This window comes from Gallinula chloropus (genome assembly GCF_964237585.1).
Source record: "Gallinula chloropus genome assembly, chromosome: 12".
Taxonomy (NCBI): Eukaryota; Metazoa; Chordata; class Aves; order Gruiformes; family Rallidae; genus Gallinula; species Gallinula chloropus.
Window position 1 is genome coordinate 15,503,814 of NC_140097.1, and position 234,240 is coordinate 15,738,053.

Below are 234,240 nucleotides of genomic sequence, written 5' to 3' on the forward strand. Positions count from 1 at the left end.
CATTCTCAGCAACCTATGCAATCAGATTGAACTTTCTGAATTTGCATACCCAGGTAGAAACCTGAGAGCTTTTCTCCCAGGTAAGCTGATCCCAGCAGGACTGATACAGAAGAAGTGGCTGGTGCTGTTTCTAGGGGCTTTTTATGAAGTGGTGAGAAGCGAGAGGCAGCCCGTGGCCCAGACCTTGGTGCGGAGCAGCATGGACCTGCCCAGGTGCCCACTGGATGGGAGTCTTACCTGGTTCTGCCCAGGGCATGTACAGGGTCACCCCTTGCAAGGAACAAAATGGACTTGAGAGGACACAAAACCCATCTCAACATCCCTTACATCTGCTTTCTCCTGCTACCAGCCCCAGTTGGAGCAGAACATGGCTTGGGGACCCACATGCCACTCGAGGCACTCGGCTGCCACACTGCACAGCATTATGTTACCAGACCTGCACCAGAGTCAGGCAGTGCCAGGTGAACAGTGAGAGCAGTGAATGACAGCAGTCAGTGGCAGTATTTTTTTCAACTTTTCCCACTACAGTCATCTCCTGGAACCCAAGAGACCATTTTCCCCCCTTTTGTCTGTTTCTGCCACCATATTCCCAGGTATTTCTTCATTCCTGCTCTCTTTTTCCTTGTCTTCCCAAAGATGAAGCACTGTACAAACATTGTCTTCATTATTCCAGCCACCCCCAGGAGCTGCACAGTTGCTAATTCTGTCACAGCTGCCCTGCTCTCTCCTGGTAACTTCTCCGTTCCCACACTAAAGTTGTTTTTCCTTTTTTTTAATCCTTCCCAAAAAGCTTGGCTGGCTGTGCAATTGCTCTTACCTTTCTCTCCTTGTCAGTAATCTCCATACCCTCTTTTTCCTGCACTCTTGTCTCAGGTCAGATCATGATTACCTTCAGTCAGAAGCTCCCCAGGGCCAGGGAGTAGGTGCAATTATGAAAGGGATGATTAAGTCTCATTACTCTGAAGAAGTTACAGTTAATAATGTTCTTAAGCAGCCAGGTGAATGCGTCTTGAATCAGTGCTATAGGGAGAGGGAGGAATTACTATATAACGTTTTTGTCTTTGCAAAATTATTTTTATATTTAAATTATACTTCATTGTTTTATATCAAAAGTATATTAAAATAGTATTTTCCTCCAAAATATGAATAAATCCCTTATAATCTTATACTGACTTTATTCTAGAAAAATAAACCCATCTCTGCTTGGGGCAAGGTGCTGCACAGGATTCTGCACTACGGGAGAGCACCGTGTGCTGCTAAAACTGTGCCTGGCACAGGAAGTGTCATGGTTGGAAAAAATTGATAGGATCAAGAGCCCATGTACAATTGCCACCTGTATCGACCTGAGGCGGCCTTCTTGTTACAGGCACCACTCCCTCAGTTATTGGCAGGACAGAGAGTGCAGTGCTAAGCTATAGGTCAAGAATGTTAGCAGAACACTTTGAAGGCTCCCAGTGTTCTGGTAAAAGAGGCCCATCTTCCTCCCAGTCAGTGAGGATTGACTTCAGTGGCTTTGCTCTGACAAACCTAGTACCCACAAATTTTATCCTTGGATTATTTTTTTTTCAGTAAATGAATATTTGGAGGAATCATTTGGCACTTGAACATATAATTAAACCCATTTTCAGTGATGCAAGACCTACTGGTTCTCAACAAAGTAGGTGTGGAGGCATCTCTGCACCTATGTGGCTGTTGCTCACTGGTCAGGTCTTGCCACTTCCACCCTTCTCTGCTGAGCACAGTCTTTTCACTTGTATTTCTTCTGTGATGACAGCTCTTCCCAGGCAGCTGCAGCTTCCCTTTCTGGGTGTGCAACACCAGGGTTTGTCCTCCTTAACATCTGCAAAGTGCTGAGGATGTATTTCAGCATCTTACAGTGTTGCAGCTGCAGTGATCCTGTGGGAAAACATGCTGGGATGCAGGACAGCAAGCTTGCTCAGCTGCTCCTGGTGACCCAGTGACAGACAGACAGACCAAAAGCCCGCAAAAAATGTGTCCTGAGATATTTATATAGCCCAGGTACAGCGACAAAGCAGGGGCTGTGCAGTGAAGCATTCCAAGTGAGAATATGGGGAGTGCAACCATGCTGGAGAAAGAATTATGGAGGGAGTTGCGCTGAAAACTGTGATGATAAAGCTCTAGTAAAGGTGGCTGTGGTCATCTGCAAGTGTTTGATCTAAAGCTGGGGTTGAGCCTTTTTCAGATTGGCTGGACAGACAAGCAGTGTGAGCAAACAGGAAAAAAGAAAACGGAATAGAAGAGAAATTCAACCCCATGAACATCACTGGAAACATCATCTGTTCGCCAGAAGTGGAGAAAGAGGAGAGGGCCACCTCACCATCTGTTTCTCAAAGCACTCTGGTTCCACTCAGTCTTAGGTTACGTAACCTGTAAATAGTTTCATGGAGTACAGGGGAATGAGGAGGCCATGGTGTAGCCTCATTGAGCTGTCTCCACTGGTACCTCGCAAATCTCAGTCTTCTAATTTACTTTCTTATTGCCCACTCTCTCCTCAGTTCTTATTAAGAAATTACACTGCAGCCAGAGCCTGCTGCAGAACCAGGCAGAAAAACTGGGGAAACAAATCCCTTTCTTCCTCTGTTGACTTTGTCAGCTTTTGGGGAAATGGGGGAGTTTCAGTGCTGCCCCAGCTGAATCACTGGCATAGAAAAGTCCTTAACAGTGATGTGCAGCCATAGCTCTCTGTAGCCGGCACATGCACTCAAGGCAGCTTGGAGCTGACAGTGAATTTGCTTGTTTACAGAAGCAGTGAAAACAAACAGACTTCATTTCACCCCACAAATGTTTTATTTGTGTAGGGAATTTTGGCACAGGGTGAGTGTTGGGACCATGTTATTAACTGAGCTTATGTTCCAAGTTGTATATTTTATTCTAACCCCACATATAAAGCCACGGGGTTTATATTTGTTCAATCAATTTGTCTCTTTCTACCTCATCCTTCAGTATTTCCTTCAGAGTGACATGGGTTGCCAGGCTGAAGATGTTCATGGTTCAATCTCATCTCTTTCCTAAAGGGAATAAATGCAAGTGTCTCTATGCAAATTGCAACCTTCTGGTCGGTGCCTTCGAAGCCAGCAGAAGAACTCAAGATACCTGATTACAGTTCATCTGTATGCCAGTTTGTTAAAAATGTGTATAATTCTTCTGAAAGCAGGAATCCTCCTGGCTCTGCCTCACCTTCCAAGACTTGGGTGGAGAATCCATTCTCCTTTCTCCTTCCTACACTTCCACTTCAGTATTTCCTTCCTGCTTTCTCGTGCCACAGTGGGGTGGCATGCTCAGGATCGTGCTCTCTATCCTCTGCTTATTCCTGTTAGGTCAACAGGCAGTGGAGTTGGCTGGTGAGAGCTGTGGAGGCAAGGTCAATTGTGATCCTCCAGCCTGGCATGCCTCTTTGTTCCTCACTGGAGGGCAGCTGCTGTGCATGGGCATATTTGCTTGTCTTAGGGGCCCTCGTGTGGGTGTGGGCTGAAAGGTTTCTGCTCAGTGCAAGCTGATGAAATGAAATGTGCAGCCTGTGGGTTCCTTTAATAGGAGACATTCAAGGTCAGGCTTGAAGAGGCTCTGAGCAATCTGATCTAAAGGTGTCCCAGCTCACTGTAGGAGGGCTGGACTCGATGGCCTTTAAAGGTCCTTTCCAAACTAGTGCAGTCTGTGATCCTGTGACTCTGAGATCTGCAGTCATAACTGGGAGAAGGGTAGTGAGGCCATCGCACACCAGCAGTTCTGCCTAGATGAGGAAGCAGCAAAATTGGAAAAGTTACCCAGAGAGGCTGGGAGTAGCTGAACCAAGCTATGGGAGACCTGATATTCCAGTGGGATGTTAGCCTGTGTCCCACCAAGGAGCATCCTTCCAACCTGTCCTTCCTCGACCCAGGTCTTGTGCCTGCAGGAGAGGCTGGAGGGGCAGCCTGCACCCTGGAGACCTGGTCTGTCAAAGCCATTGCTGGAGCAGTAGTTCACCTCCAGCCTTTTCAGGTACCTTTGTGCACAGCTGTTCCACATGAGTCTTTCTGCCAGTGTTACTCAGGAAGGAATGATTCTCCCAGGGCAGAGCATTTGCATTTGCTACATGCAAAATCCTCTAAGAGACTGTGAAAGTGATGTGATACCTGGGCAATCAGAGCTGCAGGCAGCCTCTGCAGCCAGAGAAAAGCTGACCCTTTTCTTTTCTTTTTTTTTTTTTTTTGCATTTGTAGGAGAAAATGCATTTAGTTCCTGCAGTGCAGCTGCCATCCATTAACTGCCTTCCATTTCACAGCTGGGTGCCATTCTCCTCAAGGGAAAGGGATGTGATAAAGGTGCTTCGGATAACGAAAGCTCTCTAGCCTACTGATGGCTTTTTGCCTTGTGCCTTTGGGGAGAGATTTTCAAAGGTGCTGCCTGAGGTCTGATTTCTCCATCTACTTTTGAAATATTTCCCTCTTGCTGTACAAGCTCTGAGGGTGTCTGGGTCACCCAATGCAAATAACAGCAGGGGCTTGGCTTTGGCTGGTTTTCCCCTCAGAAACTGGCCTGTAATGCCTGAGTGGGTGAGTTGCTGGTGAGCACCACCTTGAGCTACTGCTTGGCTGTTTGCACCAAACTGAAAATGTGGTAAGTGGGAAAATCTTATTGTGTGGTGAATGTGTTGTGCTATGGAGAAGGGAAAGGAGGGTTTTTTTCCTTCTCCAGAAAGTAGACAGTCATCCAACAGCTAGAAAGGACAGGAGACCTACTATTTGAAGGGTTCAATGAAATTAAATTTTAGTCTTGTTCCTGAAATGTGTCAAACTGGGTATGGGAGGCAGTATCCCTTTCCTTACTGGAAGGATCAAAATAAAATACTTCTTCAGTCATGCTTGCTCCTGCATGACCATGGAGACATTCAGGCAAGGACTTCTGCTCATGTCAATAAGATCTCTGGTGTTACTCAAATATAGAAGTGTTTGCAGAAATTGGACTGTGGTTTGCCATTTGAGACAGATATTTCTCACCAAAACTCTGCTTTGTTTGGTCCTGGCATGGGCCTTATTCCTAAATGCACGTTCAAAGCCCACTTGATGATTCCAAGTTTATTTAATTTTTATTTAATTTTTCTTAATGCCTGTTTCTTTGACCTGAATTATGCTGTCAAGTGCTGGAACAGGCTGCCCAGGGAAGTGGGTGAGTAGCCATCCTTGAAGGGATTTAAAATGTGTAGATGTGGCACTTTAGGACACGGGTTAGTGGTGGCCCTGGCAGAGGGAGATTAATGGTTGAACTCAGTGATCATAAGGGTCTTTTCCAGGATAAATGATTCTATGAATCTATACTTATAATAAATTGCCATTTTAAAGCTGTTATGTAGCAGTAGATAATCAGTCAGTTAAGCAAAACATTTGGTTTACTCTCTTCTCCATAAGAATATCTTCCAGAGGCAATGTGACATGAGTTAGCCATCTGCAAGAAATCTGCAGCAGGAAGGATTTAACAATCAGTGCTAACAGGTAAAGACAAGGATGATGGAGCTAGAAATGTTGTGAGTGGCACAGTGCAGCGTGCCAGGGACCATGCATGTTTGGGACAAACAGGAGCTTCCCAGGTGACTGAAACATGGTCCCTTGCACTGAGCTGAGCAGGGGAAGATGGGAAGGAAGCAAGAAGAGCTCTGGGAGATGGGAAAGAAGCAGAGGTTGCAAGAGAAAACATACAGGTGAAATACTGATAAACGCAGTGCTCTTAAAAACTAACAGCCACACTGTCGCAGAAAAAACACAGCTCACTTCAGTGAAGTGACAAACACGTGGAGCATCTTTTTCAAGTGTGACAGATCTGGGATATATATGGGATGTCTGCGTGGAAGGCGTGCTTAGATGGAAACAGGAGAATGCTGGTTGTGTTCTTGGCATCATGTGTGGCGTGGGTTTTCATTTATGGTAGCACTTTGTCGTGGACCTTCTCATTGTCATGATGGGCTATAATTACCATATAATTTGCATTCATTACTGCCTCTAAGAATTGAAGGTGTTCCAGTCAAGAACAGGACTGTTAGCATTTATTTTATCAGCACTACATGTTGAATGATTTTACCTGTGTGTAAGTGAGAAGAGACCAACGCCCATCTCACTAGACCAGGTAGTTGTAGGGAACAATCAGCTCTCCCCTCAGCCTCCTCCAGGCTACCCCAAACCCCTAGTTCCCCACCCAGGGCCTTAGCCACTCCCCATCAGACTTGTGCTCCAGACCTTTCACTACTCCCTTTCCCTTCTCTGGACCTGCTCCAGCACCTCAATGCCCTCCTAGTAGTGAGGGGCCCAAACCTGAACACTGCACTCAAAGTGCACTGTCACCAGTGTCCACTACAGGGGACGATCACTGCCCTGGCCCTGCTGGCTGTGCTGTTGCTGATACGAGCTCCAACTAAAAGTTTCCTCCAACTACGAGTCTTTTGGCAGATACGGTAAGATGCAGTTTACACTTTGGGCGTCTGATAGCCTTTGCTGACAGAAGAAGAAAGCAAAAGTCTAATTCTAATTTAGTTCATATTTTTGCCAACTGTTATCTTTTCCCCTCTTAGGAGGTGCAACACGCTTTTCCCCTCTTAAGCGACGTCGCCCGCTCTTTCGCCTCTTAAGCAGGAAGGAGCATGCGTCTTAAGAGGGAAATGCGTCTTACCTCTTAGGAGACGCGCGCTCTTTTTGCCTTTAAAGGCGCAGGCATTGCTTAGAAAAACCTGTGGCATGTCTGCTTTTATCTGTCTATGGAATTAACTATGTTTAGAGCAGCAAGGAATTTGACTGCTGGGTACCGGCACATACTTGTGAAGCACCACACCCCTGGGTTTTTTATAAATGTAAATGCTTTATAAGCAAATCTCTCTGTAGAAGGGACTTTGCTGCTGTGTACCAGCAGTATCTGCAGTGGAGACAGTACAGCTGCATTTGTCTATAACTAGTGTGAATAGATACCTGCAACACAGCCTGCAAGTGTACATCCTGTGCCAGTGCTCCTCTGCATCTGCCCAGAAAGCTGCTTTGGAAAGTAAGTCGAAGGTCTAAAACTGCAGTGGGTACAGAGAATACCCCATTAAGGTCTAGTTGTTTAAATGGCTGCATTTAACAAGGAGTAATTAACTTGGTGCTGTGTTTCTCTGTTCCCCTGAGCCCTTCCACATGGGCTCTGAACTGAGTAGTAAGGCATTTTATTGTATTTTAATTGTGGATTTTAACATCCAGTGAAAACACTGCCCCCATAAACACATTAGAGTGATCCCCTTTCTATATGTCTGATGTTTTTTGTCACCTGGGGTTGCCGCCTTCTGGATTTGGGGGTTTGGTTGGTTTGGGGTTTCTTGATAGCCAGTGTTTTTAATCAGTTCTGAGAACGCAGCGTTACCTTAAGGCCAGAGCAGAAGGACAGACATCAAAGGATAAAGACTAAGGACAAGGACAAAGGTGTGAGTCTATTTCTAACCAGAGGTATAAAATCAGAACTGACTGATGCAGTCTTAAATTCACACAGTAATATTTCCAAGTGCTAAAGCTGAGCCCTGCCTCAGTTACCAGCTGCTGACATTGACCACAATGATACATTTTGCTTTCATAAAACATTTTAATTATGAATAATAAGAATTTAGTATGATTTCTTAGTAATTAATACAGCAATTATAGAAGATGTCGATGAAATCTGTGAGTTCCCAAAACACATAAGCTGAAGTAACACTCTACAACCCCCCCTGTACCTTTCTGTTCCATAACTCATTAGACTTTTTTTCAGCTGGGCTATGGATCACATGCGACTTCCTTTACCATACCACTGCCAGGGAGCTGGCTGGCATGCAGCATTGTCCCTGAAACAACAAAGTTTGTACTGAACCTGCATTCAGTATGGTTTTCCAAGATGAATAACTTAGTAACAGCGAGTTTGTTATTAAGCAGGCATGCTTTAATACAGCACTGGGCAGCACTGGGGATCATTTGGCTATGAGAGCTCCATGGGTTAGTTAGCATATGAACATCAGTTGTATGTGAATGTCAGTTCACAGATTTCATGCATATTCATCTGATTTCCTGGAAAGGGCAGTCCTGTGCTGATGTGTTGTTGGAGTTCAGTTACATAGACCAAATGTGCAGTAAAATTAGTGTTAGGGTCTTTTCACCTTCTGGTGGTCATCCATAATCTTTCTCACGCTGTCTGCTAGTTGAAATTTGGGCTTCCTTTGTCCATATTTAGTCATGGCCATTCTTCAGCCCAGGGTTCTCTGCTCTACCTGACAGCAGGGAGAACTGTAAGGGACAAGATGATATCACCTGGGGGGGGGGGGTGGGGGTGTGTCATTAGCGGGTGTTCCCCCTTATCTGTCTTTATTCACAGGGAGGTTCACTCCTGTAAGCTCTCTCTTTTGCATATCTTTGTATTGTCTGGGACCATTGGAGCCAAATGGAAACCCTCTGGGTTGACTTTAGTCAGCTGAATAGTGGTTTGGTTGGGCCATACTATCTGTTGAAGGAATTCAAGGCTCACCCAAGGTTTTGGTTCTTTGACTTATGCAACTCTGCCCTGTTTAGTCTCAGCTTACAGGACAACTCAGGTTTAAGCTATCTACACAGCTCCCCATGGGCTGTCTCTGCAGAGACAGGGCATCGAGGCAGTCCAAGGCAGAGTCATTTTACAGCCCCCCCGCCCCGAGTCCCTAGTGTACTAGAGCCAGGCGATCCTTAAATTCCACCAGTGACCTGAGTCACAGTTTAACTACTTATATGTTTTCATTGGCCAATGTAGGGGCATAAGTTTCTTCTGCACACTTCAGTGAAGCCATGTATTCCCCAGTTTGTAGGTGAACCCTTACCTGAGGGAGAGATTTTACCATCATTATTTTAACACAACTTGGCAGCAATGCTTATTACAGTAACACAAATGATAATAATGATTAATGTTTGGAACAGGTTAGTAATCCACCCATAAAACACCAAAACATATGTCCCAACCAAGGGATGGGGTTCTGCAGCTCATGTGTTAACATCAGCTGTCTTCCACATCTTCTGGAGTTTTTCCCAAAGAGGTAGTGAGTGCTTTTATGCATCACAGTAGGGTCTTAGTCAAGGATTGTCAGGGATTTGACCCTTTCATCCCTGTGTGCTGTGGCCTCTCTGTGTGCTTCTACCTCTCCCTAAATGCAGTAGCTTTTCTTTGCTGCCAGCCTACGCAGCTTCACCAGCCTTCTGATTCTTCATGTAAACCTGATGCTTTTCTCATTGAGCAACTTTACATTTATATAACGGAGGGAAATAACAATTAGCACAGACCTACTGTGAATTATTTAGTTGGCTGGCTTTTAAATGAATTAATTTAATGCCACAGTTAGGTTTCTGTTGTATTGTGGGTTTTAAATTTTTTTTCCCTTCATCTAATGTGGAAAATTGGCACTGAGGAATCCTATGCTTAGAACAGGGCAAAATGAGTAGATAAAGGACTAACAGCTGTTTCTGGCCTTTCTGAGCTACTTGGCAGCACAATGGGCATGTGAATAGTAGGCAAGAGATGTAATTTAGAGTTTGGCTTCCCTGACTGTGGAAAATTCCCTGGGTTTAACTATACACTCTGTTTTAAACTCATCTATTGAGAGACATTAAGTTGTTCAAAACAGGTAAATTCTGGCCCAGATGTGAAGTGCCACAGAAGCATGCTTGCTTGAAGTAGAGAAAAAGTTTTGAAGGGACTTTTATACGAGCCTTATCTTGAATCTAAAGCAGATCTGTTGCGATTCACAGAGGCTTGCTTTACATTAGGAAAACTGGCATTGCCAGGAAGATGTTCTAGCAGTGAGAAATCATCTGACTGCAGTGATGCTGCCTCTCTGTTTCTCTCCGATTAGCTCTTCAGCAAAAATTATGGAGGCAGAGGTGCCAGCAGCATCCTGGGACCCTGGCATATTGCAGGGGGTTGCAGAAATGCTCTTCAACAGCATCAAAGTTGCTGTGCCCCTTTTCCAAAGGTGTAGAAAACACTGAGGAATATTGCTTTTGCAAACTGTAGAGTAAGTGTAATATTTTTCTGTACTGACTTGACAAATAAAAGACTCAAGCTGCCTCCTCAAGAATCATTTACCAAAGACTTAAGTGGTCTTATGGGAAACTGAGGCCTAAAGTTAAGTCTTGAAAGATAAAGGACAATTGTCAATCAAGATATGTAAATAAAAGGGCAACAGTTAAGGGCTATGTAAGATGAACAACAGTAACTGCATTTTGCTCAGTGAGCTCATGAATATTCTTTTCTTTACCGAGGGGAAGCAGGAACCTGCCAGACAGGCAATGTGCAATGTGTATTATGTTATGTACTGTTGTGTAGAAGGTGCCTTGGTTGAGCATGTAAACACCTTGGAAGTACCTAATTCATAAGTAAAGAAGGGAGGGATTTTGGATGGGAATAGGGTACAAAGTGCTGCAAACTGACCACAGGCATGCCTACTTCACTGGGACACCCACGCTTGCAAGAACGTATAATAAATTGCTGTTCCACTAGTAGGAGTCCTTTCTTAGGCCCACTGGCATTTCTAACACAGCACATGCAGGACAACCAAGTGATCAGGCCCAGCCAACATGGGTTTACGAAAGGCAGGTCCTGCCAAACTAAATTGATTGCCTTCTATGACAAGGTGACCCGCTTAATGGATGAGGGAAAGGCTGTGGATGTGGTGTACCTTGACTTTAGCAAAGCCTTTGATACAGATTCTCAGAGTGTTCTGCTTGAGAAAGAGGCTACCACTGGCCTGGACAGATGCACTCTCTGCTGGGTAAAAAACTGCCTGGGTGGCTGGGCCCAAAGAGTTGCTGTAAAGGGAGTTAAATCCAGCTGGAGGATGCTCATAAGCGGTGCTCCTCAGGGCTCAAGTCCTGGGACTGGTCCTCTTCAATATCTTTATCAGTGACCTGGATGAAGAGATCAAATATGCCCTCAGTAAGTTTCCTGATGAGACAAAGCTGGGAGGAAGTGTTGATCTGCCTGAGGATAGGGTGGATCTTCAGAGGGATCTGCACAGGCTGGATTGATGGGCTGAGATCAATGGGATGAGGTTCAACATGGCCAAGTAGAGAGTCCTGCACTTGGGATATAACAACCCTGTGCAGTGTTGCAGGCTGGGGGCAGAGTGGCAAGAAAGCTGCCTGGCAGAGGACCTGGGGGTGTCGGGTCACTGCAGACTGAATATGAGACAGCAGTGTGCCCAGGTGGCCAAGAAGTCTAATGGCATCTTGGCATGTATCAGAAATAGCATGGCCAGCAGGTCCAGGGAAGGGATTGTGCCCCTGTAGTTGGTATTGGTGAGGCTGCACCTCAATACAGTTCAATTTTGGGCCTCTCACTATAAGAAAGCCATTGAGGTCCTGGAGTGTGTCAAGAGAAGGGCAACCAGGCTGATGAAGGGGTTGGAGAGTGCACCTTATGAGGAGCAGCTGAGGGAGCTGGGGATGTTAAGCCTGGAGGAGGCTGAGGGGAGACCTTATCACTGCCTATAATTACCTGAAAGCAGGTTGTAGAGGGGTGAGGGTTGGTCTCTTCATCCAAGCAACAGGTGATAGGACGAGGGGGAATGGCCTCAAGCTGGTTTAGATTAGACATTAGGAAAAAAGTCTTTACCAAAAGGGTTATCGGGCACTGGAACAGGCTGCCCAGGGAGGGGTTGAGTCCCCATCCCTGGATGTGTTTAGAAGATGGGTAGATGAGGTGCTTAGGTATATGGTTTAGTAGAGGGCAGGTATAGTTGGACTTGATGATCTCAAAGGTCTTTTCCAAACTAGTGATTCTGTGATTCTTCTGGCAGAGTAAGGAACTTTCCTGAGCATCTGCTGCCTGCTACGCCTAGCAGAGGGCATGCCAGGCACACCAGTATGCAGGCGCTCAGGCCATTCCTCTTTCCAAGTTCCAGCACTTATCAGGTGGATATCCAACTGCTTGGGTCAAGGAGCAATCCCTGTGGTTTTTGTAGGCTCCCAAATCTAGCCCAGGCTGTTCATTAATGGACCAAAGTGAAGTTACTTCTTTTCCCTGCTGCTTAGACACCTTCAGAATTCGCTTTCATGGCAAATATCACTTAATTCCCCTGCTCATTTCTTGCACATCAATGTTACCTCCAGCAACTTTCTGCCAGAAACTCACCAAACTCTTGAAAATAAATATTTTCAAGCCACCTAAGCATTTCAGGTTCTTATTTTGAAGCCTGTTTTGTTTAAGACCAATCATAACCATACTTTGCCTAAGTATCTAGCCACTCACTAAGTGTTCTTACTCCTAAAGAAACTTTTTTTTCTTAAATAGAAAACGAGAGGAGGAACTGGGGACTGCTCGCTCACCCAGGTTTCTTATGGCCATTTCAGGCCCAGTTTAAAGACTTTTGTGTCCTGATGTTTGCTATAGGTGAGCTGTACACAAATGCAATGGATAAAAGGAGAATGAAACAAGGGTGTGGTGCACCACCTTATTTAGGTACACTTGAACTAATCCACAGTAAGATACAAAAGGAAAGGCATTTTTATGGATTCTCATGTCTGCAGTCATCTCTGTTTTAGGCACAGGTTAGGGTGGCTGGCTGCATTCACTCAGCAGGTGTTATCAGAAAATTTGGGTTGTTAGAGTTGATGGAGCCTGCAGATGCCTGAATATTTTGCAGTGTTGGATTAGCGTGAGTACATGTTCCAAGGTTTGGACTCAGATTAAATAATACTGTCACTGTAGGGCTTTGCCTTTGCTGTGCTTTTTCCACTGGGGAAAATTTTTTCAGTGGGGTAACTCCCACAAGAAGAAGCATTATCGAACTTGATTTTAATATTCAGGATGGTTCTGGTGTGATTCTACCATCTCATACTCAGTGGTTAACTTGAAAATTTCAGCAGGGCAAAAAAACCCTGACAGTCTGCCTTCTCCCTTCTATTGTGTAAGGATCATAGCACCATAGATGCACATGGCCATGACACATTGAATCAGCGGGGTGCTAAGCCTGTGCCTGGGATGAGGTGATGGGCATGGGCCAGGCTGCTCTCCTGCACTCATTACAAGCTTTTATGATGCTGCATCATTGCCTGGAATGATGGGGACCTCAGCTTTGACAAGGCACTCCAGTTTTCTAAAGCTGTGCAGAAATGCTTTTGAAATAGCTATTGTGATATTTATAATTGCTGCTGGATATCTGCCTTTGCATCCTGGGCAGTTTGGCAAAATAACAAAGTGTGAAACCTAGCAAGAGATCTTAGTTTTAAGAATGACCTAGAAAACAAATAATTACCCAATGACATTGCTTGTGCTACGATGAGTTGATCAGCTCATCTCAATTAATCCCGAAAACTGGTCAGGTCTCACAGTTTACTTGTAAACCCAGTGCTATTCAGGATGTGAACTGAAGCTCTGTGTCATGAGTGCGAGTCATTACATGCAGATTTCAGATTCAGAAAGAGTTGGGCACCAAAGGGTAGCTCATTTGTTTGGGTCTGGAGCTGCAGAAAAAAAGCCCTGAGAAGAGTGAAGGCTCAGAAAGTATGAGGCAAAAGAAAACAAGTCAGAATTTCTTATTAAAAATTTATTGATGAATCAGTTGTGAATGGGTGGGCTTAGCAATGCTACCTAACAGGGGCAGACAGAAAAGAAACATAAAAGGCAATAGATTTGAGAAGAAATAGTACTTAAAAACACAGTGTGGAGGAGACTCTGAGAGACAATATTTTTATTTTCTCACTTGGGTTTCAAAAAATCAGGGTGTTTAAAGCCCAAAAAAATGTTCAGAGTTGCCCAGTGATGATCGTGGTGGTGCAGCAGCCTAAATCCAGTGCAAGAGGGTAAGGCCACCTTTATATGCGAACTCAGCCTTAGCATTAAACTTTTGTTTTCATGATAATTTCACCTGGAAATGGTGGGTTGCAGCTTCTGCCCCCTCCATGGGGGAGGCACCAGACAAGTTGCAGGAGGTGACTCTGCCACTTGAGCTGAGCCAGCCTGGGGGTGAGGTCCAAGGAAGGTCCCCAGCCAGGCACGGGCCTCCCTGTGGTGTCACTCACCCATCCTGGTGGGGTTCAAGGAATTCAGAGCTGCTGCAAGATTCCCACTGCAGAGCGGCGGGATGGCTTGACTCGGAAGAGGAGGACTTTGTTAATTTAGACCTTGTTTGAAGTGTGTTTTTCTGCTTTCCCAGTGTGTTGGTTATGGCACATTAACTGCCAGGGACACCTGAATTGAGGGATTAAAAGTAACTGAGAAAATATTACTGATTTTATGTGATCCTCTTGACTACATCCTTGTTCTTCACCCAATGCATGTCCTTCCCCTGAGGACAGCTGTCAGAGGCACCCCTCAGCACCCAAACCCAAATCTGCACAATTCACAATGAAGCAGGTATCTGGATTTTAATGGTCCCTTTGGGATGTAATACTAGTCTTTACCAATGCAGCACATTCCTAAAAGAAACCCCCAACCAAAAAAAAAAAACCCAAAACCATCTGAAGTCTCAGGTTTCATGTAGACGTTGGAAATGAGAAGGGAAAGCTGGTGTGGCAGTCACACCTGCCAGCCATCCCTCTTCTCCATTGGTCCATGAGCAGGGCAGTGTGAGGTAGAGATGCTCTCCTCTGCATAATGAGCTTCTACCAGCCTACCCTTTCTCTCAGGCAGTAGCAGCAGAGAACCGTGTTTCAGGAATTTCACATGAAATGGGGTTGCCTGGAGGTTTCACAGTCCTGCAGCCATATGGTCTGATCTACTGAGGGCAGTAGTGTGTTTTGCACTGGTTGAAAACGAACCAAGCTCGCAGGCAGCCTCACAGTGGCTAAAAGTAACAGCTGTGGATTTTAAAGGAGCTTTGGCACATGTAGTTGACATGGCTTCAGCGAAACATATAAACCCAACAGCACACCGATGCCGACAGTGATTTCAGAATGGTCATGTGAGGATTTTCTGGCTTAGGCTAACTAGGTATTTATTGGCTGTTAACAAAAAAACCCAAACCCAAACAACTTTCCCTGAGAAATTCTGACAAACAAATAAAGCAATTCCACATATAGATTGTATGCTCAAGACATCAACTTGCTGTTTCTTAGATTCAGGTGACTGAATGCTACATTGGTGCTCATGGGACAAATAGATCCCTGCATGCAAGGCACTGGGAGCTCCAGGCAGTGTCAGGGCTCTGAAGAAAAGCTGGCCGAAGCAGCTTCATGACTAAGAGGCTGTTTTCGTCCACTATGCAGTTTATTAAAGGGATAAGGGTTTATATGTGCCAGGGTAGAGTGATGAACACAGGCAGAAGTGTAAAGTAGCTTGAAAAACCCTGCAGCTGAGAGCAAATACTGCTTTATGCTCTATACCTTGTAGAGTGCTCAAAGGCGTGATTGTTGTGTTTCGCATTTCCTTGCCAGTGGGTTTTGACACTGGGAGAAGCTCAGGGCTGCGTGTGCTGCAGGAACGGAGGATGAAGCAGCAGGGGAGCCGGGAAAGCTCTCCCGCTGCTGGGGGCAAGGGGCTGTGTTGTCTCCCCTGTCCCGGGGTGAAGCAGGGACACATTCACACCACCTTGACAGAGCTGCTCAGGAATTACCACAGTCCAACTACGAGAGGCGTTTGGCTCTGTTCAGCCTTCATTCTGTTTCAGGAATTAGCTCTGCCTGTGGTATCCCAATCCCGGTGCCTTTCCTACCGCTAATGGTGTGACAGCTTATCACGGTGGCTACCGGACCGGCGACTCCTTTGCCAGTGGAGCTGCCCAGGTACCGCTGGCTCACTCCTCGCTATTTCCCCCGGGCGCTCGGGCAGCACCCAAGCAGCTCGTCCCGCGGATGTGCTGTCCTGGCCGTGCCGCCGGGGAGCACGGCCGGCGCTCGCCGCCGGTGGACGGCCAGCAGGAACCGCACCGGCGATGGGGAACACCGGAAACGAGCGAGATGCCGCGGCTCTTGCGCGGCCTTGGGGGCTGACACCGCGTCCTCACCTCAGCCGCTCGTCCGCTGAGGCGGCCCCTCCATGCTGCCAAGCGGGACCCGTCCCACCGCGCCTGCGGCTCGGTCCCCACGCGTGGCTGCCGCCAGCTCTCCCGCGCACGGCACTCACGGCGTCACGCTCTGCCGCGCCACCTGGCTTCCCACCCTCCATACAGTGCCCGTTAGCAAGTCGCTAGCCGCCGAGGCCGAGAGCTTCCCGCCGCAGCGGGGCTCGCTCTCGGGCCGCGGCGCACGGCCCGGCCGCTTTCCGACCCCTTCAGCCCTCGTGGGCGGGCGGACGGTAGTCGTTGTCCCCGCCCGGCAGGGGTCGCTCTCCGCCGCCACCGCCCGTCGCGAAGCATGCCGGGAGTCGCAGTCCGGAGGGCGGATCTTCCCGCGGGAAGCGCCGGGCACGGACTACCTGTCCCAGCGTGCCGCGGGGCGCCGGGCCGGCCGTTCCTTTTGAATGATTTCACTGCCGGCGGCGCTCGGGGCGAGTTTGGCGGTGGCGGCAGCGCGGTGTGAGGGGGTCCGCGGCGCAGCGCAGCGGGCGCCCCGCCCGTTGATGGCAGCCCGAGCGGGCCCTGCCATGCCCCCCCGCTGGCCGCGGCGCTGTTAGGAGCGGCAGACGGGGCTGTGCGTTCGCCCTTTCGCCCGCCTTGGCGGCCGCCTTTCGCCGCCGACATGTCGCTGGCCATGGAGGAGGAGGAGTACTCCAGACTGGTGATGGAGTCGGAGCCCGAGTGGCTGCGGAGCGAGATCAAGCGGCTCTTCCAGGAGCTGGGCGAGACCACGCGGGAGAAGATCCAGGCGGCGGAGTACGGGCTGGCTGTGCTGGAGGAGAAGCAGCAGCTGAAGCAGCAGTACGAGGAGCTGGAGCTGGAGTATGAGACCATCCGCAACGAGATGGAGCAGCTGAAGGAGGTGAGGCGGCGGCTGGGAACCCGGCGGCAGGTGCTGCCGGGGGTCGGGGCGGCCCAGGCGGTTCGGGGGCGGTGCAGATGGCCGTGTGCGGAGCCCGGGGGTTGGTAGGCTGAAGGACCCCGGGGCTGCTGCAGGGCTATCGGTGGGAGTTGGGGGGGGGGGGGGAGGGGAGTGGCGATGTCAGTAACCCCACCGCCCCCGGCAGAACTCGGAGGAGGGTGACTAGGCCTCGGTGCCGCTCCAGGCTGCTCGGTTAAGCTCTTCCTTCTCCAAAATGACAGCGCAGGGCCAGTTGCCTTTACCTTTCACACTGGGAAAGGAAGACAGAGAAAGAAGAGGGGGGGAAAAAGGGGGGGGAGGGGTGTTGCCCCTAGCCCCAGGGCGGTGCGGGGTGAAGCGGGTAGACGCTGTCCCTTCTCGCCCGTTCAGCCTCGGACGGAGGCGCCGGGTGGGCCCGGGGAGGCCGAGAGGAGCCCCTGGACTCTGCCGCCGGCCGGGCGCTGCCCGCTGCTGTCACCGCGCTGCTCCGCGGGCAAGGGCGCAGCGGGGCGGGGGGGCCGGGACGCCTCTCTGGAGGGCCCGGCACAAAGAGCGGCTGTCGCATGCCTGAGAAATCTCGCGTTGGTGTTCATGGGCTCCTCAGCGCGATGCACCACGGAGAGCAGACAGCGGGCTTGGCGCACACGGCTTTGTTTTGGCGCAGTTGGCTTTTTTTTTTAAAAAAAAAAGCTTTTTTTTTTAAAAGAAATGTGAGCTGTACGGGGTCTGTGGGAAGAAATGCCGTTTTCTGAGCTCAGCGGACGCACGAGTCTCTCTCGGCCCGTAACACGGGGAAAAGGCTGCTCGGGGAAAGCCCATGCGCCGTGGCACTGGCTCGACAGAATCCGTAAGGCAAGTGGCTGGGTCTCCTCATTAGAGCCGAGCTCATCCCCTGCCAGTCTGCCGCATCCCGCGTCCCACGGGAACGCGTTTGCCTGCCTGTGCCCGAGGTGGCTGTGGTGCTTGTTCCTGTGCAGGCAGACCCCGTGCTGCTTTCCAAGCGATTTAGGCCTTGCCTCGGTTGCAGAAGATCTGATACACCCTGAGAGGTGAATTGATGTGGATGTATTTGACCGGTGAGAACTGTTTAGCTCATTCAGCTGGAAACGGATTTGAAGTAACGTTAAAACACGATATTTCAAAGGGAAAGTAAATACTTGTAAGTGGACTGGTGCGAATTTAGCTGTGTCTGTGAACGCCCTTGCTTCCTGCATCCTGTGTGTCTATTGCTTTTGTACATAAAGCTTTAGAGCGTAAGATGAAGAGGTTAATTGCTTTGAATTACAAGGTGTAAATTGGTTAACTAAATATGCAAGCTGAACTGATGTACTGGTATAAGTAAAGCTGCTTGAGACCGACACGGTTGCAGCAGCATACAGTAGCAGAGATGCTATGTGAAAGTCAAGGGTAAGGACAGTATTGAAGAGACAGTGAAAGCAATAGAGTTGTGCTAAAGGGAAAGAAAAGTCAGTGAACTTCAGTGGGTGGGATGGGAAACATGGCATGGAGAGGTGAAGGGACAGGTACAACCTCATTCAGCAAGTCACTGCCTGACACAGGGGAGTGGAATCCAGGTTGCCTCAGTCAGGTGAGGCTTTATTCGCTGGGCTGTGCCGGTTCACTTGGGAATTACACATTTTGGCTTTCAGGTGGAAAAAGGCTTGAAGGACAACTCTCTTAATTCTTCTGGGATTGCTCGTAAAAGAGACTTAAAAAAAAACAATGGCAGGATCAGCAATGATTCACTCAGTTTTGCTTTTAACGTTCTGAAGGATTTGCTTTGTGTGTGCATGTCCCGTCTTAATTAAGTCAAAACCTGGGAGGCAAACAATTCTGGGAACAGCTGAGGACTCTGCTAGTTAACCTACACAGGGAAACAGCATTGCTTCTCCAGCTTTCTTATGATGCTGTGGGGGAATCTGTTCTGCATTAGGTCTTGTAAACCTGTAGCAGATGCATGAAGCATGCTCTCAGAGGGGGCATTTGCCTTCTTTATTGTTAATGCAACTTCCTGCTTTTCCCAGGCTCAGCTAGAAGAACATAGCTTACAAGACTTGCTCCAACCTAAAGGGACTCCACCTTGGGTTATATGAGGTTATTCCTGGGGAAGGCAGGGCATTGATGGTGGCATATCTGACAAGAACAGGAGTGCTTTCCATCTCTGTGCTTTCCATCTTCTTAACTGTGACTTCATGCAGGTATTTAAAGCACAGCAATCCTAGTCTGTGTAAATCTTGCGGTGGTATTCTCTGCTGTATCCAGAGACCTTGGTAGCTCGAGGCCATGTTATGCTGAATGCTGTGCAGGCACATAGCAAAGTTTCCTGTCCTGCTGGGTGTTGCAGATTTGGATATACTTTAATTTGCTTAACATGAAGAAGCACCTTTTATCGTGGCCCTGCTCATAAATGGGCTGTAAATGGGCTGTGAGCGTGGGAACTTGGTCATACAGTTTGTTGACAGTACAGGCTTTTCTGTTACTGTCACCGCATCTTCCATAGCTTTCTGGTCAGGTTCTCCTACTTACTCCCCAACCCCGACTGTGGCAGAATTTCATAGCCTTAACAATTTTATCCCTTTGGAGACCATCCTCTTAGCTGTGTGCAGCTTTTGTAAAGGTGTCTGTGTACACACAGGCCTTCCTGTAGTGAAACACTACCTCGCATTGGATGCGTGTAATTTTTACTGGGGTTTTTCCCCCCTATAGGAAGACACAATAAAAGTTTCTGTGTCTGTGTTCAACTATTAAATCATCATGAGAGCCTTTGTCTCCGATGGCACTAACTGTATAAACTACAGGGCTGCCTACCTGCACCAGGATGTCTCTATGTTGGGGAAGTTGAATTGGATCAGCTCTTTATGCGCTCCAGCTCACAACTGTCTGAGGACTCGGTTATTGATGTTCTGATGGTTTGAAGGGGAATGTGGTGTGAAGTGTAGCTTGGAAAGGGGATTACCTGCTTCACTCAGTACTCTTGAGTTGCTTTTGAGATGTTTAGTTACATTTCTAACCAACTATTAGTTCAGTTCTGAATCTGGCTGCTGTCCAAGGCTCCTTTCCAATTTGGGGATCACATTGTATTGGTGGTTGACTTGTATTTAAATACCTCAGAGAACATGGGCATGATGTTGTGAATTACATACTCTCACGTTATTACAGAAATGAGTAAGTGGACTGGGGCTGTCCCAAAAGGCTAAAAACATATGTCAGTCCATCACAGTTGATGTCTGTATCTGTTTGTATATGATTTTAAGGGAAGGGAAAAAAAAAAAGCTTACAAGGTATGGTAGCAGTGAATTTGTCCATGACTCTTCATTGCTTTATATAAGGTGGCAGTGGCTCTTGTTTCCTTTTCTCTTTTTTGCCTTTAGGGATTATGTATTGACTTTATGCCATGATCTGGATCCTCTTCAGAGGATTCCTGGGCAGACTTGGAAGCTGTCTGTGAAAGAAACGTTCAGATAGCATCTTGAGCTGCCACATTTCCCATTAAGCTCCAGTGCAACTGAGATGCTGATGTGGCATGTCCTGGGCTGTAGTATTTCTGTTGTTTAGTGGGATGTCCTACTCAGGTGGAGTGTATGGTATCTGCAGTCACTAATGCAAGGCTTGCTTCACTTAATTCACTCACGTATGTAACAATTAACTGTATATGTGAAACTTCATCCAAACTGGCTTCATGTTTTTACTGTGCACCTTCAAAAAGGAAGGGGAAATTGTTCCCTGTATACCTTCTATAATGCTGTATGGCTTAGACAGACATATGAGCTGGCTACTGAAGTAGCAGTGATCCTACTCACTGGATTTATCTACTTTCAAAGTGTTTTACAAATTGTGCTTCTGTGCTGCAGTGCTCATTTTGTGTGTGGGAACAGAAGGGCAAAGAGGGAAGAAGTGGCTGGACTAAAGCCTCCTGACTGGCATTAAATCTGTGCTTGTAGTTCAGTGCTGGATCAACCATGTCTTTCCACTTAATTGCAGTAAATAACCATGTTGAGCAGTAACACCTGTAAGGCCTCAGGTACACCTCTGCAGCCTCCCTCTAACAAATACTCAGGTGTAATATTGATCCCTGCTGAAAGGGAAGGACCATAATGACATTTGAGATTACCTCTAACCTCCCAGCACTGTTAAAAACAAAGGGTTTAGTGCATCAAGTAAAGGAAATGTTTTGTTATTGGGTGGTTTGGTTTTTTTTTTTTTTTTTTTTAATAGACCATCTTAGGTGAAATTTAATTCTCATTAAATGTACCTAAATCTAGAGCAAGAAACATGCGATTACAGATTGATATTGGGGAACTGATACTGGTCTTACACATACTAATGGCAAATTGCCATACTTCTGTGAACCCATCTTGTGGGTTTAATGGTGTATCTTGGACTCCAACAGCTGCTGCCCCTGAAGTGTAAGAAGAGAACAGAATTACTGTCTCTAGTATAAAATCAGTCTGAACACTGTGTTTGGGGTAAGCAAAATATTCCCATATATACTATGGTTCTTGTATTTTCATAAATCATAGTTAATGTTAAGAATTTTAATCTGATGTCTACAGCAGTATAGACACTACTGTGTTTTGGAAAAGTTACTTTACTTCTATGTCCTGATTTTTCAGGCCTCAAAACATAAAACATTCCAGTTTTTCTTGTCCTAGAAATAGTAACCTGTAAGGCTTCATGTTGGTAAGGTAATTTTCTTTGTCAGTGTTGCTTGAACTGTTTTTCTTAAAAACCAGAAACAATATTCTTAAAGTGACAATTTCAGATTATTTTCTTATTGCTGTTTTTTTTTCCCCCTGATAAAATTCACTATACCTTATGCAATGGAAGATCCATAAATATTTTAGTGAACAATAAGGACCTTTGGGTGGAATTAAATTGTTAATAAAATAACCAACCCCATGTTTCCAGAGTAGTGGGTTCCCCAAAGCTGCTGTAGTCTCACAGCTGAGAGCTGGGTCTTGGTGAAATGTGATGTTTTATTTTTGTTTTGTGATGCTTGTCTGTGCCTTGGCCCAGAATGAAGGCTGTCCCTGACCCGTCAGCAAACATTACATGATTTGTTACTAATTTTCTACATTAGATTAAACCCAAGATTTCAGGAAAACAATAGTTTGGCAGCAGCAGCATCGTTTACTATGTATTTTCTCCCTGGCAGTGCTGGGTATCTGCTGTCCTGCTGGAGGGGGTACAGGGAACTGCACTGTGGAACTGAGCCAGATTTTCCTCTTTATTTTGGTTCTTTTGTTTGATTTGTTGGGTTTTGTTGGGGTTTTTTTAGTAGCAAATTTCTCTTTGTTTTTGAATCAGGTCAGTTCTCTGATTTTTCCAGTCACGGGCGCACTGGATGTGGTTGTGAAAGTATAAGCTCACCAGGAGCAGCAAATAGGTGATGAGAGGAGCGTTTTAGGCTGGGCTTACTGTTGAGCTTGACAGTGAAACTGCTACTTGATGAGCACCAACCCCAGCCCGCACGGTGTGGGTCTGTCTCATCTGACTGCAGGGGACTGGCAGTCCTGGGGATGCCACAGCGGCAGCAGCACTGTGTCAGGCTGGTGGTTATGGTGAGGGTCTGTACCGGATGTAGTCTGTCTTGCAACACTCTTTGTCTCTATCCAAATAACTGTGCCAATGGGAGAGTAGCATTTAGCATCCTTTGGTGCCAAGTCCTGGGTGAGGTCACTTCAGAGCTGCAGTTCTGCGTGTGGGATGGATGGCTGCTGGGGTGTTCTGAGAACAGGGTGATGGGCTCGGCAGGACAGACGCTGAATGAACTCCTGCATGCTGGCAGCCTCTCTCTGTGGGTGCTGCAAGGAAGGATTTCTTGAAGACAATATTGCTGAAGGCTTGAGTGAACCTGGAGGGCTTCTGACGGGGCACTGTGAGATGGGCCATGGCTGTGTGTTCCTGTATGCCCGCAGTGGAAATTCGTGCAGCCCCTGACATGGCAGACATCCTGCCTGGAAACTGAAAGTCTCAAGCGTACAGCCGTCAATGTTTTGTTGTGTGGGGGTTTTCATGCAGCTCTGCTGCAGTGATACCCACAGCTTACTCATTTCAAAGCACAATTCTTGCTTGCTGTTTCAACATCTGCGGGAACAAACTCCCTAGTTTCAGGGGTGTTAATGCACAATTTATCCCTTTGAATTTAGGACCTTATTTTTTTTTCCTAATCAGAAAGAAAATTCTAATGATTTGGAAAATTGCCTAGTTTCCGTAGGAGGAGGAGGAGTGGGTGGGAATAGCAGTTGTCAGGGCTGTGTGCTGCCCCAGAGTTAATGGATTCACCATTTCCTCTTTTGCTGTACTGTATGTGAGGTTGTGACTAATCTGTAGCAGCGTGGGGCCATGAGATGACTTCCAGAGGGTGATGCATCCTCCAGGCATTCATTTGCTTGCTTTCTCTGCTTTTGGCAGACTGCAGAGAATTGTTTGTTCAGATCTGGTAACCCAGCAACAGAGGAATATAGCATGGGTTTGAAATACAATCCACAAAACCTTAGCAGAGGGAAGTGACATAAACTCTGCCATCCAAATTAAGGCCGGAGCCTCCATTTCAGAGAACAATTTTGAGTGTAATAGCTGCAGAACTGTGACTTTGTTTCTTGTTTTCCCCTTCTCCCACCTCCTGTTTCCCTTCCCCTCAGCTCTCCCCAGCTGTTTTCCCTACTGTGGCTGAAATACACCCCAGGCTTTGGAGTCTGCCTCCACATCTGGACCTGTGTAAGGCTTGTCCCTGCAGACTGGCGTCACTTTGGAGTGGGTAGGTGGGACCGCCCTGAAGAGTCTGCTGACAGTTGTAGTTCCTCTTGCTCATAGAACAGATGCTTTGCTACCAGGTTCCAAGGAAGCAGTGATCATGTAGTGCCCAGAGGGTCCTTGCTGCAGAGGACTCTGAGGTCTGTGTGCCTGGATGCAGACTTAATTTGTAGCGTTTGGCCCAGATGTGATGGGAGCACAGGCTGGTAATGGGCATGGTGTCTCTGCAGTCCTGTGCCCGTGTGGCACTTGGGTCCAGGAGCGCTGTGCCATATTAGGACCTATGTGGCTCTTGCTGAAATGAATGGCACTGTCTGGTGGTGTGCTGCATGGCTGGCCTCTGTGGTATGCTGCTGTCCTTTGTCTCCTTAAAGCTTTTGTCTTCACCCCTTAAATGCTGCCAACATGTGGTCTGGATCTTAGCACACTCACGGAGTGGTACTGAGTGTGTAGGCAGGATGGTTTCCTTGTGCTCCCTGCACACATGGCTGTGTGTTTTGAGGGAGAGGTTTAGTTGTGATGCCCAGTGTGGCTGAGCATCATGGCATCTCTGCTGTCCAGTCTGGCTCAGAGCTTGACAGTGGGTGCCCTGCCAGTAGCAGAGAACTCAGCTCTGATAGTGTAATGTTAGGAAGGAAACAGACAATACATTTTTTGGTAGCTTGCTCTGATACCATTTGGAGGGATGTTCTGGCCTTTGAAATGGGACTCAGCTATTGTAGGATGAATGTGACTGTCCCCAGAGGCAATGAGCAGCAAAAAAGCAATGTCATCTACCATATGCCCTCTGCTTTAGTAAATACTATCAAAAGAAGAAAGATTGTTTTGCCAAAACGTATTTCCCTAAAGAAATTTTGGTCTTGGATTTAGCTGAAATAATCCAGCAGCGGCTCTGATTTAAACTTCTTTCTGGCATAGTTTAATCCAGTAGCTTTCTGAGACTTGTATCTATGTGAATAAAGACTTCAGCCTGACTTGCATCTTATTTCACTGTGTTCAGCAGCTGTGCAAGCAATTCTACTTGGCTCCCTTTTGGTGTTGTTTTCATAATGTGTTTGTTTTTAACCAAGAAGTGATTACAGTCAAATACTATTTTCAAAATCAAATAATCTTTGTTTCACATAAATAGCTTCTCCTGAAGTGAGAAGCAGGGATCTATTCATTTCCAGCTCAAATTTTCTTCTGTCCCCTTCAAATTTATATAAACGTGTGTAATTTAACTGCTGTAATGTCAATAACAGTGAGACTTGACCTACAAGAGGTGTCATTCTGTCTGTTACCAAATACTTTTTTTTTTCCATGTGGTTCTTTTTTTCATCAAACTTTTGTGGCCTCAATCTCTGCAGTGTGTCATTGTGAAAGTCCCTTTTACACATGTGGTAATGTTTTTCATTCTGTCTCTCAGCATCACTGGGATAGTCTCCCACATCTTAGAGCTGTGGTGGCAGGCAGAGGGGTTTAAAGAAAAACTTGTGTTTAAAATACACGAATATAAGTGTTAGTACCCTTAAGAATGCTTTGGCTTGGCCTTTTCCTCTAGAAAAATACATTTTCTTTTCTCCCAATTATAATGGACTGATAAGGTTTGTGATCTTAAATGAATCCAGCTGCTGTAGGTTTTGTTGCCCAGCTTTCTGGTCTTCTGGCTGTCTTTAAATTTAAAGGGCTGGCTGTTTTTCCAGAGGAATGAGATCCTGTTGTGTTAAAATCTGTCCTGTGTGTACATAATGAGTAAGCCTAATGTTAATGTGGTATCTTTAACATACTCTATAGCTACACAAAACCTGCCTTTAAATAGTTTTGATGAGTTGAAGTCCATGAGGACTCCCAACAATTTGTTAAATTAGAAGTTCCCCTTGCTGTGGCAGGTTTATTAGGCTTTGCTGGGGTATTTGTGGAACCTTTCTTTCCCTGTGGGAAGAAGAAGATAAACACAGTAATTTGCAACTTCAGGTATTACACTGGGCTTATTTTTTAGTCTTGCTTTGCAATTTCTTTCCTTTGTACCTTTAAAATTTTTTGTCTGCTCATTTTAGGGTATAAAGGTCTTTTCCTGCTGGTGTTTTTGCCATGAAACCCATTTCAGGTGGGCAGGAAGGCACCTATTTGTCTGTAGATGTCAACTGCAAAGGTTAAGTACAGCTGATGAGGGCTGAATTGTAATTTACTTCTAATTAGTAAGAGCCTTCCAACATCTGATTATTCAGTTGTGATGAGATCCTCTGGGGCTTTGGCTGAACAGGGACTGGTATGACTTTGTTTCACAGGTGAGTTAGGACAGTCCTGAAAAGTTGAAAAAAAAAAAGTTGATTGAAGCAAGAGGGATGTAAGGGAGCATTAAGGATCTCTTTTCTGCTGTGTGCTGGGCTCCCATGCATCAGGCTGAGGTCTGTGCAAGGAGACAGATGTGAGGAAGCTGCCCCTCAAGCCTCAGATACAGCTTTTCATAGACAAAAGCTCGGCTTTGTGCACTGCTTATTTGAGAGTGTTGCCAGTCTTAAATGCCAAATACCAGGAATTGCACCTTTAAACAAAGTAATTGTGTACAGTTTCATGAAGTGAGGATAGAGGAAGGAGGAATTGAGACTTGGGTTGACTTTTTTGCTTTGTGCACCCACACAGAGCCTTGAAAGTGCCCTGACAGCCCCTGGATTTTCACCTTCTCCTCTCCTGAAGAGGATGTCCATGACTTCAGTAGTTGTGTTTTAAAGGCCAAATAACTTAAGACCTCTGATACTTGTGACAGAGTTTTGTATTTGTATATCTGAAGTGCTAACTGAGCATCTAACCAAGTAGGGGTGTTTGTACTTCTGAGTCCCTAATCTAAACAGACCAATGCACAAAATCACACCCTTACCTCTGTAGCCACCTCCAGCTTCATGTGACTGAAGGCTTGTGCATTCAGAGAGCTCTTGGTGCAGTCTTTCTAAAACCAGCAGAAATGTGTAGTTGACGTTGTGCTCTTAACGGCTTGAAAAGTGGGAGATTTGATGGTCATGTGGACAGACCCTGGAACCAAATGGCCAGTGCTGCATGACTGTTCTTTCCCCACAACAGGGAAGCCATGTGCTAGTGCTTCCTCGGAGCTGTGCTGCAGTGATCGGTGGGAGAACTGGTGTGCTGCAGCTGGGAAGCTCGGTGAGACACCCTCATAAATACTTGGGGTTTGTTCTGCAGTTGCAGCCCCAGATTTTTGCCTTGTTTTCCTCTGTCTTTTATTTTAAATGGGTTGGGAGTGTTTTATTGGCAGGAAATGGGAATGGCTGTTTTCTGAGCACAGCTGTTTTAACATAAACCAGTGCAAGGGTGTTGAACTCTCTCCTTTTGGAAACAGCCAAGACCCTCATGGGATCAGAATAATTTATTTGCTTTTTGAAACAGCAAACTTAGTTTTTTAAACTGTCCTTTTGCATCCTTAGTTTACAGCATCACAGGTTTTCTTACTGTGTTGTCTGAAAAGCAGGCCCATTGCCGTCCGTGCCATAGGCCAACCCCACGCCAGGGGAGATACTGCTGTTGTCTGGGCTGGGGTGCTCGGTGGATTGCTGCAAATCAAGCACACCCAAAGCCAGCACCTTCTGTGTATTTATGCATAAATGTTACAAGGTGATGCACTCCCAGTTATGATGGTTGGCTAGTGATTTACATGTAACTATAATAATTACTGTGTCATCATCTTCAATCACTGTGCCTGCGTGGATGAAGGGTCTTCACCTGGGCAGGGGTCTTACTAACACACAGCCCCACGGGTTAGGATTATACGGAAGACAGTTCTGTTTGAGGTGCCTGGACTTGGATTTTCACTGCTGAACTGGCTGAGTGTGGAGATACTTGATTTCGTGTTCCAGGATAGGTAGTGTACAGGTCTGCCTTTAAACAATTCCCTTTGGTCCTGTCCCTGAATTTACAGATGTTCCTTCAGATGTTTCCCTTTGATCCTTTTTTAGAAAGCAACCTAGCAGCTATCTACAATAGTTCTTGATTATGGAGCCATTGTGTGTAAAACTTGATTGAATACAGAGCCGTGGTAAGACAATTAGAAATGTTTTCCTCGTTAAATTTGTCAGAAGGTACACTAGAGGAAAGGAATTTTAGGTTTTATGTTTTACGGGAGTTCAGTTTTAGATTAACATCCATTCCTTCTGTAAATCTGTTTAGAGATGGAATTTCTAATTTTTATTACCCTTGTTCAGAAAGGAAATACATCCTGAAATTCCAAAAATGTTTTCAAGTTAAACTTCATGTACTCTAAGCAATTTTTGATAAAACACCTTTAAATATTGTCAGTGAGATTAGTGCTTTTTCTCACATTTGTGCTGCAGTACAGGCAATTACATAGCAAATAGATTGACTTGGCTAATTTAATGTGACCTTGGTGAACTGCATTGAGAAATCTCTTTGAACACATCAAACCTAATTGTAAACACCGATTTCCCCATGATGCACAATTAACACAATGAAGATTTCTGTATTCCATTTTGAAGTTAATAAAGCATGCATGTTTATTGAATATCTTCAACAGAAGGCAGCTACTTGTGTTTTTGTTCCTTACTTTCTGGAAAATTTTAGCACTATGTGAAGACTGAAAAAGCTCAAGTCTGTCTTGTTTGCATACAACAGCTAAACACGGGAAGGCAAGACCTCCAATCTGTTGCTCTTTTCAAGAATGTATTTTGGAAGATGTTTATGATCATTCACTTTTTAATATATATAATAAAAAGATGTGTAAATCATTTTCCTGTATAGATGGATCTTGGCAGCTCTAAGTTGGGTTGGAAGAAGGCGTGAGTAAACAGACATGAGATCTGAGCTTGTTTACGGTGATCATTACCAAACCTTGCCCGAGTGCCCGAGCACTGTGTGCTGCTGGAGGATGTTGTGGCGTTGTCTTATACCTTTCACTTTCTCCCCTCGCCTCTTTTTTTTTTTTTTTTTTCTATTTTTTTCCCCATGCTCTTCTAAAGCTTTGAAAGGGGTGTCTGCTTTCCAAATAAGCTTTCCTGGAGAGTTTCATCAGATCTGTGAAAGGAATCTTTCCTAAAAGTGAGCAGGGTAGTTGCAGAGCTGCCTCTCGCATTCGCTGGCTCCCAGTCACTTGGTGGTTGCCCTTGGGTGATGGCTTGGCCCTTCGTTCATATTCCTTCTGATGCCAGTTTTGAATTCCATCTCTTCATTTATAATCTTTTTTGGTAATTCAGTTTGGTCTGAAAATTTCTTCATGTTCATAAGATGAAAGGGAATACACGGAAAAGAAAACTAATCTTTTTTGTAGGGGCTGTCCTGCCTGACCCTACGTGTTTTTTCATTCAAGAGCCACAGTCTTCATGGGCTTGAAAGGGAACTTCTGAGGATGGGGGTGGTCTGAGCTGGGCAGCTGGGTGGGTGGGTGGCAGGTAGGTCTGCCTGAGCTCCCTGGTCACAGGAATGCGGAGAGTTGGAGCTGCTTAACTGTATGATGCTCTGAACACCCATGGGGCTTTGGGTTTGTTTTGTTACTGCTGCTGATTGTGAAATCGCTGCAGTTGGAGAGCAGAGTACTTTACATAACATTTACAAAGTTTCTCCTTTTTCTTTTTGGAAGGATTTTTACCCAAAGGTCGTAAGTGAAGGCTTAGAATAAAATGAGAAATTGAACATTACTGAGCTGTTACAAGCCTGTCATCATTTGTGTTAGCAGTTACCATGTGTACTGCTGTAAGTTGTGCGTGCATGCCATGCTTTGTCTTGCATGAGTTTATATAATATACATTGCTAGAATGTACAGAAATCAATGCAGTGCCGGGTCTACAAGTATATACATAATTGGCTTAAACAGAACATGATAAGCCTTGGCCCAGGCAACTTTGTCTAAAGCGTAGTGAGCAGGAGGGAATGTTCTGCTTGGGATAATGATGTCAGGGCAGGAGAGCTGCTCACTCTCTTGTGGCTGTTCCTAAACACTAGCCAACTGGGACTCGAAGTTTATCTTTCCAAGGCAGATAAGTTTCTCAGTGGCTGGAGAGCTGATGGTGATTTTTACAGCAGATTTGCACGTCAACAGTTTGGTGCTTGTGTGCTTTTGGTGCTTTTCTTAATCAAGTGGTGGTTTATCTGGGGCAGGCATGCTGGGTGCTGTGAGGGTGAGCAACAGCAGCCCGAGAGGGAATGTTCCACGGGGAAGCTGTCAGTGCATGCAGCTGACTTAATCATGATGTGAGGCTGTGAGACTGACCTTGCAGTGATTTCAGGCTGGGATGGATGGAAAGGGCTCAGGCTGTGCAGGGTAGGAGTCTGCGGGCAGCAACGTGTGTGTGTGCACGTCAGATTCCTCTGGCGCACGGGTGCAGCTTCGGGGTTTGGGCTGAACATGTGTTAGCTCCCCACCTGCAGCCTTGTCAGTGGCTTCATTTCAGCCATGGTAGACTCAATAGGTGAAATACAAGGCAGGTATTTTTGTAAGGTTAATCTTCTAGGGGTAATTCATACTTCTTTTTTTAATGATTGCAGCCTATGTTTTCCACTGTGAGTCCAATTCAGGAAGCTATTTAAAGGTGGGCTGAAGCCAAAATACCCAAACTAATCCCTGGGAAACGAGACTGCTTGCACTTAACTGGCTAAATTAGAGCAGTGCTTGGGGAGCAGGGGTGTTGTTTTAAAACATTTCTCCCCTCCCCCCTGGTTACAATGAGGTCTTGTTCTAAGATCCTTCAGTAATCATAGAAATATTTTAAGAGCACACTTGAGTCACTTGGAACAAATCCAGCTGTGGAGTTGTTCAGCTCCAATCTTTAGTGTATTTGTGTTGCTACAGAACAGTCCCCAAAGACTAAAGGTTGAACCATAGCACATACCTAAGTAACCACAAGCACAATGTCCCATCTTTAACTTGTTTTCTCACTGACTATTCTTTGCCTGTAGGTTATGGAGCCTCCATCTTTAGAGGCATTTACAGCCCAACTGGACAATGTTCGGAGCAACCTGCTGTAGGTGACCCTGCTTTAAACAGGGCGGTTGGACTTTGGTGATCTCCAGAGTTCCCTTCCAGTCTCAACTGTTCTGTGATTCTGTTATCTTCCTGCTTATGTACATGGATATATGGGCTGTGAGTTGGGATTTGTTAATTTCTTTGGCCTTTTTTGTGTGTGTCTTTCTGTTGTGTGGGGTTTTTTGCATCCTGTGCTTTATAAGTAAACCCCATAGTTTGGGCTACAGTTTTGAAGTTCAAACTAATTTTCATGATTCCTCCCCTCCAGCTATTTTTAGGCAGTGAATACTTGCTGAAGGACTGAGTAGATGAATCTAGATTTTAGCCAGTGGAGCATGTGAGATATGTTAGTAGTTTGACTGGATTTTGGAAGGGCTGAAAGAATGCCAACTGCTGTGACAACACTTGGAGCATTACCTCTTAGGAAAGGAATGTAGAGATGGGTTGTTGTCTGTCAGTGTCTGGCCTTTCACAGTCTTTGTAGTTTTATTCCAGTGATCCCACAAATCATTCTCATATTCAGGAGTTTTGAAGTCCCCCTCTTCATCATTCTCCCTGCTATCCTTGCAAACCCTATTTTGCAAACTCCTACAATAGTGTGTATAAATTACAAGTCACCTTTAAATTCTGTGGGATTTTGGGGTGGGAAAAATTTGGTATTCCAGGACTAATTTTGACTGAGCCATGGATCTGCAGTCGTGAATTGGAGGGAAACTGTACCTAGGATTGTCCGTAGCCAGTAGAATCAGGTTTGAAGTATGGATCTTAGCTTGTCACTCCTCTTCAGAATTGTGTGAAGTTTTTAGGAAGATGAGAGAGCCTCTGAGGGCTGGGACATAGTCCTTGTGTTAAGGCTGCTGGGACAGTGGACTTGAACTTTGAGCTGGCCTAGAAGTTTAGAGCAAGACTTGCCTGTCAAAATGTTCTCCGAGGCCTTACTAAAACATCAGCTTGATCTTATCCTCTCTGTGGAAGGAGTCAAGGAAGATTAAGATTTTGAAAGACTTCTTGTTGCCTACTCTGAGTTGGGAAACTTAGAAACCAAACAGTGCAGTGTAGTAAGAAATGTGGTGACAGAGAGCCACTGATATCTGCAGGAACATCTGCATAGGACAAAAGCTGCATGGATTTACATTAGCTGCTATACTGGTTTGTAGCTGATGGTTCTAATCTATCCTGTATGGCCAAGCACCCTAAAATAGAAATGAGTTATTAGGGCTGGAGCAAATGGATCGTTTTAACGGGACACAAAGCCTGTTAACATCAAAATTGGTCTGATGTTCACTCTGACCCCTCCATTGTTAGGGTTTGCAGGGAGCATAGTAAGGCATTCATTCCTTTCATCCTCCTCAGCGTGTGGGACTGCAGCTGGGGAATGTCTCCTGGAATTTGCCTCATCTGAGAGGTTTTTGGGGCTGGTGAAGCCCTTGCAAGGCATCTGTTCAGTTTTAAGGTTCACAGCTCTGGGAATTGTGAGAACCAGCCTCAAAATCCACCTGACTGTTCCACTCTGCCTCCTCTTGATCAGCGGTGCCGTGTATGCTCTCATTTTCATGTCAGGCCTGTCCTGGTCTCACTCGCAGTGGGTCTGAAGTAGCATTAAGGTTGACACTGTATTTCTGTGTGCTTCACAAGGAATGTATTCTCTCTTCTTAGCATCATTGTTCTCCTCTGTGGCAAGGTCATCTCCATAGAAAGTGATTAATTTGGTGAAAGTATTTCTGTTGCTCTGGGCTCCTCTATTAGCTGCATAGTACCATGCTGCGGTAGTCATGTGTTAGCTTTGTGTTACTGCACATAATATGAGGCTTTGTATGAAGAACGTGGCCTTAATCTTCAGCAGGCACTGCTGCTAAGGGAGTAGAGCCTCCACAGAATGTGGAGCTTGTGCAGATCTGAGTGGGCTCAGTGGCCCCATGGCTCAGAGAGGCTCTAAGGCTAGCTTGTAGTTGTACAGGATTGCCAGAGCTATGGGGAGCAGGCATTGTGTCTGTGTGCATGTGAATGTTCTCCAGTGCACAGTCTCAGATTGTTTAACTCTTCTTCCCTGCTGCCTTACGCTCTGCTACAACACCAATTCCAAATTACAGTGTTTTCTTGTTGAACTTGCTGATCTAGTGTCCTGAAATGTCTTTTCTCTTTCTTAGTGTGCACAGAGCCACTCTAATAATGGCAAAGCTACATCTGAAGAATTTGAATAATGTGTGGGGACAGCTAGAAATCTTACTCCTTTTTTTAGCTTGACTTTGAGGCCTTCATGTACTTGAAAACAGCGTCTATTTATAATGCATCAAATCAACTTACTCAAATTCCAGCTCTAAATGTGAAATGAGCTCTAGGAGAGACAGAGAATTCTTCCTTGTAGTCATAAAATAAAGCTGATCTGCTTCAGTACGTCATTGAGTGCAAGATGAGGCTCTCTGCTTCTCAGGTCTGGGTTCAGATTGTAGTTTGGGTTTGAAATATCTGACTTTAGACATTAGTTCTGTACAGACACGAATGAACAGCAGGGGCAGCAATAGACAGTGAAGGAGAAGATGTAATAATACCCAAGGAATGGTGGGAAGCATTAAGTGTGTCCTTAAGAAGAGCCACACGTTTGATTCTGAGAGACTGAAGAGCATAGTTTTATGACTTCCTTCATCCCAGACTTTGTTCCTTACTACACTTTCTTGCTTATTTTCCGAAATCTGGGAAAATGTACTTTTAGTAAACTACCTCTCTGTGACAGGAGTAGAACAAAAAGGAATGGAGATGTCCTACAGCAGCTCATGAAGCTGAACAGAGCGGTGTGGTATAATGTACTCCAAGGCACCATGAACAGCTCGGTCTGTCTGCTGTGTCCCTGCTGTGTGACTGCATTAAATATGTATTGTCTGGTTTCCTTCCAGGACCATGCTCTGTCTAGATGTAACATGTCTCCTAGCACATTACATCTTAAATGTAGTTAGATGCTTTCAGTCATCTGTTGGCAGTAACTTTGGCATCTATGCAATTGCACCAGAGCATTTGGAATTGTTTCACGTTCAGTCCTGGGCAGAGTGGCAGAGCAATTAACTTTTTATCAGTATGCCAAGAACGTGGCACTTTGCAGTGGTTTATTTGGCTAGATAATTTTATACAAGCACTCTGAATGTATAACTGCAAAAATTGGATCTCATTAAAAAGTACAACCAGGCATGACAAAAATCCCATTCCTTCCAAGGTATTTTTCAGTGCCATGCCAGGATACTTGGTGTGGAAGGGATCACAAATGCTTAGGGGGGAAGAATGCCCTGGGCAAATGACACCAATATTCAGGTCAGGTATTGTTCTCAACTCACAGCCTTTCAAACTAGTATGGGCTTTCTTGCAGAAACCTAAGTTTGGTCATCCACTTTCTCTTCTGTAGCTTCTGATGCAGCTGAAAAAGTCAGAAATGATCTGCCTCTGTGTGAGAACTAGATAAAAAGTATAGCACTGGCACGCTGCTAAGTTTAAAATGGCACTGGTCCCTGTCATAGCTCGAGTAAGTTTCTGGTCTCATGTAAGAGAGTCTGAACTGAAGACTGAAGAAATAGTGTCTGAACTAGACTTGTATTTCTGGCTGTTGCTGGTTAGCTCCATTTGGCTGATGTGTGATATTTTTAAGGACTCTCACACAGCTCAGATGCAGGCTATGGTTTTTGCTCTTTACCTTTGAGACCAGCATGGGTGACAGACTTTGACCTTAGGCTGAGTAGTTTGAAGCAGTTATAGCAGGAAGGGAATGAGGACAGTTGGCTTCTCATTCGTTTCTGAAGGGGCAATGTGGTTGAGCAGCTACAGGCTTGTGTTGCCTCTTCCCACTCCTAGTTCCTCATGCCCTTTTGTTTCACTGTCTCAGTTTCCTCATGAACTCCATTGTAGTCTCTGCCACGCAGGTTCCCTTCAGCTCTGTTCTACTGCTTTTACCCTGTGACACTGTCTTCTCATAGCCTGTCCTATGGTCACATGCTCTTTGCCGCCTCCTTTTTGACACTACTTAGTTCTTGTGGCTCTACATCTAATTAGTCCTTTCCTGACAATTTTCTTCTGCAGCTCCAAGCCTCTTTCCCCCCCTTCCTGGCTCCCAGTATGTTAACATGACTCAGCCAGCTGGGCAGCAGCATCATCTTTCAGGCCTGATGCCATCAGAAATGCCAGGCCTGGGTCAGAAGTGAAAGGGGAGGAGGCTTAACCTTGGCTTAAAGCCTTGTCTGTGCATGGAAATTACTACTTTCCATTGAACTTTATTTTTAAAAGTTGCATTGAGTTAAATGTGCAGTACGCTCTGAGATGACATATGCCAGCCTGAGAATGGATTGTTCTGGTGTATTGTTTGGGATGTAAGACAGGCAGTGCTGTTGCAGAAAAACCGTTTGAGAATTAAATATTCCTGGACCCTGTTCTGGAAGAGCATGGGATTATTCCAAATGAGGTGACATTTGTAAGGTGCTCCTGAGTGGCTACAAGCTACTGGATCTTGGCACAGATCTGGAAACTCTACACCTGTGACATGGTGTGCATCTGCTCCCCGAAAGTACAGCCCAGATCAGCAGGGTGGCATGGTGAGCCAGGGTCTGGGCCCTGTGTTGTATTTACATTGGAGCCTTTTGAAAGGCTGCACCTCCTCCTTGTGCACTGTGGCAGCTTCTCTGCCCGTCAGCACCACAGGCTCTTCTTGATTTGTGTCCAGTGAAGGAGGGGTTTGTCTTCCGTTGGATGCCACTCACTCTGCAGAGGCACCAGCAGCTGCAGTGCTGCTTTGTGCCCCTTGCCTCCTCTTCCTTGTCCCCAGCGGCCCAGGGTGGCTGTCCTGTCCTGCTCAGCCCCAGTCCCTGGCAGCCTGGGGTGGCTCTCCCCTTCTGGCTGTGGAGCTGATGCTGGACGGTTGGAAGCTTTGCAGGATAAAGGCTTTTCATTGCTGCCTGTGTCTGCCAACTCCTATTGCAATTAAAGGGTAATCTTTTCTAAATAGTGCTAAATTAAGGCTAAATCCCTCCCTCATGCCACATAAGAGGATGAATCCCCGGTTTTCTAAAAACAGCTTATTGTTCGGGCCACTGTCCAGTCACCCGTACAACAATGGTCTGGATCATCTGTCTGCAGAGAGGACTCAAAACTTTTTGGCCTGTCTGTCTGTGTAGGTCCTACTTAGAAATCCCCTATGTCGAATATGGAGAAGTAGAGAAGTTATTTACCACTTGAATTGCATTTGGTTTTGAGACTTGGGAGAAGTTTTTGCTCGCTGAAGTCCTTATCCTGGCTGCTGTGGTGGTGGGGAGATGACTTTCCCTATGGCCATGTGTGCTGGGTCCATGCTGGCAGCCACCAGCTGCTCACAGTGGCTGTCCGTGGCGTGAAGGTTGCATTTAAGGCAGTGCTCCTGGCAGCGTGGGTTGTGTTCTTTTCATCAAGGCAATCCTGTACATAAAGCTGTAGCTTGAATTATTGTTGTTTGACACAAGGCTACTGCCACAACATAAATCACTAGGGAGGGGGGTTAACTTTTGACCTCTCTTTTGGGATTGCTGATCTGGATTAATAAAAATGATATGCAGCAATTTTCCCTTTTGGGGAGAGGAGGGGACTACCTTTTGATCGCTGGTTAACAGTAGGCTTTTATGCCTTTCTTTAAGGGAAAGACTCTGTAGGGCAAGCTGCAATCAAAAGTTTATTTGCTTATAAATGTTCAGATTTGTTTTTAAACAGGTTCTTAAATAAGGAAATGCGTTTGAGTGGTAAGAAGGGAACAAATGGGGGCACAAATTGGTGCCCAACTCAACAGTGAAGGTGCTATCGTAAAACTATCCAGAAGCTTGCTTTTATCCCATGTTTTAATACAAGTTCCTTGGGCGGTGGGAGTGAATAATTTGGAGAATTTCAATGGGAAGATTCTAGCAATAGGATATGAAATCCTGTAGTATTATAAAGTATTATATAAAATCTTTTATTGTTATAATATTTTTCTTCCTTCCTGATCACTTCTGACCAGATGTATAAATGTCTGTAATGTTCCTACAGAAACCAGACCTGGTTTTGGCTTAGTGTGTATACAGGCTCCCAGACTAGCTGACTCCTGAAACAGGCTGGACTCAACAAAGTGTGAGACTCGGATGCTGGCAACTGAGATCCATAACCTCCTCAGGCAGGTGACTGTCAGCAGCTGAACCCATATAGAGATGTTTGGATTGCAGTTAATGGCAGTGAAACCTGCATTATGCTACTACTTAATGTGAGTTCAGAACTTGGGCAAAGATGGGTGTACTTGTTTAAAGATGAGTTTTCAGTTAGCAGCTCCTGTCTGTTACAAGTACTTGAAAAGCAGGTTGCACCCATGTCAAAGACTTCTGGGCTGGAGGTACAGTGACACTCTTTAACAGGTATCCCCTGTCCTGCAGTGGTGAAAAATGAAGTTCCCTCGTGTGTCCAAAACACAAAATGAAATTGCCTGTGTGTTTTTGGTTTTGTGGGGTTTTTTAAAGTTGCTAATGACATTTGTTTCTTTTTAGTGGGTATGGAAGTCAGTGAGAGCACTGCTGAGGAATGTAAACATTCCTGACTGCTTCCTGCTGCTCTGCTTTGCTACAGCCTCCTGCTCTGCTGAAATCAGGGATGTGCTGAACCTGCAAGAACAAGAAAATCAAATGAGATCCATTCAAGGGAAGGAAAATACTTCCATTTTATTTTTGAACACTACTTTGCTGTCACTTCATTAGTACTGCTAAAGAAGAGACAGTCTGAACTTAGCCCTTAGCTCTTTTTATGGGTTTCCATGCATGTAGTTCTGTCTTGTGTAGTTTAACAAGTGATTTGGGATCAGCTATATGCAGTCAGGACTTCAGGTTTCTCATGAGGGCTGTGTTTACTGTTTGCCACACAAACCACAGTTGTGTGCACCTTTACACACTGGATGTGCAGTCATACTGGCTCTGCGTAAGTAGCACTTCCTCCTTACAGCTGGAAGCAATTATCCATGGTGGCAAAAAGGAGATTATCTCCTGAAATAATGACACAAATGTAATTATTTTTAAATTTGTCTGTAGAGGGGAGAAAATCAGTTCATGAGATGTAGGTACAAAGTCTCACTCATCTTAGAACTTAATTCCTTAATGAAATACAAAATATATTTTTTGACTTAGCTATGAACAGATGTATTCTACCAGATATTTTAGGAGTTCTAGCTGTGACCTGCTTTCAAAGACTCCTAAAATTCACAGACTTGATTTACTGCCTGTTATTTTTGAATGCCTGGAGCTTTGGGATAAAGTAACAACTTTATTATTGCCTTTGTTAATCTTGAACAGATTGCCAAAGCTTGATCCACTCCTTTCCTTTGTAATGTCTTTTCTGTGTCTCACTGTGTAAATCCATCCTGCTATCTGAACATCTTCATTGCTCCTCCCTGGATCCTCTGTAGCACTACAGCCATTTCAGGTTTCAGACCTTGGCTTGGTTCTCCCAAGACAAAAGATTTTTCAAGACGCTCTTCTGGAGCATGTTGTAATGGTCTATTTTTTCATAGATTTCTAACTATAGTTAATCTGCTCATTGCATGTATTAAATGTCTGCTGAGCAATTCTCTGGAGAGTTTGACAATTCCCTCTTCTGATTGGAATCCTGCAAGTTTAGATGCATATTTTAACTTTAAAGATTGGTTTTTGTTTTTAATGGTTTCCTTTTCTGTTGAGGCACTTTACAGTTCAGTAAATAATTTAAAAATATACATGAGTTTTATTTATAGTTTTAATTAACTAAAATACCCACCCTTTGGCATTACCAAAAATAACTGGGCTTTTGTCCTGTTACCATTCAGTCATTTATTTTAGATAGTTATGGTCTGTTTTCAGTAGTCTGTGATTGTGTACAACTAATTTGCAGTCTGAAGACAGCTCTTCCTGACTCCTTCCTGTTGCTTGCTGCTCATGACTGACAAGGACAGACTACTGACTGTTCAGGTGCTTTTTGGTTTTTCTTTCTGAAGGTCCATTTTGGGGTTTGATTTTATTTATATTTTAAATTACAATTCATCTGAATTTTTTTTTAATCCAGAAACAGATCTTGTTCATAGGCCATCTTTTGGTTTCATAGATTACATCCAGTGTGGAGAATTCAGAGTTTATCCTGATTTCAGACACTGGTGGTGGTGTGATGAGGTAGCCAGACAAGGAGTCTCCTTGCTCTTGGTAGCTCTGTCTTGCAAATGGAGACTCCCTCACTTCCTCCCCTCCCCTGGGAAAAGCTTAAATCCGTCTGTCCTGGTGAATGGAGAAGCTCCTGTATGGGAAAAACACCAAAAGCTCCCATAAAGTCTGTGTTTTTAACTGTTCTTTTAAAAAATCTGAAAAAATGTAAGAGGCTTTCCGTTTTCTTGGAGCTGTAGTTGCTCTTGGGTAGAAGCTTAGACCATGCCTCACTCCTTATAAAAGCAGTTTACACGTCAGTCCTCTCGCTGTTCTTCTGCAGTGTACTTCCCTGACTGTAGTTTGGGGCACCCACCGATGTGGATGGGAATGTGTAAATCCTTGTCTGTGTCCGTCCTTCAATCACATTTTCATAGTCAGCTACATAGCAGTGGCAACGAAAGGGGTGCTGGTTTGCTGGGAGTCAAACTGCCATGTCCTCACTGCCAGTCCCAGCTGCGTGGTGTTTGCCATAGGAGCCTGTCGGATGGACAGTGTGCACCATCTTACTCGTGTGATCTGGAGTCACGTCCATCTAAAACTGTGCTGAGTAAACTCTGGACTTGAACCCCCAATGCATGGGCTGCTCTGACTGGTCTGTCTTTTAATAAAAGAGTAAAAGGGATTTGGAAAGCCACTGAGAAGATAGATTTTATTTTTTTTTCCCCACTGACATCTTTTGGTGGAAGGGAGAAGTATCCAGATGAGCTAACTGCCATGCAGCTCGTGCAGACACAGTGTAAGTTGTATTTGCCTGAGAAATTAGACACTTTTGAGGAATGGGATCTGTTTTTTCTCTTAAGTTTAATTATGGTGTTTAGAGCAGTTTGAGCAAGAACCAATTATTTCCAGCTGAAGTGCCAGAAGTCACTTCTACTATTTGCTGTTTGTATTTATGGGACTGAACTTCAGGAAGATAAGCCCCCCTTTGTAAATATGGGGAGGAGCAGCTCTGGAAAGTGGCTGCTAGGAATAATGATAGCTCTGGTGATCTTTGTGCTGGCACGGACTGGGTAATTTCTCCTGAAATCAAGGGTGTCATGGAATTCTGTGAATCTGTTGATGTTAATTTAATTTCTCCCCATTTCCTTGTTTCTATGTTAACTTGTCTGTCACTTTTTTTTTTTCTTATCAGGGGCTTAAGACCACAGGACTGGTTTTGAGGGTCTTTGTGCTTTGATGGTTGCCAGCTGCTTGCTGTTGCACAAGGTTATTTCTGGTGTAGCTATATTTCATAAATAGAAATACCTACTTACAGAGCCTTTTTCTGTACCGTGGACATGTCAGCATGTTTTTTGTGTTTTGCTTGTAGCCTCACCTGTATTCTTACTCTAACCCATTTTCTATTTCCAACCTCATTCCTTTGCAGTTCAGCAGGGTATATAAAATACCAAGCTTTGATTTCTTAATGCAGTCCATCTGGATCAGTGCCATTCTGCTGTGTTCTCAGGGAGGAGGATGTAGAAGGGCAAGAAGCCTGTCTCTGGGCTGTATGTGGCTGCTGCTCTCGCCATGGTCAGCCTGGACAACTACCACAGGCACCCCATGTGCAGAGCATGAGCTGGATGCTGTCACGGGTGGCTTCATCGCTTCGGCTTTGCTTTTGCAGCAGGGCTGTGCTGGTGAGGATTCCCTTGTGTTAGCACTGGCGTTTCTTTGTGTGTGTGCACTTGTTAGATTAAAGCCTTGTGAGGAGAGCTCTGTACTTGAAGGGCAATAGATAAACTGAAAATTTGTAGAGCCACTGTGTTAAATTTAGATCTAATTGAAGAAAAATGAATTGGCCAAAGGGCTTGCAAGAGTCTACAAAGTAATCTGGTTTCAGTTGTTTGGAGAGCCCTAATTTGAGGAATGCTCTGTGTTTTAAACACCAGGGCCTTGTGGAGCTGCATGACTGGCAAGCACTGAAGGATGGATGCTTTGAATGGGGATCTGTAATTCATAGCAGCAGGACCTCTGCATTCACAGCCTGCACGTGGTAATTTTTTGTAATTCTAAACAGCACATGATGCTTGTTAAATTCATTAAGAGCTGAAGAATGAAGACTTGGTTTTGGTTTTTTTTTTTTTTTTTAGCGCTGACTGTGGAAAAAAATTAGCATGTGTATTGAGTGAGGTTTCTGGGTGTGTTTAAGTTGTCTTCCTAAAACCTGCAATGGTACAAAAAAGTGGCAAGAAATCACTCCCTGAATGGCATATTTTGAAGTCTGGGAAATCTTTTGAATGTACTGACTGCTTGTTTCTTTCTGTGATACAAACGGAATCTGACTGTGTAGCATGTATGAACACTAGGGATCTCTTCTGGTATGCTGTGTGTCTTTCTGTACTACAATCAATTGAAATCTTCACCATCTTCCACTTACATTCTGTAAATGAAAACAGGACTTAAGGCCTAGGTGTAAAATTTAGGGCAGGTAGTGAGAACCGGAAACACTTTGTTCTAAAGTTGCGTTTTTGAGCCAGCAGCGATGGCTGGAAATGGCAGGAATGGTATTTGTCAGTAGTGAACTACAGAGGTCCTTGAATTGTGCCTGTGACACTTTGGAATTACTCAGTAGGCAGAGAAAACTGCCTTTCCTTGTCCCATGGCAGAACTGGTTAATGTGTGGCTCTGACATCCACTGGGAATTCACAAAGAGCAAGGCTGACCTCATGTTTTGTTTTGGAAAGGCAAGGTGGGTAATGTTATGGATGCCTTTTGTTCCTGCTTCCTCTGTAATTTTGTGGCTCCTGATGCAGCTACTTGTCAGGGTGCTGAAGCCTTCATGTCAAGGAAATAAAAGAATGGGCTTGTGTTGCTGTTGATTTCATCGGCGTATTGAAGCGTCTTGATGTTAGTGAACAAGTCTTTAAAGTTCTACAGAGTTGGCAGTTGTTCATAATAACTGAAGAGCTCAATGCTAATGAGCAAAGCCTGGTTCTGGAAGGTTGGGTTTTTTGTGGTTGCCTGTGTGATAATAGAAATTAAGCCACCTCTTGTTATTTGGTGTCGAATGTGCACATCTTTATTGTTCGGGAGGGCTCTGTGATAAAGTCTGGGGTCTGTACGCAAGGTGAGCAGGTACCTGATTATCATTCCTCAGGGAGATGGAGAATAGGTGTCTGGCAATACAGCAGCCATGTATCCACAAAACTGAGGAAAATGAATGTGAAACTGCTGTGATGTTTTGGGGTTGGGTTTTTTTTTGAGATAAATTTATAGTATAGAGTAAGTATTTACGTTCTAGCTATTCAAGGAATAGCCCAGGGGTATAAAAAGCAAGCAGGAATCTTTCTGATTATAGTAATTGCAGATGTTCTCTAATTACTACAACAATATGGCACTTGAAAGAGGAGCCAGAGCAGCCCAGCCCATAGTACTGTGTAGTTTGGGGAGAGACTGTGTTTGATTCTAAGATGGAAAACAAAAATGAACTTGAATCATGAAGTGTAAGAAATACTACATGTCCGAAGAGTAGGTACTTGCTTTGCTGCTGATGCAGTGTGCTGAGAGTTTGGAGATTTCAGAGCTCTGACATGGCTGCATCCCAGGGTAACTGGGCCTGGGCACAGCCCCTTTGGATGCTGTCTGGATTGAGCTTGAACAAAGCGATGGGATCAACCGTAACAACCTCAGTGTCTGTGTGATCCAGTGCAGGTCTGTCTTTTGTGCTGTCTGGTTTAGCAAAAGCTCTTGCTCTTTCCATTTGCCAGCAAGAAGAGTGTGTCTTGTTTCTTTTTTTCGCTGACTGGTATTCTGCTCTGAAATAAGCAACAACTGCTGTAACCCTGAGGGGGCCATGTAAAAATAGCTACCAGCGTGTTTGGTATGTCAAGTGATGGGGCTGCTTCCTCCTCCTCTGTGTGGCTTGGTGGTGGGATGTGGCTAGAGAGGAAGCCCCAGCTTCCTGTTTGCAAGGGTTTAGGTAATGCAGCGGCGCTTGGGTTTCTCCTGTAGTTTGTAGTTCTTTCTTCCCTAATCTTGCTCTTTCCTCCACAGAGTGCCCCATGGAGTCATGTAGATCAAAATCCATTTGTCCTGCACCCCCTGCCCTCCCCCCCTTTTTTTTTTTGGTGAGGTTTTTTTTTTTAAATTGTGGAAGAAGCCTGCCCTTGAGTCACTCCTGTCAGCGACAGCACCAGCAGCTTGACATCTGAGCGTGGTGCCAAGTGCTCCCGACAGCGTTCACTGCCTGTAGCCGCATTGGGCATTGGTTGGGCTGCGTGTTGCAGATGGAGTGGTGCACACCAGTGACCTGGCTGGCTCTGCTGTCGCAGCTGCTCTCTGCTGGCTGTAAAAATTGTGATGAGTACAAGGCTGAGGTGTTTTTTCACCCTCTCTTCTTGTTTTTTTTTTAACTCAGACCTTAAAATAGAAGCCCAAATGTTTCTGTGTCTGGTTTTTTGTTTTTTTTTTTTTTAAACAACATTCAGCCATGATGGGCAACAAGGAGGATTTGCTGTCATTCAATGGGAAGCCTGGATGTAGGCTGCAGGCAGAAAATGTGAAACGGAATTGAGAGACCTACCTGGTGTCTGATGTAAATATGGTACTGGCTGCACACAAAAGATTGTGCGGCTGTGGTTGGATAAAATTCTCTGGGCATTTGCCCAGTGCCAAGTGGAAAATAAATTTCCTGTTCAGCTGTAAGGAGTTTTTAATGAAAAGGCTATTAAGATAACGAGAAAAGGTCTGCTTTTGTAGTGCAGAAATCCCTCCTAATGGTGTATTTGATGACACGCCTTGTGCAGTCTTGTTTGCACATGTCAGAATGATTGAAGACCACCAAGACCAGAAATGCTGACTGGTGGGTTTGGGCTCTGTGGAGCTTTCTGTGTGCAAGGTAAGCTCTCAGCTGAGCTCATGTGAGCACAGGTAAATTTAACATCCACAGTAACTTTATCATTTAATCTCCTTTACTACTTCAGAGTAATTATTTGGAATACTTAAGCACACTTTTAATCACTGAGGTGTCTTTTATTTCCCCTGAAGTGTCTCATGTCTTTGGTTTGCTCTAGCACTGACAACTAGCAGGTGTCTGTGTGCTGGGCTGTGTTTGTCTGACTGTATTTCTGACTCCTCATTGGACCAGGGTTTGTTCACCAAAGCCTCTTACTGCCATACCCGAGGAAGCCTGTTCAACCAGCAGTAGGGCAGTGAGCTTTACATTAAAAGATGTTTACAGGATGTGACTTACTTCCTCTTGTTTCTGAAGTGGGTGGTGCCCACTCAGCAGGCAAGCGTTGTTCTCAGGAGGATTCCTCGCACAAGAAGATGCTAATGCCCATTAACTATTGCATTAAAGAAAGTGACACGGGCATTACTTCAGGACTTCATGCTGTTTGCTGTATAGATAAAAGATTGCTTCTTGGGGAGTATATCCTTCCGCAGCGCAGTAGGTCTCTGTGCTGAAGCAAATGGAACAGGGCTGCTAACAGTGTTCTGTGCATCTGGGTGGTCCTTTCTAATGCTGGGTAACCCGAGTGAGTGGAGGATGCTTATTCTTATCCCTAACTGTTCAAACGTGCTCCCAGTTAAAACAATAGTCTTCTCAGTTCTCTAACTGCAAATGCTTTGCTGGGGCAGAGGAGGTGAGAGAGAGGTTAAGCCTAATTTCTTAGGGCTGGATGCTGAGCCAAGGAGCAATTCACTCAGTGTAGACTTAAATTTTTGGTTGACCTTGGAGAACTCTGCAATTAAACGTCAGTTGTGCAAGTGGGTTTTGTTCATATTTAATAAGTAATCTTTCTTGTGTGAGAATGAGGTATTATGTATTGTATCTTTATGCTGACTATAGAAATATTGCAGCAGCTTCTCTGGATTGTTGACTCATCACATTGAAGGACATTCAGCATGCTTTCAGAGGAGTAGATGAGCCTGATAACTGAATTTCTGCAGTGTCACTGTGTTTCCTCACAATTGCAGCTTGTTATTTAACAGACACCTAAGGATGAGTGAGCTCTACCGCAGAGTCATGCTGCTGTGATGCTCCGGAAGGACTAATCGTGCTCAAATCACAAAACTATAGAAACACAAGCTAGAATTATTTTGTGTGTTAATTGGGCTTCCACCAAAGAAAGCACAAACCATTATTTTAGCAACATCTAAGCCAGATCAAGGGCTGGATTATTTTGTGGAGTGTGTGCGAATCAGCGTGTCAGCTCTTGGAAGATGAGTTTGGTGGTCGTGCGCAGGGTGGGCTGGCATGACAGGAAGTGACGTGTTGTTTTGAAAGGCCTCATGGCTTCCCTGTAGGTCCTGGACCACAGGTGAGCTGGTGGTTGTGAGTCTGTGTTGTCCTGCTGCTTAGCCAAGGTTTGTATTTGGCCCCTGGAGAGTAAAGAGAAAGGCCTGTTCCTAAACTTGTGGAAATGCAAGAGCTTTCGTGATGATGAGGAAGAAATGAGGACCTGCGGTCTGCGTGGTCGTACTGACACCCACGCAGCGGCTGCCCACATTCTGAGCAAGGGCTGGGGCTGTGAGCAGGCTGGTGCTGGCTGGGGATGGAGGCTGCCATCAGTCACGCCTGCTTCTAGCAGGGCCACACACATTCTTGCTGCATATGCCCCAGACTGGAGACAAACTGTTTGCAGATGTTAAAAAAGATTCTTTGGGGGGGGGAATAGGGTGTGCTGGGGGGAGGGGGGGGAGGGCAATTACACTGTTTCCATTTTGGTCTGATGTGAAGGACACAACAGCTAAGTATAACTCCTCGTAACTTTAAATACAGTCATATGTGCTTGGGGGACCACAATCTCATTTGATTTTTCTTTTATCTCATTGTAAAAGTTTTTAGCTGACTCTCTGGGAATAGCATCATGGAATGATACATAAGGCTAAATGTAAAAGAGCAGAAAGGCACATGGATGGTGGGGGGCAGTGTCGTGGCTGTGTTGAGTGAATGCATTTTGCTTGTTACAGAGAAGTTACTGACATAAAACTTGTGGTAAATGCAGCACTGATTTAACAAGGTCCACTTGGTTATTTACTGCATAGAGAACAGGACAGATACATAGATACATATGCAATCAACCCTCTGTATCACTTAGCTAAGATTCTTAGTTTCACAGTTCACTTACTGAGTATCTAGTGTGATAAGGATTCTCTCACCCTCAAGCAATAATCTTCAGAGGTGTCCCTGCTCAAGGGGGGATCCTGGTGTGCAGGAGAGCTCCTTGGAGTAAGTTAACTGACTCAGTCACATTTACATAGTGTGGATTCTGTTGGATGCTCAGTTAGCCATCAGCTGCAGAGCAAGTTGTAGCCCTTGGCTGTCCTGTTATGTGCTTCCTGGCATTCAGTTCAAAGTGAGCCAGGCTGTAAGGAGAAGGGAGAAGGGGAGCATATCCTCACAATCAGAATGCTGGTGCTGATGGTATTGAATGTTAGTTAATACTTGTCTCCTTGTCAAGTTCTGTGCTTAGGTTGAAGGAGGGCAATACTGCCAGCAGCCGTATCTCCGTGATGTGCTTATCAGTTTCCACTGGTTTATTGATCAGGTGCTTGCTGAACAGCAGTGGGTATCTGTGTTTGATGGCACTTGATGAAGTTTTCTATTCGCTGAATTTTTATAACAAAGGCTGAGACATGTACTTAAGATAACCCTACATTGTCTGTTACAAAGTAATTTCAGTACGATTCTGCTGAGTTTTAAAGAGGTAACATTTTAAGAAGAAATAGGCATTTTCTAATATATATATGTATCTTCTCAGGATTTTACCTACTTGTGCTTTGTGGTCATCTGACAGATTTAGTGTAATATTAAAAGATTGAAAATCTTGGCTTTAAGTTGAAAAAAAAATGCTTTGTTGGTAATATCTGCATCAGATTTCTACACTATAATTTATGTCAGTCCTGATGGCTGCTCAGCTCAAGTGCCTGCAGAAGAGTGGCAGTCTAACAGGACACTACTTATTCTTCATAACATCTTTGCAGTCACTTTGTGATTCATATGCAGATGTCCAGGTTTTGGCAGGAGTAGAGTTAATTTTCTTTCTAGCAGCTGGTGCAGTGCTGCATTTTGGATTTATAATGAGAATACCATTGATAACACAGGATGTTTTTAGTTGCCAATCAGTCATGGGCTTTTTGGCTTTTCACCCTGCCCTGACAAGAAGGGAGCACCCCAAAAGCTGGGAGGGGACACAGCCAGGACAGCTGGCCCCGGGGATGTTCCCTACCGTATAATGTACATAACTGGGGTGGGCTGAGAGTCAGTGCAGCTCAGGAACTAGCTGAGCATCAGTTTCAGGTGGAGAGAAATTGTGCTGTGCACTACCTGTTTTATATATTCTTTTATCAAGTTTATTGGTATAATCCTTCCTCTCTGTCCTGTTAAACTGTCTTTCAACTTGTGAGTCTTACTACTTTATTTCCTTTTCAGTCCTCTCCCCCATCCCACTGTGGGGGGTGGGAGTGAGCAAACAGCCATGTGGCTGTTTTAGCTGCCTGCCAGGTTAAACCATGACGGCAGGGTGAGAGGAAGCCCTGTTGGCCTGCTTTCTGCTTAACAGCATCGAGCTGACCTCCACAAATAACGCGTTCCATCCCGTTCAGCAGAATGGTTTCCAAGTCAGCAATTCACCTTCAAAATTTCTGCAACGTGGTATTGCAAAAAGATTTCACTGTGTTTTGATACCCCAGTGGGTGGCGAAGGGAAATCTGTAGTCTCTTCTGCTCTGAAATGCTCATTTTGAGGCACATTAGCTCCTTACCCCACATACCTCCGTCTACAGTGTTGTCAGTCTTTGAGGCCCAGCCTTGAGCTGTGCAGACGTCGGCAGACGAGACCATTAGCTCATTGATCTGTTATGGTGACACAAAGATGCCTCAGGATAGCATTTTATTTTTTTTCCTTCACCCATCAGGCTTGAAATTGCCCTGAGAGAAGGGCTGTTGTGTTAACTTCTGTATTGCTTCCCTTCACCTCTCTGCCCTGACACTCTGTCCTTTATTTCTAAGAAAGCACAAATGTATGAGCACCAGCACAGCTATTCCTCTCTAATTTCAGCTCAGCAAAATGCATTTGGGGCCTTCTAATTTTCCTTCCCTGCTACAGCCACAGTAATTTTTCTTAAAAACGAAACAAACCCCAACAGAATCCACCCCACGCCCTGGGTGGATGCTTGTTGCAGTTGCTGAGAACTGAAGCAGCTGCTGCTCAGCCAGTTGTTCACAAGCTTTGAAGTGGTGCTGGCTGGGTGGCCTTTTCGGGATGGTGACTAATAGTGGAGGCAGCAGCAGGGTCTGATGTGGCCACGAGGCACCATCCTGCTGGTTGTCCCAAGGGTAGAACACTGGGAGCTGAGGAAACGATCCACACAGTCAGAAAATGTTTTTTTTGATGTCAGTAGTGTGGTGAGTGCCAGAGAACACATTTTGGGAGGACAGGAGTGCTGATTTTGTAGCATGAGATGTGGAACAAAACTGTTTCATGTTATCAGGGGCAGGGTGCTGGGGTGAGGGCAATTCCCACCATCCCTCAGGCAGGAGGAACAATAATGAATGAAATGCCTTGTGACTGGTGCCCTTTGGCGTTTAACTCCAACTTTCCAATCCCTCCCCTTGGAATCAGGGCTGTCAGTAATGAGACCTGGCAGGGCTGTCAGTGCTCGCTGACACCAAAGGCGAGCCTTGGCACCTGGGCACCTTTCCCTGCCTGTAGTTGGAGGTGGATGGGATGCGTGGTGTTCTCTGCTGATCAGTACAAAGCCTTCTGAAGGGAGAGAAGCCTTGAATCTCCATCTTTTATCCTTACTGAATAATAATAAAAAAACTTGATTAACTGTGCCTTTTTTTTTAATTGAGGGTTTGGGTTCCATTTAATTTTTGATGGATAAACCCCTTTTTTTCATTATTGATAGTCTCTTAAAAGGGGGTGGTTTCTGCAAATTCTCCTTGATTTTCATCAGAGAAGAAGCTGAAATGCATCTCCTAGAGTGCTCAAACTGTGAACAAGCACTTCTGTGTTTAGTGGTTCTGTGTAAGTGGTACTGCTGTCCTGGTGCACGCACACATATGGGCATCGCTGTGCTTTTCAAACTGTATTCAGAAAGGCAAGGGATTATTTTCAGTCAAGCTCTGTTACATGCCCTTTCTCCTGTATCTGTGCCTGCTTTTTGATTCAGTGAGTTTGAAACTAATTCCTCTTCTTCTTAACACACCTCTTGGAGGAACACACTGTGCGTGTTCCAGCCTGCTTGTGCTGTGCACCATAATGTGACTGTGATAACAAGCTTCAGCCTGTAAACATCTCTGGGTGAGTGCAAGCAAGGGTTAATACCTAATGCTGGCTCATCTGTTGAGTACAATTAGCTTCATATAGCAGTGTCTCACTGCAGAGAAAAGGGCAGCGTGGCATTTATTAAAGGCTGCCCCTCACTGCTTGACATTTCAGCATCACGTGTGGCTGGATTGTGCAGCCTAGAAAATGTGGAGGAATGTGCCTCTCAGCTGGGGTAACGCTGCTGGGGGATGTGCATCAACAGCATAGGTGTCACTTGAGCAGAAATGAGCTCAAGGGACACCAGTGCCCTATTTTCCCTGCATGACTCCTTTATGAGAAGGCTACAGAAGGAGATGCACGCTTGGGTGTGTAGGCTGTAGCAGGCAGCCATGCCCTCTCTTGCTGACAGAGTTTGATGGGATGGGGTTGCCCCACTCCAGGGCACGTGTAGTTGGGCAGGACTTGCATAGTTTGCTGCCAGCATACTTCATGGTCTTGGTCTGATCCTGCTTTCATTATGTTTTTTCAAACCCATCAAACACTTTTGAAGATTACCCTTTAATCTTAGAAAATTGGTTATTGAAGTAATTGTCTGAGGATTTGGGGACAGGGTGGTGGTGGTGTGTGTGCCTGTGAATAGAAATGCAGCAATGAATTGGATTTCATGAGCATAGTGGTGCTGTTTGGAGGACAGAAGATCAAATGGGAATGCAAAAAATACTCTTGTATAATTACTTTCCATTCCGTCATCTGATTCTGGGGGTAATAATGTAAATTTGCTCCTTCTGCAGATTATGATTCTGAAAAGATTGCCTTTGGCCAGGGATGTGATAGTATGGAAATATGTGGGAAATACTAGTAAAGACGTGGGGTGCAAGTCAGGAGTGAGCACAGGCTTCTGACATGTCTTATGAAGCCCACAAATAATTGTTTTTCCTGGCTGTTGGAGGTTTTTATCAAAGTTATATGAAGAAGATTTACTAATGCAAGGATTGCCTTTGAAAGCTGCTGCTAAGCATAAAAATGTTAGGGCGTTACCGCAGATGAAGTTTGTCCTTCCTTCTGTGTTGGCTGTAGAAATCTCCTCTTGAAATAAATATGGTTTTGGACTAGTGCTTGGATTGGTTTCACTGTTTCTTCATACAATGGGAGAGAGCAGTAGGTGAAGTATAAAACCAGAACTTGGTTATTGCGATCATGCCCTTTTTTTGTAAAGTTACCACTATCCTGTAGCTCACTGGGCATTTGGGCTGTTGTTACCCTACTGTAGGTCAGGAAACTGAAGCAGAACGTGATGAAATGGCTGTCCAAACAGTCATTTGAGAAAGTTTACTGAAGAGCTGGGAATAAAACCAGTCTCCTGGAGACTAATAGCTGTTAATACTTAAGTTTCTTACTTAACAAAGACGGTCTGAAGGGAAGCAATTGCAAAAATTATATTCCACATTTAATATTGGTAAGAGGTTTTAGGAGCAAGGGTGTTTGCTGTGGTGGCATTTTGGTTTTGTTTTGGCTTTGGTGTGCAGGGTTTTTTTGTTGCCCACTCCTGACATGTTACCTTTAATCTTTAGGAGAGAGAAAATTGGGATAAGGATGGAGAATTGTAATGTCTTTTGGGAAGACAGCTGAAGCTTGTGTGTTTCCTGGTTGGGAGAGGCAGTACCTGAACACAGCGTTACCAGCATAGGAGGATTTTCCTCTGTGTTCCTTTGGGCCCACTCTGTACGTGCACTAATTTTGGGTTAGAGTTGCGTTGGTGATCTTGTTCTGTGTGAGTTGGTGGTGTCATGTTATTGGGCAGCCTTTAGTCCTCTGAAGTGAAATCACCCTCCTGTCTTCATTGTCTAATTCATTCTCTCTTCTTCAACAGATTTGATGAACAAAGAAGACAAATAAAAGACACCAAAAGCAAATAATGAGATGGGACTGAACTAGGTCACACAGATGGGGGGTGTGTGAGAAGAAAATACCTTTTTTTTTTTTTCTGCAGTTCTTTATCAAGCTATTTTGGAAAGGGCCCTTTTGGTTTGCGTCCAGATTTGGATTGCTAGTAATGTTCTGTGTTACTAGTTTTATTGTCAGATTGAGTGACTCCTTCCTCCCTGTTTTTTTCTGAGATTTCTTTTTTTTTTTTTTTAAACTATTGATTTAATTTTGAATAAACCTGTTTTGTGCTTCCTTGATACATCACCTTTTCTGCATGTTACAGGATGCCTGTTGAGTGTTGTGCTAGCCAGGAGTGGGCAGATTAGTTAGATACTGCTGTGTGATAAAATGTGCCAGCAGGAATAGATTCTTGATGTAGATATTTGCTGGCACGGAGACAGAGTAAGGAAGTTGAAGGTTGCCTGGTCAGGAGACTCTGAAGTCTTTGGGTTTATTAATTCCTTCATGGTGATTGATGTTTAACCTTGGGTAAGGCCTTCAACCTTTTGTACCTCAGTTTCCCCCATGAAAAATGGGCTGTAACTTTTCTACTGAGCAGTAGGTGCTCCCTCCCTGGCAGTGTTCAAGGGCAGGTTGCATGGAGCTTTGGGCAACCTGAGCTAGAGGAGAGACCCTTCTCTAGCTCAGTGTTGAGCACTGACCATGCAGGTCTTCTCTCGGGAACCAGACCTGAAGTACTGAAGTCTGCAGTATGAACTTACTAACTCTTTCCTTTCCTGTGACATCTTGGAGGTGCTTATTCCTCCTGAAGTCTGTTATCTTGCATAAAATCCACCAGCCTTTTCATAAAGTGTGTGGCAGTGCTTGGTGCTCGGTGTAGCGTACGTTACAGCTGCTGCAGTCCCGTGCCAGCTGTACCTGGGTGTCTGTGTCACGGTGTGATCAGTCGGTGTGCAGGTTTTTAATCCTAGATTCTGTGACAGCACCGAGCTGCTGGCTAGGAGTGCTGGGATGAATCCTAGGGGAAGCTTCTATGAATTGCACACCAGCCTGACCCGTTTGCAGGCCAGTCTTTTTGCCACACAGGTTGGGTTGCCACAGTCTGTGGGACCACCCTTGCCATGAAGGCTGATGGCTGTTTGCATGGGTGGTCCTACAACCAGCCTCCTGTGTGCCCCACCAGCAACCCCGGGGAGAGGGCTGGACACCTTTCCCATTGCCTCTTCCCTCTGGTGCAGTTTCAGCAGGACATGTGGTAAATCTAAGGGTGGTTTAAAATAGCTGATGCTTCTTTCTTCTCCTTGTCTGTTGCTCTATCCCTGTGTTGCTAGCAGGGCTGTTCTGTGAGGTGATACATTAAGTAGGTGTTTGACAACAGCAATCTTTACCCCTCAGGGTGTTTTATTGGTATACCGTGAAGAAGATAGGAGCCACCTCAGATTTTAACTGGACAGTTAATGGGACAGCCCAAGAAATTTCACCATGGGTCAGGAGCACCCAGAAATAATTGCTGCTTCATGCTTTGTGTGTGACCTTGAGGTGTGAAACAAAGGGATGAATTTGGTGTGGGCAAGTGTCCTTATCGTGAAAGCTTTGAAATTGAGACAGCGATTTGAATGTCTGAGACTAGTGGGGAACTGGTGCTGAAGGAGCACAGCTACAAATCTCCAAAGAAATTTCTAGTTTCTCTCTTTAGGCGAGGAAAAGAAAATTCTTAAGTTTGCACTTTTCTAGCCCTGAACCATCTGGCTATTACTCTTTTTGTGTAAAAACCACAGAAAACACCTATGACACTGTTGTTTTGCACTACAATCGTCACCCTTTTTTTTTGCTATAATTTTTGCATTATGGGTTTGGGGATTTTGTTGGGTTTTTTGTTCGTTTGTTTTCTCCAAGCAGCTGTCAGCTGTATCTGGGGATGAAGGCTTTATGAGAAGACTATGCCTTGGCTGCTGCCTGCCCTTGCTCAGCTGACACCAAGTTGGCTGTGCAAGGTTGTCCCACTTCTAACACTTGCATGCTAGTAAGTCCAAGCTTCAGTGCTGGATGAGGGAACGGAGGGACAGGAACTGAAAGGGCTAAGAAGAATTTGCAGATTGAGGTTGTTGGGAGAAAGTGATGCTGCTGCTGAAGCTCCTCGTGCTGGGTCTTGTGTACGTCTCTAAATCTCCTGACTCATGAGCTGTCATGTTAATACCTTTTCGCATGAATTCACTTGGGAAGTAAACCGATTCTTAGCTGCTTCAGCGGTTTCCACACCTGAAGCCAAAACTCTCAGCTTCAGTAATCCCTCTGGAGCCTCTAGGCTCCTTGGCTCAGGGCTGTAAGAGGATCCTGCATACCCAATCGCAGCAGCAGTGGGAATGGAGCGCTCTTGCTGTGAACAAAAAGAAGTGATATGCTGGTGATTTTAAGTGAGGTGTCTCCTGCGTTGCTCTGAGCCTTTTCCTCTGCCTGCCTTCGGCCTGTGTTTTATGCCACGGATTTGTTTCTCTTTATTTTTTGGTGGGGTGGGGTTGTGGGGAGTGGGTCCTATCAAAGAAGTATTTATTGAGGCAGGAGAGGAGGCTACAGTCCCTTCCCAGCTGTGTCCAGTGTGGCCAACATCTGGCCACAGCTCTTGTAACAGTTGCTGTTTAGCTACTGATTTAGGCACAATTGCACTTAGCCACCTGGATTGTGCAAATTAATACAATTTCAGTGTCTAGCTAACTAAACTGATAGGCTAAATTAGATTTCTATCATCAGATCTCTCCACCCAGCAGTAAAACACTAAATATACAGGGTCCAGTGTGATTTTACCACCAAGGGGAAAAAAAATCCCTCTAAATCATCTGTGGAATGTCCCTCTAATCTGTGAAGGAGAACATTGTGATCTTATAAGGCGTTTCTTCCGGCTGAACCTGAAACCTTGTTAAATCTTGTGTAAGTGATGATCACACTGGCTTGGCTCAGCTGGAGGTGACAGCGTGCTGGAGCTTGACCACACTGTTGCCAGCCTGTCCCTCCTGACTTGTGCTCCTCTTGACATAGCCACAGCATCCCCCATGGTCTGCTGTGGCTGGTGCTTTGTGGGTGGGGGGGGGACTGTACTGCTGACTTCTGTCACGCTGCTCTCTACCTCCAAGGAGAACAGAGAGAAGCCTGCACAGGACTAATTCATGCAATGCAAGACCCAGAGGTTTGGACCCAGAGCTGAGCTGTTTGGTGCTGGAAGGAGGGATGAGCATCTTGCGCATCCATCCACCGTCTCCATCATGCTAGTGCTGGTGTCAGCACTGGTCACCAGATGAAGAAACTGGGACCTGCAAGGAACTGAGTCAGTGGGATTAGGTCATGCTCAAAGGATTATGATGTTTGTGGGAACACATGAAAATGTTTGTGTTGCTGCAGTGCAGCTTTAAGGTTTCTGATACGGGTCTGGTGCTGAGAAGCTGTTAAAGCACTGGTCTGTTTATTGGAGAATGCACTAATGGCCACTTGAAAATTTAAAATGAAAGTGTATGAATGCAATGCACAAGAGGAATTTAATACCTCCTTTTATTAAATTCCTTGTTCCCTGTACAGATGTGTCAGTCTCTTCAGAAAAGTGGTTTTGCACTTTGCTATCATTATTTAAGATCATTATGGCCATAAATGAATTTGTTATGAAAAATGTGCAATGTTTGGTGAAGCCATGGAAAACAGGTTTAATTTTGAATCCAATAAGCAGACAGAATTAGGAGCTGAACTGGTGTTAAATTTTTGTAATTAAATTCCAACTGACAATGCAGAAACATGAACAAAAATTCAAATGGCTTCTAGTGCTAATGAATCTTCTGATGCATATTAACATCTCCTGATTACTTTAATGTTGATGAGACATTGATAATTAGAATGAAGTTGCTAGGAGCAGAGCAAAACACGAAAATTTTCACACAGAGGGAGGAGAATACCAGCCCTGCACGGTACTATTTGTACACGGCTTGTGAGGGGCACTCTAGGCTGGCTGTTCCCTGGCCAGCCCCCCTGATGAGGGATGCTTTTTGGAATAAACTGATGCATATTGAAACTGAAATTGCAATTTGGGTTGGCACACAGCTCTTCAGAAAAGCAGCAGTCTGTACTTCTGAGGGTAAAGCTGCCCTGTACAGGTTAAACTCTCCCAAATCACAAAAAGGGAGCAGGGGGAGGTTGGGAAAGGGACAGAGGGGCTAGAGGCTGGGAAGAGGTGGGGACAGAGCAGGAGACTTCATGCAGACAGTGCCCTTCAGCAGCCACTGTCACCATCAGCCTCTTTGCAGGGTAGGTGGCTCAATTTATATTTCCCCCTGCCCCATTCTCTCTAGTGCCTGGGTTTTTTTGGGTTTTGTTTGGGCTGCTTTTGCGTGGCACTTTGTATGAGATTTGAAGAGCAACTAGTCACTAACAAAACAAAACCTAACATAGCTGTTGGGTGTGAGAGCGGGCATGGGAGGATGAATAAGTTGCCATATTGAATCAGATCTGTCACAACTTTAGTCCAGTGTGTTTCCACCAACAATCAGCATCTGGAAAAGCAAGATGCTGAGCTATGCTGCCAGCACAAGGTAGCAACTCCTGACAGCTGGAGCCATCCTGAGCCCCAAGGTCTGAACTTTACCAGCGTTTTCTAAATGTCTTGACCTTTGCTTCTAGACTTGCACAGTTTTTCTGTGTTTTATGTGCAGAAATGACTGTTATCTTGCTGATACTTTCATCCCAGTGATCTGATTCTATGCCCTGTAGCAGTTTATTATAATCTCTTACTTGTCTCTTCCTTTCTTTACCTGTTAGGCTGTTGCAATCACTTCAGAAATGCACATTTCAAGCTGCCTATAAAATGTTAATAATTGCTTTACTGCAAGTACATTACTAACATCTCGACTCTCATTCAGCTGAAGGATTTGTGGTTAAACATTCACTTGAAGGTAGCATTTCTCTTTCTTTTCTATTGCAGTGCTAGTTCTCCCCAATGGCACTTTCAGTTACAGATAACTGGCAGGAAGGAAAAATTAATCTTTGGACTTTTTTCATCCCTTTGCTTTTTTGTTATCACACCAGGTTTGTGGAATAAGCAGGAAAACATCCTTGAAATTCAGTATTGATAGCAAGGAATGTCTTGAGACTTAAAATTTTTATATGCCATTGATCTTATCCAAAGCTTGTATGAGAGACGTTAATGCTGGCTGGAAGTCTGTGATAAGCAGAGAGCATATAACTGTGTCTGCTTTCCTAGCTTTGTATTTATGTGAATAAAGCAATCTTGACCCCTCAAGATGGCAAAATAACCTCCAGGACAAAGAAGGCAGCTTGAACAGTGTGGTTTGGGGAACAAAGGGAGGTTGGGGACCACTGGGTTTAGGTTCTCTGTAGCAGGGAAAAGAAGTCTTGGCCTCTGAGGTATATAATCCTGAAAGGTGCAGTACTAGAGTTTTGTCACGTCTAAAGCGAGCTGGAGCTTGTAGGTGCTGGATGGATTGTAATCCAGATGCTGTTTATAATGCACTTTGTGAGGGTTTTGTGAAAACCCAGGACTTCTGGAGGTAGCACCCCACCTGTCAACGGGGGATGTCAGGGCTGGGCATCATTGCTTTCATGGGTTATAAGAGAAGGAAGTGCACTCTTTTATTAGTAGCAAAGGCACCCATTTACCCAATACTGTGAAAAATGGTAAATCCAACAAGGACAGCATTGGCTATTATGGCCCCAGCAGTTTCAGGTGATTTAGTTTGTCTGACTCCCGAGTCCTCGATTCTAGTCTTGACATATGGTCCAGCTCTGTCACTGGGATGCAGGATTGCTTGCTTGCACATACCTTCTCTTGTGGGAATTTGTGTTTGGAGCCCATTAGGGTGTCTGTCTCTGGTGCCCAGGACTGCAAGCAAGCAGGAGCTGTGCACAGGGTAAAACTTACCATTTACTCAAATCTTACCTTATCTGGTTTTTCTTTGCCCTGGAACTGAAGGAAACAACTGGTGCACAGTATGAGAATGTGGCAGCATAGGTGTTATTCACAGGAGAATGTGCTACTGTCCCTGTTTGCCAGGGCATCTACCCTGCTCTCTTACCTGCAGATGGAGAGGAGAATCATAGAAACGCTCCAAACTTGTGTTTATTGAAGAAAGATTGAATGTTTTTGACAAGCTGTGGGAGTGAGGTGTTGTAATCTCCCTGAATGCTGGGCAGGAGGAGGGTGTATTAAAACACAGAGACCTTTGGCTTGCAAGCTCCCAGCCTTAACCTGCCCAGGAGATGATAGGGTGATGCATGGGGCACCTTGGCTCCCTCCACGCCCTCCTAGGACCTGTTTTCCAATGAACTTGAGCACAGTGTCAAAGCCAATTAAATGCTGTAAATACCCTTGGCAAGTGTTCCTGTAAAAGTGCTACAAGTAGTGGGGTTTCTAGTGCTGTGCCCGTGTTAGGATTTTTGTAGGCTGAGAAGGATGTATTTAAATTTGCAATGCTTTCACTTCATGAGTATATGTAAACATGGGTTTTAAGCAATTACAGAGTAGATGTTAAAATTGCTAATGGCTTTAATGCTTTTTCCCCTCTCTGCTGCTGTTCGGCACTCCGCTGGCCAGGGTTAGCGATCGGTGTGTGAGAGGTGGTTGGGGTGGCTTGGTTTGTTTTCCAACAAGCAGTGTGATGAAACAGCTTGTTTCAGAAACAACAGATCGATTCTTTATTGTCCTGTCTATGAAGAGGAGGTGTTAGTAGGCTCAGTGAGGTGGTAGAAGAAATTTTTTGGACTCTTTCCTTGTCGGTGCCTCTGCTTTAAGCAGCTCTGAGGCCCTTTCTTTGCCTTTCTATTCTTGCTGAATGAGAATTCAACGTGCGCCTCAACTTGCAAGGTTGGTAAGGTGACAGATACAAACAGTGCCTAAGTAGGGGATATAGTGCAACCCCCAGTGCCCCCTCAGTTGGGTTAGCATCACATTGCTGCAGAACTTCATGACACCAACTTTTTGCAGAAGTCTGGAGTGGATTTGAGATTGTACAGGGTTTACTTGAGCTCAGAAAGAGCTCTTCCCAGTGTCACCTCCATCTGCTTCTTTCTTCCAGCAGTCTAGTTCAGGAATTCCCAGAAAATTTAGAAGCATAACCAGCATTCTTCAGGTGAACTTCATGATTCTTAGGACCTACTTGTGACTAAGAGGAGGTCTGGAGTGACAGGTCAAAGAAAGAGGCAAACAAAGGTGGATTTCTAAGAGGTTTGTTAGGGTCTTGTTTTTGGGCATGACTGAGATCAAGTTTTTGCATCGCTCTTGTATCACAGCGGCTGTTCTTGGAGGTGTGACATTTGAAACATCCCGAGTGTGTTTCAGAGATCTGTCACGTTTCATGTGATCAGGGAATATCTGCACACAAAGGAACTTTCTAATAAAGGCTAGGTTTAAAATCCTAACAGTCTTGTTAAGAAGTACTTGATAGCTTACCAAGTATGCTCATCTTCAAGGAGTCAGCAATACCATCTTCTCAAAGCTTGGAATTCTATACAAAAGCCTCTTTCAGTCTGATAGCTTTCATGCAAAACTATCTGCTCATCTATAAGAAGATTGAGAACAGATTCCTACTGGAAAATACACATATGAATCTGAGTAATTATCAAACCTAGATGAAACTTTCACTTTTTACCAAATCTGTCTTTTGGAAACTGGTGCTTTAAACCTGAGTTAAAGGCAGTTTGATCCTTCATTTGAAGTGAGCTGGTTCTGACTGTTTTATAGAACAGCACAGTTAATGGACAAGTCTACCTTATCCATTTGCCATCCAAATTCCTGTTTTCATACATAATTACTGTGGGGAGTTTTGTAGTCTTTAGATTTAGGACATCATTGACTGAAGATTAAACATGTAGAAATATCCTTGACTCTTGCCAGTCAGATTTTCTGAGCTACTCAAGAGTACGATAACATGTGGTCTGTAATTGCTTTGAATCTGCTGATGTCAGTAATGCTGCTAACATGAAAGTTGATTTAATAGCATTTTGGTTGATGATATGTATTTTGGTAAACCTTCATCAGCTCATTATGGTAAACATCCCATTAGCTTCAGGGTTGCCTTTGGGCATCATTCCTTTGTATTTGGAGGAGGAGGGCTGAAAGACCACGTGTACTGGTACGGCTGGTAGGCAATGGCAGCTCAACAAGAGAATACTTGTCAGACTTTCAGTTGATCTACGGCTTTGACAACAGCTTATTAACTATAACAAATAGTTAGCACCATTTCTTGGGGCTTGGTGTGTACTCCTTGCTGCCTTACACTGTCCTGCACCACGTAACTGAACCTTTGCTGGGAAGTGTTTCATGTTCACTTGATTCAGAGGTAAATGACTGCACAGAATTTGAGGTTGTGTGACTTTGGGGTAGAAATTGGTTTCAGTTACTTTCAGATAATGTTAAAACCAAAGGAGGGTTTTCAATCTGTCTCTCATGAAGAGGTAGTTGGAAGCTCATCATACCTTTGTCCATCAGTATAATGGGTTTTTCAATGTTCCAGTGAGTGCCTCTAGCTGAGCAAACAGCAAGATAGCATTTTGGTTCATGAACTCTTTGATTTTGCTTTTGACCAGACCTTGGAAAACCTGGAAGTAGTGATAGTTCCCTAATATTAGTGTCCTGTAATTCCTTGAGGCAGCCGTTTAGCAGAACATGATGCTTTGCAGCCTTCGTGTCCAGCGAGGTATGCGCAGATGAGCTATCAAAAATTCTTTTGTGAAGAGATACTCCAAAGAGTATAGCTCTTACATAAGAGTGTAATTCTTACATAAGTGATCAGTTTTCTTCCCTATTTTGGTACTTTAGTCAATAGAGATAGAGGTTTTGGAAGAGGAGGAAGAGCTGAGTAACTTTGACTTCTATTTTTGTGCTTTATATAATGGTGAAGCAAAAGGGGATGTGTAGATGCAGGACTGCGGGCTATGTGAAGGTTTATGGGTTCTGTGCATATAGGTAAAAAGTCAGTTTTCCTTTTAATAGCTTGATTTGAAACAGGCCTGGGCTATAGCTATGGAAGGTAATTGCATTGCCCTGTAATTTTGCACAATTTTATTAAAGTTAAATTTCCTGTTCCACACAGGCTGTTGCAATTATAAAAATGGCTTGTAGCATGAATGTATGAGGTCATTTCTAAGTACATATAAGAGTGATAATGAAGCTTGGTTAGAAAGGAGGTGCTCCTTAAGTGCTCCCCTATAAATCCAGACAGATGGAACTGTTGCAGGCTGCCTGTCTTGATGGCCATGTCTTTTCAGAAGGTTTCTTGTGTTCTGCCTATTGTTAGAGTCCGCTTACTTGTGGTTCTGTACCCACCTTCCTGACCCAGGACAGTAATACTATCACACTAATGGCTTTCTGCTGAAACTTCACAAGCTTGGTGGTTGAGACCAAATAACAGCCTTGCTGTGCAGAAATAATAGGGGCCCACAAAGAATTGCAGCATCCTTTGGTAAGTGCAGTCCACAAGCTGGTTTCTGCATTTGGCCTCTGTGAGCTGACATCTGTGGTTCCTGTTGGGTTAGTCTTGTCATTTGGGACAAGCCCTAATAAAAGGCAGTTTGCAAAAAGGGAGACTGACTGTCTTATGGCAGGTAAAAAGAGTAAAGGTAACTTGCTGAACTCATCTTCACAAGGAAACAGAGGAGGGTTGTGAAGGAGGTCTCTAAAAACAGTGAACGATTGACAGTGAATCATGGAAATACAGCACATCTTCAAGTCTCTGAACAAAATATGTTCTTTTTCTATGAAAATATGGGAAATCTATAATCTGACCAAAAAAACCTGTTGTGTAAGAACATGATTTAAAGTACAGAAGTTTATTGCTGTAGGATTTTGAGGCCAAAAATGCACAAACCGGTGAAAAACAAGTGAATCTTTTACACTGGTAACTAAATGTTAGTAGCTCTTCCGAATTTACACTAAGCATTCTGCTTCAAAGCTTAAGGCAGGCCCTAACTCTGGGAGATTATGGGGTTTCTTGCACCTTTCTCTGAAGCATCTGGCATTAGCTTCTGTAGAAGACAGGATATTGGATTAAGAAAAAAAAATTTAAAAGCCCCCCCCCTCTCCCCTGGTCCCCCCCCCCCCCCCCTCCCCTCACCCACTGTGCTATTCACTGTGTCATTGTCTGTGTTCGCATGTTCCCTGTCACTAGTGGCTTCTGCAATACAGTGATCTTCTCAGTTGTTAAAGAAACCCAAGGCCTGGCATCTGCTTTGCAAGTTTTAAGAGCAAATTAGTCATTATTCTTAAGGATTTCTCTGTGAATGGTATTAGAGTTCTGGGATTGAATCAGACCTGGACGCTGCTGTCCGGCTGATCACAGGTGGCTTTGAGCAGCCTGCGCTTCAGCCTGCTCTGTCTTGGCATCCTGCTACTGAGAAGGTTCTGCCACCTCACTGGGTGGATTGGTCTCTTTCTGTGTGTCAGATTTCTGTAACAAATGCAGGTCTATAAAAGGTGGATCTCTGTTCTTTATGGAGAAAAAAATAGTGTATTTGACAAGCTTGCATGTTTTTTTGCTATCCCTTTAACGTTTATGGAGATGTTAGGTATTAGGCTTTTAAGCTGCTTTGTTGAAACTCATTTGACAAGGACTTGCACAGATGGTGCTTTACTTTCTGTCTGAAATGTGACGCTTTTTAATTTCCCTTGGGTCATCTCAGTGAATCTGGCTAGAATTTCTTCGATGGATATTCGTCTCCTGTATCTGACTCGCTTATCTGAAATAAAATTTAATCTGATAGGAGCAATATGTTGGTGTCTTTAACTGTAGGCAGAGCTAGCACATTCAGTCATCTGTCTCAGCCCTGGTGTATTCAAGAGTTACTGTACTATTAATGTGCCTGCTCTAATATACATAAGTAATAAAATACTTAAATCTGCTTCTCTTCAAAGCAGGTATTTTGTCAGCGCTGACAGTTATTTCTGAAGACCCAGCAAAACATGATTAATTGAAATGTAATATGTAACTAGACAAGGAGTTTTAGGAGATGCTGATCTGTCCTTGACCTGGCTTAATGCCTGCTCTTAATGTTGGCTATGAAAACCTGCCATAGACACACTGCCATCCCAAAAGATGTTGCAGCATCTGAATGCTCCATATACACCTTGGATTGGATTGTGATGTGCACACATGCAGCACCTAAGAGATGGCATTATTTAATCTCAGTGACTTTGGTGCATCTTTATAGGCTGTTACAAATTATACCTACTTAAATGTTAAACTCTCTGCTTTATAACATCTCTTAGTAAAAGGCACGGTTGGGTTTCTTAAAGGCTCCAGTCCAGTGGTGGGGGGATCTCTATGGGCTGCTTGCCATTGCGTTGAAGAGCACCACTGCTAGGTGTGTCTCCTCATAGTGTTTCAAGCAGAAGGAAAACTCCCAGAAAGAAGCAAGAGGAGGTAAAAAATGAGAATGTTAGGTCTAAATAGAGGCATTCTGTGCTGAAGAGGTTGAATCTCTGTGACCTGCCTCTAAGTCCCTTCTCTGGCATGCTGCTAGAGATGACGTCTCCAAGAACAGGCAGCAGAGCTGGTTGGGTGAGCGTCCGCTGACCTACTTCAGCCAGAACGACCCACATCAGCTTAACCTGGTTACAGGCAGCCCTGCTAACCTAGCTCATGTATGGCTGCACTGGGTTAGCAGGTTTTGAGGGGGCAGTAATCTCCAGCCATGAGCAGCTGAGAGTGATGATGTGTTTCTTTGGTATAGCTGCATCAGGAAGAGCAGGTGTGCTCCCAGCCTAGGAAATGGAACAAGCTGCTAATACTAAATCTGCTTTCAGTGATTCAGGGAGTGAGTCTGACCCATCTGTAGAGAATATGAGAATACAAAAGTGTCTGGTCTCGCAGTTGTCTTGTTGAAAACTGAAGTCTTGCTTTCAGGGCAGACTCCAATCAATACATAGTCGATCCCTCCGGAGAGGGTTTCTGTGAGGTTCTATGTAAGTATCTTGTGCATCACAAAACACTGAGTGCTGCATGTTACTTTCAAAAGCTGTGGCCTCTTGATAGCATTTACAGGTGTGATCCTAGAAGTGGACAGTGTTAAGATAAGGTTGCATTGTTTTGCATCAGAGAGGTATGAGAGTTAATAGTTTCAACTATTTAAAATTGAAATTACTTACGCAGAATTTTGGGTTTGCTAATAAAAGATTTGTTTTCTGACTGTTTTAGGCTTTTGGGCAGGCCCATACCAACCACAAGAAGGTAGCAGCAGATGGAGAGAGCAGAGAAGAGACCTTGATTCAAGAATCTGCTACCAAGGAAGAGTACTACATGAAGAAGGTTATGGAGCTGCAGACAGAACTGAAGCAGCTCAGAAATGTCCTTGCCAACACCCAGTCTGAGAATGAACGCCTTAATTCTGTTGCCCAGGAATTGAAAGAGGTGAGTGAAGGCACCCAGTGCTCATCGCAGCTTGTATTGCAGTTCCGTGGTGTTGTGCTGTGTAACAAAACAAGGAATATTCTTGAGCTGATCGATACCTGCTTAATACTGGCAGCTGCTAAGATGGGTTGTGTCCCTGGACTTGAGCAAGGTGTTAAATCCAGCTGACACTGTAATCCAGCTGTACAGTAAATCCAGCTTTCTGCTTCCATCCATTGAGCCAGCCTGTTGTAGAACCATTGTGGCCACTCAGCACATGTTCATTCTGCCTTTTTCAGATACCCACTAGTTCTGTGGTGACCACTGCGTTGTGGCCCAGCTCTTTTTTGACAGATGTGGGACTCTGTATGGAGGCCACACTGGTGCTGTGGGTACTGCACATCAGTGCTCTGTCTGAGAACTGCTGCCTTGAAAAACAAAGGAATCTGATTAGTCCAAGCACACAGATGTATTGGATGTTCTTTTTCTGCCTTACTCTCAGTACAGGTTTTCTTGCTGCAGAATATTTGTGGCATAATTTCCCCTTCAATCACCTTTTTCACCCTAATATCTAAGGATACAAGAGCATAACAAAACACCAAATTGTACAAAAGGGTAATAATAAAGTTTAGAGTCTTGTGTTTTCTGTCATGAAAGTGTTGGCTTTTACTTTTTCATACGTTGCTTAACTTGCTACCTCAAAGTAGCATTGACCTTTCCTTAGTTTAGTACTGAAACTGTCAACTTCCGAGCGGAAAATTGCTGAGAAATTAACTGAAAAGAGTTTCATCACTTAGGAAATCTGTAGCTCACCAGAAGTCTTTGTGGTACTGATGCAGAAAAGATCTTTATTTTGAGAGCTCAAACCATTGCTTAAATTTAGACTGGGTAGAAATTAAACAGTAAACCACACATGGATGTGGTAAACAATCAGCAGTTATTACTCATGGGCTTTTTTGCACCTTCCTTTGAAGTGCTGGGTACTAGTCCCAGCTAGCCCTGAGATAATTGACTGGCCTGCCCTGCCAGGAGGGAACTTACCTAGAAGCCCATGGCTCGGTCTCAGCACACTCCACACAACTGCAGCTGAAAAACATGAGCGTCTCGTTTAATTTCTTTAGGACACAGTAACAAATAAGTGGATAATATTTGGTGGTAAAATTAATGAGGAAGTGTGGGTTACTCCTGGGGAGATGTGGGGGTTCGGTAGTACCTCTCTTTTGGGGTATGACAGAGAAGGGGACTTGTGGGATGAATTTTCAGAGGTGATCAAACAGGCCAGTCAGGCGCTTCTTTAATTTCATGGGTCCTGGCCGTGGGATAACAGAGCTGGAACCAGTCCATGTGCTCTGCATAGGCCAGGAACAAGTCCCTGCACGCACACACAGAGCTCTTCTCTGTCTTTCCCAACCTTTTAGAACAGCTTTAAAGAGGAGCTCCCCACCCCAGGGGCAGCGTTGTGCCTGTAGTGGGTCCCAGGCGCTGCTCAAAGCGTGTAGCTCAGCAGATCTTGGTCCAGTTCTCTTTGTCACTGCTGCTGGAGGCCATTTCTTCCTTCTGGGTACTGCCACATTTCAGCCACCTTTGCTTAGAGCTGCATTTTCCTGCGTACCATCCTCAGATGAGCTGCCAGTCTGCAAGGCTTTTCCTTCTGCTTTGTCCTTCCAGCTCACCCACAGCCCTCTTGCGCAAGCAGCCAGCCCCAGGCTGCTTCGGAAGATTTGTTTTTAAGGGTTTTTTTCCTTCTGCTGAACTGGGGAAGATGTTACATAAAATTAAAAATCAAAACCTGACGTGATAAATAACTGGAACCTTGCAGTCAGGGATTTCTCTGCCTGTCACTTTCTGTTATCTCAGTGCATTTATCTCCCTGCCTTTTTTAGTTTAACTCTTTGCTGCTTTTTCACTATGATGGGGTGAAGAGGAGCATATGAAATGACATGAAACCAGAGACATCTGGGGCAGCTGTCCAAGTGTGGTTTGGGATTCCTTTCCTCTGCAGATGCCCATTTGTGTATTGTGTTTAGGTTTGAATTGCCTTACAGTTACAGGTAGGGAGCGGTGGGGCAGAGATACCAGCCTTCTCCTGGCCCACAAAAAAGCCAGGTCAGCGTGACCATCCTCACAGACTTGTCTTTTCTCCCATATGATGGATCAGAAAGGGGCAGAGGTTCATATAGTTGCTGTTTCACCAGTTGCTGTCCAGGTAAGTGTAAACAGACAGATGGATATAAACAGGCCTCCTATGATGCAGAACTAATAGCATAGGCCTCCTGTTTGTAGAGGGAATTTAATTTGAAAGCATCGTGCAAGAGAAATCAAGGAGAACATATTGTGACCATTGTAAGCTTGTACACAAGATGAACAGCCGAGTTTTCCTCAGTCCCTCTTGCTGTGCTTAGCTTTACCCTGCCTCATGCTGAAAGTTTTGTCTTGCTGTTGGTCCCAAAAAACTCGGTGCTGTGAAGAACAGATGAAGATGGGATACCATCCACTGCTCTGTACCACAGAGACACAGGGGAAATTCCTTGCTTAATTTTTTCTGACTGCTGATGAAAGAAAAACTATTGTGGCTTTTCTTTCTCTTGTGGAGAATGTTTGCAGGCAGATCTAGTCTTTATGGCGTGACTTTTGGAAGTCCAGTGGCATTTCCTATGGAGACAACAAACTTGGAAGATGTCTCATGGAACAGAAGCTTTTCAGAGTGGTTGCAATGGAAGCATTTGATCTACATAAGAGGAAGGATGTGGAAAACACTTGATTGTGTGTCTACTGGCTGGGCAGAGGCTGCCTCCTGTCAAAACTAAAAGGAAGTTTTAAAAAAAGTCAGGAAATCAACTGAGTCTGAATCTCTGCTTTATGTTTGTGGGAGACTTGCTTGTCAGGGTTGATAGGATACAGGGTTTTACTGTCACTGGGGCTTTTTTGAAATAGTCTCTTCAGCCCTTCATTGTGGCATGAGGAAGATGGTTGAGCGCATCTGGGAGCAGTTCCTCCTGAGATGCTACTTGTAGTGTAGTGGTGGTGGTGGGTTGAAACCAGATGTTGACCCACATCAATCAGAAGGCATTCAGGACCATGTGTTTAGGATGCTGTCACTCCTTCTGTGTCTTCTCGGGATGCTTGCCTAGAAATGGGGGATTGGTTTTGGCAGGAGGAGTGATGTTTGGTACACCTGGAGCTGCTGCAGGAGACACACGTGGTTTTGATGCTTTCTGTTGAATTATCCAACTCCGGCCTGTTCAGACAGGCCAACAGGGCGGTTACGGATTAGGAGTTCTGCTGCTGTCATTAGCTAGCTCAGCAGCTCCAAAGGTGTACTCCAAGGAGTAATTGCTCCTGAGTAATTGCTAATTGCCATTCCTTTTTAATCTTCTTTCATTTCTCTTGTGTTTTAGTGGCACGAAAACAGATTTCGTAGGGTGCTTTGGCTGTGAAGTCATGAGGCAGCTGTGCCCAATACAGAGAAGATGAAAAAGAAATGAGCAGTTCTTTCCCAGGAAAGTCAAAGGTGTTCTGATTATGTAAACTACAGGAGGAAGGACAGCTTAATGAGTGTGCTGTATGTGTTACTTAAGAAAAAGAGCTGATGTGACACGGTGCAGTATAATCTGTACTAAATAACTTGCTGGTTTTTAAAACTTGCTACCAGCAGCATAGAAGTAATTTCATTCCTCCAAGGCTACAAAGTGGAAGCTGTTTTTCTGAGATTCATTCTGAAGAAAGTTTCTTGTTCTGCGTGATGGTGGATAGGCTTTGTCAAGTAGGTGTCAGTCTGAAGAGTAATCACCATAGTGCTGTTACCTGGCCCTGCTGTGCACAGGGGACTCATTCCTTTTTTTTCTGTTGATAACATGGAGATTTTTAGGTCTGTCACACAATTGTTTATCCTGTGTGGGGTTTTTTGGTGGTATTTTTGTTTGTATTTTAGCCTTAGACAACAAGAATACCCAGCATGAAAATGGCTATAAGATCCATCAGTTTTATTCCTTCATCCTATTCTTCTGCTCCACATCAGAGGAGTGGTCATGAGTGTGTTTTTCTAGACTATCAAGTGACTCAACAATCCTCATGCAGACAATTTCCTTAACTAATTTCACAGCTGGATAAGCTGTAAGAACCTGATAGGTTCATCTATACTCTCAGAATACCCTATCTGGAGTACTTCACCTGGCACAGGGGTCCTCAGGACAAGAAAGAGATTGAGCTGCTGAAGCAAGTCCAGAGGAGGCCATGAAAATGGTCAGAGGGCTGGAGCACCTCTACTCTGGAGACACGCTGAAGGAGTTGGGATGGTTCAGCCTGGAGAAGAGAGAGCTCCAGGGAGACCTCTGAGCCCCTTCCAGTCCCTCAAGGGGCTTCAGGAAAGCTAGTGATGGTCTGATGCCAGGAGCAGGGACTGATGGGCCAAGGGGAATGGCTTTAAGCTGCAGGAGGGCAGATGGGAGATGTGAAGCAGAAATCCTTCCCTGTGAGGGTGGGGAGGCCCTGGCACAGGGTCGCCAGAGAAGCTTGGGCTGCTCCTGGATCCCTGACAGGGTTTGAGGCCAGGTTGGGCACCCACAGCTAGTGCAGGGTGTCCCTGCCCATGGCAGGGGTGGCACTTGGGTGTGCTTTGATGGCCCTTCTCACCCACACCAATCTGGGGCTCTGTGATTCTGTAATAAACCTAAAATATCACCCAGCATCTTTATTCCTCACTAGAGACCAAGGCCTTGGTTTCTGGTTGTGGGTGGCTGAAAGCCTTACTGAAGGACACACAGAAATTGCCATCACACTGCTTAGGACAGCTTCAGGTGGAAGCTGATCTGTGGTCAGTGGAGACATAAGATGAGCTGCATCAATTGGCTGTGTTGACCATGACTGCCTTAGGCATGCAGTAATGGAGTTGCTCATGGTCATCTCTCCATCCTGGGATACAGCAGGATTACGGATGCTTTCTGAGCCTTGCAGTTGAAATACATGAACAGAGGTGCGAGAGACACTGCTGGGAAGCCCGGGACATGGTCTTTTCACAACATTTGACTGCTTCAATTGCTAGGAAGCCTTTATGTTTTTAAAGCCTTTATGTTTCACCATGGTAGGCCATTAATTTGTTTCGGACATGACCCTGTCTGCTCAGTGTGATGGCTGACAGTTCTTCTGTAAGTACGCAGCAGTTGGATTGTTGAAGTCCTCCAGGTTTCCTTAACATCTCAGTGAAGGAAGCGTATTCCTCAAGTTATGACCACACTGCTCTTTCCCACTAGGATTTATAGCTAAGATGCTGAACAGTCCTTTGTGCTGCCTCCTGTTTCTCCCTCTGGAATGCCCCGGTAAGCCATACAGGGAAAGGCACAACAGACCTCCCCTGCAGCCATGGAAAAGGACACTCTATGTTTTGCATTCTCTAAAACTGCCTCGGGAGCCATGCTTAAAGAAGGCATGGGTTTTATGATAGCAGAGACTAAATGAAAACAATTTTTTTTATTATGCTCTAAATTATGGGCTGTGCACTGCTGGTGAGCAGCCAAAAGTGTGTTCAAGTAGTTAATTACAGTGTGTTGTAGATGTGAAATTCATGTAGTCTGTCCTGTATCAAATCAGGAGGATCTTTCTTCCCTCTTTAAATACATGGATAAAGGGGGATATACACTTTTAATGCAGTGGAATCATGAAATTCTCAACATTCTTGCTTTTATATTTCTGGATATATTGCAAAGGTTGAAAGAAACTTGAAGTAATGTTAATCATATAGCAAAAATAGACTCATAGAACATTTACTTCTGTCCACAGTTGCAATGGTGTAGAGTAAACCACCTTCCCCATTGTGAGCACTGCCTGGTCTGTAACGCTGCATATGTAGGTGAACAGCTTAGAGATTTATTCTCTAGTGTGGGCTTCCCACTGGGTCACAGCATCCTTCAGGTGTCTCCACCAGCTCCACTATGGGGTCCTCCACAGGCTGCAGGTGGAATCTTTGCTCCCCATCGTCATCTTCCACGAGCTGCAGGGGAATCTCTGCTCTGGCACCTGGACCACTTCCTTCTCCCCACCCCTTCTTCATTAACCTTGGGGTCTGAAAATTGTCTCACATCTCACTCCTTTCTCTGTTGGCAAAAAGCTGCCACTTGCAAAGTTTTATTTTTTCCCCTTAAATATGTTATCACAGAGGTGCTATGACCATCACTGGTGGGCTTGGCCGTGATCAGTATTGGGTTCATCCTTGAGCTGGCTGATGTTGGCTCTGATGGACCTAAGGGAAACTTCTAGCAGCTTCTTGGAGAAGCCACCCCTGCAGGCCCCCAAAAAACCCACCTTGCCTTGCAAACCTAAACAGTGATAATACTTGTATTAATTGGAGTGAAGGAAGCGGAAAAGCTCTGAAAGTTGGTGGTACAGTTGGTTGCTTAGAGTTTGTCAGTGTAAGAGTTTTGACTGCGCTGAATGACGGTGTCAGTGAAGGCTTTTCTGTAAACTTTGCCTCTGGGAGGTACGGAGTTCAGAACTAGAGGGTTGTGGTAGGATGTTGATGAAGAGCAAGGAACAGGCTCCTTATGTTTTAAGGAGTTAAGCAAAGAAAGTAATCTCTTTATTTTAGAATATGGTGAGCTTTGCTAGAAGTCTGTGTAACAGGCGGCTACGTGCTCCAGCCTTGTGTACGCAGTGCAGTGCCTGGCTGCTGGTATGACTGCTGCTGCAATCCAGAGGGAGCTGGAGAGGCAGAGGTGGAGGCAGGTAGACCAACTGCACAGTCCGGGTAGGTGCGTTTGCACATTTTTCCCCCTGTAAGCTTGTAGAAACGGAGGTGTTCATCAGCCCTGAATTTGGGAGTAAAGCAGCGGTGTGACACAGTGTTCACTGTAACAGGATGGAGATGGTTCTTTCCCATTTCGCCTTGCTCAGGGGTCCCATGGCAACTCTTTAACTTCCAGTGGAAAACCCTCTTGAGGACAAAGTCTTTTGCGGAGCTGATTACCTGTGGATTTTTAGGTCCCTTTTGGGCCCAGGAGTACCACTCAAATAGCACCCTACTGCAGCATATAGAAGATTCGTTGATACAGTGCTGGTTTGTGGAAGCAGCCAACAGGGGCACATTTAAATAATGCTGAAGTATGCTGAAAGAAGTGAGCAGTGTGGCTGGAAATCAACTGCTAATCACGCTCCAGGTACACAAGTGGCTGCCTGCGGATTGGCAAAGCATCATTTCTAAAAGCAAAGCAGCTGACAAGCCTGCCTTGAAGCTACTGAGCCCATGGAATGTACTGCACAGGACTGGATTTTATGTCCTCTAATGTGCTGAAGAAATTAGAAGGGTCACAGTGTGAATAGTGTCGCTTTATTTTGCAAAAAACCCAACCAACCTGTCTTTGGTCCAGAGCAGGAAGCTCAGAGGTGATTGTAACCGCCTGAGAGCTGCTGCCTGCTGGCTCAGCACACTGTGCAGGGCTGCAGATGGCAGCTCTTTTCTTCCCACCTCCTTATTTGCATTGAAGCTGATTTTTTTTTTTTTTTAAACTGACGGTTTCCTTTTTTTAAAAAAAAAAAAAAACCCAGCTTTGAAAAGCATGCCGGGAGCTGTGTGTGCTCACAGGAAGGAAGTGCTGTGTGGCGTTCCTAACCCTGTGAAGCATAATAAAAATCCACTCCAGAGAGGATGAATTGGTGTGGAAATTCGGGTGATGTGCATTGTGTGCATTCAAGGAGGCATCTGCTCCTGATTTCTCTATTGTTGCTGTGCACTGATACATTCAGAGGGAGGATGTTAACAACAGTGTTTCATGTGCTGTAATGGCTGCTGCCTAGAGACCCAGGGCCCAAAAATGAATTAATACTGGAAATGGGGGCATTGAAAGCCTACACAGGAACTCTGTGCATTTTCAAGTTTCAGATTGAAAGCAATATTAAACTCTTTTTTCCCCTGACGTTATGAAAGTCTAAATATGATTCTCAAGGTTTAAATTAGCAGTTGAGATGCCACAATGCACCATTGTTTGGGCATTAACCCTGCAGCATGCTTGCCAAGGGATCTTTGCATTGTTCTGTTACAGTTGAATTGCTGGGTGCCTGGTGGTGCTGCAGGAATAGTTTTACCTCCTCACAACCTTCCTTACAACCTCTGCCCTGCCCAGGGTTTCAGACTAGCATGAGCAGTGGAGGAAGAGAAAGCAAGCTGTAAGCTTTAACAGATGTGAAATCAATATTGAAAGAATAGCTGGGAGTGCTCTAGCCAGTGAAACAATGGCTTGAAGTTACTTTGTAAATTGCTAATTACAGAGACTTGTTGCCCTGCCATGCTGAGAGAAACCTCCTGCTTTGCCTGTAGTGTGATTTTTAAGATGCTGGAGGTGAAAGGGGGGGTTGCTTGGTTTCACCTATGCTGGGTACCGCTGCTAATAAAGTAGGTGGTCTATCCAAGCAAGACTTGTTTGGGTTGGATTAGGAAGTTTTTGTGTGGTTTGTAGTTCTTTTTGTTTTGTGTTTGTCTTCTTTAAATAGTAGAGAGCATGTACTGCAGAACGGCTCAAAGCAGTACTGCAGCAGGCTTGGGGGAACAAATTCCATTGTTCCATAGGTAGTTCTGTGCTGATAACCGGACTCAGAGCTGCACCCTGAGATTTGCTTTCAGGCCACACATGAAATGTTTTAAGAATGTGGCTTGTGACAAAACATTGTTTGGGCAGAAACACAAAGAGGCAGCGAGGGGTTGTGCCTGTAGATCAGAAATAACAGTGCTATGTGTCAAGTCTCTTGCCCCAGCTCCCCATAAATGTGTGCTGGATTATCTGCAGGTAAAGGAAGGGATCTGGATTTTTTTAGTGACATTGATGAGTATTCTCTCCCTTTATTTCACTAGTGAATGTAACGAACTCCTTAACTCCTGCTCCTTTATAGCATTTGATTGCCCAAAGGGAGGTGTCTGCTCTTCTACATGTTGCGCAGGTGAGAGGAACCCTGGTCAGTTGGCATTTCACTGGGCAGAGCTCCCTGTACTCTGTGTGTCAGGCTGGCACTGGCCTGGTCTGTTCCTGATGCAGTCAGAGCTGAAGGGCAAGTACTGAACAGGGGAACCAGGTGTTGAAGCAACATGTGGAGTGAAGTCCAACCTGTTACCCTGTGGGGTAGCTGAGGTCTGAATGCCAGAGAGGTATCTTTGTTTTTCTTACCTGGCATATCTGGACCCTCCGTTGCTGCAGAGGTTGAAAAGATGAATGTTTTCAACCTGATCAGTAACTGTGGTGGATCTGGTTTTCAAGACTCGCTAAGGGACTCCATGGTGTATGGTTGTGTGGGCAGCATGAAAATAATCAGCAGCTCTAGGAGCAGTGTGTGTTGGGACAACTTACGGCTAACTGGCAGTACAAACAGTGGTGTCAGCACTGACAGCTGAGTTCAGGAATCGGATGCTGCCTTGTCATGGTATTTTGCCTAAAATGCAGAATCTAGAATGGTGACTTGTCCTCCTTGTGTCTTGATGATGTCAGTGTAGGCTCTGGTTGTTATTTTAGCAAAGCTCTTTGAACTTCACAATGTCTCACCCTCAATTTGAGTTCAGAGAAACTCAGACAAAAGCTCTTGTGGGAGGAGAAACTAGCATGGGGTCAGTGAACATAGCTTTTTCATGACAATGGACTCTTCTCGTTTGCTGCCACCAGTTTTGCCTACATGTAGATTTTTATGCAGCATAATTTTAGTGTGATTTATCCCAACAGTTCTTGGGGAAAATACTCTCTTATTTTTATTAGACAGAAGGCGGTGTGGTACTCTTATATGGACAAAGATTGTGCTTTTCTTTTTTCTTTTCTTTTTTCTTTGCTTTATGGAAATATAGGTCAGTGGCCTTGTAACAGGCACAGAGCGTGTGCTTTGAGCGTGAGTGGCTGCGAACAGAGCAGTCTCTTGCTAATTACTGGTATATGTCTTCAGTGTTCCATATCCTGTGTGCAGAGCTCAGCTGCTCCATCCAAAGTGTATCCTGTAAGGAAGAGGCTGCTGTGGCCTAAGTATGTTCAGGACAGCTCACCCAGTGTTGGGACTGGCTTTTGAAAGCCGCTTTTACAGTTGAGAGACAAGTCTTTGGAAACAGCATTTAGTCATTGTTTGACAAAGATCCAATTGCTGTGTTCACACATCTGTTTGTGCAGAATGCAAGCTAGAGATGTAACTCGCTGTCTGACGTACAGCTGCAAAAAGGGAAGGAGATTTCATCATTTAGTCATGATATATATGAAGTAATTGTGTCAAGTCATCAGAAAGTTGTTGAAGTCTGTCCTGCTAAGTGGTAAACAAGGCTGCTGAAAGACAATCTGTGCTCCTGGGGTCTTGCTCCTGTGGTAACCTACCATTTGTCTCTTGGAAGAGGGAAACACAGGCTGTGATACACAACAGCTGGGGTGAAGCCATTGCTGACATCCCTCTACTCTGTTCTTGCTTTCCACCCCTCTTCACCTGAGCCTTTTCTCTCAGCAGCGGTTCTACGCCTAGTTTAATGCAAGTTACTCACAACAACTTCATTAAAAAAAATTGCATTAGAAACACTTGCAATTCATGTGGTTCATGTGCAAGTCAGCGTGTTCTGTGTGAAACACTGCTAGGGAGTGCTGCTGTAACATTAGGAAACAGCAGTTTGAGTTGGGTTGCTGAGTGATCCTGGCTTGGCAGCATGAGCTCTGCGAGAGGCTGACCAGACCAGTTGTGGGAGCTGTTCCTGCAGCTGAACCAGTGAAGACGCTGCCTGAAGTTGGCTGTTTGTGTGAGCCAAGACTGATAGGACTGTGCCGTTGGCAGACCTTGCTCAGGAAGAAGAGTTAAGATGGGTTTTTTTCTCCAGAATCACAGTACAATGCCTAACTGCATCTGTCCCCAGATTGGTTTCCTACAGCTGATGAGCGCTCCTGTGTTTGTCAGCTCCCAAACTGGTTGAGGGACAGATGCTTCTCTGAGCTGCGCTGGGCACGGGCATCACTCCATGACCTGTACCACGGCCCTCTACTCCTTGGGAGCTGGCAGACATCTGCTTGCCTCTGCTGTACTCCCAAAGGAATACCATGCCTGTCAAGGGAAGAAAATCTGTGTTCTTTTAATCAAGCCTCTGTGAGGCTCCCATATGATATTTTTAAATATTTCAGGATTTTCATGTATCCCGAGGGTTTTTCTATAAAGAAATACCACTTCCATCACCTAAATGTAAGCAAAGTGTTTCATACACTTCAGGCACTTACAAAATGGCATTGTCAGGATCATTAGTTTAGACAGGCAGCTCCTTTGGGAGTTTGTTAAAATTGTTTGAAGTAGTGATGAAGCTCTAAGCCAGCAGTTTAGAGATGATTGTATCTCAGTAGGATTGGGTGGTGTAAACTAAGCATTTTCCACATCCAGGAGGTGGGGCACCTTATGAAAGTAGGCTGCTAATGCTGGGAGTATAAATTTAGCCAAAGCTTTCATCTCGTGTTTTACATATAAATTAGGTATGGCCAAATTAAGTCAGTAGGAGACTCCTAATCTTTGATAGCTGTACTAATTTTGACATTTTGTCAGTACTGTTTTAATTGGAAATTATTTTTAGTCTGGGATATTTATGGTACCTGGTGCTGAAGTCCCAATCCACTTGCTCCGGGACTGCTGCCACAGTTTGGCAGTGTTAAATCTGCCCCAAAGAGCTGTCACTGCTAGAAATGGCTGATGGAAACTTTAAAATAGGCCTTTAATATTAAGAGTAAGGAATATGAGTAAGAACATAAATGAGCCTCCAACAGACCTTGTCAGAGGAGGGCGGGTTTTAATTAGTAAGAAAAACTTGTATGTAGGATTATTGAAAGTATGTGGTTTGTGGACATTGCTGATGAGACGTAACTTCACGTGGGTTTGCAAAGGGATAGAACAGTGGAGTGAGACCGGTTTTGGACTGCACAGAGCATAGCATAGAGTAGTTCTCTGGTGGCACTGAAGTGGCAGTAATTATCACTGATTAACAGAAGGATGTTAAAAGTAACAACAACAAAAGTGCTCCTTGACTAGTGCACTTGACGTCCCTGTACCTTCCCAAACCGGGGATGATGGGCAAACCTTGAATGCAGAGGACTATCGGCTCAGCAACTGAGCTCTCTTCTTCCTTCCCCTTTCAGCTTGAGGGCGGTTTGTTAGAAACAACCTCAAGCATGTTCCACTGGCATCTGTAAACATGAGCACAGCACACAGAAACCCCGTGGGACCCATTGGCTGAGGCAGCCGGCGTGCAGCTGCCTGGGTGCCGCAGCAAGCGAGGCTGCCACAGAGCATTGCCCGTCTTTGTGGTGGGTGTGTGGGGACGTGCTGGGTGGTTACAACCCTGGGAGCTGGGCTTAGCTCCGTGGGCCTTCCTGAAAGATGACAGCTACCCAAAAGTTTATCACAGGTCTTGGGAGGGTTCAGCGTTTTCTTTGTGGTGGTGAAGGACATGGGATGCAGCCAAGCATTTGGATCTGAGGTTTGGAACGCAGCTAAACCACCCTTAGCAAGCGGTTTGGTGAAGAAGGGGGCACTGACAGTGTCACACAGCACTGTACATAATGCTGTTGTCAGGTGTGGGTGGGCTGGAGCTGAGGTGCGGAGCCCAAGTCTGAAGAAGCAGTGCAGTTGGGAGTTGGGTCCTCTCCTCTGCTCTTGGAGCTCCAGAATGGCTTGGGCCTGTCAGTGATGACATCACTGTGTAGAAACAAGGCCATTAACAGTAACTGACTTACTCCAGGCTTAAAATGGGTTGGTTTGGATGGACTTAAAAAGTTGTCCTTTGATCTGAGAGAATTAATGGTGCCCCCGGCTTCTGATCACAAGGCTCATTCCAGTCCTCCCAGCTTCTCCTGCATTGTTGATGTGTTTGTTTCTGTGAAGGCACCATGCTGCTGCCACTGCCTCCGATGGCCTGTGGCAGTGCCAGGCATGGCCTTGTGTCTGTGCTGCAGCATCTGAGGAAGATGAGGCAGAGAAGGGCATCACCAGGAGGTGCCGCTCTGCTTCTCCACCCACAAACCCAGGGACTCTGAACAGCCTTGTCACACAGGTCTTTGCAGTGGTGAAAGTACAGGTTTCCAAACCTTTTGTTCATGGATAGTGAATAATGGGAATTAATGGAACTTTAAATCTTTTTTCCCCTTGCCAAATAGTACTGGTTTGCTCTATATCTGTAACTAAAGAGTCTGTAACTTGATCTAGGGGAAGATTATTTTTGGTTTCTTATGCAATCCTCATTTGGCTCTGTTCTAGAAGTATTTAGTATTCTAGCTGTTAATTACACAGTTATGTGGTACTTTGCCTCAGGACCCCAGTCCTCACATGTGCAAAGGAAGTAGTTAAAATCAGATGGGCAGCTGTGAATCATACACACAACTTGGAACTGCTACAGATGTAACTGGTTAGTTGTGTTAATACCTAGTGATTAACTTGAAATTTCTAATTTGTGCATAGAAATACATTATAATCCATATTTTGAGTTCTTGGTGTCCTCAGACAATGTAGCTTTGAGGCTGGAGTGACAACTGTGAGTATGAAAGCAGTGTTCAGAAAAACAAAGTGCTGAAGAAGGTGCCAAGTGTCTGAGGAAGAATCTTCCCAGTTTTCATGCTGATACTTAATAAAAGAGCCCAACCAGGCATCTTCCTGTGGTCCAACTCTCCCTTCTCTCCCTGTGCTCAGGGGTTACCCAGGGCTGAGGAGGAGGGAGGAAGCCACTAAGCCCCCCAAAGGAACAAGAGTCACAGAAACATTTCTACTCATCCATAGAATGAGTTCTCTATGCATTGAGGAGGTGTAAAACATGTGAGAACATGTGCTGTGTACATGTGTCTGTCTTCAAATATGTGAACGCCGCTTTCTTTATGGCAATAAGAAAACCTGATCCAGGAAGGATGCAGTCCTTTGCTGTGGAAAAAATCCGTCTGTTGGTCAGTTGTGTGAGGTAGGGTGGTACCCAATTTAACCTTGCAGCCTGTGAGCACGCACATTGATTTGACAAGAAAATGCTAAGAGCAAACCAACTGCACAGCTTGTTAAACAGCCAGTAAATCTTTGTTATATCTTCCTTCCCCAGTCAGGAAACAAGGGAGCTATTTTTAAATCTGGCCTTCCTGTACACATTGAAATGGAATGATTTTTCTCATGTTAGAGAGAGCACAATAAAACATGCATGTGAAATAACAAGCTCTTACTGTTGCTCTGAATTAAACAGGCAGGATTGGAGAGTAACCATTCTTTCTCCAAAAAAGACCAGCTCCAGTCATTTCTCCATCTCTAATGCAAAGATTAGATCATTTGGGGAGGAAGAGGGGCAAAGCAACCTGAATGGTGGGAAGAGAAGCTCGCCAGTAGCTTTGTGGGAGGTCTTCCCTTGCATTTCACTTATTCGGGAACGGGGAAAATTGGAGATAAGATCTCCTAATTTGTGTGGAACTCAGTTTGATGCAAGAACCTTCTGCAGTTTACTGTGAAACAGTTTGGATTATCTGGTTGGAGGCTCTTTCTGCCAAAGGCAAGAGGTCTTCACTGCAGTTGTGAAGATGTGAATTGATGTCGGCCTGTAGCCTTCATCTGCCTGCAGTGCATCCTTCTGTGGCCCTGGGTTTGTGCAGAGGTAGAGCCAGTGTTGCTCTGGCATGGAATAGGGGATATAGCAACTTTGCATTTGCATTGCACTGTTGCTCTGTAGCATCTGTTTTCAGAACTCAGTGTTTATTTTAGCTTCTCAGTGTGCTGGGAAGTAGTGCTCTTCATTGCTAAAAATAAGCAGACAAGTTTATACAGTCTCATCTCTACCTGACATGTGAGGGAGCTATAATTTATATTATAGACTTAACAATTGTAGGTGATTCTGAGTTTGAACATGCCTGATTTAATCCTTGGCATGTGCTCCTGCTGCAAACATATCCTTTATCCCTCAACTTTTTGTAGGTGCCTGTTGCTACCTGTTGCGTTACTTCTGCGTATTCCTGCTGCAGGCTCATGAGGACTGAGACCGTGTTTTATTCCAATATTCTTGTTTCTAACCAGAAGTGAACTCTAAGGGAAACTGAGTTTGTGTACCAGGGGATGTCTTGGCTAGGCTGCTGAAGAGATGAAAACAGAAATAAGATGCCATAAACAAACTACCTGAATTGGTAGGCTGCCTCTTTGATGAGTTCATGTTTTGGAGCCTATTTATGAAAAAACATCTTGTCACTTCATAGTTATGGCTCCTGAAATATTTGGATACTATTTTTAGGCAGCTATATTGCCTATTTGCCTTTCTCCAAAGCTGTTTGTGCTAACTTTAGAAGATTTTTTTGGGGGGGGGGGGGGTTGTTTTATCCTTTTAACTTTGTTTTAATTAAAGTATCTAAAGATGCTGCTTGAAGGAAAATAATGCTGGAAAACAGCAGAGCTACGCACAGTGAGCCATTCACATAGCTGTGTTTGCACTAGCTCAATTTATTTAAGTGCCTGTGTATATTCTCAAAAGATCTAAAGATCTTTTACTACTCCAATATATTGGGTTTTGCTTTTTACCTGTCTTGAAACAGTAATGGTGGTGATTTTTTTTTTTTTTAAAGTCTCTCTCAAGTTCTTGCATAAATCTTGGGCTGGGGGGAGGGAACATTTTATAAGCCAACTGCACTTGCTGTTTCTTTCTACCTGCTGTCTTGGATTTTGTTTGAGCTTTAAATCAGTAGCTTTCTCAAAAGGCATTCTTTAGAACATATTTCCAAAGTCTTGCACTGGGCATAAAGGAAAGGGCATAAAGAAAAGGTCTGTTGAAAAACAGCAACAAATATATGAACATCTGGAGTAATCATCCAGATCTGTTTTTCTCTTGTGAAAAGGCCCTTCGTGTTCAAGCACTAACAGATTCAGGCATTGACTTATGGTCTGGAAAACTCTCGTCAGTTGGTTACAACCAATGACACACCATGGATGTGATGCTGCCTTCTCTGCTTGCTTGTTAACTTTTATTTGAGTCAAGGGTGAGAATTTATAAGAGAAATGGAAAACAAAACATAATTATTGTGTAAATTACTTGATTTTCTGTAATTTCATTTCAGGAGGGGGGAAGAGTTTCTGTTTGAATAGTATCTAATTGCACATAAGGAAAGGCAAGACTCTGAAATTTAACTGCAACCAACCAAGTCACCATCCTTTTTGTGTTGGGTTTGTTTTTTCAGGTCAATCAGAATGTGGAGATCCAAAGGGCCCGTCTGCGAGATGATATCAAGGAATATAAATTCCGAGAAGCACGTTTGCTGCAAGACTACACTGAGCTGGAAGAGGAAAACATCTGTCTCCAGAAACAAGTGTCTGTCCTGAAGCAAAATCAGGCAAGTTTTTTACAAAATAGGGAGCATTGCTTTGGTAGCACCAGTTGAATCCTGTGTTACAGCATGGTTCTGTCTCATTTGAACATCCAACCACTTATTTTCTATGTTTGTGCTGCTTTTGAGACTATAAGCTCTATCTTTTAATGCTAGGAGTTGTCCAAAAATGTTTAAATCCTCTTAAAGTCCTAAGACTTACTGCTTCTAATTTGATCTCCAACTGCTTCCATTGCTTTCTCTGATAGAAGTGATGTCGCTACCAGTCTTTGTGACTTGGTTTAGTCTCTGCAATACCAGCTTTTCAGTGTCTCTTTGCACTCCTATCCATCCACCTATCCACCCATCCTCCTCTTATAGTGTCTGTAACTGGGTGCATTTCTGAACATGTTTTTATTGCTGCTTAATGCTTACATTATCTTTCCAGTTCCATACTCTTCTAGCTCCTTTTGTTAAGCCATCAAACATGGACTGTGTAGTAGCTTGATGCTGTCAGACCTATCTGACTGCTCATCTGAGAAGTCATGTTTAATTGCACAGTTCCAGCTATTTTCAGAATCTTTGAAAACTGTGGTTTTGGAACAACATAAGAATTTTCCTGAGTTGTTATTTGCTGAGGTAATTAGGTTAGATGTGGTCTTTGGCACAGTTCGCTTCATCCATCACTTGGGGACTTGCTGTTTTTATTCTTCAGGTACCTGTTAGTCTCACTGTATAAACAAAGCTCTGGGTTCAATTGAGAAAATGATAACAATATTCCTGAAATAAAAGCTCTTGAAGAAGACCATCTGTTGTAGTCGCCACATAGCAAAAGCTTATTGGGATTTGCTCAGATCTTCTTCAGTGTTCTGAATGAAAACTGCCATACGAAGTGCATTTCATTTCTGGAACCCCTTTTTGGGGGATAACATTGATAAACATTGATAAGGAGTTCCACCTGGAGATGAATGAAATCAGTGTTTTTCTCTCTGGCCTTGGTGATATGCCCAAAAGGAGGGTTCCAGGTTGGACCTGTTCTGACCTGAATATACTTGGTCTAATTACACTCTTTTGGGTGCCCTGACATCACGCGATAGTGATGAAGGAGCTATTACACTGTGGACGCAGACTGGAAGAGATAGTGCTCTGGTAAAACCCAAGCTATGTAGTTCTCTGCTTTTGCTTTTTAGCTTTTTTTGTCCCCTACATTGTATTCAAGGGAGCAAGTGAACGTTCCCAGCTCCATGTTCACATTCTAAAATAGCTATCTGTGTTCAAGAATGTGGTCAGTCTGGACTGAGCTGAGTTGAGCCTCAGATGTTGTCAGTTGCTGGTAATTATTAGTGTTCTGGCACCTCTGAAAATAGACTGCAGTGTTCAGTGTCTGAGCTCACTGGACATATATATTGAACCAAGAGCTATTTTTTTTCATGGTAATGAATTATTTAATTTATTTTAATGTCCTAATTCTACTTGATGAATTTCATTAAGCTTTAATTATCCCATTGACATAACTGGAAATTGTCATCAAGTTTTCCCAGGCTTAATTTGGGAAGCTGAATTAATGTAAATAGTTCTTGGTTTTTAAATCGGGTGTGTGTCAGCACAACCAGATTGCTGTATGTTGGCATCTACATCTTCTGTAGCAGTTGGCAAGAATAAATAGGATCATATATCATGTTGTATGGTTTCCTTTCTCTCAAGGTAAGGAAAAGGGATTCTTTAGGCTCCCCCTTGCCCCCCATAAGGAGTACAACTGTTACACTAATGGTTGGTGTTTGTATTTTCAGTCCAAGAGAGGTTTGATCTGCAGTTTTACAGATCAACGCTTAAAGTGTGCCATCAGATTTCATGTAGCAGCCGAGTCTGAAGTGTAGAGTCTGAATCCTAGTGCGCTCCAGATGTGCTGAAATGATGATGACAAAAATAAAATGTTTATCTGTGAGAGTGTTAAGGCCAGTGGCACAATGTAGCAGCAGCACAGCAGTGTCAGAAGCATAGCTTTACTGTGTGGGGCTTTGGAAATGTTGAGCTTGAATTTGTGGGGGAATTTGTTAATCAGACAGAGAAGGGGGTTGTGTAATGTGCTTGAAAAGCCTGTTTTATGATACCTCTGTAAAACACCTGTCTTAATCCAGCTGGGATAGATCAGCTCATTTGACAGTTTGCTTAGAAATTTCAGTCCAGGCCTCAGTGAAAGTAAGTTAATGTAAGCAGTGATGACAGTTGATAGTGCCAAAACTAGGCTCCAGAAGTTAAAAAATATTCTAGTCTCACCCTATTTAGTGAAATCAAGCACTCACGAGTAAAATTCCTTGGTGCCCTGCAGGCCAGCATTTTCATTAGGGTGTGTTTTCCCCCCTCCATTTGTCTACCTCCAGGTGGAGTTTGAAGGCCTGAAACATGAAATCAAAAGGCTTGAAGAGGAAACAGAATTTCTCAACAGCCAGCTAGAAGATGCCATACGGCTGAAGGAGATCTCTGAACGCCAGCTTGAGGAGGCCTTAGAGACGCTGAAGACAGAACGGGAGCAGAAGAACAATCTTCGTAAGGAGCTCTCTCACTACATGAACATCAACGACTCCATGTACAACAGCCACCTGAATATCTCTTTGGATGGACTGAAGTTCAGCGATGAAGCCACAGAGCCCAATAACGATGAAATCATGAATGGGTTTGAACAAAACTGCCTCAGCAAGCTCAGCAACGGCAAGAATAGTACATCAACGCCCAAGAAGAATGAAAGCTTCCCTCCAGCCCCAAGTCTGGTTTCTGATCTTCTGAGTGAATTAAACATTTCTGAAATCCAGAAGCTGAAACAACAGCTTGTACAGGTAAAGGGGTTTCCTGAACATCTGTGTACTTCCAGGTAGCTGCTAGAGTTTATTTGGACTGCAGTTTCAGTCTTTTCAATATCTCGCATGGCCACCATACAGTACAAACTGTATTTGTAAAGGCTCCAGTTGATTTAGAATTTGAGGATGTTAAAAGTTGCAAACTTTTGCTTGTTTTGCACAGAAAGCTAGTCATGTCCTGTGTTTGGAGGAAAGTTGTGATGTATTTTGTTTAAAAATTCATTGTCCAGTCATCTGTATGAAAAAGAATTTTGTACACCACAACTGTATTCTTTACTTAGTTTGAAGAACATGATGACCAGGTTGGATGGGGCTCTGAGCAACCTGATCTAGAGGAGGGTGTCCCTGCCTGTGGCTGAGGGTTGGAACTAGATGATCTTTGAGGTTCCTTCCAACCAAAACCCATCTGTGGTTCTATGAAGTTTCAGTCAGTACCAAGCATTTCTGTGGTGTATTTTTGCTATCGGGAAGTTGGAGAGTTTGGAACAAAGTACATACTTGTGTTGCCTGAAGAGTTTTCAAGTTATATTGTCAGGCATTTTTTAAAGTGTTCTATAAGAAAAAGCCTTTGTAGAAAAAAAAGGCTGGATTCTTTCAAAATGAGAACTTTCAGCAGAGAAACTTTAAACCACAACGTACTGAAACATTTAACCCCAGCTGGTGGCTGAGCACCACGTGGCTGTGCACTCACCCCTCTCCCACACCCCGAGGGGATGGGGAGGAGAATGGAAAAAACCATAAAGGCAGTTTAATAACAAAGGAAGGGAATAACAACACTACTGGTAATAACAGTCATGCAAGTGATGAACAAATGCATATTGCTCCCTACATGTGAAAGGAAAGGAAAGGAAAACAATCTGCTGCCCAGTCAATTTCTGAGCAGCAATCCCATCTCCTGGCTAGCTGCCCCAGTTCTGTGTGGAGAATGGTGATGCTATATGGTGGGGAATATCTCTTTGGCCAGCTGTCCTGGCTGTGCTCTCCCAGCTTCTTGTGCACCTGGAAGGACATGGCAAGTTGAAAAGCTCTTCACTTAGCATAGATACTACAATTACCCAGCAACAACTAAACCATCAGTGTGTAGTCAACATTGTTTTGGATTTAGGATGAGAATACAGCACTGTACCAGCTGCTATAAAGAAAACTACCTCAGCCAACACCAGAGCACAGTATTTCTGAGTCTTTTGTGAAGCTCCAAGCTTCCACTGTTGACTAGCAGCATGCTTTCTCATATTTCCTTGATAACTGGCAAGATAGCTTTATCTTCAGCTGAAAGGATGTTTTCAAGACACCATCAGCTGTGGAAGGAGTGTGTGGGGGGAAAAAACCCAAAGAAACCCCGACATTTTGGAGTGGAGATGGGAAAGAGTAACACTGTGCTTGACATAGTTTTAAAATTAATAATCTTTTCCATAATCTGCAAGTGATTTGGTTTCTGGTAGCCATACGAACCGTGACTAATTTGTTGTCTCTTATAATAAAACCATTTAAGCAATAGAGTTTCCTTCACACAGATGTGTCTGTTCATGCATTTCAGATGGAAAGAGAAAAGATGAACTTGTTAACAACGCTACAGGAATCTCAGAAGCAGCTGGAGAATACACGGGGGGCACTCTCAGAGCAGCATGAGAAAGTTGGCAGACTCACAGAAAACTTGAATGCAATGAAGAAGCTCCAGATCAGCAAGGAACGTCAGTCTGCCCTTGACAACGAGAAGGACCGAGATAGCCATGAAGATGGAGACTATTATGAAGTTGACATCAATGGGCCGGAGATCCTGGAGTGCAAGTACAAAGTGGCTGTGGCAGAGATTACTGACCTAAAAGAAGAGCTTAAAAACCTGAAGGCCAAATACAAGGAATGTGAGTCTAAGTATGAAGAAGAGAAGAGCAGGTATGAAACTGAGAGTCAAGCTCTCACTGAAAAGATCACCTCACTAGAAAAATCCAGTAGGCATGATAGAGAACAAGTGGCCAGACTGGAGAAGGAGCTGAAGAAAGTCAGTGATGTTGCTGGAGAAACACAGGGCAGCCTCAGCGTGGCCCAAGATGAATTAGTCACCTTCAGTGAAGAGCTGGCCAATTTATACCACCACGTCTGCATGTGCAACAATGAAACTCCAAACAGAGTGATGCTGGATTACTACAAGGAAGGTAAAGGCGGTCGCAGTAGTCCAGAGACCAAGGGAAGAAGGTCTCCCATTCTTCTTTCTAAAGGGCTCTTAACTATAGAGCTAGGAAAGGCAGAGAATGGAAGTGGTGACAGCAGCCCATCTCCAGTATCATCCCTTCCATCTCCTGTATCGGATCCTCGGAAGGAGCCAATGAATATTTACAACTTGATTGCTATAATCCGGGATCAGATCAAACACCTGCAAGCTGCCGTGGACAGAACCACCGAACTGTCCAGGCAGCGTGTCGCCACTCAAGAGCTTGGCCCAGTGGTGGACAAAGACAAGGAAGCTCTCATGGAAGAAATCCTGAAATTGAAGTCCCTGCTGAGCACCAAGAGAGAGCAGATAGCAACTCTGAGAACTGTGCTGAAGGCCAACAAACAGGTAACCACGTCTTACAGGTGTGAAAGTTGCAGTGTCAGGGAATTAGGCCATGCACACAGGAGAATTTATCATGGAGGTCGTGCTCCCATACCCTCAACTTGGTGGGCTGTTGTTGCTGCTGTTAGTTCGATCCAAGGCTGAAGCAGGTTGTTTCACCAGAGGTACACAGCTGTCCTACAGTCAAGCTGAGCACTGAGGCTTTAACTGACTCTTGCTTTTCTCATGAAGCTTTTTAAGGTTAAAGTAGCTTCAATCCTTCTGCCTGTCTGAATTATATCAGATTATATTTAATGTAAGACACCTAAAATGAGAAGGTAAATCTTATTTTCTACTTGAAATGATTCTAGTAGTTACCTGTAAAGTTACTATTCTGTGCATTCTTCTCTCTCAAATTGCAAAATAGACAAAAGGTTTCCAAAATGAGGATGTGATATAAAAACATAGTTGAAATAACAGGGGTGATAGGTAAAATCAGGTTTGGGGGATTGGGCCGTGCCATGTGATACACAGCAGCAGTGCAACAGGTAGGAAATAACTGCCGTTAGGACACCAGGTGACATGCTTCATTGTCTCCTCTAAATTAAAGTAATACAAATTGAAGCTGTCTTTTTAAAAAGTTTTGTTTAAGATCTATATGCATACTTTCAGGTTTGGGGGCTGTTTTGCACAGGTTATTAAAGGTGATCCAAAATGGAAGATAGGCAAAACACTGTAAGGGTAGAGAACTGTGCCGGTGCTTCTTGAATGCATTTAAATACCGTGATAGGCAATAGACTGCTTTGCTCTTTGTGTTAAGTATGAAAAGTTTAATTTCTTTCAGTAGTTGAAGTCACATGCCACTAAATGCATGTTCTCTAACTACCTAGATGTCCCTCTGTGGTGAACAGGAGCAGGGGACCCGTAGGGCTGATCTGCCACCAGTGGTCACACATGAAATTTTATTTAATCTGTACCAGAAAAGTTGACCAGAAGTTTAACATTCTGGTACAAAGTAAATGTTTTCTGTGAATAGTGACTAGAGGTCTCTTAGCCATCCACTTAGTGAAGAGTTTTGTTAATGAGTACGTTTCTGTTCTTCTTGGCAAACAATAGACTGCAGAGGTAGCCCTCGCCAACCTAAAAAGCAAGTATGAGAATGAGAAAGCGATGGTTACGGAGACCATGATGAAGCTGCGGAATGAGCTGAAGGCTTTGAAAGAAGATGCTGCTACCTTCTCTTCCCTGAGAGCAATGTTTGCTACAAGGTGAGTAACCGAAGAGCTCTGCCAAAAATGTCATTCCTTGGGGGTGTGAACATTCTGCTCACCCACCCGTGCAGAGTGGGGGCATAGGAGTCGTGCTCCCAGCTTGTGGCTTCGTGTTTGGGATACGTCCCAGTCATAGAATCATAGGGGTCGGAAGGGACCTCGAGAGATCATCGGATCCAACCCCTCTGCCAAAGCAGCTCCCTAGGACATATCACTCAGATAGGTGTCCAGGCGGGTCTTGAATATCTCCAGTGAAGGAGACTCCACCACCTCCCTGGGCAGCCTGTCCCAGGGCTCTGTCACCCTCACTGTGTAAAAAGTTCTTCCGCATGTTGGTGCGGAACTTCCTGTGCTGCAAGTTGCAGCCATTGCCCCTTGTCCTGTCTCCACAGACCACTGAAAAGGGGCTGGCCATTTCCCCCTGCATCCCATGCTTCAGATATTGATAAACATTAATAAATCCATGAGGAAAACACCAGGGTTCTAGTATGGTGCTACAAACGAAGAAGTTTTTGTGTCAGTATTTAATTTGTGAGATGAAGCCCGTAAACTCTGAGGAGGAAATGACACATAATGCAAAACGAGCCTTTATTGCACAGGGAAGATGTGGCTCTGCTTGACATGTAATGATCCAGAGAAAAGTAAAGCTGTTGCAATTCCTGATTATTCTTAGGTTGTCCATCCTGCAGTTGGTGTCTCTGTCATGTTGTTCACCTCTGTTAGCTGGCTTGGGTTGCGTGTCTTTGGAACTTGCTTCTGTTTCTTAGTTGTGCTTGTGGTGTTGACAAAGACAAAATACCTGCTGAGGTCGCAGTGGGAGTGATAAATGCTGTTTCAGTCTGCGTGTTGCTTCTAGTTAGTGTTACTCTCTCTTATTTTTTTTTTTTAAGGGGGTTCTTTTAATGAATCTTGAAGCAACAGCATCACGTTACAAAATCCAGATCTGCTTCACATCTTGGGAACGTTCAGTTGGCTCATTTGCAGAGATGATCCTAGAAAACGGGCAGAGAATGAAGTTTACCTAGAAGTTGTCAGACCCAGCTTGGTGGGGTTCACAGGGACACCCCGGCAATGTTCGTGTCCCATCCGTTGCTTAGCAGAGGTGGTGAAAAAGATTGTAAAGGATGTTGTCTGATGTCCCCTAGATACTTTTTAAGCGAACTCAAGGGGGTGGGAGAATCTGTACACCCTGCAGTCTGCTTCATTCTCTGCCTTCTCTTGATACTTTAAAAAACAACAAAACAAACCCCCAAAACCCAGAAAAGGTTTTCTTCCTGTCATTGCTGAGTTGTACCATGGAAAGGAATCCCAAGGGTGCTCCTGTGAATTCCTGCGGCTTTTCTGTAGCTCTTCTGTGGGGGTGGCTCTGCAGCAGCTCTCGAGTTGCTTGAGTGATCTTGGGCCGCCTGCTGCTCCAGACATTCTCAGCAGTATCTGTGAATGTGGGTAAGCATGGAAAGGAGAAATGGATCCCGAGGAATGCTGAAGGTTGAATTCTGGCAGCTCCTTGTGCTGGGGAAAGGAATGCTCTGTGCAGCCCGGATTTGTCCTACTTTCCTGTCTCTCTTTTCTAGAGTGTAATTAATATGCAGAAATTGCAATCTCTTTGTTAGTTGCAGACCAGCTTGAAGCTGACAGGAAAGAGAAAAGGCAGACTGTTAACTTTCAGTTGTTTTCCCTAAATGTAAATTGCTAGCTTTCTAAATCACATCTAACTGCAGAATGTTTTGGTGCCTCGTCTCAGAGTGAGTGAATGGGTAAACTGGTTTGGAGAGGAAGGATCATCAGAGAAATGTCAGAGGGGTGGTTCTCTCCCAGCAGTGTCCAGGTATCAATCTTTTCCTTTAACTGGGAAGAGAGTAACAAGGATTCTTTGGCATGGGGAAATTGGAAGTAGACCAAAAGCTTTTCTGAAAGCAGCAAACTTAAGAGCTGTGTCCTGGAGCTCACAGGGGAGCCATGGTTGATCAGTGATCTGTTTGGGGATGCACAAGACTCCCTTAGTCTAAACAAACAGATCCGATTCCTGAACTTAGAGTTTACTTAGTAACTGTACCAAAAAAAGGGCTGAGAGCAAAGGAGGACTCAAAGCTGGGATGGAGTAAATGGAGACGTGGTCCTGTGTGTGCTGGGTTCTGACTGCTGCGTGGCAGATAAGCATCTAGCCCAAGACAGTGGCGGTTGCAGAGAGCATGAAAATGCTGTGCTGTCCCAGTGTGCCCAGTGTTTCAGATGCCACAGTAGCTATCAAGACCTACTAGTGCAGGTAGGGTGCTGTTACACCTTCACCCGCAGATATCCGGCCAGAGAAGATGGGTAGCATGGGGCTTGCAGAGTCCTTTCCTCTGTCAGTGGCTGTTTCATCAAAGTCCCTGTTTCAGGTAAGGTGGGTTTGGAAAGGGTGTTTCTGGGTGCTTCGATGAAGATAACAAAAAACTGTGTTAAAGTCTGACGTGTAGGTGTGTTTCATGTACCTGAATCTTCACCATCACAACCAACCTACTAATGGGAGCACCTCTTGGCAGTGCTCAGGAGTCCTGCTTCTTCTCTGGCCAGGAGGTTTGTATCAGCAGGGACTAAGAGTGGATGTTTGGGCCTTAACCCCACCATGTTGTGTTCAAGTGTGCTATGGGGCACACCGCTGCGTGCAGATCTGTTTTCCACAGGGAGCCACCCATTCTGTAGAACGTGAGAGAGTTGTAACAATATAGAAAAGTTGAGGGCTAGGCATGAATATAGTAACTGACCTAATTTCCTTTTTAAAGTAGGTTAATCCCACTAATTTGACAATACTACCAGCTATTTTTAATAAGTAAGGAAAATGCAGTAAGACCTCAGCCTGGAGACAAAGGGGAGGGCTTACAATACAGCAATTCACAGTTTCCATCACTGAGGGACTGGTGCAGCGCTCTAAACAGCACTGCATGCCCCAAATTAAGCTGTTGTCCAAAGGAATATGCATAAATATATATGTGTGTAATGTACTACAGACATATGTGCAATAACTGTCCTGTTAGGCCCAGGTTTTCTTAATCCACATGCAGATCCCTGTTGTGTGTACAGACGGACTGGAAGCCAGATTGAATTCTGCCCTGTAGAGCTGGAAATGGAATTTATCTGCTTAATTAGACTGTAATGGCTATTTATGTATCACTGTAGCACAATGAAACGTTCTGATGTTTTGTGAGTAAACTGCCTTCACCAGAAAAACAAAAGATGCAGTCACTCTTCCATTTGAAATACAAAAAGCAGCTGAACATCTCTCTTCATTTTCCTTTTGCAATTACTTTTGCACTTGTTAACAGGCAGCTTGGGTGCTGCCAAATGTAAATAAATGAGGAGTGATGATGACGCAGCAAATGTTAATTAGGCTTCAGCTCTATTTAGCTTTATTACAAGTTCTGAAGTGGTACTTCTCTCTCTTTACACCTACCTTCTGGCTCCTGTACTTTACCTGCTGTCTGGAGCAACATTTGAAAGAATACCTACAAAATCCATGACTGCTTACTGTTTTGAGGGAGCTGTGAATGTATTTACTTGGGAATTTAAAACAGAATAGCTTGCATTCTCATGGTGAGACTGACCATTGTGAGAAACACAGTTGCTTTTGCAGTGCACTTGCAACATTGAGGTAGGGTACTATTTGGGGTGGGTGTCTTCTTTGTTGTGAAGAAAAAATCCTTGCAAATTGGTTGAAGAAAATACGGCTTCCCCCAAGCCACTCATGTTAGAATTTTTTTTAATTTAGACAGTATAAACAAATAACTAAGATGTAGTGATAGGGCAAGGGGCAGTGGTTTGAAACTAGAGCAGGGGAGGTTTAGATCAGACATGAGGAAGAAGTTCTTCACTCTGATGCTGATGAGACCCTGGCACAGGTTGCCCAGAGAGGTGGTGGAGGTCCCACCCCTGGAGACATTCAGTGTCAGGCATGATGAGCAACCTGATCTAGTGAAAGATGTCCCTGCTCACTGCAGGGGGGTTGGACTTGATGGCCTTTAAAAGTCTACTCCAACCTAATGCAGTCTGGGATTCTGTGACACTGTAATCCCTTCTCTGGAAGCACTTCCCACGCGACACGTCATGGGCAAACTCTCTCAGAGGATGGAGGAGAGCAGGCTGAAACCAGCCAGGGTGGCTCCTCACAGGTTTACTTGCTTAGGGTCAGGCAACAAAACCAAACAATTAAATGAAGTTGTGTTTGTCCTCGTAAACTCTGACAAACCTAAACTGGCTCTGAGAAGTGGCCTAAGATGTATCTTTGCTCCTCTGGTAAGACACAGCTTTCTCAACTTTAATGCTCATGTATTTTCAGTTTCTTTTTTGGAGTCTGAGGACAAGTAAGAGGACAGACATGTCCCACCCCTCTGAAATAAAGCTAGAACGGTAATTAAGAAATCACAAAGAAACAGGTGACTTTGAAAAGCAGAGAACAAACTTGCCTAGATGTAAGTAATAGCTATCCCCATGTTCAGTGCTTCATAAACTGTAAATAAAAGGAGAGACAAACTGCAACAAGTCAGCCAGGGGACAAGTGACAAGTGTTAGAACACAGTGGAAAGACATGGCGTGTAACCTGAGATTGCAGCTACAAGATAGTGCTTGTGATAAAGAAACAAAGCCCTGATTACACACAAGAAACCAGCAGCTAGCTGTTGTTCATTAATGGAGAAGAGGTTTCAAAGGAATACGTATGTCAGCTCAGAATCATACAAGCTCTGTCTGTTTTCCAAGTATCCGGAGCATTTGGGAAAATACTCTTGTGTTCATGGACATCAAAGGCCTTCAGAATATAAAGGAGTTTAACTTCATGCAGGGAACAGTGCAGTCCTTACAGGACTGAGAAATGTAGCTAAAGGGTTTTCATGCTGGGCTCCACACAGTGGGAGTATTCAGCTTCTCTGAAAATGCCCCACAGGATAAATGCTCAGAGGAGCCAAGCACAGAGTCAGGACTTTGAAAATTCTTTGAACGGGAGTCACAGGCAGGAGTAGCAGCGTTTGCCTCCTATTCTCGGTGCTACAGCTAGAGGTGGTGAATGATGCCTGGAGAGAAAAACGTCTGGGCTGCCCACATCCACATGAAAGTAGCACACAGGCATTGCACTCTCCTACCAGCGTGCTGCAAAAGGGCAGGCATGAGGTCTTGGTTATGATGCTGTTTACAGCACTGATGGGCCAGCTCTAAACTGAATGAGCCTGGCAATAGAAATGCCTACTACAAGTAATACCGGATACATTGAGGCTCAGCTTTGGTGAAGGTGCCCCTTGTAGGCAGGCCACAGGCCTGGGTTGTGGCAGTCTGTGCTCTTCTCCCAGGTGTTTCTGGAAGTAGCTGTGTCTGTGCCACCAACTCCCGTGTGCCTGGGTGCTTTGTGCAAATGCCTGCTGTTAAGGAGAGTAAAACACAAGAGGTGTTCCTGTGATATAGCGGTGCTGCCGTAGAAATACTCAGAGTGAAGACAATACCAGCTCTTGTTACATAGGGTCTCTGGCTTTTTGGTTTTATTCAAAATGGAAGGTGATTTACTATAAAATACCTTGTGTGGGTGACCACTGCACCAGCAGCTATTTGTACCTGTAGCGTTTTAGATAGGTGAGTCTTGGTTTCATTTGGCAACTAACAGTAATTGCCAGTGTTTGTGGTCTCTGAAACAGACCTGCACAGCTTCAGTGGTGTAGGGTAGAGAGGGATGGAGAAGGTTCAGATTAGATCCTCCAGCCCCTGCCACCTTCCTTCAGTGAAGATCTGTGAAAAACATCCTGCCCATGCAATAGCTTTACAATTACTTCTAATTTAGTGGTGTAAGATTGTTAATTTCAGCCTTTAAATATTAAAAAGCTTTCTTTTGAATTCAAGGAGGAGGAAATCTGCTGTAAGTTCATGATCTCTCCTTGAAAGTTTTCAGGGGTGGAAATTTAGAACTGTACTGTCCAGCGATGTGAGGCTGATTGTCCCTCTTGGTGCAGGGATGATTCTTCCCGGATGCTTCAAACTACAGGAGAGATCTGTGGACTGATTAGTCCTGGGGAGGATGAGGAGGCCCTGACACAGGTTTCCCGCAGAAGTTGTGGCTGTCCCTGGCAGTGTTTGAGGCCAGGTTGGATAGGGCTTTGGGCAACATGATCTGGTGGAGGATGTCCCCACCCATGGCACTTGGGGGGGGGGGGGGGGGGGCTTTGATGGCCTTTCTCACCCACACCAATCTGGGGCTCTGTGATTTGGTTTTATGGTATGTAAACCTCAATCCAATGTGAGCTCCTTCAGAGGAGACCAGCTCAGGTTGGGTTAGGTAATAATCATGGTCTGGTTTCTGAAGACATGGCTGTTTGCTGCTGCTAGCCACTAGTAATATCCTTCTCTGTTCTTCCTCTCAAAAATGCCTGTTGTGCACAGCCTGGCTCTGGATGTTACCCGTGGTGCTGAGGAGCACGGCTCTGCAGAACATCACGGGTTCATCTGCCTTTGGCACACCACACCAAGCGATGGCCACCTTGTCAGAGGGATCCAGGAGCTTTATTACTGCCATAACCTTCTTCCCTGTGTCACTCTGCAGATGGGCTGGTTTTCACCAGGGATTGGGATCTGGGGAGAAGGTGTTAAAATTTGGTCTGTAACTTTAATTTCTAATAAAAAGATCCAGTTTGAAATAACAGGGCTAATACAGCTCTCACAGCTCATTTACATCTCCTGCTGCTCTGCTAATATGTTTCCCAGGTTTTAGTAAAGCTGAAAAATTGTCATTTTAATCCTCTGTGTTTTAATATCTTGTGTAGGTTGACAGTTTCATCTCTTGAGATAGAAGTTAAAGGAGGTGGTGTCTCTCTGAAGAGGCCTCCTTCAGTCACATCTGTCCGGGAAGTTGTTATGTGGTCCTTCAATTGACTGCAGAGGAGGGGGGAGTATAATTATACCCAGGCACATTTGGTTACATCAATGTTTACTTTTTCCCAGAACAGATCTTGACTCAGTAGTGAATTTAGCTATAAACATCATGAAATGTAGTACATCCTAGACCTTGTATTTGTATTTTAGTCATATTTAGTTAGGCTTTTCAATAATTTGGCTTCAGATAGCATTTTAGAGCATGTTGTGTTACTCTTCAGAAATAATCATTGTAAGTGTTGAACATATTTCCTTTGTATAGATGTTTTAGCTGATCATGTTTTCTAAAATCTAGTTGATGTTTCCTTAAGCTCCCTTTTTTGCTGCTGTTAATTACCAGTGATAAGAAAAATAGGCAACATCAAAGCCTTGTGTTCCCTCTCCCCTGAAAGCTGTGAAGGTGTAAATGCATGGCGGGCTCATGCTCATTCCAGATTCTTCAGGAAAGATTAATTATTTTCTTTCAAAGGTGCTTTAAAAACAACAAAGACACTTTCTGTTCTGACCTGCTAATGTTTTTTGCAGAGCACAGTTCCTCTGGGACAGTGAAAGCTGGAGCTGTGCATGTATGTTACTAGTGTTGCTTCCTTCTTGTGGGAAGGGAAGGACAAACTCCCTGCAGAGAGTTGGGGCAAGCTGATTTAGGCCTGTGAAATGGGGAACGCCCTGTCATTTCCAGGGACAGTCACTTAATGCCTTAACTCTCTGCTAACAGAAGGCTTGGTGAGATAGTGATCTGCTACCACAACTTTTTGGAGTCAACACCACAGCTTTGATTATCTCGACTCCCCTGCTGATGACTTCACTGCCTTGCAGACTGACCAGCGTTTGTTGGTGTTACCAGCCTTCAGGCTTGGCACAACACAATGCCAGGAATCTTCAAAGAGGAGGATAAAGGGACATTGGCAAGACCTTGTGCAAGTCCCTAGGCTGCTTCACTGCAGTAGTTTTGTTTGCTTTTCATCATCCCTGTCTTTCCTAGATGGGATGGTGGGGTGGGAAGAAGTCCTGCCCCTCCTACCTTGGCTGGCTTTGGTTAGCACTTCTCTGGTGGAAGTCAAGTGAGTAGACAGACTTCAGCAGTCCTGATGTGGCTTTGCTGAGCTCAGAATTTTGGGGCTGAATTAGCATCCTGTTATGTACAAAAAAAAAAAAAAAAGAATACGTTTTGCTTCACAAGAAGGGAGCTGGGAAGGGGGGCTCGGGGGAAACAGTCACTGTGCCCAGATCTTTTGGCAGGGTAATACCTGAGAATGAAACAAGGGTGGTGGAGGCAGGTCACCCCAGTGCCAGACCATGTTTTGCTGCTGCAGTTGTGTGATGTTGCTGGGGTATTTGGTAAGGCTTTCTGTTCCCTGTGAACAGTCTCAGAGCTTTGGAGGAACCAGGTTTGAGGCATGGTTGGAAAAGAAGGCAGAAAGGAAACCTGGGATACAGCCAGACTTGGCTTTTCATTTCAGATGTCACGAGTATGTGTGGACACGGGAGGGAAGCCTGTAGCCCCCCAGCCTCCCAGCAGTGGGTTCCTTATCCCCCAGGGAAGACAACATGTGTGACTGCGCAGAGCAGAGGGCATGGTCCAGTGCTGCTGTGGGCTACTCCTCCCTTAGCTGGGCCCTCGGGTTGGAGCTGGCACTGCTGCCCATGAGAGGGGAGGAGGGTTATGCCAACTCAAAACCCTCTGCTGTGCTCAGCTACACTGCAGTCATGGCTCAGATGGGTTTTATGTGGGTTTTTCTGGGTTAATCTCCATGCATATTCAAAAATAAAATTCTATTTTTTTCCCTTTTCCTCTTCCCAAGTAAATATAATTAGGAAGCCTAACCCTGCTATCTGAAGTTAGGAGAGCAGAATTTGGGACTTTATAGTATGAGCACAGCTGACAAATCTGCATGTGAATACAGTTTGTGTTCTGTGCTAGGTTTTTCCAGTCTGCTTTACATGACTTCATGATGATAAATATCCCGTAAAGGCACAGGGACTTTTCCATGTTGCTGTTCAAAGGAACTTCTCTGCTGTATTTCTTGCTTTTATGAAGAAGTTGTATTTTACAGATGTGGTGGTTGTAAATTCCAGCTGGTACCTATGAATATTTATTTTTCTACCCATATACATAATTGGTCTTCTCTGTGCAGTAAATATGCATCTACTTGTAAAGATGTTAATTTCTTTAATTGTTCAAGATGCACTATGCAAGTTAAGTAGCTTCCAAGCCCAGTGAGGATGACTGTAGATGGCAACAGCTTGCAGGCATTCATACACCCTCCCCTGCAGTGTTACCAGTACACTCAGCTCCTTTGTTTAAGTGTTTAAAAATTAATGTTGATAGTGAAACAGTTACACAAATACCACTTGCTGTAGGGAAAACAGTAACAAAATACTATAGAATTTTTACAGTGGGAATTGGTGTAGGTTAAGGTAGAATCCTGAAAGATGCTTATTTCTAATGGTGCTGTTCATTTGTTGTTTGGGCTCCATGTGTGAAGCAGTAAACTATGAAGTTCAGGTGTTCATCAAGTGGCATTTATATAGCAATGGTTGTTTTGCAGCCCGATGTCTGTCCCTGCTCCCTCCATCCCTTCCCAGCATCAGGCTTAGAGCCATTGTGGTCTCTCTATAAGTACAGGCAGAAGTCATTTGACTGCGCTGTGTCTACTCACTGTGAAAGGAACTCTTCCTAATCTTTAGACACAAGTACTTTGATATCTGAGTCTGTAGTTTAATTAACTGAGGGTGCTTATATTGTACTGCTTAATTATACTGCACCTGGAATGGTGGGAATGTGTCCTGAGTGTGGGATTGTAAGAACTCTGTGAAAATAATTGTGATTTCCTACAGGTTTGGTTGAAGCTCCTGTTTAAAGGAGCGTGTGTGCGAGCAGCCGCAGGGCTGTCGCTCTGCAGGCGTTAGCCACGCATGAGGGAGTCGTGTGTTGTGGATGGAGACGAGATTGCTAAAGGCTGATGTATTTCATTGCAGATGTGATGAATACGTCACACAGCTGGATGAAATGCAGCGGCAGCTTGCAGCAGCTGAGGATGAGAAGAAGACTCTGAACTCCTTGCTTCGGATGGCTATCCAGCAGAAACTGGCACTCACCCAGCGCCTGGAGCATTTGGAGCTGGACCACGAGCAGTCCAAAAGGGTGCGCACAAAATCTGCTTCCAAAGCCAAGAGCAGTAACCCTACTGTAAGTCACGTTCGGTCCTGCGGAGACAGGCCTGAGGGCTCTGTCCTTAACAACCAGGTTTTTTGTAGTGAGAAATATAAAATCTATTGTGACTAGGGCAGGTGTGTAGAAAAAACATATTATGCATCTTATTTTATGCTGTAACTGTCAGCGTAAATCCCCACTATCTAATGTCGCAGTGAGTTGACTTGTACTAGTATGTTGTTGAACCAGGTAATACAAATTGTATTATGGTGGTCTTAACTGTAACTAATTCGTAAGTATGGGGATGCTGTTAACAAGTTAATAGTGGAAAGGAATTAGCTGTTTCCACAATTAACACGTATGGGGTTTGCTGTTTATGGTAAGTGTTAAGAGTACACACCTGATATAGTATATCTGGTGCTACTCACCGTAGTTTGTATAGCACAAATGTGATCCTTTCTCCAGGGTTGCAGCATACTTCAGTAAATGCTTTCACAGGCAGAAGCGAACAGTAAAACTTCCTTCTTGTTGTGGCTTAATAAGTGGTGAAGAGCAAACATTAAAATTGGACATATGTCTTGAAACTGCAGAGCATTTCAAAACCAGAACCAAAATTTAATTTTCCTATTGTGGCAGATATTAAGAACGTGCTGTCACATCACCACTGACCAAAGTCCTAAAGCTTTTATAGGCTATAAAAGCTAGGAAAAAAACCAACCTCGGTAGGGTACACTATTTACACTCTGCTTCCCTCTCTTTGGAGGGTTAACCAGAAGAAACTTGCACATTAATATAAAAAATATGCAATATTTACCCCATCTGATATGTACCTTAAAATTTTAAGAATTTGGATCCTACCTGGTAGACAGTTCCACTTTTAAGGAGTTATGCTGTGGAAAAGTGTCGTGTCCTGAAAGGATCTTTGTGGTCTCATGTTGCTCCTTGCAAGCATAATGCTTTGGAAAGAATCTGTTTTATATATTACTGTAGCCACACAACATTAATGTGTAGAATTAATGTGACTATGGTCTAGTATTGTCAGTCACAAAAGAGTTTTTCTCAGCTTTCAGTATTAACCTAAATAGGATAGTATTTCAGAGCTCTGATCACTTTTTTTAAATACACAAAAGATAATTGCATTCTTTATGCAAGCACATATTTCACAGGGCTCTACATTATAGGCACAGGAAATTGAACCAGGTCATTCTGCTAATAATTATTTATGAAGTAGCTTTAGGATACATACTAACCTTTAAAAACAAAACATTGTCTGCTAAGGGGCCTTTTTAGCCACTTAATTACAATAGGTTTGATAATACAAAAGTGTACTTCATAATTGGTGCCTGGATAAGAGGAAAAAGATTGAAAATGTTGCTTCTAAAATTGTTGAAAATGTGTGGAGCACGAGAAGGCACACTCTTTCCTTTGAACCAAACTTTTCAAGTGCCTAGCCTCAAACTTTTATTTTAATGTAAAGCCCTGTTCATTTTGTACTCTTTTCAAATAATTTTGTATGCCTATAGTATTACTAAAAGCAACACAAGGCTGCACAGTTGTCTGCTTGATAGTGATGTTTTATAAAGCCATTCTGATATTCCTGGTGTGGTACTGCCTCATCTCACTACCATTTCTCGTAGCTGATGAGCAGCTTGCTTCCTGTGCATTGCCACTCTGCCTATAAGTAGTCAGGAGATCTCACAGTACTAACAGAAGGTAATAAGGAGCACAGCTTGTTTGCCCGGGGAGGGGAAACTATCTGGGATTTTGGCTTCCCAGTTATTAGAGGGGGGGTGGGGGGGAAGACTTTGGGAGGGTGGGAGGTGGGGAAAGCAGCCTAAATTCATACAGTGTGAGGAACCAAGCGGAGCTGTGGCACCTCGCTGCGAAGCCGGGAGCCCTCAGAAAGCCACAGGCTGGTGGCGGGGCTGCGCTCACCAGTACTGAGAGGAGAGAAAAATCCCCAAGTGACTTAAGCCCGAGACGTGGCTCAAACATCACTGCTGGAGAAGTTTAACCAAGTAGCAATTCTGCTTTAGAAACTAAGGGCCTGTGCATCTATTATTACTTTTTTTTAGAAAACACTGAATTCTCCTGAATTTGAGCTTTAATATTGCTAAACAGCAGGCTTGAAATTTTAGAAGCGAGACATCTTCTAACAGTTTTCAATCCTGCTTTCTCTTCTTTGCTGCACAATCTTCCAAAAGGCCTTTATTCTTCTCATTCCTGCATTAAGTGTAATTTAAAAGTACTTTGTAAAACCAGGCATTTGAGTGCTAACTTTCTTTGCTCCCATAGAAACAGTTCTTCAATTTCGCTTCCGCTGTGGTTAGGGAGCTTTAATAGTTTTCACTGCTCTGTGTTTCTGATGGCAGTGTTTTTGCAAAATACTAATGGCAAAAAGGTAAATTGGAGAAAACAATTGAATGCATGTTAGGTTTTTTTCAAATTAACTGGAACTTTCTTTAGAGATTTCGTCGTTACCAGGCGGTGACTATTACTAGCAGTCTTGGCTCATGCTTTCAGTTCCAAGTATGAACAGCTTGCTATTAGCCCAGTAGTCTCAGTAGTCGTTTCCATCTCCATTCATTTCTGTGGATCTTTCAAAAAAACCCCAAAACGATAAAAAAAGCCAAGAAACCTGACTGATCCCTGAGCTTTATCAGGGTTGCAGATTAACTTCTTTTGGCACCCGTTATAAAAAGAAATGAGGAATGGTGGGAAGGTGACTTGATCCTGCTGGTTGTGGTTTTAGATAATACTTCAGACTGAATCTTGTCATTCTTCATTAACAATTTCTTGAAATTGTACGTTTGCTGGAGGTTTGTCATGTCACTTTGAATGGGTTGGGATAAAGCATGGAAAATTCCTTAAGCCGTCGCCTACCTCTGCAAGCGGGCTCTCCTGACTGGTACTCCCTGCACTGGCCTGCATGATACACTGACCTGCATGTTCCTGGAGAATCTAAAGCTTCACTGAAAACGTTTCTTGCACATGTATTGCTGTTACCTTGTGCTCGAACAGCAAAGCTTTATTCAGTACTTGTAAGAAACCTTCTTTCTGCAAAGCTATTGCTCCCAGGCTGAACCCGTGAAGCGTCGTTTCATCGGCGTGGAAAGCACCCGCGAGCTGTAACGGCTGCTCCTACCCCAGACATCTAACAGACACCCTCAACCAACTAACCTGCTTTTGCAGCGCATCGTTTTAAGTTTTCAGTTCTTTAATTGAGAAATAAACATTGATTAATATATTTTTTTTTTCTAATGCTATTTTATTTTCCATTTTCCAGCTGTAGAGTAGTCCCTGGAGAAGGCCTTTCCAACAGTGCAACAGCATTTCTTAGCCTCTCTCACTGTGGTTAAAAGTGGTAGCCCGTTGCACAAAGAATGGAAACCACTGTCCTGATCCTAATTTTTGAAAACACCTTTTCCTATATACTACCTGAAACTTTCCTTTTCTGTCCGAAGCTATAAAACAAACAAGCTTTACCTGTAAGTGCTGCTGCAGTAAGAAAACTTACAAGTGCTGAAGAAACCTACTTCAATTGTAATGATCACCGTATTAGTTCACGATCTACTAGAAATGTTCAGATGGGGGAACTTCTTATTTCGTTGCAGTTGCTCATTTTTTTTTAATCTGATTGTTAAACTTGTGCACTTTTGATATTTTCATATTTTTCTTTAGCTTCTTGAATTCCTTATGTAGAAGAGTTTATATAAATGCAGTGGTTTGCGCTCATAGTCTCTCTCCAATTTGGACTTGTGATTTTTTGAATTCTACAACAGCATGTGGCAGAGATTATTTTTTTTTCCTGGAGCTCTAGATTGTGATTAGAAAAGAGTTTCAGAAAAAAAACAAACCCAGGAGCTCTGCTAAACTGTGCTGTGCTTCAGCAGCTTTTTTACTATTATGAAATGTTAAGCTTTATGTTTAAATTACTGATTTTTTTTTTCTTTTTTAAACTGCCATATTCATTAAGAAATCCAGGGTATTCAAATTCTGGGGTTTTTTTCATATTGTATTATTATTCTTAGGAATAGTTCAATGTAACAAGAAGAAAACTTGACTTTGCTCTGGTTAAAACAGTAATAGGCACTTGAAAAATATTAAATAAGTAGTATTACCTATAAATTCCAGAATTCCTGGGTTTTAGGAAGTTGAGGTATTATTGATTAACAGAATTTTATACAACTATACCAGTGAAATTCCAAATTGGAATTGTTTTGTTACTTTTTCATTTTATTGTGCCAAATTATGGTACATTTAGAAAGAAAAATTCTAAAGTTGTCAATGATAGGGTGTTATGTATCAGCGCCTTTCTGTCATTAATTATTGCCAGTAGTGCCTTTAATAATTTTAAGGGAGACTCTTCGGATAGCTTAGTCTAAGTCCTGTAACTTAGAAGTGGAGTGGCTGTTTGGAATTCAGTAAAGACGTGGAGCAATAAGTGCAAAGTGAACTCCCCTTTCGCACATTTTTAATGGGTAGTCTTACTATAGAGATTATATATTCAAGGAATTGTAAAAAATTCTGTTAGTCAATGATATTTCATCATGCAAATCCTTGCAAATTCAGGGGTATAGAGAAAAAAATAAACAAAAACAAAACAAGAAAAGCAAAACAAAACAAAAACCTAAACAAACCCGAATACGCTTTGGGAACCAAATGGACTCATGGTGAATAAATGAGCGAGACTTATTAACACGTTTGTGGTAACAGTACAGGGGACATATCAGGAATATTGATGTTACGTTAGCTTTGTATGGTGGTGGATGCAGTTAACCATAGTATTGTTTGCAAATGTGAACAACAAGACATTGGTATCTTCTCGTGCATGTTGTATCTAATCATTGTAATTCCAGGAAACAGAAACAGAAGAGCGTCAACAAGCTGTACCTGTGTCTCTGCTGTTTGTTGAGGCTCATGTGGATGATTAAATTGGTACTTGTTGGGGGGGAGCCTTCCCACTCCTCAAAAAAAGTACAAATTGAAGTAATACTGATGGTGGGGAAAAGATTTCTGTTTGCTGGAAGGAAAAAAAAAAAAGAAGCATTATTATTCCTAGATGTGGGGACTTATATTTCCATCTTCTGTTACAGTATTGATTCATAAGAAATATTGTTGCATTTAAAATTACTACATTTGTATGTGGGTATTTATTTGAAATGATGTCGAAGTACTGTATTATGTTCTATGTGCATTACCTTTTAGTGGTGGATTGGTCTCCATGTAATGTCATATGCATGTATTCTTGCCAAGTAACCTTTACACAGACTGGGGGGTGGGGGGGCTTAAAGAGAAATGCAGAAACTTCTTTAAAGTATAATTGTTAATTGGATAACCTTAGGAGGCATAGAGGGCAAAGCATTACTTCCAAATTAATAAAGAAGTGTTTAATGTAGGAAAGCAATCTGCCTGCGTAAAGGTAGTCACATTGGCAGTATCAATAAAAGATAAAAAGAATCATGTTTTCTGCTTGATGTTTTGGGGGGTTAATTAGTCTTCCTGAGCTGTTCCAAGTGTGGGTCTTAATATTCATTTTTATCTGAGAGAGGCTGAAAACTTAGGACTTAAGTTTGCTGCAGAACCAGAAAATTAAGCTATTTGTGCTCATGTTTGGGGAGCACTGACAGCTGTGCTGTCCCATGAGATATTCCCATGTTTTAGCTTTGACCAGACTGGTTTCAGCTGTTGGGTCAAAGAGCTGTGCAAACTCCTGTCCTGGTGTGGGAAACAGAGGGTAGATCTAGTGCTTTTGGTGGCAGTGGTGCCAGGTCTTCCTGAAATTACATTTTAGTTTCTCATATACTCTCCAAGGTGTGTCGAGGTGGTGTTTGTCTGGGAGAATTAACAAATACACTCACAGAAGCCCCAGGAGGTGTGTACTTAAAGCCAGAGGGGGAGGCTGAGGCTTGCCCCATCAGTACAAGGATATTCTGGGGTCAATGAGTTGATACTGTCCCCTAGAAATATTAAATATGGTTTTATTCTACAGTTGAACAACTCTCCTGTCCCCAGGCAGGATTTCTGGAACTATTTTGCTTATCGCTTCTATACCTGGCAGCATTACACTACCCAGTCAATGTATAATGGAACTGGAGAGCAACAGGACTGTTCTTGGGCACTGAAACACTTGGGGAGTTGTGCGCAGTAGCCCAGCAGAGCGTCTTTGCGAGGGGATTTGCCCTGATGGATAGTTCTGTGTTTGCTGTAATGGCAGCAGGGTGTGCTGGAGGATAAAGGCTTTATGGCTACATACACGTGCAAATGATGGGTGAGCAAGAACAGACCTGTTGAAATAGAGAACTATGTGAGTCAAAAATGCTTCGGTAAGAGAGTAAGAGGAGACTATTTAGCTGAAAAGCTGTTGTAGTGAATGGCCATTAATTAAACATGAATTACATTGAGTCTCTTCTGTGTAGAAAAAATGCAGTGCCTGGAGGGAATGTCACCGATGCAGAGTTGGGAGGGTGGGTCACCAGCTGCATTCCAGGCTGCAGATGTTGCTGTATTTAGTCTCTGAGAAAGGAATCTGCCAGCTAATGCATCGCTCCCCCTTGCCATGGAGCTGGTAATTCGGGGGTGATCGTTTCTGCCTTATAAGTAAGGCTTGAAGACTCATGCTAGCCATAAAGTTCCCCATGGACCGAGCTTTGTGGGATGAAGGTGAAGAAAATTAAGCCATAGGTGATTTTTGGAAGTCCCACTGGGATGAGGTTCTGAGATACTGTGGTTCTGTGAGATGTTAAAACTCAGCTATGTGGTATTTATGGAAGTTACGGTTTCGAAAAACATATCTTTGCCTTCTTTTGTTTTTTAAAGGCTGATGATGAGGATTGAAGTACAGGACCAGGAAAAGGTATATTTCCACCTGAGGACTTAGCAGAAACAATGGAAAACTATAAATGCCACTTCTGTGAGCTCTAAACGAAGCAAAGTGGCCGGTTCATGTGATTGTTTCATGTATTGTGTTGTAAGTTTATATATAAAAACTTGACACAAGCATTCCTTAGTGATTGCTGGGAAAAACAGTGTTCTGAGCAGTGTTCGTACTCCTCAGAAGATGACTTCACCCTGTTTCTCTCTCTTCTTCCACGACAGCCCGTGTGCTTGCCCAGTGAAGGAGAGGCATCGCTGCTTCTTGGTGCAGAGGCACATTCCCATGAGAAGGGAGCTGTCACAGCTGCGGAGGGAACGTTCTTCCCTTGGTCGCTGAGTGTGGTATCACCAAGGTAGCCCAAGACTTGATCTGCATACACTGAATCTGCTTCAGCCAGCCTTACCTCTCCAACCCTGTGGCTTTGAGACATGCTGCTCTTAACTAAGTCAGCAGATTTGATGGTAATTGTCAAGCAAAGTGGTTGTTAAATGGCTTAGATGCAGTAAGTACATTTAGCCCCCCCCCCCTCACAACCAACAAGAGTTGGATCCGGTTCTAGATGCCAAAGCAGACTATTTCTGAAGTAAAGATATAACGTACCAAGTGGGAGCAGTGAAATGAAAGCTGATTGTTCTGATCATGTTGGAGAAAACCTGAGAGGCAGTTAAAATTTACTTAAAACTTAATCTATACTAATATTTAATGAGGACAATATATGTCATGTACAACTTGCTGATAAAGGCTACATAGAGAAGCAAACCTTGAGTTAGCTACGTAGAGGGGGCTGAATTTTAACTGGGCTGAGGTGAGTTACATGTGTGCACACCCAGACTTCCACCAGCGTGGCAGGGAGAGAGCTGGTGACAGAGCTTCAGGGACTTTATGGGCAGAACTTGCCACTGCTCACTGTGGGGTTTTGCCAAGTCAGACCCTGGGTTAGGAGGACACCCTGTGAAGGCCAGAGAAGCACCTGCACAATTCTTTATGGAGCAAGAATTTCAAACAACTTTATAATTTTAAAATATCTATTTTACTTTTAAAATGTCAGCTGGACATTTGAGTTGTGACTGTCCTGTGCTAAAATATTGTAATGGGTTTCACAGGCAGGAGAAACTTTAAAACTGATCCTTCACTATCATAATATCTGTGATCTCTCTAGAACTACAGACGAGTAGTGTTTTAAAAACTGCATTCTTGCCAGCGCTTGCAGCATTTTTTATCTTTTCTGAAATGGATGATTTCTGCTTTTTGGACAGGAATCAAACATTTCCCCCCTCTGTTTCTGGTGATAAGACTGCTCCTAGCTCAGGTTTGTATCCTATTTCCAAATTGCATTGAGTAGATGTTCAGGCAGCTTCTACTCATCCGAAATATTACTCAGCTTATTGCCCCATGTCTTCTGCCCTGGAACTCAAATGGATACAGCTGAGTCTTTATGATGAGATAAAAGAGTATTTGACCCAGCAGCAGAACATTCGCTTCCTGATATGGCCACATGAACAATGAGCCTTTATTAAGCCAATTATCAAAGTCTTAGAGACTGAGCATTAATATCTCCCTGCTCAGAAGACTGAGATCTCTGTCGGGTTGAGGACTGCTGAGCCCAAGCTACTGACAGCTCTGGCAGGAGGTTTATGAAGCATAGTCATACCTGGATCTAAAGAACAGCCTGAAGTCCTTGTGCCTTGATAGGACAGGTAAAGTCTTTTCAGACATAATCATGAGGTTACTTAGCAGCAGCTCTCAAAACCAAGATTGGGTTTGTAAGAGCAAGTTCCCTGTAGCTTTACACTTCCCCATAGGCACAGAATTTGTAGCTATCGCCAGCATGTGCCTGCTTCCCATGCTTTGGGTGCCAGTGTTTTTTGCTGGTGCAAACACAGAGTCAAACAGCAGAAAGCTCCAACGTGCCCCGGACAGGACAGCCATTGCCCAGGAACCTGCCCGCAGGGTTGTGGCTGCAGATACTGCTGGTTAGTTGAGCACTGGTGGTTGCTCACCACTCCAGCCTGATGTGCCTGAGTTGTGCTGTGTTTCACATCTGTTGGTGGACGTTGGTGTCTGTGCTTTCCTGACTCTGGATCATTTAATCTGAGTAACAAATGGGATTCAGAGTAGTGTGCGAAGCAGTCGGCATATCTGAAGATGCTGTCATGGAGGACGAAGCAGCTGCCCAACTGAGCTGAAGTAGCACATCTCCCTATGCTTGAAGAACTGAGTCAAAAGAAAACTGACCGCACTGTGCCACTGCTGCGAAGTGTCAGACTGAGCTCCCTGCCTTTCATCTCTTCTCCCTGCTGACGTAGTCTGTGGCCTTCAGACCTGACACCTTCATATGCTCGCTGTGACCAGAGTGCTGCTCCTTTGCAGGTTCTTATCCTGCTGTTGGTTTGCACAAGCTGCCATGCAGCCCCAGGGTGCTGGTTTTGGTCTTTGCTGACATTAGGAACCATCTGGAATTAGAATGAATCCAGTTTTCATGCACCATGTAATTAGTTTTTCAGTTTTAGTTGCAGAAACAAAGCCATCTCACTCTTTCAGATGTTCTGGCTGTTCTGCAGGTCACTCTGCTGTGGCCAACACCTTCTGTTGCGCTGCTGACAATTCATCAGAGATGGTGACACCTTTGAGATGTCTCCAAATTGCAACTTCCCGTAGGCTGCCAATGACACTATAGGCCTGACTTTGCACCACTGATGGTGGTTTGTAGGGTTTGTGGTTTTCTGAAGTTACTGCTTTTCGGTGTGATACTGGAGTGGTAGAGAAAGGGAAATGGGTTCCATCTTTGACTTTCACCTTTCTTCCTTTGTGCTACGTGGATGAGAGCCTGGGTGTTGTTTTTTCTTGAAATAACACAGCTTTTGTGCTTGAAGGTTTACTTTCTGATAAAATATTTGCTGAAAGCTTTCTCAGCCTTTAATTAGAGCAATGAGGGTGTGGAATATCTGAGAGCACCTCTAAGAGCTGCTATGCAGAGGCCACTGTATTTTTCCTTGACTCGGTAAAATGTGCAGGTGGGCTCGTGGTGATGTTCACAACCCCACTAAGTTACCAACAGCCCAGAGCAGAACTGGGATTGCAGCCCAAAAATGGGCTGTCTACAGAGCTCAGGACTCTTGAGAAACCTGCCAGAACATCTGCAAACAAAGGGGCCACAAATAGATCTTCTTCCCTCTCTGCGTTGTTTGTAGGGAGCAAAATTACTGTTGATGCTTCTTCCATTCCTCTGAAGGTCAGTATTCACCAGCATCGTGTTTCATAAGTGATGTTACTTGCATGGAGGTAGAACACTGATCCAGTCCCAAATACCTAATGGTAGAAAACCTGATGTGTTTCTGTAGAGGTGAGGAGAAAGTGAAGTGGCAGGAGGAGAAAAAGCATGAGGCAGGCTGAGAAAAACAAAACCCAAACCTGCAGAAAAAGACCCAACAAAAAAGAGAGGGGTGGTTGGTGGCAGCCAACACTGCTTCACTAAGCACAGGTCTTGGTGGCCTTCTACAGTGGCAGTACAGCACTGGTGGATAAGGGAAGAACAACCAGTGTCATCTACCTGGACTTGTGCAAAGCACTTGACACTGTCCCACACGACATCCTTGTCTCTAAATTGGAGAGATGTGGATTTGACAGATGAACCACTCTGTGGGTAAAGAATTGGATGGACAGTTGTGCTCAGAGTTGTGGACAACAGCTCAATGTCCAGGTGGGGGTCAGTGATGGGTGGCATTCCTCAGGGGTCGGTACTGGGACAGGAGCTATCTAACATCTTTGTCAGAGATGTGCACAGTGGGATTGAGTGCACCCTCAGCGAATTTGCTGATGACACCAAGCTGTGAGGTGTGGTTGACACACTGGAGGGAAGGGATGCCATCAGGAGGGACAGGCTGGACAGGCTGGAGAGGTGAGACTGGGCAAACCACATGGAGTTCAACAATTCCAAGTGCAAAGTCCTGCACATGAGTCAGGGAAGCCCCAAGCACAACAGGCTAGGTGGAGAATGTACGGAGAGCAGCCCTGAGGAGAAGGACTTTGAGGGCAGGAGGGGGAGGTGTTGGAGGATGAGGAGCTCAGCATGACCTAGCAACATGCACTTGCAGCCCAGAAAGCCAACTGTGTTCTGGGCTACATCCCCAGCAGTGTGACCAGCAGGTCTGGGAGGGGATTCTGTCCCTCTGCTCTGGGGAGACTCCCCTTCAGTGCTACATCCAGCTTGGGGGATCCCCAGGACAAGAAGGACATGGAGCTGTTGGAGTAAGTCTAGAAGAAGCCATGGAAATGATTGAGGGCTGCAGCACCTCTGCTCTGGAGACAGGCTGGGAGAGTTGGGATGGTTCAGCCTGGAGAACAGAAGGCTCCAAGGAGACCTCTGAGCCCCTTCTAGTCCCTCCAGGGTCTCCAGGACAGCTGGGGAGAGACTGGACAAGGGGAATGGCTGTCAGCTGCAGGAGGGCAGATGGAGAGGAGCTGGGAGGCAGAAATCCTCGGAGAGAGTGGGGAGGCCCTGGCACAGGGTGCCCAGAGAAGTTGTGTCTGCCCCAGTATCCCTGGCAGTGTTCAAGGCCAGGTTGGATGGGGTGTTGGGCACCCTGGGCAGCTGGAGGGTGTCCCTGCCCATGGCAGGGGTGGCACTGAGGGGTTCCAAGGGCCCTTCCAACACAGATTGTTCTGTGATGATCCTATGAAACTTGTGATTCTGTATGAAAGAGGCAGCAAGTCAAAAATGGCAGCAGTGGATTAGGAGGAACTGTTGAGTAACTTGGAGCAGCTGGATCAGCCCCGGGCAGGAATTGTTTGGCATAAAGCCTAGGAACAACTCAATTCAAAAAAAGCAGCTGGCAATTTAGTGTAGTCTGGTAGTACAGGCTGCATAGTGTGCATTGCTCCATCGGAAAGGGATCAGCTGGCGCATTCATTAGCCATGAGGGGCCAGGAAGAGCACATGAGACTACAAAAAGGAGCAGCACAAGAAAACGAGGAGTATCTGTGGGAGCAGAGTATATTCCTGGCATATTTGAACACTTGTGTGTGCGGTTTCAGAATGCCTCATGCAAGTCTTCTGGATTGCAGCTGCCTTCTTTCTTCAAGCTTCAGTTTTTGGAATGATTTCCTATCAAAGTATATCAAGATATTTCTTCTAATTAATATCTGAGTCAATATAAATGCAGCTATACTTACACCAATGCTAATGTCAAGTGTAAGCAGATACACTCACCCTCAGCTTAGGCTGCTTTTAAATGTGGTTTTAACTAGATTAGTTTCTATATTCTAGTGAGAGAACGGTTTGCTGTCCCAGCTGCCCATGGAAAGCTACCAGGTAAGTCAGTGTCTTCCACAGCTACAACAGCCCAAATGCTGGGATACCTTACCTCAGTGATGGACACGGCCCTGGGAGGGCTGGGGGACCTCTGGAATTTATGGAGAGAGTCATGGGAAGAAACAGAGAGGTGAGAAAGCCAGTTGGTGCAGGACAGGTCTGCAGGGGAGCAGCCACAAGATGGGTATGGGAAATGTGGCTGTTGGTTTGTCCCCTGAGTGTTTTAGAGCTTAATGGTCACAGGTGTGATATCACTGTGATAACCACGGAGTGTCCAGCTTTCCTTACTCATTTAGAGCCTGCATCTCTGCAACATCCTCACTGAAGTCCATCCTTTCACCTGCCCTTGGTGTGCACAGCTAAAACATGTAAGTGCAGGTGCTGTTGTAAGTCTGTTGTGGTGGTGTGTTTACAGGAAGAGGTGTCAGGGTTTGTGTGATCACAGACTACGAGGGCTGCTGACTCCAAACACAGCTACTCACGTCTTACACTGGGCAGTGTAAGACAAGGGCCTAGAGTGGAGGCAGGAGTGCAAGTCCTTGCGAGGTGGGATACCTGCCCCTGGAAGACCTCACACGAGTGCCTGTTCTTTGACCTTACAGGCTGTGGGGTTTACTCTTGATACCCCGCAAATCAAGGCATGCATTTGGATCTGCTAGTACAAACATTACACAGCACGGCTGGAGGATCCAGCTGATGTGCAGGTGCCTATTGAATCACATTCTTTACAAGTCTGGCCACCAGACTTTTTCTCTTCTACGTGGCATTTGTGCTGGAATTGCCAAATTTCCAGTTCAGCCCCCTCAGGCTGTTAATTACCGAACTGCGAGATGTCTGGGGCTGCTCGCTCTCTTTCATCTCAGCTCTGTCAAATAAGGTTGACTGCGGTTTAAGAGAAGGGAGGAGGCCAGAATGGGAGATAAATTTTGTTTCTATCTTTCCAAGAACTTTTTTCCAGGTATCAGGATATAGAAACAAAAACCAACCCAAACACCGACACCCCCCCAGAAGACCCAGTGCCAATTCGGCGCCAGCGGCTGGTTTTGAGATCTTGCCTACAGAGCTTCCAAGTGTTTTAAAAGGCGAAAGCCATGAGTAAGTTCACTGAAGCTCACTGGGAAAAGACGGGATGCCCTGGTAATTCTTTCCTTCTCTCTGGCTTTTGGCAGCCCTGTGAAGGGTTGCTTCATCCCTGTTAACTCTTTGCCTCCGGGTTATGGTTCTGTTCCCGCAATGAGCACTTGTAAAAGCTTGGGATCCCACTCCCGGCTCGGCACGGCGTGTGTCTGTTCAAAACTGAACGGTAAAAAATGTCAAAGGGAAACTCTGGCTTAGCTTGAACACGCAGAGGGATCGCTGGCAACCCGGAGCTGGGCGTTGGAGCAGTTCTGCCAGACAAACAGGAGATGGCAGGACAAGGCCGAGCGGCCCATCAGCACGGGCCTTGGCCGGCTGCACAGGAAACACGAGCGGAGGGAAGGCTGTCACGTTTCTTCCACGCTGAAAGATCTGACTTTTGCCTGAAGAATTCTTCCTCTGCTTCCCTGCCCTGCTGCTGCCTCGCTCAAGCTTTGCCAGTGTTCCCCGTGGCTTTTCGCAGCTCATCTTGAACGTGTTTCCCGCTCTCCTGACGTGTCGCTGGCTTGGCAGGTTTGGAGCATCAGGCTCTAGGAACAGTTACCATCGCTGCAACCGATTACCCCAGGAATCACGTGGCAGACAATAAATGGAACCATGAGCTCAAAGACATTTTTCTACTTTTTTTTCTTTCTTTTTTTTTTTTTTTTTCTGGATCCTTCTGGTAACTCAGCTTGGTTCCCCAGCCTCTGCCATTCATCAGTATGCCACGTATCAACTCTTCTGGGCTCACGCTGGTCCTGCTGTGACCAGGAACCTGCCCTGCCTGCTAGCTTTAATGCCTGTAGGAACGGGTTGTGGGCCAGCAAAGGCCAAGTTTCCGGCTGCACGTTAGGCCCCCAGGCTGATGGAGTGGTGGTCAGGCAGCCAGGGCTCAGCCTGCATCTCACGCTGTGCCTGTCCTTATCCAGAGTCGGAGAGCACCGCTTCAAAACAGCACGGCCAGGAGTCCATCATGGTGAGTGCAGGAGTTCTGGGTGGGGTGCACAGCAGTACTGTGAGTATTGCCAGCCCAGCACTTACCAGCCACACCAGTTTGTGCAGGGCCTTTGTGAAAGGTAAGAACGAGGCAAGCACTGTGGAGGGGCGTGCAGCAGACATCATGTCCCAGTGCACAGAGAGGAACAAAGCTAAAATTACTGAAATAAATCATAAATCTCACTATCTATTAGATAGGTGGCCACACATGCATGGCAGACAGAGGATTTCATAGATGCTGTGTTGTGCTTTTGGGCTCTCTTCCTTGTCATGCCCTCACTGTTTGGGTTATCACACTGGTTGTAGAAGCTGGAGAACCAGGAATCTGCTTTTGCTTTGCAACTGATCAGGAAAAGATTTAGAGCTGATGGGAGAAGTATGTTTGGCTTCCTGCCACCCCCAGCTACTTTTTGTTAAGGAGCAATAGTGAATTCCTGCATCTCTTGTTTCCTCATTGGTTGCTTCTTGCTCTTTCTGTCCTCACTTGTGGCCCTTTGGGAAAGATATATCTGTCAGCTCAGGGCTCTGCTGCGCCCCGAGTCCCTCAGAGACAGCGTACCCTTGCTTAGGGAATGTCATGTGCTTCAGTGTCTTGGTTGCGTGTCCAATTTACTCAGCCTTTAACAGCAATTTCCTTACGGATCTTTCCCCCTTTTTTCCACAACTGCAGGAATATCCAGTGTCTGGTCTCAATGCAATTAACTAATCTGAAAAGTTATGAAGAAGGCTGTGTCTAGCTGACCGCTCTCTTCTGCGCTGGACTCGAACTCACAGCGTACCTTATTGGTTACTATCACTCTTCACAAAGGAGAAGCAATGCCACAGGTACTTTTACCACCAGGTAAGAAGAACACCCAGTGCCAAGCAGAGTGTCTCTATTGTAAAACTGAATGAAAACCTGGACATTAGTGGGGAGCATTGAAGAATTGAAGGCAAGAGTGTCTTCCCTGAAGTATTGAGGGGGTGGAACTTAGCTACTGAGTCATGGGAAGATGTGGGTGTCCATAGAGACAAAGGCAAAAATTGACCCAATAATGTTTCAGGGTTACTTGATAAACACACAGAAGGGACATCAGTTTACTGGCCTGCACTAACACTGCCACCTTTTCCTTCTCCAGCGGTTCAGTCTTCACAGAGGTGGAGTCGTCCTCTCTTTTGCAGAAAGATCTTTTCTGGATGCTGGTGGAGAAAATTCAGAAATAGGTTAGCCATTAATAAGGGGGGGGGGGGGGGGGGGGAGAACAAAGCTGAACAAATTGAGGTGCAGGTGACTGAATGCTAAGTACTGAAATGAAAAGCCTCGTTTCATCAGCTTATGAAGGTTTGCTGCCTAGGGCTAATTCAGAAACTACAGTCACTAATTCTGGTGGCATACCTGCTAAATCTGGTGTCATTTCCTAACAGGACCAGAGGTAGTAAATAATTCAATTAATGAATAGTGCTCCAGGAAAGACTTGATTTCTCTCAGAGATTTAAAGAAGCTTCACGAGAAACCCCACCCCTTGGGTCTGTAGTTCATCTTCAGTTACACTTTTTCCCTCACAAGCCAAGTGGAGCAGTTGGTAAGCCTAATTAAGACCATGGTATTTGCTCATTACAGGTATAGCTGGGAAAATGTAGGCATAAACACAGTCTAACACCTCTTATCTATTAAGTGTATCCAAAAATGTATGCACAAAGTAAAAATGACATCCATCATGTAATTCAATAACCAAAGATCTAGAAATAAAAGTCCTTTGGCTAAAAAGCCATTCACAGATTCTGACTTCCAAAGAAGTTCAGGTTTATACAAGTATATAAATTAGATTAGACTTTATAAACTGTTTTTGAAGAGGTCACATAGATTCTTATGCTGATTCAGCCTCCCCAGTAAATCCTGAGAGGGGGATGGCTATGGGACTCCTTAAAGACAGGAGATGCAAATTGTGCTTTAGTAAACAGGGTATACTCATCTGCTTTCCCAGGGACAGATACAGCACAAAGTCTTCTGTGTGGCAGAAAATGGGCGCATCACTGCGTGGCAAGAGCTACACGTAGAGCTTTCCTCCCTCCTCTGCTTTATGCCCCAGCTGAGCCAGGGCAGGAACTGGGCAGAACTGTAATTACAGTGGTACTAAGATGTGGCTGTAGGGCAGCTTTGAGGGCTGCAGGAGTCAGGTGTGGGTAGTTTGTGATACTGCTGCATCCATAAAGATCCTGGTAACACACAGACTGGGTCGATGAGAAGAGCAACCGGCAGTGTCTGGTTTGAAACCTTTATAAATGATCATTCAAGCGTGTTATTGTACCTTTCAGTGGTCTTAGGACGTGTGTGTGTTCAGGATGGTTCAGTAATAGATCACATCAATACTGTACTAACCATTTGTGTGTTTTTTTCTTTTCCCCACAGTAAAGAAGTTCTGCTACGTATTTTGCCTTCAACTGATTTGTAGGGTTACCCGTAAGTCCTGGAATAATTATGTGATGGATGTGAAGTGTTTAGAGTAACATAAAAAAAGAGATGAGAATGGCTGTATCAAAATTCAGAGTTAAGTGGGTGTGTGTCTCTGAACCCAGATTAGCAGTGACCAGGATTAAAAAAAAATCAAGTACCATAATTCTCTCTTCCTGTTTAAAAGCTAAACCTTGTCATCTGACCATTGTGGTATGTCTTAAAAGTCAACATTTCTAGCCTCTTTCAGCCTAAAGCCAGAGTAGATTTCTAATCTACAGAAAAAAACCTGTCTTTCCCTCTCTTGCCTGACAGAGATTCTAGTTCTGGTACCTCTCTAATCAAAGCCACAGATGGACAGAATCTCAGTTTGGCTGATTTTAGGTTATTGAAAACTTTGGGGTAAAATCTATGAGGCTTTTTTAGATTATTTAAATATGTAAGTAATAATTTCTGAAAAGTCATGCTCAGTGCTAAGACCATTTAGGTACTTCTGTCCTTCTCCTTTTGAGGTTTGTGTTCCTGGAAGACATTGCTTTTGAAACACATCAGCCTGAGCACACCGCTGGCACGTCAGATGACTCAATTCATAGAGCGCATCTTGGTTTTAAGGGTAGGATGAAAGTCGGTGTTGTTTGGAGATGTGTAATCGAGTGGTGACAAGCTGCAACTCCTCATTTACTTCATAATGCGACATGAAATAAAGTACAAATGTGGCGGTTGAAAAGGACCTTCTGGGTCACTGAGTTCAACCCCCATTCTGCAGATGAATGTGCGCATCTGACAAGGCTACAGCTTTCAGTCAGCTAAAAATATAAGTGCAAACCCACAGTAAATACAGCCTAATATGTGCACAGAGGTTTCTGTAACACTGCTGTGTCCTGTGGTGAGTTTAGCCTCAACGTTCTGGCTGTGGCTGGCAAACAGAGGGACACTCACTAAGAGCAGGAGTCTGATGGCTTTTAGCTAACGAGGTCAGCAACACCTCGGTCCTTCAGTGAGCAAGGACAGTCACACAGTCTCTTCTGGTCAGGGCACAAGGAGTCCTCTCATGCTCTAGGGCAGGACCCTCGTTTTATACCAGAGACACAGAAGAAAGGCAGCAGATCCAGTGCCCTCATTGCTGTTTGCCAGGTAGGGGCAACAGGATTATGGCCGCTTTCCCCAGCATTCAGAAGAGGAAGAATGGTTCTGCTGCCCTGCCTGGAGAGTCCATGAGGAACTTTCTTTTTTAATTGTGAAGATCAGGCTCCAGAAAGAGGTGACACCCTCTGCCCGATGCCTGTGATAAGAACCTACTTCGGTGTTCAGAGAGTGCAGATAACAACTTTGTGTGTCACCATAGGAAGTTCTGCATCAATTTGTAGGAGAAAACTAGTGAACTGGTGCATAAAGAATACTAGGGAAATTAGCAATCCAGGACATTAAATGCCTTGGTGTTAAGGAGAACTGACGTGGATTCCAGACTACAAGCCCTAGTAAATTTTTAAGTTCAACTCCCTTATGAAGCAGGGTTAAAATACAGAATACTCCACTCTACTTTAAAAATCTTACACTAGGGCATAAAAGCTGCCACAGGACTTGTGTCCTGACTGGAGGGCTGCTTTGCTTCTATCTGCAGCTCCTTGTTTTTGTGTCTCTGTTGTTCTGTGGGTTTTTTCCTTCTGGATTCCTGGCTGCTCTGGTAACTGGCATCTGTGAATATGGAATAAACTTGCTTTTGCCTAAGGTATTATTAAAAAAAAACCCCAAGCCCTACCTCAGCAGGGTTTCAGTTTAAAAATATTTCCCCTTGAAAGCTACCTTTGAGGAATAATTTTCCCCACTTTTTTGCAAACTTAAAGTGAAAGCAACAGAAATGCCTCAATTTTAATTCTTTTTGGTTTATTGCAAATGCTGGTTTCATCCCATTGTGAATGAGAAATAAAGCAGTGTGTCTTTCTCTGCAACTGCAAAGGCTCAGTTTCAGATTCAGGAAAATGAGATTGCATAGATGCTCAAAAGACATGTTACAGCAATCTTCAAATCTCCATCTTCAAATGAAAAGTAGTCTCCTCAGAAAGGAAGAGGAAAAAAAGCCCTGAGAGTTATAAATAAGGACTCTGTACACAAAGGGACTCTGTATATCCAGTAAAGTGTCATATGATGGCAAAAGCACATGAGGGTCACCCTGAGGATTACATCATCCGGAAGAGAACACAACATGCATCTCTTACATGAAAAGCATGTCTGACAAGACCCAAGTATTTGCAAAGCCTCAGCATCTCGGTCTCCACTGTCTCATTAAATCTAGAAGAGGTTATTTTTACCCTCTTTAGGTTTATCTTTCCTGGACATGCAATGGTAATCCTTATTTAACTGCAAAGCCTACCATGAGGGAGAATTAATTTGTGTTGAGAGACCTCTTGTAGATGAACTGTAATGCAATATGACAAGCAACTTTTTTGGGGACCTTTACTAACTGCTTGCACTGCATTTATTGACCCTTTCCTCCTACCCTTGCATACAGAACCATACTTTAGGCAGCAAGGGTTGAAAACAATAAAAACCATCCCACGATAAAACACCACATTCAATGGACGTTGCCCAACGCTTGAGAGCTTAAAGGAAAGAAGTATATGGTACTGGGCAGAAAGTGCAATTTGTATTTGCAAATAAGATTTCATAAGACCATAAGAAGCCCAGCCAGATCCCGTTCCAGGCAGAAGATTGCCAGTCGGGTTCTATTCTATTTCACAGCAGCTTTGCTGCCTTTGAGTTTAAGCCTGAGAATGGCAGAAGTGCAGAAATGTTGGCAGACTTGTTCCCATGATGTCTTCAGCTCACGAGACACTGAAGGGAAGTGCCGTGGGTGCCTGAGATAGTCAGGTTCAGAGGAAAATGCTTAACCAAGATGTATATGGATCTACAGCCTGCCGGTCAGTAAAAGCTTGAGTCCTAGGCTTCTACTTGGGATCTATAAATCATGCCACCAAGCAAAATCCCAGGTTTTGTTCCTCAGGCTTTTAAAGGATTGGATGCTTCTCAGTTCAGGGGAAGCCTCACAGAAAATGCCTTCTTGTTCTAACCCCAAGTCTCTTTTGGTTTGCTTTTTTGCTGGTAGTGTCAGCCTGGCTTCTCAGGAGCTTTACTCCTCCAGCATCCTAGCAGAGTTGCAAAAAAGAGCCCTTCTTTTCTTTGTTGCTTATCTCCTGGAACTGCTGACTCCAAAGTACGTACTTTGGTTGAAGAAATGGCTTGTTCTTAGATGTGAAGAGAGTTATACTGGCCCTTTTGACTCAGCGAGTCAAAAGTAATGGCTGCAATTTAAAGGTTGCTTAAATTGTAAACTCCCTCCAGAATTACTCAACTGATTCCAGTCAGAGATACAAATGGAATACAGCAGATGCCCAGACTGTAAGAGATGAGAGCACCTACAATGAATAAAACCTCTTAATTCTCTAGAATAACAAAACCAAATCAAGCATAATGCTGGCCAGAGCGGGGAAAGATTTGCATGGGAAATAAAAGGATCCTTTTAAAGAATGCTGGTTATTTGGTGTTCTGATGCTACATCAAATATCCATTTAAGCATAAGATAAATAGTTTTTTGTCTCAGCTTTTTACTTCACAGCACGGACCATGCTTTCTCAGAGAGAGCAAGGAACCTTGATAACTTTTTCAAGTCTGTTTCTGCTGGTGAACACCTGTTGTATCTGATAACCATGCAACTATAGTCAGATCTGCTCTGGCAGCAGGAGTTCAAGGATCAATCTGCCTCACTGTCATCAAGGACAGAGCTCGTTTCAGGGAGCTGAAACCATTTCGTACAGCAACAATGTGGGGAGTCTTAATCGCTGAAATCATCAGCTGTGTGTTAAATCTGTGGCTGTGTATTGACTTTTTGAAGTGGGAGTTAGAGAGTGACAGGTGGGATTTAAAAAATAACATCAAGAAATCCAGGTTGGTTCATTACTGAGAAGTCTGCTTTCTTACTCTGGGCTAACTAGACCTTTATTCTAGTTCACAGCCACCCAAAGGTGTGTTTCTGTAGCAGGGCCCACATCGGAGCCAGGCGTTCAGGGGAAAGATAAGGAGCAGTGGCCAATTACTGGGTAATAAAAAAATAGACTAAAGCCCCACACAGTTATCTTTTGAATCCACTGGTTTGCATTTCTTCCTGAAGGTAAATGCCTTTGTGAAGACAGTTTTACATGGTTTCATTCTTTCACAGATAAGGGTGCTTGATACAGGTTTTTAAGCTTAACACACTTGTTTTGCTCAGCATTAGTTACTGAGGAGCTGAAGATCCTCACACTGGCTCTCCTCACCTGCAAAAGCAGGGTTCCACCCTGGCTGCAGCCTCTGTGCAAGGAGTGCTTCACCCATGACAGGTTAATGACTTGGTGCCTGCGAATCATGTCAGCACCCTTTGGCTTGGGTCACTGGCGAAGGAGAGCATCACCCTTTGGCTTGGGTTGCCCGTGAAGCAAGGCATCACCCTTTGGCTTAGCTGCGGTTGCACCCAGCGAGCCCCAAGTTAGGGGGCACCTCTGCACCTGACTTTTCAAGAAGCCCTTAAAGACCTGATGGCAGGTTTTGGGGAGGTGGGAAGAAGATGGGTGCCTGAGGGGGACTGAACAATGGAGTTCATATCTGAAATGCTGATGCGTACCAGAGGGACAGGGTGCCAGTCTGGGGAGCCATCTGTGGCCCTGGGATCCATGGTCACGGCTGGACCTCACTGTTTGCCCTATGGCTGCCTCCAGCAGCTGCACCAGGGAGCGTCCGGCTCCGATGGCAACAGCTGGCATAGGAGCCCATGGCCTGTTGAAGCCTCCCTGTTGCTTTTGACACGGTTTTGGGCTTTGCCCTGGGGAAGCCGCCTATTTCTTGACCAGCCCAGTACGTGCAGGCGGCTGCAGGGGCCTTCGTGCCCCTTCTCCGGCTGAGACCCCAGCTTCCCGCTGCGCGGGAGGGGAACGGGACGCGGCCCCCGGGCAGCACGGGCCGTTCCCGGCTCAGCGGGAGCCCCTCGCGGTGCCGTCCCTGGGGGCTGCTGCTTTCCCCGGAGCGGCTCGGCGGGTCAGGCGGGAAGGAGGCAGGGAGGGGTGGTCGTCCCCTCCCCGCCGCCGCGGCCTGCAGCGGGGCCCCCGCCCCCGGCCGTAACGAAGTGCTAGCCGGGCGGGCTCTCGTCTCTCCTCCCCTGCAGCCGCCGCCCCCGCGCCGGGAGCAGCACCTGGTCCCCCCGGCAGCCGGCGCGGTCCCTCCCGGCGGGTCCCGCTGGCCGCCTGGGCCGGGCCGGGCCGAGCCGGGGCCGAGTGGCGGCGGGAGCACCGCCCGCCTCCGCCGCCTTTGGGGGCGCCTCGTCCCGCTCGCGGCGCCTCATGGCGCGATGCAGCTGCAGTGGGAGGGAGAGGAAACCCACCCCCCTCGCTCGGCGGCCGCCTTTGTAACCGCTCAGCCCGGCGCGCCGCCCGGCCCAACTCGCAGCAGCTCGCTGAGCGCCGGAGCGCGGCGGCGGGAGCAGATGGAGCCGGAGGGTAAGGCTGCGCCCCCCGCGCCGCGGGCTGGGCCGGGCCCCGGTGCCCGCCCGGATTGCCGCGCCGTCGGCGGCACGTCTGCCGCCCCCGGGGAGAGGTTTCCGTGCGAGCCCCGCGCTCGCCGCCAAGTTTTCTCTTCGGCGGAGGCTGGGGCGGCCAGGGGCCGCGGGGAGCCCGGGCGGGGGGAGCGGAGCGGGGCGGGCGGGGGTCTCGGCGGGTGCGGAGGGAGGCCGGTCTCTGCGCCGGCCCCTGCGCCGGCCCCGCTCCAGGTGTGCGAGGGCCGGAGGGGCAGCGCGGCCCCCCGGGCGCTACCCCGCGAGGTCCCGGTGGCGGCGCCAGGGCCCTCCTCTGCCCGCTCCTCCCCGCCCGCCCTCGCCTCTCAGCGGGGAGCCGGGCACGGCGGCGGGCGGCGGCGTCGTCCCGGGGCCGCGGGGGTCGGACAGCCCCGCGGCGCGGAGGGGCCCGTCTGGGAGGGGAGCAGCCTGAACAGATCCGGGGCGACGCTTAACTATATATATATATATATATATATATTTAATTCTCCCCTCCCCCATGAGCGGACTGGCGTGTTTCTAAGGCAGCCCCATTGTCAGCGCGGTCCCAGGCCCGAGCTCTTCGCCTGGCGCGGCCAGACGCTGCTGCCCCGGTCTTCCCCCTCGGCGAGGCGCGGCGCTGCTGCGGGCGCTGCCCGCCGGGCTTCCCTCGGAAACTTGGCTGCCCGCAGGCACCGAGGAGAGCCGTGTCCCTGCCGGGCTGACAGTGCTCCGCGATTGCACGTTTGGGTAAATACACTGCTGAGCTGTGTAAATATATTTTTAGTTCTCCTTAAAACCACATAAAACCAGTTCTGTTAAAGACTTATTTTGGTAAGGCTATTATTAACTGCATAGATCAAATTTATTTCCTGCCAATCCATATTTAGGCACTCACAAAATGCCAAGTTTTTCTCCACTCTCTCCTCCTTTAAATACCTTTTTGAGCTGTTAGTACTCATAATGTAAACCGTTTCTAGTTGCAAATTGGAAACCTCTGAGCCATAATGGTCTGTTGCGTTTAGCTGGCTGTCTCTTGCAAGCCCTACTCTCTCGTGCAGAAAAATCCCAACATAAAACAAACCCTAAAAAAACCTTTTGAGATTCGTGTTTAGAAAATTGGCTGCGTACATCATCGCTGTTTTTTAAACCTCAGTACCTAAGTCACATTTTCCATTCCAAATACTAAGAGTGGTTAAACTATGTTAAAGGGATATACTCTTAGCTCCCTGTGAGCTTTAGGGAATTTTAGCACAAAGGAAAATGGCTCTACAGCTTAAAAGAATCTGGGACTAACCGCTTCTTGCCATGCCTGATACATGCAGCAGCAACAAAGAGTGGAAGATATTATTGGGAACTGTTAATGACTGACGTTGGCTTTGTTGTTCAAGTGGAGAAGTATGGGCAATGTAAATGGGATATGGATGGTGACAAATACATTGATAAAAGTATCCTTGTGTTCTTTAGGAGATGTTTATTTTTAGCACAACACTAGTTTTCACAATGCTATTGGGATGTTTTAGTTACACAGTTCATACTCAAACTAGCAGAGCTGTGTTTATAAAATCATACTCTGAAATAAGCAAGCTGGTTTTGTTCCTGATTTAGCTCGTTTATAAGCCAGGGGGTTTTTATGTTGTATGTCTGCTTACCTTTATAACAATAGAGCAGAAAGATAAAAATGGAAAGGAGTTTAAAGTTCCTCCTTTTGAAGAAAGAAATCCTTATTTGTAAAAAATTGAAGTTCTCTGCACTGCTTCTTGGGTAGGCAAAGAAAGGCTGGATCAACTCAAGAAGGATTATGGTGCGTTGCAGACCTGCTGAGGTTCCCTGTCTGCCCTGGATCCAGGGATACCATCCAGGGATGGGCTGACTTCTGGTACATCCTGAATTACTGGCATACCAATTTTCAGTATGTGAAGTGTGGAGATGGGTCCTCCCACATGGACTGGACCCTGCAGAAGCTGGAGTACCTGTTGTCAGCTGTCTCACTCCATTACTTTCAGAAGGAGCTGGGGCCCTCACTTCAGGTGCTTGTAGATAGGTGCACTGCATACCCCCCGTATGCATGAATATGTGGTTTAGTTGACTGTGGTTGTTTTCAGAGAGAGAGTTTCAGTTTTCAGAGTTACGGCACCTGAAGTGTGGTGATCTAAAGTCTGTGGAGGCTAAGCTTGCTGCTGCTTGTGACTGATAAGATGTGCCCTGCTTCTGTAGTCCTGGCTCGAATCGCTCTTGAACGGAGCTGGAACTGCCATTGTTCAGTCCTCTTTGGTGCATCTCTGCCTAAATCTTGCTGAAATTGAAGCCAGAACTTTTATTTTTTCCCTCAGAGGAGCTCTGCCTTTTTCCAGATGTGCCGATACATGTACCTGCCACAGAGATGGGATAAAAAAGGCAGGGGATTGATACTTGGTTGCCCTTTCCTTAAGAAAGTCCATGGTGGCCATGGGAAATACTGACCCACAGACTTCTTGTGGATGTCCCCCACACTCCAGTCATTGAATGAACTTGGGACTTCAAAGCTATACTTGAAGTGGCTCAGAGACACAAGAGAGGATGTTGCGTTCAAACCAATCAAAGGGTGGAATCAAAGTAGAGTGGTGATGGTCCTTGGGGCTTCCTGTGTGGGATAAGCTTCTGTAGTGTGATCCAGAACAAGGAAGATTGTTGTAGGTTGGTAGAGGTGGAAACGGGCTGTTGAAACCCTGTGATAGTGAAGGGAAAGACTTGGGAAATCAGAATCCAAGGTGATGATTCTTTACTTGTGCTGTGTTTACACTGGTGTGTTTTCAGGGTGGGTTTTGTGGCTGGGTGTTTCAAAGCATCCCAAGGGGTTTATGCTCCACATACCCTGATCAGGTTGTTGTGTGTCCCATTTTGAGAAAGCTGTGTTTTCAAACAGGCTGTGGAGATGGGTGATGTGGGGACTGCTGCCCTCTGAAGTGCTATATAAAGTCCATGTGTTCCCCACTGGTTTTCAGTGGGGAATGAGCAACTGACTTCTGTGGGAGGTCTGTAAAGCATCCAGCTCAACAGACACTGTATATTCCTGACTAAATCTTGGCTGTTACTACTGACCCAGCTCAATAATAGTATGTGGTGGTGGGTTTTTCAAATTGTCTGTACCTTTTTTTTGGTTTTAGGGATCATTAAGATTATTGGACATCAGTAATATTGGTGCAAATGGTTCTGCTTTGATTAGTGAGTGTGACCGAGTGGTTTGTATGGGGATTGGAAGGGCAGAGGGTGTGAGTGCAGTGATGATGCGATGACCGCTTTGTTTCCTATCTGACTGTACACCAGTTTCTGCTAAAGCTGTCAACTTGTAAAATGCTTCTGAGTAGGATTTTTCTTCTTTGAGCTCTTTTGTAAACATTTCAAATATTTTTCATTTACTAAATATGAAAACTCAAAGAATTTTAAGCTTTTCAAAGAGGCGGCTGGTAAAACCAAACTAGTAATGACTTCCAGCGTTAGAGATTTGAGCTGTTGAGGTCACCTGCCTGAGCAGGGTAACAGTGTGGCAGATTAAGAGGAGAAATTACTGCAGCATTTATTTTTCTCGGTGGTACAAAATTTATTGTGGAAATGAATGTTTTGCCTGAGAGACCTTGGGTCATGATTCCTACATAATTATGAATATTGATACTGTTTACAAAATATGTCTCTTGTTCCAAATTCTCTGAACTAGTTGGAAGTTCCTTTGAAGTATAAAACTAACTGCATATCCATTTCAGATGTAGAAGCAGTGAATGTGAGAGAGGGTTGACTAAGGTACAAGTGAGAGAGAATTCTGAGGGAATGTCATTGAACTCCTCAGCTAGTTCTTTCCATGATGTGGCAGCTCTCAAACCACACCCTGTACCCACCACCAGCTCTGGGGTCTCTCGTTTTCTTGTTCTGTGCCAACCCCTTCGAACTCCCCATTGAGCCCAGAGCCCCGTTCCCCTGAGCGCAGGACCCCAGACCTCCACCGTGAAAATCCACTGTGAAATTGAGAATGGATGTTTGCAGATCGGTGTTGCATTCTCTGGAGCGTGCGGTAATTGGAAGGCAGTCAGTCACAGCATGAAGCTCTGGCTGGTTTGGAGGTTGTGAGCAGTGAAATTTGAGAAGGCCTTTGTTGGTGGAACAATAGTGGAGGTACACTGGAAAGCGCTTCCAGTGAAATTTTTTTCCCCTCCCATTCCCCAGCAGTCTCTGAAAAGCAGCATAATAACTGAATTTGCATATTACTCTTTGCAACCTCTTCAAATTTTATGGGTCTCTGAATTTTATTGCAGTTTTTGGCTTTTCACTTGGCCTGTACTGGCTGTCATTGCAGGTTTTTGGTACTAAAGTAGTGTTTGCTGTACCTCCATCCCAGGCGAGTGCTGTACCAGCCTGCACAAAGAAGAAAGGCTGATAATGCCTGATGTCCTCCCCTGCCGTGCTAAATTAAGTGATAGCCTATGTTCATCTCCATTCCCTTGTTGGTGTGGCCATCATACCTCATTGGTACAGCCGCTGCTCTTCCTGGCAGTAGTCGCCATGTACCATACACCATACCCTGGGTGTGCAGGTGTGACCTGCTGGCTTGAAATGGAATTATTTAAAGCATGTTGCCTCCATGGTCCTTGACCCCAACCTCTCAAAGGGCTACTCTCTGTGCTTTTTCTTGTGGTGTCACTGGCTTGTTGCTATTTTTGTTTTTCTGTGAAATGCAGTGGTATTTCAGCGTTTATTGCCATTACCCACTTCCTAGTTTTCTGGGTTGCACTTCTGTTACTGTTTGGCTGTGCTTAAGATGCTGGTGTGGGACAGAAAGCCGGTGATTTAAGTGCTGTGGGCAGCCTGGGTGGGGAGTTGGGCAGGAAGGTTGTGGAGACCAGGGTATAACCTCAGTTATCGCATGCAGGATTCTCTGCAGGGTCCTTGGGATGCTCAAGAGATGCGACTTTATCAAGTCATCGCCTCCAGAAGCTATGTTAACAGAGGATCAAGGTTCCTACCTCAGAGTTGGGCTGTCTGAATAACCCTTCAGACAGGATACTTTTCTCCCTCTTTCTTCTTTCCCTCTTAGCATAGCTGATGTTTTGGTTATGAACTCTAAAACCCCGCTTGTCTCTGACAGTCAGCTGTCAGCATAAAAATGTTGCAAAAGTGCTTAAATAGGATTTTTCTCCTGCAGTAAAACACTTGTTACTGCCTGGATGGTGTGTTGTGCATTGGTGGTGGGACTGGGAAGTTCAGGCTTACTGTTACATGGCATCCCCAAGGGGCTAGTCAGATGGACCTTCATGGATCCCGCTCCATACTTGCTTTGGGCAATAGCCTGCAGAAGGAGCTGGGTTTGTCTTGGGGAAATGTGTCAAGCGTTACTGACTTCTGTGTCCATCTTGACTGCTGGTGACTTTCTAGAGAGCTACTGAAATCAAAAATAACCATTTCTAAGCTTTTGAAGTGGCACAGGCTTCTACAGTGTGTTTAAATGTGTTGGAAGCATTGACTGCTGTTCTGAAGCAAGCTCCCTATGTTGGGTAAGAAGCTGTCATCAGGCAGTGAATGGAGTAGTGTACAATTCGTAGTCCTTAAGCCTGTTCTTAGTAATGGGAAAAGGCATCTCTTGGTGTGACAATCTTCAAGGCGTTAACAGAGAGGGCTGGAGTAGACATCTGGTGACTGCTGTGAGAGGTGAGGAACTGCTAAATGTTGTAGGTCCCCCTGAGTTTCAGTATGGCCATGAATAATTTTATGTCACTGAAATTATATTTCAAAGTGCTGAACCATCTCCTTTTGAAAGGTAATTCTGGTTCTTGAATTTCTTCAGAGGTTGATTTGATGCTGCGTCTTAGAAATCCTTTGGCTTAGTGAAGATGTGGGGAGAGAATATTCTTATGCTGGGCTGCTCAATGAATCAATTTTGCATTACATTTGCCATTTTTCTCTCTTGAACCATTTTGGATATTCTGTTGCAGAAGTGTACACAGCCACTGCTTAAATTTTAGCTACTCTTAATTTACCATACTCACTGAGCTGGTTAATGAATGTGAGAGGCTAAAACACTGACACTTCAGACTCCGAGTGCATGCCAGCAGCATACGCATCTGTACACACCATTGTGGTGGTCAGGATGGAGATCTTTGGATGCTACCAGCCTTCATATTAAATAATCTGATTTCTTAAAGTCCAAGGAGCCCAGTAGTCCAGTATTTTTTGGAAGGCAAGGAGACCTCTAAATATTGCTTGGATGGCAGAGGTTTCTCAGTTTAGACTTGTGAGAAGCGGGCAGGTGTCTGACTATGATGAAGGAATTTAACACTGGGTTCTAGTTTTCTTAAACTCTTGGCCTCTTTTTATTCTTTCTTTCTGAGAATGCAGGCTCTGAGCAGAAATTCTCTCTTGGTAACTTAACCCTGCGCAAATATTTACATTCATGAGATTCTTGCTACTTCAGCAATCATTTTGGGCCTTAGGTTGGAACAGGGTGAAAGTTACTGTACCAACATTGGGGCTGGGGAAGGAGTGGGGAAGGGAAGCCTGGGGAAGCCTCCCAGTACAGTTTTTTGTTTGTAAGTTTACCTTGTTTGGTAGGAATCACCTGCTCGGTGTGTTTTGCTTGTCAGTCCCCAAACATGGCTGTATTCCTGAGTGAGATGTGCAGAGGTACCTTCCTGCCACTGGCCAGGGTGCATGCGATGGGTGCGTGTGATAGGAATTTCATCCCATCCTCAAAATACTGACTAAAAATGCTTGTTTAGAAGCTGAAGTGGATGGAGTAGTTGAAGGGAAGACCAAGGTGGAAAAGAAGGAAAAGGGGCGAGTGCAATGCAAGAAACATTGATGGGTTTTAAAGTCAAAGTCAGTTAAGAGAGCTGAAATTTATAAAAGAGGAAGCTGCAGAAATACAGAAGTTCTCCAGGGTACAGAGCAACAGAGAACTGAATAAGGCAAAAGAGAGAATGATCTTCCCCAAAGCTGATGGACGGAAATGCCACCAGATCTCAGCCTCCTGTGCTTTTGTTCTCTAGATTTTACTGTTGTCATCCAAGAGCCTGCCCTGTGCTGGCTGCACCGTTCCTGGGAAAGAAAGAAGGTGAACTCAGTTCTCACACCCTTTTGTAGGAGGAACAGGCAGGTTTCTCCTGCTGCTGCTTCCATGCCCAGCCCATCTGGGATGCACCTCCTGGGGCTGTGTTTGGAGCCCTGCAGTCCTGGCCCAGCCCTTGGGCTGAATCCTGCAGCTGGGTGGTGCTGGCAGCAGGGAGTCCGGGGTGGGGGGGCAAGGGGGAGCACAAGCTCATGCAGGAAAGCCGAGTGCCTAAGACAGCACAGACTGTGGGTCATGTTCCCTCTTAAATTTGATGAAAACAGGGGATTGTGCATCTGTAGCTAAATTTGTTGGGTTGGTTGACAGGGTTCTGCCCAGATCTACTGGAGCCCAGGCTGGATCTGTGATAACTTACACTGATTAAAGGTCTAGCCCCTGGGCTGTAACAGCGGATCGCTACATGTTGGAACTGTTGCCGTTTGCATAGAAGTAGCATATATGGTTTTTCTATTTACATTTTTTTCCCCTCTTTGTTGAATATCTGCAAAGCCCTGGATTGGGGGTGGATGAGTTTTGCCTGGAGGAAAATCTCAGTCGTTGTAATTTCCTGTTGGAGCCAGGTGTGCCACCTCCATGCATCACCCGCCGGCTGCCTTTCCTGGAGCAAAGGGAGGTGGGGGAGCAAACCATGCTGCCTGCTGAGCCCTCCTGGATCGGATTCTCTAATTGCTATTGAAACTCTTACAGCCTGTTTCTCCGCTCTAAAAGCGCAGAAACAAATATCAAAGCCAGGGGGAACAATCTCCCCCATGATTCTTACACAGTCAAGAAATTAATTTCTTAAAAAGCTTTTCAACTTAAGCAAACACGCCTTGCCTTGCCGTTCCTAATTTACTAATGGAGGTGTAAGTCTTCACAGCTAGGGGAGAGTAAGATTTCCTCAAAATAGTAAATTTTTTAAAAAAGCCTGTCTCATCCATGGTGTCTGGAGTTGTTGGAATTGGGTTGTTGGGTCTGAATTACGACTGCTTGTGCAGTTGAAAAGTTGCTTCACTTGGAATGCAGAACAGATGCTTTTCTTATTCACTTGAAAGGATAGTCTAATTTTTTATTTCCCAGACCATGCAAGTCTTGAAAGTTATTTGAAAAATTGCTAATCCTCTTGTTAGGACAAAGAAACTGTGCAAGCGAATTTTGAGGGTAAGGGAACTGTTGTATTAGTGGTTCATCCAGCCCAGGGTTCAAGCTCTGCCCCTGGCCACAGCCCTGTTTCAGTTGTGAAAAACTTTGTAGCGAATGCTTATGGAATGGCTCCAAGCTGTGCTGGGTTTTTTTTTTTCCTTCCCCCTTCTTCCCCCCCCCCCCCCCCCCATCCAATTGTTTAAAACTGGATTGTGTCTTATAGCGGGAGGGTTCACAAACTTGCAGAACTCATGGCATTTGCTGAAATAGAGGTTGTCCTATGGCTGGTAACAGAGCTAGGCTTGTGAGTACATATTCTTAAACAAAAAAATTAGTTTTTGAGAAAACATATGCAGAGTGGGGCCACTGCTTTACTTGTGTGCTTGAAGTGTTGAACCGTTGTATTTTAACAATAAACTTGGGGAGGAGAGGGATGTTCAGCCTTGCTGCTGTGTACACAGGCAAAATGTTGCATTTTGAGTTTCAGCTGACTCCCAAAGTGGCAGGAAACCTGCAGATAAGTGCCCTCTGACTGGAGCACAGCCTGTGCCATTTTGGTCCTGCCTTTTCTCTCTTCTCTCCTTGTTGAATTAGGTTTCAAACAAAACTGCTGTTGAAAATTGAGTAGGACCCCACTTAATGGTTCTCTCGGGCACTGGGGCCTCCATTGGGTGATGCTTTGTTAGGCATCACTTAGGAGTCATAGGGTGGCCCTTGTAATCTGGGGATGGCTTGGTGAATGCTCGTACAGATCTTAAACCTCAGGAGTGTAGGTTTTAATCTTGGCTATTGATTCCCACTACATCTGCTTTGGCACCTACATTGCTTGGGTCTCCCAGCCACGCAGGTGTCAGCTGCTAAGAGTATATTCCAGATATACTGGGATTCTCCTGTTTCCCAATTTATCCTGTCAGCTTCACTGGATGAAGTTCAAACTCCTGTTGAGTCGTGGTCACCTGTTTGTCCCACTCCAGGAGGACTGAGGAACCCTCGTGTGCCACCAATGAGGCTCAGCATCACCCTCTCACTTGCTTTTCCCATTTTGCACTGTTGTTGGTCTCTCACCTCTCCTAACACCTTGCAGTCCTGTGGTATCCTCTGGATACTCCTGACAGCATCTCATTCCAGGATGTGTTTCTGTTGTGACATCTGGTTGGCTGACAGTGTGTAATAAAAATTAATAAACCCCGAGCTGCTGCAGTTCTAGGCTAATGTAGCATTGATCTTAGATCCTTCTGGTGGCCAGATTGCAAACCACACGTTTGTTCCTTTCAGCCCTAAGAATTTTTTTGTTTTAAAGTCAAACCCTTGATTGTGGTGTTCCCCCTTCCCCCCAAATTTAAATTCCTCTACCTTGCAATGGAAAAAATGATCTTATGTATTAAATCAGACTTTTGAGCGTGCAGACTCTGGGTGTAGCTTGCAGAATTTTGGGTGTGGTGATATGATAAATAACGAAGTTGATCATCGTTGTCATTCCCCAGAACTGTGGATCCTACGGGGAATCCCTCAGGCGCCCTACCCAGGAGATGCTTCACAAGAACTGATTTTTTAATTTCACCATGTAGCAAGGAAGAAAAGAAAAGGCTTCATCTAATAGCCATTTGTGTAGTAAATCGATCTCTCCTATCAATCTATCTTTTGAAATGCATTAAAGGTGTCTAAATGCCATGTATGTGCCTTAGTTTCTAAAACTCAGACACAATCATCATTTGCACTGTGGAATATAATAGAAGTTTTTATTTTTAAAATGGTGGTTAGGGTTTTCAAAGGGAGTGCAGCAGTAAAAAGGGGAGCAGTTAAAAGTAACTTGACTCTCTAACTTCCATTTTCGTTTTATTTTTTTTCAGACTTGAAAATCTGGTGGTGATTTAAGTTTTTGTGCTGGCAGTGGTGTCCCCTTGCTGAAGGGGCACCTTGAGATCAAATTGTTATTTCTCAGTCTGGTGTAATGATGCAGAAGCAAAGCCTGTGATTCATTTCACCTAGAAGCAGCCATGCAGAGCGCTCCACTTTACAGTTTGTTGGCAACTTTGGTTTTCAAAGAGGTGACCTAAGGAAATTCTGTGTTTTTACCCCTGACACTGCTGCAGCCAGAGACTGAGGGGAGGTCACACTTAAAGGGATTAACAGAGGATGGAGCAAGATAAAGCCTTGTCTGAACAGCCCGAGTAGGCAGTGCTTTGCATGGGTATTGATTCTTTTTGGATGTCTTGTAATGTCCGTGGATAAACAGTACAGGACCAGAGTTGATCAGCCACGTTGTTTGCCTATAAAGGAAGGGGATCCTTTTGAAAACTGCTTATCCAGAAGGGAGCCTGGACTAGCAATGTTAGTGGTGATGCTCCAGTTACTGTTGTATTTGTATGTGGAGTTCTGCTTACAATGGTGCTTCTTCATTATAGGTATTGCTGGGTGGTGTTACGCTGGGTGATAGACTCAGGGGAAGGTGTCTATTGAATGAATGTGTCTTTAATGCTGTCTGGTACATCCAGAATAACAGAAAGGTCATTCACAAGATTCTCCTTTATAAGGACTGCACTTAATGGGTTTGAATTTTCTGAGCTAGGAATGTGCAAGACCTAGATGTAGATTGTTAGGCTTTCTTGCTTGGGATCTGACTTTTTGCATTTGGGTTTTAGTGATGAAAAGGTGTTGCTGTGTCTTTAGCTGACACTTCAGCTGACTGAACTTGTCCCCACTCCCTGCACCCAGCTGGCCTATTCAAACTGGTTTGCAGAGTCTTCATTTAAACTTAGGGGTACTGATTAAACCATAGTGTTTGATTTTATTTTTTTTCCCCTCCTTTTGAAATACATTAAATGCATTTTTAAGAGCTCCATGCTGGATCTTACAATTGCAGGATTTGAGATAGTTTGTTTAAACAGAAACCAAACAAAAACTGGAAGTCTGCATTTTTTCTGCATTGTTATTTTTTGCGTTTATTTAATGGTGATCACGATAAGTCTGATTTATGTTGGGTTTGTAGCATAGACTCAGCTGTGGATTTCTACAAGCAGAATCTTTGAGAGCTTAGAAGTGTTTGTAGAAGTTAGATAATGATAGTATTTGGTGCTGTGCCCTGGCTGAAATATGTAGCACATTAAATAAAGATATCAGCCTATCTGGTCTCTTATTTGGAGCTGGGCTAAATGAGTCAGTGTTGCTGCTCTCTCTTCAGGCCCACCCATTAAATCTGTTCTTCGTGTAGTCCAAATACAAAGGCTAAAATAAAGTTAAATATATTTTCGTTTTTTGCTGACTACTGAGATTAAGTCTACAGTGGCTTTTGGTTTGGGCTTTGTTTTGTAGGTGTTTGGGCTTTATAATATTAATTACAGCACAAGCTTTTCCTGAGAGTAATCAGGAATATGACTTCCTTCCTTCTGGGCTGCTTTTCAGTGCTGACAATCATCCTCTAAATATTTGGTCCAAACTGGCAGATTGATGCTCCGTCAGGCTGACCTGCTTCCAAATCCATTCCCAGCCCAGTAACTTTTCCAGAAGGTTAATGCAAACACTTACTGTTTCATCCTTCCTTCAACTTCTGTCATACTGCTCCTGTAAAAATAACTGTTTAAGTTGAATTGTTTCCTCTTGTTAGTCTCCAAATTTAGGAGCATTCCTTGAGCTCTCTCCTGCTGAGCCAACTTGCATAGTCAGGACCTGGCACTTTGAGGCTGATGATATAAACTAGACTGGGATATGGGCAGGGAAGCTGAGGGTCTGCTGGCTGGCAAGGCAGCAAAATATTTGTTACAAGTCATGTTTTAGGCGTGTGGTAAGGTCTTTATTGTGTGTATGTGTGTGTTTTTTAAGAAGGCCTTTGAATATGACATCATTTGTTGTACACATGATGAAATACCTTGGCCCCAGTTGAGGCATCAGCAGATCCTTGGCAATATGAGCTCAGCTTTGCATTCTGTGTTGCTAGATCCTTGGATATATTTGTCTGCAGGAAAGGAACGTGATCTTCTGAATTTGGGTTGCCCAAGCCACTATTAAAAGTGGGCTTGCAGTGTCTGTAAGGTAGGGCACACCGTAGTCTTACATCATGTAGCCAGGATTAATATTGCAAACAGTGAGTTCCTTTCTGCTCTCTGCACAGTCATGTTTAGTTTCATGGGGTTTAGGATGACGCCTCAAAAATGAACACTGATGTTTAGTGCTGTACCGACCTGTGATATTAAGCAGACCCAGAACAGCAGAAGATAAGAAATTTACTGGTGTCTTGTCATGAAAATAAGAAGATTCCTCTGAGTTCATGGGGATTCAATATATTCCCTTGGAACTATATCCAGCTTTGTAAGAAAATGGGTATTTATTTAGGTTGTAAGTATGCTCAGAGATGTGACCCAAACTTAGAGTCCCCTGTAAGTCATGGCAGGGGCTTTCTCTCCTTCTTTCAGCTGTTGGGTAATCCTTAGGTTATTTTAAAAAGTCCTTGAGGATACGGATTGCAAAGTAATGTCAGTGCTTAAGATCCAGAGTACTTGACAGTTAATGGTTTTCTTCATCAATATCATTGGGGGAAAACGGCTATTGTAAGTTGTTTTTCTACTGTCTTTTTCCACTCTCTAATTACAGGTTTGATATGGGTTTTATCATTTAGGTGGCATGACGGACTTTAGTCAATAAGAGCAGGAAATGGCTGGGACAAATGTCTGCTCCACCCTCTGTTCCAATGGGAAAATAAAAGTTGGAACACAACTTTTGTATTTTTTTCCCTTCATTTTCCTCTTTGTCAGATGGGTGCAAGTTCGTTGCAATGGAAATTAGTGGAAGAGGCTCCCTTTGTGGTTCTGCTTATGAAGAACATGGATACATGTAGAAAGACTAGATTTCTTTGAATTTGGGAGATGAAGAAAAATCACAGCAGCCAAAGGTATCTGTCATTCTTGTGAATGTAAGATGTTTTATGATCAACATATATTCTTAGGAAGGCAGTGGGAAAAGTAAGATGCTGGATGGGGAAAGGTGGGGCGATTTGGGTTCTGCCAGAGAAAGGGTCCTGTGTTGCAACAATCGTATTCAGTGGGACGTGCTCTAAACCACTGACTCCTGTGCAGTGCCTGGGTGCTTTGTAGGGAGTCATAGTGGTGGCAGAGGTTGTCTTGGAGTCTTATAATGGCTCATCAAGTGTCAGAGAGGAGAAGCATTTGTGCAGCTGTTCAGCAGTGTCTCGCTGGTGTTGCAGGAAACTCCTAATTGTTAATTTTGCTAGGAATGTTTTCCTTACCCCCTCCCTCTCACACTGCCAGCCTGAGTTACTACTGTGCTGGCAGACAGCGTGCTTGGCACCAACAATAAAGGCAGTGCAAGAAAGATGTGTATTTAAGGAATCTGTAAGATGTACGTCAGGAGAAGATTTCTGTAGCTGAAAGCTGTTGCTGTGGTGGTGGAATTCCGTCTGTAACGAATAAACTGGTGTTTAATTGAGTCCTCAGAAAACTACAGATCTCTACTGGAAAAAGTGGGTGTTGTAGGAAACTCTGGATATAGCCATACTAATTCTCGTAAATCTCTCAGCTTCTTTCCATGCCCCTAAACGTAGGGTTTGCAGTCCCTAATGGGGTATGAAGACACTGCCTTGAAGAGGCTTTACTTGGGACTGTTAAGACATTCTGGGGCCTTGAGCTGTAACACAACTTGATTTTGGCAGCGTCCCTGCACTGCAGTTCATGGAGGAGGGTTCCTCTTATCATATATACCGAGTTTGGAGCTTTTTATCCTCCTAGGACTAAGAGCAAGACCCCATTTTCACCAGTGTATGTATATGCATGAGACAGTATGCTGATTATTATTACCTTTATTTTTGAAATAAGTATTTTAACTTCCTTAGTTACTTTAAGTTGTTTTAGATTTCACCCAGAAGAACTGGGCACGGAATTAGGAGGTTACTGCGAGGCAGGGTGCTGCTCCAGTGAGTACTGTTTCAGCTTTCTTGGCAGTTAGGCAGACCACGTTTTGCACTTGGTCACCTGACAGTTTTTAATCAGGAGAACCAGAAACTTGTCCTGTTTCAAGTACCAATTTACTCTGTAGTTCAAACAACCCAACCTTTGGGTGTTGGTATACAGTACCTGTGCTTTAATCTGCCTGGGATCGGCTATCTTTGCTTGAGCCTTGAGGTAATGCTTTCTTGTCTTTGTCTGCTCTGTTGGACTTCTGATTGCTATTGAGAAAGTGGAGAAGAGGGTTGGCTTTGTTTCCTCTGATCTATTGAGGCTTTTTGTCTCTTCCTTACTTAATCTGGGTCAGTTGAGGACCACTGGGAGTCTGAAAAAATAGAGAATTAGGTTATTTGAACTGGCTGGAAAACCCTGGCTGGGCTCGGGAGGTTTGGCTTTAAGGCTGCCCAAAAGCTTGAACTGGATCTAGGCTAGCTTGTTACCAGTGAGGCAGCTCTTCATGTGAAGAAATGGATCCGTTGGTGTTTTGGATAAGTTTTAAGGTTTCATCTTGATGTGGAGTGTGTAAACACGTAGTCTTCCTCACAATCAGATGGATCAGCTCCCTATCTGTGGCATCGGCATCTGCCAGCAGCAGCTGTGACTTGGTGTGCAGAGGTGAGCAGTCCCTGGAAAATGTTGCTCTGATGGATGCTGTCCATTAGAATCTCTGCTCAGAAGCTTGCTCCCACCTCCTCCTCCATACCTGGACTCTGAAGAAGATGCTGCAGTGGGTGGCTTCTCTCTTGTGTCAGGTTTGGGGGAAGACTGGATTTAGCTAGTGGGGAAGGCGTTTAAACAATTGGAGTATTTTTGTTCCTGGAGCAGGAGTGGGAAGGAGTTGCAGTTGTATTGTGCCTGTTAGGATGTACTCTTAGTTTTTAATGCTCAGCAGTAGGTTTTGCTTAGTAAAACATCTATGTTAAAAATAGGAAAGAAAGGAAAAATGGCTTATGCCAGCTCAGTCTAGATCAGCAGCAGCTACAGCCTGTAGAAGTGGATCTGTGGAAGGAAGCTGATGGTGAGAACCCTACAGCTACCTTGTGTGTGTTTGAGGGGCTGTTAGGTTGGATCAGCCCTAGGCAGGCTCTGCGGACTGCGTGCCCGTCAGCTGCTGTTGCGTGCTGGGTGCTCTCATTGAATGCCTCTTCTAATTTCATTTCCTCTGAAGGGGGACCTGGTGGTGTGCTCTGAGACTGCACTGAGCTACAAACAAGATGCCATAGGGTGAGGCAAGTTGGGAGACAGGCTACAAAGGAGCTTTTCTCTGCTCAGAACTAAAATGGGGATGGCAACATGTCCATTGCCACCCCGCACGGTGGGGTAGGCAGCTGCCTTGCAGTGCCATGCTGCAAGGCTCAGTTGAGTCTTGGCCAATATTGGCTGTGCTCACCTTTGATCCCACACATGAAGGAAGTGTCGGAGAGTGGGTTGGTTCAATAACCAGAAGGTGTACTTTGCTCATCAGGTTGACTTTGGATTAATAGTCGAACTTGATGGAGCTTAACTTCTATAGACGTGGACAACCAGAGCTGTGTTGTGGAGGCAGGGTTACCTTTTCCAACAATCACATTTTGCAGTGATTTCTAAAAGTAAAAGCCACTTTGGTGCCATCAGTAGCCATAATTTCCAAAGCAGGTGATGAGATTGTTAGAAAGGCCAGGAAGGATACTGCTTATGTTTTACCTTGTGACTTACTAATGCTCAGTGTGTTTCCTGAGGCTATCTGCCCCATGGTTGGGTTATCAAGTTTGCTAAATAATGTGTTCCAAAATCAGTGTCTTTAACATATTGCAGGGTGGGGAATTATTTTTAGATTTGAAGTTAATTTAATTGATAGAAGTTAAATCTTTTGGTAACAATTCTGGCAAAGAGTTTTTAAAACATTTTTTTTTTCTCTGTTATCAGTAGGAGTTTATTGTAATTTCTCTTTTCTTCTTGGCTCAGTCCCTTACTTCTCTTCAGTGACAAGAAAAGAGATTATGTTTTTTTTCAAAAATCCTGATGTCAGACTAGTTAATCATGGTTTAGAGCAAGAAGACCAGAATGTGTGTTGAAATGGCACAGACAGAAATTAGGAAGTTTGGGTTCTAGATAAGCCTTTGCTCTTTTATTTTAAAGCATTGCAGCATACCTGATGGCCTTGATTAAGGCATCAGATTTATTTTTTTGGCCTGACCCCTCCACATACACACCTGAGGGAAAACAGTTTGACCTATCGCCAAAGGTGAGTGTTTTCCTTTGAAGCCCCAGTTCCAGACTCAGGTAGTTACTTACAGATCTCAGATTACATTGGAAAAAAAAAACAAACAAAAGTAATTTGACTAAAGGTTTTTTTGATGTCTTTGCTGTAGACATGTGACTTCTTAGTAGTTTTCTGAATGCTTTTTCTTAGCTTTTGGACAGTAAGTCATAAATAATTCAGGTTTCCTGAATTTCAGTGAGGTAAGTCCATCAAATCCTTATGGGAGTCTTACGGCTGATCCTCTTCTAAACACCTGCACCTGAAAGATGTTTGTACTTCTACTATTTGTGTCTCTGAGGTTATAGGTAAATATTATCTCTTGTTTATTGTTTGGTTTTGCTACCCTAGTAAAATCTGCTCTAAGGAATGTTTATTTTCAGTGCAGTTCTGTGTCAATCCACAAGATGACACTTGAGGCTTAAAGATGAAAAGATGAGTGGTCGAGGATTACAAATTCAGTATTCCTTTGTTGATTTAGAAAAAGAGTAAAATTCAGAATGTTTTATTTCCAAAATGTTTTCACCTAGTACTTGTAAAATTTTAGGTTTGTGTACCAGAAATGTTTATATGCTCTGCTTGGGCTTTTCCTCTGTGCTCAGAAGGAAAGAATATTGGGGAGAGATGCTTTTTATAAAAAGTTTTGAACAAAACTGTGCAGAAGATGAAACCACAATTATTTTCACCATCTGATGGGGTGTTATTAGAAATTATATTTTTGTTGAATGAGGCACTCACAGGGTATATTCTTGTACTTCTAAGCTCAGCAGAAGGGGAATGGGTTTTTTGGGATCCATTTATGCCATGGAGTCGCCGTACCTTTGCAGGCTTCTCCACAATATTGACAGTTATTACAAATATGTAAAGGGTTCAGACACTGCATTGTCAATGCAAATGTTCTTGAACACATACCCATGGCCACGCAAGCCAAGCCACGATGTAGATCAAAGTCCTTCTGTTCTGTACCAGTGCATTGCTGAACTTGCTGTGCAGCAGTGGTTTGATAAACCAGAGGATTAAAATCTGGTGCTTGCACACATCTCCTGTGTGTTTTTGTGAGTATAGAGAACAGAATAGAAAAATGAGCCAGAAACTTTTGCTGTAGCAGTATTTCTTAATAAAATAATATGTTGTAAAGGGTTCTGAGTGGTGGTTTTTATCGACCCAGACTCATGCCCAAGCTTGGGGTGAGCACCAGCTGGCTCACAAGTCCCTCCATGACAGATCCTGCAGTTCTGGAGAACTTAGGGGTTTATTGGGAAATGATGAAATCTCAAATTCAGTGCCAATATTTTTGTTTAGTTTTTTAGTAAAAATAATAAAGCGCCCATCCACCCCCCTGGCCAAGCTTGTCTACCCCTGTCTATTGTAATGCAGTATAACCTATTACACTCTCTCTCTCTCTCTCTGGACAACAAGTAAAAGGGCAAACAATGTGCAGAACAGAAGTGAAGGGGAATGATAATTCTTACTGAAGGCCTTGGAATCATCTGCTTAGCAGATGTTTAAAATCAGCCTTACAATTACTCTGCTTAGAGTTGTGTGTGTGTGTAGTTCATGGGCTTATGCACATTCTTGATACAACAAGCGAGTTCCCCTGATAAATCCGTGATCGTTTAGAGACGTTGCAGTGTATCTGTTGGCAAATTCACCTGTGTTAGAAATCTATCCTATCATTAATCTTGGGAAAAACTGGGATGAGTCGTTTTCATTAGTGGACCCTTGCTCAGGACTTCAGTTCAGTCTGCGCTGCTGGAAAGATTGACTTGCTTGCCTGTTCATGACTCCTGATTTTAAGGAGCTGCAGATTCATGCTACGTGGCCCACCCTCTGGGTTTCCACTGCTTTTTTCCCCCTTTTTTCTTTTCTTTCTTCCCCTTTCTTAAATTGAAGAGAATGCAGCCTTGGAGAATCACTCAGGGGTATGAACTCAACCTGTGATAGGTTTCTTTCTAAATGATTTTAGGGGTAAAACAAGGAGGTGGAAAGACTGGACATGTGGAGCTGCAGGCACTTCCTGAGAGCCCACTGGAGTTGAGTGTCCTGGAGAGCTGGATTAAGAGCCGCTGGAGCTGACAGCAGGCATGCATGGGTAGCAGCATTGCCAGCAATCCCTTTAGCTCCCGCCCAGGCTTGTAGTGCTCAGTGGAAGTGAACAGGTTGCAGGAGTTAGGCTGACTCTTGCAAGTCTTGGTTCCGCATTTGTTGGGTGATACACGTTGTCTTTAGCCCGGGCACGAGTTCAAATATCGAATTCAACCCAAGGGTCAGTCTGGGATCAGTTTGGTAACGGGTCACTTGTAAAGCTCTGCAGTGAGAATAGTCTGGGTGAGATGCTACAAGACCTGGCTGTCAGAGTACCTCCATTTAGATGAGGGATGAGCAGCTCTAAGCACAGCTTGGAAAGCTCTCAGGTGTCAGGAGGAACATTAAACTTTGTGTTTGGTAGGTTTGCAAAATGGAATTCAGTAATTGATACCCTTTGTAATTTAGATCTGAGTTTCCCTTGTCTTTTATCCTATGCACAGACTAAAAATAGATCTTCACCTCTGTTCCTCTTTCACTTCCTCCACCCCTCATACCTGGGTAGTGCCTTAAAATAGAGGAATCGTGTCTGCTTGCACAAAAGGTAAGCTGGGATGAAATAGTTAATAGGCGATGGTTTGTTATTGTCATCTTCCCTGCTGCCTTCCCTTTGGATCTGCTATCCAAATCCTTTTCACTTTCACTTTTTTCCTTGTAACACTTGCCATCAACTCTTCTGTTACTCTTCAGTTTTGTCTCAGAACCTCGTAAAAGAATGATACCAAAAACCATAAAGCAGTAATTCTCAGACAAGCCACACTTTGAAACTGCGTTCAAAGGGGGTTTGAAATTAGGCGATGGGAGTTTACGCATCCCTAATGAGAAGCAAAGCTAAGCGAGCATGACAAAGTTATTGATGGTGAACCTCAGCTCTGATTAAACATCTGTTGAAGCTCAACTTAATAAATTACAGCACATTATTGCTGCCTGTGATGCAGTTACTGGCTGTTAGTGGGGCACTGGAGAAGCCACATCGCAGTGTGTTTGTGGGGCTGGTAATGGCAAAACTGGGGCTAAGTCTGCTGCACAAGGCTTGCAATGAGGAGCAGGAAAGTCCCTTGCCCTCCTTAAAATCAAGGCAACTTGTTTCATTTAATAATAAAAAAGCCACAATCTTCTCAAGGTGTACTATTAAAGGGGACAAAAGATAACGCATAAAATGTAATTTTCTATTTGATTAAAGAGAAACTAAACAGATCCTGAAGGCAGGCAGAAGTTCCAAGTGCAACACAATATTTAGCTCAATATGAACTTGAGCTTAGTTGTGTGGAAAATCACGTTTTACAGGTTGGAGAAGGGTACGGTGGGACAGCAGTCACAAGGTGGTTCCATGAAGCTCTGGTTTAGTACTGTTGGAAATAACCTGGGGGCACGGGTAATTTGTTTGACTCCATGGAGCACACAGTTTCTCACTGTGGGAAACCCAGGTATTTCTTGAGTACAGTGTTTTGCCTTTCCTTGCTTCACTTGTGACCTATTTTTTTTGGTTTTTTCCTCTTTTTTTCCCCCTGTAGTCCAACAGACCCAAGTTGCATTTTGTTTTGTGACGGGTACAATAGCTTTCCACGTTTTCCATGCAGGAATCCTCTTTTTTTCACATTCATTTAGCAATATGGAAAGATATTTCCTCAAGAAAATGGGTTTCTGGAGCCAAGAACACATTGCCAAATGTTTGTCTAAAGCGTGTCATTAGTATGGACGAAACAAACGGTAACCAGCCCAAATCCAAACCTCTTGGCAGCAAGCTAGAACAAAGAACTCTCTTGGCTGTCTTGTGCCAGACAGTTAAACCCATGCAAGAGACTGTGCTTAAATGAACAACGTTCAAAATAGAAGCCCCAGGTGCCATAAAATAGGCAAGTTAGTGCAAGACAGGAGGGCCTGGCAACTTGATTTCTCAAGCCAGGATGTAGTTTCATGGCTATTTGAAAAATAAGAGAACAAAAGTAAATCCTTCTCTTGCAAATACTGAGCGGCTTCTGGGTCCAGAGCGTCTCAGGCTGAGCTCTGGCTGTGGAGCAGTGCTCCTCTGAATAGCTGCGCTCAGCGCTCCATAAGGATGCTGCAAAACAGCAGCCAGCAAGAACTGCAGAATTGAGTCTGTTGGGTTGTATTTCTTTGTCAGGTTCCCTTAAGGGAAAACCTGCTAAACCTCAGCTGGGCAGTGATTGAATCTCTGTAATTGATATATCTATTAATATGAAATAATACGTTATTTCATAAAGTGCTTTGGGATTTAAAAAAAAAGTCATTTGTATAATAAGATTATTATTAAGCCTGATTAATTATGATTGAACATGTTCTGGAAAGCAGAATGAAGGCTCTAGAAACTACAGGCTTGGGTTGATTGTGATTTTTACAGATCTTTATGCAGGCACTGATTTTTGATTGAAAGTAATGGGAATGCACAGATTACTTATATATTTAAAATGGGTGTCAACACAGTTCTAACTTTTCCCTTGGTGTTGCCAGATGCACCAATTTGCCATGCCAGGCAAGTCTGCTGCTGTTGGTTCCTGGCAAGGAAACTAGGTCATTTGTACCTCTTAAGCCTGGTAGAGAAATGAGCAATGGAGTGAATTGTGACCTTTCCCTTTACAGCAAAGGGTAAAATGAAGGGGAAGATAATAATAAATAAAAAAGACCTTTGCTTTTCCATGAAAGCATATGTGTATCCAGATAATTGTGAAAGCTGAAGAATAAAGCTTTGAATGCAAAAGCTTTTTTCATACAACAGAAGAAGAGTGATAGTCCCTGCTAAAATTACTAATATAATCATGGTCTCGTCATTACTGGGCAAATTTCCGCAGAGTAATTTGTTTAACACCATTTTTGTTGTTTCTGAATTGATTTGAAAACAGTGTAAGAGAGAGCAGAAGACCTCTGGGTCCAGTTGAGTATTTAATTAGGGGAGAGCAGTGTTGTGTCCGGCCTGTCCCAGTGGGAGATGCTTGTGCTGAGACTGAAACCAGCACAGAGGAGAAGACTGTCCTATTGCAGGGTTCTGTCACCTTTACTCCTGGGAAAAAACCCCTGTTAATTCAATTAAACCTTTCCATTTGTTTGGTTGAGACTGCTGTATTTCTGTGTGTGGGTGAGAATCGGTCCCTATTTAGAGCATCCCATCTGTGTTTACTTGGATATAAACCTATATGTGAGCCCACCTGCCTCTTTCCATGTGCCAACCAATACCTCTAAAAGCAATTTTTAATGGAGTTGTGGAAGTAAATCTGATGCTCTGTTGCTTGTGGAGGACAGGACCCTTTTAAAGGGTTGAGCCTTGTAATGGCAGCTGTGGAATGACCCTTCTTCAGCGTAGCATGAAGAGGAAGCACGTTCTCTGAAAGACTTGAAGCTTTGCTTGGAAGCACTAATTTAAGTCTTTAGAGAAAACATGTTTTTTTACAAATACACTTACTGCTCAGCACGGTTGAGTCTGTACAGTGGAACGCTGTGTTCTTTTTACTACTTCTTGCATGAAATGCTATTATGGTACTAACTTCTTTGCATGATGCCTATTCTCTGCGTGCTCCTTCACTTTTTTTCCTCTCCAGAATTGCATATTCCGTTTGCAGTGGACCATGACTGATGCACAGATTTGCTTTCTGTAGCACCAGTGATGTTTTGTCAGGGATTTAGTAGGGGAATCCTACAAGTGATTCCCTCCCGTGTGCCAGTGAGTTGTGTGCATGCAGAATACATGTACTGCATTTATTGACTGGGGAGAGGGGGAAAACAAAGGCTCCCCATTACTTTTTTTCTCTCTTTTTTTTCTTTTTTTTTTCCTGAAACGATGCTACCAGCTCAATAGCTGGTGCCAGAGGGGGAGGCAGCCCTGTCGCCAGAGCCAGGCAGGACGGCCACTGCCCAGGAGTCTGCTCCAGCTCTGTGCCTGCTGTGAAGCCTTGGCAACACTTGCCTTTTTCTTTCCCCTCTTGTTTTTTCTTTTTTTTTTTTTTTCCCCTTCCTTCCTTTCTTTCATTTTCAAGCATTCTTTGTTTGGACTGTGAACAAAGACTTTTTAGTAAGTATTTGTACAGTGCCTGTGTTGCTGGGCTCTGCTTGCCTTTGGGATTGTTAGGTGCTTTTGTTGCAGTAATAAAATTAAAACTAGGCACTGGTCAAACAAGCTGCTATCAAAGTGCGCTCACCAAGAGCAAGGGCTGGCAGTCCACATCCCACATCTTCCAAACAGTGTTGGACAGAAGTGCAGGCACTGGGTCACCCACATGCTATGCTCGGTGCAGAGATTGGTTCTCTTCAGGGCCTCTTCCCTTCTGTCCCGTCCTCACAGTCTCCTGTACCCCTGAAGTGCATCCAAACCCTGCATCCAGCTTTAGTGCTGTGTGGGCAAGACTGCAGCCACCCACAGACCACCTCAAGGGGGGTGGTGGCGGTGGTATCTGTCTTTTGTTTTTTTATTTGTGGGGAGAATGATATGCCTGTGAGATTCTGCAGGACCAACTGTGTCCTGGATTTGGCAGGATGAGTAGCTTTAGAAAATGCAGCCTCTGATGAATGAAGGTGTCTGCTTGCAGCTTGCTCCATGAGCTGTTTTGGGAAGGGTTTGTGGATTAACTGCCCTTTATCTTGGCAAACTATGGAAACATGAGTGGTTTTCAGCCTGCTTTACTGCTGGACTTTTTTCTGGTACTGGGAGGATTTCAGAACTTCACTGACCTGAGCAGGAACAGAGTGATGAGCTTTGGCACTGTGCTATGGCAGCAGAGATTGGAGCTTTTGGAAGAAAACTTAGTTCACTGATGTGGTGTTTGTGAATAAGTTTTTGTTCCCATTGTTCATAAAGAGATGATGCATAAAATTAATCATGAAAAATTACTGTAACAGCAGCAAACTCTCCCTTTGTAAGTTTGTAGTTATTAAAGGGAATGATGTTACAGTGTGTGTATAAGTATATATACACATATGCATGAAATTATATATATACACACACACGTATGCATATAATTAAGAATTCTATATAAAAGTTTAAAAGGAACTAGCCTGGCTTCTGCTCTTGCTAAAGCTGGTCAGTGTTACTCATCATGCAGAGTACACAAGCGTGGTTCCCCTCACACAAAGGCTAGCTTTGTTTTTCATGTGAAGTCATGGTCTATTTTAAACTCTGTGTTTTAGTAATGAATTTTTCTGGAAACTGGAGGAAATGAGTCCATGGGTTATTGTCCTGATAAAAACCAAACTGGAAATTGCAAAGTCAACTGTGAATAAAGATGCATGTCATATTTTGTCAGCTCTGCTTTCCAGTTTTCTTCCTCTTTTCTAAATGTTATGGAGGAAATGACAGAGCTTGCATCAGTGAGTTCATAGGAAGAAGTTATGCTTACTTTCAGAGCATGTGCTGACCATGGAAATAAATGGCAGTGGGAAAAGGCACTTCACACCTTTCTTATTTGTTTCAGATCAATTTCATTGACTTGAACTTCCAGGACTAGCTGTGCTCCCCCTTCCCCTGCTTCTGGCTTGCTCATGGTTTTTCCTTGTGGAGGAGAGCTCTGGTGAGGTGCAGCTCTGGGCTTAAAAAGTCTGTCTTCGGGGTTTGCTGTTAATGATGGAGATAATAATAATCTGTCACTACTACAATTTATTGAACACGTGATATGAAGGGGATGCATCGCAGATCTTGTACATAAAGATCCATTTGTCCAGTTTGATTGCTGAATATTTTTTGTTTCAGAAGAAAGCTAAAGTTATGTGGGTGTTTAGCCTTCTTCTGACACCAGTTATATCCTACAATTGATTTAACCTTCTCTCTTTTTTTCCTGCTGGATCCTAAGGGGAGGTATATAAAGGAAGTTTCAGGAATCTATATGACCAGGACAGTATTTTGCATCTGCTGTTTTGGGGGTTAAACAGCCTAAAGATGCTGAATTCCCAAAGGGATATATTTGGCAGCAGAGGTGACTGACAGCAAAACTGGCTCCATTTTCTCAAAATTTATTTGTTTTTCAAAAGTATATCTTGCAGCTGACCGGTGACAAAACCCCCATGGCGAGCGCAACGCCACCGAGGAAACTCTTGAGTGTGCTGGGATGATCATAGCTGCAATGCCACTGTAGTAACTGCAGATTCAGGGCTAGGGGGAATTGATAAACACAGTTTCTTGGTTTTTGGTTTTTTTGGTTTTTTTAAATTTGGCATTTTATAGCAGCATTAGTTTTTAGAGTGGCACGTCTAAGCCTTACTAGTGAACATGAATTTTCCTGCTGCTGTCCTAGAAGGAGATGCTGCCTGCTAGCAGATGGAGTTTAAAATGTTGAAAACTGAAATGGTTGTGAAAAGTCGTATTTTAAAAAAATTACTTCAGCTTCTTTCTGGTTACTTGAGCTAGGCTAGAACACGTGGAAGACCTGTGTGGCTGTCTGTCTGCACATGCAGTCGGTTTTGTGCAGGAGAAAATTGTGATAACTTGTATTGCGAACCACAGACCATCCCCACAGGTGACAGATACCTCTGTCAATCCCCATTTCCATGACCAGTACACTATTTCACTTCCAGCTTGGGAAGCTGGAACATATCCACATGAAGTGCTGCTTTAGCTCTCAGGCATATCGATAATTGCAAGTTCTTTGTTGGTTATGTCAAAGTTACTGCTTCATTCAAGAAGCTGGCTCTTTTGCATAGTGTGGCTTCAGTGATTCATTGCATCTTCTGGGGTTTTTGTGATTTTTGCTGTGTGTATCTGCTGATACTACTAATGTACAGCAACTCAAGTGTCTGTCCCAGGTAGCCAGTGGTGCAGTTGCCAAGATGACAGTGTTTCCCTTTGTTTTGTTTGCAGGTGAATGTAGTTGTCAGAGTACTAAATAAAGGGTAAACAATAACAGGTATATCCTTGTTCCTTGTTCCCTGGTTCGCTGTGTACATGAGTTGAAGTGTTAATTTTAACATTAACAGTGGCCTCTTTATTTTTTTAAAAATTATATCTCTGAGGTTATCAATACTCTAAAAGCTACCAGCAGCAGAGAGATTAATTCTTTGTTTCTTTGAGTGTGAACAATTCTAATAAAAGGCTTCATGAAGATTACGGGAGGATCACACAGTAATAAATAGCCATTCACTTGTCATTTTTGTTCCATTTATTCTTCCTCAATAAAAGCCTGATGTCTGGTTTTGTTGTTTTTTTCTTTTCTCTCAGCTTTGCACATCTGATATCTTGCCTTGTTACTAGGAGACGTGGTATGAGACGTACGTTACTTACCTCGAGCACAGTGGTATTAGCCACTTAATCACAGGAATGTAGTCTGGTAAGAGACTAGTGCTGTTTAGCTGGTAGAAAGTCTAACACAGAAATGCTTTTGTATTTGTTCAGGGGGGCTTTGAAGAAACCTCCTGGCTGGCTCTTCCGGATGTACATGGGGATTTTGTATAGATCTGTTCTTGGACTGCTGATAATCAATATGTGCTGCTGTTGCAGTGCCTGGCTTTCTGCTGTGCCGCAGTGGTTACCTGTGTGTCTCAGGCTACTTCGTAGTGAAAAGAATAATGCATCTGAGCTGCTCCCATGTGAATTCCCCTGATCTTGCTGAGCTTCCTTGATAGTCGACAGTGTGGTTTTTTAATCTGGTTTCCTGAGGAAGTGAGGTTTATGCAATTCTGCTGTCTGTCCCTCACGGCTCTTGAGACTGCAGGCCCATTTCAGACCAGGCTGATAGAAGTGGTAAAGAGTTCTAGGATAATTTCCCTTTTTTTTTTCCTTTTCAGTTTGTCCAGAATTCGTTAGCAGACCATCCAGATCCCTAGAGAGGAGGAAGCAAGCGGGCAAAATCCTCAGGTTGGCAGGTGCCAGCTGGGTATTGGGCACATGAGTTGCTCCAGACCAGCCCCATCCTGTGCTGGTTGGTGCCTGCTGGGCATGTGAGAGGGGCACAGTGCAAACCTGGCATCACACGAGGAGACACAGCCAGAAACGTGTGAGACTTGGCTAGGTGAGTCCTGCCAAGCTGCCTCTTGGCTTTTGGCTGCTGCAGGAGCTGGGCTACTCTGGTTTCTGGTTGTTTGGGTTTTTAAGCCTCTTTAGCCCTTACCCATCTTGTAGCAGTTGGTGTTTTATGGTGCTTTGCTGTGTTTGCTTTGGCAGATTTAGATCTTAGCTTCCTTGAGTTTACGTAGGACTTGGGATTTTGCTTGAAGTGAGACTTGGCTATTAATGGTTATAAAGACGTGCCGGTGGGGGCAGCTGTAGGAGCGCAGGAAAGCACGGAGAATCCCACTCTCTGTGGGTAGCATTTAGTCAGCAAATCTTAATTATTTTATGGCATCACAATAAAAATAAGATTTGTGGTTTATTTTGAATGAAATCCTGTTTGGCTGGGGAGGAAAACAGGCAGAAATATGTGGATTCAGCTGTTTACTCACTGCTTGGCAGGAGGATGGACTGCCTTCCCTTTGGGGTTTCTTCACTCCTGTACCAGACCTGTGTGTCTTCTAGGGATGTTGTGTGTATAAATGTAACATTACTTCATCTTCCTGCTGTGAGGTGGTGGTGGTGAACACATTTTTTCATAATTTTTTTTCTCTCCCTCCCTCTCAGAGAAAAGAAAGCTGCAGATTGTCAGCTCAAACCAAGGCAGAAATTGCTGCAGTAAGAGAGGGGTCAGAAGGGACTCAGCAAAGGCTGTTTCCCTCACCAGTCCTCCCCTGATCCACATGGGTGGGAGGTATTGGCCACCTCTTTAGGGGCACTTGGACCCGGTGGTGCCTCCTGCTCCCTGTCACGGGCTAGAGGGAAGAAGAGGGAGCTCTAGGGAGAAGGCAGCTGCTGCTGGGGCTGACTGGAGCAGCTGCTAGAGCAGCCGCCATCAGCATTCCCTGTAGAGACTCTGCAGCCTGATGGGTCTGTCTAGCCTTGTGCCCAGCTGGCTTGTGACTGTCCTCATGGTGTCTTCACCACAGCTTTGCTCCACCTCTGTCCTTTTGAGTGGCCCACAGCTCGGTTTCCTTCTTGGCTTAACTTTTCAAACCAGCCTGCTGACAATAATAAGTAATCATACTGTGGAATTTGGCGGGGGTTGGCTTTAGGTGCAGTGCCTGTGAACCCAAAATGGTCTGTGGGGCAACACACTTCTCTTCGTCCCCACAGGAGAGGCTGAGGAGGAAGGAGGTCTGGCTCCTGTGCCAAGGTGGAGCTCTCCATTTAATAACTAGTACTAAAAAATGTTTGGCAGCCCCTGTGTGTGTAGGCACCCTGCGTGGGGGCTTTTTCTACAGGCAGCATTCTAATGCATTACTAATAAGTTACTTGTAAACTGGTATCTCTGGGAGTTGCTTTGTGGCAAACACTGTACAGTGAGTACCGTGCTTGGGTCAGAAGCTTTGTGTTAACATCACTGCACTGAGCGGCTCTCCAATATATATCAATTTGTACCAAATGTGATCGCTTTGATGGAATCGTGTTGGCCATCCTTGCCAGGAGTTGGGTGCCAGGCTTCAGCCTACCATGGATTATTTTGGTTGACTTTAATGGGATCTCTGACAAGATCCGAGAGAGGGACCCAAGTTGGCACAGAGTCAGGGTCTGGGCACAGGAGCAGCCGTGGAGCTGTGTGTTGCAGTGCCCACCCTGCTTTTGCTGATGGGCTTTTTTCAATAGTGCAAATGATGGCAAAATCACTGAGGTGACATGTTTCATACAGTAATTAGAGTGATAATTACCCCTAACAAAAACACAATCCTGCATTTCAATGATAAGCTGACACTCCTTATCGAGCCTCCCTGAAACTAGTCACCCTTGGTACCGCCTCAGCTCTGCAACAGGTTCATCCTTCTCAACTGATCTTAATTGCAGCTGAGTGTCGGTTCCCATCTGTACAAGTTCCAATATGCGAATAAAGTTCCTGTTCTCCAGCTCCTCTTTGGAGGGCTCTTAAACCTCACTTGTTTCACACAGTATCCTCCGATGCCTCAGAGGAGTGTCACGGTCTTCAACTACGTGAAATTTGGTGAAAATGAAAGTAAAGTAAGTGCAGGTAAAATTATAGTGGCACAGGAGTAAAAGACATTTGCTGCCCCTGGTGTACAGTCCCCTGGAGCCTGGCTTTAAAGCATCTCCAGCGAGAAGCAGCGCTCCCATCAGCGAAGCCCCCTCCCCTTCCCACATTTATTTCCATGGTAACCCAGGGAAGGCATTCTGCAGCCTCAAAACTACTTTTGCTCTTTCATCATGCGAGCTGGCATTGTCAAGGGCTGAGTGTATTCCTACAGCTTTCAATGAATATAAAAAAAAAAAGAGGGGGAAGAAAAAACCCCCAAGGCTGAATTTGGATGGGCAGTTGTTGTTTGGGAGGCCCTACAGCAGGAAAGGACGGGCAACCTTCAAGTGACCTAGTGTCTGTGCGTTGCTTAGTAAGGAAAAAACAGTCTTGCTTCATTAATTGATTAACTCAGAGGGTGGGGGGTTATCAGAATTATCCTTCCGTGAAGCGAGCGCGGCGGTTTCCTGAAACGGGTTCGAGGTGGGGGGGAAAAGGGCAGATGGCTGGTGAGGCTGCGCCGGCGAGCCGCTGGTAAGCTTGCACGCTGCGATCTGTTGCAAACCTTGCTTTCTCACAGAGCCTGTAGTGTCTTTTCAGGTATTGTTTAGAAAATGGTGTCGTAACAGATGCCTGCTCTTGCCGGTATTATGCGTTTGCCTTTTATTGGTGTAGAAGTGGGGATGTTTGGCGGTGTTTGGCAGTGCGTGCTCTGTGTGAGCAATTTGGAAGCTGGGAGTAAAGCGTTCGCTGTGTTTCCTGCTGTAATGAGCTGATTTTATGATCTCTACGGTGCATGCTGTCTAAAATCTGTATTTCTGCAGCATTTGTGTGTAGACATTGAGAGGATTTTATGGCATTGGAGCAGACTGAGGCTGTTTGATTGCTGTGTGAGGTAAGAGGAGTGTGTGGAACTGGTGGTACTTGGTCAAAGAAAACCCATTGCTTCCAAACAGTGTCTGCAAATGGGGAGGAATGAAATGATGTTGTAAGTAATTATTTTTTAAATATTCTGGAAGCAGAAACCTGTCTGATACAAGCATGGTCAGAAACGTTTCAGACAGTATCCTCATCTTGTACGATGAGTGGATCAGACTAATTATTGTTTTTGCTTTCCTGCTGGTGCCTGTTTCTATGTTGTCTGAGCACACGGATCTCAGAGCGGCAGTAGCATTGATGGGAATATTTCAGGGGTGCTGCCTGATCAAAGGATTGGATTGCCCTTGGATTGGCTGCTGACAGGCTGGCAGGATTTTTGTTTTTCCTTCCTTGGATTATTTGGTTGGGGAGGGGCAGAAATGTAGCTTTCTTCTAAATGTGTCTGAAGTATATAATGGCTGTGAAGTCACCATGACAACATGGGGACCTGGATCAGATTTTCCCTCCACCCCTTTTTCTGTTTTGTTGGTTTCTAAATATTTGTCTTTTATGTGTTGTTAGAGGGAGTATCTTACAGCTCCTGGTGACATGGGACTTTTAATGACACCCAGATCTTAATGTAAATTATATTTGCAGGGTTTTGTTTGATCAAGTGCAGTCCAATGTAAATATATAATTTGCTGTGCCACTAAGCTGGGCTCTAAAGGACACGAGCACCTCCGGTTCATGGTAAGGGGCTACCTTTGCTGCAAATCCAGCATTGCAGTTCTGAAAACTTCTGCTGAGCTCTTGTGTGGTCCTGGGGCCTCCTCTGTTTTTGTGGCATGGGCACGTGGAGTCTGGGGACTTCTGAAAGTTGCGTATCAGCTGAGATGTAAGAGCATTCTCATTCAGGCATGGCTGGAGTTTGGGGCGAGTTTGTGGATGGCACAAAAAAAGTCTGATCGTGGTCAAGAAGCAAGCAGTTCTTCCATCTGTCTTTGCTAAGGGGTTCTGAATGCACCTCCCAGGTGGGAAGCAGATGGATGTGGTGCTAAGCTGTTCCCTCTCACTTGCTGGGATGCTAGAGATGTGCTGCACGGGGTAGACTGAGATTTGTGTTCAGGTTCCCTCAGTCAGCCACAAGCAATTGCACCACTTGCAAATATTTCCAGGCTGGCCAAGGGTTGGACTATACAGGGTGCTTCAAGCCCTTCAGAAGCACTGGCTCTCTTTAGAAGAGGAGAGACATACTGGCTTAGAGAAGGTGTGCAGCAAAGGAATGGGGTGTAGCTGGGGAGTGGTGGTGGAAGAGCATCGGCTCCTGGGCTCCACTTCCACTGCTACAGGCACCTGCGTGGAGTCAGATGAGCTGCTTACTTTGTGGTCAGCGTTTTTGGGTGACCTAGTTTAGGACAACCTGGGCTAGTGGAGGGTGTCCCTGACTATGGCAAAGGGTTGGACCTAGGTGACCTTTGAAGTCCCTTCCAAACCAAACCCTTCTGTGATTCTCTGATTCTAGGAATCTTTGAAGTATTTACTTTGGGGAGTAGACCTCCTTCCTGGAGGTTTCTCCCTAATACCACCTGCTTTCTCTCAGCAAGGTTTGTAGGATGGGAAGATGCTGTTTGTCACTGCCACCTGTGTAATTTATAATGAATTTAGTGGAGTGACCAGGGGTAGTAGGTGCTCTGTGGGGGTTGACGTTTCAATGTCAGCAGAAGAGGGTAATTATGTGTATCTACATTATCATAATACTTCTTGATTGGGAAAAAAAAACAAACAACTGCTGTAATTGGGATAAATGGAAGTAAAAATCACTGCAGTTGTCACTTGTGCCTGTGCAAACCTGGGGATGTGTAGTATCTGTGACATCTCAGAACATACGGATTGTGGCAGAGTTGTGAGCATGGTTCACTATTAAGGCAATTGATAAGCAAATACATCATGACAGTGACTTTTCTCTTTGTTGTATTACCCTACATGCTTGACATGTGAAAATGAAGAACCAGAGGTTTTCCTCTCCACTTCCATCAACCTGATGTTTTACCTGCTGCCATGTGAATAACATAATGACTTTTTAATTTGGGAAGTGTTGAGTCCTGTCCAGTGCTGGGAATGAAGTTCCAAGGAATGCTAACAGGTCTTACCTAGTGCTGGGCAGGATTGTGTCCTCTGAAGAACTGTATGTCTACAGGACACAGCCTATTTCCCCTTCTCCTTAATGTTACTTGATGTTACTGCTTTGCATGTGACAACTGTGCAGAAAGTTCACTCCTTTGGAAATTCATCTTCAGTATCTGAGAAGAGATTTCATTTGAGACAGAAACTCAGAACAATGAGAGAAATCAGTGGTGAAAACAACAAGTAAGAGCAAGAGTCTGGTGGAGTTCGGTTACACAGATTTTTGTGGTTACACACCTTGCTTTCAGGATCCTTCAAGTTAGCATAAATGCTAGAGGCAAAAACTCAGAAGCTGTTAATTCAGGAGTAGTTAAAAACCAAACCAAACCTAAACCCACTCCCCTCCCCCCCCCCCCCCCCCCAACCAAGGAAACACCCCCTCACTTATTCCCAAGGTGTGAGCCAAGCTCACTGCTGTAAGAAAATCCAAACCAGAAGAGATCCCTGGAGGTGTGTGGAGGCTCAGTGAGGATGGGACAGGCTGGAGATGGCGATGGCCTTGCAGCGTTCTCAGTGCTTAAGGGTCCTGCAGATTCACATCACGCTGTTTGCTCCGTTTGGTGTCAGCGGTGGTGCCTTCAGAGCCCACTGACACACACCTCGAATCGAGGCATTTCTGCATTTATTTCTTTTTCCTTATTAATTTTGCCCATTTCTAAGTAGGGAAAGAAAAGGCTTCGCTTGGGTCCTGTGGAATAGGATCACACTCGCAGTGTTTCATTAGGAGCAACCTGGCTTTGCTCTGTGTCCCAGACTGGCACTAGCTTGCAGTATAATCCTTGTTCTTTGTTCTCCCAGTAGGTAGGGAGTGTTGGTGTACAGACTGCTGTGACAAACTGCATCCAAGGTCCAAAAATTCTTTACAATTGATAGGGTTCCTCCTCTTAGCCCCATAAACATTCACAATTCATTGTTAAAATGGAACTCTGACATTATAGAGCTATTGTCCTCTGCCTTCTCTCTGCTCCCTTCCCCCCCAAAAAAAAAGTTTCTGCATTTGCAAGTTCCAACAGGAAACCAAAATTGAGCATTTTCACTGAAGCATGGGATCAGCTGAAGTTTCATTTCCCCTATAAATGCAGATGTGGCATTAAAAAACCCTTGCCACAAAAATGATAGAGGTCTGGAAAAATTGCCTCACTGACAGAGCTAAAGGTCTCAACCTTGCTGGTTATCAGACAGGCTGGTTTTAACTCACATTAACTTTATTGAATGACTGGCCAAAATGCCATGGAAGGTAGAAGGCTGGAGCTGTGGATATTGTGCTTGCAAAGGTGACTTTGTTTTTAAGAAGAAAGAAAAATACCAGTTTTTAGATCCTGCTTTCAATACTGCTGATTCCCACTGAGAGTGTTTTGGTGCAGAGCAAGAGGTTTCTGTATTTTTTCCCGTGCTGTGAGGCAGAAATAAGGAGCAGTAGTGCTTTTGCTCACGGGCTGGTTGAGTTGCTGTAAACCATATCATCCCAGGGTTCTGCAGGGCGCAGGACCAGGCAGAGCAGCTGCCCTGCCTTCTGTAGCGTGGTCAGAGACATCTCGGAGCCCAGCCCACTTGCTGCTGCCTGTAGCCTTGCTGGCTGCCACCCAAAGCCCAGCCTGCTTTCACACCACTTCCCAGTGTGTCGGATGAGCTGAGTCAGTTCAGAGCTGGGTCAATTTATTGACCTGCCAAAAACCTTCTAACCAAGAATAACGTAGTGTCTGTGGGTGAGGAAGAAGGATGGGGGAGCTGCACCATTAGTCCCACCATCCGTATCTTGCACCCCGTGTTAAATCCTGTCCTTCAGCACAGGATTTTCTGTTCTGAATGCGTGGTCTGGTTTGTTAAAATCTCCTTTTTTGGAGATGTTGCCATGAGAAGCAGAACGTGTGGCGGTTGCCATTCACTGGATACAGCAGCATGGAAATGGATGCAGCACACAGAGGGCTAATGGAGCTGCCGGGCATGTCTTGCGAGGTGTTGAGTTTCCTTCCAAAGGAGCTGCCCTGTGCCTCTGTGTTCCTCCCCAGCAGGCTGGGTGGGGAGACACAAAGGGTTTCAGCCTGTGCCCTTAAAGAGTTAAATGAACAGAAGTACTAATCAGTGAATATTTAGGTCACAGAGGACTGTGACTGGAGAAAGCCTGAACATTGCTGACAGCTAGTGGGGTTTATGTTGGTTGTAGGCTGAAGAGTATCTTCTGTCTAGTATTAACATGACTTTTTGAGTTTCTGATCGTACTTTCTGTTGTGTTTGTCATTCCTAGTTGCTTTGCAAGAGGTGTGCCATGGGTATCTCAGTGGCCTTTCCAGAGCCATCACTTGATGTACGTTACTACACACACCATGCAGCTCTACTCAGAGTTGACTTTGTAGTAACAGTAGAAGTTATGAAGATTAAATACAGTTAATTTGTTGTTTTTTCTGAGGTAGTGCTTACAAAATTCATGTCTTGCTGGCTTTCTGCAGGGCTCTGACCCATAAACTGCTTCTCATTTATATGGTTAGGTCCAGCTTTGAAACCCATGCATGAGTGTTTGGATGGTGTGTGTTGTATTTGTAGTCCTGTGAGCAGTCTGCCTGAAATCCATGGGATTACTTGTGCCTCGCCACATCCACCTTCAGCCTTTAAAACCTTTGATTTAGCACCCTGGGTGTAAGGTCTGCAAGAGTCAGGTCTGGTTGGTTGTGTCCTCTCTGCTCAGCGCCAGCTGCACCCCAGAACCTCGATCTGACCCTTCTTGCCCACAGCTGTGCCTGTATTGAGTAGCAGTTCTCACAGAGCCTTCAGTCCAACCACAGCCGTGCTAATATGGCAAGGAAAGAAATGAAGTTGGATTAGCACAGAATCCCAGACTACGCCAGGTTGGCAGGGACCTTCAAAGGCCATCTAGCCCAACCCCCCTGCAGTAAGCAGGGACACCTTTCACTGGATCAGGCTGCTCAGAGCTTCATCAAGCGCAACCTCGAATGTCTCCAGGGATGGGGCCTCCACCACCTCTCTGGGCAGCTTGTGCCAGTGTCTCACCCCCCTCAGAGTGAAGAACTTCTTCCTCATGTCTGATTTAAACTTCCCCATCTCTAGTTTCAAACCATTGTGCCTTGTCCTATCTCTACATGTCCTTGCAAATAGTCCCTCCCCAGCTTTCCTGTGGGTCCCTTCAGGGACTGGAAGGGGCTCTGAGCTCTCCCCGGAGCCTTCTCTTCTACAGGCTGAAGAAGCCCAACTCTCTCAGCCTGTCTTTGTGGGAGAGATGCTTCAGCCCTTGGATCGTCCTCAGGGCCTCCTCTGGACCTGCTCCAAGAGGTCCATGTCCTTCTTGTGCTGAGGGCTCCAGAGCTGGACTCAGCACTGCAGGAGGGGTCTCACCAGAACAGAGCAGAGGGGGAGAATCCCCTCTCTCGATCTGCTGGCCGCAGTTCTTGTGATGCAGCTCAGGATGTGATTGGCCTTCTGGGCTGTGAGTGCCTATTGTTGGCTCATGGCCATCTTTTTGTCCATCAGTACCCCAAGTCTTTTTCCACGGGGGCTGCTCTCTGTCACATCCTCCAGCCTGTGTTGGTAGCAAGGACTGTCCCAACCCAAGTGCAGGACTTTGCATTTGTCTCTGTAGAACTTCATGAGGTTTGCACAGTCCCACCTCTGCAGCTTTTCCAGGTCCCTCTGGATGACATCCCATCCCTCTGGCACATTGACTCCCCACTCAGAACTTGTAATGGTGTGAGAAGAGCTGGATGTCAGTAGTTTGGAGAAGAATTCAGTGAATAAAGCTGACTGAAAATGCATCTCCTTTTCTGGTTAGTGTCTCAGTTCACTTGAAGTAGGGTGGGAACTAGTAAGGGACACTGAAACACTTGCTGCTGTAGCAACAAAGTGACCATGTTTCCCAATAGGTAAGGTTTTGTTTTGAAAACAGGTTTATTTCATGGTGCTAGAGTTTGTGAATTGTCATTCAGTGACAGTAACTCCTGCAAATTCCTTCATTTCCCCCCTCCCCACCCCGACTCGGTGTTTCTGGTTCATTTCTTTTCCACTTCAGGAGGGTTCGCTGTATTTTGGAATGAGTTGGGGGTTTTACTTGGCATTGATGAGAATTATCAAACCACACTATTGTTGGAAGTGAAAACCATCTTTAGTACAGGTATAAATTCTGAGGAGCTCTGCACTTCCAAGTGTTGAGGAGAGGCAGGCAAATGTTCCTGTTATTATGGTACTGTTTTCTGGTTTCTTATATTTCTAGGGAATTGGAATGACATGCTTTTTAAACTTTAGGATGAAAATAGGTAGTGTATATTTTGCTTTCACATCTTTCTGCTCTCATGATAATTTTGTTTGGCTAAATCAAGGCAAAGACATTGCTGGTTAGATCAAACAAGTGGCATCTTTGCAATTTAGCGAGACAGAATTTTAACAGAATTAAAACATAGTTGTATCTAGTGCTTTGGAAACAAAGAGCTTTGAGACAGTATCTGTAACTTCGGTTTGAGAGGCTGTTCTGTCTTTGACATGAGATGAAGTCATTTATACCATACGTGTCTTCTGAGCAGCAGTCTCATGTGCCTGTTCAGAGCAGGTGGTGTGGTGTAACCCCAACCAGCAGCCAAGTCCCACGCAGCCACTTGCTTACCCCCCATGGGATGGGGGAGAAAATCTGAAGAGTCAAAGTGACAAAAACTCCTGGATTGGGATAAAGATTATATAGGCAGAGCAAAGCAAAGCAGGAAATTCATTCCCACTTCCCATGGCATAATGGGGTTCAGCAGTCACAGCACTGTTCCATCACGTGGAACAGAGACTGGGGAAGACAAAAACCATCACTCCAAATATCCCCATTTCCTCCTCCTTCCTACAACTTTATACACCGAGCATGATGTCATATGGTATAGGATATCCCTTGGGTCACTGGGCTCAGCTGTCCTGGCTGGGTCCCCTCCAACTCCTTGTGTACGCCCAGCCTGCTTGCTGGTGGGGAGTGAAGAGCAGAAAGGACCTTGGCTTTGTGCAAGTGCTGCTTAGCAGGAACAAATACATCCCTGTGTTACCAGCACTGTTTCCAGCCCAAATCAAAGCACAGCCCCTGTGAGCTGCGGTGAAGAAAATTAACTCTCTCCCAGCCGAAGCCAGCACAGCAGGGTATTCTGGTGACAATGTGAAATTAACATTTTTCTATTATTATTATTAAAAATCAGAAATAGAATCTGACAGCTGGTGCCCTGAAGTGTTCCCTTGCAACCTGGAAGGCCAATTGGATCCTGGGCTGCATCACAAGAAGTGTGGCGAGCAGATTGAGAGGTGTGTGTTTTGGATAGATAAGGTAAAATACCTTTTCCACAGGTTTATTTGTAATAATAACGAGAATTAGACTGATGTGAGTGAATGGACTAATGATAGCCACCTAAGGATACCCCATTTCATGTGGTTTCATGAAGCTCTGGCTGATCCAACTCACCCAAGTACTTACTGTTTCTCAACACATCTACATATGATGTAAGCAACTGGGTTTTGCAAATCAGTGCTGTTGTTTCATGCAATGATAAAATACTACTTTCTTGTTTATCCTTCACTGATCACACCCCTGTTAATGCTTTCTTTGGTGGTGGTATCGATTACACTCCTTTCAAGCTTGGTAATTACATAGTCTTCAACATGAGCTGTTGTCCACCCAGTGAGGACTGTGTGCTGATGAATAGCTGCGCTCTCTGGTACTCAAACTCCCTCCAATTCATCTGTGAAGAATTGGATTTTGGATGTTAATTATGCAGACAAATCAGCAATTGGTTTAAAGCATTGTTAAGGACAAAGCCAGGAATAAACAGCTTCTGCAAAATATGGCATTGTGAATGGTGCTGATACTATCTGCTGTAATTTGTCTGTCTACCTTTGAAAGCACTGTGCAGAAAGATGAGCGTAGCTATTTGAGATAATTACCCATAGCAAATATGAATACTAGCCTATTTCTTCCTTGATAATAAAAGACAAAAGAAAAACTAGACATGGGCTTCTGTAAAAACAAACAAACGAACCCAAGGCTAATTAAAACATGGCCTGAATCTTGCAGTCAGCCTCAAAAGTGTCACTGGTTTCAGGGTTTGTGCTGGGCAAGGTGAGAACGCCGTGCTCAGATCTGTGCTGAAGTAATCTGCATGTTGGAACAGGTTTGGGGTTTGATCTGTGTCAGGTTGGGGGGACACTTGTGTGTATATACGTCTGCTCAGACAGTACTTCAGCAACAGTAGCAACAGCAATGAGTCCAGCTCGTTGATTGAGAGGAGATGAATGTATATTTAAATAAGGTTTTGACCTTATAAATGTCCTTTTGTGCTGCTTCATCGCTAATTGGTGCGTTCTCGCTTGAGATGTTTTCTAACATCATAACTTCAAACGTTTGCTCATCTAAGAAATGCATGTGAATAGTTGTGTGACATGCAAGATCTGTAAAGCAATTTTACAACTACCCTGTATGTAGTAGCCAGAAATTAGGGCCTGAGTTACTGGGCGATACATTTCTACCAAGCCACCTCACTACCCACACTGTCTGTCTTCATGTGGTCTGCTCCCTTGTCCAGATGCCTGCAAAGTAAAGTGGGTTTAGGAATAGCAAAGTATTGAGTCTCTTAATGGTGGATGAGTGCTGCTTATGGGAGCTTTATTTTTGCTTAATGAGACTTGCCTCTGTTTAGTTCTTAAATTCTCATTTTGTAGTGGAAAACAGGACATTTGGGAAGTCTTCAGAAATTCCTTCCATCCCTCCCAATATTAGCATCTGAGTCAAGTGAGAAAAGAGGGTTAAATGTGGCTTCTGCAGAGCGAGGTACAGAACTGTTGTGCGCTGTTCTCCTGGGCTCTGTTCGCAGATAACCTGAAAACATTGATGGAGGCAGCTACAGGACCAGGACTGGCCTGTGATGTGCTTTGGCTGGATTTGGGGGGTGCATTGTGGGGTTTTTTCTTTTCCATTCTGTTTCACTTTTCCTGAATGCACAGAACCAAAATAAGAATGTTAGCAGTTTTAGGAATCCAGGAGTGCAACTGTTCGCAGTCAAATCGTGGGAGAACGGTAAACTACCATCTGTCAGCTCAGATCCTTGTGGTTTACAGGCGAGCTTCTAGTCTGCCCCAATTTTGAGATAAAATGTGTCAGTTTGAGGTTTCTTGTTCCCTGTGATCACACAGGCAGTGATGGCAGGCCTGAGGAGGAGGCAGTAATTTGCTAAGCTGCCATAACTGGGTGCTGAGTTAATGAGTTACGCTGGTGCTGCATCCTTCCCACCTGGATTGGGTGTTGGGGGGTGGGAGGAGGCAGACAGTTGTTTTCCTTGGTGCTAAATGATTACAGGCATTTCTTCCCATTCCTTGTCAACTTCTGGAGTGCTTATTGATGATCTGCATCTTAGGATGCAATGTTGGGCGGAACATGGATTTGTACTCAGTGAAAATGGAATGAAAACCTAGTCTGTGCTTCTCCGTAGGCTGCACCACGTGGGGTGACCACCTGCACCTCCGTGAAGGGGTGCAAAGTGCCGCCTGTGGGCACACTCACATACCGGTTTCTACATCCTGTAAGGGAGGACAAAGGCCGTCAAGGATGGTTAAGCAGGAGCAGAGTATTTCATGTTTCTGGTCCTTGCTTGTGCCACTCTGTTAGGCACAGGCTGACCTTCTGTCTCCTCAATTTGATACCCTGTTTTTGCAATTAACTGCCATTGTCATCATGTCTGAGTGTTTCCAATCCATCATCTCCTTATTCCAGAGAGTTCCCAACTTTGTGGTCCCCTTCCTTCATCAGACCAGGAAAAATTAGACATGGGGAAAAAAATTGACCTTGAATTTAAGATAGTCTAAATTTCTACACCTATTGGCTCCAGATTCTCTTGGTAGTGACCCCAGATCACAGGGAGGACCATGCGGCTGAATGCTTTCTCCATAGATCTGCCTTTCCCTCCCCAGCACAGCCCAAGCTCTGTGTGTTGCACAGTGAGTCAAGCCAGGTAGGAATAAGCATCCTGCCTGCGTCCTGTGTGCTCACAGCTGCAGACAGGCCGGAGGGGTGGGTTGCAATGTGTGTTTAGTGTGCTTGGGCTTGCTCAAAAAGGCTCACGGTAGTCCTGCTATAGGACTTTGCTCTGGCCCTGTGGATTATGATTCCCAAGGGCAGGGCTTTCTCATCTTATATCTGTCTGTAAGATGTCATTGAACACCTATGGCACGGTGTAATTAATAACAGTAATGACAGCCTTGCAGTGTGGTGTATTTCCCTGGGGAGAGCAGAGGCTCCTGCACTGCTTCTCCAGGGCTTGATGCCCAGGTTGGTGGTGACTCCTCATAGACTTGTTTGCGTCCCCTTTGAACAGTGAAATGACTTGATTTGGCAGACTTTGCCACTTCGTATGCAGTCATTGTGAATCTTGTAGTCTGACTTTCAGTGTTTAAAAAGATATTCTTGGTTTTTTTCAAATCCCAAAGCCCAGTAGTTTCAATTTAACATTATCATCTGTTTATCCAACAGTGGATTGGAATTTTATGCTATGAAATGTAGTTGCAATTTAAGTTCTATGTTCAAATAAACTAATGTATTGTTATAGCTCTAGCTTTTCTATTTGTAATTCTGAAAATGTTTAGAAATGTATCTTACTGTGTGGCAGCACGAGGAATGCCTGTGTGTTACACAGTTTAGAATATGTGATAAATTGAATTTTAGTTGATAAAAAATTTTTTTCTAGTTCTCATAGCTAGAATGAATGATTATATATCTTCAATCTAAACGCTGTAATTCCAATATCAAATGAGATCAGTGAGCTGAAATATTTAGGGAACATCTCTAGTTGGGTGGCTTATTTTGAAAACTGCACATTGACAGAGTGCAGAGCACATACATTAGAGTGGTATTTAATGTTTTTAAATGACATGTCCAAAATTCTAAAGATTGGGTATCCACTAAATTAAACTTGTCGATGCAAAAAGAATCAATCATTAACATGCTTGATGTCTGTCACACTTAAGCCAGTCTCACTTTCCTTTCATCAGATGCATCTCCTTGTTGCAGGACATGGAATACTAATGTGGCACTCCAGCTGTACATCTTGTGCTCTGTGCCTTTCTCTTAACATAAACCTGCTGCAAGGCATGCTGCCTTTTTTGCACCTGGGAACCCCAAACTGGCTGCTTTGAGGGGAGGAAGATGTATCTGCTCAGCCTGGGAATGCTGGTTAGGGAATAAGGCTGTAGAAGTTGCATTCCTGTGTCTAACCAGGCAGAGAAGGGGCACCAGGGTGAGAAAGAAGAAATCCACTCTGGTCTGTGACTGCAGAATTGGAGAGATGAACTAGAGTTTTTTCCATTTGTTTCTAGTTTTATTCCGGTTATTTTGGCAGCGACTGTGCATCTTGCAGCAAGCAAAACACAGGATTCTTCCTGATCATTAGCTCAAATGAGCTTTAAAATTAAAAACCTCATGTATGTAATCGTTTTGCTTGACTCTTTAAGGTTTATCCTCTGCCACAGCCCATAATAAAACCTGTTCTGTGTTTTTCCACACTGAGAGCCTGGTTGGTCACTCCGGTTGTGTCTGCAGGGAGGCTGAGGGGCTCACACAAGAGGGTGGTGGGAGGATGGCATGTGGTGGCTCGGTCTGGGTGTGCAGCTGTGAGATCCGTGAGCTGGGCTGTGCACACTGACAGTGCTCACCTTAAACCTGGGAATTCCCCCAGCTGTGGTCTTCCTGTTGGGATAACCAGGGCAGGGGGAAGACGTAGCTAATGCAGACTTGCCAGATATTTATGAATGCCAGATTTGGATATGGGGAGGGGGGGGGGGATGATGCCTGAGCTCTGGGCATCTACTAATTAGCTCCAGTTTATTTATGAGCAGGATGACATGGTTTAAGGCACCTGCTGAGTGTTAACTTTGGAGGTACGCACTGTGTGTTTGATGGGGGTATATGTGTGTGTGTGTGCTCATCATATGTGAAAGCAGACCTGTAGTGCTACAGGTCAGTGGTGGAAACAACTGTCCGGAGAGTTGCCACCGGTCACTTGGGAAGCAGAGAAAGGTGGGCTGGAGCAAGCATGAGGGTGTCATCAGACCTCATTGCATACATGTATACATGTGCTTTGTCATGTTTGGGTTTTGGGGGCTTTTTTGGAAGGGCTTTAGAGGGCTCACGGTGTTTGCTGACACCGAGCAGCCTGCTGCCAGGAAGCAGAAAGTGTGTTATTTTATTGTCGATTGATTGATGCTACCTCAGGTCCTCACTTGATGTGTAAAGATGCTGCTCTAAAAGGTCCCTCATTCACCATGCATTGTGGCATTTGCAGCAGGTAAGGCTAGCTGAAGCCAATAAGCAATAGTAGGTGTGAAAGAAGTCAGACCAAGTCTAAAATCACCTACCCATAACCCGTACTAGGGAACTGATAAAATTGTGATGGGATAAACAAATCCTGTTTACACTGTCAATGACTGAAAGAGCTCTGAATTTTAAGTTCGTTACAGGAGTCATTCATTATCTGAAATAATATCGTAAAATTAATATTTTTAACTGTTTTTCTTCTGCAGTGAAAATTCTCTAGATTTTTACTAATAGCTTCTCAATTTCTGTAATCACTTTCATTTTTTAAATCTCTCCATCATCTCCAGTCATCCATCCTCCTTAATAATGCAGTTTTGTCAGCAAGCATACATTGCATGCATTGAATATCCCCCATCTGTAAAAGGACAATATGGAATAACGATGCCTAAATTTAACAAAAACCTTTAATTATGGAAACAGTTACTGCCATACAGTATGTGCTATTTTATGCGATATAATTTTAAACACAATTATTCAGCTATGTGCTGTGCAAGTAACATGCTTTATAGTTACCCTCATTAGCTATACATTTATGTTTGAAAATGCTAGTTGCCAGTTACACTTCATGGAATGATAGACCATGCTCTCTGTTAGTTTATTTCAGGATTGAAATAGAGAATGTATGCTATCATCAAGGTATTAATTGGAATATGGATTTGGGATTAATGATCTGATTCTGTAAATGTTACCTCTTTATGTCCATCTTGTGCTTCATATTTCTTCAAAATTTCTTTAAAATCATTACTAGCAGAATTGTAATGCGATTTTAAGATGAAGTCTACTATGTTTTTTCCTTTAGAATGAAGACCGAGCAGTCAGGCACAAGGATTTTATTGCTCGTGATTTATAACCGTTGCCCCAAATAATCACCTAGATGCTTACAAAATGTCCTTGTTTTCACATCTTGTAGTTACTGATTTGATGAAAGTGTGTTTATAGAGAACAGGAGAGATGAAATGGTGGCTACAGATACAATAAACTAACTGAAGTTTTGTTGGGAAAACTAGTAACGGTTTCTTTTACTGTGGCTTTTTTTCCTGGAGTCAGTGTTACAGGCTTCTATGCTGGTGTTACTGTATTCGGAGCTTGCCAGGCTGAGGTAGATAAAAGGGATGCTTTATAGTGTCCTGTGTCCACTCTGAGATCCCAAATACTGGAGCTGGTTCAGTGGTTTTGTGTCTCTTGCCTTTTACTTACCTGTGTGTTGTTTCTGTGGAACACCTTTAATCCCTCTGGGTTCTTTTTCGTGCTGTCGCTTTACCCCTTGGAGACTGTGGGATCACCGAGCAAAGAACCATTGATCTAGGCTAGGGAGGTGTTAGTGCCTGTTGTTGGCTCATGTCCTGCTTTTCATCCATCAGTACTCAAAGGGCTGCTCTCTATCACATCCCCAGCCTGTGTTGGTGGCGAAGATTGTCCCACCCAAAATGCAGGACCTTGCACTTGTCCTTGTTGAACTTCAAGAGGTTTACATGGGCCAACCTCTCCAGCTTGTTCAGGTCCCTCTGGATGACATCCCGTCCCTCTGGCATGTCAACCCACAACTCAGCTTGGTGTCATCACTGTTTTCTTCTGACTCCTTTTCTCAATGAAGTGCTGCTTTATTGAGAAAGAACAAAATCAATTGTTCTTTCATTGCATTTGTATCAAAGAAGGAAAACAAAAGTTCCTTTGTTGTTAGAGATGTCATACCATTATGCATGTGTCTGTCCTTGGAGGCAGTTAAACCAGGTCCTGAGCAACCTGTTCCACGTGACCATCTCCAGAATCCCCTTCCAACCTCAGTGACGTGGTGGCTCAGTCATTTACTGTAACGCAGTAAACTTCAGGTAGGGAGTTACTTACTCTCCGCTCTCCTTCAGTGATTACTGGGAACTGCTGGAAAAGCACTGTTCTGAGTTCATTCTGTATTTGGCAATGTGAGCTCTGCTGCCAAGATAGTGTACCAGCATAAAAATGCTCATTATGCTTTTCAATCATGAAGTTGTATCTTCTTAATTCTACGGTACAGTGTGCTGAGGTAACGACACAGGAAAAAAAAAAGCTGGTCCTCCCCTGCAGAGCTCAGCTCCGCAGGAGAAATCTGAGCTCAGCCTTACCTACCTTTTTTTAGTACCTAAATGGACTTTTAAATGAGCAGAGACTAATTATTGCTTTACTGAAGCTAATAAAACAATCCAAGATTGAAAAACAAAGCCAGTTGTTTGGGGCAGTGTTGCAGATGCATTGTATTGTCATTACAGCCTAAGCGAAGGATAATTTTTCCTCTCCTTATTGGTTACGTGAGAGTTTACTCGTTGCAGTGGGTGCCATTAAGACAACTCCCAAGTACATCACCTGAGCAGTGTGTGACAGTCCTGTGTGTTGCTTCTGTCACTAGCAAAAAAGCCTAATAAGCTTCTAGTAAAAGGAGAGATGAAGATGAGAAGCCTTTTCTTGTGACACAGTTTGAAATGATGGCTGGATTCCTGCGTACAGGGCCTGGCTGTGGCTGCTGCTCACCTGCGTGTGCAGCAGCCTTTCCAGCCACTGGAAGTTGGGCAGTGTCTGTTTCCCTGTCTCTTTTGGCTTTCCCTCTCCTTTTCTCTCCTCCCTTCCCAACAGTTCTGGGAATTACAGATCTTCCATCTTCTTGTTCATGGGAGAGAGAGGATCCCCAGGACAGCGTGACGCCAGTGCTGGTACTCTGACAGGAGCAAATTGGGATGGCTTTGACTGGGATTGTTTGTGCCTGACCAGTATAAAACCCACTTTTTTATGGTAATGGATTGCTCTGGTGTTAGGATTCCTGTGGTAAAGCAGTACAGATGTGAAGTCCCGGGACTGTTATTAGCTTGAAATATGTTCTTTGATTTGCATAATCAGTGTAATTATAAATTAGGACTCTTTCATCATAATGAAAAACCTGTTACCCGTCAAAGGAAAAGAAGGAGGGGTTGTGGGGGATATGAAGTAAGCTCTGTCTGAGGAAAGTCTCAGGACCCTGAGTAGCGACTCTGCCTGCATCCCCTCTGTGAGGGTCCAGCGTGCGCATCCTCTCAAGGAGAGGCACCTGCTGCAGCTCTGAGGTTGTCAGATAGACACAGTCATGGCTTTAACTTGGGAAATCACAGTGCAGATGTATTATAGTTGCAGTTGCGTGCTGTGCTTTGCCCTCGGCGGCCTCTCAGCTGGGGTCTGAGGACACTTCATGCAGGAATCAATGATGGTTTTGTCTGATACTCCCTTCTGGGGGCCGGCATGGCCCCTAGATGAGCATCCTTACACTGTGCCAGCAATGCCCCCTTGAAATCTGGAGGGCAGAGCTGAACAGTGATAATAAAAACCTGGGATAATAAAAGCCAGTTTGAACTTGAAAGAGGAAGAGAGTGATGGGTTGAAGAACTGCAGGACATGGTGGTGGTGGTGGTGGTGGTATGTCGGGGACAGCTGGTAAGTCGGAAGTGCCCCTCTGGTCACTGTGCCCCTTCCTCTGGTCACCATGCCCGAATGAGAAGTATGGAAAAACATGGTGAGCAACACTTGTTTGACAATAAGACTGCAGAATAGAGTTTTCTAGTCTGTGTCAAGTGCTTACCTTAATCTTTTTCTTCAGGCACGCTGTCTGCCCAATAAAGTGTTATACTGCTAAATATTTTTGTCATTAAGGAATTGGGAATAACTGAGGGATTAAGGAGCATCATCTTCAGCCTTCAGTGAATCTTTTTACAATAAAGCTAAACAAAGTTTATGAATCCATGGATTCATAAAAATCCTGGTTTTCATGGGAATTCTGATGAACTATGTGAATGGCGATCGAGTTTGCCCTCCCTCCTACTAATTGGCACCTGTAACAACTTAAGCTGGACTTTTGCTATCTGGACCTTGTGTGGTGCAGGAATGAAGTATGAAATCTAGTGCTGAAGTTAAACAACTCCCTTTGTACTTCAGAATGCAAAAATAAGACAAGACATGTGTGGACCGGAGAGATGAGTCTGGCTGCTTTGCTCTTACCTACCTTTCCGTTGCGGGGGAACGCTGCCTGACATCCTGGCTTGATGGCCACATCTCTTGATGCCCTGTGTGTGTGGTACTGACAGGGCTTTTGTCACCTGTGGTGTCAGGCTGGGTAATGTTTGCCCCAGGCTGCTTCCCCTTTACGTTCATCCTTCGCACCACAATCTTCATACACCATTTAACCCGCTTTCCTAACTAGATGGAAGAGTCTTAGGGGTTTTTTCCTTCTACCTTCGATCATCTTGTCACAGAAAGTTACTGTACTACTTAGTTTAGCCTAGAGTGATTCAGTGATGCCACTTGGGGGGAAGCGACAGGTAAATGCTTCCTGCAAAAGAGCAAGTTTTTTTCTAGCCTGTCCATTTTACTTTAAATCATAAAAGTTCCTAAATCTGCCTTCCACTTACGGACATTTGATGTTTGGTGTCACCCAGTGCTTGCTGTCTGTATGCCTGTATGAAAAGCAGACTGAATGTAAGGTTTGAGAAAACTGTAGTTAAATTCAAGACACAACTTACCTGTGAATACTCTGTTAGTGCTAAAGTCAGCAATTTAATGTGGTTGTTTTTTTTTTTTAAATTGAAAAATCTATTTCCCACATCCCTTTTATGCATGTCACTTGAGGCTTGAAATTACTGCCAAAGCCTGGGGCCAGATCCGGTAAGGTGCATCCGAATTCTGAGATGCTGTTGCACTGAGGAGGTTACAGGTCCGTGACTCTGTAGTTCATTTTTGTAGCTCTGACAGCACCACTGTGGATGCAGGAACAGAAATTGGAGCTAGAAAGTAAAATGTTTGAATTAAGCCACAAGAGAGAACATGTGTGTCTGCTGGAAAAAAGCCCAAACCCTGAAAATACTCATCCACTCTAAATTGACCTAAAAGTTTATTAGCCAAGAGATAATTACCTGTGGAGTTTTCCACTCTCCAGACCTGCATCCAGCTGAAGCAGTGGTGGTGCGCAGTGAGGCAGTGCTTCCCCGTGGCCCCGTACTGGGAGAGTTGGGTGTCTCTGCAGAGAGGGTTCTGCATGAGCCCCACGTTTGGGGCTGACTTGTGGCTGAGGCAGGTCGGGGTTGTGTCCTCGGTGTCGGTGTGGGTGGCAGCACAGGGCTGGCTTTGGTTTACAGATACAGCGATGCATTTGTTGGTGACGCTGATCACCTCCGGAGGTGAAGGTGAGCGCAGCCTGACTGCAGTACCGCATCCGGTTTCATACAGGAAAAGAAAATATTTTTGTTTTGGGCTTTACTGGGCCTCCCTGTCAGCCCTGACCCTGTGCTGGGGACCTGTGCTGCTCTTGCTTTGGTTTCTTCCTCATTTTCCTTGTAAGTGAGCGTGTTTTCATTCTGTTTAAGATTGCTCTCAATATGGTTTTTTTGGTTGCTCCTTCCACTCCTACAGCCCCCATGGACTGCCAGGGTCAGGAGCTGGTCCTTGCTGCCTTTCAGTTGCTGTTTTTTTTCCTTTGCTTTGCTTTTGGCAAGAACTGGCTTGGCAGCCTGTTAGAAAATAATAAATAGAACTTTTTTTTTTTTTGCTGGGGCAAAATGATCTTCCATACAGTTAGTGCTAAATTCTTCCCCTTTGCCTGGAGAAAGTAGTTTAAATTTTGGGGTATCAAGTTGAGTTGATCCCATGTTACATCTCAGCAGATACCATCATTACCACTTTGGGAGAAATGTGGAATATCCAAACAGTCTTTTGAAGAGTCCCTGCTCTGTGTTGTTGCCTGTGGATGCTTTGGTGACCAAAACCAAAAAGTAGACATGATTGCCTGCTTGGGAATTCTTCTCTGTTTTTGGTTTTCTTTCCCCTTGCCCCAGGACAGGGTTGCGCATAATGACCTCCTAGCAGCAGGATTTCTAAGGCATGCTTGTGTTCCTGCCTTTTCTTTACCATGTCACATAGTAAGTATAAAGGTCTGGGTACAAATTCGGTTTACACAACTATGTTGAGTAGTGCTGCAATGTGGAATTAGATGTGCAGCTCCTCATTCCTGTCAGAGATCTTCTCCTGACTCTTGTCCGTTTCTATAAATCTGTATAAATCATATGCATAGTTATAAATGGAGAGCGTATGCTTCAGAATCACTTTTTGGACCAATTTTTAATGAGGTTTGTCAGCTAACCGCGACTAAGGGAGAAGCCAGTCCTGGAAGCAGCCTGTGCTGATGCCCCAGGTCCTGCCTCCAGCATGTAGCTGACACCACCAGCAGTGTTTCTTGCTGGACAAACGTGGATCTGGGGCGTGAGGTGCTTTTAATTTCAAAGCAGAGTAGAAGATGTGTTGTAGTATCCTGTCTGGGCAGCGGGGAGTGGGAAAAGAAGTGTGACTTAATGCTGGGAGCAAAGGGCTGGTGTAGGACTGTTGAAAAGCCAGTTCTTTAAATGAAATTAAATTAGATTAAAAGAATCATTAAAATTGTGTAATTATGTCGTGGGGTAATCTCTGGCTGCATGTGAAATGTCCCAGAGGCAAAGGAGGGTTCGATTGGCATTGCCCAGGCACCTGGTTAAATGCTGTTCTGGATGGGGCAATAAAAACAAGATTGTAATGAGAGATACAGAGATTGCACTGAAATGAGCTTGTAAAAAAGGGGAGGCTTTAAACAGAGTTGTAAATCGACAGTGAAATCTCAGCTCCCTCTAAGGGCAGTGGGGGAATCGCGGTCGGACCACCACCTGTAACTCCATCGAGCCGTGTTCCTTTGGGGCACTCCAGCGGCACCCTGCGGTGCGGCTCCCACCCGGGAGCTCACAGCGATGCTCAGCAGGGCGGCTTTGTGGCCGGTTTAGAGAACTGAAGCAGTCAGAGCTGAAACCTGTAAGTTTTGACCCCCAGGACACTACAGAAATGTCTGTTAAAGGTACGTCCTCACCTGTGGCATTTAAAAGTAGTCAGAAGAGAATAAAAGTGCATCAAGTCCCAAATCCCAGCAGTACAGGTCTGGGGAAGTTACTTCTTGTGCTTTACCTCTACAGAAAATTATTTTAGCTATTTGGTTCTAGTGGTGTCAAATGCTCTTTTTTTCCCCCCCTGAATGTATTTCTGTGTTGTTTTAAATGTGTTAAACCAAATTTACCCAATTTCTCACAGCTCTCCTCAGACTAAAGGGCTTGGCATGGTTTGCAGACTCTGTGTTTTTCTTGTAAGGACACTGTCTCCATTCTATGCCCACAACATTACATTTATTGCCACTTCTGCAGGCTGTTTTGTAGCAGACGCAGTGCCTTTCCCTTCAGAAAGTTCTTTGGACACCCCAGCCCAAGCTTTTAAGGCAATTGCTTGTGGGCTCTTCATTTCCCAGGGTGGTCTGAAGGTTTAAGCACTGAGAACCAGGGTATTTTTTTGTTTCCCTGACATGTCACTGCTGTTGCTGACCTCTCTCGTGCTAATGGTGAACTGTATCTGAGCAGGAAGCTTTTTAAAGGGATCGAGCTTGCTCCTCTTCTCTGCTTTAGAAAGATTCAGGCTCTTAAGCCACCCGCACGCTCTGTATTGTTTCAGATGCATCTGAAACTTAAAACCAAGGAGCCTTTTTCTGCAGACTCGCGGGAATCTCCTGTGACTTGTGCTTAGCGAAGCTCCTCGCTCGCGTTTGCCACGTTTCTGCTCTTGAGTCAGCTCACCGCAGTGGCAGTAGGAAGTGGGATGGGAGAGCTCAGTGCTGTGAGCACGGCGATTTCAAGCTATGAAATCCAGCAGCAGGAGCTGGGCTCCCATTTTTTTTGTTGTTGTTGTCTTCTAGCTTGAGTAGATAAGGAGAAATGTGGGGCGCTCTGCTCAAACACAAGTAAGTGACGCACATCCCTCGCGATACGGAATTGCAGCCCGTGCCGGATGCTCCCTTCCTTTCCTAACGCGATGTTTTCTTGATTCCTTCTGAAAATTTGTAGTAGTAACTTTGCTGTCGCTCTGTGTACTGAAGTTGGCATTCTGGAATGCCAGAAAAAAGGGAAAAATGTGGAATAACTGCTGTCAGGGTGACTGGGGTGGTTTGGTGACAAGCGTGCATACAGCCCCAGTGCATGTGGCTTGACACCCCTGCTTAGGGGTCTTCGGGGCTGCGGGCAGGAGAAGGAGGAGGTGAGTTCTTAGGTGGGTTTGAGGAAAATACTGGAGCTAATGAAGCAGTGTGAGAGGGAAGTGGCAAGTATGCCTGGTGGCAAGGCGGGAAGGGCTTTGGTCAGCACGGGCTCTGGGCTCTAAGTTGGGGACCACTGAGGACGGTGGTGTCTGTAACCAGTGGAATAACATTGTGCCCTTACGAGAGCTGGCATTGTGAGGTACATTTCATGGCAGTGCACTGCAGGTAAGAAAACTAGCACTGGGTTTTCCAGCAAGGAAAGGAGTTGTGCAGCTTCTTCAAAGAAGTACTGGCCCATCTGGGTCGTAACGCATCCTGAGAACAAAGGGCAGAATATTCTGCCACTTGCCAGGTTCCTGCTGACACAAGGAAGACACAATCAGCACCTTTTAATTCGTGGCTGAGTTCCTCTGAGCAGGGTTTTATTTTATTTGGATATGTACAATAGCTCTGCCCTGGAAGCCCGTTGCTTTCTAGCTGTAGGTTTCTGCCTTAAGAGCAGCTTCTCCTTGGAAGGCTTGGACGAAGGAGGGAGGGATTAAGAGAGAGAACTTCACCAAAGGACGGAGGGATGAAGAGAGAGAACTTCACCATCAGTGGCAGTGTGAGGCAGTGCCTGGGTGGATGTTTCAGCTGAAAATACAGGGATGCTTCACCTGGGCATAGTGCAAACCTGCGAGTGGAGGTAAGAGGCACTGCAAATGGCCCAGGCTTGTTCATAGCCAAACTTGGGAAGAGCCGAGTGCCTGCTGAGGTGTCTGTGAAGATGGCTAGGCAAGGAGTAGCTTATAAGGTTTTGACCCAAATCACTGGTTTCTGTCAACTTGCACGTACCAGCATCCTCCATAGCTGGTACAACTAATCCAGGCTCCGGAGGGTTTTTTTGATCCAACACTGGACCGATGGGCCAAGAGGAGGTGCTGTCCACACCAGGCCCTGTACGTTTTGGGGGTGAATGGTGAGGGATGCAGTCCCACCTCTGCAAGCATCTGGCAGAACTGTGTATATACTGGGCAGGGGTGGGGTGTGTACCTGGGCTGTGCCCAGGTCTTAGTTGTTTTAATCCCTCTGATTTTCCATTCCCAGGAGCCACTGGAATGTGCTCAGCAGACAGTGGGTCTTCTTTCAGAGAATTCCATGTGAAATAATCCAGTAAATACTGTTTTCACAGGTCACTTTATAGCACTTGAAAAAATATGTAAGGAAAGTGGATTTTTGTCTTGTGTGCAAAAAGCAACCCTTAGGGACCACATCAGAGATGAGTAGAGAGAACCGTCTTGACTTAAATTAAATGAAAAAGAATGAAAGCCACTTCTGTGGTTTTACCCATGCATATTTTTCTTGATTTAGCGCCAGCACCACATTTGGTGTTTAAGGCACTTGTGGCTTTTCCAAGTTCCTCTTCCTTCCATCTACTGATCGATTTCATTTTCTGCTTTATGCCCACTTGCTCTCCAGTTGTACCATCTGTAAACACGTGAGTAAAGTGTCAGTGGCAGGCGAATATATTTCCAGCAACAACCTATGTATGTGATACACAAGACGAGATAAAATGTATATTTAGAGGATAATGGATTTTTGTTTTTCTTACTTTTTTAGTGGCAAGTAGTGTAAGGCTTCAGTAAGCATTTACTCTGCAGATGCACAAAGCCTGGAGTGTTCAAAGCCAAGTTCAGAGCTTGTTTCAGGCAAGATCTCTTTATTGTTGAGTAATTTGCGGTGGAGGATCTTGTGCCTTGGTTGTTTGAGGGGATCATCATCAGGAGAGAAAAATTCGTGTTGTGGATTTGTAACAGGACGATCAAAGCACGTTACTTCTCAGTAACGCAAGCAGGTCGTAAGAGCCCTTAGCCCGGACGTAGAAGACATGCATGGTGGTGCCCAGCACTTGAAATCAAGTCAGTAACCACTAGCCCTTGTTTTTAATGGTGAGAGAGGGAGGTTGTCGGACCCTCTTTCCCCACGATGAGTTGCTGTAGGAAAGAAAAAGGAATTGGGGTTTAGTTCCCTTTGCAGCTTTACAGGACAGGGTGAAGAGGAGCAGGGGGTGCTTTGGACAGCTGGTGCCTTACCCCAGGGTGGTACAGGGGTAGCTGGGGATGCCCAACTGCGGATACTCAGGGATGCAGTACTGGCACTGTGATCGCCTCCCTCAGTGGCTGCAGAGGATGGTGGTCACCTCCGGCATCTCCCGCAGGCTTCTGCGCTCACCAGAGAAAAGGCTGGTGCCACGCTTGGATGGTTAAGTGATAGAGTGTGGTGAGAGGTGTTTCCTCTCGTAGGTACAGAGGTTTGTCTGTTGACAGTTGGATCATTAAAGTAATTTTTAGGAAAATACCCCACTGCTGGGTTGCCTTTTAGTTGCTGGCATTGGTGAATACCTGCTGAAAGGCTGTCTTCTGCATGCTGCCCTCTTTATTTCCTTGAGTTTGAGCTTTTTCTTTGTGCACTGTTTTAATTTCTTGCTGTGCTGAGCTGCTCTTAATTGGGAAGAAGTCCTAGTCCTGTCCCTAAGAAGCCATCCCACCACGCATTGCCATTGCTGTCACAGGCAGCTCTCACTACCCAGAGCTGAGGCATCTGCGATGATGTGCTTGTAATAATCTATTAATCTGCTCTAATAATCTACTCTACTTTCACTGCATTTTCCTGATAAGTGAAATTATATTTGAGTAGAAAGGAGTGCTTATAAATTCCTGACTTCAGCTAGAAGGATGTTTTAATAGCAGGTCTGAAATCCGCTGAAAAGCAGATTTTATGGTAGAAATGCTAATGAAGCCTCAACAGCAACAACTGGCAGCCGTGCCAAGGAATTCAGGGGTTGTATATTTGGGTGTCAGAGATCAGTAAATAGATTTGTGACATCTGAATCTATTTTTGTCAGCAAAATTCACTTTAATATTTTATGCTTATTTTAAGAAAAAAATCTCCTTTGCTGCACAGTGTCTGTGTTTCGAGGGCAGCTCTCTGCTCATCTTCCCCAGCCGTCTGTACAGCTCAGATTTCCAAGTCCTTATTCGATGGTCACATCCTGATTTAATACCATTAGTATAAACCCAGGATAATTTAGTTGATGTGGATGGAGGTGCTTGTCATTTCAGTTTTTTGATCTTAATATAAATCTGGGCAGGAGCTGGTTGCATTCATGGAGCTAATGCTGTGCTCCTGAGCACATCCCAGCAAGGCACAGGCTGATTTTTCATGTTTAGAGGAATCCTTCTGCATGATGCAGGTTGCTTCACATGCCAGCAAGATGCTGATAACTTCAGCTCGTCCACTGTAAAAGGAGGATATGGAAAGAATGTTTGTCATGTTTTCTTTGCCTTTTTATTCTTTTTTTCATGGATTAGCATTCAAATGTCTACATTTGATACATTTTCCATTCCTCAGTGCTGCGGAAGCCTATATATTCATGTGTTCATATGCAGCAATTTTAAACCACAGACCTTTTTAAACTTTTTTTTTAACCTTCTTACAATACACTGGGAAAGCTGGCAGGAGGATTTCATGGAGCTGCAGGCTTGCCACAACTACACTCCCCCCCCCAAATCCAAAAACACAGCATCTGCTGTCTGAAACTGGATATATGGGTTTATTTCCACAGTGCCCATGGAAGTGAATCAAGAATGTTAAATTAAAAGACAAACACAAACATTAATCACTTCTTTCTCTGTTTTCCCACTGGATCATATCTTAATGGCATCTCCCAGACCAGAGCCTTTTGAAGGAATGTTAATATTTTATGTAAGGAGGGAGAATAAATAGCAGCAAAATGCAGTTTGAATTATTAAATCTTCTGCCATTCCCATCCTCACACACACACACAGAGGACACGTTTCTCATTCACCATAACTTTGGTGTATTTTAGCAAATAATGCTGGGGCACTCTGTTTGGAGAAATTCTTTTGAAAGGGTTTTTATCTTTTGTATTTACTCTTTTGGTTTGGGTGTCTGTAGTAATTGAGTAATTAAGAATAGGATTAGTGAAATTCCACCTGTCTTATCAGTCAGCTTGACATGATTATTAAGGCTGGCTGTATTGGTTGTAATAACTGGAGAGTGAATGGCTCACCCCTCTTCCATCCCTCCCTTTCCTCAGGAGCTTGGATGAGTGATGCGCTTCTAAAAGTAGCACAAATGTTCTTCAGGATTAATAGAATGAAATAAATATTGACTTTTCCTTCCCTCTTCCTCCCCTCAGGTTGCCCTTGTTCTCCTTTTCAAATCAAATGTCACATTGACTCAAATCCGGCATTGGAAGCGTGTGGGGAGCTGCAGCACATCACCCCGGCACAATGTATCCATCAAACTGGAAGGAAGCCCAAAACCAAAACTCCACTGGCCAAAATGCATCCTCTGCAGAAACCCCAAGGCAAGTGGCCGTGTCCTTCTCGGAACTGTATCAGCTTCTATCGCACGGGAAGTGTAATGTTTTTAAATGAATTGTTTGAATTTTAGGTCACAGCAAAACAGTTACTTTTGTGTTCTAAGGTTTGAGTACAGCTGCTGTGGGTTTATTACCTTCATTTTTCCCATGGTGTCTTAGGGAAGCCGTCAAGAAGAAATTGATTCAGGAACAACAAATTAATGAACTTGTCAGTCTGTGTTTCCTGTACTGTTGTTGTACCTTATGCAGCTGTGAAGTGTAAGTTTAATTTAGCAATATTGTTTTCATTCTCCATTAATTTTTGTTTTTAAAGCTACAGGTAAGAATAGCGCATTGTTAAACCCAGTCTGTTTCCCATTTACTGTGAGAGCTGTGCAGAGCAACAGGAAATGCCAAATGGAACAAATGTATTTTAAAAAAGAGAAATAGAAGCTAAACTGGTGGTACACAGGGGTGGCATGTGGGCTGATCTCACAGACCTGCCAGACTCAATCTCATGGGTGGCAGTCCTCAAGTAGGGTAGAACAGGAGGGATAAAGAAACGTGCTCCTGCTGCTCTTCAGGCAGTTTGGGTGGTCTCCCCAGGCCAGGTTCTTCCCCAGACCTTCTGAATGCTAAAAATGACGGTAGCAAATTTTTTAAAACAAGGTAACTTATTTCCATGCTTCTCCATCAGTGTATTTACACATAGTCTCTGTGACATCCCTTTCCACTGCCACCACCTCCTGCTTTATAGAACTAGTGAAAATACTGCATGTAGAAGGTGCTGGTGTGTGTGGAAAGCATATCATTTGGGAGCTGTTTGGCACCAAGGCCAGCAAGCCCAAAGAAGATTGTCAGTTCATAAACCAAAATATTTTTTAATAGGACCACGTGGTAGAGAGTCACTCTTGTGTGAGAAAACGAGGAAAGATATTTTGGTCACCTCAAGGGTGTGTTGCTCAAACCGAGTCTCTTCACCACCACCCCCTCCGTGCAAATGCCTTTACAGAAGCAAATATCTGAGATGCATTCAGCCTTAAACAACTGCAAAGCAAACATTGTGCTTTCTGATTCTGGAAGCAGATCTTGCTAAATTAGTGTATGTTTCTTGATGCTTGAAACCTTTCATGAGGTCTGTGCATTTATGGAGCTCTCACCTTAAGGTCTTGGTTGTCCAGGTTTAATTAGTGGGTCTTCCCCAAGTGTTGTTAATACTAATAATAAAAAGCAGTGGGGGAAGTGTCTGTTCAGTGAGAGATGGGATGAGTTCAGCTGGTGGAGGTCCTTTGCCATTGTATGATTGCATCGATTTCCAACTCCTGGGGACACAGCCTGGTTTTTGTCTTGAGTATTTCAGAAAAGTTGGAGGGAGCCTACTTAGCTCAATTCAAATCTGCTTAAAAGTTACCCAAGTAGGTGAATATAATCTCTTTCCATCACTGAGATGGGAACGACTTCTCCCTGCTGCTCCCACACTCCCGAGCTCTCTCTCCCATTACATCTCCGAACCGCAGAAGTCGGTGTATCTTACTGGCTGGTCACTGCCCGGAAAGGATGAAAATTTGTTAATGAGCTGAAACGAATGCTCAAAGATAACATCCTTTCTTGATTAGTTATGCTTTTTTTGACACGACTCAGTTTGTTGGGCTTCTTGATGTCACTGTAAAAATAGTCCAAGAGGAAATGGGAATCCCAAAGCAAATTCCCATGAGACACTGCTGCTTGAAACTTGGACCACCTCATGCTGCCTCAGACCGAGCCAGGGTAGCCAAAGCTACAAGCAAATGTTACAAGCCTTGATCATGGATGGGCCAGTCATCTTCCTAAAAGACACTTCTTTGTCATAAGTATTAAATAATGATTTTATTATTTCACTTCTTTGTAATAAAACTACTTTCAATTGGCTTACATACAACAGTGGAGAGCAATACATACAATACTTTTCAAGGAAGGGAAGACGGTACATTTATTTTTCTCTTCACCTTTATTGACTTCTAAGTTTGAAGTGGCTCATTATCAAGGTAATAATAATAATAAAGTTGGTTTTATTAAATAGACTGTATTGAAGTTGACATTTTTCCTTTAAACCATCCCTGCTTACTCTTGATGGCCATGCCCAAAAAAACCCAAGGCTGTGCCATTGGGCCAGTTATTCTTTTTTCCAGTGTATTCACTTCCCAGTGTAATCTTCATAATCCTATAACCCTTCATAATCTGCTTCATCATGTATCTTTTTAGGTCTCTTCTTGTAAAGGGACCTTACCTGAAGTAAGTAAATCTGTAAGCGTGACTCGTGCTGCTTGAATTTCCAATTACTGGGTGCCCACAGCTTTCCCAGTGAGCCCCAGCAGGCCCAGCGCCGCTGGGGTGATGGATGGGAACGCCTCTGCCCAGTCACTACCAAACGTGTCTTGACTCTACGTTGCTATCAAGGTGGCACTTGTGGGAGAAATTCATGGGCAGAGTCAGGGGGTCCTGAAACAAGGGCTTGCAAAGGTTGGGTTGCTTGTTGCACAGTGAGGGAAGGTCCTTACACCCACTGTTCTACAGACCCAGCACCAAGCCTGGGCTGGACCCTTCTCCCAGGTATATATCCTTGCCTTTTGTCTCTTCTGCTTCTTGTTATTTCACTTGTTCCTTCTGCAACAAAGATTTTGTGTCTTGAAATCTGCTTCCTCCAAGTAGCCGTGGGCCACTGTATAAAACCTTCAGGAGGCAAAGGTCTGTGGAAATGCCATCCTTTTCTCTACCAGTTCACCAGTCTGTGTGCAGGACAGGCACTGGAAGCTGCACCCAAGGTCGTGCCTATTCATGGCTGAGACCTGGAGCAAGAGAAGAGCAGCACTGGCACCTGCATGGGCTGGGGCTCACAGACATGGCCTCAAAGCATGGGCAGGAGTCCTGCTTGGGCTTCTGCTCTGGATCCTGGATGCCTGCTGAAAACAGCATCTATTTTTTGTCCGAGGCTGACAGTGCATTCTGGTGGTGGTTGTGTTTAGTGTGCACATCTTTCATTCACTGTTCAGAGAAGTTGTGTGTTGTGATACATGGCGCTGCTTCCTTGCAGGGTCTGAATGCAGGCTTTTCCTGTCAGTCCTGCAGTAGACATCTTGTGTGGTTTAAGTTTTGCTTTGCAAGCAGTGCTCAGTAGGGTCAGTGGCTTTTCTTCCACGCCGATTTCTCCATTTCTCAAAATCGTTTCCATAAATAAAACTCTAGAGCTAAGAAAAGGGTTCCCTTTCTGCCCAGCGCTTTGTTTGTTCTCATAGGTGGGTCAGGTGGAGTCCTAAAGAAGACACAAAATGTCTACCAGGACAGTAGTGACCCCACTGCTTTTGGCACAAGCGCTTTGGCAGTAAACTTGAGCTTTAGAGTGCCACGGACCAGCCTGAAACTGGGGCCCAAGTGGGACTGGGCACGTTCTCATCCGTCTGCCTGCTGCCTTGCTCACCCTCTGAAACGAGCCCAGAGCTCTCCTTTTCTGCCCGGATGAGCCAGGTGGTTGATGGTTGCATCAATACCTTGTCGTTGTTGTTGTTTTAGGTTGTTCTCTCTTGTTTTTACAAGGAGAAACGTGGCCAGGCTCTCACTGAACATGCAGCGTGCAGGTGAAAGCCTGGTTAACAAAACACAGAGCTCCACCATCCCGAGTATATGGCAGATGATTTTCTCTTCCTGCTTACCTGTTGTTCCTGTGAACATTAGTTTTGCAGTGGCATTTTCACAATTGAGCTACAGCAGCTTTATTTTAAGATGTGAGTTCCAGATGTTTCTGGAGGCTGGGCAAAACTCGCATCCTTAGAAGATTGGGTTTTATTCTTTGGTGCTGAAATACCTACATTACTGAGTTCATTTAAAACCTGAGCTGTACACAGAGCTCAAAGACTTGTTCCAGTCCCGCATCGCTGACCTTGGACAACAGCATCTCCCCATCCACAGGAGCAGGGAGGAAATCTGGGCTGATGAGGAGCTTAGATCAGATGCAAAGCTTTTAGCAGCTTGGGGACAATGGAAATTGGCTGTTTGGGTGCAAATGCCTCTGTTTAGCCCCCTAAAGAAATTAACCCTGGAGTTACATTTGGTACATGGCTAATTAAAGCTCCATTACAATATTCATTGCATTATGCTGATGTGCCGTATGGACCATTTTTATATTGGAACTGCTTGAGATAAATTGTTCTTGAAAGTGTTGTTTAATACAACATGTATTTAGAGTTTCCTCATGTAACATACCATCTCTTTGGGTTGTCTAAACCAGAGGGGATACTTGGCAGCGCTGCTCCGAATAGCATCCCTCTGCTTTGGGAGGAAGGGTGCAGTTCATTTTCTTCCTCCCAGTGTCAGGTCTGCCTATGTGAGGTTGCTTTCACTGGATGAAACTATAAGAGCATGCGAACCTGTTGCCATGGGTTACTGCTCGTGTATTTCCAAACCCATTTACTCTGCAATCACTGTAAGATATGAATAATTTTTTTTTAAATTACATTGCTTTTAAGTTGCACTTGGGTTTTTTTTTTTAATACTGTATTAAACTTTGTACCTTTGTCTCCTAGTGAATCCTGAAGCAGAACATACAGGCTGTTATAGCGTGTGTTATATTTATATCATGTATAACTCAGTGTAGAACCAAAAGAGGAAGGAAATTAATGAAGCCTGCACCACAGAAGAGCTGGGGGAGGGAGGATGGAAGGAAGAAAAGCCATTATGTTCTGCTTGTGGTGGTTCTTACCAAGCAAACGCAAGGCACTGAAATCCATGGTGGGATTGGTTTTTGGTGTTTTCCTTTGGATTTTATCCCCCACCCCTTTTTTTTTTTTTTCCCCCACTATAGGAGGTAAAACAGAGCGTCTGAGTTTGTCAGACGCTGTGGGAGGGGAAGCTTGTTAGCAGGATTGAGATGATGAACACATTTGCAAAAGCAACGTGTGAGCTGTGCATCCTGTTTGGTAACGAGGAAGCGGGTAGAGTTCTGCAAGCTGCTCAGTTTGTTAACACGTCTGATATGGCTGGAGAAGTACAAAATAGAAGCTCGACATTTTTCTGTAGCATACAGCAGCTTGTGTTGGTGTGAGAGATACACTGGGACCACACCTGGGCAGTTAGGGAAGGATGCTGAAAGAATGGCTATCCCTTGGTCTGCTTTGAGCACTTGGATTTTGTTCCCGGTTTAGGATAAAGAAGATGGAGATTTACACTCCCGTTTTTTCCCCTCTCTTTTATTAGTACCTCCTAAGCCTGTCCATCTCAAACCTGGGCAGGAAAGAATTCCTCCTGCACCTTCACGGCCTTTGCCAGCTGATCCCAAGTCATCAAGGAGCTTAGCGCCCGGAGAGGAAGAAATACCAGTATCAGCAGGAGTCAACACACTCATTGAGAAATTTGAAAGTATTAGGTAAATATGGCTTTGTGAGATCTGCTCTAACCTCCCTTCTCTGCATATCTAATTTAGAGTATCGCAATAGAGAACAGTTGTGATTTGAGTGTAGACGCTTCTTGCTGAGTGTTTTCTACTGGAAGTGCAAAACCTGACTGACTACACAAGGATGTTTTTGCTGTGGTGGTTGGTAGATTGGTTTGGGGTTTTTTTGGATTTGGTGGGGTTTTTTTAATTTATTTTAAATAAAGACGTGTATTTCAGCACCTTTTAGTGTGTAATGTACAGTTGTTCTTGAGATGCTTAAGACCTGCTAAATTTAATAAGTGTTCTACCAGAATCAAGTAGCCCAGGCTCTGGTCTCAGTAAACTGACTTGATGTCAGGATTGGTTTTTGCATTATAGAAACTTGATTATTGTGATATAAAAGAATTGAGTTTTCTGTCTATGAATCAGTGAGCATCAGACATACTGTTAGATTGCTCCTTGAAAGCAGGGGAGAGTTAAATCACAACATGCTGTGAAATGCTGTCATGGAGAACAGCCATTCCTCAAAGGTAGACATTAAATAGGAGAATTTATTTGTATTTTTCTGTAAGACCAGCTCACTTTAGAAACATTTGAGAACTCTCTGTGAAGACCAAAATCTGCCTGATGGAGCAAAGTGGGGTTTTTTTGTAGAAGGAGGTGGAGACAGCACACCATGCAGTATCTTTATCACCTGGGTGAATCTGATAGGGTGTCTCTACCTTGTGCTTCAAAACATCCTCTTGGCAGAGAACACCTTACCCCAAAGGCTTTGTTCTGTAGAAGAACGCAATTTCCTGTTTAAACAAACCCACAACCAAGTACTGTTTTTTAAAAAGACAATTCCTCCCTCCCCAAACCTTCACACCAAACTGTTCTTCAGGGCAATGTGGGGAGTGTGAAATGATTCTGGTGGTATGATGTCAGTAAGCTTAGGGCTTTTATTGACGTTGTTGGGTGAATATTGTTGCAGCACATGGGACATGCTGCCTCCTAGGGCTGCAGGGGGGGTGCAAAAAATACAAGTCAAATCAAGTGATAACGGGAGCCTCTCTCTCTTGGAACACTTTTGAAACCTCTTGAGTGTTAATGTGAATGAATGACTGTGGGGCTTTCTCTTCATCTGCAGGCAACCTGTACATGTTCTTCAGAGAAACCAGCTAAATTTAGCTCTGAAGATGGAACCTGGCTTGGACTCATCCAAACAACCAAGCTCATGTGACTGTGATGTGGCAGCTTCCAGCAGCTCTTCCACAAATGAAAAGAGTGAACCAGATGAAAATGAGCCAGACTTACCAAGCAGCGCGGATCTATCCAGCACAGACATAATGAAAATCAAAGAGCTGAGCATAGGCGATAACAAAAGCCATGAAGACTGTACTGTGAGCAAAGAGCCCTCTGGGGAGCTGGGTGATAAAGACTCAACTGCAGAACTGAGCAGTAATGGTAAAATTCCCAACAGAGACAGTGGCATCGACAGCCCGTCGTGCAGTGTGGCAGGGGAGACGTTCCCCAGTGAAGACAGTGGCGAGCAGAAGAAGCCCAGCGTGGCTGGGAATCCAGGGGAGGTGGAACCTGACAAAAAGGGCATCAGGCCTTCCTCTGCAGAGCAGAAGAGAGACTCCACACAGGATGAAGACAGTGACATTGATGAAGGAAGCAGTGAGGAACAGGAGACAGCAGAAGTGCAAAAGATGGAATATTTGGATGTAAACAAGGTAAGGGGTTTACTTGCTACTCTCCAGTGCTATCAAACCCGTTCCTGGCTTGGGCCAGAGATCCCTCACATCACTTTCGTACACTGTTTGGGTTTGTTTGATTGGTTGGCTTTACATCAAAGGGTGTGACAGTCATTATAATTTCCTGCTTGATGCAGTTCATAACTGGTCCCTGACCTAGATAGTATCTTTTGGAAAGGTTCCCAGTCCTGATTTAAAAGGTTTCACAGAAGAGGATCCATCATAGCCAGAGGTAAGCTGTTAAAGTGCAAGTCCTTTAGTAGGTAAAGACTTGCACCTTGTGTTTCTTGCTGGGATTTGTCTAAGTTCAGCTTCTAGTTGTTAGACTGCCTTGTTTCGAGTGGGGCTCCATGATACACAGCGTGCTAACTGGGCAATGCAGGGCCAGGGCCTTGCATCCCAGAAGGACTTGCTTGATGGAAAACTAATCTTAAATTATTACTTTTTTTAAAAAAAACACAAAGCCTGTGCCTCTATTGGTGTGACTGCTTTTGAGGGCTGAGGGAGTTGTTCTGAGGGTAGTTACAGCAGATGACTCTTCAGGAAACCCTAGCTAGAAGAGTTTTAACTTGGGTCCAGAGTAACGTGGTCCCGGCTGTTTTGTTTTCACTGTGGCTGTATCAGATTAACAACAGATTCCTTTGATTGTCTGTTTATCAGGACAGTTATTTTTAGAATAGTGATGATAGAATGGATTAGGTTTTTCAAAAAAAACCCCAAACCCACCAGAAGATGATGCAAAACGTCTGCATAAAATCCCTCTTTTTGTTCAGAGGGGTTTTCTGTTTGCTTTTGAGGGTGTGTTGGTCTTTTTCCTTTTTTCACCCCCAGCCATAGTGCCAGTGAAATTAACAGGCTGGATTTTTGTTTTTTTTAAAGAATATGACGAGCACCAGCAACTGATGAAGAGCAGCTGGTGAACCGCAGTGATCACACCTCAGCTTGCACATATCAAGTGGTTCTGTTGCAATCACCACATACATTCTGATGTGTGTATGTTGAGAGCTCGTCACGTGGTAGGGGGGCTGTTCAGATGTATTCTAATCATTAGTGAGGAGTGCTGGAAGCCAAACACAGGACGTTCAGACACTCAGAGCTGATGAGCACAGGGTCAGAGTGCAGCTTGTGCTCTGTGCTGTTCCCTTTTCCCCCCAAGAATAGAAGGCAGAAGACGGCCTGGTGAGGCAAGTCTACCTGCAGGAAGGTATGACTAAGCCCAGGCTTCCTCTTGCGGGTGCGTGGCTTTATGCTGCCATTCTTCCAGCTGCTTTACCTGAAGCTCAGCCTGGGGCTACAGGAGCCAGGTCTGGTTGGCCAAACCCAGCTGAGTTCTATGGATGAGGAGGGTGTGATCTCGTTGGTGTCTCTGCCAGTCTGCGGTGGGTTCAGGAGGAGACTGTCAGCCTGCTGCCCTGCCTTGGGAGCCAGGGAGGACAAACCTGCCTTGGCACTGTGTATGCTGGACATGACAGCCTGGGCAGAGAAGGCAAGTGTGCAGGTTGTCTGGCTTTGTGCAGGGATAAATCCATGACAATACAGGTCAGCAGGTCTGTACTGCCTGAGGAGATACCTGTCTTTCACCTTGTATGTGAGAGTTCATTGGGGGAACAGCAGAAATCATCTGAGTGATGGAGACTCCAGTTAACATCTCTCTGTTGATGTATCCCTTGACATCTGGTATTCCTACAGTCATCTATGTGAGACAGCTTGTTTACATCTCGGATGGACGCTATTTTGAGGTTGCATGGCAGGATTTTGGTAGTGGGGGATTGGCTGCAGGGGTGGCTTCTGCAAGAAGCTGCTGGAAGCTTCCCCCAGGTCCAACAGAGCCAACACCAGCCGGCTCAGGGATGCACCTGATGCTGACCAAGGCCAAGTCCATCAGCGATGGTGGTGGCAGCTCTCTGATAACATATTGAAGAAGAAATAAAACCACAAGCGGCAGCTTTTGGCCACCAGAGAAAGGAGTGAGAAGAGGTGAGAGACTTCAAAGAGACCAAGGTCAGTGCGGGTGGAGGAGGAGGTGCTCCAGGCACTGGAGCAGAGATTCCCCTGCAGCCCATGAAGAAGACCATGGGGAGGAAGGCTGCACCCCTGCAGCCTGTGGAAGATGATGGGGAGCAGAGATTCCACCTGCAGCCCATGGTAGACCCCACAGTGAAGCAGGTGGAGACACATGAAGGATGCTGTGACCCAGTGGGAAGCCCACACTGGAACAAGCTCTTGGCAGGACCTGCAGCCTGTGGAGAGAGGGGCCCATGCTGGAGGAGGTTTGCTGGGCGTGCTTGTGACTCTGTGGGGGACCATGCTGGAGCAGTCTGGTCCTGAAGGTCTGCACCCTGTGGAAGGACCCACACTGGGGTAGTTGGTGAAGAGCTGAACCCCCGTGGGAAAGGACTCGAATTGGAGAAGTTCATGGAGGACTGTCTCCTGTGGGTGGGACCCCACACTGGAGCAGGGGCAGAGTGTGAGGAGCCCTCCCCTGAGGAGAAAGGAGCAGCAGAGACAATGTGTAATGGACTGACCTCAACCCCCATTTCCATCCCCCTGTGCTGCTGGGGAGGAGGAGGGAGAGACATGGGGAACATAGTTGGGCAAGGGAAGAAGGGAGGGTTGTGGGGTGGTGTGTTAAGATTGGTTTAATTGCTCATTATCCTACTCTGATTTGATTGGGTATGGATTAGGTGCATTTTATTCTGTGTTAAGTCTGTTTTGCCTGTGAAGGTAACTGCTGAGTGATCTCTCCCTGTCCTTATCTCAACCCATAAGCCTTCCTTACATCTCCGCTCCCCTTCCCAGCTGAGGAGGGGCAGTGACAGAGTGGCTTTAAGGGACACCTGGACCCCAGCCGGGGTCAGCCCACTGCAGGCAGCATCACCATCACCGCACAAGGCTTCTCGCCTGCTGCTTGTGCTTTTCCCTCGTGCGTATGGTTATACATACACACACTGTGGTGTGCTTCGGGTATTTTACATTCATGATGTATCTGTATGTGCATGTGCACAATGCAATTATTCTTTAAAAGGTGGTTTATTAATTGGGACATGCTGGCAAGAAAATAATGCACTAAATAATCCGGAAATGAACCTTACGTAGAATTGAACCAACTGTGGCAAACCCAAGTGAAGATTTTGCCTTATGGTTAAGATGTGCTTCTGTAAGACATCAATGTTTTTATGGGTGTTCTTTTAAATCTTGTCCTTTAGGTTAAGTATCCATATAGTATGGAATAATGCCGATTAAAACGCAGAGTTACTAAGTCAGACTCTTCTGCAGCACGCTTAGCAAGCTTAAGAGAGAGAGAGCTCTCTAGAGGAGGTGGTTTGTGCCGCATTTCTTCATGAGTTACGTTTGTGTGCTGCATTCAGAGCTGGTTTTTGACAGTGGCTAGACTCGGTTCATTGTTTTTGCAGCCACATGGAGTGGGAAGGCTGAGGGATTTCTGCCTCCTGTGCAGTGAAAGGCTTGTGCCCTCTTCTGGGGATGTGCCATGTGATGAGGCCAGATTGTGCCTTAGGTGTCCACATCAGCCTCCCTCTCTGCTCTTGGATTCTGTGGCAGGTTTGGGGCACCATGGACTGTGGGTTAGGGCACAGGCTGTGACATCCAGCAAGGCGAGCCAGTGAGAGTCACAGTGTTGACTTGTTCAGTTGTTACTCTTAGCCTGGAAGTTCACACGACCCTTAATGAACAGAAAGCTCAGCCAGCCGCAACTGGCATGAGAGCTGGGGAGACCTCAGCTCCTCTAGAAACCTGCTTTGGGTTTTTTTCTTTTTTCTTTTTTTCTTTTTTTCTTCTCTAATTTTCTACTTCAGCTACCTCTGCATCCACCACCTGAGCTTTTGTACATCTTGAGGCTGCCTGATGTAGGACTCGTGTAGTTTTGCATAGTCTGGGGTTAGCTCTGCAGAGTGCCGTGCCTTCCTTTGGGACTGTGCAGCACAACTGAACAGGTCTCGCTATTAGCACACAATTAGTGGAACATGTTCCAAAGCCTTAGGAGTGACTGGGGTTGCCAGTTACCTTTTATCAAAATGCAAATGAATAACGGGAGCAGGAGCTTTTCAGTTTTGATAATGTCTCAAAATGTCAGGAGCTCCAAGAGCTTGGGTGTGGTAGCCTTGCTGGTTACCAAAAATAAAAAAACAATGACATAAAAGTGAGACTGAGAGATGGTTGTGTGCTGTAGCTGCATACCCAGGGCTTCTGCTGGCTTCCTGCAAGCAGCAGAGTAGTACTTCAGAGATGGCTAACACTTCCTCCAAAGTTTTATTGAGGTGGTTTTCACTAAGAGTAATACATGCTCATTAGTAATCACAAAAACATGCCTTTCCTCTTCTGTCCTGCTTCCTGCTGCACAGAGCAGTAACGATGGAGTCCCACATGGGCCCCAAACAGTCACTGGCACACGCTTCTCTTCTGCCTGTACGTAGCTGGAATTTCACTTCTGATGTCATTGTGCAGTTTGTGTCCTGCAAGGCAGAGCATGGGTAAGACTATCTCTCTGTATTTTCTGAAAAAAAATTTCCATAGGTCAAACTTTTAGTCCTAATGCTGCTTAGGAAAATGAGAGACGGTCTCATCTTTTTTTTCTTTTATTTTTTTAAATACCCAAAGGACAATGAGATCACAATACAGCAGAGGTGACAACCAAGCGTAGAATAACTTCTCTTTGTTGGTTTCAGCTTTCTGGGGCAAGAGTTTGTCTATAATCTTTCTGGGACCTTCTTCTGTTTTTGTAGGGGTGACTAGTGGGGTTTTAAAGCGTAACCGTGTGTGGTCTCAGCCTGAGCCATAGCCCAGCAGCTTCCTTAGGAGATTTGCTTGACAGCCTCTTGTGACAGAGATGCTAGCTGAATACATTGCGCACAGCCAGCTGCATAAAAACCAGTTGCTGCGGGGTATGGCACAAGTTTTCTTGTACCATGCCTTTGTTCCTTACTTTATGTTTTCATTTCAGATTTGCTTTTTCTTGATTGCAAGCTCATTTGTCTCATCTCTGAGTCCGTGGCCCAGGCACCCAGCCGGGTCAGCTAGTGGGTGCACAGGAAGTGGTGACGCACTTGAGCCGCGTGCTTGCACAAGCCATTCCCCGGGTGGTGCCTGGGTTCGGGGTGTTTGTGGTGTGGTCGTTCTCCCCCCACAGATGTGAGTTGAACCTTTGGGAGAAGCTGGCTCTGTTTGCCTTCAGGCTGGCGTTTCCTTCACTGTTAAAATGTTTTAGGCACGGTTACAGCTGGAAATGAATTTTTGAACCTTCCGCAAAGAAGTGAACGAGCATCCTGTGACCGGTGGTTCAGGCATGAAAATGAGCTTCCTGTGTCTTGAAGTCAACACCTACTGCTTCCCTTTCTGGTCTGGAGCATCTCGCTGCCAGCTAAGCTGTTTAGCAAGGCTGCAGGAGACGTACAGATATAACGTATGGCTGCACAGGATGGGCACGCTTTGCATGGGTGTCAGTTGGCAACTGCATCAGGCCAAGCAGGAGTGATACGTATTCACAGGTGTTGAACAGCCTAAAATCTGCATAGGGTGGAAGGCTTATGAGTATTTTACATTTCTCTGTTGTTTATGTGCTTTGGCTTTGTTGGTAAGGTTGAATGTGCTTCGCTGCATATCTAAAAACTTAAATCAGATGTTAAGTAAGGAATAAATTCTATATTTGAGTTTGCAAATTTGTTTGACTTTTCCTTTAGAAATGTAGACCCTGAAATATCTTGCTGATAGCAAGCTGAATTACAGCTCAGGCTTTGTTAAAGCTGTCCTGCCTGTGGCACATTGTAAGAAGAATGGAACTTCCTCGTGTTTAATTAATCTACTATCTAATTTAAAATGGTATGTCCATTGAAAGGCAAATGTGTTGCAAATTAGTCTACCAAACATGCCTGTCTGCCCCTAGCAGAGGCAGCAACTGAAGATAGAGTTGCTCTGTAGAACTGAGCTCAAGCTGAGTCTGTTCGGCTGTTGTTGGGTATTTAAGCACATGTCAGCAAGTTTTTTGGAAATACAAACTGAGTTGCAGATGGTGAAGGTCAGGAGGTTAAAAAGTGCTGTGTTATGTAAAGATTTACTTCTGAGAACAAATATATTTGGTCGGAAATATTCAAATTCTGAATACAAGCAAATCAAAGGATGCTCTCAGTGGCTGGTATGCCAGCCTGATTACATCAGTGCCTGTCATTCAGGAGCTCTTCTACACCCAGCAAAACAGGGAAATACATTCTTTTTCTGTGAGAGATACACATAGTAATTGGAATTTGAATGGCCAACAATGCATTTTGTTATAAGCTGTAACATGTTGTACTTGCCTGTAAGAACACCAAAGCTTCGTTTTGCTGTGATAATTTTTTTTCTTCCCACTAAACATTAATATATACCACAAGAGTGCGTGGAGAGGGGTGTTGTGCAGCACATCAGGGTAGCTTATAAGAGTATTTGAGTTTGCTTGTGAAATAATTTGAGTAGCAGGGTTGACAAAGTATGTGTCCTAGCTTTACTCATGGCACAGTTGCCTGCCCACAGATTTGTGCCTAGAGAGAGAGGGATTGCTTTAAAGGAAGGCTGATGCTGTTTCACATCCAGAAAAACTATTTCCCTTCCTTCAGTTAATATTTATGGAACTGTGGGACCTTCATGCTAAGTGTACCTCATCTCATGTAGGACAACGGTGGGACTGGTTTGTTTGAATTCATGGCTGGCTTTGGAAGTCTTTTGAGGTCTTCCAGTTGGACTGCAGTTTTCCTAAATGCAAATTACATTTTTCTCGTTGACTTTGTTTAGAAACAGAACAAGATGATGTTGAAGAAACTTGAATGAGAGCCTTTAATTGATGTTTTCTAATAATCCAATGGTGGCCAGTGGGGTTCTGTCTAGAAACACCAGCTGCAAATGCTAGTGAGCAGACAGAGATAGACATTTGGGTTAGGAAGTGCTACTGCTGGCGAGGGGCCCAAGCGCTTCCTGAGCTGGCAACAGCCCGGAGTGTTTAACAGAATTCAGCTGGACTTTTACTCCATGGATTGGTCCCGTCCTTTGCAAACCTGTGTGATGATGTCCCGTCTGCAGTGACGTGTTGCTTAAGGAAGTGGCACCTCAGGAATTTTATTTGATGCTCTTTCACTTTCCAATAGAAAAAACAGTGAATAATTGCACCCAGCTGATGCTCTCTGTTCTGTTAATCTTTTATACATCTCTTACTATCATCAAACTTGGCCTTTTTCTTCTTTTTTTCTTTTTCCCCTCCCCAAGCACAGCCCAGTAAAATTTCCTTACATTTGCTCATCCATGCTGCCCCTTTTGGATGTTTGTATTCCCCAAACACAAGCCAGCCTCAGTTCTGGACCCTAGTTGAGGTTTGGTTATGTGTAGGCATGGCATTTAAAGTCTTAAAAAGGTATCTAGAGTTTGTCAGAAAACTAAAGCCTTTGCCCTAATAACCCAAGTATTTTTAGTGGTTTAGAGAACAAAGAGTCTATCTAGTGTTTGGCTAGACTGAGTAAAGTCAGTGTTTCATAACTGCATTCAAAGGTTTTAATTACTTTTCTCATTTTATTTCTTTAATGAAAGACCTCGCTGAATGACTTCAGTTAATGTTGCTGGAAATTCTTTCCAGGGAGTTGGCTGCTGTTTAAAGCTGCACAAAAATCTTAGAAATATGCTGTGGAGAACAACGCTGCGCTGGCCAGGGAGGGAGATCTGTGGCCAAGCAGGTCTGGTTTCTAGTTCTCTTTTTAGTCACAGGACTTGATTCAAAACAGGAGAACAGTTGATTTAGAGTCCAGTGCCCAAGTTACCAAACAGACTAAACCTATTTCCACGTTCGGAGAATGTTTCTGGTTCTTGACAGGAAACCCTAGTGAACTGAAGTTGTGAGCCACTTTGCCAATGGTTCTTTCAGCAAATTGCTTTAGAAATGTCTGTGAGGCAAACTGATCTTTCTGTGTGGGGTGGGGAGCAGGTTCTGAAAAGTGTGACCTCCTTCACTTCAGGTGTTTCTGCTGGCAGGGAACTTGGCCCATGGAGAAAATGTGAAGGAGAACGGTTGATGAAACTTGGGTTTGTAGGTGCAGATGGATTGTGTTACTTGTAACTCTTTTTTTCAGTGTACAGAGCCCCAAAAGCTATTCAACATCGCAAACGAGCTGCTCCATACAGAAGAAGCATATGTTAAAAGACTCCATCTCTTGGACCAGGTAACTCAATTTTGAATAAACTCTGCTTGCTTTCCTGTGAGTAGTGAGGATGCCTCCTCTTCATCCCCTGACCCGTAGCCCAAGAGTGTGAATGTGCTGCTTGTAGGTGGGAGATGGAGTTTGCTTGCCAGGGTAGGGTGTCAGAAAGAGGAATAGGAGCGTAGCCGCCCAAGATACAGACACCGTCAGTGTTTGGTTCCTCCCTGGCTGAAGGTGGAGAGGAAATCACAGGGACACTGAAGGCAGTGATGAAATTTGTGATTGCCCTGAACTGTGCAAGAGGTTTGAGTTTTACTAAAATCAGGCTCACAGCAAACAGGCTGGGTTGTTTGAAACCCACTGTGTTTCATAATTGTTGCCCACCATGTCTACATGTGGGGAAAAAGTAAAGCTGATGTGATGAGTCTGAACTTCCTTCCACATACAAGTCCAGGTAAGTCTACAGGTTTCAGGCCTTTCTATAACAATCTCAAAGAAAAAAACAAACATCAATGTACAGGAAAGAAGTAAAAATGAAGATGAGTCTTATTGCTAACCAAGAGCTTTTTAAAAATGGTGTGGGGGGAGAGGGGGAGAAAATGAAATTGTCATCGTGCTAGAAACGTTTCCGGAAGCTGTGATTTGCAGAGACCTCTGTCCCCTGGGTCTGGGCCCTCTGTGGAAGATGCTCCAGTGTTTGTGTTGGATGAATAGATCCTGTTTCAAGACCATGGAAATCTAGGGAGTGCTTTTCCCTTTTGTTCAGGGCAGTGTAATTTTTCCCACTGAGAAAAAAAATAATCACATGGCTTATTTTGCTGCACGTAAACAGGAGCAAGTGCTCCTCAGGCACCGGCTGTGCCTGCAGCGTGCACTCCCGAATGTGAGATTTCTCAGCAGTTTCAATCTTTCTTGACTTCCCCCTCAGAGTTGTCCAATTTACACTTGTGGCCCTTAATCATAAAGCTACCCCTAATTGACAGCAGGCTTATGTTGTGAGCCTCCTGAAAGACCCCAAGGACTGACCATGGGAAAGCGTAGCTCTGTTTGATGGCAGCCAGCTTTGCGATACCGCATCTAAAGCCAGTGCATCCAGGATTGCTTCTGTAAATCTGTGGTGGTGCTGTCTTGTCTCATGCAGGTGTTTTGCACTAAGTTGTCAGAAGCAGGGATTTCATCCGAAGTGATAACGGGCATCTTTTCAAACATTTCTTCCATCTATTGTTTCCACGGACAATTTCTTCTTCCTGAGCTCAAAGCAAGAATTACACAGGAATGGTGGGTAACTGTCATTACAATTATTTTGAAAATAGCTTTTAAGAAACCATAGCAACCATAAAGCCTAGTCTAATTCCAAAGTTTTTAATTGTTCCATGCAGTAGTTCATTTGCTGTTTAATACACTAGCATGGAGGCTCTGAAGTGTTCCTGAATACAGGAACAGACCTGGGCAATCAAAATTTCTAGAGGACAGGGTGAGAACTTTTTCAGCCCCTGTTTTCCTGCCTGCATATCCATTCCTATTCTCCTCCTATTGCAGTACTATCAAATGGCAGTGCTAGGAAGGAAGGAAATTGCTTATTTTGGCCTCACAGATGAAGTCTTTTGGGTCCCCTGTGACGTATTAAAAGACGTGCAGCTACTGTTGGGGGAAGGAAAGCACATCATAACATCACAGTGTAGAGTTTGCATGCTGTGTTGGAGACGTCGTGAGAAACATCCATTTTGTGTTTCCTCTCATGAATTTTGTAATGGTTTTAGAAAATTTATCATTAAAACTAGTATTATAGCAGCAAGCCAGTGGAAAAACCTGGACTGGTAAGATAGGTGGCTTCATATCTGTAAATCTGCTTATGTCTGTTATGCAACCACTTCTGTTGCTGAGCACTACAGCATTGCACAGCTTTTGCCTCAGCATGTGTTGGCCCTTCTGTTACAGGAGATAGTAAATGCTGCTGGGTACAGTGTCTGTGGGCTTTGAGAGAACAGATGTGGGTTGTTTTGTTGGGCTGTTTTTTCAGTAAGTAATAACGATCAGATACCAATTAAAATTGGCAGCAGTGTTACACTGGAGATGCAGGAGTGCCATGGTAGGTAGGAAGATGAATTGTAGGGCAGAGCTGAAAAATGAGATTTGAGAAGGTGCACTGGCTGTGAAAGGTGTCTGCTATGGGAGGTGCAGGAAGTGGTGGCACCACACCTTCCCAAGCACTCTAGTGATGAAGACAAGACCAGAGTTCACATGTCTTGGCTCAGTCCAGTCTTCACATCCTTCCTCAATAACCAGAAGGAATAAATGAGTCTTGGGACCGTTGCACCTGACTTGCATTTACAGGGATAGCTGTAACAGTAAAAGGGGAGAAACACTGCAGACCCTGGGAGGTAGGAAAGGAGAGAAGTTTCTTAAATGGCTTAAAGGGGTCTGGTGTGGTCAGACAGCAAGTTGTGAGTTCAGCAGGAGGGAAAAGCTTGGGGGAGAAACAGCTGGCACACACTGCCTGGCCCTAAGTTGGAAGGAGCCAAAGACGTGCAGCTACCGATGGTCCCAGCCGGGAGGGTCTCCGGGCACACGTCTGTCTGACCCCTGCAAACTGAGCTGAGCAATCTCTTCATATTAAAACATCTCCAGATGTTTGGCTGTGGTGGAAAGGTGATGTTCAAAAAGTAAAAGTTCCCCACAAGATTTTCTGCTCAACAGCAGAGATATCTACATGTTTCTTTAACAGTATGTAGTCACTTTGAATATGACCTTCGCTTGAGAAGTGACTGGGAGGACAGAAACACCATCCTTTGTTTAGGGTTTCATCTGGGGTACTGTATAGTTCATGTTAAACTAAACTTAGCTTGAAATACCTTGACTGCATGTGTATGTAAGTGCTTGTACATGTTGGAGGCGGCTGTGGAAGACTTTGAGCTGTGTTTTCTCACTGAAGATAGTACTGATTTACTGAGATTTCAGTACTCACCTGTCTCCTTCCTGTAGGAATGTCAACCCACGGCTAGGAGACATCCTACAGAAACTTGCTCCTTTTCTGAAGATGTATGGAGAGTACGTGAAGAACTTTGACAGGGCAATGGACATGGTGAATACATGTATGCAGCGGTCCTCTCCATTCAAAGATGTTGTTCAGGACATACAGGTAAGTCGTTAATCAGCATAATATGGCAGGGAGATCCTTGTTTGTTTGGGTGGGTTTATTGTTTGTTGCAGCATGTGACACACAAGGTTTATCTACAAGGTAACACCACTCTAAAACTAAAATTCGTATGTTTTTAGAGGCAGTCCTTTCTTTTTCGCAGTGGACACAGGTTGTTCACAGAGGTGGCTTTTTCTCTGCCTCCATGTTTAAGTGGAGTATCAGAAGTCACTGAATGAAACTTTGCTCAGCAGTTTTGCCTGTGAACATGTACATTTATAAACTCCTTGTGGTTCCTCTTCCTCATTAGTAATTTCAGATACTATTTGCAAATACACTTTTGTTCTGAAGTGTGTTTGAGTTTGGGCATGTCACTGGCAGCATTTGCCACTGATCTGATTTTTCTGAGGCTCCTAAAGTGACAGCTTTTGGGGATCATGGCTCTGCAGGAGGATGCTTAGCATGGGTGTGCATGTGTTTGCTCTTAATTGTACAAAAAGCTGTGTGGGGAGAGGGTAAGAGCTCTGCTTATGCTGGCACATCCCTAAATCCTCTCTCCCCTTGGTCCTTGGGCCAGCGAAAGGGATGCAGCAGGCTCCAGCATGCTTGCAAGCATCCCTCTGCCAGTGCCAGATGTGCTGGAGAAGTGGATGCTGTCCTTTGGCAGGGGGAAGCAGCAGGGAGAGAGTTAAGCTCAGGAGGGAGTAGAGCTGCCTGCCCAAAATGGGAGGATTGTGGCTGGGACAGCTGTCGGGACACAAGTGAACCCCAGCAGCTGGGAGGGGAGAGGTCCTAGGAGGGACAGGGCTGGGGGCAGGGGCTGAGGAAGATCCTCTCCTCCTAGGCTCTTGCTCCAGTTGGCCTTCCCTTCCCTTTTTCTGTCTGAACACAGCCCACTCTCCCAAGGTTCTATGTGTTAACCCCATGCCAGCTCACAGGCGCTTCGCTGTCCCCAGTTTGTGCTGAGCAGCTGATTTGACTTCCCAAAGTACAAATCGGTTTGTGACTGTTCTCTCTACAGCACAGCCATCCTCCTGCCCCAGAATTCATCTGTCTCTTCTCAGCACCCAGCTACCAACACAGACGGTTCGTGTTCACTGTCAGTCTGCAAAGCCGGGCTGTGGCTCTCCCACACTGTGGGTGTTTCTCTTGCTTGAGTAAAGCTTTGGGGCAGTGCAGTGTAACACAGGCCGTGGGTATAGGAGGTGCAGCTCTGGAGCTTACGGTACTTCGCTGCACGTTATTTTAGCAGCACCTTTTGCCACTGTCACTAGTTCCAGTAGCTGCAGGAGGTGAAGGTTCCACCCAGCATGCTTTGTGTGCTCCTCTGACTGTCTCTGCTACCAAAAGCCACGGTGACCTTTCATAGCACCAGTTCGTGTCTGTTGTCATCCTGTAGTTACATGTTGTTTACCAAGGCTGTTAATAGAATAGTTAGCTTAAGGCATTAACAACTGCTAATTATGCTAAATGAGGGAAAGCAGAAAACAAAAATCCCGTGGTACTTACCCATGAGCACTGTGATGTCCCACATTTATTTTAGTTGACCTTGAAGGAAAACATACTTTCTTTGGTTTCATTCACCTACTGGGACCAAAACTTGATAGCTGGTGAGGTTCTTAGGCCTTTTCCTTTTGTCAACTTGCCATCGTGTATATCCTTTTTATACATCTCTGCATTATGGATTGTCACATGAAGTAAACACGGAATAAATATTTATCCTCCTCCTGGTACAGTCATTTGAGCTACAGTATAAACTCTGTAAACTTCTAAAAATTGCATGACATTAAACTGTCCCTGTTTGGAGCAGTTTATTTTGTCACTGCTGAGTTTTTAGAGAGGATATGCTTGGGATGTGAATACAGCTGCCATGAGCCTTGAAGTGACTTCCTCTGCTGCTTCCCTATTGCCCTTCAGTGTTAAGGGTCATCCTATTGCAGGAATAAAAAGATAACGGGGAAGGTTACAGTAGGTGGATTTGGGGCTGCAGACCGAGTGCTGGTGTGCAGCAGTGTGCTTCTGTGGCCCTGTTAGTTCTTCTCAGAATCAACAAGTCTTTCCATCCCTCTTGTTGTATTTTCTGTAAAACTCTGAGAGGGAATAATTTCACTTCTCCGTAAACAGAAACACTGTTCACCCTGTGATGATATTTATCAAAGTTTACACATTTGAATTGTGGAAGGATCACTAATATTCTTTCTAAGACCTGCATCTTGTTACCTCCAGGCTTTGCTTCGCGAATCGGGCAAGTTGGCAGCGTGTTGTGGGCTGTAATGCTTGCAGGGAAACTGCAAATACCTGAAACAAGTGACCTTCTCAGTGAGAAGCATACTAAAGTTAATGTAGCTGTTTAGGGGTTGCTAGCACTAGGACAGACCAGGGCTGTGAGCTGATGTAAAAATAACATGAGAGGAGCGTGTGTGAGAGTGTGTGTTTGTGTATATATATAAATATATATACACATGTGGTTAATGTGCTGATGTGGGATTCAGGAGCCAGGTTACATCACTAACAGAAACTTCCTGTGTGCTTTAAAACGAGTTGCTTACTCTTACTGTGTTTGTCATTTCTCCTCCCCTCTTTCAAGTAGAAATACCCCTTCGTTTCTCAGGGACCCTACAAAATGAGCGCACCGCAGCACTCAGGGCGATTGCAAGCAGAGCAGTTTGGTGCCTTGTTGGGTAATATGTTACTGTAGTTGGTCTCACACCTACCCCCTTCTTGGTCAAGTGAAAAAAGAGGGAATTTGAGGCGGCTCCTCTTTCAGAGGTGGCAAGCGGTGTATCTGTATCTGCTGCTCGTGCAGTAAGCTTGAGCCAACAATATATCCCCATGAGCTTCTGATTTTATATAGACAGTGGGGAGGCAGTGCTGATCAGGGCCATGGGTGGGTGGAGCTTACCTGAGCCCAAGAAGACACACATAGAATCTGAAACAAGATTGTGTGAATATCTGCAGAAAATACCAGACATGGGACACTAGTTCACATGAACCCCATCAGCTCTGATAATTTTTGGAGGGTAGGAAGGCTCTGCAAAGGGATCTGGACAGGCTCGATTGATGGGCCAGGGCCAAGCGTGTGTGGTTCAACAAGGCTCACTGCTAGGTCCTGCCCTTGGGTCCTAAAACCCCCAGCAATGCTACAGGCTTGGGGCAGAGCAGCTGGAAAGCTGCCTGACAGAAAAGGACCTGGGGGTTTTCATCAGCAGACAGCTGAACGTGAGCCAGCAGCGTGCCCAGGTGTCCAAGAAGGCCAAACAGCATCCTGGCTGGTATCAGGAATGGTGTGGTGAGGACTAGGGCAGTGACTGTCCCCCTGTACTGGGCACTGGTGATGCTGCACCTCAAGTGCTGTGTTCAGGTTTCGGCCCCTCACTACAAGGACACTGAGGTGCTGCAGCAGGCCCGAGAAGGGAAATGGAGTGGTGAAGGGTCTGGAACACAAGTCTGATGGGGAATGGCTGAAGGACCTGGAGTGGTTTAGCCTGGAGGAGGCTGAGGGGAGACCTAATTGTTCCCTACAACTCCCTGGAAGGAGCGTGTAGTAAGGTGGGAGTTGGTCTTCCAAGTAACAAGTGGTAAGACAGGAGGAAATGGTCTCAAGCTGTGTCAGGGGATGTTTAAGTTAGATATTAAGGTTGTCAAGTACTGGACCAGGCTTCCTAGGGCAGTGGTGGAGTCATTATCCCTGGATGATGTGTAGATGTGATGCTTAGGAACATGGTTTAGTGGTGGGATTGGCAGTTCTTGGTTATCAACTGGAGTCAATGATCTTAAGGGTCTTTTCCGATCTAAACGGTTCTATGACGTCTTGAGAAGTTGTTTTACCCTCATGTAACTTACGTGAATGTTTCTTTTTCACTGCTGTGTCACACCAAAGGCAGGAACAAAACTAACCCCTTCTGTTCTTGTTTTCTCTCTGTTACAGAAACAGGAGGTGTGTGGAAACCTGACATTACAGCATCACATGCTTGAACCGGTGCAAAGGATTCCTCGTTATGAGCTTCTCCTGAAGGACTATTTGAAGAAACTTCCAGAAGATTCTCCAGACAGGAAAGATGCTGAAAGTACATGTAAACTCCTCTCTGTCTAATGAGCACAGTAAAATCTTGGAGGGCTTTTTCTTCACACATTTGGATGCTTTCAGCTAGGGTTATCATAGAAATGGAGGTCTGAATTGATCAAAATATTGCTAAACAGCACAAAGGTATTTTGAATGTTCTTAGAGTAGAGAAGAAAAAGGGTTGATGTAGCACCTCTGGGAACGAAGGGAACTTTGGCAAATGACAAAATATGGAGGGGTATACTGGCAGAACAATCTGGCATTTTTATTTAATCCCCTTAAAGCCAGATGAAGAAAAGTGTGCATAAATCTATATGCTTCCCTATAAAAGCAGGTTAGAGTCTGCTAACATAAAGGATCAAGAGAAAATATCTTCTCTTGGTTTCTAGGAGTTCCTGATCATGACCAAAATAGGTTTTGTATTACCATAAGCACACAAGCCCAGTTTAAGGAAAACAGTATTAAAAACACGCCTAGGAAAACTTAAGCAAGACTTAAGCTAACTTTTTAGTAGGTTGATTCGTAGAAGGTGAGGTTGTTTTGTCTGTTCTCTGTCTTGCCTGGGCTTTTGGGAGAGAAAGATTAACCATTTTGGTGCACATGGGTGAGCTGAACATGCTTATGTGATTAGGTATATAACTGCTCATGGAAGGAAAAATACAGGCCTGGCTTCTGTGAGAGCAATTTGCAGGGAAAACATTAATCAAGAGGTGAAAAAAAAAACCCCAAGGTGTTATGAAGAGATATGATCTGGAGAATGCCTAACTGTTGCTGCCTTTATTGCAGAGTCACTGGAGCTCATATCTACAGCAGCGAACCATTCGAACGCAGCCATCCGAAAGATGGTGAGTAGAAACCGCGTAATGAAATTGTAATCTGGAGAAGCAGCTTGGCTGGAGCAGGGGTCCCCCACCTCAGTAGGCTCAGTCACGTAGGCTGTGGAGAATTTTCAGATACAGTGAGTCAGGCTTTAAACATCAGTTGGATATCTGAGTTTGTAGATGAACCTGTGGTGATTGCTACTGGTTGTTGGGGCTAAATTTCACTTCCTTGTTTTTAAGAACCCAGTGGGTTGAAAAAGGAGTCTTCATAAAGCTCACTAGCTTTATATTGAAAAGTTTTGAAAGTATTCCAGTTAGGTCTGTTCATAAGATGTCCTTGCACTTTTTCACACTGTTTTTTTTAGTCCTACAGGTCTTCGCTAGAGCGGGGGTTGTTTTGGTTTGATTCTTTCGTTCATTTTAAATGCAGGGAGTGTGGATTTAATGTGTGTCAGTAGCTTTGATAAGCCAGACTTCTAAAGCTGGGGAGTCTGAGACAGCAGCAATTTTGAATATTAGGACATGTTTTGCACACAGAAGAGGCAGTGCATTGCCATTACAGTAAATGGACTTTATAGTTGCAGCTGTTGCTGCTTTTGTACATCCAGGTGCCTCAGGAGCTCGTATGGATCTGCAGGGCTGCATGTCAGGCAGCATTGGGTCTACCCAAGATGGAGTTGGTTTTCCCCACAGTGCTGTGCTGTGCATTTGTAGCCATCAAGGTGTTGATAGCACACCCTTGTTGTGGGTACTGCAGAGCATCAGGGCTGTGTCTCCAACATACCACTCAGTAGTAAGCTGAGGGCAGGCAAAATCTGGGGAGGGGACACAGCTGGGACAGCTGACATCTGCTGACCAAAGGGATGTTCCATACCATGTGGTGTCTGCATAGCAACAAAAGCGGAGAGAAAGGAGGAGGAGGTGGGGGCATGCATTATTTATGACGTTGTCTTTTGGAGCAACTGTTCCACATACTGAAGTCCCACTTCTGGGAAGTGGCTGGACATCACCTGCTGATGGCCAGTAGATAATAATCTTTTGGTTTCCTTTGCTTTTGAGCATGGCCTTTTGCTTTATTAAACTGCCTTTAAACAACCCATGAGTTGTGAGATTATTTTTTCCCATCTTATTTCCCCTGTGTACTGTTGAGGAGGGCAGTGGGTGGGCATGTGGCCTCCAGCCAGGGTCAGTCTCCCCGCTCACGGACCATTTGTGGGTACGAGGTTTACTTCCCCTTCCGTCTCAGACACTTACTTCCTTCTCCCAGCTGGTGGGACACCATGAGACCATGTTTCCCGTGGCTGCTATGAGGAAGGAACCATCAGATGTCTGTGTATTTTCAGTATGTCTCAGGGAAAGCCAGTTTCAAAAGTACCTATTTCTGTTTCAGTCTATTGTGTTCTCTTGGCAAGGATATATTTTGGTGGAAATTTTTCTGCTTTGGGGTCCTGAACAACACTTCCACAAGTAGCAACTGTTTTGCTGGAGACAGTATCTCCACACACAGCAGCAATATGAAGCCACCAGCCAGTTGCTTTCTCTGTTGCAGATTTTTCTGTTAGTATGCAAAAACCTGTTAGAAAAGGCTGTTAGAATAATGCTGTAACCCCTGTTGATTGCAGGTAAGAACCTGAAGCCTCTAATGAGGCTTCTTATCACATTGAATTCTTCTGTAGTTAATAGGTTTTGCCTCAGACACAAAGGAAAAATATCAGATTGAGAATTCCAGGTTTGACTTCATGGCTCTCCAACTCATGTGTCCCAGCAGTAGGTGCCGTGGGCATGCTGGGGCAGCTGGTAAAGGCTTGTGGGGAGCAGTGCAGTGCGAGAGCCATGCCATTCAGCACACACACCTGCAGAGCCCGGTGGGATGTGTGAGGCCAGAGCAAAACTTGAAAGAAAAGCAAGGGCTGCAGCAGAATCTCCACAAGTTAGTGGAGGTTTGAATTAGTTGTTGGTTGTTTCCTCTTGTGTTGGAGTAGAAGAAATACATTGTGCTTCCAAAGCTGACTTTTCCTGGAAGTATGGATGTCCCTCAGGTTTTGGATCTGCTATATGTGTTCTAGGTTCTTCCTGATAAGTTCACTATTGGTTTAATCTGGGATCTTCTGTTCATGATTTGGTGAAAAAACCCTCTTGTCCCTTTTGGGACCACAGTGGTTTGCTTATTTGTTTTCAGTTCATGCCACTACCACCCATGCATTTTTTTTTTTTTTCACTATTTATTTTAACAGTGGTTTTGTTTGGGGGGGTTTGGTAGGTCTTTCAGTTATAGGGCAGAAAGATTGGTTAGGACAGGGACTGGTGTGATGTGTATTTGTGGTGAAACTTTTCATGTCAAATGGGGGTAAACAAAGCGTGTAAAGACCTGAAATGCCAGCTTAACCTATAGATAGGTTGAGGTATGAAGTATGAGTGCATGTCTTGGGGCATATATTTGGGTGTAATTGCATAGATGTCCATCCTTACTTCCTGTCCGCTTGCTGACAGTGCCATTGAGAGCACATCAGTCCAGCTTGTGCTTGAAAGGCAAACCTTTCTAAATGCTGTAACTCAGCAGCAAGGTTTACACACCCTTCTTATTTTGACTTGTTAAAGCTGCTGCAGTGGTTAATATAGCGGGTAACGTGGGTGAGATGGTTACCTTTATCCGTTTGAGTACCCTGTAAAGGGACTTGAATGCTGCAGTGGCTTTAATACAGAGTGCTTTGCTGAAAAGGAAAAAGTAATGTCTTAATAAAGATTTCTGACTAAGGCATAAAGATATCTGGGTGACCTTAAAATGATACTTCAAACATTTTGGCCTGGCCTGTTTCATATCGGCACTTTGTGCTGCGCAGGCCCCTGTGTAGGCCTGTAACGTTCCCCGTACAGCTGAGGTTTCAGGCTTAGCTTAGAAATGCAAAATGCGGTCGTGCTTCCTGATGGAGACCTGCCTGCCATTGTGTAGGCAGAGATACGAGGGGTGAAACTTCTCAGCAGCTGAGAAATGGTCATACTGTTGCAGAAATCTTAGTCGGAGGTGTGAGATGGAAGTTAAATTCAAACTTGAGCCAATTTGGGTAACGTGCTCCAACTTGACCATTGACTTTACTGGATCCAATGCCATTGCTTCCAAAGGTACATACTTATTGTTGAATAGGAACTTCTGAAAATGTCAAAATGTCATGAAAATGGTATAGTCCAAGTAAGACTCAGGACTGAACTCATGCAAGGTGGGGAAGAGAACTGAAGAGTATGGCACAGGTATTCATTAATTTTTGAAAATGCAAAGCTATTGCAGAAGTGAGTTACTTTCCTTCCTGCTTATTTACCCTTACCACAAAAATGATACTTTGAATAGACAAAGTAGATTTTTAAAAAAAATTATTATTATTTAAATTGCTGGGGGGGTTGTACTTGCAGGAAAAGATGCACAAACTTCTGGAAGTTTATGAGCGACTTGGTGGTGAAGAGGATATTGTTAACCCAGCCAATGAGCTCATTAAAGAAGGACACATTCAGAAGCTTTCAGCAAAGAATGGCACAGCACAGGATAGGTATTTATTCCTGGTGAGTGTTTTTTGCTGCTGTCCTGTTTTCAGTGTTGTGCTGTGACATGGTACGTTTCCATCCTCCTAATTGCAAATACAAAAAGCTTCCGCCAAACTGAGCCCAACTACAACTTCCTCTGAGCTGTTTTTTTCCAAGTTTTCTCTTGATGCTTTTTCCTTGAGGATTTCCTTCCTTTCTCCTTGCTTGTGCCTCTGCTGATGGCTCATCAGGCCCAAGGGGTGTTTCCTATCTCCCTCCTCAGAGGCTGTGTTTTCACAAAGCACCGGAGGGTGTGCGTCTGCAGCTGCACTGCTTTGCTGTGTAAGATGGGCAGCTCTCTGTCTTCAAGGCAGTTGAACTGGTACCAGAGAGATGGGGAGGAGAAATGTCTGGCTGATACATTTGTGTCTGTCTGCTTCTTTCATGTGACAATACGTGAGCATAGCTTGCTCCTTAAATCCTTTTTTGAGAACTGTGTCTTAGGCTAAAGCACTCCAGAGTCCTAAACCGTCAGAATTCTCTATCCTCCATGAATCCCTCAATTGACAATATTCCCTCATTCCAGTTTAACAGCATGGTGCTCTACTGTGTGCCAAAACTGAGGCTGATAGGCCAGAAGTTCAGTGTTCGAGAGAAGATGGACATCGCAGGACTGCAGGTCTGTGTCTTGTCTTTTCACCTGGTTTAACACTTCCCCACTCGATAGTGTCAGAATCCCTCTGAACCCAGAAACACAGCAATGTGTTTATGTAGAAATAGCAACAAAACTCTAAAATCTAGCTTTGTATTTTGGGGGGGGGATTTTTTTTTTGTTGTTTTTTTGTTTTGGTTGGGGGGGGGGGGGTAGGGTTTTTATTTCTTTATTAAATGTTATGAGGTAGTCATCCAGAGGTGGGTAAGCAAAGGGTGACTGTACATGCTTTGGCTGGAAGCCTTCCCTTGTCACTGAGCCAAGCAGCTTTTTCACCCCACTACTGTAGGGAGCTGATCTGTGATACAGCTCCAGAAGTGCTGTGGCAAGATGAGCAATTACAGAAACAGTCTTTAGCTTTTTCTACCTCTGTACTGTGTTCTGAGTGATCCTTTCAGCTAGGTATTTCAAAGAGTCAATGTATTTGCAAGCCATTAAAAATGACTGAAGGACAGTGAGGCTGGGAAGAAGCTGACCTGTTCTTCTTTACAGGTCCAAGAAATCGCCAAGCAACACGTGGCTCATACATTTTCAATAACAGGGAAAAAGAGATCGCTGGAACTACAGGCCAGGTATCGTGCTTGTTCTGTCTTCCCAGGTTTGTGACTAACACTAATTTATGGCCTCAGGGGTATGGCTGTGCTAGTGTGACAAAGCTTTAAGCCAGGAGATGAGTGTCAGAGACGTGTAACCTTCATATGCGAAAGAATATGTTGGGCCTAAGTCGAGAGCTCAAGCTCTGTGTTGATTTGCTGTATTGAACACTTACAGTGCTGGTAGTAGTGCTTGTAGGTCCCACTGTATTGATAATCTGGACATTTTTGGCATTTCTTTGATAATAATTGAGGTCAGTAATTATTAATAATGTTTATAAAGTAGTGAATAGCAAAGCTAAAAGCTTAATGGATCTGAATCTGGGAAGATGTGAATTGAATTTACAGAAAAAACACTGGCAGTCGAATTGTGATGTTTTCTATGTTTTTCTTTTGTTTTAACAGGACGGAAGAGGAGAAGAGGGAATGGATTCAGGTTAATACCAAACCATTATGATATGGGAGGGAATCACCATGCAGTCAGCATCTTCTGTGTTTAGAGCGATCTCTGTGGTGTTGGGTGTGAGTGTCTGTCTATGAGGAGGCTGGGTACTCCAGGCTGGCAAAGCTGCGTGCTGAGGAATGTGGAGGAACAGTCACCATGGTCCTGATGCTGTCACCTGGCAAGGCACAGGGGCTTTGGGAGTTTCCTGTTTCCTGCAGCCCTCAAGCATGGAGGGAGCAGGGACTGAGTCATCACAGATAAGCCTTGTGTGTTCTTGCAGCCTGGCTCTGCAGACACTCATGACAGCACCCTTAAATATAGTGAGGCACCACCTCTGCTTGTGGTTACTAAGGTTTTTATGTTTCTCTTTCATTTACGTAAGTGGGAAATGATAATCCTACCCCATTCTTTATGAGACAACTGCCAGGGTTCCTGTTATGATGCTTCTCATCTTCGGTGAATTTTTTTGTCTCAGGTCATTCAAGCAACAATTGAAAAGCACAAACAGAACAGTGAGACATTCAGAGCTTTCAATAGCTCTTTTTCTCAAGAGGAGGAGCATCTTCCTGATTCCTCAGTAAGTATGACGGCTTCATTCTCCTTCACCTAAACTAGACTTACACAGTCTAACTTGAAAATAGAGCAGTCTTGGTCCTGATTTTTATACTATGGCACAATCAGCTTCCTTTCTTTGGCTCCCAAATGCATATCAATCATAATTACTCAACCATGCAGGTATGGAATGAATTACCCAGCGTAATGCAGTGCAGGAGACCTATCAGTCATGTTTTCCAGACTAGCGGTTCATTTAACATAACAGGTGTAATTCTTCACCGTTACGAGCGGTTGGCTGTCTGGAATGATGTTTGTGTGCCTGGGAGATTTCGTTCATCACCTTTTCCCATCTTCCCAGAGATGCATTTTGGGTTTGTTTATTCTTACTTTACAAAAATTTTGAAGGGTTGAAAGGAAATGGATGCATTTTGAAAGGGTCTACTGTCTTACAGATGAATAAAGGAAAGAATGCTCTTCCACAAAATAGGCCAAATAGTCTTGGAAGGTATCGCTGGTTTTTATGTATTACTCTGTGACGTGTTTGCTAGGAATTCTGGTTTGGAAGTATTCACGTGAGGACAATCATATCTCTTCATTTGACTTGAAAATGCTGGTGGTAACCTTAGCCACAGCCATTTTCTGCCGCTGAAAGAGGAGCCGGCCTGGGAGAGGGAAGTTCTTAGGAATCCCACGCAGAGCTGCCTGCGTGGTGATGCTGTCGGTGGTCAGGCATGGTAGATCTCGGAGCACAGGGAGGGGAGGTTCTCATGCAGAGATTAAACTTGGGGATTTTTTATCTTCCCCCTCCCTGTTCTCAAAGGTTTGGGTTTTTTTTATTTTGGCATGTTGCCATGTTTGAAACGTCTCCTTTCCCTGATCTGATTCGGTGAGTCAGTGATGCCGGATTTTTATCTGACTGATTTCCCAGGGGGCTCAGGAGAGATGTTAGGTACTCCTTTCATCCCAGGATTAATCAAACTGGCACTGGGTATCTGCACAACCCTCTTCAGTGTGTGTTCCTGCTGCTGCTGGCAGCCAGTAACAAGCCATTTTTAGAGTATGGTGTAGCTTAGTGTGTGGGGCTGACCCTGGCTGGAGGTCGCATGCCCCCAAAGCTGCTCTGTCACTGCCCCACCTTGGTTAGAGGAGAAAATATCTGATGTAGAGGCTTATGGGTCGAGATGAGACAGGCAGAGATCGTGCAGCAGTTACCGTCACAGGCAAAACAGACTTAACACAGAGTAAAATGCACCTAATTTATTACCCAATGAAATCAGAGTAGGATAATGAGAAATAAAACCAAATCTTAACACCCCTCCCTCCTTCCCGGGCCCAACTATATTCCCCATGTCTCTCCCTCCTCTTCTCCAGCTGCACATGGGAACAGAAGTGGGCGTTGGGGTCAGTTCATCACACGTTGTCTCTGCTGCTCCTTCCTCCTCACACTCTGCCCCTGCTCCAGTGTGGGGTCCCACCCACAAGAGACAGACCTCCACAAACTTCTCCAACTTGAGCCCTTTCCCATGGGGGTTCAGCTCTTCACCAACTACCCCAGTGTGGGTCCTTCCACAGGGTACAGACCTTCAGGACCAGACTGCTTCAGCACAGTCCCCCACAGAGTCATAAGTGCTCCCAGCAGACCTGCTCCAGCATGGGCCCCTCTTTCCACAGGCTGCAGGTCCTGCCAGGAGCTTGTTCCAGTGTGGGCTTCCCACTGGGTCACAGCATCCTTCATGTATCTCCACCTGCTTCACTGTGGGGTCTACCATGGGCTGCAGGTGGAATCTCTGCTCCCTATCATCTTCCATAGGCTGCAGGGTTGCAGCCTGTCTCCCCATGGTCTTCTCCATGGGCTGCAGGGGAATCTCTACTCTAGTGCCTGGAGCACCTCCTCCTCCACTTGCACCTTGGAGTCTGCAGAGTTTCTCATATCATCTCATTCCTTTCTCTGGCCACAAAAAGCTGCCCTCTGGGGTCCGCCCTCCGCCACCCTCCTTCACTCTGTTACCTCAGAGACTCTGCCACCTTCGCTGATGGTCTCAGCCTTGGTCAGCATCAGGTCCATCCCTGAGCCGGCTGGTGTTGGCTCTGTTGGACCTGGGAGAAGCTTCCAGCACCTTCTTGCAGAAGCCACCCCTGCAGCCCCCCACCTCTACTGAAACCTTGCCACACAAACCCAAAATGCTTAGTGATCTTGCACCATTCATTGACTAAAAATACTTGGGAAAAAAGGAAAATAATTCACACCTATATTTTGAAGTGACCTCATGGCCGTCTTCAGAACCCCGATGCTCTGATGGGAAAAAATCTTGGGCTAGTAAGTGAACCACCACACACACACTTCTTTCTGCCCAATTAAGACACAGTGTCTGTTCACCTGCAGTATTATTATCTCATGTTGTAAATTCCTTTTTGTTTTGCTTCTGTGTTAATTGGGTAACCAGGTGTTTCCACTCTGTTGGTTTACAGAAGTCAAGCAGTGCAGAAGCCTGGTTTATCTTCTGACTGTGATACTGATGCAGTATGCCTCATAATTTCTGGTATGCCAGAATACTAACCTGCTTTTTGAGAGGATTAGTTATCTAGATAATCAGCTTTGAAGACTGATGTCACAGCTAAATGTGGCAGAAATTGCTGTCAGTTAAAAAGAGCTGAAGGTGATTCTGTAAGGAAATGCTGAAACAAGTACTGGCAGGGGTTTTAGTAACAGCACACTGCTGTAGGCAATGTCCACCACACATCTCTCATCATCTTGACAGAATACTGGGCAGCATGCTTTAAAGGAAGAAATGACAATAATCTTCCTTTTTTGCTCCAATGAGTCAAGAGAGAGATATGAACTCATGGATCCCAGGCTGGGTCTGTAACAGCTGCTAGAAACTGGACTCTGCGCTCTCCCATCCCTGGCCATACATTTGATATGTTACAGTACTTCTGATTGATTTCAGTTGCATGACCAGTCCGTGCCTTTGCACACAATTCTTACCATGCTTTTGTTTTCCCCACTGACTTCTGTGAACTCTTACAAGCATTAAGGGTTTGATCTTCAGCATGGAATTTGCCTACAGAAGACTTGTGGTTTCCTGAAGGTGTGGAGATCTGGCTTATTATGTGATTCTTAAGATTATGCCTGTGCAATAATCTATGGCAGTTAATAAACTCCCACCTGTCAGGAGGTGAATATTGCCTGTCAGTCCCCTGCAAAGTGACTGGTGCAGTGGTGGTCTTCTAAAGAAGTCTTCAGAAAGCTTCAGTGTCCCTTTGTGGCTAAGTTCCTTCAGAAAGAGGACTTGTTTCACAGACTAGCAGAACAATGGGGGTTGGCAGGGACCCCTGGAGATCATCCAGTCCAACCCCCTCACAGAGCAGGGTCACCTCCAGCAGGGTCCACAGGACAGCATCCAGGTGGGGTTTGAATGTCTCCAGAGATGGAGACTCCACAGCCTTTCTGGGCAGCCTGTCCCAGGGCTCTGCCACCCTCCCAGGAAAGAAGTTCCTCCTCACGTTTAGGTGGAACTTTCTATACTTGTTTGTGCCCATGGCCTCTTGTCCTGTCCCTGAGCACCACTGAAACAAGACTGACCTCATCCTCCTAACCCCCACCCCTCAAATATTTATAAGTATTGATGAGATTCCCCCCTCAGCCTTCTCTTCTCTAGGCTAGAGTCCCAAGTCCCTCAGCCTCTCTTTGTAAGAGAGATGTTCCAGTCCCTTCATCATCTCCATAGCCCTAATTTCCCTGATTGACCTTTTCATCTGCAGCATTTCAAGGGTCTGTGAAGGAGTTTTTCGGGTTTGTATTTTCTTACACTGTTTAAAAACATTCCCAAGGAAAAGGACCCCTTTTACCAATCTCAGGCCCTGTTGAAATAGAGTAGTGGGAATTTGATTTTGTAGTGTATTATTCCCAATAAACATTAAAAGGGCTTGGGGATCTGAGCAGGCAACTAGAGAAGTTGATTCTTTTCCCTAAACTGCTGGGGATTTTCTCAATCTGTCCTTCAGACCCTGTTTTCACTCCACATTTTTCATGTTCTTTTCCAAGTCCTGTGGAACAGCTCACAGATGTCTTTTTACTAGGTGGGAGGAGCTGCATGCTGGGTTGAGAATGATTGCAGTGGAACCCCTTTCCACAGGGCTGGGCCACAGGCCATGTGTAGGCCCTGGGGTTGCTGGGTTTTTGAAGAGGCAGAAATAGTTGGCTAGAGTCGAGTACATGATGCTTCCCTTTAATTAAGTTGTATTCCCTAAGGATTGCACGGGGGTGGGGGGAGGTGGCATAGCCCTAGCCCCAGGGGAGGTATTTGCTCGTTCTCAAGAGCTGTTTGATCGTATTAGGATATAAATAGATACAGAGAATTAATAGCTCTTCAATTTGGCCGCTTGCTCGCAGCTACAGTTCAGGTTGTCTCTAACAAGAGAGATTATCTTTCAAATGGAATGCAGCTAGAGGGCAAAAATGGGTAGTGTTGAACTATGGGATGTTTAGTTGGTGACAGAAGAATGATCTATGGAGTAATGTGAGTTTGTCATGGAGAGTCTTAATATTTTGGAGACCCCTGTAAACTAGGAAACTCCCTGTAAACTAATGATGGATGAGATGCTTTTTCTTTTAGGATATAGCCCATGATTTTGGTGTTTATAAGCTTGTTGTTTGCCCTCTGTTACGTATTGAATACACATAGATGCCAGTTTGCATTCATTAAGATACGTGTTGCAATTAAAGACTTAGCTGAGTGCTGTTTGAAGGGAGTCAGTGTTTGTGTGCCATGGAAGCACATTAGCAAGCAAATGCCTGAGATGCTAAAAGCAAACGATGCCATGTTTTCTTTTTCAGTGTTGACTCTATCTTAGGAAGAATATCCATTGAAATTGTTGTGTGTCATTCTGTTTCTCTCAGATAGCCAGCACCAGCTCAGTGGAATCGATGCCAGGAGCAGATGGTGGTGGTGCGTTCGGAGGGGTAAGTAATTCGAAGCTGATAGCTTCAGTACAGCAAAGCAGGGTGGGACTTCTGGTTCTTTTGTAGCAGGGGGAAAAAAGAGATACTTCAGTGTGTTGGTCTGTGCCATGCTGCCCATCATCCCAGCCGTGCTGCCCATAGTCCCAGCTGTGCTGCCCATCACTTCAGCTCAGTCACACCCACAGCTGCTTGCAGGTTTTGCAGGGTCAGGGAATTTCATTCCTGCTGTTCCCAATACACGCTGCATCTATTAACAGGGAACCTGTCCAGGGGACATTGATTGTTACCAGGGATTTGTTCTGTGGGGTTGCATTTGGTTTTACATTCTGGTGGGGACCTGCACAGAATGCTCAGAGGGTAAAGAGAGACCAGGAAGCCTGGCTGGTTAATACTGTGTACCTCAGGGGTTCACCTCCAGAACTGAATTTTGATGAGCACTCCTTTTGCAGCATGCTTCTCATGTTTCTGCCCATAAAGAGGTGGAAGGGGCAGTACTTTCAGACAGCTCTGGCCTGTAAGTGATTGGCTGCTGCAAAAGCAACAGTACTTCTAAAGCTATTTTTCATTTTGCTCTGTACAATGACTGTGACTGCTGCTGCTGAGTCAAACCAGAGGTCTGGAGTCCTTTGTAGGACAGGACATTAGCATCACCTTTTTAATAAGAAAGGAACCACTTAGGAGGCACTTCCAGAGTGGAACCTACTGGCAGAGTTTAGAGAGTATCAATGAAAAAGCCATTATACAAACCAGCAACTTTACCTACCCAAACAAGATCTGATTAAAAATAAGTGACTTTAATTAGTGTACTCCTTCCTGTTCATTGTTTGCTCATGCTTCATGTTCTCCCTAGGCAATTTTTGATTTATTTGTAGTCAGTTCTGCAATTAGTGCCCATTCCTTGAGTTACAGATGCTTTGGTGAGATAGCTACTTAATGAAAAAAGATGCTTTGTGTAGTATTGAAGAGCAAACACTGAAAAATTTCTGTTGGCCTTCAGTTTCTTAGGGAAGTGTAAATTTTAGTTGTAGTTAATTAAATTTAAAAAATTAGATCTTTTTACTTGATTATAAATAAATCATGTTGGTGATTCACCTGGTATATCTTGACACATTGAGGAATTTTCCTTAAGTTGTGTATTTTATAGAAAAATGTAATTCTTGAGGTAGAAATAAGAATGGGGTTGATCAAAAACACAAAGTCAGAAATATCCAAAATTGTGTGTTGTTGACGCCGGGATCTCATTCTGTGGTATTGTAGGAAATGGATAACATCAGATAACATCAGCATGAGCAATAAATCCAGATGTTGCAGCTTTAGAAACCATTAACTTTTAATGATGAGATAGATCCCTTTAGAAACATCTCAGTGAGTGCACGAGCAGGTACATTGTGTGCACAACAGCTTCCACATGCGAACCACTTGGTGGTAGTGGTGGTCAGCAAACTCATCCCTACTTCCTGAGGCTCTGCTGAGTCTCCTGAAGAATCTGTTCCTCTTGTCTCCAGCGTTGTCCATTAGCATAACGGGACAGTGAGACCCTACTGCAGGGAGTGCAGTCTCCTTGCTGTGGAAACAGTTTGCTGTGCTGCCAGCATGGTTTATGCTCAGCCTTCATTAATGGTGTGATGTCTGCTTTCCAAAGCAGTCCAGCCACAGGTTTCACCTCACAGTCTCTTAGTTCTAGGCATGAGCTGTGTACCTCTCACTGGAGTTTGTGATCTTTCTCCACTAAGAGTTTAAAATTGGAGGAAACTGTCGAGATTTAGAGAGTTAAATGTAGCTGTGGAGTAAAAGCAAAGTAGTGGTTGGAGCAGCCAAGCCTGAAAGCAGATACTGTAGACCCTGACTCTGATCAGCTTTTACACAAGTTTTTTTTCCTGTCAGACTCACCAGCTTCAAATCAGAGCTTTGTACACCAGGGAAGAAAAGGGGCAATTACTCACATGCAGGAGTAGTGGGATACTCCAGTTGAAGCTAGGGCAGCTTTGTACTAGCTCCCTTCCTGATGCACATCAACAGTAGCTGGTGTAGCTTCTGAGATAAATGACAGAGTGGCTGTTAAATTTATCTTTGATGAGCAAGGTTTGTGTCTTACAATGCATGCCCTTGTTAGCCACAAAATTCTCTCTGTTCACGTGGTCTGTAGTTAAGGGGACATGGCAAATTTAACTTCCTGTGTCATGGCTGGGTGGAATAGGGGTGCTGCCTGTGCAACAAAGGCACGTGGGCTACACAGGGATGGAAACCAGAGGACGACTTAATCCTTTCCCAGTGTTGGCAGTTAAATCATACTGAATAACTCTTCCTTCTATAATTGCTCATTGGAATTTGCCAAGTTGCAAAGAAAGTACATTTTCTTTTTTCTTATCTTTTCTACAGCTGTGATACCAATGTTTCAAACTCCTGTGTGCTCATAATGTTGAGAAATGAAACATTGCTGGTATTCATAAAATACTTAAAGACTTCTTTATACAGGCCCTTTGAATAGCTGGTTTAGTATTAAATGTGCTACAGCACACATTAAAATATCATGGTCTGAAATAACTATAATGGTATAAAATGAAAGCTCATGTGTAACTGTCCTAACAAATCTTGCCAGTGTGAGACCCATTCTGCTTTCTTGCCTTTCTCAAATGCATGGGACACTTATTTCTGAAAGTGAACATTGTCCTTCCTGGCTGTTTCATGTTGAGGGGCAAGGCAAATTATGAGATCCATTAGAGAAAGTATTGAATGTGAACCCATATTTGTTTCAGAAACATACAGGTGGGCAATGGTGGATATTCTCATTGGACTGTAAAACACATAAACCCATTTCCATGGGAAGTAGTCTGTTCAGTTCACATTAGAGGAACTTCAGCATTTCCTGCTCAGGCATGTGTGGTATTGATTGAAAGCCAAAACCGTTCAGCATCCGTCAAGGTTATCTTCCAGTCACAGCTCACAAGGCTGAGTGGCGCCTTCACTTACACTCTTGCCGCTCCAGTAGCACTACTGAAATTGCTGTTAATGTAAGAATCCGAAGGCACATTATGCTGTATGCAAATTCTATCTTGAGAGGCAAAAATAAGGTTGACCAGTGTGAAAATGCTCTGATGTAACAATCTAAGGGGAATCCATCCGTAGCCAGTAGAAGAAAAATCAGTCTTCTAAATTAAATAGCATTAGCATCAGAATCACAGTGAGAAACAGCTGGCTTCAGCCAGGATATGTGACACAAATAAAAAACGCTTCCCTGTAGATTGCTGCTGATGAGTAAAAGCTTTTCAAATCGCCTTAATTACATGGCTTCCTTGGAGGGGTCTGACAGAGCCTGAAAGGAATGTTTCTGCCAGTGATTCATCAAGGCATTGTGCAGTGGCTGTAATTCAGTGTCGTTCTGGTTACATCTGGTTCTTCACATGGAAAGTGAAACGCTGAGCTCTGTGTACGTGTGGGGGAGGCCGTGGGTTTGCAGGCAGCGCATCTTACTGAGCAATTAGTGTGTCTGTCTAGGGAGGATAGTGATTCTCCTGAAGGAACAGATCGGCATGACTGTGCTCAGCAGCTGAACGGCAAAGCGCCCTGTGTACCTGGGTGCGAGTTGGAAATGTTGCTATTGCAGCTATGGAAAAGTTAATGAAAATGGAAATATCCGAGCTAATTAGAAGCATTTAGTTGTGGTTTGGTTGTGTAATGCCATGCCAAGGCAGGGTGGTTTCAGTACCTCTGCTGAACGACAGTGTGCTGTCCTCTGCAATGTGGAGATGGCAGGGCAGAGGCTTGAGAAGGCTGAAAGATGGGACAGTGGTGTCAGCTTGTAAAATTTCTTTGGGGGGGTTGTGTGTTTGGTTTGTTTGTTTAATTGGCCTGAAAACCTCTATTAGTGACTTAGTCTTCTAACCCCTAAGGTGAGACTGCAAGGCCAGGGGCATCATTTCCCCAGCACTGGTTGCCACTGTCCTGGTGATCCTTTGCTGATTGCAATTGCTGCTGCCTTCCCCCTGCCCCTGCATCTGCGTGTTAAAGGCTTTGGAGAAAGGGAAATTCATTGAGCCAATTGTTCTCTCTCAGGTGGATGTAGGATGTGATGTAGTATGTGCTGGTAGCTTAGAGGGAAGGGGAGGTTGTTGAGGAGTCCACAGTCTAACTGCACCGGGCCTGGTCTTTTCCTGGTTGATTTTCAGAAAAACTGTAACACCTCTGCTCTTCTGATTCAGAGGAAACATTTCTTCTCCTGGTAGTTTGTTAAATGATTGTGTCATGTGAACGAAGCCAGGGACAGTTACCAAACCTCTTCTCATGAAAGAGCTGTGTCAGAGGAGTGTGATGGCAGCCCCCTTCTTTGGGCTGGGGTCTCCATGTGGGTCCTGCTGGCTGAGGGTGCCTAGCTACTTGTCCTTCACACTTAGCCATCCTGCCAGGAAGGAGGAACAGTGCTTATTTCCTAAAAAGAGGAGAACGGGGGGCTTCTTGTGTGAATCTGTGTTAGGAGCTGCACATCATCATGGCAATGCTCTTTGGTTTAGCAGAAAGTGGTAAAACAGGGTTCAATTACAGAGTGACATCAATATCTTAAGGGGGGTGTCAAGGGGATGGGGACAGACTCTTCTACATGGTGCCCAGTGACAGGACAAGGGGCAGCAGGCACAAACTAGAGCACAGGAAGGTCCATCCCAAAATGAGGAAAAACCCCTTGACTCTGTGCTTGCCAGAGCCCTGGGACAGGCTGCCCAGAGAGGCTGGGGAGTCTCCTCCCAAACCTGTGACCCTGAATGCCATCCTGTGCAACCTGTTTGAGGTGATGCTTGAGGTGGGGGTTGGACTGGGTGATCTCCAGAGAACCCTCCAGTCTGTGGTGCAGTGGTTCTTGACAAAACCCCTGTGCTGGTTCCCCTTCCACCTTCCCAACATGGGTGAGCTGAGGCGGTGAGGGCACAAGTGGCCAAGAGGGACCTGAAGGATCTTCTCAAGCAATCTGAGACCCACCGTGTTGCTCTAGGAATACCTGATGGTGACCCTTCCACCCAGCCATCGGCCTTTTCCAGAGATGATGTGAATTCTTGTCTGAACTGGTGGGAAAACCAAGGATGGTCTGGATCAGGAGAGATCTATCAATTGCTTTGCAATTTTTAAATCTGTAATAAAACTCACATCATTGTGCCTTTCAGAGTGATTCCTGCAGGAAATCTTCCAAATCCAAGCGTGACAAGGAAAAACAGGCTTGCAAGAGCTGCAGCGAAAGCTTCAACTCCATCACCAAACGGCGGCACCACTGCAAGCAGTGCGGGGCGGTGAGTACCGGGACGCGCTGAGCTCCCCAGTCTCTTCTGCTGACCCTGTTAAAGGGAAATACTTTCTTCTCATTGTGGGAGCTAAAAGACATTGTGGAAAAGAGCAAAAGTCTGGTGCTAGGGCCCTGGTCTGCGCTGTGGTAACAGCAAATACAGCACCTGGGTGGATTAAAAGAGGGGTAGTGCCTTCTTTGAGGGTGTGCATGTATCTGGGGAGGGGGCTGTCCCCTGTATTTTGTTTGTAGAAACAGAGCAGCCTCCTGACAGCCTTCCTTTAGATGTCAGCTCTTCCTAGGATGAACAGGTAAACATGCAGTAGTAAAGATGGGTGGGTTCTTTTTTCCCTAAAGTGAAGCTGTCAAGAATCGCTTCTGCCAAAATGGTTTCCTCCGGCTTGATAAGTCTGAAAAGTATCACTCCTGGAGATTGAGAGCCCAGGGATACTGAAGGCACTTAGCCACCCTGCCCCAGTGCCATACCCAGACAGCTTACTTCACAGGGCTTTTTTCTGAATACCCACCAAGATCAGATTGATTTCTGCCATAGGACTTGAAACCTGCCTTCTGTAACTTGAGTTTCATGGTTCAGTGTTCCAAATGTAACTAGCATGGAATAATGTTGTTTAAATACCATTACTCCTTTGGAGTGGAATTAAATTTCCAGCTGAAGAGACCCCTAAATGTATATTTAGATGTTTGAAGGAAGCTCAGTCTCAGTAATTGAAATAAAATCACTGTGGAGGAGATGCTTTTGTACGAGAATTGGGATTTTGAACCTTCTGTGTTTATTTTTATTACTAATTACTAAAGTAACGCCATAAATTCCAGGAGGCTTAAAATGTTCCACCACAAAGCTCAGTATTATTAAAGAAACGAAATAATAGCTTTTCCCCATGGGCAGAGAGATAACAAGAATTAAGTTATTAATAATTTATTGTGCAACAGTTTTTAGTTATGTGATGCTTCATGATGTGGCAATAGCATCAAATTCATGAAGTTAATTAATCTCAAGACAAGACTGCAACGTTTCATAAAACGCTAGCTTGAGTTTGTTTATGTAGCTCGGCAGGATGGTGCTTCACTTGACAGGAGCTGAATTAAGGCAGTTTTCTTCATCTAGTCATTAACACCTTGCAGCAAAGTGCTAATGACATATCCTTGCACCTGTATTTTTGAAATTGTCAGTGATTTTGGATTCTACAGTTCTGTCAAGCTGAGCTGCCTGATTGATGAGGAAATGTCAGTCACCTTTACTCTGCAGATCAGTCCTTCCTGGGCCGTTTTGTGATTAGCATTAAAAAGCACTAATTGCTTAGCCAACCCAGGCCCTTTTTTGACTCAGAAAGGTTTATAAGAAAAAAAAAAAAGCAAACTTGCATAATGTTAATTGGAAAGTATTTCCCAAAAGTCCTATGTTTGTTATCTAGGTATATTGGTACACAGCATGGGATCACAATAACATTAATTATTAATGCAGGTAAATAAAGTGAATATCCCATTGGTCACTCTTATGCTTACATTTGCCAGATTTTACTTAAATACCAACCCTGTTGCAAGTCACTTGCTTTGGAGCCGTGCTATGCTTCAGTGATGGGTAATAAAGAACCAGCTTTTTCATGCAGGTGATCTGTGCAAAATGCTCCGAGTTCAAACCTCTTGCGGATAACAGCCGTCATCGAGTGTGTAAAGAGTGTTTTGTGCAGCTGCCAGCGAGCCCCTGCAGCCCTGGAGTGGAAGCAGTCGGAGAACAAAAGAAAAGACTAGCTGCAGAGGTACAGTATTTAGCTAAGAAACTTTTCCTGGGCTAGCTGCCCTTGAGAGGCTTTTTTTTTTTAATTCTTATTAATGCATTTATTTAAAAGAAGTGCACTTGTTTGGTTATCTTTTCCCCCCACCATGATACGTGATGTTCTGGCCTGTAACTTGCATTGAGTGTGTGTGCCACCAGAATGCTGTTTGTAAATGGCAAGTGTTTATCGCAGGATGCTGAGCAGACAGGGATGCTCACCCGTTCTGCAGCACAGCTTCAGCTGTCAAAGTAACAACAAAAAAAAAGGAGGAACTTCTGGCTTCTTTTTATTCCGGTGCATTTCCCATCCTGAGTTGGGCAAAATAACTACTGGCAAAACAAGAAATTTTTTTCCCCTTTTGACAGATAGAAGGTATTTTTTCACACCTTAATTCACATCCGGTCAAAATGTCATTGAGACAGGGTTTTTTTTCTTAGCTGATCATGCAAAAGCATAGCACTGTGCTGAAAGAGCTGTGGGGATTCACTGAAACGTTCCCACACCTGCTGTAAAGCAGACTCCTTTCTCCAAAACATGACTGACTTTGTTGTGCAAACTACTGCTTCACAATTGCCACCAATGTCACCAAGCTTTGTGCCATGTCAGCAGCACAGCCTACCCTTCTTTTTCTCAAGAACAAGAAACATACTGGCAGCCTGATGTGTTTTATCCTCACTCACAACTGAACCTTCTCTTACCGATGCTTTTTTTAGACTGTGGGCAGAGCTGTGAGTGCCATTACGTGCCACGCTTTTCATGGGCCACCTTGAAGAGAAAGGTTTATTTGTTTTACCTGTGAAACACAGCCAGAAGTCACTGCATATATAAAAGAGGACATTCATCTCCATCAAAAGTGGACCCACTGGGATGTCAGATTCTTGAAAGAGCCACTGATACACTGAGAATTTAGCATCATTGCAGTTCATCCTTCTGCCCCGATACACTGACCTACACTGTCCTGTTTCAAGCATGGAATGTTGGGGAACAGTTGCAGCCTCTACTGAGAAACATCTTACTTTGAAAAACATCTGCCTGGAAGCCACCCCTCCAGAGCCATCCAGCTGCCTTCCAGCCCTGTTATCCTCATCAGCATCACCAATGTAGGTGGAAAATCAGCCGGTGCACATCCAGAGCTCCTGTAATAAATGTAGTCTCCTTAGATCCTGCCAGGTGACAAAATGTACCCACACAGGTAAAATTAGACTCTCACAGTGTCCCAGAGTGAACTCTGCTGCACAGGCACTTTCTCAGCTTTATACCCAAAGACATCTGGAATCTCAGAAGTAGAGAGTGGGGTAAAGCTGCAAACACACATTGTCCTTCTCAGAATGGCCGTGTCTGGAACGCAGAGAGGATTCTGGATCCAGAGCCTGACATTGTCAAAAACCTCCCAGAGATGTTATAGCTGTGCCTACAGATAGTATGTGCTTAGTATCGGAGAATCATCAAATCATTGAATCTTTAAGGTTGGAAAAAAACCTTGAGATCAAGTCCAACCATCTGTCCAACACCACCATGTCAACTAAACCATGGCCTGGAGTGCCACATCTACACATGTTCTGAACTCCTTCAGGAATGGATGGTGACTCCACCACCTCCCTGGGCAGCCTGGTCGATGCTGGACCACTCTTTCAGTGAAGACATTTTTCCTAATATCTTATCTAAACCTCTTCTGGCACAGCTTTGAGACCATTATGCATCCATAGTGGGATCTCAACGAGGAACTATCCAGCATAGCTTCAGCAGAGCTGTTTGCTGCTGAAGTGAAAACCTCCACGTACCCAGCTGGGAGCTCTGTTCATCTGCAAAGCCAAGCAGCAAACCGGCGAGATGTGACCTGCGGCTTTACTTTAGAAAAGCAGATTACAGCAGAAAGCTGTAAGAACCCAAGGAAAAGAGTCATTTTCTCCTCATATGCTCAGGCTTCTTGCCTTCTGCTAAATTTTCAAAGGATCAGGTAAAATGCAAGAAAGTAGGGGTATAAGAAAGGAAGATCGGAGCCAGTCTTTTTCTTTCCCTCCTATTTGCATTGAACTTTCTTAACAAGCTTAATAGCGGCTGAGGAGATTGCAGCTTTACAAATGTTATTAGCAGATCCAGAAATCCCCAGGAGACTTCTGTGCCAAGTGTATCATGAACAGGAATTTTGTTTTCCTTTACTTTCTGTCAGAAGACAAGAATTTCCTTCACTTTTTTCCCCCCGGTGCTCTCCGATGTGCCTCACATCTCCACATCCACACACCAGAGTCTCTTAGCACACCTTGTGTGCTGATTTAAACTCGTCTCCCCGCCTACTTCGCTAAGCAAAAAACTTGCTGCATCGTCTTAATTACCAGTCTCAATTTACTTGGTGGAGATGGAATTTAACTTCACATCCGCTGGGAACAGCAGTTCAGCATCTGCCTCTGTTACCCGGCACCGTGCTGTTTCTTGATGGTGTGTAATAACAGTGAAGTTACAGGCTCGCCAGCATTTTCCTTCCAGTTCTATTTGACTCCACACAACTCAAATATATTTTATTCCCAATTCTAAGAATTTTTCCCACTTGAGCATCAATGAAAACAACTTGTTTTTCTTTTTTCTCTTTTTCTTTTCTCTTCATCCAGAAGCAAAGCATCTTAGCAGCTGAAAACAGCCTCTTCAGCAGCTACCTCCAGTTCCTTGAAAAAGGGAAGACTTGGTACAAAATGTGGGTGACCATCCCTAAGACCGAACCTCTTGTTCTGTATCTGCAAGGAAGTAGCCAGGTAAAGTGACATTTGTGAGGGTTAACACACCAAAAAGATAAAAAAAAAGGGGGAGGGAGGGAAGCATAAATTTACGTATGCCAAGCTGGGAAATAGGTCAAAAAGGATTTGGCTTGGTTTCAACAGCAAAAATGAATTTGGTTTTCTGAACAGCACAAAGCCTCAGAGATTTCAGATTGCCTTGTTATCTGTAGTTACTGCTGATATGGTTGTGAGGAAATGTTTAAGCTCATCACTTTTCAATTTTTTAACAAAAAAGGGCAAAACACAGATAATTAGGTTATATTTGGGGTTTTTACCAATTTCAGGCAAGTATGCTCAAAGGGTTTTATTGCCCTGTCATTAGGGAAAACACTTTCCTGTAACATATATAGAGCTGCAAAGTATTCTGAGTATCACCACTGCTGGTTCAAACAGGTTATTTAGGTAGGTAGTTACGCTTTTAACCCTAGTTCGGGGTTCAGAGGGTGGAAGAATTTGTGGAAATGCAGATGTTCTTCAGCCTGAAAAAGGGACTGTGTTTGGTGTGATGTTTCTCTTTAAATAACTACTTCTGGTACACCTTTCTTTTCATTTTGTACGGTGTGTTGTTGAAGCTGGCTGGCATTGTGTGTGGTGAAAGTCAAGCAATAGATATATCCATGTCCAAGAGAGAATATCCAAAATAGAAATGTCAGTCGTGCTTCCGTAGTGCTGAACACAAAGATTCCCCGTATCCCATTTGGTGTTTGACACGTCGATATATGGCTTTATCTCCTAGGTGGGAGGGAAGGAGGAGAGGGTCTGAGTTCAGCCTGCCCTGACCCTGCTGCAGTTGTAGCTATGGGAAGGATTTGTGTTTTATTAGCATCACATCGTGTGGTCCTGAGCTACTGGAGAGGGTACAAAAAAGGGCTACAGAAATGATGAAAGGACTGGAACATCTCTCTTAGGAAGAAAGGCAGAGGGACTTGGGACTTTTTAGCCTAGAGGGGGGAGCTTATCAGTGCTGATAAATACTTGAGGGGTGGGGTCAGGAGGACGGGGTCAGTCTTGTTTCAGTGGTGTCCAGGGACAGGACAAGAGGCCATGGGCACAAACAAGTATAGAAAGTTCCACCTAAACGTGAGGAGGAACTTCTTTCCTGGGAGGGTGGCATTCAAGGGAAGGTGTTTTGGTACTGATTTTGTGGCAGTTTAATGTTTAGTGTATTTCTGGGGTGAGAGAAATCTCACAATATACTGGCAAGAAAGCACATCAGGCACGGTTGGTGTATCACACTTTCAATGACCACGGCAGGATTTACCACAGGGAATCACCAGTTGCGATCAGAGACTATAAAGAAGAAGGAGGAATGCTGTTGTCAAGGGCCTGCTACTCCCCTTGCATGCTTCCTTCAATTTGCATCCAAACAAAGGAAGAAATGATGAAGCAAATCCCATTCCTGATGTTAATCCAATGTCCTTGTCAGTCCTAGTATGCACTGGGCTTCTGAGAAAAGTCTCTTCCAGAGCTGCTTTCCTCCTGGCTTCCTGTCTGGAAGCAGTTGGGAAACACTCACATGATTGAATGTTTTTTTCCCAGACAGTGTTTTGTTTTACACAGCCACCCCAATGCATCCCACAAACCCCTTCAGGCCTGCAAAGTAGCACTTTGATGCTTAAAAGAATTTAGAGAGAAGGTGCCTTTTGGGAATAATACTGCCAACAATGGCATTAAAGGTCTTGAAACACTGAACGAGTGAAGCATGACCATAGGAGTTGGAAAGTTGGGGAACTATTTTTAAAAAGGACAGAATAGCTGGCTGCTGGGAAGGAGGAGTGAACCGAGCTGGATCTGGAGCTTCTGATACAGTAAAAGCCTTGACAGCTTTTGTCCTCTGCACCCCTGTCCCTCACACTGAAGAAGGGATGCCAGTGCAAAATGAAACACGACTTGCAGGTTTTAAAATAGCCCAAAAACTGCTCTTTGCCTCTAAAAACTTGTTCTAGGAGAATGAATTAATCCCCTGAGTATTCACTGCATAAGTCTTGCGTAAGGCTTCATGCATGAGGATAACATTCACAGCTTATTTAGGTATGGAAATCACACCAGCTCTATCTGTCCTTAAAGTGAGACAGCATCTGTGCAGCTGTTCGTCATATTTATCCGAGTGGAATTATAGGAGTTGGCTTATAAGCAAAGACCACCTCGAGCTTATGGATCAGTGGTTTTATAGAAGTGAGTCTGTATTTCCAGCTGGAGCTTATGCCCTTGTTGGTCTTGTAAACTACTTTCAGAGCTCTGATATTAACTTACAGTATTTAGGAGTCCCAGCTAGGTAGAGAAGCAATGAATCCTGGAGAAGTGAGGAGGTAAATCCAGTCTAGTGAGAGCTGCTGTACATAATAATCACCAGCTCTGATCCAAGGGAAAGTTTTTGTTTATAAATTCTGAAGAACCTTTCCCAGCCGGTGCCCTTGTGTCTCTCAGTGTCCAGCTCTGCTTGTTTGTCTCCTTTAAGCCAATCTTACAGATGTCCCATGAGCTTCAGAACGGACCACACCAAACTTTTCCCAGCCGGGTCAGATCGCTGTAACCACTGCAGAGGGGTGTTTGTAAAAGACAACGCGTGTAAGCCATCTGGAATGACATGACGGTCCCCAGCCATGCTGGATCCATGTTCTTACTGTGACAGGGAGTCTGACAGATCAGGATAAAGCACTGAGAAGTCATTGCCTTTTACTATTAGAAGTTAAGCAGTTGATCTCTCCTCTCTTCTGTTTTCTCACCCACAGTATGGACAGGGAGCCGAGCACACGTGTGCTGGGGAGCTGCTCATCCACCTTCAAACTGTTTGTTGCTGAGCTTTTACACTTGTTCTTTCTCCTAGGATGGACGGAGCCCACGTCCCATTCCTCTCCTTGGATACGAAGTCAGTTTACCAGGTTCCAGTGAGAAGTTTGAAGTGAAACATGTTTTTAAGCTCTGCCAGTCCCAGCAAACTCTGTATTTCAGTGCAGAAGACGAAGAACTGCAGATGAAATGGATGGAGATTCTCACCAAAGCAGCCAAAGGGGAAACAGAAGATCCAGCTGAAGGGCTCGGCAACCCATAGAGCAAGTTCCCTTTAGTTTCTTTCCTACATGCTATAAACCATCACTTGAATTTGGTATTCATGGCACTTTGGAATCTGTATGGCTTTATATTTTCATGTGTCTGCATAGGAAATTCAGTGGTTTCTCTCCTTTTATTGTACATTTCTCACGTACAGTAGTTACCTGGCATATATTATGTTAAAGGAAAAGGTAGTTGTAGTTGGTGGTGGTGTTGATGCTGGTCTTAAAAAAAAACCCCAAAAAACAAAAGACAAGGAGAAAAGCATTAATTTGAACCAAGGTAATGGAAAACCATTGGTCTCTTGTTTTCCTCAATGTATATTTTCCAGTCCTTTCGATTGCTGTTCGGTGCAGGATGTGTATAGTCTGTGATTAGTTCTATAAATGCTGCCTTTTAAGTTAAATGTTGTAAAGGCTTGTGCTGGCCACTGACATTCCGTTCTCTGTCCTTTCCCTCCCGGTAAAAGGTCTTTGTGAAGTGTGAGCGATGTTCTGAGTATTTTCCCTTGGCTAAAACTATGTCTCTGCTATTTTGAGATGACCTGTTCACAAGACAAATACTGTAGAAGGGACTTCTATAAATGACTGCAAACTGTGCAGAAAGAACATTAAGAAGCCTCATTGATCTCAAGCATTTATAATATTGTTTTGTTTTCTTTTGAAACCAATACCTACCTTCCTACTATTTGAACCCATTTTGATGTAAGTGAACAAACATTTTATACTGCAAACTGGGTTACGATCAATAAACGAGAACATTTTTAGTACACTCAGTACAAAAAGGTGACTTTTTTGTTGTATTGGTTAATTTAAAAGTGACCTAGGATTTATTTATATAATTTGTAAATAATGTTTCATAAGTATTCTAAGAATTTTTTTAAGATCTCAGCTAATTAACAGGATTTAGTGCATAGAACAAGAGATATTTGTATGAACTGAATTTGTAATTTAATTTTCCTGTTCACCTGTATTTGTCTTATTTTCAAACTTAAGTGCTTATCTATTTAAATAAAAATTCATGCAGTTAACTCCTGAGCCAGGTTTCCAAGGCACAGCAAGCTTTAGGTCAACATTTGATATAGGTTAAAAAAAAAAAAACAACAAAAACCCCTCCAAAAACAATTTTTAAAAAAAGCATGTCTCTTCCTAGTGGTAGTAAGCATGTAGTACTGATAAAAAATGAAATAAAATCTGTCACAGTATTGTATTTTAAAATGCTTTGGTTTAACTTTTGTTTCCTCTTCAGCCTTCTACATTTTCTGATATTGGTAGAAAGAAAGAGTTGCCCCATGCACTTTGTTAGGACTATTGACAATTAGTGATCTGCATCAGTGAGTATTTATCTTACCCCTTCTCTGGGGTGTGTTGTTTTGGTTTGGGTTTTTCTACATTGTTGTAATAAAATCTCATGTACCTGAAGTCCGTGATGCTAAAAATGACAAGACATCTATTTAATTAGCTGCTGGTAACATTTCATGAGACTTGGATCTTCCCTCTGCTCCCTGCTCCCCCTCCAGTCAGTCAGCATGGAAAAGGTTTATTGCAGAGTGATGTTCACTACACAGTTCATGAAAAGCAAGTTCTTCAGTGGGTGTTACTCCCTCCCCCAGGCATCTCTGAAAACGTAACCATGTAGAAGTCTTGGCTTGAAAATTTACTCATTTTGTAATATTTTCTTGGTTTGGGTTGTTTGGGTTTGGGGATTTTTAAGTCTTTCCTTTATTGCTCCACTTGTTTGATTCTCTTTCATTGTTTAGCAAGAGAGAACTTGGAAGGGAGAACAGTAAACTGAAACAAAATTAATTCATCTTAATAAGTCTTTAATTTTCTGGTTTTGATAACCAAGAAAAATCTTTAGCACACGTTTTTGGCAGGTTTTCTTCACTTTGGTTTTTTTTTAATATATATAAATAAGTATGTTAAAATGCACAAATCATTTTATATTCATTAGTTCACTTTCTTTAAAAAAAAAAAAGCATAAAAATATCAGTAGTCTACCTGGAATGATAACATGTGGTGGCCACTGTGGACATTTGTGTCATGGTAGTCATGCAGCAACGTCGTTTCTGGCATGTATGTCGGGACATGGCAAGGAACCTGCCTGGGGAATCTCTGCTTTACAGCTGAGCTCCAAACCATCAAGAGCTTTTATGGGTTAAATCCAGCACCTTAAACCTTGTCTGGCAAGCTAATACAAATCCCTTGCAGATCCCAAGCTCTGCTCTTGTTCAATACAGTGTGGAGATGCAGAGCCTAGAATTAAATGGGTGAGGGTGATACTGATTGGGACCTTGTTCCCTTGCTCAGCGATGTGACTGTGGTACCTCTCCAAAAGACAGTGTTGTCTTCTTCCAAAGCCTGGTTTAGCTTCTGGTGAAGCTGAGGGCACCAGCTCTGTTGACCATAGCTGGAGATGCTTTGCATTGCAGTGAGCTAATTCATCCTTTTTAAGGCATTAAACAGGCTTTGGGTTATTCTTCCCTGTTCTTGGAACACATGTGTGTCACTTATGTAAATGAAGTCAATGAGAGGAAGGTTCAGGAAATGGTCCTGGGAGAAGAATCTGTCAAAGTACATCCTTTAAGGATACAGGGAGTAATAATTTCAGACTTCTTCAGTCCTGGTTAATTTGTGTCTGCTGGGAAATTCAGGAAGTAATCTTTTTTTTTTTTTTTTTTTTTTTTTTTTAAGAACTTCTGAACACGAAGCCTCAAGAGATGGCAAATCTGGGTCACATGGTGATAAACAGGCCCACCAAGATCCAGACAGCTAAGCCAGGCTGGGGTCTCTGAGTTTCAACAGTCTGTGTTCTCCCCATTTGGTTTGATAGCCGTGCATCCCACATCAACTCCTCAGTCGGTCTGTGGATGACAGGGTTTGGGTGTGCCCTGAGGAAGGGATCGGTGTGGTGCTCTTCCCTGGGCACATAGGGGTGGGTACTGTCAGTCAGTGTGATGGGTATATGCAGCTGTAGCCAGCCTCATTTCCTATTTTCAGGCAATGAAACTAGAATTTATTCTAGATTATTATTTATTAATTTACTTAAATTATGTATAGAATGAGGAGTTGCAGCTGAGTCACAACATCGGTTGGTGGGCTGAGGGAGATGGTTATGAGACTTTAGCCCTGGAAATAAATCCAGCAAAGATGGATGTATACACTTTGCTTAGAGGAGTATCTCCATTGCTGTGTGCAGAACAAGGCAAGGTGAGTGTGAAACCTGGGGAGTGCTGAGACTGGGACAGGAGGAATTCAAATAAACTTTACAAGCAGTTGGCTATAGATAGCTAGCTTCTTAATTTAACCTGTACTTTTTGTGCTATCATTTCTGTCTGCAACATTTTAGAGATCTATTCAATGTGTATTTACTCCCACAAAGAATTGCATATGTAAGGGGGGGAGGGAAATTAAATTTTATTGTGTTTTACTTACTGTACCCCTATGGAACAGAAAGACAGTGTGGAAACCTCCCAGCACTTTCTCTGAGTTGTGTTCTTTTTGTAGAAAAAAGCCAAAAGATTTGTTGGGGTTTTTTTAATTCTGAAAGAACCAGGTTATATTGCTTTCAATCCAGCTCTGAAATTAATAAATGCCTTCACTTGTTTGGTTTGTTGGAAAAAAGGACACTAAAGTCATCAGTTTAACAGGCATTTATCAAGGCACAGGGTGAGCTCTGGGACCTGCAGAGGCAAACATTGCCTTTCTGTAGATCTCATTGAAGAGGCAGCGCTGCTTGTTTCTTTTGCTTTGGGATGAGGTAACAACCAACCAGGGGTTTTCTTGCCTGTTTTGCATCCTGACATTGTTTCCCAGAAACAGCCGCCTGCAGTACTGAAACTGGAGATTGAAGTTGGTGGGTAACCTATCTGAGAGCTGCTTGACTTCCCTTCGTGTCTTTCACCGGCAGCATGGAACATTTAGCTGCTAAATATAAATGGCTGCACATCCTGTAAACAAGCATCTTCCCTCTTTGCATACCTCCTGTTTCTTCTTTTCTGTTCTTCAATCTGTACAGGGCACGGTGAGCTTCTCACTGCCCTTGCACTTCTCTCTGGGCTTTCACTTGGCCGGGCACTCTGCACGCCCGGGGATGCTTGACAGACCTGACTGGTGGTGTTTTGCTGTATAATGGTGATGAAAAGGCTTTTCTGAAGGCAGTTGCTGAGTGTCCTGGTGGATACCATGTGACTGGAGGGAGGATGCAGTTTGCATCTCTGAAGGTAACCAGCTTACATTGGTGGGGAGAAAAATAAACTTCACCTTCCGAGAATTGCCACTAGCATCATCAGCAGGAAAGGCTTGTGCTTGGGTGTGGCTTACCCACGTGATTCACAGTTCAAACAACAAATCCTCACCTGGAATAAATCACTGTAACTTCACCGCAGCAGCGAAATGAGTTTGGGATCTGGCCTGCAATGTTGATCTGGTTTTGAGTGGGGAATAGATTTCAAAAAACCCTTCCCTCTTCTCAGAAGTTACACACATGCACACACACACACTCTTTATCTCTTCCTCTCCCCCTCCTTCTCTCTCTCTCCACTATCCCATCCCAAAGAAACCTTCTGTAAAAGTGAGTTCCAGAGCAGTGTGTGCACAGGGCATGCACTGATCAGTGAGGAGTCATGTTCAGCATGATAAGGGAACAGATGTAACTCCCAACAATTTAAAGAGTCTCTGTGTTCCTGTGTCCAGGCTACAGCCACGCTGTTGGAAAGCTTTGATTTCCAGATTCCAAGCTTGGTGTCGGTGAGACCTGTTTTCCTTGCAGATGTTGAGCAGCTTCCCTGTGTTTCAGGATGATCCTCTGCAAACATGGGATTTTTAGTTCCCTAGTCACATCAAAGGGATTTTGTGTGCTTTGTAGCTGATGTATTTAAGTCTGACAAGAACTAATCAGTTATCCCAGCATCTCACACTGGGCAAGGATCTGTCAAGACCTGCACGCTGTGTTGCTGTAAGAATTAGCCATTTGCTCTGTCGGGTCTTGCACCTTGTGGTCTGTAACTTGCAAGAAGAGGTTAAACTGGAGAATACAATGTTGTCCCACTTGCAGTGCTGAAGAAGATGCCTTCAGATTCTAAGCTGAACATGACTGTGTTTGATGTGGAACTGGTGACAGCAAGTGCCTGTTGACTGCTGAATTGGGTAAGAATAATGAAACACCGTGCGTTGGCCTTGTGCATGCATTATTGATTCCACTCTCCACACAGGGCAGCACACTTGCTTTGATAACAGGCCCGGTATTGACTCAGATTATGCTGAAGCTGTAGAGAGATCTTGAGACATTTTAATTTTCAACACTTTGAAGCTGTCTGTGGTGCTGAGCTATGGTGGTCTGGGAGCTTCAGGCAAACCTGGAAGCACCGGTGTGTTTCTATCAGCAGCTGTGGATAGGAAGATGTCCTGGGAAATCCAGTGCCCTTGTGCTGTTCATAGGGTGGGCAGCTGGTTTAGTCTTTTCACAAGGAAAGCTTTATGTTGTGGGGGGACACAGTCCTTTCTGATTTCAGTAACTGGTGGTGAAACCACATCGTGAGGAAAGGGGGTGACTTGGCAACAGAATTAAAGTGGGAAACCTTTGTACTGAAAACAGCGTGAGGGGGAAACAAACTCATTGCATGTGTCGTACAGCTCAGAGCTAGGTGGGGCCTAGGGCAGGGTGTTAGAGGATGGGGAGAGAGGGAGAAATAACCTACTAGCTTTGGTAGTAAAATTGCGTATTACAGGAGAGGGAAGATCTGAAGCCTGTTCCTCAGGCTGGGCCAGAGGCACCCATTGCTAAAATGACTGGTCCTGCGCCCGTCCCATTCACCGGGGAAGAGCTCGACCTACTTCCAGAGTGCCCAGAAAGAGGGTACAGACCACGTGCTCGTCAATTCTTTTGATAATAAAACTCCAAATCCCTCCATTAACCAGTGTCGAGAGGCAGTTCTTGGAGCTGGGTGATAAAAGGTCTCCTTGAAGTCGCGTTAAGTGATGGCATGAGATTGGATTGATTTAATCAGCCATAGCAGGCATGTCTGTTCAGGTTTGGCAGTAGAGTGAGATGCAGCACTGTGTCCACGTGTTCTGTCATGTGTCAGCAGGAAGGGGACTTGCCATATTGCTCTTGTTCCCAACAGCAAAGCTTGGAGGTAAGCGGACAGCACACTCAGTGAGCAGGTGAGGGGGTGGCACTTCGGGCTGCGTTTTGTACCACAGCAATCAGTCGGTGTCATCTCTGTTGGTTGAGGGTGATAGGGTATATATACCTGTAATTGTCTTACAGTCTCTGCACAGAATGAGACAGTGGGCAATAACATGGATCTGAATCCTCCCTGGAGCAGCTTCATCCTGTGCACTGAATACGTATGGCAGTACTTACGGAGCAGGGGATCAAATTAAACCCCTGTGATCAATAGATACTCTGAACACAGCCCAATTCTTAGGTTTTCAGTTGTGCAGCATAGTGGTTTTCAGGTAATTTTTGGAGAGGGTTGAATGTTTTTCACTTTAAAAGCTTTATTTATTTAATTCTTTTTAAAGGAAAAAAGAAAGCCTGTTGGCTTTCTCCTGCAACAGCCAAGATTCCTGCTGTGCAGTAATAAATGGAATTGTTGTGGGGTGGTATCAAACAAATTGTGGGTGAGGAGTTGAGAGGGGAGTAGTGCGAGTGGTTTTGTGGAACTAATGGATGTGTTCCTGTGCCTGGCTCTGGAGCTGAGGGGTGATCGGGCCCTGGCAATGTGCAACCTACACAGGAAGTCCCAAACTGCTCGTTACTAAGAAATGCATTCATGTCATGCTGCTTCTGTGGATGCTCACAGTGATAACAGCCCGGACTGGGAGAGGTTGTTCAGTTGTTCTGAACCCTGTGGTTCAGGTAAAAATAACAGCTTTGTTTTCTGAAACAGGGGAAATGAAGGTATTTCCCTTATTTCTGGTTTCACAGTGTGAAACTGTATCCTGGCTACTTAGGAAGCTGATGGTCACATTCCCACTGACTTCTCTTTAGACCTGTTTTTACTTTGTCAAATACATTTGGGGTTTTTTCCCTCCCCAGATTTACACAATTGGGTTTGGGGTTTGTTTTTTTGCTTTGGGGTTGGGTTTTGATGCGCATCTTTCATTGCACCTTTTAAATCCCTGGTCAGATACAAACTGCCCTATCAGGCTGAACACACATCTGGGACAGTCAGAGTGCCCGTGGTGCCCACAAGGAAGCCTGACAGCAGCCCAAAGCTCTGCCTGCCCTTCTGAATCCCTCACAAAGGTCGGGACTGAATCCCTATTTCCTTGTCTCCTCACAAGCCCAGTGAGTTGGTGTGTGAGGGGCAAACACAGGGGGCTTAGGTTTCTTTAAAAAAAAAACCTTTTTTTTTTTTAATTATAAAACCCCACCTCACTTTCCTCATTGGCCAATTCTGGTGCCTTTTGCCCCCACTGTGGGGAAAAAATGGTAAAAGGTCAAAGAAAAGCTTGTAGCTGCTTTCCCAGAGAGCCTTTCAGAGCCCAAAGAGAAGCACCGAGCCAGCCCTGTACTTCTGGTAAGTTCTCAGTGGTGGTAAAAGCAGCTGAGATAATCCTGCAAAGGCTGAATTCATGACCAGTTCCAACAAAAATACAGAAACAGGAACTCGGAGAGGGTCTGTCTCTGGTGTGCACCTGGCAACCCCACCAGGAGACATCCCGCCACCATCCCTTTCCCTCTGGTCTGCTCTTGAAACAGGAAGGGACATTCACGGGAACAAGGATTTTAGGGTTTATTTCTAATTCTCCCCAGCACTGAAATGGGCACTTTGTCACCGCCTCGCCAGCGCGCCAGTAGAACTGCTGCACAGGTTTCTTCCCATGATAATAACGCCTTTTTATCCAGGAAGAGAAGTGGGTCAGCCAGATCTGGAAACACACAGGGAATAAATCTCGTCCTCTCCATGCTGCACACGACAGCCTTATGTCAGCAATCCCAGCATCATCCCCACGTGCAGGTATGGACAGTGGGCTTCCCACCAGTGGTTGCCCCAGATGTGTGTGTATTTGGCTCAAACCCGATTCTTCAGGTATGACAGGAACAACGTTGCTAAGGTTTTCTTCATGTAAACACGAGTTCTAGGCTACAAAATTCTTACATGTGATTTTTACTTGTATTTAATTACTTGGTTTATAGTTGGGACTATGTAGACATCTGCATTTAACCTGAGAGAACTGGAGGGATTCTTTCCTCTGGGTGAACCTGCACTGAACCGCTGCGTTCACTTTAAAAATAAATACGAAATATTTAGACCCTTGTGGCAAAAAGTTCGAGGAGAGATTTGGTTGCCTTATGTTATTACCTTTGCCACTGTTAATAATGCCTCTTCTTATCTCTTCTCAAAGCTACACCATTGAAAATGAACCATATCACCAAATAAATCTCATTGCAGCATGAGTCAGGCTAGGAAGTGCAGGCGGTACCTTTCTCATTACCATTTTCTACAATCTACTCCATTGTCAGCTGGGGTTTTTTTTGGGGGTGAAGGTAGTTGTATCTTTTCAGAGAGCAGATGAGTTTCACTGGTTTTCACAGTGGTTGTCCAAGTTAGAGCATCATCTGCACTGCTTTGCTGATACAGAAATAGACAGCCAGAGGAAACAGCCCTTTTTTCATGTGTAGATTTTTCAGTTATCCCCAGTACCCAAAGCATTTTGGAGAGGGAAAGAGATAATGAGTTACCTTTGTTTCTGGCAGTGTCTCAGGAAAGACCGGAAGCTGGTGTCAGCAGGTCTTGCTCAACCGGAGGGTTGGCGTGGTGTAGTGGAGTAGGTTGGAGGGAGAGGCCAGAGAGCGCCAGTTTCTCCGCCTGTTTCCAGCCTGCTCAGAGACTTCTGACAATTCTTCTAGTCTTTACTTACTCTTTCTCCTTCCACCTCTCTTGTTTTTGAACACAGACCCTCAGGTCTGCTTGTCTCTGGGTTATACATGTGCCTCAACAGCACCAAGCGTGAGCCTTGGTTGGAGCCTTGCAGTGCTGTTACATGTAAATCCAAACTAGCCAGGAATCCCTCAGGACTGTAGGAGGTGTGTAATACACTGAATTTCCTGTTAAGAGTGCTAGCAGTCCATTTACAGGTGGGAGAGAAGCTTTGCTCTACGTTCAGAGACGTACAGGAAGACTGAGACTTGCCTGTTTGTCTCACCAAAGTACAATGCAAACCTCAAGATTGACTCTGGAAATACCCGAGTGACAAACCCAGCTTTATGAAAACCTTTTGTGGCTTCTGTTGCTTTTAATTGTGTAACAAACCATTTCAGCAGTGTGCTAGTGACAGTGGGGGAACTGTCCAGTGAATAAGGAGTTGGCTGGATGGTCACATACAGAAGGTAGTGGTCAGTGGCTTGATGTCCAGATGGAGAGGGGTGACAAGTGGTGTCACCTCTCAGGGATCTGTATTGGGATCAGTGTTGTTTAATATCTTCATCAATTATATAGTGGAATCGAGTGCAACCTCAGCAAGTTTGCAGATGACACCATGCTGAGTGGTGTGGTCGATATGCCAGAGGGATGGGATGTCATCCAGAGGGACCTAGACAAGCTGGAAAGGTGGGCCCGTGCTAACCTCATGAAGTTCAACAAGAAACTAGAGCAGGGGAAGTTTAGATCAGACATTAGGAAGAAGTTCTTCACTCTGAGCCTGGTGAGAGACTAACACAGGTTTCCCAGAGAGGTGGTGGAGGCCCCATCCCTAGAGACATTAAAGGTCGGGCTTGAAGCTCTGAGCAACCTGAGCTAGTGAAAGGTGTCCCTGCTCACTGCAGGGGGGTGGATTAAATGGCTTTTGAAGGTCCCTGCCAATTTAACACAGTCTGTGATTCTGTGATTTCGGTAGGCAAACCTATTTCCTCTCTATGAAGTTTCCTTGCTTAACATTGCTGTTCTAGCAGTCCCATGCCCCAGGAGATGCAGAACGAGACGTAGATCTCATTGACTATGACTTTGTTAATAGAAATCCTCTGGGGAGGTGCATTCTAAACAAATCAAGGGAAATGTGCTTATGAAAATGAATGGATTAACAAAGCAACGTGCAATAATGCAACAGCAAAGTACCCTCGGAGAAATGACACGCTCTACAAAATGCTTCTGTAGTGGTCTGTCTCAGTCTACATCAATCTCCTGTGGCAAAATCAGTGTGAGGGGCCAAGGGCACAGTGCCACCTTCCTCTGAGGACATCACTGTTGTTCTCTGGAGACTTGTTATAAACCTACAGTGGCATCATGTTTTGTCCAGACCAAAAGGTGCAGGATCAGGGCCTTAGTTTCATTCTCTTTCTTCATCTTCTGCTGTTTGTAAGAAAACAGGAATTCCCCAAGCTGAAGAGAAAGGAGTCACTGGTGTCATTTGTCATGAAAGCTGTGCTCTTAAAACTTTCCTTTGTCCTAAAATCTGTTCTTCTGAGTACAGCTTGCTTCTGTGCAGAGTGCTGGCACAGATATTAAGCATCAAATAAGTCCTACTTATGCCTTCATATTAATCCTTAAATAAGATTGAAGCTGCTAATAGTCCCTTTCCAGCTCTCTCTAGAGCTGAATTTTGCATGGGGGCCATGGTAAAGACTAGAGAAAAAACCATGTAGCTGTGGCAGCAGCAATCAAATTTCACCAGGAGCCTGAAGTCAAACGGAGCATGTGTTAGAAGTGCGATAGCCAGAGCATGAGCTGTCCTGGCCTTGAGCACGTTTCAGAAGTGATACCAAACCCTTTTCAGTGTGGGAGGCCCATGGTCTGTTGAGCTGCACCAACAAACCATTTCCTCTTTGCTGGTTGTGACTGTGAAGTGACATACGTCAGGTTTCTGTGATGCTGGCTGTCAGACGGAGGGCATCAGGGCCTACCTGCCTCTGAATCACAAAACACCTTTCCTGAGTGTGGTCAGCACAGAACCAACCTGAGCTGTGGAGCTCTGAGCGCTGGGTATGGCAGGATCCCAAAACTCAGCTGTCCCTGGGCACTCTCTTAGGTTTGTGACCACCTCAGTTCTTCCGGCAGCAGTGAGAAGAGAGCAGAGAGGCTCTCCTTTGGTGTGCTGCTTATCCAGGAGTCGCTGTCCCTTCTTCAGGTGCCACCATCCCCCTCCTGCATTTCATGAAACAGATGGCTGTCATTTTTAACTCTTTTAAATTGCGGATCACAGATCAGGGGGCTGGAACAAAACCGGGTTTGTTTCAGGAGGCACTTGGGAACCAGTGCCATAGGTGTACTGCTGTCATTGCAGCGCAGGTTCCGGTGGCAGTGCTTCCCCTGTTCTGCTAAAACACAGCGTTCCGCTGGCAGAAAGTGTCAGCAAAGCAAAAACAAAAACACAACCGAGGGAGCTGCCGAGTGCCGGGGTAGAAGGAAGTGACAATGTGAGCAGACGTGGCAAGTACTCAATGATTTATTCTCTTCCCTGGACCTGGGAGGTGCTTTGGCAGGTGCCAAATTTGGAAGATGATGAGCAGCGTGGTGACAAGGGCACAGGGTAGCGTGCACCCCTGGCTCGGAGAGTCACTGCCTTCCAGAAATGAGTCTGGATCTCTCTTCCCCACCTACATTTGGACCTTTGGCACTGTGAGAACCAAGCTCTTTGTACCCATGCTGTGATCTCTGCAGCCTGGGCAAGACACGCTGTCAGCACTGACACTGCAGAAAATCAAACCAGCCAAAATCAAACCTGAAGAGGGGTTTGGTTTGTTTGGGTTTTTTCACACCAAATCACTGTCACCTCTTAAAGTGATGAAGAAGGACTGAGAAAGGGTCAGGGTAGAAGTTGTGTTTTTGCTAAATGTTCTGTGACCTTTCGATTCCTCTGGCCCCGCATGACTTGAGGGCATCCACGCCATCTGGTATATTGTGCACAGGGTGCAACAGGGCTTGCACAGGTACAAATCCCACGGGAAATGGGAACCAGTAAAGATAAATGGTCCTTGTCGACTGGGGACCATCAGCACAGGGTCATGTGGACCAGGGACCAGGCTTTGATAGAGGTAAGTGGGACTCATCCGCCCAGCTGGATTATTTAGTCTTCACCTTAATCTTTTATAAAATGTCTAGAATCCAGTGTGCTTGCTTGGATTACTCGTTCTCCAGTCTCTGTGTTGCCTACTAGGGGGACACAAGGTTAATCTGACTTTTTTTTCTCCCAAAAAGAGAACAAATCAGAGGTTTTAGGAGAATGAATGCCACCATTTCAGAGTTTCATTGTGAGCAAACAAGGCCTTCTGCTGAATCTGAGCAACACAAGGTGAGCACAGCCACATGACTCTGATAGCCCTGTCTGTCAAACCACTTCAAAAAGCAGCCTGAGGCAGCAGCAGTGTGGGTCCCAGATCCTTTCTCTTGTGCTCGGGGTTGCCTCTTATGGTTGCATATAGCTGCCTCAGAGAGGGAGACGATGGAGCTCTGAATTCCTTGTTCGGAGAGGCAAAGTATAATAGAGCTGTGAAAATGAGGAATATGTCTTCATGTTCATTGTAAACGTCTTTACAGGTGAAACAAAGTATTTACCATGATGGTGCCATGTTTGTGCAGGTCCCCCTTCTCTGGCAGTGCTGTGAGGATGTTGAGTGTGGTGGGTCAAGGGGCCAGCAGCAGGACCAGCCTGGTCCAATGACTGACCACTCTTTTGGTGAAGACATTTTTCCTAATACCCAAGCAAAACCTCTCCTGGAGCAACTTGAGGCCATTTCCTCTCATCCCTTTTTTTTTTTAAATTTTTTTTTTATTTTAATTTAAAAAAAAAATATTTTTTTCACTCACAGTGCCTTACTCCCAGGAATGATGCACTCAAGTTTCCTGCATTTGGGGAAACTGCAGGTGTCAGCATACCCGGAGAGTGCAGGGGATGAGCCTAGCCCCGGACAACCACCTGCCCAACCGTGGTGCCTCCCCTGCTAGGTCAGTAACATCTATCTCCACAATATCCCATCTCAAAGAATCCTAAACTCTGCTTTAGGTAGAAAGTACCTTCCTTGGTTTTGAGGCTGCTGCACTGGCATTTCCTGGGTCTTGCCTGGGGAGCAGCACTGAGCAACCCCCCCCCCCCCGCCCCTTGTCCTGCTCCAGTCCCCGAGGCTGTACAGAGCTCGCTTGGCTCTTCCCAGTTTCTCTTTTTAGGGCTGAAGAGTCCAGCCTGCTTACTTGTCCCTTGCTTGGAAGCTCTGATGATATTTGCTTCCACTCTTTGAATCTCCTCGCTGCGAAGCTGTCCTGTTCAGTAATGCTCTTTTTGGGACCACACAGGGCAGGGGGCAGGTGGCTCACCATTGCTTTATGCCATGGCATGATGCCTGCTTCGGTCTGTTCTTTCCCTCTTTCCAGGTGGTTTCTTGTGTCCAATCTGTAATTACTGCCTCCCCAGCACTCGTTAGCATTTCCAGTCTGACTTGGTTACTCCATTTAAAGCAGGCACCAGTGTTTGGTGGGGTGAGGGGGATGTTTGTACCTCTGTGATCCCTGTGTGCAGCCTGCCAGCTGAGAGCTCAAGGGGTACAGCAGCCTGTGCACAGGAGGAAAGAGGAAAACCCAGCTCCTTTGGAGGTTCTGCTCCATAGGAAGTGAGGTGAGGACTTTGGCAGCCTCCACAGTTCCCCCGATCACTGCGGTGGCCTGGGTGACTTTCTGGGTGACTTCAGCTTCTCGTGCCATTTTGACTGCCTTGATGGATAGTGGCGTGCCAGTGCTTTGCTGGTTGGTGTTAGTTCAGGCCCTTTAACAAGCTAGGAGAAGAAATATTAACCACTCCCAGCATCAGGCTTTTTCCACGTTGATGCTGGGCTTGTGCTTGCAGAGCCTTTGAGCGCTGCCCTTTGGAGAACAAACAGGCTGATGATGTTGCAGAGCATCCACACAGTTCTATCTGAATGCACCACATAAAGACAAATCCAGTGGGTGAAATGAAAAGGGCAAAAGGTTAAAATAAAACCAAAATTAAAAATGAACTGAATTATTGTAAGAAGCCTTAAAACTGCACAAGGGGAAGTGCAGTACCGTGAAAACCACTGAGCATCCACTGTGAAAAAAAACCCCTTTATTTGTAGAAAGGGACAGTGGGCAGCTCCTTGGCTGGTGCAAATCGATGCATTTTGTTGCAGTTATGTCTGTAAATTAGCTGAGACTCTGACCACAAACCTCTGTTGGTATCAGCTTGAGAGCTGCCTTGTTGTGCTGGGGGATGTGAATTAGCTCCAATGGTGGCAGCACAAAACATCAACAAGGAGAGAAGTATTTAATTCAAGCTGGCACCTGGGGCAGGAAAAGTCATTACTTCTCTTCAGCTGAGTTTGAGGACTCTCAGAATGAGAAACTGAGGCAGCTTCAGACTCTGTCACCTGCTTGTGATAGTGTGTTCAGGTTGTGGTTACCCTGGAGGATGTCATTCAGCTGCCAACTGAGACCCTGGAAGCAGAGCTGTCAGGACT

At 44.7% G+C, this 234,240-nt stretch overlaps 2 protein-coding genes across 3 annotated transcripts; both read left to right on the plus strand.

Annotated features, from left to right (window-relative positions):
* Positions 1-16,619: 16,619 nt before the first annotated feature.
* Positions 16,620-99,612, plus strand: BICD2 (BICD cargo adaptor 2; the record flags this gene model as incomplete). 2 transcript variants are annotated; one of them, XM_084269419.1, is made up of 8 exons in its annotated part: positions 16,620-16,859; positions 63,075-63,287; positions 79,415-79,567; positions 81,922-82,374; positions 83,933-84,952; positions 86,045-86,196; positions 96,064-96,274; positions 99,525-99,612. In XM_084269419.1, 8 exons carry the CDS (start codon positions 16,620-16,622, stop codon positions 99,528-99,530), a joined length of 2,448 nt encoding a protein of 815 aa, XP_084125545.1. The 2 variants fall into 2 exon arrangements, with proteins under 2 accessions (XP_084125545.1, XP_084125544.1); XM_084269418.1 differs by lacking the exon at positions 99,525-99,612 and having other exon boundaries at positions 96,064-96,370.
* Positions 99,613-118,346: 18,734 nt separating this feature from the next.
* On the plus strand, positions 118,347-220,590 carry FGD3 (FYVE, RhoGEF and PH domain containing 3; the record flags this gene model as incomplete). The annotated part of the gene is made up of 19 exons (XM_084269711.1): positions 118,347-118,494; positions 172,662-172,832; positions 178,053-178,221; positions 179,360-179,948; positions 188,072-188,161; positions 189,282-189,418; positions 191,123-191,279; positions 195,205-195,343; positions 196,126-196,184; positions 199,566-199,712; positions 200,260-200,352; positions 200,878-200,957; positions 201,384-201,414; positions 201,899-202,000; positions 206,879-206,941; positions 212,092-212,214; positions 213,836-213,985; positions 216,610-216,750; positions 219,602-220,590. 19 exons carry the CDS (start codon positions 118,347-118,349, stop codon positions 219,824-219,826), a joined length of 2,814 nt encoding a protein of 937 aa, XP_084125837.1. The 3' UTR covers positions 219,827-220,590.
* Between the last annotated feature and the right edge of the window lie 13,650 nt (positions 220,591-234,240).